This window comes from Cydia pomonella, chromosome 13, assembly GCF_033807575.1.
Source record: "Cydia pomonella isolate Wapato2018A chromosome 13, ilCydPomo1, whole genome shotgun sequence".
NCBI classification, from domain to species: Eukaryota; Metazoa; Arthropoda; class Insecta; order Lepidoptera; family Tortricidae; genus Cydia; species Cydia pomonella.
The window spans coordinates 4,349,806-4,624,988 of NC_084715.1; the positions used below are offsets into that span (position 1 = coordinate 4,349,806).

Consider the following 275,183-nt stretch of genomic DNA (forward strand, 5'->3'; position numbering starts at 1 on the left):
ATCTGATATTTTACTAATAAATCCAATTAACATTAAATAGCAAATCAAATGAAAACACACTTAGATGTGCATTTAAATTCTAATGTGACATAAACTTTATACTGACTAGGTACTATTTAGACAGGTGTCCATAGGCGAAGTTAATTGCTTACCATCAGTCGATTCCTCTGCTCGTTTGCCACCTATACTTATCATAAAACATTCTATCGCATAAGTAACTTATGCCTAAAACACTTCTATGGCTTACAGATACATACATGTTAGAAGGAATTGTGTCTGCTACCAACATTATTTACAGAAGTCGTAATTTTTCCATATTTTTATAAAAAAAACGCCCGCGGAGACAATTTATGATCACTCGGTTAAAAAGAGGTTATAAGAGGAATAATTCATGAAGTGTGCGAAATATTAAACACATATTTCACGATGCCACGACATTTTCCCCGTGCTAATCCCCTCTTATTGAAACCATTAGGGGGATAATGCAAACGTATAATATCCAGAGTTAAAATGAAAAAATAATGCTGTTGACTTTATACACCGTATTTTTTTTTCTTTCATTTCAAGGGTGCGTAACTGAGCCTAAATTAAGCATCTTTCTTAAAGACACCGGTATTCTAATTAACTCTATTTCGGGGAAAATCAATAATTTATTTTTATATTACATATAAGGCCCCTACGAGCGTGAACACTTGTCTTAGGACATGTTTACATATTGATTAATGTTAGTACGAGTTAATATTCATATTCATATTTCTTATATAACAGGTCAAATCATGATACAATTGATTTATTAACTGTTAATGGGTTAATAAAATAAAATAAAATAATTAACTAAACATTTGTAAATTCGTCAAAACTAAAACTATTTGTGCGTCTATGCGTTTATTATTATTATTATTACTATAATACATTTGCTTACAGTCCGAGATAATAGTTACGTTTAACTATTATCTCGGACTTTCGATTTTCGAAATGACATTGATATGTCACAGTTTTCAATTGTTTGGTTGAGTTAATTGTAATGCCCGTGTTACAACAACGCTATATGCAACATGTAATTTTACTTGAAAAAAAAATTTTTTTTTTTTTAATTACCTATGCCGTTTAGTTTCCTTTAACTCACTCATTTAACCGATGTTAACGGAATACAATAAAAATACGGTGTATAAAATTCCAGGAAGCAACATCAATTTTGACATTTGCGGGAGTAACGCAGTCGGCATTATATAATGATGAGCCGTAACACTGCTGCAGTAATGCTGCCGACTGCAATACTGCCGCAAATATCAAAATAGATGTTGCTGCCTAGATTTTATAATACCGTCAGCCAAGTGCATGGCGACTTTATTAATTAAGAGGGGGCTCCCGCAAAATTGTACTTTTTATTCTGAATTTGTACACGGTTTAATGAAGACCAAATGAAATTAAAAAAAAACATACGCAAACTAGATTATATATCCGTGGGCAGACTGCAAGAAAAACGTTAAAATTTTAAAGTTGGCTCGATAGAAAAAAATCGCGAAAATGTGTCTAATTTTCATTTATTTTTAATTGTTACGTTACCCTGCGTACTACAGCAGTATAATTTTAATATAGAATAGCTTATAAGATAGCCGAGGGATGTTACGTGCAGAATTACAAAATTAAGTATATTTTCAGAGTTATTGAGGTTAAATCTATATGGCGCTTATACCCTTTTATACTCAATATCAATGACTCGCCACTTATGACTGACTTTGCGGTAAGTATATATAGGCGTGGCCGCCTAATATCCAAACTAATATTGTGACATCAAAATGATGTCAGTCGCGCGGTACCTATTTCGCTCGTACTTGTCCGTACATGTATTGGCGCGCGAATGTTTTTTAGGAAATTGGATTGACATGTCCCTGAAAGTTGAGCTGTTGCAATTAGCTGGTAATCGAAAGTGATTAGCGCCAACATGGCGGTTGCGCCATGTTCATTTATTAATGAGTTCGCGTGATATGGGAATAGGCTGCGGCCGGAATGCAGCGATTATTGATATATTTTACTAAGTAATAGTAGTAAAGTAGGAGATTAAGAGGCAACAGGAGTGGTAATTTCTCCATACAAACGTACTCGACTGTTTCCACCGTGGTTTTTGAAGTTAGAGCAATGGTTTTTTCAACACAAATTATTATTATTCATGTCTGTGTCGGACTGTTTTGCTTTTATTGTTTCTTATGGCGCTAGTGCACTTCAAATATTCGCAAACACGGCGTAATTTAGTAGGCCGCAAAGAGAGGCATGGTATCAATTAGCCTAAAAAGCAAAACAGTCCGACACAGATAATTTCATTAGCATTTAGATTTCAAAATTTCGTTACATTTGGTTAAGTTTTGGAGATAAGGAAACAGTCATGTACGAAACATTGTTTCTTAAGAATTTTACTCAGGATTTTTTGCCTAATCTGGCACTGTCCTTATCGCACTAGTTTTAAGAGCTACTTCCGTTAGCGAGACGGATATATTCACCTAAAATATTTAAATCACAGCTCCCATATCCTCCTAAGGGCCACCCCACTTTAGCGTCTCCCGAACGTCAGCTGTTAACCAGCTCTGGCTACTGCTCGACGCAGCGTTGGCGCAACTGCGCCATATTTCATAGCGCCAACTTGATGGTAACCGATTACCGTAACCTAAAGACACTTGCGATTCCAGAGCCAGAGTTGCCAAGTCTTTAAAAACCTGCAGAACCCGAGGAAAAACAATGAAAAACCTCAGGAGTGACACTTGGGCTATTGGATTATACTTGAAATATGGCCACAACCTTACCCCACACTTGCTCTTCACTTGCACTTACCCAGGCACTAAATTATTAACTCAATTATATATAATTGACGTAATAACTTATAACACCGTAGCCGCTAATTTATACATTTTCCGGGCGTCATGTGGAACTGTTTGGGAAACTTTGTAACTTCGTTTTGTACCGAAAGTTCGGTTCACGGCGTCAAGTATCTAATTAAGGATAAAAATATACTTTCGAGGTTCGTAGGAAATGTAGTTACTTACAATTTTTGTGCTTCCTCGTGAATGATTCAAACAGTTTTGCAGTACGTACTTAGGTAGGTATAATATTCTATAACACAGGTATGTTATAAAATGTGTTATGCTTGATAAATAATATTCTATTGATCAAAATAGTGCATGCAGTAAGTCGTTATCTGTAAAACACAGTTTACGAGTATATCCTATATAAAAAATGTTTTATTCTATATATACTATAGTTACTTACGTAAATAAAAGAAATAAATAATACTTACATACTCCGATACATAGAAAACGTTCATAACTAGTTCACGAGTTCTCAACTCGTAAAAAATATTTGTGATAGTCAAATAAATGTCCTTACCGGGATTCGGAGGGCACTACCGGCTAGGCTAGCACGCCATCATATAGGTATAATATAAGTGTTTAAGGTACTCACTGTAAGACTTCGTCTTTCTCGGAACGCAGCTCTCTGAGCACTGAGCGGACGGCCGTGCGTGCCCGGGATCGCGTATATTATTGTTCTTTGTAACAAAAAGTAATTTTTAGAAGCAATTTTTATGTTATTTAATATAGCTATTGTGCAGAAATGGTTACACCTACGTTCGTGATATTTTTCTATTGAGCGAAAGTTGTAACTAGAAAGAGGCCTCAAGATAGCTATTCATATTTTTTTGCAAATAAACGCTTAGATTTTTCAAAAACTCTGCTAGTAAATTCCACTGTAGTTTTGCCAGCAGAGTTTTTGAAAAATCGTAGCGTCAAAAAATATGAACCTTCACCTTACTCACCTTAGTGAGGTTCACATTTCTATAACATTCCATGTCTCCCACAGATGCTACTGGTGTGTGATGCTCATTTTCGCCGTGTACTGCTGCGGACAGTTCTCCCTACTGCTCTCGGCCCGTTTCCTGGAGATACCTATCAGAATGATCATCAAAAACGGCCAGGCTCTCACCGAGAAACTCCCCTTGCCTTCTATCACTTTTTGCTCTGAAAACCCCACTAATCAGTGGTATGAAAAATTCCTCGATGAAGTGTAAGCTATTTATTTTCTATTCCTGGCCCAACTCCTGAGGACCCCATCAAGATTACGCTCAATTTAAAATTACAAACGAAATTTACTTTCTAGGGAAATTCCTCCCGAATACACCAGAGAAGCAGTATTGGAAGCCATGCATCTGGGCGTCAGTAATCTGTCTCCACTGTATATCCAGGATCAACAGCCACTGAACGTCACGCTTATGAACATGCTGGATCATGTCTTGGATTATAATCACATAACGGTATAGAACCCGAGTTGATGTAACGCATTCAAGGTTCAAACATTAAACTGCAGAAGCGTTACGGCTGCAGCGTTGCTCTGATAGCGTATAGTTGAAATTTCCTGAGGTGATTTTTGGTGTCAAACTCTAATCTGTCAATCAAAAGGCAGTGTTTCTTTTATGTCATTGTCAGCTCCCGTTTTCGGCACGTATCTGAAATAACAATGTCATTTAAAAAGCAGCTATCGTGATCGTATTAAGGGTCAAATTTATGTAACAGCTTGTTCGTAGAACGAACCAGCTGCACTGCATAAAATAAACAATAGCTTTTGTTTAACAGATTAGGGGTTTAAGCGGAAGAAATCATCTCAGAAAATTCGAACTATAGCAGCAATGGGAAATTGGTGAAGTCACTGTTTTCCTTGAACAATTGAATTGAAGTGTTGAGTTGAAAAAAATAACATACATACATACTAAAATAGGGCAAGCTAAATAAAAGCTTAGTAATAACACACCAACGAAAATCAGCTATAAAATAAATAAAACACTTTATTCGAAATACTAACCAAAGAACAAGCAAGCATTTAAAGTATTATCAAACATTTGTGGAAAGTAAGTAAGCGTTAGGTACATTATTTAAGACACAAGCAAATAAAGCCTTCATTCTGGTCGCAAAAGCATTGCTGCTCAACAGCAGTGGGAAATATAAGATAACATGGTAAATTTCTTAGACAATATTAGTGACGGAATTTAAAGGATGAATCTATATTCATATTTCTGTGGATGACTCAACATCAGTCTGACTCACTCACATTCTGAACAGTCCGGGTACGAGCCGAAGTTTTCTATGACGGGTAAACAGTGAAGTGGTTGACGCCTCGGCCCGGACCCCGACTGTTCTAGCGTGAGTCATCACTAAATAAATATTATTCCGTAGACTCGCGAGTTCGTCTCACGCGTCTCTGTGCCCTGCGACGTATTGTTGAGTCGCTGTGAACTTAGGGGCGTGATAGTGCCGTGCAAGGACCTTTTCCAACGTGCCAATGGACAGTGCTGCCGGTTCTATGATGAGTATGAAAACTTTTCAAAATCTCCATTAACTTGCCCTTATTTTATTATATGGGTCAACCACATTTCAGAAAAAGAAAAATTGGACAAAACATCAAAACGAACCGGGTATATATATATATCACATTTTTCCTTATTTAAGTCTCTGAAAACATTTAGATACAATAGCTTCTGATTGAACTTTGCGACGTCTGCAGGAAAGACACCTCGTTAGTATCCTTAGCATAGGTACAATAAAATGTGTATGATCATTATACAGAACCATTTAGAACAGCTCAGCATGTTTTCGCTTTCTACAAATATACCTAATTCCCAGTTCTAGTCCTAGCCATCGTTTCATTGCACGATCCTTGATGTTCATGTCGTCTTACACAGTTTTACAGCCATATATCCACATTTGTATCTAACACCATTTTCGTCACGTTACTTTTGTCCTTCATTATCATTTCCATTAATTTAATTGAACTATGAAAAGTAGCGTAGAGACTCACGGCCAGAAAGCAGGCGGGCTGGTGGACGCTTGTCACGTTTAAATAGCTCAGTTCCTTAAGGTTGACGCAGGAGGTTACTGTCCCAGCAGTATTCCTACACAATCTTCCAGTCTTCGGATTGTCCTCCAGACAAGAAAGACATCTTTAAGGTTCCTTGGTTCAATCTTCCCTGGCTTCTCTTGTCACTCTTTCGTTGATTGTAACTTCTTTCTTAATTCCAGTCCAGAAACATTCGTGTCATCAGGAAACGTCTTCAGCAATAATCTCAAGGTCGTAACCACCATGGACTACGGTGACGCTTACGTCATGATCCATAGACCACTGTCAGAGCCGCTGATAGACCAGTCATATTTTACGATGGCTAATGGATACTATATCATGTTCTATATAGATCCGGTAAGGATTGAGAAGTCAGAGGAAGTTCATGAAATGGAGGAGGAATCGTGAGTAGTGTTTGATGCATTTGATTTATGAAATAAGAAGCCGATCAGAAAGCGCAGCATAAACATGTATTCTATAACAAACATAGATTACAACAAGATTAAGAACAAAAGGCAACTCGCAGTCACCACAATCAGCGGTCAGCACTTTCGTACTTATTTAGTGTGGAAGCAAAGCAGCGTAACCACTTATTTCTCTTGCGTCCACATTTATTACCGGCACTTATGTACCTACATTAAAAATATGTACTAAAATTGAGTTCTAAAGATGTACTTGGCTGTTCGGAATTAAAAGTATCATTAGTTTTAGTGTAGTGTTTTTCTTAAGTCCTTCATATTTGATGTATCTTTTCCAACTGCAAAAATAAAACAAATTTAGTAGGTATTTATTTTTCATTGTCAGTAGTGTATGCTTAGTTCCTTCACATTCTAGTGGCTGACCCTTACAGACAATGATGTTGTTTCCAGAGGAATATGCGTCCACCCCGACGAGCAGGACCTGCGTTTCTTCGACTCGTACGATTACTTCAACTGCGTAGTGGAATGGATCATCAACGCCAGCATGGCTGTGTGCGGCTGTGCAGCCACTTATACACCTGCGCCTGATCAGTACACGTGCAACTTTACTGGGATGAATTGTTTGAGGAAATATTCTAGTAAGTCGCCTTATCCCATGGAGGATCTACCTCTGTCACTCAAACGTAGGCTCATGGACATGTGCGTACTTCTGGTTCTCACTTACGGTGCTTAGACTTGGTCTTTGACGGAAGCTCAGAAGTCCAAATGCGGGGTTTGCCAGAGAGCTATGGAGCGCAGCATATTAGGTATAAAATTAAAAGATCGGTTCCGGAACACCATGCTGCGCTCTAAGACTTAAATAGTAGACGTAGCTCGGAAAGCGGCAGCCGGACGACTTGTGGGCCAAAATAGCCACGGAGTCGGAGCCCCACAAATTTAACCGAGAAGCCGGCAGGCCTCATCGGCGATGGCGGCATAACTTTGACTTCTTTTTCAGAGGCTGGCCAGATGTAGCATTAAACAAAGACGCGTGGAAAAAAAAGGAATGCCTTTGCTCAGCTGTGGGACAGGTTTATATTAGGCTGGATCCGCGCGTGTCAGTTGCCATCTTTGGCGGTCAAAATGTTAACGATTCACATTGACCAAGACGGATGCCCGAGCAGCCGGGTGTAGCCGATACCGCTTTGCAGACCGAGCCATGGTCGGATGTTCGAGCACCCGTCGACGTGTGGTAAGGCGACGGAATGGCCAACTGTGTCCGTCTAACTGCTAAAACCATTAGATATTTTACACGCATCGGTAGCACGTCGGTAATCCGTCAGAAGCTGAATTGAGTTAGTGATGCTTAACGACAGCCCTGGTCAGTTCATGACTAGGTTTTAGCGACCCTGCGTAAGTCTCGTGTAAAGCTATATGTTGATGGTTAATGTCGAGGAGAGAGTCTATTAGGTAAGACCGTCTACAAGCTCTTTCGTCGCTTCTAACTCTTGCGTGTACAAACACATACACTACTTACGGAAGGTCGGAAGAGCAGGAGCGAAGCTCTTCCTTTTAACTTTATTTCTAAATACATGAGTTTTTGCCCTATGACGGTATTCTCAACATCGAGTAATAAAAGTATTCAACATTTTGGATAAAATTGCATTAAAACTGAAAACATATAACGATATAAATTTCACTCCAGTGTAGTTTACTTTATTCGTTCAATAACTTTCAGCTCTAAACAGGATGACCTACGGTCTACCGATACACGCCTATTTATCGGACCTGGCGGCGGCGGAAGGTATAGAGATGCACCTCTGTCCAGAAGTGTGCACGTACACACTTTATACGCGCAATTTCAAGCCCAGGACACTGGTGCCGGAATATGACTGTACGGGGTTTTTGTAAGTATTCCAAAGTTAGGGAGACCCTACACTAGTGTCTTTTGAATGAATGTTTCTTCTATACATACATGTATACATTTAAAATTAATCACACGATATGATATAATTAAATAAAAGGATAAAATTGAAATAAAATATTAAATTAAAAACTGTGAATTAATTAAGAGCTGAGTCTCGGGTCACCCCGAACCCGTTACGACAGGCATATGGTAGGCTCTCCAGCGCTCGTGCAGCGGGCTGGCGCCTGGCGCTGACAGTAGCGTGTTGAAGGATACGTCACCGCGAACAACTTTTGGCTCTAAACAGGATGACCTACGGTCTACCGATACACGCCTATTTATCGGACCTGGCGGCGGCGGAAGGTATAGAGATGCAGCTCTGTCCAGAAGTGTGCACGTACACACTTTATACGCGCAATTTCAAGCCCAGGACACTGGTGCCGGAATATGACTGTACGGGGTTTTTGTAAGTATTCCAAAGTTAGGGAGACCCTACACTAGTGTCTTTTGAATGAATGTTTCTTCTATACATACATGTATACATTTAAAATTAATCACACGATATGATATAATTAAATAAAAGGATAAAATTGAAATAAAATATTAAATTAAAAACTGTGAATTAATTAAGAGCTGAGTCTCGGGTCACCCCGAACCCGTTACGACAGGCATATGGTAGGCTCTCCAGCGCTCGTGCAGCGGGCTGGCGCCTGGCGCTGACAGTAGCGTGTTGAAGGATACGTCACCGCGAACAACTTTTGAGCGTCGGCATCTAGTTAGCGCTATGGAAAATGGTGTCGCTACGCAGTTGCGCTAGCGTACGTAACGTTAACATCAGTCATAAAATTGACTAGACGCCGACGCTCGGGAGATCCTAGTTTGGGGTCTCTCTCAGTGTTACGTATGAACTTATGTTGGTAGATGGAAATACTGGATCTGAATTCACCGATTCATCCTCCCTATAAGATAAAAGGGAACGACCTCTTCTTCATACAAACGTTGTCCCCGTTTTCCTCCCTTAATATGTTTTATTTTTTAATTATTATAAGAGCTAGAAGCTTTTAAAAACATGTATGGAATTTGTTCTTTAAGGACCGATGTGCACACACCTTAATTAAAAGCGTTAAGCGTTATGGTGCTATGAGCACAACAACTTGCGAGGATTTCCAGTTTCTTGGTATACAAAGGGTTAATATGATATTATGGCACATTTTTTTCCAATTGCAGAAGTGGCGTGGATCCTAAGAACGCTTACGTCGTGCATTTCACCTACGAAAGACAGTTCTATAAAATACAAGAATTCGTCTTGATCACCGATTGGTTAACATTACTAAGTTAGTATCGGCGTATCAGCACCATTAATCTTTTAATTTACAAATAGTCACCTTGACCCACATGTTTGTGGTCACACTTAAGATGAAATTAGAGGACCCGTGCGAAATCACCTTTTCATACAAACGTAGTCCTCATTATCCTCTCGGTATATTAAAATGCTTTGGTCTCGGACCGTCTAAAACGCAAAATTACTAGTGTAATATTTTGCCTATATTCCTTTTAGTCTACATCGCAAACGGTCTAGAACACAAAATGACCACTTATAGGTAGGTTAGGTTAGTTAGTTATCTTTTAATGGCCGAAGGCCAAACCGCACGTAACGTAAAGGTAAATCGACGGTACGTAGATAAATAAAGGTCTAAATAATTGTAGTCATTTTGTGTTCTAGACCGTTTTCGATGTAGACTAAAAGAGATATAGGCAAAATATTACACTAGTTATTTTGTGTTCTAGACAGTCCGAGACCAACCCATTAAAATCACTGAAAATATATGTTTTTTTGGAATTTTTAATTACCTATTATAAGGGTCAGAACATTTAATTTTACGCTCCTAATTTTTTACAATAATCAAAAATTCGAAGAAACTTAACCGCATAGCTATAGTTAATATACATCGAAATATTTAAAAATATTTTCCACAATGTCAAAGTCTAGAGATGAAAAAAAGAAAGAGGCCGTCCCCCTTCTTCTTAACAGTAATATTTTTTCTCTACAGGTAACCTAGGCGGCGTCTACGGTCTCTTCCTAGGCTGCAGCATGCTCACTCTAGCAGAACTCGTGTTCTATCTCTGGACCCGTGTCATCAACAAAATGTGCAAGAACCGTGTCCAAACTACTGACCAGCACCGCAACACATTAGTGGAGAAAACTGACCTACACCGCGAGATAACAGTGGAAACGAGTCGTCAGCGAGAATTGCGGGAGCCGCTACAATTCAATAACTGATTTATAATACCACTCATATTCACACTGAACAAAACAGCGATAAGACCAGCTATACTTTACGGTACAGAGTGCTGGTGCTGGAGTCACGCGGCACCGGCAGAAATGCGCATGCTACGCTGGTCAGCAGGCGTAACACTTGTAGACAAAGTTCGAAACATACACATCCGAGGCAGTTACAAAGTCGCTCCCATCATTGACAAGGTCAAGGAACGTCGCTTACGATGGTATGGCCATATACTCCGCCGCCCTACAGACCACATGGTAAACGTAGCGTTAAGAATACCCACCACGACGCGTCGCCACGGAAGATCCCCCGCCATCTGGCTGACGACGGTCCAGAGAGATCTGAAGGAGACCGAGATGGACGCAGCAACAGCGCAGGATAGAGAAAAATGGAAAAGACAGACAAGGAGAGCTGACCCCAGATGATGGGAAAAAAGCTTAGGAGAAGAAGATATTCACACTGAAACGCGACACCGAAATTTAACAGATTGGCCATTATATGTCACCTTAAGGCGATATTCACATTGGATGCGGATAAGCCACTGACATATATCTAAAAGTCTTACGGGCAATAAGAATGGGGCCAGTATACAGCGGTGTCACGCACACTAATTCGAGTCAATCGTGCAGTCTAACGCCACAACGCTATTGGTTGATGAGTACACATCACGCGGGCGATTGGTCGCAATTAGTTGCGTAAGACTGCACGATTGTCTCGAATTCGTGAGTGACACCACTGAACACCATTCTTAGTGCCCGTAAGGCCCGTCCTTAGATATATGTCAATGGGATATATGCGGATTCGCAAGCCGCTCCGGTGTCCGAGCGGAACATCGCTTTATTTACGCGCATAGCGCTGTCATGCTCATACGCCGGAGCGTCTTGCAAATTCGCATAAGTGTGATAACCACGTACCGTGATAAACCGCCTCAATGCCTTAGATACCAAACGCCAACAACGTACGTATACATTTTACCCAAAGGTCATACAACGCACTGAGGGTCCAGTATAACAATGTCTTGAGGATGCTGTTGCGACTGCCCAAGCACTGTAGTGCATCTAGCATGTTTGCGGAAGCGCGAAGTGATGACTTTTTCGCAATCAGACGCAAGCGTGTTGGATCACTACTTAGGCGAGTGCGTTGCAGTGGCAATAGCCTCCTCAGGATATTGTCGGAAAGCCTAGACTGCCCTACAACAAAATACTGGGTCGAAGTCGCCATTGGAAGGGCCAAATAGGAAGTTTTTTGTTTTTATTTGGTTTTTGTTTTTATTTTATGTGTTTGCTCAAACTAACATAGTTATTAAGTCTAGAGTATAAGTACTAACATAATATGGATCTTTGATCTGAAATAAATAATTTTTATTTTATTTTTTTTATTTTATAACGCGTCTGGTGAACTATATTGTAACACCTGCAAAAGAGTCTTTAAGACCAAGTTCGGCCTGGCCAGCCAAATTAGGGCCCATAATCGGCGTAATCCGTAATTGCTGAGGTCGCCGTCATCGAAATCGATGAGGAGGACTATATATGCCTTGACACGGGCGCTGTATCTGTCAATTTGCCTTGTAAATGGGTGACGTTCCCCGTCGCATTACAGCCGCGATTATGATGTTCAATCCATTTCTCATTTTATCAAGGAAATTGACAGATACAGCTGCGGCATCAACGCCGTAGCTGTAATGTCGCAACAATATCGCACCTGCAGTTGATATTGGAATGTCACCTTTACCTTTAGTCTTAGCTACAGTCAAACCGAGATGCTGCTGATGTGCGATTAGATGAAGACATCTAATCGCTTACATGGCAACAATCTTTGTAGCCTTCCATACGCGACTCCATCTCCGCACTCAAACACACACCCAAACACACACGCACCACACACACTGACAAACTTTTTTGTGCATTATTTCATTATTAGATTACCTATTAGATCTACTTCTCTCGTAATAATGTTACCTAGTTAAGTAGTTACCTAGTTCTTAATGAACTAAAAATCTTATTTGGCTGTGTTACCGGGGTAAAAACTAGCTATTAATATGTAAGTTATGTAACTACTCTTTTCAAACCGAATCTGGCTGCCACGTGGCAGGCACAGCCTACTGTGGGGGTTTTCTCTTTTAAATAAACAATTCTTAAGGATGACTTACGCCAGACCGGAGACCGGAGCTTTCCGCGCTTCGTTTTCTATGGAAAGCACCACGAGGTCATCGATCAGCCGTCATAGAAAATGACGTATCGGGCGCTTCGGACAGGCCCCGGCCCGGTCTAGCGTGGGTCATCCTTTATTCTGTTGCAGCGTTACTGTTGTAGCGTTGATGTGCGTTGATTGCGTTGTTGTCGTCGAAACATTGTACTGGTTATTCCACTAGCTAACTAATATCTGTACCCGCGACGCCATTGTATTTGTAACACCCTAATTTAATATAAAGCCGGGAAATAGCTCCAATCTCATAATGAAGTCTGCAGCAATATTGTGCAAGCGACGTGTCTCTAGGATTACCAAAATTAACTAGAGATTGAATTTTCGTATCATTTAGACAACGTACGTACCTAATTAAGAATTCAAAATAATGGGAGTATCAATTAGTAATTAAGTATTACAGCAAATACTTTATGAAACTTTTACTCCGCAAACAAAATCTATACAGGGTGATTCATGAGACGTGAGCTGGACTAAGCCTACACAATCAGTAAATGTTAATGAATCGTTCACCATCATATTTAAGTAAAACAATCACGCTTTTTATCTGTTATTTAACTTTTTCTTAAGGACAAATTTGATTATCTACAATCATGGACACCCTACAACACTTAATTAACAAAGATAAAACCTCTTTAACCGTTATGACAGCACTTTGATTATGAAGAAAATAAAATGTCACACTTGAGTGAGATACGATTTTATAAAAGTAACCAGACTCCGATGACATTCAATTTGTCACTTATTATGGATAAAACAAAGAGGGTGACCATAAATATCGTAAATAAAATAAAACTCTTTTTTTTGAACAGTAAAAATTAAATTAACGTTAATCTCACAAATACTGGTACGAAACAGTTGCTGATAATTTACCGAATATGCAGGCTTGATCCTGCTCACGTCTCCTGAATCATCCTGTATATGCACGGCAAAGGAATTAATTTTGATCTGAACTTTGATGAAAAGGAATCAAAAAAGTTACTCATGACCATACCAAGTCACTCAACTGATCTAAAATTGTACTGATCACAAAAAGAACGATAATAGTTTTTACTGTAAAATATTTGAATGTTAACAGCATGTATACAGTCAGCATCAATGGTAGCGGATGAAACAACGCGCCAAAAGTATCTGAACATATAGATAAATCTCTAAAATTCACGTTCAAAAGTATATCTTTTACGGTCTTATTTGTTCTATATTAAAGACATCACTTTGTGTTAAGCTGTTACAGAATGTAGATACTTATGAAGCGTTATTTGATCCGCTACTTTTGTTGCTGACTGTTACATGACGTATTATTATTACTATATAAATAATAATAATACATGACGTATGAATGTCAAGGATACAAGTAAATTAACCAAGACTTGCTGACGGCAAATAGAGTGACCCATTAGGTCTTGTGTGGTTTTCATTCCGAAAGTAAAGGGCTTATTGTTAACATAATTTACTCTTCTTTTAATTCGAAAATGATATACTTATACCCAAAAGGTCATAGATCATTTTTAGGTTTGCAAAACGAAACTGACCGAGTCAAGTGATAATAAAGCAGTTCGGTCAAAAAGTGACCTTTATAGTGACTAGTTTCTGAAAATCGTAATTTAAAAGTAGTATTTATTAAAATGATCAAAAACAAATCAAGATTTATACATTACAGAACAGAGCACTCTTACCCCAGATAAACTGGGAAGATGGACAGGCAAAGAAGAATTTTGGAGATATACAAAAATGACTCAATATCAAATCTTATTTTGCGACTTCCGAAAAAGTTGAGATTTTGTATTAAGAGGCTGTCAATACCTAATGCGCGCACACTGTCTATTTGTATCGGAGTAAATGAGATAGCACTGTCGCATGTTACTGGGCCTGGGCAAGGGAATAATAAGAAAAATATTTAAATAAAAAAAAGTGGATTATTAGTGTAATATTTAACTCGACCACGATTTAGATATAAATGTTTTGAAATTGTGATTTTAATTGAAGACCCATAAGTCAAAACAATAAAGACATAAAACCGTTTAATTGTGATTTTAAGACCAATCTTTGCAATTATTTTCTATCGAGCCGATTTCGTTCAATCGTGTATAGAGTACGACCACGGTCTTTGAAATATAATTAATATGAACATATATTTTTCTTACTTGACTAAAACAAATAGTCTTTCTTAAAAAACTGTTTAAGTAACATCAATTTCAAGGACATTGGGTGTTGACAGCCTCTTAAGTCATTTTCATTTTGAAGGTGCCATCTGTGTCATATTTCACTTGCAGTAAATAGATAGATAGATGTATAGACTTTTTATTGCGCACCAAAATTTTCACAAATCAACAATTAATTAAATACTGGCATATCTTTAATTTTTACGTCAATTTATATATACGAAAAGAAAAAGACAGAGTTCCACGGAAGAAACTCAACTGTAAGTACGACAATATCACAATTTCCAGCAAACCCAACGGGAAGAATTTCCATACCGTTTCAGCACAGTCATGGAAAACGATGACTCGGTGCGTAGCTTAAACTCTGAATAGGCAATTTGCGGGATCACTCGGAGGTGGGGCTTTTTGGAAAACGTTTTCAAACGAAAATGCCTAATGAACCTGAAGGGCTTTGTGATGAGATAGGCTTATCGTAACACAGTACGTTTGACGCATAAATATTGGATTTTGGACCTTAATGCCTCGGCTTAGGTTTGTGGGTAGCGAAGTCAAATGAGCGGCATCTAATCAATTTGCGACTTCCACCGTTCTTTGAATGGCGATGTTTGCTCTGAAATGAGGATTTTAAATAAAACATTTAGGATCATTCTACTTTTAACTGCAGGTTTTTACAGTTTAATTGATTGTTTTAACTTACACTTACAGGTTTGTACGGAACCCTCGGTGCGCGAGTTCGACTCGCACTTGGCCGGTTTTTTAACTCTATGTTCACGTCACATTTAAATGCCCTAAGAATCGAATAGCTCCTTTTAACAAATAGCAAATCGGAAGGACAGTACTTATACCGTTCTAGAAAAAAGCTAGTGTTTACTCAATACATGAGTTTCTTTACTTAATAGTAAGTAATAAGTTGTATGGCTGGTATGGTAAAACGTTAATATTAAGTTTAAAACTCACTTAAAACTTGTCTATAATATGGAGTGAGCACTCTAAACTTCTCTATGACTAGGTACAAAAATGTGCGGAAGTTTAGAAAACCGTACAGTAAACATACACTAAAAATTTGAATCTGCAATCCGTTTACGATCCAATCTATTGGAACACGAATAAGTTTTAACAAAAAAATCAATAACACCCCGTGCACGATATCCTGGGTATGATTCCGTAATTTGCAAAAATACATTAGCAGGGCAGGTGCGACGTTGCAGTTTTCCTCTGCAATTCTGTGCACCTCGATGAATATTTTCACACACGCTTGAATTAACTATTTACGATTGTTCGCTATAAAAGCCGTAATAATATCCATTTCGACTTACTGTCGGAACAACTAGTATAACTACATCTATTTGGTTTATTCCCACTAGTTACCACCAAAATAAGTTGAGATACTTACTAATACTGAGAATGCTTTTACTTAGTTTTTGCATTAAAATATTGTATTATATTACATGCTTTTATTTTTATTTACTTTCACCTGACCGTTGTCTGTTTGTAATCAAATCTTGCAAGTTAAATTTGACCCACTTCCCGGTTCCCGATGAAGCTGAAAATTTGCATACATATGTAAGTCGGGTGACAATGCAATATTATGGTACCATTGAGATGATCTGATGATGGAGACAGGAGGTGGCCATAGGAACTCTGTGATAAAACAACGTAACCTAATTGTGTTTGGGGTTTTTAGAATTGTCTCGATGAGTATTAGTTACTTGTGGAAAGTAAAGTACAGTCAGCGATAAAAGCTTGTACCAAAAATTAAATTTTTGCCAAAAACTTATTACCTACTCAAGTATGGGGTGGCGCATCGTTACTGGTGAATTTCCAATACGAGTATTACTTAGAACTCCGGTAGCCGTAGATGTCGCTAGGCGCCTCCCTAAGGCGCATATGGTGGAAATATTCAAGTGAAGTCTCGGTAGCTCAGCGTGCAGAGCGATGTGATAGTGATTGTTCCAATCATAATTTTCGTCTGTACTCTGACTGAAGCAACAAAATATGAAGTATCTACATAAATATGGGTAAGTAAAACACTGAATCTAGTGCTAACTATGAAGGCGGAATTTGCGAATGTCAAAATCAAAATTATGTATCTAATGACAATAAGAAAACCTACTAGCTCCCTAGGTAGTAAAACAAGTGGAGTCAGACCAAACCTACTCGGCAGCGAATTTGATTTCACAGACTGTGCAAGTGTTATTTTAAATATCAAACTTCTAATAAATTATGACGTGTAAAATAACAATTGCACAGTCTGGCTATCAAAATCGCTGCCGAGTTAGTTTGGTCGGACTCTATAATTAATTTTGTAGTATTGAAATTTCAATAGGTACATTATTAGGTCATTTTTGTTTCGCGTTGCCGATTTTATTCCATCGGCGTGTACCAAATAAAAATAAAGCGGTAGGATCAGCAATCCTAAATGTACAGAATACAACGCCCTTGCATATTTTAATACGCAGCCAAATGCGACGGAGCGCGAAATGGGAATCTTTCTGGATCGTAACTGCGAACCGGGATGCAATATCGAAGTATTTCCTTTAAAAAATGGACTAAAAAACGATGAAAACTAATTGATGACAATTGATTCGAAGCATTTTGTTACAAAGCGGCACGATTTAAGAATTCGTGCAGATCAAAATTGCTATTTATAAAGCCTGACCAGTAATATATGATCACGCGCCATATTGCGGAATTTCATCGGAACTACATTTTTTATACTAAACTTAACTGTCACCCTATACATGAAAATAACAGCGCCCTCTTGACAATGAGCATATATTTCTGGTCGGGCTTTACAAATGTATTATACGAGTAAGGTATTTTCATGTAAGTAAGTATTATGTTGTCATGTTTTTAAAAGTTAATTAACTCAAATCTGCTGTGCTAACAAATCTTCTTCTTCCTCGCGTTGTCCCGGCATTTGCCACGGCTCATGGGAGCCTGGGGTCCGCTTGACAACTAATCCCAAGATTTGGCGTAGGCACTAGTTTTTACGAATGCGACTGCCATCAGACCTTCCAACCCAGAGGATAAACTAGGCCTTGTTGGGATTAGTCCGGTTTCCTCACGATGTTTTCCTTCACCGAAAAGCGACTGGTAAATATCAAATGATATTTCGTACATAAGTTCCGAAAAACTCATTGGTACGAGCCGGGGTTTGAACCCGCGACCTCCGGATTGCAAGTCGCACGCTCTTACCGCTAGGCCACCAGCGCTTGCTGCGCTAACAAATAAAATGCAATAAACACATTTGAAAACTCATACAAATTTCGTTCATTTTCGTCGTTACCAGGATGCTGCTTAAAACATCTCACACAGATGAAAAGGCGTAAGCGTGGAGATGGATGTGCTTGCTCGGGACCACGGATAGTCGTATCATGTTTTTGCATTTGTATTTGTTGTACGTTAAATGTTAGGAAAAAATGAGTTTTAGCCGATATAACAAAACACGTGCTCATTATTTTTTGCTGCTTTCAAACATATACTCAAATCAGCCATTAACTAGCAAGTTGCTTGAGCATCACTTTCTATAGGAGTTAGAAGATTTAGTAACTTTTTAGTACTTTGGAGGACAATTTCTCCCAATATGTTGAGTTTGGGCAGCTAAAAAAAATACGTGTCCGTTATTTTAGACTACTCTATAACATATATCAAAATGAATCAAATCGGAGTCGGACAGTTGGGTACCCTTCCTTGTAAGTTCCCTCATAAATAAAATTGCGTATTTTTATAAGCAATTTTTCATATTTGTAGATTTTGTGCATAAATTGTTAAAAAAAATTAAACTTTTACCCCCCCTTATTCATAAACGTGTACTAAAGTTACGATGCCGCTGATCATCGTTTGTCCCCTTCCGACGTATTGGTATGATGGAAAGGGACAAACGATGATCAGCGGCATCTTAACTTCAGTACACGTTTATGAATAAGGGGGTTAGACATTATGATCGTGTTTTTTACAGTTCCGTACCCAAAGGGTCAAACGGGACCCTATTACTGAGACTTCGCTGTCTCGCTGTCCGTCCGTCCGTCCGTCCGTCTGTCACCAGGCTGTATCTCATGAACCGTGATAGCTAGACAGTTGAAATTTGCACAGATGATTTATTTCTGTTGCCGCTATAACAACAAATACTAAAAACAGAATAAAATAAATATTTAAGGGCCCCCCCCTTAAATCCCATACAACAAACATTTTTTTTTGCCGTTTTTATAAATAATGGTACCTATGGAACCCTTCGTGTGCGAGTCCGACTCGCACTTGCCCGGTTTTTTTTCTATCGGGCGATATCGCGTCAGGATTCGCGTCGCTGCAGTCCCTAGAGATAATCCTCAAGATTGCTAATACAATTTTTGGCAACATGGCAACTGTATTGTTATCTAAGAAATCGTCCAAGAGCATGTCGGCTATGCTCAGTATAGGGTTTCGCATTAACCATTCTGTCAGAATAAGCTAAACGGGGGCTATTAGTAGTATCATGTACATTATAAGCATAAGTAAATAAATAATAATAATAATAAATAAATATTATACGACATTATTACACAAATTGACTAAGTCCCACAGTAAGCTCAATAAGGCTTGTGTTGAGGGTACTTAGACAACGATATATATAATATATAAATACTTAAATACATAGAAAACACCCATGACTCGGGAACAAATATCCATGCTCACCACACAAATAAATGCCCTTACCAGGATTTGAACCCGGGACCATCAGCTTCGTAGGCAGTAACTAGCATAAGGCAATATCTTCGCAGCACTTTGTACGTCTTGTACTAAGAAGAGAAGACTTTTTGCAATATTTCAGAAACCGTTGGACCGATTATGTTTGCTATAGTTTTCATTAAAAGTACTTGTTAAGCTTTTGTTTTAAGTGTTTTTTTCATATTTTTTTGACGCATGGTGCAATACTTAGAGGGACATATTTTTTCTTTCGAAGCGATTATTACCGAAAATATTCACTTTATCAAAAAATGGTTGTTGGAGACCCTTATTACGTTTTAAAAGACTTATCCAACGATACCTCATACTATTGGGTTAAAGATAAAAACAATATTTCATAGCTATGGTTAATATACATCAAATTATGTAATAATACGTTCCATTACCATATCCAGATAGAATAATGGAGACTACGTTTATATGGAGAAACGGTCGTCCCATTTCCTCTTACCTACTGTCTACACATAAGTAAACAGTTGTTACTTACATAAAGCAATAAACACACCATATGCAAGTTATAAACTCGGCAGTCAACGCTTCTAACGTAATGCACATCATAACCATAATACTAAAGTGATCTAAAATCGGAACTGTTTGAGTATGTTGCATTATACTTCTGACGCTTTATGATGATTGCAATTTTTTTTTCTTTTTATTTGAGAAAACCTTACTTCCTTAAACGCTCTCACTAAAACATACATAAAATAAACGGACTTAACTAAAAGATATGTTAACATACAATATTTTATCGTCTATCGTATGATAAGTCACTCTCGTTTTAGGTATGTTCAAAGATAATTTGAAATAAAGGTGGATTGTCAAAGAAAACTTTGTATCCACAGCAAATTTACTGCCATCGTTCGACACATGATTAAAACTTTTAAAACGGCATTTGACTTTGATCCCTATATACTTATGTGTTCAATTTGTTAAATATCAAAAAGTGGCGCCATTTAATAGATCAAAGGCCAAAGGTATGGCAATATCGTTTCGAGCGATGGCGCCATAACCTTTAGGTAGTGCCCGGTAAGATGGCGCCACTTTTTTGATATTTAACACTTATCAGTGAAAGAATAAGGATCAAAGTCAAATGGCGTTCCAAAAGTTTTAATTATGTGTCGAGAGATGGCAGTAAATTTACGTCGCTACTAAGTTTTCTTTGACAATACACCTCTATTTCAATTTATCTTTGCTTTAGGTATGTTATAAAGTGACGGGCACATCGATGACAAACGCATGTATTATCTTCTTAAGTCCGCTGCTTGCATGCCCATAGATGGCGCTGTATTCAAAGTAGATACATAGAATATATACGTAAAAGTTTAACTTTCATCTGTGTTTAACTTTAAATTAAATCATGTTTAAAAAAATATATTTATATCATGTTTTTAGTATAAGAAACTTTATGATTATTTAAGTATAATTTTCTTTTATGTTTGATGAGAATAAAAAAAAATGTGAAGGCACAGTGACACGTATTTATGTTTATTTAAAAGTACCCACTACCCGCAAAGTGTAATTAGTGATACTCAGTATTTGTTTTGGTTTATTCACTAGTGCATTATTGAATTCAATATGTAATTTTCAATTTAATATATTCTTTATTAGAAGTTGTGTACATACATTTTGTTTGGTAAAGCAGAAGGACGTTTTCAAAAATAGATTTTTGACTTATTATTTCGTACTCACTGAGGCCAAGTTGTGTAATCAGTGCATTACTTAATTAAATAAATGACAATATTTATCACTTATGCAAACTGTCATCAATAGATAAGAAATTAAATAAAACCTTATCTAAAGATACTTGAATTTGGGACGTAAATTAAACAATCATGGGTATATTTACTCCGCCGTGCATATTGAAAAGCAGTATCGTATATACGTAAAGTGTTTTATCCTGGACTTTCCATTGGAAAATAATATTGAAACGAATGTATGTGCTTGCTATTGTATCGGAATAACGTTACACCGACTGTCGATCTCATAAAATGTTGATAAGGAATTAATTTCAAAACAAAGGTATCCCCTGTAACGGGCTTATCGGCGTGTGTGTGTGCATACAGAAGCTACTACAAGCATGGACACCCCTGGAGAGATATTTCAATCGATAATCAGAGCGGGCAAGTCAACTGCTTAAACAAAACCAGCATAAGCAAGGTGTCCTGATCACGCATAGTTGCGACGTATGTCGAGACCACATTTATACCGGTTAGTACTAGGCTCTGGGCTATCCTCTAGGCTCTGTATGCCAGGTTAATACGTGGCCAGGGCAGCACGCACATGCGCAGAGGGTAGTAACCACACCGATCAAAACAAGACACGACGCGTTTTCCTAAATCAGTCAGAAAACAACAAATATCAGTGAATACTGGAAAAACTGTGCTCGATTTGATAAATAACATACTTTCCACGAACAGACGCGTACGGATGCGATCTGTCTAAACAAAAAGGCGCTTCTGCTATGTAAACATGAACGAACATAAAATATTGGTTTTTATCGCGTTTTTGATACTCTATTGTTTGTACTGCCTCAACAGTTGGTTCAAGTCTGAGAATGTTATAGACGAAAATGCTCCAGAGCCACTACCTGATTTACTGCAAGAAATCCCTGAAATATTGGTACCTGATAGATCAGTTATCAAGAAAGAGGTTGAAATAAAAACAAAAACAAAGAGAATTCCACTGTTTTTCTACAATGCCTGTAGCGTTTTAGAAGTATTTACCGAAAAGCCAGCTCTGATCAAGAAAAACAAAACAAGATCGAAAGAATTAGACAACAGCAGTAACGCTATAGCTGTTATTGGTATAACAGTATTCTTAGTGGCTCTGGGTGTCAATGCAGTTCTAGACGCACTGAAAGCTAAGGAAGAAGAACGTGAGCGGAGGAAATTGAATCCTGATGGGGAAAGAAGGCAATCATTGTCTGAGTTTGCAAACAAAAAGCAGTTGCGACGAGAATCGAGCAGATTCGGAATTCAATTGTTTCAAATTGCAGAATCTGTGGTTAGTGGGGAAGAAAAGAGTAGACGCCAGAGTCGTCCGTATACCCGTGGAGACTCCACCAATTCCTATTTGTCTGATAGAAAGGCTCAAGCAGACGGTTCCACGCCTACAGAGACAGCGGAACCCAGGCTTGTGAAGAGGCAATCGGTTGCTAAGCTCTTTGGTATGTTTTTATATCTATTTTGATTTACTTTTAACTGAATCTTCGTTGTTTATATGAGGGTTCACTTACAATAGCAAGTATGTTGAAGCGCTTTTTTGTGTAAATATAAGATAATTACAAGCTAATTCAAACGTACACTGATATCAGAATGACATCTAACTTATATAATTCAGTTATCGTGCATTTCGCTCGTACTTGTTCGTACATGTATTGGCGCGGGCGAGACGCACGATTACTAAATAACATGATTCAAATATGATTTTAATGCCAGTGTACGTTCGAATTGGCCTGTATTTTATTCAAAATCAGACAAGATCAGATTTATTACAAAGTACTTACGTAAAAATATTTATTAACAACTTACAATAGTATCGATAGATTTGCGAGTCTGTAGATTGTTGAAGTTGTTCAAAAAATTTCGATTTTAATTAGTATCTTCTTTACGCACGGTCTTTTTTCATTTATTAAAGAAAGGTAATATATTGAGCAATTTTTACCGTCAGATATTTCAGCTAGTATCGAAGTCTATATTGATTTTTATCCTACAAAGCCAAAGATACCTTAAGTACTAATTACTTCAATTAAATTTAAATAAATAAATAAATTTTAAACCATCATCATTTAATAATTGGAAAAGAGTTGCATATCTTTTTGGTTAAATTCTATAACAAAATAAATTCACCAGTATTTCCCATTGTTTTTAAATTTTTGACACAAGTTTTTGACGCCGACGCCGTATATGTTTGACGCCATTGACTGTCTGTGTATCGGTATGTGGCATCGTAGCTCTCAAACGGATGGACCGATTTGGATACTGATATTTACGCGAAAGCGGACGAGTTTCCTTGCGTTGGTTCTTAGCTATGTTTGATAAAAATCCATACAGAATATTGAAGAGTATTAGTTCTTTTCAAAAATGATGATTATAATTCTATTTATTGACAATAACAATATACATAATGGATATATACAGATGATTACTATAACTAGCTTATATCTAAAATAGGCCCTTGAGGCATTGTACCAAGGATGCTGGCGGCATTTCCTCGTTGTATCGCAATACTGATACGTTGTGCGAGGAAGCCGCCAGCTCTTCGGTCACCAGTTACGTCAACCAGACGTTTCGCGATTTCTCCAAAAAACTTGTGCGCGCTGGGACCCCATGGACCTAGAGTTTCAACGCCAAAATGATGTATGTTAATATAAGGTATTTTTGGTATAAAATGGATTTTTTTGACATAATGCGTCGGGGATTTTAGTTTTTTATTTATTCAATTCAATAGTTATATAAAATATGTAAGATGAACTACTGAACTTAACATCTGATTGCTAACACTTACATCAATCGACAAGAAAATATAAATAAAACGCACTTCAGCATATTTGATTAAATGTTTATTGAGAATGTTGATGTTTGTGACTAACACTATATTTTAACTGTTATGGCTAACACTATCTTTTAACTGTTATGACTACTACTACATTTTAATTGTTATGTCTATGACTATGTTTAACTATTTAATCTCTATCTTCTGTCAATGTTTAACTCATTTCACTATGTTTTGAAACAAGGTCTGTCTGACGACTGAAAAAGATTTTCAGGTAAATATATATCTTTCCATATATTTTTATTTTATGTCGCCAACATATGCCGAATTATTTAAGTCTATTATAAATTTTTAAACACATTGTGATATGGGTATTGTAACATATTAAAATTTGTAATTTTTTAACTGTTGACATGGCATTTCGTATATATAGCATATTTCGTAAGTTGATAGCCAAAACTCATTGATGAATGTAATAGTATTTATGTAACGGCTAATGTTAGAAAGTTAGCGAGGGTGATGGGCACCTTTGCGTCGTTGACAGAAGAAGCTCGATTCGGGCAACCAATGTCACTTTGACGTTAGAAATATCGTAGATAGATCTTATTGGGATCACAGCGGAATCGAAATAAACGTCAATTTTGACATGTCGTTTATAGTTATCGATCTTTCTAAGATCTTAAACGTGTCTTAATCATCCTCCGAATCGGGGCGTAAAGTTGATTTAATTTTCGGACTTTACCCAAAAGACTTGGATAAAACTAGTTATATTATACCAGAGTAAACTTGAATTTAATTAACATTCTAACATTAGCCTTAACATACACCAATTTTCGGTACAAATTTTACAATAAATCGATGCAAATTATATTTCGTCAAGTATTTATTCAGAATTAGATTGTTTAAACTGACGTTAGCAACGATAGTTTACAAATAAGTATAAGTTATTGATCCAGAAAATCGGAAAATGTTCAAAATCGCTATATTTCTACATGGAACAATTTCGAATACTTTCATATTTTTGTATTAGAAGCGAAATTTTTCATTTTTAAACAGAAAGTTTCCTCTATTTTTTCTGAAACTTTCCTGAAATATCTGAGATCTTTTACAACTTATTGGTAATCTCCGCAACTTGCACATCTGTTACAAACATAGGTATCAGAAGATTCAGAAGGACTGGACTGATGAATTTTAGTTGCTAACCGACGGTAAAAAGTCCACTATTGCCACGATTTTATTAATTTCATATCAATTTTATCGATCTGCAAATTTAGTTACATAATCGCCATGTCACGAGTTTTCATTAAAACAAGTCGAATATTGCCCCTGTTGGCCGGCGAAAAGATAAAAGTATAAATTAACTGCGATACTGCCAAGCTGTCAAGAGAGGCACGGAATATGTTGGCGACATATCGTTCTGCTTTCATTGGAGATACCACGAGGCCGACTTTGATTTAACAATTTGTTGGTATCTGGTATAAATATGGCCGACCATTTTTGACCCGATTCGAAGAATAAGATACGATAACGATAAGTTCTGTTTTAGATAAGTTCTCATTTAGGTATCGTTTTTATGTCGTATAATTAACAGAAGCAGTTCGATTCAGTCAACCAATGTCACTTTGACGTTAGAAATATCGTAGATAGATCTTATTGGCAGGGATCGGAACCGGTTTTTTGCAAAAACATCGAAATCACCATATATTTCGGTTTATTGTATATTCTAAATGTAGGACTCAACTGTGTTTTCAGATAACGACTTCGTATTATTAGATTGCCTAATTAGAAATGAAGTAATTAACAAAGAACGAAAAAATACCGTTTTCGTTCCCATACAAAAAATACCGGTTTCCGATCCCTGCTTATTGGGATTGCAACGGAATCGAAATAAACGTCAATTTTGACATGTCGTTTAGTTATCGATCTTTCCAAGATCTTAAACGTGTCTTAATCATTCTTCGAATCGGGCCGTTAGAAACAAACAGTCTCTTATAGTAATAAATTATTACAATAAAGGGTAATTAGGATAGACTTACAGTTTCCTTAATTAAGTAATTCTAGACGGCTCATTCCGTTACCGGATTTCTAAGGATGCTTCGTAGAAAAGCGAAACACGTGTCGAGTTTTTTACTTCTGGTGGTAGTTTGTTATATGTATTTTTGCTGTACTGGGAGGTTGGGAACAATAATTACGTGTAAAAATACCCGAGTAATATAAGGTATAACGGGTTGGCACTGATTTACGCGCACGTTATCGTTTCGCGGATTAGTATAAGTAATATTTTTGTTTTAATCTGTTATTTATGTCAATACTTCATTAGACTTCTCGCTAGAGAGGCCGATAATACGACTCAAGGTCATATCAAAATAAGGGCCTCCACAACCCTCATCGATAATTGCATGATTTGCATGCAATTCCAGATAATTACCGGCTAGGTGCAACTAATTCAATCGATCCATCAAATGCCGTAATGTAACACAAATCGCATGCTATTATACTTCGCACCCCGTCCTCAAGATTAGTAACTGAAGATATATATATATATATTTATTTATTATTTATTTATTTATTGAAACTTTATTGCACACATAAAGAAAAATGTACAAATGGCGAACTTAATGCCAAAAGGCATTCTCTACCAGTCAACCATTGGGTCAAACAGAGACACCACGTCACGTGAGACGTAGGTGTCACCACTCTGCACTTAGTTTGGAGTTGTTTTTACATTTTTATTTTTTAATAAGTGGGTATGCCTAGATTCCACTTCCTGGCCGCCATCGCTCTGTCCGCTCATACGCTTTCTAGTGCTCAAGCACTCAAGTCACTTCTTAAAAACTTAACTAAGTTTCTTGTTCGTGGATTCTCGCAAAAATAGCGAAACGTAAACATATTAAGAAATACGAAGATGTCAAATTGTTAATACAGAATCGACCTCCAGTTGACGTGATTGCGCAACCCAGATATTTTCATCGATAATTTTGTGATTGCTTTAATTTATTTGGTATTATATTTATTGGTGTGTGTTAGAATGTGAGCTCTTCTTTAGTTAGTCTTGTGCATTTTTAGTGTCTATGCACCAATCACTAACCCGCGTTAACCGGTTAAACCTGGCGTTACCATGGTTACCAGTACAATTTGACACTGGGTTAACAATTTAACCGGTTAACCCCAGGTTAGTGGGATGGCGCAAGAGGCCCTTAGTAATTTTATTCTAATATGGACTTTATTTACTTGTAGCAATATTGACGCTTCTGCCAAAATAGGTGCCAATTTTGTCATTAAGCTTAGTACTTATATTCATGCCTACGTACATAACTTATATCCAGTAGATACCATTTACAACTGATTAGTCTTTTAAATGACGTTCCGAACGACTAATCAAAGGCTTCATATGGGTACGGTGCTAATTAGGTACGTACGAGTATTTATGTACATAATACCTGTTTAAGTAGGTATAGTTCGTGTCATCCACGATGGCGCGCAGATTTGTCAAATCTAACCTTTAATAACATGACAATACGTTTCAAGCCACGCGTCTTCGTGAATGACACGATCTATAATAGGCACTCGCTAATCCGGCATTGACAACAATATATTATGTTGAAGTTTTTTTATGAAAAAGTTTCTTTTTCGCCATCTCGGGGTTGGGCTTATAATAAAATTTTATTAACTCACATAATATATACGAGTATACTCCTCAAAGTATAGTCAGATATAACAAACTTAGCCTGTAGGTAGGTTAAATGAATTAGTTATATACTCGTATTAGGGTGTCTCCCATCATGGGGATTTAAATGTAGGGCTCTTCTACTCGCTACACTAAGCTACTTTTATTATGAGACCAACCGCGAAGTCGCGAAAAATATACATATTGGATTATTCATACATTTTGGCTGAGCAGATGTTGATATTTTCTATGAAAAAGCCAAAAAATCGCGATTTTGGGGTTGGTCTCATAGTAGAAGTAACTCGATTTAGCAAGGAGAATCGAGCCTTGCATTTAAAGTCCCATGGTGGGAGATATACTGTAGTCTTTTATATATTCATATAGGCATATTATTTAGTATACCATTAAATTAAATAATCTCTCTCTGCTTTGTACATAGTTGCGGCAGATTATATCGTAAGCGAAACAATCTTCATTCGGGAATGCTAGAACAATTAGAACAAGAGAATGTCGCTTCTTAATAGCATTTAGAAAATACCTCTCTAAGTTGAATAGCGTCCCAGAATACCACAGAAATAGCTAGGACGCGTCTAGAAATTAAATAAAGTACATGGGTATACCTTTCGAGACGTTCTAAAGCCATTTTCACATAGGATGAGGATCTGTACAACGCTCCAGACGTACCTATGAGTCAAACCATAACACATTGAATGGATGAACGGTTTTGCCTGGGTTTGCCTCTTAACCGTCCTGTACTTCGTGTCTTTCATGATGACGCGCAGATTTGTCAAAACTAACCTTTAATAACATGGCATTACGAGTCAAGCCATGCGTCATCGTGAATGACACGTTCTTTATATATTTCGTAAAATGCCACTAAACATTTATTCAACCTTTTCCTGTAATAGTCGTAGTATATCTATAGGTATGTTTCATTACTTGTTTGCAGCCAAGAGGGCTTACCGCGAACTACGTTCGACGTGTTGCCCCTGTCACACTTACCTACGTATTTACAAGTGCGACGGAGAGGTAACACGTCGAACGTGGTTCGAGCCCTGAGCCTTCATTGCCTTCAACCAGTCTGTAGCTGACCGTATTTCGTGACACTTTATTCTCACTGTGTTCCCTTTTATGTATGTCTATTACTGTTTGTGTGTTTATGAATAAAACCAATTCTATTCTATTCTAATAATTTCTAACCAACCGCCGTAAGTTAAACGGTGGACTTATAATAGTTATACCTCGTAAAACAAAAATATAATTTTCTGTATCTGCCCTTGCTCTAATGTGCAAGAGCGATGGAGAGAAATAACGGCATTTAGTATTTCGCGTTAGGCCCACACAGCAAGCGTGCATCCAGTGTGAAGAATGCCTAAGAGGTGTCTCCAGGAATGCAATAATGTGCAGGCGAATGCATTCGTGCACTTTGTTCATTAAGCTATTGTCAAGTTAAGTATATAAAGGAAATCCGGTTTTGTGTTACGAGGAGCATATTCGTAGATACTAAAATGGAAAAGATAGCATTGTTTAGCTGACATGACAATATTACCTACCCGCTATCGTTTCACGACAGTCTACTTACGTACGTGTATCGGGCCTATTTCCAGACTAATAAGTAAAGTACTTACTTGGCTGGCGCGATAACCCAAAATGAGTCTTGGCCTCAAACAAAAGAGCACGCCATTTTGCTCGATCCTGAGCGTATTCACGCCAGCTTTCGCCGACGCCAAACTAACGGAGATCTACCTCCATTCTATCCGCCAAACGGTATTTTGGATGACCAACAGAACAGGATGGTGCGGTATCCAATTGGTCGACCCAAAGCAAAGTTTAGAAAAAAATTAAATTTAAAAGTGGCAAAATTACTGTCTTGGGTGAGACTTGAAGTCACGGCCTCTGGATCGATACTCCAGCGCTCTGCTATCTGAGCCACCAAGACCTCATCCATAGGCAGCAAATGTTTCCACTATATGGGTCTAGGGAACCCTAGCGACATCTACCGTAAGAACGTTACACTTAGACGGCTACCGGTGTTCCAAGTATACATACAATTTTTTTCTAACAAGCAGAAACGTCTGCGAACGATGCTTTTAAGCTTAGAATAAAAAGTGGAAAAATTACTGTCTTGGGTGAGATTTGAACTCACGGCCTCTGGATCGATACTCCAGCGCTCTCAAAGCAAAGTACTTACTGTCTCTTTCAGGTTATTGTGATGTTGTCAGACCGTCAAGAAGAATGCCAATCTATGTTCAGTCAAAATAATAAAAATGCCTGTTAATAGATAAATAATATGTTATTATGAACGGCGTGTTAGGAATTACTCGTTATTAAGATTCCTTATAATATTATTCCTTATTCCTTGAGTATGACGCTGTCCTGTCTGCCAGTAGATGTTCATAATTGGATTTAAAATCAAATTGTTTATTCAAAAGACAAGCAAATTATCATAATTTAGGGTTGATTGATTGAAATGCAAAATGGTGGGTATTTGTGGGTATTTCCGTAATACAACTGTATATTACGGAATATAACAAAATATAGGTAAATGTTACAACTCTCTCATAAAATAGTAATTTCATGGTATTATAATTATACCGATAATGTAATATTCCATGTAATGGAATGAAATTGGTACAAAATTGAACTAAAGCCTTTTGAAACATAGTGAGTTCAATCAATCAACCTTAAATTATGATAATTTGCTTGTCTTTTATTAAGTAATTCTTACTTAATTATTCTATTAAGTAATTCTTACTTATTTCCTGTCTGTGGAAACCTGTAATTGGCTTCCCTGATACATATTTATGTTAACCTAGTTTTAGTTTACTTAAGCTGTTGGTTTTCCGAATAAAAAATAAATAAATTAATACAAGTTACCAAGTTTATGGAATATGATCGCCCACAGATTTGCAAGGTGCTCTAAAGAGGTGAAAGTCACATTGTTTAGGGCGTTTCGCACTTCCCTCAAAGTTATATCGTTTTAGGAGTACAATATATGGTTTAATTATTTGCTCGTGTTACACGAAACACCCAGTATAAGGGTCAATTCATAACTCTCAAATATCAATTTTTTGACGACCGGTCTGTCCTAGTGGGTAGTGACCCTGCCTATGAAGCCGATGGCCCTTGGTTCGAATAGTAAGGGCATTTATTTGTGTGATGGACACATATATTTTTTCCTGAGTCATGGGTATTTTCTATGTCTAAAAGTATGTATTTATCGATACAAGTATGTATAAGAATATCGTCGCCTAGTATTCATAGTACAAGCTCTGCTTAGTTTGGGACTAGGTTTATCTGTGTATGATGTCCCTAATATTTATTTATTTCTTGTCGTTACTCCGATTACAAGTAGCAAACGTAACGCATGATGCAGATGAAAATGCTAGCGCACTTTCAAATGTACACATCGCATACCACTTAAAGGACTGACAAAATCTAACCATCTCTGTCTATCACAGGAGGTCGCCCAGTACCGATGGTGCGGCGGTCTTCTTTCCCCGCCCTGCCGCTAAACCCCGACGTGCAAGCGCTGATGCTGGGCCACCGGCAGCCATCTTGCGACAGTGACGACGAAGACGGGAAGGGACGTCGCGTGAGGATCATAAGGAGATATTAATCTCTTTAGAACAACGAGTGTTTTGAAATGAAAAGAGCTTTGACTCCACGTTCAATGTTACGAGTAATATAAGTATGGGCCACCAGGCCAACACACGTACCCACGATGATACGACATCGTATCGGTGCGCGCCGTAACGTTGCAGGACGCCGCAACGTGAGACGACGTCGTATCGTGGGTATGTGTGCTGGCCCTATGTCGGACGCGGCACCCTTGTATTGTAACATTTACAGGTGTAAGAAAAATAGTGGGCATCCGTTTTTTTTCTATGGGGAAGATCGTCCAATTCGGCCAAAGGCGAAAAATCAAACTACTTTTTCCTACTCAGAACTCGATACTGAATATTAAACGGATCCCTACTATTTTTATTACATCTGTATATATTCACTTCTTTTTTGCACTGATATTAGATAATATTTGTCTTTGGCGGATACTACATTGTCGTGTTTTGTTTTGTAGCTCTTCCAGCTTTAATCGATTTCACATTAGTTAGTTATATTAGGATAAATATAAAAATATAAGGTACCTAAGTAAGTACCTACAACAGTCTTATTACAAATGTCACAATGTCTTTGATATAACAGATAGCAATGATAATTTGGATTTGAAAATTAAAAGATAATTGCTATTTTAACAAAAAAAGTAACTAAATAAATACATAGAAGTAAGGAAAAGTGCCTAGTGGGCAATCGAATTTTCCAATATTTTTAAATTTCACCTCGTTGGTTATTGTTGTCTCTTTTTATAAAAATTATAGAGGAATTTATTTATCCTAGGAATGCAATATGCATTGATTATGAAGTGTTAAATATTTTCTTAAAGTTAAATATATGCACTAGGCATTTTTTTATCTCATTCGAAATATTACGTGTTATTAATTGTTTTCAATTTAAGGTCAATGCGGCCAATTCTGTCATAGGGCCAATTCCGTACGTTTCTGGAGCGTATATTTTTATTTTCAACCCATAGGAAAAACCCCATCTGCTTTTGATTGCTGAAACTATAAGAAATCGCTGCTTTGTCGATGAAATTATCAATTGTGTAGTTGTTTAAAAAACCGGTCGTGTACGGAATTGGCCCTATGACGGATTTGCCCACATTTATGTAAATTTATTAAGATAAAAATCGGTGTGTGATAAACATAGGTCTAAAACTTTTAAAATGTATATGACATTAGCAAAGAATTTAACATATCTTTATAAATGCATATTTGAAAGTCTGAACCTGAACTGCGAATGAATAAATGTGATACACAATTAAACATACCTACAGTGTATGTCTTTATTAGTATTAATTTACAGGCCCATTATGATTTTAATAACAGGTTATATTAGATCGGGATAAGACATTTCTTCAACTAAAAACGTCACTTTTGACACTGATATCTATCAGTTCCATATCTAATCTAGATATAATTCATACCTAACAATAAGATAAGTGACAACGCTGGACTAACTGCTGTTGGACGAAATACGTGTTGACGTAATACGCGTTGGACGAAATGCTGTTGGACGAAATACGTGTTGACGTAATACGCGTTGGAAGAAATGGTGTTGGACGAAATACGTGTTGACGTAATACGCGTTGGACGAACTGCTGTTGGACGAAATACGTGTCGACGTAATACGCGTTGGACGAAATGCTGTTGGACGAAATGCATGTTTGACCAAATACGTGTTGGACGAAATGCGAATTGAAATATCATTTGGACAAACTGCGTATTGGACGCACAGCTAAAAATCATTCATAACCTGTTATTAAAATCAAAATAGGTACGCCTGTTAGATAAAATGCACACTTTACCAAAGCTTTTAGCTGTAATTTTATTAAATACTGTAAAACCACATCACTTAAGTCTAAAATTTCTATATTAATATATTCCAAAACAAATTAAAAAATCTTTCTTTAAGTGCATTATTTTTTAAATATGTAGTTTTAAAACAAAATATTTCATAAATGGAAGAAAAACTCAAACAAAAGAACATAGATATTCAGGCCATTTCCAACAAAATAATGTGATAGATCAGTATCTAACATGGATCTGACATCATTCCAATATGAGATGGTACCAATCTCCTTTAGGCCCTGCTGAATTGCGCATTATGTCAACCAAACACATCACTTTGGACACTGACATTACTGACAGATCAGTATCATATCAGTATTATATTGGAATGAGATTTAAAAACTAAAACTCGAATTGGCCTTATTGATACTTAATTACGGATATACTTGAATCATAAGTTGTAGTATTGGATTATAGTTGGGTGATTTTACGGTACTTACTTGTATTATTATTATTTTATAGCTAGGTGCGACCACACTGTTGCTTAAAAACGGTGACGGTACGGATCGCACTGATGCACCGTTAGTGTACCGTTTTTATCGCATGCTCTCCACGTCGCTGATTAAAACACGCCTACGGTCACAAAATAAACAATTGTACTATCGTAAAGAAATTACATTTCCTACAAAATTGAAGTTTGACAGTGATTCTGGGACGAATCATGTTGTCCTTTTCTAATGTATGGCACTATCCCTTTCCGGCTATGTCAAAAGTAAAGTAATTATCTTATCTGTGGTTGTGCTCGCAAAGGGACGTGAAGTTGTGCCAAGTGCCAACCCTAATAATTGCTCGAAGCAATTCTGAGCCGAGAGAGCCAGAAAGGTCGAGTATCACCTCACTGCTACGGTGCGGAATCGCAGTGACGCGTGGAAATTTCACAATTTTATTGTATGGTGTAATCGTAAAGTTTACGGAACGTCATTGCGTCACCGTCAGCGTATTTTGAGCAGCGGTGTGGATGGCACGCAAAATAAAAACGATACGCTTACGATGCGTCACTGCGATTCCGTATCGTCGCCGTATTTTAAGCGGCGATGTGGTCGCGGTTACGGTTACGGCGGATACGGTTAAGAAAAATGTTTAGTTTTAAGTATTTAGTACAATTTAGTCATGCGTTGCTAAATTGAACCTTTCCTATTTACTGGAGTGGGAAATATTAAAAATGTTTAAGAGAGATGTAACTTCAGGGTTTGTATGCTAATTCTAAAAACGATAACCAGATATACATAATATTATCTGTAACTTATGGAACCTTTCTTTACTTTTTTCAAAGCTTTTATTTAACTTGCCCTGTTAGTAAGTATACAACGTGTCTCTAGTTACTCTCTGGACATTGACCGAGATCCTGAGTAATTCCTTCTCACGAATGTTCTAATATGATAAATTATTTGATTAAATAAACATTAAAATAAATATATGTTAAAAGTTAAATTAATTTAAATAAATCATCAATAAAAAGGATCATACTGTATTAGTCGTTCACAATGACGATAAGATTAAAGTGATGACTTGGAGCTGATCTGATGATGGAGACAGGAGGTGGCCATTGGCCATTGGAAGTCTGTGATAAAACAACGCAAACTACTTGTGTTTGGGGTTGTTAGAATTGTCTCAATGAGTATAAGTTGCCTGTGGAAAGAAAAGTACAATCAGCGATAAAAGCGTGTACTGAAAATGAAATTTTTGTCAAAAACTTATCATAGCTATTTTAAAAGACGGCAACCTTTTTTTTTCATTGTTAAGAAATTAAAGGCCGAGGCGTGGGACATTTTTGTTTTCTATAGAAACATCACGTACACGTGATCACTTGTCATAGAAAGCGAAGTGGCGGACGTATCGGCCCAGACCCGGACTGTTCTAGCGTAAGCCATGTTTGACAGTCGGCACCTATGGACTACGAAATACATTAATTTAAAGGTAAATAAAACTAAATACGAGAGAACATTTCGAATTTCAAACTTCGTATAAATAGTTTTTAGGTGCTTAATTACACCTTTTTTTTCGGTATGGATCTTTTAATATTATAATATTTAAAATAATTCAGGGTATTTGAGGCCGTTTGTGTATTTTACATTTCTAATAATACAATAGCGTTACTTATGTAAGAAATTAATAAAATCCTACTACTTTTATACTTACAAAGACTTTTCAGCTGATCAAAATTTATATCTGTATACAATATCAAATGTTATAAGTAATAATAGTAGGTATTCTGATGTAGCCTATATAACTGGTCTGTAACTTTAGATATACAACAACTATATACATGTCATTGTAATGTACATATTCGTATATTACGATATAAAAATTGTAATTGTAATACATACTTTCCTATCTAGAACACGCCTTTAATTACCTACGTAATTAGTACTGTATCATTATGTATTTTGTACATAACTATAATTCTGATTTCAATGATGTTATAATTAAATAAATGAATTATACTCTGGTAAATGAGTTTTATTACAATTATTACTTACTCTTATTATTTCTAATTTATTTCGATCGTCATATTTTCCACACAGAAAATTTGTAATAATTTGTCGTAAAAATTTGCAGTAATCATTTATACGATTTCTAAGTGGACTGGGAACCCTTATATTCATATTCATATTCTTTTCATCAAACTTGCTTGAAAAAGATCTTCTTTCATGCAGGTGTACTGAAGGTCAAATACCTATATTGTTCCCGTGGAAGTTATAGTTTGTAAAAAAAAGCTATAACTCACTAGGGAGTTATAGCTTTTTTTAATGATATAACTAACTCATACAAACTAAGAGCCTCGGTAGAGAGTACCATTTTGTACCTTTTGGCGTTGAAACTCTAGGTCCATGGGGTCCCAGCGCGCACAAGTTTTTTGGAGAAATCGCGAAACGTCTGGTTGACGTAACTGGTGACCGAAGAGCTGGCGGCTTCCTCGCACAACGTATCAGTATTGCGATACAACGAGGAAATGCCGCCAGCATCCTTGGTACAATGCCTCAAGGGCCTATTTTAGATATAAGCTAGTTATAGTATTCATCTGTATATATCCATTATGTATATTGTTATTGTCAATAAATAGATTTATTTTTGTTGTAAAGATATAAAAAAAAAAAAAAAGTAGCGTAAATGAGTTTTACTTTTAAAATATTGACGTATATACAATTAATATTTTTGTTTATGTTTAAAAATATTTAGTTTGATTAATTTAATAACCCTTTAAAATATTTTTCTATAATTTTCAATGGTAGCTGAATCCCGGATAGGTCTGTGCCTTCGATGCCTAACCTGTTAAAGAATGACAATATGGCGGACGAATGTTTCGGTCATTCGCGGATGGTCTAGAACGCAAAATGACTACTGTAATATTTTGTCTACATCGCTATTATTCTACATCGCAAACGGTCTAGAACGCAAAATGACCACAACATTTTATATAGGTAGGTTAGGTTCGTTAGGTATCTTCAAATGGCCGAAGGCCAAACAGTACAGAATAGGAGCCCCGCGGAAGCGGGGCTCTGTCGACATCGCTATAAAGTTAAGATAAAACGGAAAAAATTATGTGGGCATTTTGCGTTCTAGTCCGTTAGAGCGGTAGTAGACTATAAACGATGTGGGTAAAATATTACACTAGTCATTTTGCGTTCTAGACCGTCCGCGAATAACCCGATTACAATAACTAGCCTAATTTAAAATAGGCCCTTGAGGCATTGTACCAAGGATGCTGACGGCATTTCCTCGTTGTATCGCAATACTGATAAGTTGTGCGAGGAAGCCGCCAGCTCTTCGGTCACCAGTTACGTCAACCAGTTTCGCGAATTCTGCAAAAACCTTGTGCGCGCTGGGACCCCATGGACCTAGAGTTTCAACGCCGTTTTTATTGTTGAACCACAATGGACAATCTATGGGCCTGCCGCGAATAACTTTATTTATGTACTCGTATTTGTCTATCTATCGCTCGAACATGCAAGAAAAATGAATATTCACAAATTCATTACAAGGTACTTTGGGAAACGCTGGCTCGAATAAGTACGTAAGTACCTGGGCGACCGAGCTTTGCTCGGTTATAACTATTTATTGTAATATGGTGGTGTATAGGTGATAATCTTAACTACATTTTTTTACTAAATTAAACTTGTCTAAAACAATAAAAATTAAAAAAATATATATAAACTTGAACATATAAAAAAAAAACAAAAGTTAGTCACCGGGCGAGATTCGAACTCAGAACACTCGTTTAGCAGTCCGCGTCTTAACCCGCTGGACCAGACGGACAGTGGCCGGCAACACGAAATTAGCGACCATATTTTGCGTCGAAAGAAAAACGCATGAAAACTCGAAAACACACGTTTTCCCAAACATAAGACTAATCTAGATAGATTGTATACCCCCAAAAACCCCCATATACCAAATTTCAGCGAAATTGTTAGAGCCGTTTCCGAGATCACAGAAATATATATACATATATATATATATATACAAGAATTGCTCGTTTAAAGGTATAAGATATGGGTCTTGCAATTCCTTATCAGAGATCATGTTACACTGGCTATCAAAGGTAGAAAGCGGTAACGAAGCCATTAGCCAGTGACGTTTGTTTGTTTACCTTCGCCCGACCTCGGACGCCGCGTTGGACGCACGCCAGACACTCGACATCTTTACGTAACGCGACTTTGGGAAACGCTGGCACCTATTTTGGCCAATGAGTATATGCCACGTCAGTGGCAAATATGCATATGGCTCGCCTGATGGTAAGTGGTCACCGTAGCCTATGAACGCCTGCAACTCTAGAGGGAGAATCAAATTTTAGAACACTTATTTCGAGTCCCTAGATTCTCTAGCAAAGTAAAGCGATTTTTAAAAACCATTTACTTTTTTGTTTACATGAGCTTGCAAAAAGCAAAAACTACTCCTTTTCCTATGCCGTCTGATCTCCGTGGTCCCCGAAGCTCAAATTTTAAGACATGTAAACAGGAATAAAAACATCCCAGAAATTGTAGGTGTCAAATTTGATTACTGTCACTATTTTTTGAACCCCATTTAAGAACTTAAATCTGTTATTGTAATCACATTATTTAGCCCTAAACTTTTTTCTTCCGTTAATTTTAGTAATTTTGTAATGCATAGCACTCGTGTAGTAATTGCGGATCTACTGATGTCTATTTCATCGAAATCCGCTTAATAGTTTAGGCACTAGAAGAAAAAATATATGATATAATATTCGGAGTCCTCTCAAGACGGCTGTATTGATTTTTCTTTAATAGAACAAGTGAAAATAGGTAGTGAAGGGCAAGAGGAATCTACCGATACGTGATTTAAAAAACCGGGCAATTGCGAGTCAGACTCGCGCACGAAGGGTTCCGTACCATTATTTATAAAAACGGCAAAAAAATTATGTTTGATGTATGGGAATATTTATTTTATTCTGTTTTTAGTATTTGTTGTTATAGCGGCAACAGAAATACATCATCTGTGAAAATTTCAACTGTCTAGCTATCACGGTTCATGAGATACAGCCTGGTGACAGACGGACGGAAGGACGGACGGACGGACAGCGAAGTCTCAGTAATAGGATCCCGTTTGACCCTTTGGGTACGGAACCCTAAAAATCGGTCCAGTATCCTATAAGCTACAGGGTGTACTAAATCATCAGGACTTCAATCAGTAACCCTACTTTCTGGTTACGTCGCAGTCAAGTAAAGGATAAGCGCTAAATCTGGGCTCAGCAAGCATTTTTTATAGCAAGATGTATTTTTTCCACAAGGATGTCTATGTCTACTTTGTGTAGAATTTAATAAGCTTGAATGTTGCCTTACACGATATTTTCGTAAAGAACGTAGATTTAGAGTAAAGCGCGAATTTCTCCTGGATGGTACACATTTTCCAAGATGGCTGCGATTCCTTGAGGTCCCCAAATGTCAAAAGGTGTGAGCGTGAAAAAGGGGCCTTTAATTTATATACATACCAAATTTCATGACTGTTCCAGAGAGTTCGAGATTAATCCTAATCCTATTGTGCTACGGTGCAATACCAATAGTCCAATAAACTAATTATAATTTTTTTTAATTCGAGGAAAACTGATAATATTACATGTAGGATACTATCGGCCCGATTCGAACAAAACAAAACCGTCACTTTTGATACTGACATATCCGATCTATGGATCGTATCTCGACCGTATCGTCTATTTGTACGTGCCACGTGCCGTATTACTGGTGGAGGTAACAAATTTGATTCGGTCAAGTTATGTTCTTATGTATGGGGAAGACAAATTATATCCAGATTAAAACGAATGTAGACAAAATATAGAACCGGGACGTAATTCATTTTGTTAAGAATTTATTAAGGATTATTTCTTACATTGACACTTTTTTCCTGACTCTAATACTTTTCTCAAAAATGAAAATAAACTGTCAACCGGGACATAGTTCTTGCTAAGGGGGGGTTGCGTCAGGGGGTGAGGGGACGCTAGTGTGCACAAAGCACCATAACCGAAGGTATACTGCATTAGTTTCAATTTGGATATAATTTGTTTTTCAAAAACCATAATTTGACCGAATCAACGTTTGTAATACGATTATCACAGAAGGTACTTGAAATACCAACCAAATATAATGACTTCTGAACCCCTAGTGTAAATTTATTCCATAGCGTAACGTGACGTACGAGTTTGTGTTAAGTATCGTTTTGTATGGGATTTAGAAACAGCGCGCCAAGCGGGACGTTTTGGAAGCTCATAATCCCATACAAAATGAGACTAAACGCAAACGTGTACGTCACGTTTCGCTATCGAATAAATGTACACTCGGGGTACTGTACCCCTAGTGTAAATAAATTCGATTTTGAAACGTGACGTACGCGTTTGCGTTTAGTCTCATTTTGTATTGGATTTAGAAAGAGCGCGCCAAGCGGGACGTTTTGGAAACTCAAAATCCTATACAAAATGAGACTTAACGCAAACGCGTTCGTCACGTTATGATGTCGATAAAATTTACACTAGGGGTACTGATCCCATTAAAAAATGTATCTCTTTATGCATACTCACGGATCTAATCAGTGTGTTTGTACCTAATAGATACAGGGTCTTGCTGACTACTGTCGCCAGATTTGATGGTAAGAACACACTTAACACAATTTTAAAATAATGTAGACATGTAATATATTACCATATTTACGCAAATGAATCATTATCTTAAAATTATCTTATCTTTAATTTTGGTCAATCAAAATATTCTTAATCTACATATATATCAATCAGAAAAAAAATTTAAAACGCGAGTTGTTCCGGAAAGTACACAGAAACAAAAATAATTCCCTGAAAAATCATTTCATGCGAAGAAATTCAAAGGTATTATGTGTAGTCCCCAACCCTCATTGGGCCGGCGTGGGGACTATAGCCCAAGCCAATTAGGGAATTTGCAAATGAAAAATGATATTGATTGGATTTAACTTAGGTCACAACTAAGTAGCTAAATAACCTAAGATGCTTATCCTGTTTAGGCACTTTAGAAATAAACGGACAGACAGACGGACATGACGAATCTATAAGGGTTCCGTTTTTTGCCATTTGGCTACGGAACCCTAAAAAGTAGCCAACATATGTTCGTGTAACTTCGTGTGATCACGTGTACATAGAATTTACTAATAGCTAGTAGCGACGTTGTTTATGTGTAATAACCAGCAGGCGAAGTTTCGCGTGCATATAATCGATGCATGACCTTAACTGCAATAGGTGGGTATGTAATATTAATTTTCTTTGTTAATGATATCCAGATTCTTACAGCTCATTGAAAAGTACCAAAGGAATTCCTTCTTTAAATAGACTTATAGGTTTAATTAAATATCTTCTTTTATGCCGTTTAGTAAAGTTTTGATGTCTACCGTTCTACAAGTCTTCCTCAATTGCTTTGAAGGTTAAACGGAAGAGATCCTTGAAAGGGATAAGTTCGCCTTTGTACAAATGATGTGTGTTCTTTCCTGTTTTATGTTTATTTTTGTACAATTACTACTACTACTAAAGAAGGTGCTTAAACAGAGATGTGACCATTTATATATTTATTTAGGTATTCTGCGTAGTTTGCAGCGGTATTGATAAACGAGACAAAAACGGAACAGGAAAAAAACGGGACACGGTACTTAAATACGGTAACAGTCCCGTATGCTTATACGGGACGTATGGCAACCTTACCTATTGGGCCAATCTTGTCCCATTTACGGAACACATCAGTTATACGTTAGAAGAGCAAGAACAATCTCGCTTTCACGCATAGATTTTTCAAGGTTGCTCAAGTAGACATCGATCTTTTGGTATCCGAAAGAATATATTACGGATTCCTTATAATAATGGAATAAAGTCTGAAATAAACAATTCATCCATTTATAATTAGAACTATACCTAAATATATAAAGCACTTACTGTAATCCCTATTAAATAATTTGGTTATTATTACATATGGGAATAATTTGTTTAATGCAATGAATTTATAAAATGGGCACTTTAATGCTAAACTTCAAATGCACAAAAACCAGGTCAGCATTACAATTTAATCACATATTTAGAATTATCATAGTTATTTTAACGTTTCACCTATAATCCGTCTGGCATAATAATTCTTATACCGAAGACCTTGCTATAGTTTTAAAAATATCACGCTTCGCGCGTTCGCACTACGGGATGCAGTATTCGGCCGACGGGAACAAAGACAACTGCTTTTTCGCTTAGTTTTTAATTTCGGACGAAGGCTGCGCAAGTCAGCCAAAAAAAAGTGTTAAAGTGTAATGATATTTTAAAATGGATTACAGTTATAACATACAACCAACGGTTGTTCTACATTGGAATTATAGAGGTTTCACTGAGTTCCCTTTACATTTGCTAAAGGGTGAAGAATCAGAAATAACAGACATATATCTAAAGGAGAATCTAATATCTCGTCTGCCGAGCGACATCGGCAGATTGGAGCACCTAGAGAGCCTTTACTTAAGCGGCAATGATATAGCGGTGTTGCCTGGAGAGATATCGAAGTTACGGCGTCTTAAGTGTCTCGATGTTAGCGGGAATAGATTGAGGAGCATACCGGATGAGATAGGCGATGTCAGGGGCCTGAAGTTTCTGATATTGGATGAGAATGAATTAACGGAGTTGCCGTTGAGGATTGCGGAGCTGAGAGCGCTGCGATATCTATCGGTTTGTGGTATCTAATCCTGTTTATTATAGAATGTTGGTGTTGTGTTGCAGCTTTTTTAATTGCATGTGTGTATATGATGGATGAATAGGGTTTCTATTGTTTTCGTTAGTCATAACTGGATTTTTCTCAGAAACGCGTAACGTTTCAGGATTGCCATAAAACAACTGACCTAACCTATCTATAGGATAACCTAAGAAAATTCGTGAAAAGTTAACGGTTTCAGAATGACGACTAATGATAATCTGACAATCATTACATTATGACTTTCAATATTTATTTTAGAAAAGGGATCCGGTATGAAAAAGTTTATTATTTCGCAGTATAATGAACTGCTTTGCATTGATATCAATAAACTCAGTAAAAAATAATGTTAGTACGGACGGATGTGTGTCGACGGTGTCCCTCCAACAGACTAATGTAAAAGCGGGCGCAGCGGCGGAAAGCGCCGAAATTTTGAAACGTAATAAATAAAAGAGCCTCGGTACAGAGCACTATTTTGTACCATTTGGCGTTGAAACTCTAGGTCCATGGGGTCCCAGCGAGCACAAGTTTTTTGGAAAAATCGCGAAACGTCTGGTTGACGTAACTGGTGACCGAAGAGCTGGCGGCTTCCTCGCACAACGTATCAGTATTGCGATACAACGAGGAAATGCCGCCAGCATCCTTGGTACAATGCCTCAAGGGCCTATTTTAGATATAAGCTAGTTACAGTAATCATCTGTATACCTATATATTCATTATGTATATTGTAATCAAAACCCAAACTTTAAATATAATTTCTATGTTAGTAGTATATGAGAAACCTAGATTTCATGTGTTAAAGCACGTGCACTTTAGTACGGTCCGAGGCCTTACCACGTGCTTGTCACTATACTTGCCGCAAAACTAACTGGCCACTGAGATCATAATGCTATCTCCCTTGTTAAGACCAACCAAGAGTGAAAGAGATGGCATTATGACCTGACCGGCCAGATAGTTTTGCGGATAGTATAACATGACACTGACATATTCGTTAGCGTGCGCCGTAATGTTCGATCGAGTTGAAGGTGGTTTGACGTACGACCGTTAAGGTCGCAGCTATATGAGTGAAAGCGAGAAAGAGATAAGCTGACCGGACCAAGGCTGCGGTCCGGTACGGCCGTCTGTTAGCACTATTACTTTGACAAAGATCGACCATATTTGCTATACCGTAACTAATCCATTCCAATTCAAGTTTTATTATGACAATTTACTGCTGTGCCATCAAATATTTTCCAAATTTGCGAAATTTTCTAATTGAATCTGTTTTTGGAAACCTCAATTCTCATGTTTTTGTATGGGGATCTACATTTTCTGTTTCGATGATGAATATTTCCTTTAATTTCCTATGAATTTTCCATGGCCAATTCGTGCACGGCCGTCGTGAACGCTCCTCGTACTGTTAGTGCTTGAGAAAGGAGACCTAGGCCACCCTAGGCTCTCCGAATAAACATGTCGTGAGAGTGATTAAAAACACGTGAATTTAAACCGTAAAATTAGTTTAATGTTACAACATTAACAGACATACGAGTACTATAGTACCTATGTCTAACAACGATTTAATTAAGATTCGAACTTTTCCAACATTCCGCAACTTGCCCGTCTTTTTGACAATTCGACTATTTGAGTCACTATACTTCGTAAACCTACCCAACATTTAATTGTTTCCTACTTCCTTTCTTGCCCTGAAGTAGTTACACAATAAGAACACAAAAATCCCTACTCAATATTTGCCTGTCTGTCTGCCACCTCTTTACCTACGCTTAAACCGCTGAACCGATTTAAATGAAATTTGTTTTTTTTTTTTATACCACGTCAGTGGCAAAATAGCATACGGCCCGCCTGATGGTAAGCAGTCTCTGTAGTCTATGTACACCTGCAACTCCAGAGGTGTTACATGCGCGTTGCCGACCCTCGTTGAGCTCTAACAACCTTACTCACCGGTAGGAACACAAAACTATGAGTACCTAGGGTCTAGTATTATTTAGCTGCGGTTTTCAACACTATGAATAGGGTCGAGTGTTATTTGCTATACCTAGAGATAGTTTGAGTCCTAGAAAAGGACAATGATAGTTTTTATCACGAAAATCAATCATCATTAGACAAAGTAGCGGGCAAAAGCTAGTTAAAATAAAACGGAATCGAAACTTTTTTTGACATATTATTCAACCCTTATTATTGTTTTTTTGGCCGCATATTGGATTCTTCAATATCCTTTTTGTTTGGTCGAATTGTCTATCATTCCATTACTTCATAATACATTTCATTGCCAACAAATATTCACCCCTGCTATTTAGATAACCGAGTATTTGTGGTAGAATGGTTGATACTCGTAAAAATAATTACTGCGTCGCTTTATTTACATTTGTGGTTGCGTGTTGTCATAAAATGCTAATAAAATAACGGCTTGAAGAGTGTGACATTTGCGTGTGGAATCCTCAAGTAATAAATAGGTAAGATTAGCTTCAAAAATTGCTGAAATCTAGTAATTTTCTAGTGTTCTTCTCTCGCTCTAACTGAGCGCAAGCGTGAGCGAGATGGAAATATCATCTTTTTTAATTTTAATTTTTTGTGTTTTAATAAAAAAGTAATCGCTGAGTTCCCTAAAGCATAATATTGCTTATTTTTGGAAATAATTTTCATATGTTTAGCTTTTGTGTAAAATTATAATTGTTTAAAGTGCATTTTAGACCTACCTTCACGATTTTTATGTCTCGAGCGATCTATGGAGCAAAACTCAAAAACAGGATTGGAATCGCTGGAGTCCCTAGAGAAAGACCTCAAGATTGCTTAATAAATTAATGGCAGCCGTATTGTGATCTAAACAAAACGCTATGGCTTTTTTAAATCTGTTTTCTGAACCCACTGCACCTTAAAGGATAACCCCCTCTAGAACGGTTGGGGTCTGGGCCGAGGCCAACACTTCGTTTTCTAATAGAAAAACTTTTCATTATTTCGATATCGATCGTTTCAACATAATAAATTCTGAGTTTATAGGTTTCGCTTTTTTTTTCTTTTATATGAAAAAACAAAGAATATCTATAAACCTAGTTTTTCATTGTGTCAATAACATACTAAAAAATCATGGAGAATGGAGAATATAATAGAAGTGTAAAAACATTTTCTCTTTATATATGGACGGGTACTTCGCTCTTAAAGTAGGATCAAAACAATTTTGATGTATGCGTATTTACTTTGTTAATCCGTTGCACTTTACTGAAATCCCACCCACGCTACAAAATTTACAGCTGTAAAATATGTAGTACTCGTAGTATTTGCTAACCGAATATAAGTTAACGGCGGTTTACAGTAGTCAAGTATACTCGTCCCAGTTACTTGCTTTTACTATCGGTCGTAATTTTACATTAACACTAAATGGAATTCCATTCGCTTGCCAACCGCAAGAAAATAATGTAGTTACAAGTGTGAAAATTACAATAGGGTTGTTTCCATCTACGAATCTTAGGGCAGAATTGTATCCCAATAAATTCTTTTGGATTATAAGAACATGTAATGACCATATTTTTGTAAATATTGAATTTAAAATATCTTTTGGCACACGTCACGTGACCAAACTCGAAACGTCATTGAAGATTCTGATGACGTCACAACTCTCGGATTGACACTGTTGACAGTTAGGCGATAAACAACAAATGACAAATGTCCGTTGACAGTTCGTATCTTCGTAGTTATGTGTCAAACCGTAAACTGTGACGTCACACAATTTTCAAAGAGCGTTTTGGGCGCGAAAGCATCTCTCAAAATATATTTTGTTAATTTAACATATTTGCCGTTTTCAGATAAAAGGTTTTAGGTTAGCACTGATTGACTAGCACGTTATTCTTTCGCGGATTTTTTATTTTAATTAATATGGATTTCCGCAAACTAACGCCTGATTCTATTCATTACATTCGACTATTCACAAAGATTACTGGCTAGTGAACTTCAGCCTAACCACTATAATTCTGTCCTACGTATAAGCGTAACTGCTTCGAATCAACAGATGAACTTATACTTGGACATGTTCTCAATCGAGAACGAGAGGTTTCATGAATAGAACAGCCGTTTCATCGTTGTCTACCCGCCAAATTATACCTTAATTCAATAAAATAAGGTTCAAGTTTGTAAAGTTGTTTAGTGGGTTTAAGGTTCAAGTTTGTAAAGTTGTTTAGTGGGTTAATGTTTGGCGCCTCCGATAACTAACTGTCTGAGATAAATCAACGTTTCCTCATTGATTTGGTTGACCTGTTTCGGGTGGTGATCGATTTATAGGATTTCTTGGGTAGCTATACCCATTTACTACTTAATGTTGTGTTGTAACACTTGTAACGTTATCGGATTTTGGATAGGTAGGTAGGTACCTTGCAATTTGCTAATAATGTTTTTAGGGTAGTGTGTTGGTACTGTAACGTTTTCACTAACGTGTGACAAGCAAGCGAAGAGCAATTCCTAGGTGAGCCACTTTTTAAATCTCGAATTTTTGAAGCTGTTTCTATCGCGCTGCGGTGGGCTAGTTCGTGCGTGCGATAAGGACAACTGCAGCTCGGACTAAAATTCCCACGCAAAAAACTCAAAAATCGAGGTTTCCCTCTCAACTGTTTCCTCCTCCAAAACGCAACCAATCATTATGAAATTTTGGAAACTCTAAAAGGAACATATAATCCATAGCACTATGTTTTGATTTTGGATATTTGTTGTCATATTTGTCTTTTTGCAGCCAATTCAATTCAGCCGTTTTTGCGATTTTCGAGGCGCTGTAAGTTTCTTCAAAATAAATAATCCAAAAAAGCAAAACATAGCGGCACAGATATTGATGATATTGATCTAATTTGAAAAAATCATTGCTCTGGGTTAAAAATCCAGGGAGGAAACAGTCGAGTGCGTTTGTATGGAAAAATCGCAACTAGGAATTCCTCTTAATAGGAAACAGAGACGGCCGCTTCTCCATACAAACGCAGTCCCCATTTTCCTCTCTGGACTTTGTCATTATGGAAAATATTCAAGCGTGAGTCATCCTTTGGTGCGAAGCAGGACTCGGAAACCGGTTAAATTTCCCAACCGTTATCATGTACCTACTACGCTACACCTTTTAATTTCGGTTTCGCTCGTAAATCGTTATTTTTTTACCGGTTTATAGGAGAATATTTCTATTAATGTCTTGTCAGATTAACCGGTTTAGAACAATAAAAACCGGTTTCTTCCTATGGCGGTGTCTTTGTTTACGCTGCACACAACCACGCCGTCCGGCTGTCTCGTCGCTCGTCATATAAACCGGTTTATTTAGGTTACAATTAAGTTCTAAAATGTTCGCGTACTTATGAAAGTTCGGAGTAAAACCAAAATAAACCGGTATCTACCGCTATTTTTAAAACCGGTTCTGAACATTGCTGCGAAAAAAAGTAGGTACTTTAATTGTAGGTAATGAAAATAAACGTTTCATTTTGCTTTAAATTCCAGATAACAACTTGCAATGGCTGCCCCAACGTCCCGTGTACAACCAACACCACTGCGAGTTCCGATTCTGGAGGAACAATCTGAAGGCGATACCTTTCTCGCTGTGGTATCACATGTTCAGAGATCAGCAGACTAGGAGCTTCGGAATGGGGTAGGCTTATTTAGTTTTTTATTTTATTTTATTTATTTCACTAAGTTTTCCTCATTTCAGTAGGAATTTTAATTACAAATAACATTTATACTAATTTTAGCATGGATCGTTATAAATTGTTCATCATATCAGCCAAAAGATGCCCTTTACTGGACAAATTACTTCGACTTCGACTGGTCCATTCATCCAGAGGTTCCCTATATCGTCGGTTCACTTTGAAGGATGACTCAAGATAGGGTCTTCAGTACCCCTAGTGTAAATTCATTCAATAGCGAAACGTGACGTACGCGTTTGCGTTAAGTCTCATTTTGTATGGGATTTAAAAACAGCGCGCCAAGCGGGACGTTTTGGAAACTCAGAATCCCATATAAAATGAGACTTAACGCAAACGCGTACGTCACGTATCGCTATCGAATACATTTACACTAGGGGTACTGTACCCCTAGTACAAAGTAGTAGTGCAAAGTAGTAGTAGTGCATTTGCGTTAAGTCTCATTTTGTATGGGATTTAGAAACAGCGCGCCAAGCGGGACGTTTAGGAAACTCAGAATCCCAAAATAAGACTTAACGCAAACGGGTATGTCACGTTTCGCTATCGAATACATTTACACTAGGGGTGCGGATTTTGCGTTTCTCGTGTAGATACCATTCGACAAACTCATTGTTGCCCCAATGTTGGCATTAGTTTCAAGAAAAATACAAGTAGGTAACTACGCTCATTGCTACTTAATTATTGCAATTATGTGAGCTATCTGCTATTTTCCTCATTCCTAAGTAGATCTTGCAGGGCAACTCCGGGGACCCTTGTTCTTTGAGTTGTACCACAATTACCACGAAATACCCCACATACAAATATTCCGTGTGTTATCACTGCTGAAAAGCTTATTTTCGAGACACTTCAATATTTTTTCTGATAGCAAGTTTTAAAATCGAAAACTTTAACTTAACATTTACACTTCACAGTATAAACGGAGACTAGAACGGGGGTTAGAGGGCTCATTGCTGCCACAAAGTAAATAGCGGCGGCGCGCGCCGGAGCAGAGAATCCGCTCTGAACAAAGTGCCATTTTCGCCGCACGCACACAGACGTGACATTTACGCACACAGACGTTACATTTACAGGCGTTCTCGGGCACTCTCGGGCAGAGCTTAGTCGGGCTGTGCGCGCGTTGCTCACTTGACGTCCCCGACGCTACGTAGATACAAATGTCAAAATGCAGTCTCTAAGGAATGTAAACATGATAAGATGTATGTATAAACATGATATATGTCTGTAAACATATATTACCTACTCCTTTTTAAAATTCGAAATTAATACAGAAGCAATCCTAGTGAGTCGGGCAAGTTTAGGTATGTATTTTCAAAAAGGGCGGGAAGGGACCTTCTGTTTATTTTTTATTTTGTATTGCTGCCCCTACATTTCTTGTACACTCCCTCAGAACGATGCATTGTCTGACGTCACATCAGTGTGTGTATCTCTGTACATGTGTGAGACTTGTTCTGCCCTGGTTAAGAAACAATCCCTTTCCTTCAGTGCGTAATGGACATGTTTATGGCATCCACAAACATCCATTATTGCTTGTTTTGTTTACTTGATACCCAACATTAGCTGAGAATAGATATATTTGAAGAGTTACGTAAGAGTTGTTACTATTGTGTCTGATATCATCATTTAGAAGATTAGATCACCCGGGTCAATTAAAAATTTATAAATAAATATTACAAGGATATCTTATACAAAATCTACCTATTTAAACCCTTAGTAAGCTTAATTAGGTTATGGTGTGGATACTAGATGAGATGAAGACATCCATAACTCAGAGAACATTTGTGATGAAAACACAATAAATGCTATACTCGTACCAGGATTTGAAAACGGAACCTCCTGCTTTGTAGGCAGAATTATATAAGTTTGAACTTTTCTTTTAGCCAAGCTTCATAAAGGTTTAATATATTATGTGCCTACATACATAAGTATGAGTACCTATATACACAGTGGGAATGGGGTCTTACGGGAGAAAATATTGAAACGAAACGATGAATAGCGTTATATTTATATGTACTTTATTTATTTTTAATGTCCCGAAACTATTGTACAATACAATACAATACAAATATACTTTATTGCACACCTCAATACAGAAACAGTACAAATAATACAACACATAAAGAAGAGGTAAACAACAGGCGGTCTTATCGCTAAAAAGCGATCTCTTCCAGACAACCTTATCCTTATCTTATTATATTATTGTAGATATGTAACGGGATACAACAGCCAACTCTTTATAGGAAATACTGCCTATGTACTACTAATACCTACCTATTTTTTTTTTCAGAAAACCTCAAGCAATTTCTACAAATCGACAAGTATGCCGACTGACCATAACCAATGAAAACAGTTCCCATAAAATAGATATCCAATGTCCACCGCAACACCAAAACATATTAGAAAGTATATATTCGCCACCAAATCTGTACGAACTGTGTCGAAGAAGACTTTTTCAAATTATATCAGAAACAGCCAAAAAACTATCAACAGACACACCAAGCATTTATTCAGATTATTATAATCGAAATGTGTCAAATATACAAAACAACTTCTTAAATTTTAATCTAGATGCTAAAAATATAACAAGCGAAGACAAAAATGGTAACTACGAATTCAAAGTCATACCATCCGTTTTCAAAAATGGAAATAAAACAGAAGAACAAAGAATTTTTGCAACATCTGATATAGTGGATAAATACTACAACTTTCTACCAAATTTTATGAAGAGAGACTTACGTGTTGGACCCATATCGAACTGTGAGAACGCGGCGTGCAAGAAACCTATATTTGATTTCGTGTTATATGAGTTCTGCCTTGGGTAAGAAATTGTCTCATTTACATTTAGGGGTGCTCATATTATGAGTAGGGTTTTAGGGCTTCGGATGATCTAGGCTTGTCGAGACGGATTTTACGTGACCTGAGTTAGGTTTATTTCGTAATGTAATTTATGGGACGGGCCTAATATTTTATACCTACGATAATATCAAAGTCTCTCGCCATTAGTTATACAATTTCCATCTTTGAATTCTGTTATGAGTACTCGTTTCTTCTTTTTTTTAAATATGGTCTCCATCAAATCTATGATAATTTTGCCAATGTAGTGTTGTTATTCAGCAGTAACTTTTTTAAGTGTGGTCGTAGAACACGATGTTGTTCGGTAGTTACTTTTAGTAAAGAGATAGCTGGACTTCACTAAAAGCCACGATGGATTGCCGGGCGTTGATCAAAACATGGTCAAACGCGTTTCAAGATTAGTTCTTCATTAGCTGCACACTTCCACGATAGTTCACTGCATAATAAGCTATCAATACAATTTAAACAACATTAATGAGCAAAACACAAAAAAATATTTTCGAGACGTTTTCGCCATCTTGAATCTCAACGCAAACCGAGTGCTTTTTTATGTTAATCCCAAAAATATATTTGATTAAATAAGAAAATAAGTTGTCAAGAACAACAGAAGAAAATATATACAGACCATAGAATTGCTACAGTCAAAACATAAATAATCTTCCATTGTTTTCTCCTTATCTTCCTCAAGAATTTTCGGAAAATATTGCTTACTTATACCGCCAGAAATAAGATTTTTTCAGCATATACTTAATCAGTCAGAACCCCGGTGTATAATCGATAATGTTTTTTTTTCTTTGCAGGGAAATAATCCTCATCGACAGAACGGAAACTGTCATTCTGAGTGCTGTATTCTGTTCAAAAACCTGTTCAGAAGTATGGAAGCGAGGTAGAACGAATGTTATACCATGGACCATAGTACAAAATAACTAATTAAATAATGTATTAAAGTTAAATACTATGTGTTTTCTTGCTTACGAATCCATTCTTCCTGCTCCCTGAATGCGCAAAATCACAAGTAACTGCTGTAAAGATTAGCAAGTCGTTCTAGTTATCAAATCTTACACTTTATGCACACATTATATTCCCAATTTCTATCGCTCGTATTAAAAAAATATCATTCCGCCGGTTTTGCACAGATTTTCGAGTGACGAAATCGGGGGCGCTCGAAAATCAAACATCTGTTTCTCTGGCCTGCCGCCTCCACCGAAGAACAACTGCTAGGTAGCTTTTATTAACAAGAGACTTTCTTCCTTTCTAGAGGGTTTTTTTTGTCAAAGGTGGAGGCAATCCTCTTTGGACACTGCCAGCCTCTTGCCAGCCCAGTTTCACTAGAGGCGTTGGGTTGCTATATAAATTGTAAACCATTTTACTGCACTACCTAAGTACCTATTCGGTAAAACAAAAAAATGCAACATCAGTGGCACGGCCAGAGACATGTCAAACGCTTCGCTTGACAGACAGATGAAGTGTGCGAAAGGGAAGCCATCACGTATATGAACAAGCCATGAGTGCGAAAGAGGCAGACTACATATGAGAAAACGGTACCATTTTTGAGTTAGAAGTCGGCCGCAGTCGGCCACGAGCATTTTGCCGTATATTTTAATGTAAAAAATATAAATGAAACAGGAAGAAAAATATTAATAAACTAATGTAGTGAAGATGGTGTCGTGTAGTGCGCCGGATTGTAGTGTCACAGGGCCAAATAACCCAGGCAAATACTCAATTCACAGGTAATTACGATATTCCGAGCGAAATTTTCGTAACGATATTTTATCAAATTAACAGCATAAAAACTGTAAAAGGCCAATTTATACAGTTCATTATAAGTTTTTCTTCAATGGTGTGTTAATATTTCATCATATTAGTCAATAATTTAGAATATTTTGTGTAAAAACCTAAACTGTTACTTTACGCTAGGGCTTGACAAAATATTCATATGACTGTATCGATAACTTGTCGGTATATTAGTAGGTATGGAATTAGTTGTTCACAAGACATCATTAAGATATTAACCTTTATAACCGACTTAAAATAATAACGATTGTTATAATACCTTTTTTGAAGGGGCACATGTTTAGCGATAAATTTAAACTTCACTTTCCATCATAGTATTTACATTTTAACCACTTTTCCACGGCTTTGCCGCCAACACAAGGAAACACAAGACAGCGTATACTTGTACACAGCGTATACTCACGTTACCCAACCCAACTTGTCAGTAGGAAAAGGCGCGAAATTCAAATTTTCTTTGGTAAGTCAACTCTTTGCGAACACATTTTCAAACCTTCTTTTTTTATTTCTATGGGCACGGCATTCATAGAACTCAATTCCCACCGGTTTGCCCAATTTGATGGAGTTAAAAGACGTATTTTTTTGGTAATAAAGAAAAAATACTCTAAATTAGCTATGGTGCGGTAAATGTTGTCACCAAAGAGTAAAGTCAAAGTCAGTATATGTTATTATCACCTGTCCATACTGACAAATATCTGACATCACTTTCTGTTGGCAAATCTCAAATTCCGCTATTAAAAATGTGAAAAATAATTTAAATAATCATGTCAACTGAAAATAAAACTGATAAAACAAGTAATAAAATAACTGATAAAGATGATGAAGCATGCAAGGAAAGGAAGAAATATTTCAAGTTACATAAATGTTCTCTGACAAATGTGAAAAATAAGTATGAGATTAAATGCAGTCGGCTCAGACGCTTCATTCTGGACCTCACTGCAGTCAACTTTAACGATATAAGAGCTATCTCTATGTTTAAGTAAGTACTTATATTTACCTACACTACATTTATTGTCTATTAGGAGGAAATACCCGCTGAGCCCCTTCTCAGATTTGAGTATTTCAGGTGAATTTCTCCGTCGTATATACATAAACTCTATATTTCAGGGTCAAAATAGCAATTTTCTTGATCTTCCATACTTTAGGACAGACTAATGAAATGTGACGTCACATTACAATATAATTTTGTTAGAGGCGTTTCAATCGTCGAGTGCGAGCGTCGGACTTTAAGTCTCATTTCTGACCTTTTTGTTGCTTAAATGCCATGAGTCCTATAATATACTAACTTTACTCTTTAGTCCTATATAGATATTTGATCCTAAGGAAAATCAAGATCGATTGACATTATTTACAAAAAACTGTCAAGTAGCCAATTACTTAAACATATTTCATTAGGTAGTTAGTGTTTAATTTACGAAATTGATATATAATAGGTCCTACGCAAGCCTGTGTGCAGAAAAACACCGTCAATTCACTAAGTACCCGTTGACCATACACCCGTTTAGTAAACTACGTGTCTGGGCAGAAACGGTCGTTTTCTCAGTCCTCCTCATTATGGTACTGTTAGAGCCATTATGGGTCGCCAGCAGAAAGCCTAGGGATGAGGTAAGGTATCCCGTCAAAAACATAAATGTGTAATGAAAGCCAAGTTCAATATTAAATACCTATGTAAGTATATACGTCGTTGTTGACTTCGCCGACAAAAGAAAAATTATTGTGACCTTGTATATTGATGCTGGAAACCATAATCCTAAATCCTTACCCGAAGGTCACGGAACGCACGCTCCGAGCGCACACGCTCAACGCCAACCGGCGTAAATTGGTTAAAATGAAACATAAAACAAGTAATGTGGTATCAGTCACCGTTCAGCAGGCATCCCGTGGCCCTTACCTAATGCTATGGTATGGTATCCGCAAATAAATCTGATGACCAGGGCACTGCTCTTCTTTACTCATGCAACAACCATTCAAGTATCAATGAAAAGTTTTACGATCCCGGTCGTCAGTTTGATTTACAGATAGTACCTATGTATAGGTTATATTATGTATATTATCCCCAATAAATTGGTCATTATCCTTCTTCTTGCTTAATGAATTAAATTTCATGTTTTAGCAGTCAGTTAGTTAATGATTTTATGTTTTTTAGGATGCGCTCTATATTTTTATAGTATTTAACCACATCGTCTATGTCGCCGTCAATATCTCTATCAATTTCTTCACCGGATTCGTAGACGGCAAAAACAGGCAACGCATAGAATTCAACCATTACAAGATCCTAAAGAACTACTTCTTCTCATGGATGCTAGTGGACTTCATGCATCTGTTTTGCGTGATCCACGAAATGTGTTCGGAAAAATTAAGCTATACTTATCTTGCACGAACTGTGTGCACCGTTTTATCTGTTCAATACTTCGTTATGTTCAAGTATCATAGCAATATATGCACGGTTTTAAGAATAAAGGTAAGATTCTGTCAGTTTAACCAATTTAAGTTTAGTATGGTCAGGTTATTCTGTAATGATGTTATTGATTGAATAAATGTCACTTTTGACACTGACATCAGATCCAGATCTAATTCATAACCTGTTATTAAAATCCGAATACGGCTGTAAGGTGCTGTAAGGGCCACTACAGATTAGGTTTAGGTGATTTTTGTACCTATAACCTTAAATGAGATTTCAGTAAGATTTTATCAACAGGTGCCCTCAAAAACAGCTCTAGAGCTCTTACTGTACCTGACTGCATATTTGTCTTGGAACATTGTGATCCAATTCGTGATCGAGTATTACATAGAAGGGGACTACGAGCCCGTGCAGCCGAGGAACAGCTCTTGGATTACTATCGGAGACTTGTGGGATAAGCCGGGAGAGGTGCGGCTGATGTATGGGCTGATGAGGGCAGGTGAGTGGTAATTAAGTAATTTAATTCTTCTTCTTTCACTCGTCCCCACTTCGTCATTCCAATTAGCCCGATTTGATGTTCTCTCCTCTAGAGTGGGCCTGCGATCTTTTTAATGTTATCCTTCCATCTGGTTGGAGATCTGTGATCCGGTCTTTAAGAACAAGGCTTCCTCGCTAGGACACGTTTGCTCCGCCTCCTGCAGCTGAGTATTACAATAGTTAAGTAATAGGTACAAACAAAATAAACTGAACATTTTAAAATGGTATTATGAGTGTCTGGCTACCGTTGTGTTGCCAATTCTTAGGATTAGGTTCCCAAAGCGGACCTATACGATACAATTGGTGAAGATGCATAAGGACCGTTGTTACAAAACAAAGCATAGTCATCGCTTTTGATCTCGATATAATTATCGAATTTAAACTGTGTGAGACAATGCTAACATTAAACTAACTTTACGGCTTAACTCACGTGTTTTTAGTGTCACGCGCGACATCGACATGTTTTGGAGTGCCTAGGTCACCTTTTCAAATACTTATAGTGCGAATAGCCTTGACGATAGCCGCACTTCGCGTACTGCTGCGCGCGGCGTCGCACGCTGCTGCTTGCTTGCTTTTTATTGCTACAAGTGTTGGGTGTCCCAAACCCACTACGATGCCCGCCTACAACGTCAGCGCAAGACCTCCCCCAACCAAAACAACCCGGCGGCGTGCAGCAGTACGCGAAGCGCGGCCATCGTAAACGCTACTCTCACTATTAGTGCTTGAAGAAGGAGACCTAGGCTTTCCGAAACATTTCGCGCGAGTGACTAAAAACACGTGAGTTAAGCCATTAAATTAGTCGATATAATTAGCTCGATATGTGCCTAAGCAAAGAAAAGTACAGTAAGAAATAATAATTCCTTCCTTTCTCTTCTTTTCCTTTAGAAAATACATAGGTACTTGTCTGTAAAACTGGGCTAAATATCCAAATCCGCACACGTTTATTTTTCTTACAGTGAGCATGTTAAGAAAGAATTCAAATTTACACCTCCTCGTGTACGACGGGGAGTTCGAAATATTTACCACATTTTCCTTTATTATTGCTCAAGTAAGTTTTAACGCCCATTTCCTTGTAAAATTGTTTATTTAGATCACGTATAGGTACAGTCGTCATCAAAAAGACCAACATTACAGTTGGTCGTCGCACTGGTTTCCAGAGGTTCTATTCGTATACCTATTGAGACTTATAGGAAAAAAATCCTGGTTCCGAATTCACAAAGCTAGTAGCTGTAACCAAAGAGAATTTGAAATAGAATGGATTGTCAAAAAAAAATTGTTCCACAGTAAATTTACTGTCATCTTTCGAGACATGATTGAAACTTTTATAACGCCATTTGAATTTGATCCTTATTCTTTCACTGATATGGGTTAAATTTGTTAAACATCAACATCGATAGCTCGACGTTTCGAGCGATGTGACGTATCATCGTTATGCCGCCATTCCTTTAGCCTTTGATGCGTATTTGATATACGCATTTATTTTAACTAATTCAGTATATATAATATTCAACATTGTAATTACAAAAATTGTGTTTTTATAATGAATAAACTATTCTATTCAACAAAATGTAAAGTTCATTTCAATGTCACTAATAAAAATTCAACAAACTTAAATTTAAATTATCAAAACTATAGTGTAATCGAACAAACATCAATATTAATATGCGCCTCCACCCTGCATCGTACCTGGCTCAAAAGTACCCATAATGCCTGCAGCATTTCCTCGCTGCACTGCAATTGAGATCTGTTGAACCAGGTACGATCCAGAGCGAGGGTCGCAGCCCCTCTCCCGAAGACGCCGACCCAGTTCTGCAATCAGGCGGCGAGCCTCAGAGCCCCAGGGCCCCGCGGTCTCTATTGCCACCGGTACGAAATCGTATCTTGATTCCAGGGCGGAGTATTTAGTGTGCTTTAGCTTAGCGGCGGATTCCGCCGCTGAGCCAGCACACCGTGTGGTTTGCCTCAAGTGGGACGCGGCAAAGGTGCTTACACAAGTCGCGTCCCACAAGAGACAGCGTCCCCTTCGCCATGGAATCAAGGTCAGTCCGTCCGGTCTTTTTCCATCTGCACGACTCAAGCCAGGTGGCTCCAGTACGCAAGGCACGCTAGCCGACACCATTGCCCTTCGTATGATCTCGTTGATCGATTGGTGTCTAGGAAATCGCCCCGCGCACCTTTGGCAGCTCAGACCATGGTGTCCGTTGGCTTCTACCATTGCTCCGCATCTGCAACGATGAGACTCGCACACACTGGCCCCCAACCGGAGTGCCACTGCTATTCTTAACGAGTCGTTGTCTAGCAGTGTACCAAGCTGGGGTGAGGGCAGTGCATGCATCCAGGCCCCTGACTCTGGCTGTGCAAGAGCTTTAAGGCGTGCCAGATCGACACCCGATGCATCAGTAAGCAACGAGTTGTATATATCTCTACTCCAGATGTCGTCCCATTGTCTTTGGACAGCGGGGTCGTCAGGCCGTGCGTCACCCGGCATAGATGCCGACCACTTTGCCAAGGCTTCTGAGACAAATGGAACCGGGGAGTTGCCACCATTAAGAGCTAATATTCGAGTGACAAGGTCCACGGTTCCATGTGCAGACGCTAGAAAAGCAATGAGTCCTATATCTTCGACGCGACGAATACCAAGGCCGCCGTGTCGTATGGGAAGGCTCGCCTGGATCCACTGTGTGTCCGTTAGATCGACGTTTAAAATAAGTTGCAAGGTAGACTTTAATTCTTGATCTATTTCTTTTGCTGATTCAGGGAATTGCCATGAGGGAGACGTCCTTAAGATATATGTCATCCGGGGTGTGGCGAAACAATGACGTAGTAGTGTCATGGATACATGAGATGAAAGATTGGTCAAGTGGTTTCGAGCTGCCACAAGTGCATCCTTTTTAGTTCGAAGGGCGGCACTGACACCCTCGGGGAAAATGGGCGCACCTAATAGGGAGAGAGATGCTTTGTCAAGTCTTTTGATTCCCGGCAATAGTGTTTGCAGAGCCGAAAAGGAAGATTCGGACATAGACCCACAGAAGAGCTCGCATTTCGTAGGGTTTACTTCTAGCCCAAGTTCTTTGAAAGTGGGTATGAGGTTCTTTAGGTCCTCGATTATTGTTTCGGGCCTTCCACCGATAACTCCATCGTCAAGGTACCATACATTGAGCGGAGAATTTAATGTAGTAATAGATTTATGTATAGCCAAGCAAAAGAGCAGAGGACCTAAAGGATCGCCCTGCTGGGCACCGATTTGTGACAACACTATATTTTCTTTGAAGTAAAGATTGGTTGCGTCGGAATAGCATTGGTATAAATAGGGGTAGAGAGGTGGTGCAAGTTCAAGGACCTCCTTTAATATGCTATCTCTTTCGACACAGTTGAATGCATTTTTTATATCAATTTTAACGAGTGCATTTTCAGTGTTTTCATGTTCTAAAACAAAGGACCGAGTGGCATGAATTGCTGCCTCACAGCCTCTAGCTGTTCCAAATCCTATCTGCTTTGGCTGCAGGTATTTTGACATATCATCCCTGACAGCGTAACAACACAACTTTGCAGTAAGACGTCGGATAACACTGCCCACCGCTATCGGCCTTATGCCGCCATCCTTCTTTAATAGTGCACATAAATTTGCACCATAAAGGTAGGGCCTTACTTGCAGGTTAAGCATACCCTTTAACAAGAAGTTGCACATGTCGGTTAAGGACTCTAATAATCTAATTCCATTATTACCCGCAGATTGTGATGTGAGTTCTTTGAGATGTTGTGGGCGTAAACCATCTAATCCAGCTGCCGAGCCATTATAGAAGGAGTGTAGCGCTTTAGATACGTCAGCTACAGTCACCGATAGAAAGGCGCTATTTTGGTCTGGTTCTGGAGGTAAATAAAGTTGTCTAGAGGGGGAGGGGTGCTTTTCACGTAACGTGGTTAGTGTGGCCTCATTTGAAGGAGCAAGTGCAGAGTCGGATAGAAGCATACGGACCGCGCCCCTCAAATCACCGTCGTGGACTTTAGTTTCAATAGCTCTGTATTTCGGGCTTAAATTATGGTTAATGTTTTCAGAGAAATATAAGATTGAACTGTCAATAGTGTCAATATTGTCTTTTACTTTGGTGGTTAAAGATTTGTTTCCCCTGCTCTCAGGCACTCTTAAGGCTGAGAATGAAAATGAGAGCAAGGAAAACCAATCTTCAACACAGTTTGTGCGCAAACAATTGCCTATTATGTCGCATAGCTTACCAGCGGCAAGGTTTCTGGCTCCCTTGGGTATGTGTTTAAGTACACGTACATTTGCTTTTAAGACAGGTAAATCTTCTAATTTTGAAGTTTGATCAGGGGCAGTTGCCGAGGTTGTGGCTCCTACAGGGTGTGTTATCGAGTTGGGGCATACGGGCGGCGTGCTCCCGGTGGCCAAGTCAGCGTGGGCACGGCTGATGTGAATGTTGAGGCCTTTTTGTCCCTTAAATTGGCGGCCTTGGGGGCAGTAAGGACAATCGGTCGGGATTGATGCAGGCGTCGGGTTAGGGGCGGCATTTAAAGGGTTTTGTACAGGTGGCATATAAAAGTTATTGTAAATATAGTAAATACCTTAACCTATAATTGTTATTAACGTTAATGTAAAACAAACACAGCAGTCACTGTACACAATAAACGTCATTCATGTATAGCGGCTGGGAAACAATTTGGTTACAGTCAACTTACACGATTAAGGACATGCAAAAAGCAAGGTCGTACGTTCATGCGATGTACTATACTTGAGGGGAAACACCATAATTGTAGATGAAGCACAGCACCGTACCTTCGCAAACGCTTTAATATCCTTAAGATATTTGCATTGAAGTCTGTCATCCCCGTGGTATATTTTGCTTTTCTTTCTATACTTCTGATGGAAGGACATTGCAACAGGTGGAAGCTATCACCATGTTAACAAAACCATACTGTACTTTACATTACGAAACACAAATTACTGAATCGTGATGATGAATGGTGTCATCGCATCGCCACCATATAACCACTAATAGCTGTATCACTTCAAATAACCACTGAAGATCGAAACGTTACTGTCCGTGGCGTTTATTTATAAAAATATACACAAAATAAACTGTTTTCATCTCATTTGAATTTAATAAATAAATATTTACGGAAAATTATCTGACAGCAGTTGACAGCTAAAAATTGCAACTAATTATAATATAAACCCGTTGAGTAAACCCTGTAGCCTTGGTCCTGTCTTAACGTCGCGTCGTAACCTACGCAAAGGTTTTATGCTACATAAAGCCTTAGTGTACAAAATAAGTGGACGCTTAAGCTGGGCGTCAAGCGGGGCGTACGGCGCGGCGTCCATTACAACAAATGCAAACGTATGATGTGAGCAGCCTCAGTGCACGCTGCTCCAATTTCTTGGCTGCACGCCACGCTAAAGCGCCGCTTGACCCACGCCACTGACGCTATACATTATTTTGATTGCAGTGCGTAATTTTACACTGCTCATTCAAATACATGATAGCTCTGTTCGGCACCCAATCATCAAAGGCGAAGTACTACATGATGTCGCAGCAGATCCGGACTTACCTGAATCAGAGACGCTTCCCGCCGTGGATTAAGAAGAAAGTTCTCAAGTTTTATGCGATCCGGTTCAGGTCGCACTTCTTTGTGGTAAGAATATGTGGAGATGAATTAAAATATTTAAATACCTTTTTGAAGAGTTGCTAAAATCGTCGGTTCATACGTCGATTCCAAAAATAAAGGAGACTGAAAAATGTGTCCCTACCTTAGATCCTGAAAGAAACTCAAAGGATAGGCGACCAAGTGCAGACTGCAAAAACCACATTGTCAAAGGATTTGGGATTCTTCGTCAATTGCTCTATGCAACAATACAAAGCTTTATTTACTGTACCTTAGCCATTGTTTACACAAGTGTAGTTGCAGGCGTCCATAATCTACAGTAACTTACCATCAGGCGGAGCCGTATGCTGGTTTGCCACCGACGTGATATAAAAAAGTGTCATTTCAGTCCAAATTCTCTATCTTCATTGACATGTGAAAGAACCAATGAGAAAGGCCTACTCACAAAATAAACATATATATAAAACCAACGTGTTCATGTCATAAACGTATTGTTGTCCAGGAGTCCACCATGTTGGACTGTGTCACCGGCCAACTGCACGAAGACATCATAATGCACACAGGCCGCCATATGGTGCGCGAAGTGACGTTTCTTAAGCAGCTGCCGTGGGCCGTGCTTATAGAGATCTCTCTCAAGTTCCAACTCGCGATATTCATCGAAGGAGACATTATTTACAAGATTAAATCTTTGGGTAAGCAAACCTCACCAGTATCAGTCGCTCTATTCCCACGGAGTAAGAGTCACTGAAATAAAAGCGTCGGGGTCGGGGGCCTAGCGGTAAGGCGTTTTACTCGTCAGTCAAATGTCGCAAGGTCGTACCAATCGTTCACAAATAAATAAAAAACATCATAAGGAAACTCGACCTTTACTCCAATTATTTGCGAACAATTTGCGGACTTCGGTGTTCGCGGTAGACCCTCTGACGAGGCCCGAGTATCAACCGTTGAAAAACTCAGACCAAGATAAGTTGGCAGCGATTTTGATAGCCCAGCCTGTACAGTCAGCGTCAAATATTTTGTAGCAGTCAAAGTGGCCAAATATTTCGGTACACCATACTAAATATATGGTGTACCGAACTATTTGGCTACTTTGGTTGCTACAAAGTATTTGACGCTGACTGTACAAGTGTTAAGTAAACGTCATAATTTCATAGAAGTTAAGACGTTTAAAATAACACTTGCACTATCCGCCTTGGTCTGGCTCACGCTTTCTTGGTTCTACAGGTGATTATATGTACTTCATCAACAAGGGAACGGTCGCGCTGTACACGGAATCTGGCTATGAGCTAGAACATCTTGAGGACGGCGAGCATTTCGGTGAGACCGCACTTATGACGGAGCATAAGCATCGTTTTGTCACCGCCGTGGCTGTCACCAACTGCGAACTGTTTAGTTTATCGCGCGAGAACTTTGAGATTATCGAGCGATATAGGACGGCATATGATGAACTTAGAAAAGTCGGTATTAACCGACAACAGTGGGCGACGGTGATGGACGAACAGTATAAAGCGCAGTTGAGGGAACAGAAGAATGATACATAGATATAACTCAAATAGCTAATAAGTACGTAGCGTTGTATAGCTCGCTAAGTCCGGTTTATTTTTGCAATTTTGATACGTCAGTTTTGACCGAGCTTTAGCGAAGGTCTCCGCTTCAGCTTGGGCAAAAATTGATGTTCTTCTCTACAGATCGCAATTCTCAACCGATTCTCGTGAAATTCTGTGAGCAGGTTCAGTATACCTAGAGTAGTTAGATACAACTTTTCTGTCGTTTAGTTTTTTGGGAAATGGTCATAATGGCGGAGATTGGCCTAAAGAACTTATAGAGATACAGAACGACATGTTTATTTTAAGGAAAATTATGATAAATATATTACACAAATAGTTAAGATGTTTAATTACTCAACTCTATTTATTTTGAGTGTTCTCTGCTCAGAGGTGCTTTTCGCTGCAAAGCGGAAAATCAACTTTATCGGCTACAAGCTAGCGTGTAGATTGCAATGGATTAAGTACTTTAGCTCTGGGACGTAACTTGGTTATCGACGCGATCACAATACCTATTTGTATCTAAGTTGATATTATGTATCTACCTGATTAATTTGTAAGGTAATTATATTTCCCGGTGCAACACGGGGTGAATGACCTCAAACATTATACTAATATGGATATACCCCGGGATTCCACAACTTATATTGTAGAATAAGTTACTGGCTATATTACATTCAGTAAAATTTAATAACATTTTGTCGCGTAAAATATTTTCGGAAAATAAGTGTACGTGCGTTGTGCATATAATAAGCGTTAGTATTTTCTTTATTCATCTTAACTCATAGGTACTTATAGGTTTTTTTATAATATGCATATAATGATTTTTTTTTTAATGCATACAAACACATTATAAAATACCTAACCTAGGATGCCGCCAGGGCGTTTATTATTATGCAATTTCGATATATGTACTTTCAACAATTATAAAAGATAGTTTGTAAAACTCTGTCATAATTCAACATATTTCAGTCATCCACTCAGTTTGACAATTAACTAATATTTATTTCTTTTCTTGCTTTGCACCATAAGTGGCCAGTAACATTAAGATATCGAATGATATATGTATACTTGGTATCCCACGGTGTTGCACCGGAAAATCCCATCACTGATTATGAATAAAACAACCGTAATTTATTTTCGCATTTATTTAAATTAAAACTTGCCTATAACATAAATAAGATGAAATGAATCAGTCATGATCAGTCCGTAGGCAATAGTAGTAACAGAGTTTAAATGTAATAGATGTAAAGTCTAAGAAAAATCCTATTTTTAGGGTTCCGTACCTAAAAGGTAAAACGTGACCCTATTACTAAGACTCCGCTGTCCGTCCGATGAACCGTGACAGCTAGCCAGTTGAAATTTTCACAGATGATGTATTTCTGTTGCCGCTATAACAACAAATACTAAAAAGTACGGAACCCTCGGTGGGCGAGTCCGACTCGCACCGGTTTTTTGACAGCTGAACGGCGCTATGTTTCGTCATCGCTTTATTCTTATTAGGGTCAAATTATTTCCGTTGTCCTGTTTCTGACCACTCTGTCACGGTTTTAATAAATAATATCGAGTACATGTCTTTAATAGCTGTAGGTTCTAGTTTTTTGAGAAAAATTAAATATAAAACCTCCCATACAAAAAGCTACACTCCGTCACATTTTTTGGGGACAAATAACAAGACATCGAAAATAATTTTTCACCTCAGCAGCTCGAACAAACCTACTTTCCTCACTCCAGGGAGTTAGACAAACTAGCTTTTTAATTTAGTGAAGGCCATGAATACAGGAATAAAAACTTTACTTGATGTTGAATTGTTTTAACCTTTAATATGTTCTCACTACTGAGGTGAAAAGTTGTATGTGTCACACGAGAGCAAAGTTATTTTACATCTCGTGTTTTTCAGTCCCTCGCTACGCTCAAGTTCTCGCTACATTCTAACTTAGAATCACTCGCTACTGTCGCTTGTGATTCAATTATATAATCTTTCGCTTACTCGGGACTCAAAATCAACACTCGAAAGAAAAACTAACTTTCCTCTCTCGTTTCACAAATAACTATTGACCCACTTATCGTGTGACGGGCGCGTCCTGTCGCCGGCCGCCGCCGCGGGCAGGGTGTTCACCCTCACACCCTAGAACCTAAATGGTCGAGGAATTTCCTCCCGCGGACGCTCCGGCTGTGGAATGAGCCCCTGCCGAGGTTTTCCCGAGGGTAACGTAAACATAACACTTAAGTTATACTTTTTTTTTTATACTACGTCGGTGGCAAACAAGCATACGGCCCGCCTGATGGTAAGCAGTCTCCGTAGCCTATGTAAGCCTGCAACTCCAGAGGAGTTACATGCGCGTTGCCGACCCTAAACCCGCCCCCCCTCGTTGAGCTCGATACTGTATAACTTAGTTTAGTTTACTTTTACGTAACTTTTAGTTTTAAACTAACTTTAAGAAGAGCTACGCCCTTGCAGGGGCTTGCTTGGGGGAGGGGGGGTTCTATATACCGTAAAACCTATAAAAAAGGAATGTACAGGTTTTTAAAGGGTCGGCAACGCGCATGTATCACCCCTGGACCATCCATAGGCTACGGTCACTGCTTACCATCAGGCGGGCAGTATGCTTGTTTACTGGTATTAGCTGTCAAATTCGAAGCACGAATTTATCTTGAATTTACATCTCTTCTACAATCAATAACTCTCTGGTACCTGTAGATAAAACCTACTTACATAATAATCTCTCCAATGAATGTCTCTCCATAATAATCTATCCTTGTAGTAAATAATAGTACATTACGATACAAGTGCGAAAAATAGGAAATTCGAAACGAGTGGCGATAAATTAAAACACGACCGACGGTCGTGTTTTAAATCGACACGAGTTGCGAATTACCTATTCGCACATGTATCGTACAACGTTTTACAGTACATATGGCCCTTTAAATGTTCGGCACAATAACGTAATATGCTAATTTTCGCACCAGTGCGGTAAAGTAGCACCGTACTGTAATAGTACATTACGATACAAGTGCGAAAAATAGTTAATTCGAAACGAGTGGCGATAAATTAAAACACGACCGAAGGGAGTGTTTTAAATCGACACGAGTTGCAAATTACCTATTCGCACATGTATCGTACAACGTTTTACAGTACATATGGCCCTTTAAATGTTCGACCTGTTTGTAACACTACCTGCTTTTCGACAAATAAATGCATTGAATTGAATTGAATTGACACAGTAACGTAATATGCTAATTTTCGCACTAGTGCGGTAAAGTAGCACCATATGTACTGTAAATATATTAAGATGTGAGATGCTACATTTAACCATAGTTTTGCCCCTTCGTTTGACTTTATTTAATTTTTTACGATTCTACGGAGCAGAAAAAAATGGGAAAATATTTTGAAAACATGGACCTCTGTACAAATTTAATGTATCTACATCTTTAATATTTAAAAAAAAGAAACGAAAGTTTCGCCTTTACCACGATCACACTAAAATAATTTCGACTTAATCTAAAATTTCATAATTTAAATGTTTCACTTGATTTTGTTCAAATTTCCTCCTTACCACGTTGCATTACGGTTCAATATCCGCTACGACTCATTGTACATACTGTAATGTCCTTCTGCGATGACTTGGTAGAACATTTGGTTCATGTTGTATGGACCTACAGGCCTGTAAAAAAAATACCTACTGAGAAAAACTAGATCTGTGTAATATTATCCCAAAATATTAATTTAATTTAATTTATTTATTTAAATGTATAAAAAACATAAAAGGCACTTTTTACAAGCTTTTATTTAACTTGCCCTGTTAGTATGTATGGGACAAATCTTACAAGTTAAATTTGACCCACTTCCCGGTTTCCGATGAAGCTGAAAATTTGCATACATATGTAAGTCGGGTGACAATGCAATATTATGGTACCATCGAGCTGATCTGATGATGGAGACGAGAGGTGGAGATAGGAACTCTGTGATAAAACAACGCAACCTAATTGTGTTCGGGGTTTTTAGAATTGTCTCGATGAGTATTAGTTGCCTGTGGAAAAAAAAGTACAGTCAGCGATAAAAGCTTGTACCAAAAATGAAATTTTTGCCAAAAACTTATTACTGTTTGCTTCTTTTTTATCGTATCCGACATCTGTTATCGGATCGGATAATTTGAGAACAATTGGCTCTACAATCTAAAGGTTCAAACCCGGTCGGTTATTACTTGAGCTTGACGCTCGCTGTCCAGTAGAAGTGCAAATTACACTACAAAGTAATTTGAACACTCACTCGTCGCTATAAGGTCCATACTCGGTCGGCTATGACTCCTCCTGCTTGAGGCTCGTCGACGAGTAGAAGAGCACGCAGGGCGTTTTCCACCACGCGCTGAATTGGACCACTTCTGACGCTGATACTGGGGTTATGCTGCAAATAGATATAAAATTAAATATTAAAAGTGGGATACGACTTTAAGTATCATTTTTCACTGACACCTTGGAATATTCAATTTGTTTACAAGCTTTTATTTCACTTGCCCTGTTAGTATGTATGGGACAAATCTTGCAAGGTAAATTTGACCCACTTCCGATGAAGCTGAAAATTTGCATACATATGTAAGTCGGAAGACAATGCAATATTATGGTACCATCAAGCTGATCTCATGATTGAATGGAGACAGGAGGTAGCCATAGGAACTCTATGATAAAACAACGCAACCTAATTGTGTTTGCGGTTTTTAGAATTGTTTCGATGAGTATTAGTTGCCTGTGGAAAAAAAAGTACAGTCAGCGATGCAAGCTTGTACCAAAAATGATTTTTTTCTCAAAAACATATTTTTTAATGTATTTTGGTGTTCTAAATAGGCCATTAAGACGAAAGTGGACGACCGCCCTGAAACCACCTTTCCATACAAATGTAGTTCCCATTTTCCTCAAATTGTGTAAAAAAATCATAATGTCAATAGCCAGGGAGGAAAATGAGGACTACGTTTGTAAAGAGAAGTGATCGTCCCCTTTTCTCTGAAGTGGTCACTTAAAAAAACCAATGTGAAGCACTGCAATTGTTTATATTTCTGCAACTATAGTACAACCTATGTATTAACTCGATATAGTGTCAGTACAAAGAATAAAAAAAAAAATAAGAACTTAAGGAGTTCAAGAAAAGAATCCATTACTCTAAAATCCACGTTTTGCAGGCTTAAGTGACGGTATAATTGCGCAGAAAACGTCCGGCAGTGGGACAGTTCTACTTACCTAACGTCGTTGAACATGTGCCACTCTTCCCCTATCTGCACGTAAGCGACCAGATTCTTGGGGTTGTCTTCAACGCATATAACGGCAGCGGAGAGATTGTACTCTTCTTCGGAAATGGTTGTCATTTGCTTCTTCTTGTGTTTATCTCGGTTGTCGTTCGATGCGTCGTTCTGAGAGACATAAAATAAAATGTGAGTAATGAATTGTAATCGCTGTAAAGTACTGAATTTATCTCAGTAAATCATACGATATAATGTATTTTGCGCCAACACAAACATCACGCGGCACGACCGCTCTGCTCGCCGGTCTAACATCGACTGACTTTAACTGTCAGTGACGTCACTATGACGTAAGCGCTCCAGACGTATATACACTAAAATCGCTTTATTAGGCCGCGGGCAGGGGCCCATTTCTCAAACAGTATTAGGTTAATATTATTAGTTTGTTGTCATGGAAACTCATACGATTGACAGTTTGTAGACTAATAATATTAGACTAATACCATTCGAGAAATGGGCCCCTGGACGTAACCGGCAAATTACGGCCGTTCTTGTATTTGGTCGAGCGCAATCTACGAAGGGCCTCGAATTGCCGCGCGTCCATCCGAGGCCTCAAGCTACTTTTCGTACAGTAAAAATGAAAAACAGCTTGATTAATACATAACAGATATTTTTTTTTTTTAATTTATTTAGGTAAACAAACAGTCACTACAAGAAAGGCTTAAATATAAAGTATTTTAAACACTGTTTACAGTATGTGTGACCAACACCGTTCACCACTTATTAATTAGGTACAATTAGTTAGATTATTCGGAGAATTTTTTTTATGTATATAAATAACATAAGCGGTGGTGGCCGAGTGGATATGACGTCCGACTTTCAATCCGGAGGTCATGGGTTCAAATCCTGGCTCGTACCAATGAGTTTTTTGGAAGTTATGTACGAAATGTCATTTGATATTTACCACTAGCTTTTCGGTGAAGGAAAACATCGTGAGGAAACCTGCACACATCTGCGAAGAAATTCAAAGGTGTATGTGAAGTCCCCAATCCGCATTGGGCTAGCGTGGGGACTATAGCCCGAGCCCTCTCGCACATGAGAGGAGGCCTGTGCCCAGCAGTGGGACGTATATAGGCCGAATTATATTATATATAAATAACACGGGCGATATTAAAATTGTAAACTCTAACCCATAGATGTCGAATTTACAATCTATAGGAAGAAAAAGTATGTCCAGATTTGCTAGCATTTTTTTTTGTCGAGTAAATAATTACATTGATGTAGTTGATGTACCTTATCATTGATAATAACGTCGCCATCGGACTGCAGCCTGACCAGCAGCTGTTGCGGCAACACGCAATGAGAGTCGGGGCTCTTGGACGAACCTTGGGATGGGCTCGGTCTGAAAATGTCAAAACGCGTATTTGATTTTTTTTTTAAATATTATAGGACAGTATTACACAAACTGACTAAGTCCCACAGTAAGCTCAATAAGGCTTGTGTTGAGGGTACTTAGACAACGATATATATAATATATAAATATTTATAAATACTTAAATACATAGAAAACACCCATGACTCGGGAACAAATATCCATGCTCATCACACGAATAAATGCCCTTACCAGGATTTGAACCCGGGACCATCAGCTTCGTAGGCAGGGTCACTACCAGGGGTCGGACAAAAAGTGCGGATGACGTAAAAATGACGTAATCTTGCACACAGGATGATGTTTGAGTTTGTATTTAAACTTCCGTGTGACATGTAGTAACAAAGTAGTATTAATGAAGTAACAAAATAAACGTAAATAAATCCATGGAATTAATAATACAGGTGGTAGGGTGATGTAGTGAATAAAATAAATTTCACGAAACTTGTTACCATAAGGTATAATTATTTGAAATTAGTTAGAACAAGTCTGTGGGATCCTCAGATAAATAGGTTTAATAGTCAAAAGTGGGAACAGTAGGTAAGATTAGCAGTATACGTGTTTGTCACGTACCTCCAAAAACGGAAAATTGCCACAATATTCGAGTAAAGATGACATGACATTTTAGAGCGTTTTCTTATACATTAGTAAATATAAATTTTAGCTAAATATAATCGTGAAGATACAATAGCTAAACAGTAACGAAGTCAATTTATTGTTCATCTGATTGACAATGTGTCAGTCAAAAACGTACTTACTCATTTCAAGTGGCGATATCGTTTAATAACCTAAAAAGAGATAAATGGATTGATAAATGATAAGTGATAATTGTTTATGAAAATCAAAAATACTATGTATTTGAAATCATCCTATAAGTGGTTTGACGTCATGCGCACTTTTTGTCCGACCCCTGGTCACTACCCACTAGGCCAAACCGGTCGTCAACTGGATCCATTTTATTGCTGGAGGCAAAACTGTTTTTGTGGAGCGTAAATTCATTTTGGGCTTTACTAAGTATATAAAAAAATGTATTAGAACTGTGTCCCGATCGCAAACCAGGGCAAAAAGAAGATTTGTAAAGTGTTAAAAAAATTTAACTTTAAAATTGGCTGTTGATAATATATAGAAAGCTATATTGTATGGCTCCGTACATAAAAGTGATATCAGACTTCACTCGAATGAATTTTCACTTGAGTGAATGTTTAACATATATTTCATTCCATGTTTACATTCGCTTCGTTGGAATGACACAGAATATTGTTTTTTTTTTTCATATTACGTTAAATAAGGTTGCGCGTGTTGCGAAAAATGGCAATAAATTAACTGTGGCTACAAAGTTTTCTTTGACAATCCACCTCTATTTCAAATTCTCTGATAAAATAACATAAAAATTTCAAAAACTTTATTTTCACTTGCTAGTCGTACGAGTGAATCATGTAGAATGAAAATATCACTAATAATTTAATATTCCACTTATGGTTCACTTTGTGTTTAAGTCAATTTGAGTGAAAGATGCAGAATAAACCGCCAGATGCCAGAGGACCTACCGCGAACCACGTTCGACGTGTTGCCTCTCTGTCGCACTTGTAAATTCGTGCGTAAGTGTGATAGGGAGGCAACACGTCGAACGTGGTTCGCGGTAGGCCCTCTGATATAGCAAGAACAAGGCAATGCTAGTGACTTCCTTCCGATATTTAGTTTATCGATATGTTATAACTGTCATAAACAAATTTGGTTGGAAATAACTGAACAAGAATAATGAAATTATAAATGTATAATACTTAACCTACATACTTTATATTTAAAAGAAAATCCATGACACACAAATATACCGAAATTGTCCTCCAAATAGCCATTGCACAATAAATATGGATTTATTGTATACAGGTTTTTATATATTTTTGGGTGACAAACTTCTTTGAGTCTGAAAAATTCCACTTTAATTGGCTAAAAGAATTTTATTTTTTATAATATACATACATACATACATACATATATACCCATTGTGAAACATCATGAGGACGACCTTTGAACCTTGTCAAACAGATGCTTGCGCAACATGCGCTTGAAGAAGAATTTGTTCTGGGCTTGTCACATAGAGAGAGAAAGATCATTCCACAGCCGGATTGCCTGAACGTTGAAGGAATTCGACATAAAACCTGTACGATGTCGAGGGACAATAAGTTTTCAATTTTCACTGATGATTTAATAGCGGAAATATGGAAAATGATTTACCTTTTCGACGCTACGTCAATTAAATAATAAAGTGTCATCAACGCCACGTCAAAAATCTCACGTTAACAAACCTGACCAAAACCACGACTTGATATCCTCTTAAGGCCCAGCCATAGAAATGAAAAATCCAAAATTTGCCACTGGAATTTGAACCTATAGTGCACGGAATACAGTTGATTTTATTTTGTTTGAAAACTGCACGATACAAAACAAATGCAACTCTGTCCATTAATTTATTTAAATAACACAATTTGGCAATAACGATAATAAAATGTGAATAAAAGTACAATAGAAACTTAAACTAATTAAAAACTAAAAATCTATATCTAAAGATATCCCTGGGGCATAGTGCCAAAGATACTGGCAGCATTTCCTCGCTGAATCGCAACTCTGTCCTAATTGAATATGATTTAAATTTAATCGAACTGAATAAGTCCTATAGGTAGGACCTTGGGCCTTACGAGGATATGAAGTCGTGGCGTGTGGGGCACGAAATGTACTGACTTCATATCAAGTCGATGGCGGCGAAAACGTTAACGTTGAAGGGGTAGTTATCGATAACAGGATTGTCAATGTTTTTACCATCCTCGGGTAATGTTTTTCGAGTGTATGTATGTATGTCTGTTTCTTTGTGGCCTCCTGTAGCCTAAACGGCTTGATGGATTTTGATGTATGAGGTATCGTTAGATTCGTTTTGATCACGGGAGTGTCATAGGATTTGGGGGTAACTAAAACATTATAAATAAATAAAAAATATCATAAAAAAAAACCCGACTGCACACTAAAAAAGAGGAAAACAAGCCCCACACACAAGAATATTGTTGTTGATGGTAAGTATCGCAGGCGGGGACCAACAACCAAAATAAAAATAAATAAATAAATAAATATTATAGGACATTATTACACAAATTGACTAAGTCCCACAGTAAGCTCAATAAGGCTTGTGTGTTGTGTTGTGTTGTGTTGTGTGTGTGTAAAATGACTATAAGTAACCCTCTGTTGGTCTTTTTTATAATTTTTTTATTATTATTTTGTCAAACACTAACAACATGACGTTCGTATCGTATCGTATTCGTATATTATAGAAAAATCCCTAGGTCTAGCATATACATAGCATCTTTTACCTGTCCGGATGTTTGAAGCGGCACCCCGGCCTCGCACAATGCACGCCGTAGCGGCACGGCTTGCCGCTGCTACCGCGCTTCGTCGAGTCCGGCTAGAATAGTTATTTGTTTTACAAGGGGGCAAAGTTGTTGTTTAACTGCTCGTGCTAATATTGATACCTGAGCAAGCGAAAGATTCCAAGGGTTTCAATGCACGAGGGTTAAACAAACTTTGCCTCCGAGTGAAACACAAAATGTTTCACCACACCAACACTAGGAAACTACTAACTATGAAATACCAAAAAAAGTGGCTGTGACATAATCGGACAGACAGACGGACATGACGAATCTATAAGGGTTCCGTTTTTTGCCATTTGGCTACGGAACCCTAAAAATCCAATCAAATCAAATACAAATGAACGTAATATAAAATTTATCGTCCAAAATCATAATTTAAAAGTCCATTCTACCAGCTAACATAAAGAAACCACTCAAAATTTGCATCTGATTACTTTGCCCCACATGTGGATAAAATGCAACTTTTTCATTCGTTTTTGAACAATCAAGAGGCCCTTTACCAGTTGGTGTGGTGAAAAATATTATACATTGGTCAAAGTCAACACAGTCAGAATACAGTTGATATACTGTACAGTTGTTGTAAGTATTTTAAATATTGTAATGTGCGCCATTCGCCACTTGTATTGAGGTCAACTCGAGACTGTTTGTGCACATGAATATATTTTCTCAATTATTTCTAAAACGAATCAATCGAATGAAATGTTTTTTTTTTTTTAAGTATGGTAAACAGACAGGTTATAGATTTTTAGATGGGGCTGTAATAACTTTATTGAGGGGTTTAACCTTTTCGCCGCCACGTCAATGAAGTAACAAAGTGTCATCAACGCCACGTCAATAATTGCCCGTATACAAGCACCACCACCACCACGACCAGTCTGGCCTAGTGGGTAGTGACCCTGCCTATGAAGCCGATGGTCCTGGGTTCAAATCCTGGTAAGGGCATTTATTCGTGTGATGAGCATGGATATTTGTTCCTGAGTCATGGGTGTTTTCTATGTATTTAAGTATTTATATATATTATATATATCGTTGTCTAAGTACCCTCAACACAAGCCTTATTGAGCTTACTGTGGGACTTAGTCAATTTGTGTAATAATGTCCTATAATATTTATTTATTTATTTATTTATTTATTATACAAACCTGACCAAAACCACGACTTGATCTGTAGTCCTGGCGTGTGGGGCACGAAAAGTACTGACTTTGTATCAAGTCAATGGCGGCGAAAAGGTTAACTAGTTTGGTAGTGAATTGCGATTCAAGAAGTATGTACCGTCTCTTTTGGCGTGCCTTTAGCCCAATAGGCCTTCTCGTGAGCAGTGACACCGCCACAGTTTATCGCGAGTATCGGTGGTAATCTGTAAAAAAGGTATATATTAGTAATTTATTGAGGCAAACATCCTAACATCTTTTTGAGATATTTACCTATACTTCCGAACAGTCTGTAATTCCTGAAAATTATCAGAGTAATCTTCTTGTCCTTGAACATTTTAGAATTGTAATGATAATATCGAAAACTTATGTTGTAAATCGGAGCGGTTTTCAAGCCAAAATTGACGAAAGGTCAAATATCGGGTAAGTACACAATAATACTGAGTGTTTATAAAATCTCTCTCCTTCGTTATCTCTCCAGGGGACAGACGAGCAATACCTTTTCATCATATCTGTCCAAAGGATCAAAATACTCATAGATACAATGAAACGATGCACTGTCTAGACGACTCTTAATATTTAATGTCACAAACATATATTGAATGCTGTCTCCATTTATGATGAAGATGATACATGGTAATGCCTGCGAAATAGACAGTAGTTACTTACCGTATGACCTAGGGAGGCGCGCACGAGCTGTACTCACCGTATGACCCGGCCCTGTTGCTGTGTGGGCGTGAAGCGGGCGCACTGCTCGCACCAGGCCGGCGTGGCGCGGCGCGGCGCGAGGGAGGCGCGCACGAGCTGTACTCACCGTATGACCCGGCCCTGTTGCTGTGTGGGCGTGAAGCGGGCGCACTGCTCGCACCAGGCCGGCGTGGCGCGAGGGAGGCGCGCACGAGCTGTACTCACCGTATGACCCGGCCCTGTTGCTGTGTGGGCGTGAAGCGGGCGCACTGCTCGCACCAGGCCGGCGTGGCGCGGCGCGGCGCGAGGGAGGCGCGCACGAGCTGTACTCACCGTATGACCCGGCCCTGTTGCTGTGTGGGCGTGAAGCGGGCGCACTGCTCGCACCAGGCCGGCGTGGCGCGGCGCGGCGCGAGGGAGGCGCGCACGAGCTGTACTCACCGTATGACCCGGCCCTGTTGCTGTGTGGGCGTGAAGCGGGCGCACTGCTCGCACCAGGCCGGCGTGGCGCGAGGGAGGCGCGCACGAGCTGTACTCACCGTATGACCCGGCCCTGTTGCTGTGTGGGCGTGAAGCGGGCGCACTGCTCGCACCAGGCCGGCGTGGCGCGAGGGAGGCGCGCACGAGCTGTACTCACCGTATGACCCGGCCCTGTTGCTGTGTGGGCGTGAAGCGGGCGCACTGCTCGCACCAGGCCGGCGTGGCGCGAGGGAGGCGCGCACGAGCTGTACTCACCGTATGACCCGGCCCTGTTGCTGTGTGGGCGTGAAGCGGGCGCACTGCTCGCACCAGGCCGGCGTGGCGCGGCGCGGCGCGAGGGAGGCGCGCACGAGCTGTACTCACCGTATGACCCGGCCCTGTTGCTGTGTGGGCGTGAAGCGGGCGCACTGCTCGCACCAGGCCGGCGTGGCGCGAGGGAGGCGCGCACGAGCTGTACTCACCGTATGACCCGGCCCTGTTGCTGTGTGGGCGTGAAGCGGGCGCACTGCTCGCACCAGGCCGGCGTGGCGCGAGGGAGGCGCGCACGAGCTGTACTCACCGTATGACCCGGCCCTGTTGCTGTGTGGGCGTGAAGCGGGCGCACTGCTCGCACCAGGCCGGCGTGGCGCGAGGGAGGCGCGCACGAGCTGTACTCACCGTATGACCCGGCCCTGTTGCTGTGTGGGCGTGAAGCGGGCGCACTGCTCGCACCAGGCCGGCGTGGCGCGAGGGAGGCGCGCACGAGCTGTACTCACCGTATGACCCGGCCCTGTTGCTGTGTGGGCGTGAAGCGGGCGCACTGCTCGCACCAGGCCGGCGTGGCGCGAGGGAGGCGCGCACGAGCTGTACTCACCGTATGACCCGGCCCTGTTGCTGTGTGGGCGTGAAGCGGGCGCACTGCTCGCACCAGGCCGGCGTGGCGCGGCGCGGCGCGAGGGAGGCGCGCACGAGCTGTACTCACCGTATGACCCGGCCCTGTTGCTGTGTGGGCGTGAAGCGGGCGCACTGCTCGCACCAGGCCGGCGTGGCGCGGCGCGGCGCGAGGGAGGCGCGCACGAGCTGTACTCACCGTATGACCCGGCCCTGTTGCTGTGTGGGCGTGAAGCGGGCGCACTGCTCGCACCAGGCCGGCGTGGCGCGAGGGAGGCGCGCACGAGCTGTACTCACCGTATGACCCGGCCCTGTTGCTGTGTGGGCGTGAAGCGGGCGCACTGCTCGCACCAGGCCGGCGTGGCGCGAGGGAGGCGCGCACGAGCTGTACTCACCGTATGACCCGGCCCTGTTGCTGTGTGGGCGTGAAGCGGGCGCACTGCTCGCACCAGGCCGGCGTGGCGCGAGGGAGGCGCGCACGAGCTGTACTCACCGTATGACCCGGCCCTGTTGCTGTGTGGGCGTGAAGCGGGCGCACTGCTCGCACCAGGCCGGCGTGGCGCGGCGCGGCGCGAGGGAGGCGCGCACGAGCTGTACTCACCGTATGACCCGGCCCTTTTGCTGTGTGGGCGTGAAGCGGGCGCACTGCTCGCACCAGGCCGGCGTGGCGCGAGGGAGGCGCGCACGAGCTGTACTCACCGTATGACCCGGCCCTGTTGCTGTGTGGGCGTGAAGCGGGCGCACTGCTCGCACCAGGCCGGCGTGGCGCGGCGCGGCGCGAGGGAGGCGCGCACGAGCTGTACTCACCGTATGACCCGGCCCTGTTGCTGTGTGGGCGTGAAGCGGGCGCACTGCTCGCACCAGGCCGGCGTGGCGCGAGGGAGGCGCGCACGAGCTGTACTCACCGTATGACCCGGCCCTGTTGCTGTGTGGGCGTGAAGCGGGCGCACTGCTCGCACCAGGCCGGCGTGGCGCGAGGGAGGCGCGCACGAGCTGTACTCACCGTATGACCCGGCCCTGTTGCTGTGTGGGCGTGAAGCGGGCGCACTGCTCGCACCAGGCCGGCGTGGCGCGGCGCGGCGCGAGGGAGGCGCGCACGAGCTGTACTCACCGTATGACCCGGCCCTGTTGCTGTGTGGGCGTGAAGCGGGCGCACTGCTCGCACCAGGCCGGCGTGGCGCGGCGCGGCGCGAGGGAGGCGCGCACGAGCTGTACTCACCGTATGACCCGGCCCTGTTGCTGTGTGGGCGTGAAGCGGGCGCACTGCTCGCACCAGGCCGGCGTGGCGCGAGGGAGGCGCGCACGAGCTGTACTCACCGTATGACCCGGCCCTGTTGCTGTGTGGGCGTGAAGCGGGCGCACTGCTCGCACCAGGCCGGCGTGGCGCGAGGGAGGCGCGCACGAGCTGTACTCACCGTATGACCCGGCCCTGTTGCTGTGTGGGCGTGAAGCGGGCGCACTGCTCGCACCAGGCCGGCGTGGCGCGAGGGAGGCGCGCACGAGCTGTACTCACCGTATGACCCGGCCCTGTTGCTGTGTGGGCGTGAAGCGGGCGCACTGCTCGCACCAGGCCGGCGTGGCGCGGCGCGGCGCGAGGGAGGCGCGCACGAGCTGTACTCACCGTATGACCCGGCCCTGTTGCTGTGTGGGCGTGAAGCGGGCGCACTGCTCGCACCAGGCCGGCGTGGCGCGAGGGAGGCGCGCACGAGCTGTACTCACCGTATGACCCGGCCCTGTTGCTGTGTGGGCGTGAAGCGGGCGCACTGCTCGCACCAGGCCGGCGTGGCGCGGCGCGGCGCGAGGGAGGCGCGCACGAGCTGTACTCACCGTATGACCCGGCCCTGTTGCTGTGTGGGCGTGAAGCGGGCGCACTGCTCGCACCAGGCCGGCGTGGCGCGGCGCGGCGCGAGGGAGGCGCGCACGAGCTGTACTCACCGTATGACCCGGCCCTGTTGCTGTGTGGGCGTGAAGCGGGCGCACTGCTCGCACCAGGCCGGCGTGGCGCGAGGGAGGCGCGCACGAGCTGTACTCACCGTATGACCCGGCCCTGTTGCTGTGTGGGCGTGAAGCGGGCGCACTGCTCGCACCAGGCCGGCGTGGCGCGAGGGAGGCGCGCACGAGCTGTACTCACCGTATGACCCGGCCCTGTTGCTGTGTGGGCGTGAAGCGGGCGCACTGCTCGCACCAGGCCGGCGTGGCGCGGCGCGGCGCGCACGAGCTGTACTCACCGTATGACCCGGCCCTGTTGCTGTGTGGGCGTGAAGCGGGCGCACTGCTCGCACCAGGCCGGCGTGGCGCGAGGGAGGCGCGCACGAGCTGTACTCACCGTATGACCCGGCCCTGTTGCTGTGTGGGCGTGAAGCGGGCGCACTGCTCGCACCAGGCCGGCGTGGCGCGAGGGAGGCGCGCACGAGCTGTACTCACCGTATGACCCGGCCCTGTTGCTGTGTGGGCGTGAAGCGGGCGCACTGCTCGCACCAGGCCGGCGTGGCGCGAGGGAGGCGCGCACGAGCTGTACTCACCGTATGACCCGGCCCTGTTGCTGTGTGGGCGTGAAGCGGGCGCACTGCTCGCACCAGGCCGGCGTGGCGCGGCGCGGCGCGAGGGAGGCGCGCACGAGCTGTACTCACCGTATGACCCGGCCCTGTTGCTGTGTGGGCGTGAAGCGGGCGCACTGCTCGCACCAGGCCGGCGTGGCGCGGCGCGGCGCGAGGGAGGCGCGCACGAGCTGTACTCACCGTATGACCCGGCCCTGTTGCTGTGTGGGCGTGAAGCGGGCGCACTGCTCGCACCAGGCCGGCGTGGCGCGAGGGAGGCGCGCACGAGCTGTACTCACCGTATGACCCGGCCCTGTTGCTGTGTGGGCGTGAAGCGGGCGCACTGCTCGCACCAGGCCGGCGTGGCGCGAGGGAGGCGCGCACGAGCTGTACTCACCGTATGACCCGGCCCTGTTGCTGTGTGGGCGTGAAGCGGGCGCACTGCTCGCACCAGGCCGGCGTGGCGCGGCGCGGCGCGAGGGAGGCGCGCACGAGCTGTACTCACCGTATGACCCGGCCCTGTTGCTGTGTGGGCGTGAAGCGGGCGCACTGCTCGCACCAGGCCGGCGTGGCGCGAGGGAGGCGCGCACGAGCTGTACTCACCGTATGACCCGGCCCTGTTGCTGTGTGGGCGTGAAGCGGGCGCACTGCTCGCACCAGGCCGGCGTGGCGCGGCGCGGCGCGAGGGAGGCGCGCACGAGCTGTACTCACCGTATGACCCGGCCCTGTTGCTGTGTGGGCGTGAAGCGGGCGCACTGCTCGCACCAGGCCGGCGTGGCGCGAGGGAGGCGCGCACGAGCTGTACTCACCGTATGACCCGGCCCTGTTGCTGTGTGGGCGTGAAGCGGGCGCACTGCTCGCACCAGGCCGGCGTGGCGCGGCGCGGCGCGAGGGAGGCGCGCACGAGCTGTACTCACCGTATGACCCGGCCCTGTTGCTGTGTGGGCGTGAAGCGGGCGCACTGCTCGCACCAGGCCGGCGTGGCGCGGCGCGGCGCGAGGGAGGCGCGCACGAGCTGTACTCACCGTATGACCCGGCCCTGTTGCTGTGTGGGCGTGAAGCGGGCGCACTGCTCGCACCAGGCCGGCGTGGCGCGAGGGAGGCGCGCACGAGCTGTACTCACCGTATGACCCGGCCCTGTTGCTGTGTGGGCGTGAAGCGGGCGCACTGCTCGCACCAGGCCGGCGTGGCGCGAGGGAGGCGCGCACGAGCTGTACTCACCGTATGACCCGGCCCTGTTGCTGTGTGGGCGTGAAGCGGGCGCACTGCTCGCACCAGGCCGGCGTGGCGCGAGGGAGGCGCGCACGAGCTGTACTCACCGTATGACCCGGCCCTGTTGCTGTGTGGGCGTGAAGCGGGCGCACTGCTCGCACCAGGCCGGCGTGGCGCGAGGGAGGCGCGCACGAGCTGTACTCACCGTATGACCCGGCCCTGTTGCTGTGTGGGCGTGAAGCGGGCGCACTGCTCGCACCAGGCCGGCGTGGCGCGAGGGAGGCGCGCACGAGCTGTACTCACCGTATGACCCGGCCCTGTTGCTGTGTGGGCGTGAAGCGGGCGCACTGCTCGCACCAGGCCGGCGTGGCGCGAGGGAGGCGCGCACGAGCTGTACTCACCGTATGACCCGGCCCTGTTGCTGTGTGGGCGTGAAGCGGGCGCACTGCTCGCACCAGGCCGGCGTGGCGCGAGGGAGGCGCGCACGAGCTGTACTCACCGTATGACCCGGCCCTGTTGCTGTGTGGGCGTGAAGCGGGCGCACTGCTCGCACCAGGCCGGCGTGGCGCGAGGGAGGCGCGCACGAGCTGTACTCACCGTATGACCCGGCCCTGTTGCTGTGTGGGCGTGAAGCGGGCGCACTGCTCGCACCAGGCCGGCGTGGCGCGAGGGAGGCGCGCACGAGCTGTACTCACCGTATGACCCGGCCCTGTTGCTGTGTGGGCGTGAAGCGGGCGCACTGCTCGCACCAGGCCGGCGTGGCGCGAGGGAGGCGCGCACGAGCTGTACTCACCGTATGACCCGGCCCTGTTGCTGTGTGGGCGTGAAGCGGGCGCACTGCTCGCACCAGGCCGGCGTGGCGCGGCGCGGCGCGAGGGAGGCGCGCACGAGCTGTACTCACCGTATGACCCGGCCCTGTTGCTGTGTGGGCGTGAAGCGGGCGCACTGCTCGCACCAGGCCGGCGTGGCGCGAGGGAGGCGCGCACGAGCTGTACTCACCGTATGACCCGGCCCTGTTGCTGTGTGGGCGTGAAGCGGGCGCACTGCTCGCACCAGGCCGGCGTGGCGCGGCGCGGCGCGAGGGAGGCGCGCACGAGCTGTACTCACCGTATGACCCGGCCCTGTTGCTGTGTGGGCGTGAAGCGGGCGCACTGCTCGCACCAGGCCGGCGTGGCGCGGCGCGGCGCGAGGGAGGCGCGCACGAGCTGTACTCACCGTATGACCCGGCCCTGTTGCTGTGTGGGCGTGAAGCGGGCGCACTGCTCGCACCAGGCCGGCGTGGCGCGAGGGAGGCGCGCACGAGCTGTACTCACCGTATGACCCGGCCCTGTTGCTGTGTGGGCGTGAAGCGGGCGCACTGCTCGCACCAGGCCGGCGTGGCGCGAGGGAGGCGCGCACGAGCTGTACTCACCGTATGACCCGGCCCTGTTGCTGTGTGGGCGTGAAGCGGGCGCACTGCTCGCACCAGGCCGGCGTGGCGCGGCGCGGCGCGAGGGAGGCGCGCACGAGCTGTACTCACCGTATGACCCGGCCCTGTTGCTGTGTGGGCGTGAAGCGGGCGCACTGCTCGCACCAGGCCGGCGTGGCGCGAGGGAGGCGCGCACGAGCTGTACTCACCGTATGACCCGGCCCTGTTGCTGTGTGGGCGTGAAGCGGGCGCACTGCTCGCACCAGGCCGGCGTGGCGCGGCGCGGCGCGAGGGAGGCGCGCACGAGCTGTACTCACCGTATGACCCGGCCCTGTTGCTGTGTGGGCGTGAAGCGGGCGCACTGCTCGCACCAGGCCGGCGTGGCGCGAGGGAGGCGCGCACGAGCTGTACTCACCGTATGACCCGGCCCTGTTGCTGTGTGGGCGTGAAGCGGGCGCACTGCTCGCACCAGGCCGGCGTGGCGCGAGGGAGGCGCGCACGAGCTGTACTCACCGTATGACCCGGCCCTGTTGCTGTGTGGGCGTGAAGCGGGCGCACTGCTCGCACCAGGCCGGCGTGGCGCGGCGCGGCGCGAGGGAGGCGCGCACGAGCTCCGCGAAGCCCCGCGCTGAATTGGAGCCCATAGGGTATTGGAGAGCGCAGGCTAGGACCACTGATGAACGCTCCTCCTGCGAGTACAGATGAGGAGTGTCTTTTCAAAAGGGCTTATTTTTGTATGGTTTTCATAGAGAAATAAGACCTTTTGAAAATTAATAAACTCCTCAGATAGTGTCAAGTAGAAATTAATTGTTGGTGGTTCCGTTAGCCAGAATAAATCAGTATCACAGTTTTTAGAACAAAATACTGCAGATCAACCAACTAACGTGCGTAGTAGATGGGTCGATAGGTAGATAGATACTTTGTGGAAAAGGTATAATTACTACGAAATGGCAACGTGAATGCTACAACACCATGATTTAAAAAAGTAAGACATTTAAAAAAAAAAACAATGGGAAGAACGTGAAAATTAAACTCAACAAATCTGGTTCGGGAGCTTATCCTCGCTGAAGAGTCTAAAGACACAGGTACACTGGTAGATATACTAAGTGAGGTATAAACACAACATTACCTCTTTATTGCACTTCAAGCAGCGGTTGAGCTGGTGTCGGCCGATAGCGAAGAGCTGAGATATATCAGACTCTTCTTTGTCCACTTGCTGATTCAGGAGCTCATCCTCGCTGAAGAGTCTAAAGACAGGTACACTGGTAGATAAACTAAATGAGGTATAAACACAACATTACCTCTTTATTGCACTTCAAGCAGCGGTTGAGCTGGTGTCGGCCGATAGCGAAGAGCTGAGATATATCAGACTCTTCTTTGTCCACTTGCTGATTCAGGAGCTCATCCTCGCTGAAGAATCTAAAGACACAGGTACACTGGTAGATATACTAAGTGAGGTATAAACACAACATTACCTCTTTATTGCACTTCAAGCAGCGGTTGAGCTGGTGTCGGCCGATAGCGAAGAGCTGAGATATATCAGACTCTTCTTTGTCCACTTGCTGATTCAGGAGCTCATCCTCGCTGAAGAGTCTAAAGACAGGTACACTGGTAGATAAACTAAATGAGGTATAAACACAACATTACCTCTTTATTGCACTTCAAGCAGCGGTTGAGCTGGTGTCGGCCGATAGCGAAGAGCTGAGATATATCAGACTCTTCTTTGTCCACTTGCTGATTCAGGAGCTCATCCTCGCTGAAGAATCTAAAGACACAGGTACACTGGTAGATATACTAAGTGAGGTATAAACACAACATTACCTCTTTATTGCACTTCAAGCAGCGGTTGAGCTGGTGTCGGCCGATAGCGAAGAGCTGAGAAATGTCCGATTCTTCCCTGTCCACTTGCTGGTCCGGGAGCTCATCCTCGCTGAAGAATCTTAAGACACAGGTACACTGGTAGATATACTAAGTGAGGTATAAACACAACATTACCTCTTTATTGCACTTCAAGCAGCGGTTGAGCTGGTGTCGGCCGATAGCGAAGAGCTGAGATATGTCCGACTCTTCTCTGTCCACTTGCTGGTTCGGGAGCTCGTCGTTCACCTTGTTGAGTTGAGAATCTTGAGACACTGAGAAAATAATTATATTAGTTTGTCTTTACACATAAAGGTATGCATAATGCCCAGGAAGCGTAAGGATGGACGTATAGCCATGCGTCGGGCGGACAGAATAACGTCAGAGACAAAATTACATTACACTGGGCCCAAGATAGAGCGGTTTGGAGAGCACTGGTGAAGAGTCCTCAGCCATGAGGATACGATAAGGAAGGAGAATGGATAGGTTTTACCTGAGTATTCCACAGGACCAAACAAGGCTGCATGTACAAAATTTGTTTGATTATTAAAAATTGAGAAAACATTAAATTTTGGACCCTGCAAAACTGTCCGAAGCCGCTAATATTCGTTTGTCCCTTTCCGACGTATTGGTATGATGGAAAGGGACAAACGATCATTAGCGGCTTCGCAACTTTAGTAGACGTTTATGAATAAGGGGGTTAATGATTATAATTGACATTGAGAATAGCATCAGCTTTCTATCCGCATAAGTGCAATAAGATATCCTTTATTATATAGTACAGAGTGATTTTTTTGCTTTTTTTAATTATTTATCTAAAAACACTTTAAAACTACTTTCCATTTTTTAAGCAGCGAGTGAAAACCGCGTACGGTTTATCTGTCGCCAATGTCGCTGTTTACGTTCCGGTTTCATAGCTATCAAAAATTAAATGAATGAATGGCTTTGAGCTGGTGGAGTGACTTTTAAATTTACCTCCGACGTTTCGAGGACGGCAGAGGAGAGGAGGAGGGGAGAGGAGGGAGGGGGAAATACGCGATTAAGTCCCGTTTCTTTAATGTAATAAAGTATTACCTTCCTCCTGACTCAAGTTATGCCAGCCGTCTTCTCTCGGTTCGCCATCTTCGAATTCCGTGCTGGGACCAAGGAACTCCAGCTCTGCGTATTGATATTCTTCCGGATAGCCGTTCACCTGTTTGAGGTTTTAATAATTATAGCAGAAATAACATACGTAAGTTAATACGATAGAAGCGCTGGCCTAGCGGTAAGAGCGTGCGACTTGCAATCCGGAGGTCACAGGTTCAAACCCCGCCTCGTACCGATGAGTTTTTCCGAACTTATGTACGAAATGTCATTTGATAAATTTAAAAGTGGAAAAATTACTGCCTCGTATGAGACTTGAACTCACGGCCTCTGGATCGATACTCCAGCGCTCTGCCAACTGAGCCATCGAGACCTCATCCATAGCCAGGGAATTTTTCCACCATATTGGTCTAGGGGACCCTAGCGACGTCTACCGTAAGAGCGTTACACTTCTTAAACGGCTACCGGAGTTCCAAGTCATATTGGAAATTCACCAGTAAGATGTGCTACCCATACTAAATTAATTTTTAACAAGCAGAAAGGTTTTCCCAAAAAATCCAAATATATTCCAATTAATCCAGGTTTGATGATTCATTTGAAGTAAAAGTCACATTTCACGAAAGTGCAACCTAATTTGAACCTTTAATCGGTATGATAAAGTTGAAATTCTGTTGCCGCGTATGTGGTCGATAAATCGTACTTTGCCTGGAAAAGGGTCCAGTTAGTGAAAATTAGCATATTACGTTACTCTGTCGAACATTTAAAGGGCCATATGTACTGTAAAACGTTGTACGATACATGTGCGAATAGGTAATTCGCAACTTGTGTCTATTTAAAACACTCCCTTCGGTCGTGTTTTAATATATCGCCACTGCGGCGGTATCATGGTCGCATTTTTATCACTTGTTATGTCTCGTGTCACTTTCGCACTAACATACTTGTTAGAACGTGACAGACATGATGATAGATGATAAAATACCGACCATATTAGCCATACTGGTTTCGAATTTCCTATTTTTCGCACTTGTATCGTAATGTACTATTGTATTGTATTGTATTGTATTGTATGTACATGTAACAAGTCGGTAGCGCTCACCTGCGCGGCGGGCGGCGCGACGGGCGCGGGCGCGCCGCCCCTGGTCGCGGGAGGAGAGCTGCTGGCGAGGAGGGCCATCTCCTTCTCCTTCTTTCGTGTTTCCAGGATTTCGTAGTGCATCTGGTGAAGTATGAAGCGGTTCCAGCTCTGAAACAATAAATAAATAAATAAATATTATAGGACATTATTACACAAATTGACTAAGTCCCACAGTAAGCCCAATAAGGCATGTATTGAGGGTACTTAGACAACGATATATATAATATATAAATATTTCTAAATACTTAAATACATAGAAAACAACTACAACTCAGGAACAAATATCCATGCTCATCACACGAATAAATGCCCTTACCAGGATTTGAACCCGGGACCATCAGCTTCGTAGGCAGGGTCACTACCCACTAGGCCAAACCGGTCGTCATAATAAAGTTTGATGCATAATATTAGTACATACTGTTAACTAATAACCACTAATTAATGACAAAGATACATTGATTGTAAAAACGTATGACGTGATTAATGGACATCCCCTTAATATACGGAACCGTACAGTTATCTACATTAACTGTTAATGTAAGCATTATTACTTCCTATCAATTACCAAACCCATTTATTTATACGAGAATCTTGTACCTTCCATATGCTTGCATTGCACGGGAATTTTATTTTTCCTTTAAGGCAGGTTGAACATATCGATGTGTCAGATTATTTACCGACGTATCCTCTGTACCTGTATCAATGCCTGCAGGTCCTGTGAGTCCTGCCTGTCAGGCAGGATGAGGCCTAGAGCGGCGGCCTCGGGAACTGTGCGGAAGGCTCGAAGGAAATTAGCTGCCTGACAGGCCGCGCCGCCGGATGAGTCGAGCATTCGGAACAGGAAGCCTGGATACAATTGGGTACTTGACACATTGTTCAGCGTTGGAGGTGATGGAGACCGAATCAAAGCAGAGAATTACAATAGTTATATTTAATGTTAACAGAAGGCTAGTTGAGAAAAGTGATTTAATGGGAGAATCAACTTTTTAGCGTCACTCGTTGCCATGGTTACGATTAGTTGTCCAGGGGACAAAAGTTCATTGAAATACTGATTTTATGGTACTTAAATGTATCAAACTTGCGTTTTTGTGGTCGTTATAATCAATGTCCATAATGGGCTCCCTACTAAGCATGTTAATAGAACGGCATACAACGTCTCTTCAAACAAACTGTGCCACTGTTGTCCCTTGGACAACGGGACAGGATAACAAAACAATAAAAGTTGATTCACCCTAATCTATACACATGTAGAAGCTAATATAGTCGCGTACAGCGCCACACTATGGATTGTTTATGAACTATTGCATACATTGATATGGCTAAGCTTAGAGAGCAAGTACACAAGTTTTCGGTAGATGTCACCTTAAAGAGGTTAATTAGGTACATTTCATAGGTGGTGCCACCTACCGACGATAGAGAGATTTAATCTATCTAGATTAGGTAAGTAGGTATTTAGGTATGCTAATACCTAAACTTGTTAAGATAGGTCTTAACACACATGTTGAATATTATAACAAAATTTAACTAAATTGATAGTAAACGGATACAAAGACATATAGAAAATATAAAAAAATACAAGGTTCCAAAGTCTCAAAAAAAAATTTTTTTTGTTAGTTTCATAAAGAAGAAAATGGTATCATTCGATTCCTTACACGTTATTGAAAAATAAATTGTATGACAACTATATACATAAACGCAATATATCAGGATCAAAATAGCACAGCCCACGCCAATGTTTTCAAAGTATTAATCTATTTTTTTATAAACCTGCCTACGAAGCTGATGGTCCCGGGTTCAAATCCTGGTAAGGGCATTTATTCGTGTGATGAGCATGGATATTTGTTCCTGAGTCATGGGTGTTTTCTATGTATTTAAGTATTTATAAATATTTATATATTATATATATCGTTGTCTAAGTACCCTCAACACAAGCCTTATTGAGCTTACTGTGGGACTTAGTCAATTTGTGTAATAATGTCGTATAGTATTTATTAAAAAAAAAATATTAAAAAGTAAGTAAATGTTTTCCGGCTAAACATTATCTGTAGAAATATAGTTAAAAAAATATATGTGATAGTATTAGTATACCTCTTTGTTTCATATTTGTTTAAAGCAAAACTTATCTAGTGACCTATGTAGTTTCGGAAATATCTCGCAATCCAACTTTAAAACGAAGTTATGTGTAGGGAATTTCAATTTCATAATGAAATCTACAAAAATATTTTGTTTTAAATTACTTTAAATGTCAACGGAAATAGGTACCTAATTCACAGCTGAGACAAAACTCCTTTGCGCAAGTGTGGGCCAGCAACGTTGCCTTCACAGCAGGAGTATAGTACAGAACCTGAAACAAAAATGAAAATTAATCTGAAAACTGAAAGTTTATACTTGATACAAAAAATATACATATACAGAACCTACTACTACGAGGGCGGACTTTATGTAAAACAATAACCATTTTAACATATAAACTTTTTAATTACGATTCTGAACTCCTTGGTAGCTGGCAGTTTTTTATTTTTTAAAGGCGAGGCAATAAAAGTTTTTTTTTTTAGTTGTTGAGGCATATGTCAAATACGATCGGAAAATTGTGTGGAAAATGGAGAAAAGCGAATTTCTTGTGTTAATTAAATATTACTTTTTGTGGAAAAACTATTAAAGAGACTGAAAATTGTTTAAAAAAATATTATGGGGAATCTGCTTCTTCTCATGGAATAGATTGAACACATATCACTGAAAGATTAAGGATCAAAGTGAAATGGCGTTCTAAAAGTTTTAATTATGTGTCGAAAGATGGCAGTAAATTTACGCCGCTACAAAGTTTTCTTTGACAATACACCTGTATTTCAAACTCTCTTTGGTTATTATCCCGAAATTCGTACCATAACGCCATGAAATTCTTACTTAGAGGCTATTGACAGACAAGGATAAAAATTATTTCTAAAGGATCCTAAAACATTCTAATAGAGGTTACAATCGCAAATTTAAGGCAGCGCGAAAATGGTTCGCCAGTTAAAAATGATTCTTATTACCTGAAGCATAGAGTTGCAGTATGAATTGGGTAAAATAGCCTCCAATCCTGGGAGGCCGGGCTTGTTGCTCGATTCACTTTCTTGCTTGGTGTAACGACCATCGGTCTGAAAAAAAATCGATGGTATACTTAAAACATTACGACCTATAGGGACCGTGCGCGTTGGAGGGTCTGCCATCTTGTGATCTGAATCGGAATCATAAACATGCACATGTACACGTCACGTGTTTTCTTGTGCATAGTAGGTTCTGCCATCTTGTGGGCTACATCGGAACAAAAACATCACATTTACGCCTCGCGCCAAAAATCTGACGGCTCCTGTGCTGCCTCCTACAGTTCATGCACGCTCCCTATACCGCCAGAAGTTATGGCGTCCGTGAATCCAGAAGACGCTGGTTTGATCCGAGCGCTGGGAAGTGGGTACTTGGTTACTTTTTATTTCTCATAAGACATTTACCTAATTCAGTTTGTGTAAATTATAGGAATAAAAAAATGTTTTTAGTTGGCATCTATGTACTCTAAAAATAATTTCCCATTTTGTTTCTGCAAGTAGAGAAACAGTGCATTCTGACTGTAGACGACCCAGCTGGCCTAGCGGGTAGTGAACCTGCCAATGAAGCCGATCGGTTCGAATCCCGGTAAGATCATTTATTTGTGTCATAAATAAATACATAATTATAGGACATTATTACACAAATTGACTAAGTCCCACAGTAAGCTCAATAAGGCTCGTGTTTTGGGCACTTAAACAACGATAAATATAATATATAAATATTAATAAATACCTAAATACATAGAAAACATCCATGACTCAGGAAAAAATATCTGTGCTCATCACACAAATAAATGCCCTTACCGGGATTGGAAGCCAGGACCATCGGCTTCATAGACAGGGTCGCTACCCATTAGGCCAGACCGGTTGTTGGTGAAGAACATAGATATTTGTTCATGAGTCATGTGTTTTTAGGTATATATGTATGTATTTATCCATATACGTATTCATATCGTCGCCTAGTACCCATAGTACAAACTTTACTAGGTCGATCTGTATAAGATTATCTCGAATTTTTTTTTTTTTTAATATTTTTTTTATTGACAACCGGGTTGGCCTAGTGGGTAGTGACCCTGCCTATGAAGCTGATGGTCCCGGGTTCAAATTCTGGTAAGAGCATATATTTGTGTGATGAACACGGATATTTGTTTCTGAGTCATGGGTGTCTTCTATGTATTTAAGTATGTATATATATTACATATATAGTTGTCTAGGTACCTACAACACAAGCCTTATTGAGCTTACTGTGGGACTTAGTCAATTTGTGTAATAATGTCCCATAATATATATTTATTTATTTATTTTATTTTATTTATCCCAAACTAGAGTCCGACCCACGCTATATTTTAATGCCAAGTAAAATGTTCTTATACGCCTTTAAGTACTATGTCTGTTTAATAATTTAATATGTATAAATAACTTACATTTTTATGTTTCTGTTAACACGCCCGTATCTTGAATTTCAATAACGTACCTTTTGATAGTGCTTGGGCACGGGTTGGTTTGTAAGTTTGTTTTCTGTCACTTTGGCAGTGAACAGGTCTTCAAGAGTGTCTTCTATGTAGGGCATCTGAAATGGAATCACGTTGCTATAGTTATTTTACGAATTCGCCAATAATTGTGTTCCCAGGACAGCATTATATTCGAATCATTGTTTCGTTATGTGCATGAAACTTTTTAACAAGTTACCAAAATCTATAAGAGAACTGCCTGTACATAGATTTAGAAACAAATTAATGAAGCTATTATCTGATAAAAGCTATTATAGTGTAAATGATTTCCTCTCTGAAGATATACAGCCAGAGTTGTAGTAGTTTTAAGATTTTTGCATGCTAGTACAACCTGTTTAGTACAAATAGCAGAATAAGCAACCAATTGTCACTTACCACCTAAGACACTTTTGTACCTATTTATTCTTTGCAAATAAATAAATACAATACAATACAATACAAATATAACTTCTTAAAACCCTTAGAGATCTAATAATGCTAAAAAAAAAATTGTAAATAAATTATAGTTACCTGGTTTCTTTTGAAAGTTCTAGGGTTTGGAGCGTAGCCGATCGGACCCTGCATTTTCATGGTGTTGAGAACCTCTGGGTCTATCGGTTTTGGTTTCCTGTAGGACAGTAAAACTGTTAAAACTTTTTTGTGACGTTTATGTGTAATCAATGCAGTTACATAGATAGAATACTCTTTATATGCATACCTCAATATAAGTTACAATTGAAGGAAGAACAGATGATTCAAGATAGAGGTAAATAACAGGCGGTCTTATCGCTAAAGAGCGCTCTCTTTCAGACAACCTTTGGGTAGTGGAAATAGAGAATTTAATCATTAAAGCAGGTTTAGGGGTAGTTGCAGTTACATGTACAGTTCGATTCACGAAACGAAACGAATTATATCCGGTCTGGTCTAGTGGGTAGCGACCCTGCCTATGAAGCCAATGGTCCTGGGTTCGAATCCCGGTGAAGGCATTTATTTGTGTGATGCACACAGATATTTCTTCCTGAGTCATGGATGTTTTCTATGTATGTGAGTATTTGAATATTACATATAACACAAGCCTTCTTGAGCTTACCGTGGGACTTAGTCAATCTGTTTAAGAATGTCCTGTAATATTTATTTATTATTTATCAGTCAGTCAGGGTCACTACCCACTAGGCGTCTATCATATACTTATCTATTGACTAATTGTCTTTGTATGCATCTTGTCAATCTTGTGGTCGAGGTGATGAGTTGGTACATACCTGTATCCCTTCCTGAAGAAGGCAGGGGGCAGTTCATTGAACCACCTCGGGCCGGCGCCCAGCGGGGGGAGGGGCACGGACGAGAACTGGAACGTTGTATCGGTCGGGCCCGCGAAGGGAAGGCTTGGAGGGGCGTCGGCAAACTCTGTGGCTCTGCAATCCAATCATAACTCTCACTGAGAAGCACGGCGTGCAGCTGGAAGCCGGGGATCGCGGGTTCATGCCCCGAGTTGCTCGTCGGTAATAGAAATAGTGAGGTAATTGGACGAGTCCGAATGATGCCCAGATTTCTTTCTGGATTTATGCGTATAATCCCGCGGAAGGCAGATCATAAACAGTTGAGCTGTGTGAGTCAAGAAGTTTCTGGAGAAACTCACGGTTGAGGACTATCAATCTAAGTGGTGAAGATGGAAATGTTGTCGCGTACAGCTATGATGGACAGAAGCGGCAGGGATTAATCTGAACAGTGAACTGACATGAAGATATTTTGAAGATATCATGGATATGCCAAGGGGAGGGAAGGTGCAGATGGCTACAAAAAGCTACTGGATGTTTTGAGTAGTGTCTGATCAAACAGAAGAAAGAGAGCTTACCTAGAGAAATTATTGAATACAGGCTCATGATTATGCTGAGGTGAGAACAGATGCAAATGTCCTGCTTGGTCACCAAAGACGAGAGCTTGGCTTGTGGCCGACACGTCCATCACACTGCAGGGGGAGGATTGGGTGTCCACCTGTGAATAAAGAACCGCGTAATGTAGGTATGTTTTCATCAGACGACTGGAGTAGGGGCGCGTCAGAGCTTGTCATTTGGCAATTTTTTCATAGATAAGATTCACACATATAGTTAAGATTGACCGATCTAGCATTTGCGCTTGCGCTTTAACCCTTTTCCAGGCCGCATCAATCTACAAGGCTTTCCCAAAAAATCCAAATATATTCCAATTAATCCAGCTTTGATGATTCATTTGAAGACAAGTAACATTTCCTGAAAGTGTAATCTAATTTGAACCTTAAATCGGAATGCTAAAGTTGAAATTCTAATGGCGCGTATGTGGTCGATAAATCGTACTATGCCTGGAAAAGGTTTAATTTGTTAGGTATGAGATGATCCCGGAGTCTCAATAAACATTAATAAAGCTATTATTAGAAGTGTAAATATCAAATATCAAACATTTGGGTGAATCAACTTTTTAGCGTCACTCGTTGCCATGGTTACGATTAGTTGTCCAGGGGACAAAAGTTCATTGAAATACTGATTTTATGGTACTTAAATGTATCAAACTTGCGTTTTTGTGGTCGTTATAACCAATGTCCATAATGGGCCCCTTACAAAGCATGTTAATAGAACAGCATACACCGTCTCTTCAAACAAACTGTGCCACTGTTGTCCCTTGGACAACGGGACAGGATAACAAAACAAAAAAGTTGATTCACCTATTTATTCAGCAAATAGGCCACAGGGGCACTTTTACATGTCCATTTTTACAAACAATAAAAATTAAAAAAAAAACAATTACAAATATGGAATTATTAAAGATGTATACTGTCTCTAAATGTCAAATTACACAAAAAAACTATGATAAAAAAAATAAAACCATAAAATACTAAAATTCTTTAGAGATGTATAAGTCTCTAAGTGTCAGAGATAAAATATAAAAAAAGATATTAAATTATACTTAGAGATGTAGAGGGTCGCCAAGGCTTGAATAAAGACTAACTTACTTGGAAAACGGAGTGGTTATCATCACTAGAGTTGACGTGCAGGAGCGTGACGTGTCCGTCGCCGGACAGAGCCACGGCGCGGCCGGAGAAGGCGGGCAGGTAGTGCAGCAGCAGCGGCGGCGCGGCCGGGGCGCACGACCAGGCCGCCTCGCTGGCCGCGCCGGCGCGCAGGCGGCGCACGTCCCAGACAACCACGTAGGGCTCCGCCACTGCTACGCCGTTTACCCTGTCAATTATAATTAGTGTCCGGAATAGCGGTGGCAAATTTCATCCAGAAGGTAATGGAGTCACCTAAGTATTTTTATGTTTAAACGAATAACGATTAAATGATTAATTTTGCATAATAATTCCTATAAATTATCTTGCGAGCATACATATGGTAATATGTTTTTTTATCAAAATATTAGTGAATTGACAATGTCAAATGATTAGTTTGTAAATGTCTCATAAAATGTGTAAAAATAGAAACTTTTTTTGAAAAGAAGGAAGGTTGCATATGGAAAAAAAATATTATATCGATGAATGGTGACATTTGTTAAAAGAAATTGAATAATAACCCAAATCATTTACGACATAACATTTGGGTGTTCCTGAAAACTATTTATGAAAATAAGTTTTAAGTACTTCCAATACCATACTGAGTACTTTAGCTAAATGAATAATTTATTTATTCAATTTAAAAAAAAATAGCAGTTGAGTGTTGAACTAACTCAACTCTTGGTACGAAAAAAAGCAGCTTTAAAAATCCCACTGTTATTACAAGACATGTTGTATGTGTGACTTAACTTTTTCCATTTTTTAATCGCGTTTTGCATCGCGAAGAACAAGACATACCGCATTGCAATGTTGTACATGTTATCCTTTAGAATGGGCTTGGAATTAGGCAATGAGGGGTTCAAATTCGAGAGACACAGCAACTAGCGCTGCCGCAAGCGACTTAAAATGAACTACTATGGACACTCACGACTGGAACCCGCACGTGATGAGCAGGTCGCCCTGCATCCAGCTCTGCTCTGCTCCAGGTCAGAGAGGCAGGCGGAGTGCGCCCGGAACGTGTGCTGCGCTGTTATAGGGCTCCGCAGGTCACGGAGAGACTGAGTCGCTAGCGCTGCCTCAACCGACTAACGAACTGCTAAGCACACTCACGACTGGAACCCGCACGTGGTGAGCAGGTCGCCCTGCATGTCCAAGTCGGAGAGGCAGGCGGAGTGCGCCCGGAACGTGTGCTGCGCTGTTGTAGAGCTCCGCAGGTCGCGGAGAGACTGAGCCGCTAACGCTGCCTCACCACTAACGAACTGCTAAGCACACTCACGACTGGAACCCGCACGTGATGAGCAGATCGCCCTGCATGTCCAAGTCGGAGAGGCAGGCGGAGTGCGCCCGGAACGTGTGCTGCGCTGTTGTAAAGCTCCGCAGGTCGCGGAGAGACTGAGCCGCTAACGCTGCCTCACCACTAACGAACTGCTAAGCACACTCACGACTGGAACCCGCACGTGATGAGCAGATCGCCCTGCATGTCCAAGTCGGAGAGGCAGGCGGAGTGCGCCCGGAACGTGTGCTGCGCTGTTGTAGAGCTCCGCAGGTCGCGGAGAGACTGAGCCGCTAACGCTGCCTCACCACTAACGAACTGCTAAGCACACTCACGACTGGAACCCGCACGTGATGAGCAGATCGCCCTGCATGTCCAAGTCGGAGAGGCAGGCGGAGTGCGCCCGGAACGTGTGCTGCGCTGTTGTAGAGCTCCGCAGGTCGCGGAGAGACTGAGCCGCTAACGCTGCCTCACCACTAACGAACTGCTAAGCACACTCACGACTGGAACCCGCACGTGATGAGCAGATCGCCCTGCATGTCCAAGTCGGAGAGGCAGGCGGAGTGCGCCCGGAACGTGTGCTGCGCTGTTGTAGAGCTCCGCAGGTCGCGGAGACTGAGCCGCTAACGCTGCCTCACCACTAACGAACTGCTAAGCACACTCACGACTGGAACCCGCACGTGATGAGCAGATCGCCCTGCATGTCCAAGTCGGAGAGGCAGGCGGAGTGCGCCCGGAACGTGTGCTGCGCTGTTGTAGAGCTCTGCAGGTCGCGGAGAGACTGAGCCGCTAACGCTGCCTCACCACTAACGAACTGCTAAGCACACTCACGACTGGAACCCGCACGTGATGAGCAGATCGCCCTGCATGTCCAAGTCGGAGAGGCAGGCGGAGTGCGCCCGGAACGTGTGCTGCGCTGTTGTAGGGCTCCGCAGGTCGCGGAGGCTCACGGAGCCGCTGGCGCTGCCGCAAGCGACTAAGGAGCTCCCTCCGCCACGGAGCACGGCGCAGCCTTCTTCTTGTATCGGCTGTAGATATGGACAAAAACAGCTAAAAGCGAGGACGTACGTTCTGACTGTTGTGGATACAATTTTTTTTTTTTAAGTAAAGTAAAGTAAAGTAAATTTTATTTGTGGAACACAGGTGTTACATTTAAGGTCTTATATATAAAGTAATAGGTAAATAGAACTCTGTGTTTTGCCTATTGGCATACAAATATTTAAAAAAGTCACATACATATGTTAATAATAAAATTATTACAAATCAATTACCTAAATTAGGATTATCAGTAATATTACAGCAATAAAAATATTTATAATAGAAAAAAATAGCAACATTTCACAAATCTAGAGTCTTTTCAAGACCTAATTAAATAGTCAAGATGAAGTAGATTTAAATTTTAATTGTATAGGCAATGCCATTATCCAACTGTACACGGGACCGTTTTTCTTGAGTGATACCACGTAAAGAGGACAAGGGAAATGTGTGTTACAGCATCGTGAACGTCAGATGCCGCTGCGTTGGTGGATTGAGAAGCAGTTTTTATACAAACACGTAAAATATAATTTATCTTTTTAATAAGACATGTGGATGATATATAGCTATAAATTGGCGACAAGTAGAGAATGCCTTAAGGCATTAAATCCGCCATTTGCACAATTATATATCGTGCAATAAAGTTTCAATAAATACATAAAATTATTAGAATATAAAATGAGAGGAATTTGTATTGTAAAAAATACTCACAATAACAGTTTCCACCAGCTTGGTAAGGTCCAGATCAATCAACTTGGCCTGATGCCCACCCATCATTAGCTTGGTAGAATTCACTTGGTACAGGCACTGCATGTCTGTCATGTTGCGCGATCTGTTGGGCAACTGGTGAACTTTTATAATGTCTATGCTTACAATATATATATATCATATATATCACTTGTAACAATGTAATAAAATATTGCAAATCGAAAGTTACACAAAACCACAGCCAAATAATACTAGACCCTACTCATAGTGTTGTGTTCCTGCCGGTGAGTAAGGTCTAAGAGCTCAACGGGGGGTGGGCCGGTTAGGGTCGGCAACGCGCATATAACTCCTCTGGAGTTACAGGCCTACCTAGGCTACGGAGACTGCTCACCATCAGGCGGGCCTTATGCTTGTTTTCCACCGACGTAGTATTTAAAAAAAACACGATTCTAACCTACTTCTAATAACCATATCGTTTTGAAACTTGCCAGTACAGATCACAAACAATAATCTAGTGCCAAGTCCAAGTACAGTCGGCAATAATTGTGTTTCTAAAAATTGAAATATTAGCATAAACTTATATATCTGTTTTTAATTTTTTGTAAAAACAACACAAAAATTAAATAGAGAAAACATTCTCTTGTGATAAATTTTGAGAAGTATTATTCCTTTTTTTTTTTATTCCGCTACCCAAAGGTTGTCTGGAAGAGATCGCTTTTTAGCGATAAGACCGCCTGTTGTTTACCTCTTCTTTATGTGTTGTATTATTTGTACTGTTTCTGTATTGAGGTGTGCAATAAAGTGTATTTTGTATTGTATGGCTTTGATGTCTTTCAAAATAGTCTAGAATAGTCAATACATTGGCAAAATGCATCATAATAAAAAATGTGTTTTGCAATCTGTCATGGTCTTCTCTTTAAAGCGTACAGGGATGTTGGCAGAAGCCCGCATGGACATCCCTGGCATCCCTGGTGGCTGGTGAAAATGTATAACTGTCTCCAAGACGAACTGAAATCATTACCATTTTTTTTTAGCGTAAACTTAAAAGTTGGTTGGTACAAGTGTTTTTATTCAATTGATGTTTTTTTGTATATTTTGGTTTGGTTTTTTTGTCGTAGCCAAATGGCAAAAAACGGAACCCTTATAGATTCGTCATGTCCGAAGGTCTGTCCGTTTATGTCACAGCCACTTTTATCCGAAACTATAAGAAGTATACTGTTCAAACTTGGTAAGTAGATGTATTCTAACAATAAAAATGTATTCGAAAAATAACAATAAATTTTGGGGGTTCCCCATAATTAGAACTGAAACACAAAAAAATTTTTTCATCAAACCCATACGTGTGGGGTATCTATGGATAGGTCTTCAAAAATGATATTGAGGTTTCTAATATCATGTTTTTCTAAACTAAATAGTTTGCGCGAGAGACATTTCCAAAGTGGTAAAATGTGTGTGTGTGTGTGTGTCCCCACCCCTGTAACTTCTAAAATAAGAGAATGATAAACCTAAAAAAAAAAATATATGATGTACATTACCATGCAAACTTCCACCGAAAATTGGTTTGAACGAGATCTAGTAAGTAGTTTTTTTTTAATACGTCATAAATAGTACGGAACCCTTCATGGGCGAGTCCGACTCGCACTTGGCTGCTTTTTTTACTGGCTTTTACTCCCTGCCAATTTGCACAGGGTGAATTCGCCAATATCAGTGTTGGCTTTCACACGTGAGGAAAATGTTCGGTATGATATTTGAACTTGTGGGAGGATGTAGGTGTTTTGACTATTTCAGATATGTCACTGACACTTGGAATTAGTAAGTAAATATTCTTTATTGTGCACCTTACAGTTAAAAATAGACAGCAAATGAAAAAACACGTAAAAGTTAGGTAACAACAGGCGGTCTTATCGCTAAGAAGCGATCTCTGCCAGACAACCTTTGGGTAGCAGGAAACTATGAACTTACAACATTGAACGGGTAGTGCCGATATACACATAATTCAACAAAATGAAGACGCAAACAATATATTACATACCTAACTTTCTTTTTGTTGTAATTATAAGGAGTGACATGTATAATATTAGATTTATTAGCATAGTTAATAGATGTATGCGTGTTTGTGTTTTTGCATGCCAGTTGCTGGTAAAATATGCATGTGCTTCTTAGTTACTAAGTCCATCTTGTATTGTATACCATATTTTATGCAAAATAAAGATATTTGATATTTAAGGGAAAAGAAAGATTTTTCAAGGCTTATGTGATGGAGTATAATCAATTTATTTAGTTCCCTATATGGTTGTTTTAATGTGGAGCAGTGATCGGAACTATGGGAGTAAAGCTTTAACAAAACTTATCAAGCGGACGTAAAAAGAGTGCTTATAGCCTTAAACATATTCGAATATCTATGAATGTAAATATTTTTATGGCTGTAAGTACTATACTATTCCTATCCCTATGGACATGAATATTTTTAGGGCTGTATGCACTATTTTATGTCCGCTTAACAAGTCTTGTTAAAGTTTTACTCCCATAGTTCCGATCACTGATGTGGAGACATGGGTAGGATATTGTCTCGCACACAAAGAAATCTTATTCGGATAATAAATGATGATGATTGTACATTTTCGGGTAGTTATACCATTTATTCTTATTAAGAGCTCGGGCTCTTAATAGTATTTTGTACAAGAGGTAATAAAAAAGGATTTCTCGAGCCTGTTTTTACAAAACTCAACTTCGTTTCGTCTTGTAATTTCAGCCTTTGAATTTTAAGAACCCTTATTAATACCGTTGCACACAGTATTTTTTCTATGACTGCAAAAATCCAAACAAAATCAAATTATATATTGGTTTGTAGATCTTTGCCTAGAAGTTATAATTAAAAAAAAGTGGCGGTGACACAATCGGACAGACAGACGGACATGACGAATCTATAAGGGTTCCGTTTTTTGCCATTTGGCTACGGAACCCTAAAAAAGGGTAGCATAATTTTGTGTGAATATTCCTAGGAACAGTGCTTTTACTTCACTGATCCTATAGAAGTGGCCCGGGCCGGGGCGCTCTGCTGCTGTGTGGTGCTGAAAGTGCTGTAGGGCTAAGATGGTCGGTTCTTTATCATTTGTCACCATGACTGTCACATTCTAACAAGTATGTAAGTGCGAAAGTGACAAGCATAGTGGCAGGTGATAAAAATTGAACCATGCTGGTACCACTGCGGCGGTATCATGGTCGCATTTTTATCACTTCTCTCTGGGGTGAGAGTCTGGTTATCTGTAATACAGGTATATACATACTTCATAAAATGAAGGAGGCCTACACCCAAAGGGTAGAGAAGGGCTAAAGAAGAAGAAAGAGAAGACATACTTCAGACTCCAGTCTCTCACAAAGGATCACAATGTCATCTCTTATTTTATAATCTTACTGTGAAATTGTTACACATCATTTGTGATGTTGTGCGTCACCTTCGCACTTACCTACTTGTTAGAACGTAACAGGCATGGAGACAGGTGACAAAAAACCGACCATCTTAGCCCTACTGTAGGGCTAATATGGTCGGCTTTTTATCATTTGTCACAATGCCTGTCACTTTCTAACAAGTATGAAAGTGCGAAAGTGACAGGCATAGTGACAAGTGATAAAAATGCGACCGTGATACAGCCGCTGGAGTAGATAAAAGTATATAAATATATGTTACTAAATATTACTGACCTGTGAGTATGTTTAGGTATTCCTCTTCGTATTTGATGGCGTAGCGACGTTTTTGTCAGTGCATAAATACCATTCTCCATGGTGAGTATATCCCGCACTTCTTCAGACTCGTGGACTTGGAAGGACGTGTACTTCTGCATTGCTGGACCGTAGTATGATGTCACATGGCCCTATAATATGGGTTACCAATTAGTCAGGGGTCCAGTACTTAAAATAATATATGACGTTGCGATCCGTTTCTACTCAAGTTTATTAAATAAGTAAGTAAAAAAATAATATGGGTTGGTGGTCTGGATCCAAACTGTGGTCAGCCATTTGGTGTCCCTTGCCCTAAAATATAGCAATTAGTAATGATATTGAATATATTTTCTACAATGAAATAGTCTAAATACTGATGGGACAATATTTGGAGCTTGGACCAGGAGACTTGGTACAAACCCAAATTCAATCCAATAAGGTTTTCAGGTAAAAATCTTATACCTTTAAACGAGCAATTCTTGTATGTATATATATATTTCTGTGATCTCGGAAACGGCTCTAACGATTTCGCTGAAATTTAGTATATGGGGGTTTTTGGGGGTATAATCTATCTAGATTAGTCTTATGTTTGGGAAAACGCGTGTTTTCGAGTTTTCATGCGTTTTTCTTTCGACGCAGAATATGGTCGCTAATTTCGTGTCGTCGGCCACTGTCCGTCTGGTCCAGCGGGTTAAGACGCGGACTGCTAAACGAATGTTACGGGTTCGAATCTCGCCCGGTGACTAACTTTTGTTTGTTTTTTTATGTTCAAGTTTATGTAGATCACCTATACACCACCATATTACAATAAATAGTTATAACCGAGCAAAGCTCGGTCGCCCAGGTACTAGTATTGATTTTAGATAACAGTTTACTTTTTTTTAGCTTATTCAGAAACCAAACAGTCGTATAAACACATTAAAAGGCAATACAAAAGATGTACTGCAACAAAAGAACAAGGCAACAAAAAGATCTGGAGGTTCATACTTATAAATTATGTAAACTGAAATAAGTACTTATAGGTAGATACAAGTATATCTAATGTATAGATCATTAGATGTCAGATCAGATAGAAAATGAACTGCTTGCAACATAAATTTATAAGTACCTGGGTACTAAAACAACTTAGGTCTAACTATATTTTTTAGACTAGCCGATGAACTTTGAAAGCAATCTACATAGTATAAATGTTTATTATAGTAACTCTGAACTCGTCTGAAAAAAGTATGTCTGGAATAGTTCTTAACAGAAAAACTGACATGAAACAGCGATCGAGGGCGTAAGGGGAGATGCGGACAACTGAAAGTAATCAAATTTAAGAGATTAGGACAATTAATATTTTTTTTTTAATTTAAAAAAAAAACATTGCTAAGTATATTATTGGACTATTAATCCCACGATAACACATTACAGAAGTTAAGTCTTAATTTTTCTAAAAAATATAGTAAATAAGGTGTCTGAAAAAAAAACTCATGCTTACTTCTGTGGATTTCTTTCTAATGCTAAAAAAGTATAAGAGGAATATTAAGCTTTAAACTAGTCAACTGAAAACATAGCAAAAGGAAAATATTGGTAAGAATATCTTATGACATCAATTAAATGTACAAATTTTCCAAAAAAAAAAACACTAACCCCCTGATTACCCATCCAGATTAGCTCCTCAAACTTGTCGAACTGCACAGCGGAGACACCAAACCTGTCTCCACCATCCACCAGTATAGAGCTCCGCACTTCATATTCCCCTTCCTGTGAAGGCATGATGTACTGCGGAGTGTATTCTGCTGCGTATGGATCTGGAATGAAAAAGAATCTTGAGAAACTCAAATTTATTTGGGGTTTAGTTTTCTTTGTTGGTTTATATACTTTGTATCTTTAGGTATTTAAATAAAAGTAAACAATTTGTACATTTTCAGGTAGTTATAACATTTATTCCTTTCCTTTATTCCTTTATTGCAAACCATGGTACATATGTTGTTACAAAAGATTAAAGTATCACATGGACCCGGACAGGTAATAGCAAGTATATTCTTAAAGCTAGTTCTTAAAACAAAGGTAATGGGGTGATAACAATTCTTCCATTATAGGTTCTTCCATTTATTGGTTAACCAACCAAATACAAAACAGCCTGGATCTGGGACGGAATGACTTGACTTTAACCTACATTATACATCATGTAATGTTTTCATCTACCCTCAACTGGCTTAAGGAGCCATTTGATTTTAGATTATGTTTTCTTTTATTTAAATGCCAAAGTACAGAGTAGTACAGTGTGAGGTATTTTTTTAAATGTGAGATATTATTTAGTGTGCCTGAAAAAATGTGCACTTAACACGCCTTATATTGTCAGGTGAGTGCCAAATCTCACTAATTAGTGTAAGCATCACAATAGTTAATATCCTGTATGTGGCCTTATACTGATAATAACGTGTAGTATGCACCGGGCTTTATACTTTTTGGTTGTTGTGTTTAGGTCATTTTAGTTTTATAGAGAACTGTCAGATTTTGGTGGAATGCCGTTGACCGATGTTATGTACGATTAGATCTTAGTTAATATGGTGTATCGATGTAATAAAAGAAATATTAACTGGATGCAGTGGTTTGTATGATAAACCCCATTTACTGAGCTTTAAATCAATGGATGATTATATCAGGTACATAAAAATAATTAAACAATAATCAGAAACTATGGCTCTGAATTTATAATAGTGATTACTGAGTATATTAACCCTTCCTATTTCAAAGCACTGATCAGTGTAAATGAATTTACCGTATGTATTAAACAATGGATATAAATTCATGCACACTGATCACTGCTTAGACTTACAAAAGAGTAAAAGTATAATTTTGAGAATAAATGTTAATATCATTAAAAGGTTGGTGCAAGACCATTAAAAGTCCAGAGAAGAATTGTATTTCTATAATATAGCTTCAATCTGCATGTTTATACAAAATCTAAAAACAAAGATTTTACTTACTGACCTGTATTTAAAGTAGAATAATCTTACAAGTTACTTTCGAATCTGTGTCACCAAAGACGCGAATTTTATGCAATATAAAGATTCAGTAATGGGTAGTTTCAGAATTTACTAATTTCTAATGAGGGTAAATAGTCTAAACGGATTCTTATAACAAACCTTCTGACAACTTAAGTATTACTATATTTAACCTGGGGTTCTAATACCTAATTATTCATATAAACATCCAATTTAACAGCTGGTATTAAATAATTTAAATTACCCGTTAAAAGATGATCGGCTGGCATACACAAATCGTTAAAATGGTACTCCATTTTCAGAACGTAAATGCGATTTTTATTTGAACAAGGAGGTAAGTAAAATCAATACATTATGTTTTTAACACATAATTTAAGGAAGCTGCCGGCTTTTATTATAATATACTAATTTTATTCCTTGGTGCAAAATACGCAAGCAAAATCGCATCACAAACCAACGCAAACCACTTATAATAGTACAGTCGACAACAATGCACTACCGTTGTCAAAATCTTACGAACATTTACGTCCGTAACACTACATTATTAAGGTCTAAAATCTTTATTTACGTATCAGAATCTCACGATTTATGTCTCTTACAGTACTTTAGTGACATGGCGCAGCGAATGGATAACGGATTCTTTACGCCATTGTACACGGTATACAAAAGATGTTGCTAAACGACAATGAAACTTCTAACGTTCGAAATAGTTCTTAAATTACCATAGTGATATTGGGTCATATGGATATTAAAACAAGTGTCAGTCGCAACGCAAGCGATTTTGTCTTCTGTCATATTGCATGAGGCATCTTTCTAAATTTTAAACGCCCATGTGTTTGGATTTAATATATACTATTCCAGCGTTTTTATTATTTATTTCAACTTTATTAAGTTCTTATCCTAGATCAGCACATCCAGGCCATAATTGTTAAAATAAAAAAAAAACCTAGATCAGGATATGAGATATATACAACAACTCTTTTCTTTATAATAAAATTATGGCTACGAGTCAATGTACGGTGAAGAACCACGTCGAAGGAAATAGACATACAGGATAAACTCGAAAAAAAAGAAGATTATGACTTGATTATGACCTGATCCAGTTTCTGATTTTATGCAACATTCCCGGTATCAAATTGTTGATTTTTGGAAGATAATAAAGAATATTGTTTATGTTATTATGCCGCTGACCGAATGAGACCATTCCTTATGCAAAAACGCGCGATCCGTTGCATATCAGGGGTCCCATGGGACCATCCAGCTCAAGAGCTATTTAAAACCGCTAAAATACTCACCTTACCGTCTGTATACATTCTCGAAGTGGCAAAGTACGTGCGACGTAATCTATTGCACTTTCCTACTAGGGGTGACGCACGAGGGGCGAATAGCAGGAGGTGCGACGAGCTGCGACCTCCTCGAACACGGCTTGCCAAATCGAAAAAGTGTCTACACACGATGGGACCCAAGATATACAATGCATTGCCACACGAAATAAGATATGCCACTAGCTACTGCTCGTTTAAAAATAAACTAGTAGCTGAGGCCTACTACTCGTTCGATGCCTATTTTCGAGTGCCAAACTAAGCAGCTTAGAATAAATAGTAACTGGTTAGTTAGCCACATAACGAATGATGTAATAATAAATTAAGGACCTAGTATTAAGACATGACACGTAAAATATATTTTATCAATAAATGATCGTATCGTATTCACGTTTTTTATTAAAAGAAGACCAATGCGTAACCAATGTATCGTTCTACTGACATTTATTTTTACACGTTTACTACCTGCAACATGGGTCTCGACTCGGTCGTTGAAAGGCAATGCAAAACTGGGGGCCTACCGGGAAAATCGAAATTCGCAAATTGCGGGGATCTTTCTCTTTTACTCTCACTAAGACGTAATTAGAGTGACAGAGAAAAATGCCCGCAATTGACGAACTTGGATTTTCGCGATAGGCCTCCTGATAACTTGATAAGGTAACGCGAGCTTAGTGGTATTATTGATATATTCAATTGATCTGTAATCAAATTTTCAATTATTAATAATAATAATATATGCAATGCATGATTAACAGTAACATGCCAAAACACTCTCCTATATCGCACACGAATCCCGGAATCCCGCGGCATATCCATACTAGCATAATGGTTGAGGTCATTCACCCCAAGTGGCATAGAAATCCCCGATTGGGCCAGTGGGCTATGACCCACTCAACCTGTTCCCAAAGTAGCTTCATTATTCACATAGGGCGGGACATACCCTCGAAAAATTAAGCAGGATTTCATTTTTGCTAAATATGTAATTGTTAAATGAATAAATTATAATTCTGGTAAAGCAAATATATTTATGTTTAATGATGATAAGTTACAATAAAAAACGATAAAGTATTGGAATTAAATAACATTAGCAGCTTATGTTAATTTACAGTAGTTGGTAGAAAATGCTGGTAGTAGCCTTTGGTGAACTCTGTCATCAAGTCAGGCATGGCTTCGGGTAAAGTGGTGACAAAGCGGGCAGGGCTGCCGGAGTATCTAGCGAATGAGGGTACTACTGTCTCGGCAGGCAGCACAGAGTTGTCTTCAATCATACAGCAGTCTTTTAGGACACATCTCCTGCCCTGTAAATAGTAATGTTTTTAAAATATTAATTGTTATAAATTATACGACTAGTTATGTAGTTGTAAAGGGACAAAGTATGTCTTTTGTTATTTGAAATTGTGCATAATAATATCAAAATTATTGACATATTTTAAATTGAAATGGAATCAATATAAAGACTAGCAACTTTGGTATTTAAGACAATATTTTGACACTTCACAAATTATGCCTCATTTCTACAATATTTATGGCCACATTAGTTTTTCCTTTATATGGGAGCTACTACTAGTCAGAAGCAGCTAGAAATTAAAAAAAAGTTACATATTAAGTTGCTGTATGCATTAAATTTGAAATGGTTTTATATGATGGCGACCCTAAATAAACATTATGGACGTTGTCTAGTGTGAGCCCTAATGTAGCTGGCCAGGCCGAATTTCATGAAATACCATTTTAGACTTGATCACTTAATGATATGGATAGTTTAGGTTTAACTTATTTATAATGTGGCTAACCAATTCATCATCATGAAATTATTGCCATATCATGAAATGACCAATTCTATGATCTGGTTACAACAGATACAATCCAAAGGAATAGTACCAAATAGTGAAGACATTGTGAGAAAATTCATTAACTTATAATTATTTGACACCCAACCAATAGTAGTATCAAAGGACAATGAATACTTACTATAACAACATTTTTCCCGATGTATACATAAGAACCAACCACTGCAGCATTTACAACAGTGTTTTCCCCAACATAAACATGGTCACCCATTTGAAGTGGGAAGAAGGCTACCCTGTAAAGTAAAACAAATATTATTTAGTTTTCTCCTACAATAATTAGTAAAAGAAATTGATATGGTTTAAATCCACGCAAGACAATACCAGAAACAATATCAGAAAGACGGCAGGGCCGACTTAGCATAGAACAGATCCATGAAAGAGGCATATGTTTAGCAGTGGACGCATATCTGCTGAGAAGAAGAAGATTGGGCACAATGAGGTTTGCCATAATTATGTCCTTATCTGTCTATGCAATCTATAGATGGCTGGTAAGCTCTAGATTCTGTATGGACTTGTTGAATGAATAAATATTAGAAACCCAATCTTACACAGATCAACCTACCCCTAAACTAAGCAAAGCTTGTACTATGGACACTATGCAACAAAATTTTTACTAATAGAGATAAATTGGTACATGGCAGGAAGAAGTTGATGACTCAAGAAATAAAATCGAAGAGATTTGAACTTAAATTATGAGAGTATGAGGTTCAAAATTCTTCAATTTGATATCTCAAGTTAACAACTACTTCTCGCCGTATGAGGGTTAATATATATTTAAATACATAGAAAACATCCATAACTCAGGAACACATATTCGTGATAAACACAAAAATTAAGGGCATATGACCTTGTCGGGATTTGAGCCGGGCCCTCATGCTTTGTAGGCAGGGACTACCAATGAGACTAGTAGGCCATTAGTCCAGGTTTTCCAGAATGCTAACCTATGTTTACAACTAAGCTGGTAAAAACCATGCCAAATCTAAAAATAGATGTTAATTAAAATTCAGTTTAGAAACAAGTAACAAGAGTACACCTGCAGCAGTACCTACGACAAACTAAAGGTCTCTTACATTATGTTTTTTCAACAGGTGTTATCTATCATTCTCAATAAGCCATCTCTCAACCATATAGTAGTTTTTGGAGTGCTGTACTGCTTACATAGCATTTCACCTTAGTTTGAACTCACCCTTTACTAAACTTCTTAAAAGGTGGTCGTATGACGGATCCTTTGCTGATGATGCAAAAACGTCCTGTCTTAACATTCGCCAGGTCGCCTCTTATGATTGCTTCGCTTTGAACGATAACTTTGCCATGTAGAATTATGTTTTGAGAGCCACACAGTACTGTTTGTCTGCTCACTTTATTACCAGAAGCCTACGAAAAATAGTAATGTTGAAAATGAATTTTATGAAACAAGTATTTAAAAGTAATGCGAGTTATACAAGCTTACTGTTTCCACATATTCAGATTTGTTATAATAAATATCTTGAAGCTCCATTTTATAAGGTTTCTGTTAAATAAATCAAGTGAAGTCCTAGTTTGTCGAAGAATTACTCATCAGCATCAACAAATACGGATTCAGTCAACTGTCAGTGTCAGGCATTCTGTCAAAATGACAATTAGCGATATCTGACCTACTATTAAAACTGCTAGCACGTCAAAGCGTCTTTTTTTCTATGTATGGACTTGAGGGCGGTGTTGATCAAAGCGTCTTAAATATTATATTTCATTCTATTTCAAAAGTGTAACCTACTGTCGTAAATCAAGGTGAACCCACGTAAAGTATTCTAAAATATACTCAGGCACAGCCACTTTGTCAATAGAAAAATGTGCAAAATTAAGAAGTCAAAAACTCTTAGCACAAAAAACTTTTTTTAATTTGCCACGTTTTCCACTGACAAAATGAGTGTGTCTGAGTTTTAATGAGAGTATTATAATTTTTTATTTATAATACTCTAGTATTATAAATAAAAAATATAATACTCTAATATTGGGTTTCACTACAGGCAACTTTCGTCAAAAAAAATGTCGAAGCCATTAACTTTATAAAAAATATACAACTTATTTTTTTTTGTCTTATTAATGGCATCCACTATTTTTTGAGCAGTGATTGCCATTTCAATATACAAATTAAAGTCATATTTGTTTTTATTATGATTCAATTATTTATTAAATATTACATTGTCTCTTTCCAAGTTAAAAATAAATATTTTGTTTTTGAATCATTTACAAAATTTAATATTTATTATACTGTAGGTAATATAAAATATTCAACGAAACTCAAAAACTTGGTATCTAAGTATTAAAAAAAATGACTTGGCGCCAATGTAAAACTTTTGTAACGGTTGTGTAAATTGAATGAAATTTAAAAACTCTTCGTGCTATAACATATTAATAATTGTTTATAATCAATAAAGTGGATAACTTAAATGGATAGATATATTATTAGAGAGGCACGGGCTGGAGCTGGTGAGATATTATTTATTTTAGCCTGCGGGATCTACAATAAATAAAAACGGGAACGCATATCGGTAGTTGAATACAATTATTTTTTCAGAATGTCTACAGGGAAATCAAATAATAGCTTTCCCAACGAGTACAGCAGGGAATAACATGATGTGAGTATTTTTTTAGGTTCCTTTTATGTATAATGAGAGAGAATTTACATATTTCAGTATCTATGGAAAGTAAGGTTGGCATGACAAGTGTAATGTCGAACGTATTGATTATATGCTCTTTGGTCTTAACGACTTTCCATTTAAAATGTTTGGTGCCGTTTCTATTATTAATATGTGCTTCTTTGTTTTCTGCTCTTTGTCCCGTCATCGTATTTCTAGTAAAATAAGCATCAAATAAGTGAGATTTTCCATACAAACGCTAAACGCTCTCGACTGTTTCCTCCCTGGATTTTTTACCAAAAGTAATGATTTTTTCGAATAAGATCGTGATCAAAATTTGTGCCGCTATGTTTTGCTTTTTTGGATTATTTTATTTTGAAGAAACTTTCAGCGTCTCGAAAATCGCAAAAACGGCTCTTGTTGACTGCACAAAAAGGCGCAGTATACAAATATGACAACAAATATCCAAAAAATCAAAACATAGTGGCTTTAGATTATTTTTATTCCTCTTGCAGTTTCCACAATTTCATAATGATTGGTTGCGTTTTGGAGGAGGAAACAGTCGAGAGCGAAACCTCGGTTTTTAAGTTTTTTGCGTGGGCATTTTAGTCTGAGCTGCAGTTGGCCTTATCGCACGCTATACGCACTCCCGCCCACCGCAGCGCGACTGAAACATATATATAATAATAATAATAATAATTAATAATTCAGCCTATATACGTCCCACTGCTGGGCACAGGCCTCCTCTCATGTGCAAGAGGGCTCGGGCTATAGTCCCCACGCTAGCCCAATGCGGATTGGGGACTTCACATACACCTTTGAATTTCTTCGCAGATGTGTGCAGGTTTCCTCACGATGTTTTCCTTCACCGAAAAGCTAGTGGTAAATATCAAATGACATTTCGTACATAAGTTCCGAAAAACTCATTGGTACGAGCCAGGATTTGAACCCACGACCTCCGGATTGAAAGTCGGACGTCATATCCACTCGGCCACCACCGCTTCCTATATATTATATAGCTTCAAAATTTGAGATTTGAAAAGTTGCTCCGCTAGGAATTGCTCTTAAAAACTAGTTATCTAGAAATCGTCAGGTGACTAGCAAAACTCACTAATTAAGTAATTACTAAAAAAAATAATTAAACAAAAATCAACTTTATTTCAGTAGTAATTTGGTTCATTATGGCTATGAACTTCTGGTGGTAATTATTGAGTTTTGCTTGTCACCTGACGAAATATTAAAATAAAACTCGTCACGCTATTTTGTTATACTATACCTGCATATACCTACTGACGATACCTCAAATACCTACTGTCGGTTCATACCTAATAAATACTCACCACGTGATCACCGATCAGCCGTCATAGAAAGTGGTCTAGAGTGAGTCATCCTTTATCATGGCATCTTGCCTACTGTGGCTACAATAGAAAGTGGGTATAAGGTATTTATAGTAGATATAAGCTATTTTGAAAACTACCCCGCTTTCGAAGTTATGCGTCTCCCAATGCATCTCACGGATTTCGTAAATACTATAGCATTTGCTAATAACTAGAAATTCCTGATTAATTAGGCCGGCAACGCACTTACAACCCCTCTGGTGTTGCAGGTGTCCATGGGCGGCGGTAATCGCTTATTGCAGGTGATCCGTCTGCTCGTTTGCCTCCTGTATCATAAAAAAAAATAGATGGTCGGGGCGGTAATATTGATACCTATCCGAGAAGGCGCTAATCGGTGTTGGCCGAAACGTTAATGCCATTGACCATTACTATTACAAATTGAACCGTAAACTGTAACCGTCCGTCACGATATACGGTTCAATTTGTATTGGTTAATGTTCAATTGCAATTAACGTTCGGCCAACACTGGCGCTAATATTGAAATAACCTTATTAAAATCCAGAGTTGTTCATACTAATTTAGTTAGGAACAATGAAGTTCCTCTACGCAGCTAACTAGTTAGGCCGACACATCTGTTACCCTAATTTACATTCCTAAAACCCTAGGTGTGTCTAACGAAACCTACATTATACCAGAGATAAGTTTATAATAAAGACAGACAATGCGAACGTATTTTACGTGTATTTGTACGGATCAAATACTACAAGTTGTTTTCCTCTCAAATAATAAATGTCTTAAGCGGGCGTATGTCCGCACCTTAGGCTTGGGCCGCCGAAGACGGATACCGTCACAGACCACAGAGCAACAGTACCTAGGTGCATATACATAAAGTTCAACTTCAGTTTTAACTATTATAAAAAAAAACAGGATATTTAATTGAATTAAAGCAAACACTCGAATCTATTTTTAGAGCTCCGTACAAAACTTTGTAAAATTACTTAAGGTATTTCGTTCTTAATATCAGTGACGTAGTTTTGGCCTGCCTTATCTAACGCCTAATGCGTTTTATGCCCTTAATTACCTATAGCGAGCCCACGTACAATAACATTTTGTTACTACTTCCTAATTCTATACTGCAACCATAGTACAGTCATGTCTGAAAATATCGATACTAAAAATGTGCAAAATGTACACTACCTTAATATATAGGCAATAAAGTCGTGTATACATATTTTTGGCACTTTTTTCGCATCGATATTTTCAGACGTGACCGTACAGTACAGTACAGTATAGATGTCAAATATGATATGTTTCACATTGACGGCGTATTAAGCGTACACATAAGCATATACTTATAGTAAAATTAATTCGTTGAGATAAGTAATTAATAAAAAATATTTCAATGAACTGCCTGAATTACCAGTCTATAATATACATATTTCTGATAATAACTTACATTGTCCCAGCCCCGAGCAATTCTACACGCCTTACGGCTCAGAATTCCAGAATGTGCGGGAGAACAGATACAGTCTGGCACAAAAGTCTTACGGTCCAACTCCGACTAATGTAAGTACATAATTTTAGTAAATAATTAAATATCTTACATTTTAAAGGCGCCACTTTTTCATATTCAACAAATTTAACACATATAAGTGAAAGATTAAGGATCAGAGTCAAATGGCGTTCTAAAATTTTAATCATGTGGCAGTAAATTTACTATGGCTACAAAGTTTTCTTTGACAATCCACCTCTATTTCAAATTCTCTTTGGTCGTAGACCCGCGATAAATAAATACCTGTAAAAAAATATCTTGGTCGAGTCATTATTTCACAGCGAAGTCAAAATGGTCTGGCGTTAAGCGCCACTGTGTCCTTTATGCCAATTTCTGCTATTTTGAACATTTTCCAACGAAAATCTATCTATCGAACCTGCTCACAAAATTTAACGAGAATCTGTTTAAGAAATATGACCTGTAGAGGAGAACATCCGGACATACGTAAGCATTTTTGTCTGAAACGGAGACTCGCTAATACTCGGTTTTATTTAAGCCGCATTGTGAAATCACGTTGGGAGATAAAATGGGTCATAATTTCATCGTTATACATATAATATGTTCGATGTTTTCTTTAAAAAATAGCCAAATTATAAATGTTTAAATACACCATAAGCAATTAAAAATACAAAAAATAAATAATACTAAAATAATTTCAGATGATGCGAGATCAGGCTCAAATAATGTCTGGGATCGATCCTAACTACTTGGCAGCGTATTCAAGCTCCAACGCTCAATATACGGCAGGTAAGCTTAACATTATTAACTTTTTAAACTAAATATTATCTATTACGTGGTACTTTAGAAGTACTTTACTTAGAAAAGATTCAGAGTTAATAAACCTTTACAGTACATATGGCGCACTAGTGTGATAATTAGCACATTACGTAACTATGTCGAAAATTTAAAGGGCCATATGTACTGTAAAAGTTGTACAAAACGTGTGCGAATAGGTAATCGCAAATCGTGTCGATTTAAAACACTCCCTTCGGTCATGTTTAAATTTATAGCCTCTCGTTCCGAATTTCCTATTTTTCGCACTTGTGTCGTAATGTAATATTACAGTACATATGGTGTTACTTTACCGCACTAGTGCGCAAATTAGCATATTACGTTACTCTGTCAAACATTTGACAGAATAACGGACTGGAATGAAATACTTAGTAATGAATCAGATATAAACGAAGTGGTACGCGAATTCTATGACGTTATTAAAACAGCAATTATACTATTTGTACCTTTGGTAGATAAATCGCGTAAGAAAAAATATCCCACATGGTTTACTAAAGACTTGATTAGAATTCTCAAGGAAAAAAACAAAATCAGGATTCGTTATAAAAAGTATAAGAATCCTCTAGATGAAATATCCCTCAGCATATTAAAGAAAAGATTTGACAAATTGAAAGTGCACTGTTACAATTCATATATTGATAAGCTTGAAGAACAATTGTTGGTTAACTCTAAACATTTTTGGTCTTTTGTCAAGAATAGGCGTGGTGGCTCAGGGTCATATCCAGCTTCGATGACAAATGGAATCACTATTGCATCTAATGGACCACAGATTTGTAATTTATTTGCTGCGCAGTTTTCATCGGTTTATTGCCAGACTGAGGACATACCATGTGAAGTAACTGACTCGAATCCTGGACAGTTCTTAGGATCCATATTGATTGACAGTGATTCCATACTTAAAAAGTTAAAAATGTTGGACATCCATAAAGGGTCTGGACCGGATGGGATACCCCCACTCTTTATTGTCAAATGCGCATCTAGCTTAGTAAAGCCTTTACAGATTATTTATAATCAATCTTTACATTCTGGCCAATTTCCGACAGAGTGGAAGCTTGCCAAAGTGGTTCCAATTTATAAATCCGATGATAATACTCTAGTTTCCAATTACCGACCAATTTCGATCTTGTCAACTTTTGCAAAAGTTTTTGAATCTCTGGTATGTCCATTCATTGAGTTACATTTTAGGCAAGTCATAACTGATCACCAGCACGGGTTTACCAGAGCTAGGTCCACAAGTACTAATTTGATATCTTTTACCGAACATGTCGTGGAGGCCATTGATGATCACACGCAATTAGACGTAATATACACGGATTTCAGCAAAGCCTTTGATCGCGTTTCTCATTCTGTACTTTATCATAAACTTGTCACGTTGGGATACTCAGGATCTCTTCTCTCCTGGCTTAAATCATATTTGGATAAAAGAGCTTTCTATGTTGTAGTTAATGGACATCGTTCTGAGGTGCATGACATTAGTTCAGGAGTTCCGCAGGGATCTCACGTTGGTCCTATCCTATTTAATATCTTTATAAACGATATACAAAATTGTTTTGTGAATTCTTGTCCGTTTTTATATGCCGACGATTTAAAGTTTGCTAGGCGAATAACCACACCTGGAGACGTGGATCTGTTGCAAAGTGACCTTAACAGAGTGAATCAATGGTGCGTTGACAACGCCATGCAGTTGAACATCAAAAAATGTTTACATATAAAATTTACTAGAAATTATAACCATATAGATTCATCCTACCACATCGCTGGGGAACATCTTAACGAAGTTGATCATATCAAAGACCTGGGAGTTATATTTGACAAAAAGATGACCTTTGTACCGCACATCGATGCTGTTATTAAGAAGTCTTCTAAAATGCTAGGCTTTATTATAAGAACCGGTAAACATTTTCGAACAGTAAAAACCAAAATCCTCCTTTATAACTGTTTCGTGCGTAATATCTTGGAATATTGTAGCACGGTATGGCGGCCTCATTATTCAACTCATTGCCTCAGGATAGAGAGAATTCAGAAACGATTTCTTTGGCATATATCTAGTCGCACACCATTAGCTAGCAAATATACATCTTATTCAGTAAGATTACAACACTTCCAAATTAATACTCTTGATAAACGAAGAGACATGCTTGATCTTCAATTTTTATATAAACTTTTAAATAATTATATAGATTGTCCACAACTTTTGCGCAAAATTAGATTTAGAGTCCCATATAGATATCCTAGGAACACAATAGACCTTTTGTCTCCGGTATTTAGGAAAACCGTCTTAGGCGCTAATTCACCCATTCCACGACTATGTAGATTATACAATAAACTTAGCCACTGCTGCGATATTCATTCTGACTCATTGCTCAGGTTCCGAAAATTATTGAATATGAATCTATAGTATAAACAAGTTTAATTTATTTTTGTTATTTAACCTGTAACTTTCACTTTATGTTAAGTAAGAAATTGTTTTTTCCTTTGCATGCTGTGTTTACCTATAATTAGTTATGCATCACTGAATGTTTCTTTTTTTTTGAGTCATGTAAACGTATTGGATGTAATAACTGTTGGTAGACCTTAATAAATAAAAATAAAAAATTTCAAGGGCCATATGTACTGTAAAACGTTGTACGATACATGTGCGAATAGATAATTCGCAACTCGTGTCGAATTTCCTATTTTTCGCACTTGTATCGTAACTATACTATTACAAGCTTAGAGTCCCCCTAAACTAACTTTGCGCCTACTTGATTAGAACAAAGTGAGGCCAATGTCATTACAAACGTCATATTTTCATAGAAATTAGACATTGCCACATAAATGATGTCATCGCCACACTTTTAGCAGAGTTAGCTTGGTCCGACTCTAAGACTCGAATGGTGAAACTTCATTATTTGGTGCACGTGAGGGTCCAGGTTCGGGCCAGAGGCTTCCAACACTTCGTTTTCTATGACGAATGATCGGTGATTACGTAATGATTTCTTTATAAACCTGAAGTGTCACACGCCCCGGCACGTTGCCCCGGCCCGGGCCGTTGTAGCGTGAGTTATCCTTAAAAGCACTGTTGGCCGAACGTTAATTAGAATTGACCATATTGAAAATTAACCGTTACAAATTGAACCATAAACTGTAACCGTCCGCTACGGTTTACGGTTCAATTTGTAATGGTTATTTTTCAATAGGTATGGTCAATTCTATTTAACGTTCGGCCAACACTGCTTAAAAGTCACTTCGTGAATCCGCAAATTCGAGAGAATAATTAAATATCTTACATTTATTTCTAACATTGATTATCCCCGCAAGTTCTGGGTTGCCAGTCAATAAGAGTCATGACGACAACATTGTGTGGCAAGGACAATACAATAAAACACTATCAATACTATCATGTTGTCCCTATCACAGCCAATATGGGAGCACCATTAGAATGGATAATGATCGACAATATTCCATGCTTCACTAAATTCAAAACAGCTATCACGTTTACACAGAAAATGTAATTTCATAGGACATCAACATATGCAAAGAGAGGTGCAAATGGAAAGGCAAATGCAATTCCGATCGGAGCCGGCGTTCGGAAGCGACTATCAGAATCGCAACTTGACTGGCGTCGAGCGGAATAAAAGTTTTGCACTAGCTCGTTGCGGTAAGTAAGAAAAAGTTTCTGAAATAAAATTAAGAACTTCCGGCCCGATTCGAACGTTAAGATACGTCAAATATTAGGTCTAGATACGATATGGATCGCATATGTCAGTGTCAAAAGTGACATTCCTTCAAACAAACTTCCCTTTTGACATATACCTATATAATATCACGTTTTTTGACGTAATATTTTTTTTTAATGGGGCAGGTGCACCGTGGTCGTCCAAGTCGGCCAACCCTCCATACAAAGGCCAACATATTTTTGTCTCAAAAAAAAATCTTCAACTACTACTTCTACACCTAATCGGAACACGATATATGCCGTTAAATTAAACAGATCCCCACTATTATTGTATCACACTGTATATTAAGTCCTTTTCCTGAGTACAGTTTTATGTCTTGATTCCATAATGTTTTGACTATCGTAAATTAGAAATTATAACAGTTAATTTGAGGTCCATTTCAATCATATACACTAGAGTATATTCTGGGCCTAAATGCTTAACAAAATCGAGGGTCCTTTACCCTGGAAAAAATAACCAAATTTGATCATTAAAATAGCCCGAGTAAGTAAACAAATCCTGTCTTCAGTCTGTGAAAGTAAATAAATTGGTGCCTGTTATTCAATTGTCAGGATAAGATAGATATATAGCCTGTCCATCCTTTCTGATGCCGATCCCGAGAGTTTTAATTGGTAATTCTGTGGGAAAGCAGTTTAAATACTTTAAACTAATTTAGATTTAGATTGTCAATTGATTCCTCTAATTCATTAAAAAACAGCAATTTAGTTAGGGTCAATTTCAGTGAAATGTTAAAATATAAAATTAAAAAAATCTTTTTTGGCACATTCAATGTTACACAAATCGACTTCGCGCCAAAATAATTGGAAGATCTATCTTTGATTTTTCCTTGGTATCCTAATAAAACAAATTGTTTTCCAGAAATTCCTCGTAACTTTCAAAGCAACACACCGAATGTGAACAGCAATCGTGATTTGAAACCTAAGCAACAATCCATAAGCTATGATATCAAACCTAAACAACAGATGCCCACTCAACAGATGCCGCCTCGCAATTCCAATGGTAAGGTTTATATCATTATATCAGCTTAATGACGTCCACTGTGAGACAATAGACATGGGATGCCCAAAAGACGGGTCATGCTTATTGAACTATTATTACTAGAGGTAACCGGCACAGAGAACCAGTACTTTGCGCAATACCATGAGTTATTATTGCTTTGGCAAACCATAGAAGCGGAACGTGAATCTCTTAAGTACTATGAATTTTACGGCGCTTACTATGTTTTGGTCGTGTGGTACAGTTTGCGATTGCGACAATTTCATTGTTTGGTATGGCTTCTCTATAATAATATTTAATAACTTAATGGTCATGCTTTGCCTTCATCTAACGATTCCTTGCGATTAAAACCATATAGACAGTACATCATATTAACCCTTAACCACCTACCTACCGTCTCACAGACTCATTCAATAAAAAAAATGGTATAACTCTAAGTGTGAGCATCGGAGAAACGTGTGTGTCCTTGTACCTTCCTCCCTCCCGCCTCAGTGCCGCGTCACCGCTCGCCGAGGTCGGTCGTGCACGCGTTTAGTTTTGGTGAGTATATTTCTGCCTCGGCCCGTCTCTGAGACGGGTGGTAGTTGCTTACGTTTTTCTTTCTTGGGGTCTCGGAGACGGGTTGTAGGAGGCTACGTAACTATGCACTCTTATTTTCTTTACCAAGGCAACTGTTTGTCTAGTATAATAGTCGGTGACCTTGTCTTCGTAAAAGTACACTTATTATTTTATGAGCGACGAATATTACTTTAAAAGTTTTAAGTGTTTTTCTATGCATCTAAGTAGGTTTGTAAATACTTAAAAATGCTCTAAATCGCATACTTTTCCACAACTACAACGACCATTTGCCTAAACTGTGCGAATAAATTGTGCATTTGCTGCCGCGAAAAGTAGTAACTTGGTGGTCTGCAATTTTATTAAAATTGTGCCTTTTTTGTAGCGTTATATTGCTAATTAGCTTTGTTGATTATTAAACAATAAGAAATAATTACTTGGATCTCTATAAGAAGTTATAATTTTCGTTGATCTCACCTTTTAAAGGATATATTGTTCCTAGAGTAAAATTAAAGACTGGCGCCATATGTTTAAGAGAAAAATATGTTATGTACGTGTTTTTGATGTTATTTTTATATTAATAAACAATTTAACTTGGGTAATTGTTGTTTCTATTTCGAAAAACCTATATAAACCATAACATTTAAGATATAAGGTCGATATTATGTAGCCGTCCTAAGGACGGGAGGTAGGTGCATGTGTAATCAAAATAGTAGGTAGGTAGTTAAGGGTTAAATTAATAATTTTATGTCTACGTAAATGTACCTACACCATATTTAAAAAAAGGCGAAATCTTTTTTCAAAGGCCCAGCCTTCGCCTGTAGGATAGGGGTCTTGATACCTACGCTCCAGGTCGTTCCTGGCGCAGAGGTTGTCCATCGCGGTTCAATGCAGAAACCCAGCAAGCGTGATGGGCACCTTTGCGTGGGAAGCGATGCGGAGTAGGTTATTGAATAGTTCAGTAGGTTTTTATAATAGGTTTTTTAAAATAAGTCAAGTGTCGATAACTTGTAAGTATACCATTAATACGACAGCTAAGAAACATATTAGACACAATTCAATAGACGCAAGCATATTAAGCTGCTTAAAATATCTCACTCGTGCCAATTATTCCATTTGAGCACAGCTTTTAATAAATTGTAGTGAAAAATCCTTAATACGGTTGAACGGCTTCCAACTCTGCTAACTCGCCTTAACAAGCTCATTACTGTATTTCGGGAAAACTTGTAATGACAAACTTTGTCATACTTTCAAATCATAGATTGGGTCTCACTAGATCCTGCGTCATGAAGAATGGGATGACTCGCGCTGAAACGGTCCGGAACAGGGCCAAGGCATCCGACACTTCGTTTTATATAATGGGTGATCTGTCATCACGTGTTGCTTTCTATAGAAACCGAAGAGTCGAACGCCGCGGCCTAGACCTGGGCCGTTCTAGCATGAGTCATCCTTACCTTAATAGCAATATGCAGAAGATATGCCATTGTGTTTCTTCAATCTACATGTCCAACAAAACTAAATTTAATGCAGAAATGAGAAATTCACAATTTTTATATTCTAGTTAAAAACGTTAATTTTAACATATTTTTTAAGTTCACGTCCATTTCGCGTGTAAAAAAAAGAGATTTCGAAGGATTAGCCAATTTGGACGTTCGTATTCTTCATACTAAATGTTAGTACTTTTTGTACCGACACTGACTGAAATAGCAAGACACATTCGTAAGTTTCCGTGAAAATACGACGGAAAATAATTATGCACTACATATTATGTAACTCTGTATGCAATTTGCAATGGTAAACACCACGACCATGTCATCGAACATCTCAAATGTTCATGAAAATATGAAGTTTTTAATGACACTCCCTCACTTTGTTCTATTCAAGTCGGGGCAAAGTTAGCTCAGACAGACTCTATAGTTCGTTATTTTTAGTACTAGAAAGAAAGTAAGCGATCTTTACGTGTCTTTTTATTCGAAAATCCTTTTGTAAAATAAGTCACAGTAAATATGTAACAATTATAAATCATATATGATTATTTACATGTTTTTGCTTTCAGAAGTAATATAAACTAATTAATAAAAAGCGTTTTTAAATTATTTTAAATTAAAGACACGCCAAGTTTACCTTTGCCTTTTTTTCTACACGTCAAGAGTGTTTACCTTTTTCTAATGCTAACAAAACGAAGTATAGACTCTATAGTTATAGTATAGTAATTGTGCACGCTCCATCTAGTGGGATCACTCACTAGTGGCATCTGCTTCAAATATTCCACAGTTTTACTCCATTGGGTTTTAACTTGGAAAAGTCAGTATCACGGCATTAGCGACGTGGCCTGACTTAAATTGCATACTTAGATTACTTAGACATGAGGAGAATAAATATAATTTATCGTGATGACACCTCATTTAGAAATGCTCTAAAAAGAAGAAAATAAAATTTTCCTTTAAAATTTTAATCATCAACTTATAACTTCATTACACACAACTTATATGTTCATAAAAGCTTGTCGCGAGGTTTAAGTACCTATAAGTATTAAATTAAATTAAAATGTTTGAAAATTTAAACTTAGCAGATCAAGTTACTTAATTAAAGAGGTACTAATGATGATGAAATGGATATTCCAATGCATGTATTTCCTTTGTTGTTTTTATTATATTTGTTTGACATTTAGAATTTATTCTAGAAACAATCTAGACTAGTATTTATTATACATTTTTTTTTGTATGACTATATTTTGTGAAAGTTTTAGTATTAAATTTGATCTATGAATTATATTCATTAGTATTATATATGGAACAATATTTACAACATCAATAAATTGCTCTGATAATTAGATTAAGATAATTATATGTAATACTGTCTTACTATTCATAAGTGCTTGTTGCTAGGCCTACATAAATAAAGTATATTTGAATTGAATTGAATTGAATTGACTAGTTTGTTTATACAATTAAATCGCCCGACAAGCTTTTATGAACATATAAATTGTGTATAATGAGGTTATAAGTTGATGATTAAAATTTTAAAGGAAAATTTTATTTTCTTCTTTTTAGAGCATTTAATTAAAAGCTTTTATTTAAAAAAAATGTTTACTTTTATTTTATTGCTGCTAACTGTGCTTAGAGAGGCGAATATTTAACAGTATTTTGGGCTTTAAACTGTCCTTTTAGATAAGCCTGAGTACGATTTTACTAAAGCTATCCTAGATTACTTCTCAAGAACACTAGAAAGTATTTCTCACAATGACCCTAACTTAAATTGAATTGCATTTACCCTCGCAGTCCCTCCGAAGAAACCGAATGAGACGGAAACACCCAAGAGCGAAACTCAAGTCCTGACACGGTTTGACAAACTTAAGGTAAGTGCCCCAAGTTTTGGCATTTGATCCTTTGATAACAACTTGTGGGAAATGTGATTTAGGTACTTTATATGTAACTTACGTGTATTTCGTATTAATGTCACAGTTACGCAGTTACGTGCTTGCATTATGTTTATATTTAAATTTGCAAATTTTAATCTAATCTTGGTAATTTACCCACTTATTGAATTAATAAACCAGAGAATAACTAGGAAATAAATTAAATTATTCCTAAATGGTCGCGTACTGTGCGGTTCAAAAGGAATTTCCTCCCGCGGACGCTCCGGCTGTGGAATGAGCTCCCTTCCGAGGTTTTACCGAGGGTCTACAGTAAAGGAGTGTACAGGTTTTTAAAGGGTCGGCAACGCGCATGTAACACCTCTGGAGTTGCAGGTGTCCATAGGCTGCGGTGACAGCTTACCATCAGGCGGGCCGTATGCTTGTTTGCCACCGTCGTGGTATTAAAAAAAAAGTTATATTTTTATTTGTGTAACTTAATGTAAAAAATAGAAATACTAGTAAGTAAATCACAGGACTTGGTCACTTTTTCTTTCATTTATGAAATATATTTCAGTTCAGTACCCGTACCATGAGTCACTGACAGTGTCTAAACTGACATATACGCTATCGAGAACGTAATTTACTTTCTATACATCTCGCTCGCACTTATATACGAGTACGAGCGAGATGCATAGAAACGTCAGTGCCGAACTGGTAGACATAGAAAATAATTTATAAAGGAGAAATTTTTTTCACAAGTAACAGGATGTTTTTCAAATTTTAACTACATATTCCGCAAGATGTTTCTCCTAAGTTTATATACCTACTGTATGTAATAGGGTTGTTTCCAATTTTTCGAAACGCTTGTAGGTATCATGTTCTATATTAACTAAAAGTTGCCCTAAAATTCAACTTTTATACTAAAAACGGCTTTAAATATGTTAATTTAACAAAATATATTTTGTCAGATGCTTTCGCGCCTAAAACGCTCTTTGAAAATTGTGTGACGTCACAGTTTACGGTTTGACACATAACTACATACACACGTAGAAGATACGAACTGTCAACTGACATTTGTCATTTGTTGCTTATCGCCTAACTGTCAACAGTGTCAATCCGAGAGTTGTGACGTCATCAGAATCTTCAATGACGTTTCGAGTTTGGTCACGTGACGTGTGCCAAAAGACATTTTAAATTCAATATTTACAAAAATATGGTCATTACAGGTCCCCTAATAGTACATTACGATACAAGTGCGAAAAATAGGAAATTCGAAACGAGTGGCGATAAATTAAAACACGACCGAAGGGAGTGTTTTAAATCGACACGAGTTGCGAATTACCTATTCGCACATGTATCGTACAACGTTTTACAGTACATATGGCCCTTTAAATGTTCGACACAGTAACGTAATATGCTACTTCTCGCACTAGTGCTATAAAGTAGCCCCATATGTACTGTAAAAGTAGTTTAACATGTTCTTATAATCCAAAAGAATTTATTGGGATACAATTCGACCCTGAGATTTGTAGATGGAAACAACCCGAAAACGAAATAGGTAAATAAAAAATCTCATCACTTCCCAAAAAGATGACGATACTTAATAAACCCAGACGACGTATGAAGGGGCCTCATAAAATAAAAACTTAAAACAATGGATCGTCATAAAAGTAACTGGGGCCATCTTCCCCTTTGTCGTGGCGGTAATGGCCGAGATTTCGAAGGAGTAAATAAAGCCCTCATCGAGGCGTAGATGTAATAGAAAGAATACTCGCTTTTTGAGAAATATATGTGATAGATACGTGCTTGCCTTAATTTTTTATATTAAGACATGAACATTTCTTGTAAATGATTTCGGATATTAATAAGTATAAATTTAAAATACACCCGTTTTTTAACGTTTAAGAATGCTCACGTTTTATTTGAAAAACAAGGATTTCAGAACCATCTATAATAGTACCTAACCTAAACCTTATTCTGTGAAATATTATTTTTCCGTCATACTAATGTTAAAAACGTTCAAAACTAATATGATTGGAGTATGTCAAATGACAGAACCAGAAAGAAGTTTTAGTCAGACCAAAATAAGTTGGCGGCGATTTTGATAACCTAGTCTGTGCAAGTGTTAAGTAAACGTCATAATTTCAAATTTGACGTTTATAATAACGCTTGCACTGTCTGGGCTGCCCATTGGGCTGAATTATCTTGGTCTGACTCTAAGTATTCTTTTAAAATACAAAATGGCTGCTTTATAAACGAAATGATGATAGACTATAATAATAGTAAAGAAACTTTTACACGACGATAACATAACTTTTATATTATTAGGTTCAAACGTAAGAAAGACGAATATAACTTCTTATATAAATAATTAAGTCAAAATGACCTACCCCCTAATAGTTTAAGACCGACTTAAAAACATTTGCTGATGTATCACGTACGAATTTGATTCCTAGGCCACTATAGAACCATGTCATAATGACTTCTACGACAGTGCTTATTGAGTGATGCATGTCATGTATAGAGTAGTTAAAGCGACAAGGTTCTATAGTCGCCTAGGATTCAAATTGGTTGACTGTACCTAACCTATGCCTTTACTGAAAACCACAACCAAATCAGCCAAACAAAAAAACAGCCTGACATCGTAATGCATTCAGTGCAGACCATTTTAAAGCCGTAAACTTCGTTTGAACATACTTAAAAGTTGATTAATATTTTGTTCTTTCAAATGACAAGCTGTTTCAACTGAGCTTGCTGATATTATTAATGCTGTTGGAGACCGGGTCAGTTGGACGCAATATCCGTGGCTTTGTCTTCTGGAAAACCTAGTTTTTGTATTGAACCAAGAAATGTTTAGGATTAGGCCCTATATCATTGATATCTTATTGAAAGCGTTTCACATTAAATCTGTCAACCACAGACAAATAATTAATCGAAGGCGTAGATTTAAATTAATGGTCTGTTTCTAGGCACTACACAGGAGCGGACCGAGGGTTTTTTCAGGCCCTATTGAAAAGGTTCTGAAATGGCATAAGACGCTACAAGATATTGGAGTGTTGATTATATTCGAAATCGTGGGTAAGTGTCTAATAGGGTATTTGACTGTATTTAAAATAAATTATTTTACACCATGCATGAAATCCAGCAGATTAATAGAGAAACGTAGACAGCAGTTTTAAATACAATTTTTATTTTAAAACCCGTATAGGTACAACGAATAAGACTAGGTGATATGATTCTGTCGTCACATGCCAGTGTTCCAATATCGTTTTGACAGTTTGAAAAAAGAAACTGATATGGAGTGTGGAATTAAGAGGAATGACATTTTTTATGGTAGAACTGTTGCAAAAGTGTCCAGCTGTCAGCTATAAATAATAGTTCCAAATCTCTCCAGATTAGCGCTAGAGTAGCTAAGAACCTAGGCGCTATTAACGGAGTGAAGTGAGCTGTCTATGATTTGATTTTTTTGTTCAAGTACTCTAGGTGTTGTAGCGCCACTTATTTAAGGTTTTTTTAATGACACTTTTTGGTACATTGAGATTTATTTCCTTACCTCCACTTTCCGTAGAAACTGATTTGACTAGTAGACAAATACCCCATTGTCTATTGATTAATAATTTCGTAGCCTGAATTTGAACAGTATACTGACATTTTTTGTGTGTGTGTGTGAGTGTGTGTAGGTATGTCTTTCTATCCTCCTGAGACCCAGACGCAGTTGTTTTCTTGTAGAATTTGGAACCTTTTGTTAATAAATGAAAGTTCAGAATAGATTGTAGAACATGTACAAAAATTTGTACGGAGCGTCTCAGGAGGCCATACTGGGTGTAAGTGGTGTGAGGGGGCGTTCATTAATTCGTCACGTGTTATATTTTAGTCTCGAAACATATTTTAACTTAATTTTATTGGTAGCGTAGGGTACCGTCAGAGGCAAAATTGGGCCGTTTCTACTTAATAGCCAGTAAAACGTTATGCCCTTTTCTAGAGAGTTAATTATTTGATCAGTGAAATTTGTTATAAAATTAGCTCTTTTATTTATTAACCGACTTCAAAAAAGAGGGAGGTTCTCAATTCGACTGATTTTTTTGGATGTATATTACTCGATATCTCCGAGAATCGTGAACTGATTTTCAAAAAAATTTTTTTATCGTACGGGTATAATCCCGAGATGGTCCCGTTGGCACCAAGTCGGAGTCTGATGATGGGATCTTGGAGAAATGAGGGAACTCTTCAAATGTTATAGGTACAGTCAGCGTCAAATACTTCGTAGCAGTCAAAGTGGCCAAATAGTTCGGTACACCATACTAAAAATATGGTGTACCGAACTATTTGGCTACTTTGACTGCTACGAAGTATTTGACGCTGACTGTACATGTATGGCGCTTTTGGCAATATTTGAGGTCGGTTTAATTTTTTGTTATTTTAAACTATTTTATTAGTTGATGATTTGTTGATGTAAATACTTATCACTTTTTTGTTACACATTCATGGTTCAAAAAATTCATTTGTTCATACATAATAGTATTACATTTGTTCAATGGAACTGGCTTTTAGAACAAAGACTCTCTTGTTGTCGAGCATGCATTAATGTGTTCATATGCTAATCCAATCATTGGAAGTGAAAGGAATAAAATGTATTTTACAGTGTGGCGTAAAAAGCCCTGCATGTTGTTATGAAATTTCGAACATACAGGTCGATTTTACAATCTACATATATGAACATTAAGTGCTATAAATGAACTCTAGGACCGATATATAAACATAAACAATTCAATTTTATAATTACAAGTAGCTCAAGAAAATTAACCTGTATATGGGCAATCAGGGGAAATAATTCGTTTAGTTTTGAAAATTGGTATACTTATACCTTGTGGTCTCCAGATAAACATACTAAAAGTCCTCGAGGGTGGGGGTTGTGCTGAGGGTGTAGGGGTTGAAGGCACCTTTTTTCAGATTTTTGCTCATATTTCGAATATCTTTACGAATAGCATTATGTCTAATGGGGACAAATGTTTTACCATACAATTCTCTACAAATTTGGTTATGTTTATTTTTACTCTACGATCAATACTTTAGGAGCTACAGGCTGTTTAAGTTAATAGAGAGACAAAAAATAGACGATTTAAGAAAACGTCGTTTTTTCGTATTTATTCATCATATCTCAATTTTATGTTTAGAATAAGCAAGCTTAGTCACCTGATGACCAAATATAAAAAAACCGGCCAAGAGCATGTCGGGCCATGCCCAGTGTAGGGTTCCGTAATTACCCGTCCGTCAACATAGAGTTTTTGCAAAAAATCAAAAACGGCTAGACCGATTAGGTTCGCTATAGTTTTTTTTTAAAGTCTTTACTAAATTCTAATTCCACGATTTTTTCATATTTTTTGGTCACATGGTTCAGAAATTAGGGGAAGTAGAGGAGGAAACCTATTCTTTTTTCATTCAGAACGATTATTTCCGAAAATATTACGTTTACCAAAAAGGTATAAACTTCAGTAGTATTTCTTGAGGGTACTTTCCTTTAACAAGTAGGTAAAAATATCGCTATTTATGGAATGGTGAATTAATTATCACAATAGAAATTGCACAACAAATCCATTTAAAACCAAAATTTTAATCGATTATCGTATAAACAGAGAAAAAACCTACTTAGAAAGTACAGTGCTCTCAAGCAGAAACGTATCCTTTTCTGGACACTTTTTAGAACAACAACGACCCACTTTCAGAGTATGAGAAATGAAAAAATCATAACAAAGTTGTCTTCATATAAGAAAATGGGTACCTATATTATCAGTAATACAGCTGTCCTAGATCTCTGGCAGTTCGCCATATGGCCTCGCATTAAAGCTTGGCCCTCTGTCTTCGTCAGTTCATCGTCTGTTGTTTACAGCTGTTTAAAAGATTGTTCGACAATTGCAGCCCGATTCGAACTTTAAGATACGTCAAACAATTATTTTGCTAAAGATACGATATGGACTAATCCATATCGTATCTTTATCTAAACACATACGTACATATCTAAATATGTCAGTGTCAAAAATGACGTTTTTTTCAAACAATAACGTCACTTTTGACACTAACATATCCAATCCATATCGTATCTTTAAGAATTTGATGACGTATCTTAAAGTACGTTAGACCTTGTCCGCTCTCGGCGCTCCTGCAGTGCAAAAATGTTTGGCACTATATAAATTACACCATAGTAATAGCGTACAACCAAGTTTTTCTACTGTATAAGGTATTTATAACGTTCAAAGGGATTATAATATCGGGCCGTAAAGCCTTATACGAATAGCACGTAGTTTACCAACTGTATCTGAAACCTAGATTTCGTATGTTAGTAATATTCTATTTCATTAAGTACATAATCTTACTGAACACTTGTCTCATAATATATTACTCAAATTACTTGAGATAAGGGTGTGACTACTACTTGAGAATAGGTTTACTACATTGAAATAGAATATCAGCCTATTAAACATTACATTAAAGCCTACAATGAGGCTTTTCGCAGAACACTGTAATACCCTTAAACGGGTAACAAATACGGGTAACGAGCTTAATTTAGGATACTTGTTCTAACCCGCTAACTCTTTATATAGTTGATTCTAATTCGGAAGTACAACTGGATCTAAAATTACATTTAACTTTAGTACGACCAAATAAAATGTGTTGAAATAGGTATCGTAAACGTGCTGAACATTGCATACCATTTCAATTAAAACGGTGGGAAATTATTCGCAAAAAGTCAATTAGTAAATGGCATACCTGCCTATTTCATGATTACTTTGGTGCGGACTTTCAGAGTCTTAATTTTAGAAGCGATCTTGCATTATATTATAAGGAAAAAAGTTACGAAGGGTCGAAAATAATCTAAAAGCGGTCTATACGGTTCGTGAAATTATGCACAGGATTATACTGCAGTATCGCAAAGCGAACATCTGTCGTGTCTAGATTCAATTTTAAGATTTAGCCTTTGCTTTTCCCAATTATCTGAATGAAAACCTTGAAATGATTCTATCTCTCTATTCAGCCTAAACCAACCTACTGAGTATAAGACTCTTCTTTATTACACCACTCTCCTCGGTACATTTGTCGTTCGGCAGACATCTGAAGACCTAGACCGATGTTCTCCACGCCGATCTTTTTGTCTATCTTAACCACCATTCAGTAACCTGTCTTGTCCATCTACATCGTTCTCACGTTCTCGTTTCTCACCAAGTGTCCTGCCCACCTCCAACTCAACTATGCTTTTCTTTACCGAAGTCCGATACATTCGTACGGCCTCGGATTTCACTGTTTGGGATACAATCAACAAGGGAGATTCCTAACATGGCTCGCTCCATGGCCCCTTTGGACCACGTTTATTTTATGCAAGACACATAAGTGAGGATAGGCAAGCACAATGGTTAAACACCTTCGTCTTAAGGCATTGAGGGATCTTGGTCTTAAGTATATCTGCCAGGTTACTGCATGCCACCCTTCCTAGCTGGATTCATCTAGCGACGTCGTTCTCCGGCATTCCCGGCCCAAAAGATAAACAAGATATATATAATTATCTTCAATCTCCACTTGAGAACTATTAACAATGATGTTTGATGCTTTATGTTGTTTTTTTTTATATTGTTGTGTGTTGACGATTCTTATTGGGAGATATTATTTGTGTTCTTTTATTAATTTATCGTTTTTATTTTTATTGTTCTCGTATTTTCGTAAATTTTGACATTGTAAATTTATATTTTGGATTTTGTAAGTATTTACCTACTTACTGTTATTCTAATTGTATTGACAATCCTTATTGGAGCTATAATTTTATTTCATTAGTACTGTTATTATTTTCATTTTTATTTTATTTTGACGATCATGATAGAAATTCTTATATTTTTGACATCAATGCAAATTTATTATGTAATTGTCTTTCATGAAATAAATCATCTAATCTAATCTAATCTAATCTATGTGGACGATTAGTCATGAACTTCATCTTAGGCCAATTACCTTCAGGGATGTCACACAAAGTGCGTCTGTATTGCGGACGTCGGCAACGTTTTCAGTTAGAAGGATGAGGTCATCTGCGAATTTTAAATTTTGGCGTTCAAAAATATCTGAACTCGCACTCTAGCGTCTTGACAAAAAGAGGCGCGATATTTGTGAGCACCTTGGCCACTTCGATATATTTTTTTAAATTTATTAAGTTAATGGTGTTTACATAATTATATTCCGCCAAACTGAAGACAGTTTGTTGGCGGATTAAGCGCTCTTTAACATGGGTGTGTAGCTGCTGGCGACTGCGGTTACATCCGATATACTTAATAAGTCTGATTAAACTTCTTAGTGGGCGTCCTAAATTTAACCCTTCTTTTGTAATCTTTATTTACACCGCAATTTGGAGACAGTCCAAATCATCTTTGCGGCGCGCATTTGAAAATGCACTCAAGCTGTTAGTAGTTAGATAAATAGTGAATACATTGGGATTAGTATAAATACTTAAAGTATTGGCTGTGTGTGTGGTAGCCATGGTCCTAAGTAATTAGTTATATCGCAGTTAACATAATTATGTTAAATTAACGTAATTATGTCAAGGAGTATAAAAATTTGGGTCCATATGTCACAACGCTACGCAATACACAATAAGCTCACTGGATCAAAACTTTTTAGGGTTCCGTAGCCAAATGGGAAAACGGAACCCTTATGGATTCGTCATGTCTGTCTGTCTGTCACAGCCAGTTTTTTTCCGAAACTATAAGAACTATACTGTTGAAACTTGGTAAGTATGTGTATTCTGTGAACCGCATTAAGATTTTCACAAAAAATAGAAAAAAAAAAACAATAAATTTTCGGGGTTCCCCATACTTCAAAAACATTTTTTTCATCAAACCAATACGTGTGGCGTATCTATATAGGTCTTCAAAAATGATATTGAGATTTCTAATATAATTTTTTTCTAAACTGAATAGTTTGCGCGAGAGATACACTTCCAAAGTGGTAAAAAGTGCCGCTTTTTTACTGTGAGTTAAGGTTATGCGTCCTTTCTGTGGGCATTATAAAATAAATGGTTTTTAAAGCCTAATTTTGTTACGTAAAGTTAAAAACTTCTACTTTTTAAAAGTTGTATGATATGTCTTCGTAAAATGTATCCAAATCGTACTTTCGTAATATCTACAGAAAAGACACCAGTTTTCCCGAACGTTTTTGACCCAATTCTGCACCGACTTTGTCAGGACAAAGTGCAGCGTGCCATGTATATTCCTAATTTCATTGAATATTCGTTAATAAATATTCTTAAACCACAGAACTACATTATACCTATACTGTGCAATATATATATGATATACGTTCTAATCTTCCGACGTTTTCAGCAAAATGCGTAAGCATCCAGCCAGGAACATGTTGCTCAAAGAATTTAGTGATACGAGACGACAACGGACCGGCCATGCAAGTGGTTTACTATGAAATCGACTTTCTGCTGCCAGAGCTTAAGCCTCCGTGTACTGTCAGGTAAGTTATGGCATTAAAACCTGGTCAAAGGTAGTTAAACTTAAAAATTTAGTGGTATAAGATGACAATGAGCCGGCAAAGCAAGTGGTTTACTATGAAATTGACTTTCTGCTGCCAAAACTTAAGCCTCCGTGTACTGTCAGGTAAGTTATGGCATTAAGACCACGACCCGGATAAGCAAGTGGTTTACTATGAAATCGACTTTCTGCTGCCAAAACTTAAGCCTCCGTGTACTATCAGGTAAGTTAGCATTAAAACCTGGTCATATATATTTAGTTAAGACACGTTAAGCCTAAGAATTTCGTGGTGCGGACCGGTCATGCAAGTGGTTTACTATGAGATCGACTTTCTGCTGCCAAAATTTAAGCCTCCCTGTACTGTCAGGTTAGTTATATAGCATTAAAACCTAGTCAATGATATTTAGTTAAGCCACGTTAAGTCTAAGAATTTAGCGGTGCGGGCTGGTCATTCAGGTGGTTTAGGTACTTTGAATTTTGAATACGACTTTCTGCTGCCAAAACTTAAGCATCCGAGTCCTGAGACCTGATCAAAGATAGTCAAAGACGCTACGCGATTAAAATTAAGGAGACGGACACTGTCTTCATCACCGTATTAGAAAAATACGATCATTATCCGATTCTCGTGAAATTTTGTTATCAGTAATTTTACTGCTTTTGTTTGTCGATTCTGATTTTGGATTTTGTTTTCCCCATGACGAAGCCATGGGTGTCATTGAGGTCTACAGCTCATAGATAGGGCTCAGATTTATTTCTCAAAATTCGCGTTAGATCTAGCGAATACGTCTAGAGTATGCACGCAATGTTTGCTTCCTAACTAGCGGAACTCATGCAATGTACCACAAACCTACGTGCGCGGCGGCGGCGTGATTTCTAGAACTTCTTCTCTTCTTTAATTTAAGAGCAGGGCTTTTGTCGGTGCAAAGTTGTCTCCACCTTGGTCAATTCGAAGTCAGCCCTTGAGTGTCCTACAGTGTAACACTGCCCCTACCATGCTCCTTTACTTGGCTCTTAAAACCTTTTCTTGGTCTTGGTTTGGTACTGAACGACGCCTAAAGCCTAAGTATTCTTCGAAAAGCTTTAAAAACCCCACAAATCTCCGTGTGTCGGGCTGAATTGAGTTGCATCGCAATATCAGCAAATCCTAGCACTGTCAACACCCCAGGCCGACGCAATTGCCGCAGCTCATTTCATTTGGGCAGCGAGTCATATTTCACTGACCTACTTCCAATCCTGACGCCATTTTGATGGCCAACCGGGTATTCGCCTCGTAGTAAAAAATATTTGATAGTACCTTAGATACCTGAAGATAAATTTAAATTCTTTCGTTTTCTATTAAATGTTCTATTAACATGATTATATGAATACAATACGATTATGTCCCCTACCCAATTGCGCATAGCCCTAAATAGTTCACCACTATTAGCACAAAGTATCAATGTCAAGATTTATATACTTACATACAGTATATATCTGAACGTAAAGCGATTGCATACTGAGCAACTTGTACTATGGGACCAACCCCGAAATCATTGGTCTAAAACGCGGGCACGCACAGCCGTCTCGCTCACGTTTACGATCAGTGAGAGTGAGAGAAGTACCTGAAGTCAGGGCGTCTTTAGAGGCAAGTATACCACGTGACGTCCATACAAAAAGAGAAAACGTTATTCCACTTCTAAATATTTTCCATTCTCTTTAAAAATATATATATTTTATTTAAAAAAAAAGCGACATCTATAAACCTGGAATATATTATGCTGAAGCGATATCAAAATCAAAGTGATCTGTTAAGATTAAAATTTAGTTAGTGGGAAACGTTTTATCCCGAAATGGAATTGCATACAAAAAGATACCGTTATTTCGCTAGGATCGCAAAGCTATTGAAGCTATTCATCTCTCTTAAGTGCGTCACTAAACCCTCGAGGCGTAAGCTCGCTAAGCAATAGATACAATCACCCAGAATCCGAACTCGCCACAGCACACAGATTAAAAGACCACTGCACTGTGACTGCTTTATGCACAAAGAGGTTTTACTTGTGACTCTGACTTTTACCGTTTTCATTTTATTTGTTAGTCTTTTTGAGCTTGATTTTCTGTAACTTAAGAAAATTGCGTTTGCGTTTGTAAAAAACAAGTACTGATTATAATATCTACCAGGAAATATCACGATATTTCGCACATCACTTCCAAGAACCTTATTAGGTAAATACGAGTCGGGGTTCGAACTCACACGTACGGTTTGAGAGCCCTGCTTGCAAAATGAGAATGAGATTAAAAAGTTCCATTAATATAACAGTACTTACAAATGATTGTTTGACGTGTTCATCAATATTAAATATTTGTTAATACCTAAACAATAGGTTCATTTTTATTGTACAGTCAGCATCAAAAGTAGCGTATGAAACAACGCCCCAAAAGTATCTGATATTCCGGATAAATTTTCTAAATGTAGATCAATCTCTAAAATTCAAATCTAAAAGTATATCGTTTAGAGTCTTAATTGTTCTAAATATAAAACCATCACTTTTTGTTAAGCTGTTACAGAATGGTAGAAACTTTTAAAGCGTTGTTCGATCCGCTATTTTTGATGCTGCCTGTACCATGAGCTTAGAAGATTTAACAGAGCTGGAGTCGCCTTTAAGAGCTTACCCCATTGTCGAAAACCTTGGCCAATGGTCATATGTATTGTATTGACTGACGTTTATCTGACATCACTATTTGTGCCCCGCCCCTGAAAAAATCAGCAGACTTTTTTGTACAGCAAATTACAGACAAGGCAGTCCAGTTGTTAAATCCTCGAGAACATGAGCGATTGATTTTTGGTTGTTTCTAAAAGTTAATTATCGCATTTATATTTTTCTTTGCGATGTTTTTTTCCTAAAATTAGAACGTCATTTTGCTGAAATGAGTTATTCTATTTATTTGGATACTCTACCACTGAAAAAGTCAATTATGTATTTATACAAAAATTTCATATACGTGCTCAATCTGATTCTAATCGCGATTTCATTATTATTATGAAATGATTGGCCATCTAAATACCAATGCTTAATCATTTCATCATTAATTATCAATTTGTTGAACAACATCAATACGTGTGCTAGAAATGAACGGTGCATTTTTAGGCGCTTTGCGGGTATTCGTCTCAATGAACTGGATAACATTGGTTAGTCGATACCGAGTTACGGCTGGCTCATGCGATTCTCACGTATTCGTGTATGTGCAGATTTTATTTTAACCGACTTCGTGCGGATTTAGGAGTTAATTCTTTAAATGTGGACGCATTTAAAGCCATAATATTTTGTTTCTCATTTATATTTTGTTACACGATTAATAAAATTTTATTATTTAGGTATCAATCCATTACATTACAATAATGATTACATGCCAAATATACAATATAATTACTTTAAACTAAAATTAGATATACTAATTAATAGAAGCAGCGGAAACCTTGCTCATATAGAGCGTACAGTTCATACAGTTTAGAGCGTAGGAGTATGTAGTTATGTACCTAACAATGCAACTAACGTACTCTTTTAATAGATATATTACAAAAAAAATATTGTAATCAAAACTGAAAGAAGTGAAATTTCTACTATGAGTTTCTTTGCAGCCATGGTTTGCAGTTGTCGGACAATAAAAGAAAAAAATGCTTTAGCATCCGATGAAACGTCAGCAAAGGTGTTGCTATTTTTGACTGAAAGTGGATCTAACAGTGTGTTAAAGGACCTATTTGTCTATAGAGTTGTGGGCCGCATGATGCCGGGCACGTGTCGCCTGCAAGCGTTCAGCGTGCGGCCGGCGACGGGCGACGACGTGGCCACACTGCCGCGCCGCGCCGCGGTGGCGAGCCATCACGTCGCCAAGCTGTACAAGGAGTACGGACCAAGCGATAACATGTAGACTGATTACTGATTAAATCAGATACCAAAATGATAGTTCTTTTCCTAATTTGCCCTAAATTGTAACGCAAAGAGGATATCTGTGTAGTAAATTGGGCAATCGAACCGTCATTTTCTTATCTGGAATGACCAGGCTAGAACGTATTTGTTACAGCTATTAATCTTAAAACACCTAAAACTTTGTTCACGGGTACAATTTTGTGCTATGAACAGTCTACTTACTAACATGCTAGCAGCAAAACTATATTGCTGATTCTGTGCTTATTTTTATCTCCTAATAAATTACATGTATTATTAATTTTAACCTGCTGAATTAAATGTATTCAATTATTTCATAATTTTCGCACTCACATGTTTTTAATTTTTTAAATTAAATGATTGATTTCACGAAAAAAAATATTTTCTTTTATAATGTTGTAGTAGTAAAAATACAACAGTGTTACTATATTATATGGATATTTAATTAGGCATCGGAGTTTTTATCGCATGGTAAGACTAATAGCTCGCCATTAGTCTTAATGCATAACTCCGATGCCTATCATAATAACACTGCTATTATAATCCTATAGACAAGCGGCGGCTCGCCACAGTCGCCACACGCGCTGCGCTCTAATGAAGTTCATTTAAGTAGGCTGTATGGGCTGCTAGTGCCTCATACACCAATAATGGCAATGTGCGATATGTAGACCGTACACTATATTTTAATTGATTAATAGAATTCCAAGAGTAGAAAAACAATTATTATATGGTCGCTCTTTAAATGGTAGATTATAGACGAATTATTCTCAAATATATCTCGGTACAATATTTTTAAAATCTAACCACAACTTGTACAAAGAAGCAGACCTAATAATCAGCACAAAGCTCCTTTGAGATATGACAGTATTCTCATTTGGTTCAATCACGCAAGGCAGTCAAAGTGCGCCGATACTTCAAGTCTCGAATGAATGGGCTTGAATGAGTCTGTGATGTATACGTCTTTCATTAGCACTGAACTAATTTCAGTCTGGATATGTATGCAGAAATACTAAAGAATAGGGATGAATACAAATCGAAGACGTGTTTCGCGCATTGTTATTTGCGAAGGTCGTTGAATGTCTGGAAGTATAAAGCTATAAGCTACGAGTATATAGTTGACGACCGATCTGGCCTAGTGGAGTGGCAATGCATTTACGCACAGTGTGTGGGACTCGCCGCTCCTTTCCCCTCTCCTGGCAAGAGGGGGGGAGAATTGGCCCATTTCCTCTCGCTACCCAGCATCGCCACAATTATGCTGTGTAGCGAGAGGTCCGCAACCCCCGTCACCGCCCTAAGGGCCACTCTTTCCACGGCCCAGCGATTGCACTCTTCCAGAGTGTGCTGGGCCGTGTCATCCGCTGCGCCACATTCGTTGCACTGGGGCCCCGGTTCCCTCTGTATCTTGTGCAGGTAGTGTCCGAAACAGCCGTGTCCGGACACTACCTGCGTCACCCTGAATGTCAGGGCCCCCTTCCTTCTCCCCAACCACTCATCCATTACTGGGAGGATAGCCCCTATGGTTCGGGTTCCATAACGGCTATCCTCCAAGGCATTCCTCCATCTTTCCTTAAGGCGCTCCGCGGCTGCTCGGGCCAACCTCTCCACCTCTCTCGCATCTGTGGGCTCCCCACGCCTCCTGGCCTCCGCCCTCTGCCAGTATCTTTCAGCCAGCACCCCCGCGTCTAGTTCCCACGCCGGAGTGCCGGCAAGGAGGCATGCCGCTGCGTGAGAGGTAGTGCGGTAGGCCCTCACCATCCTCTGGGCCATGAACCTCTGCAGTGGGTAGTGACCCTGCCTATGAAGCCGATGGTCCGTGGTTCAAATCCTGGTAAGGGCATTTATTTCTGTGATGAGCATGGATATTTGTTCCTGAGTCATGGGTGTTTTCTATGTATAAATATTAATATATTATATATATCGTTATCTAAGTACCCTCACCTCAACACAAGCCTTATTGAGCTTACTGTGGGAGTTGGTCAATTTGTGTAATAATGTCCTATAATATTAATAATATTATTTCTAAAATGTACCTAAACAAAAATATTAAGAGCATGTCGGCCTCTGCTCCGTGTAGAGTTCCACAGTTACCATTCTGTCAGGCTAAACGGGGGCTATTAGTAAATACATTACAAGAATAAGGAAATACCTTCGCAGCGTTTTGTTTGTACTTCTTTTTACACACATTTTTTCTTTTTGCAGTTGTTATTTCTGAAAATATGCACTTTATCACAAAATGGTTGTTGGAGACCCTTATCTGTTTTGAAATCCAACGATAGCCATCACTATTGGGTTAAAGCGAAAAAAAAAGTCAAAATATATGTATCCATGCCAAATTGCAGCTTTCTAGCACTAACGATCACGGAGCAAAGCCTCGGAAGGACGGACAGACGGACATGGCTAAATTATAAGGGTTCCTTATTGACTATGGAACCCTAAAAACGAGGTATACATAGAGGCGTAACACACCATGACTACCTACTGCTACGCGAATCAGCATTTTCCGTGTTGCAGGTATGATTGTTCGTAGACTTAAATTCTTAGACGCGCGCGTAGTGTGAAATTGAAGATACTCTCTTGTTTGTAAAATGATATGTGATTTATATACTAAGAACTCTTCTTTAGTAAGCTTAGTGATGAGAGTATCGTTTGGCCTCCACCCATTCTTCGATAGCGAACAGTTTATGAACGAGCCCCAATAACGTAGTACCTACAGCATTTTAAATTGCCGAAAAGCACCGCAAAGCATTTCCGAATGACATTAAAGGCCGCAAGACGTACTTGAAAAGCTGCCAAGATGCAGATGGCTGTTCAAGCGGATTTTGAAATGAAATACGAGATTTTTTGCATAAAAACCCGATAGCGTGCAGAACTTCCTTGCATTAAGATGTTTTTCATCACACTTGCTTGAAGGACAACGGCCTATATTGTTCCCGCGGGAATTATGGAATGTGAAAAAAAAAGTTATAGCTTAGTAGCGTAAATAAGTTTTAATTTAAAAATATTTAATTTGATCACGAGTGAATGAATTTGATTGGTTGAATGACGAATAGGTCTGTGCCCTCGATGTCCTGTCAAGAGATGACAACATGGCCGACCAAAGCTCGAAATGTGTATGTAAGAATTATGTCGCTTAAAATTTAGTTTTGCACTATGTACTATTTTTGTCCTAAGATCAATTGTGAGTTATTATTGTTATCAACAATAGTTATACAACTTTGTCATTCAAAATATGCGTATAGGTACTTATAGAATAGCATCCAAATAAATTAAACTTTTTCACTTACAATCAGAGTATAACTTGTGTTACATCGGTAATTTAAGATGATCCTGTCAATAACAACTACATTAAATAGGTACAGTCAGCTGCAAAGAGAGGCCAATCAGTCTTTGCAGGGGGGTCACCTCTGTCTGTAGCTGACCATCCTATCCATCGACAAAAAATTGGAAATTTTTTCAGACGTTCCATTTCATAGCAATCAATTTCTGTGGGACATAAATTTATCAGATACTGAATCCCGGATATGCATTAAAACCGAGCTCGATTTATCTGTTAGACGTGTGCCGGATGATATATCGTGTCGTGTGGTCGCTTTACTCGCTTTATCTGCGAACTCATTCAAAGAGATAAGGTAGTGCACGTGACAGATTGACAACTTGCGATATTTCTTCGTATTGGACTGAGATGTCTATAAATAGACAAAATAAAATCAGTATTTTGAGAGAATATACCACAGGGTTAAATAATTTGCTATTAGTTAATTTCGTATTCGAAGATTTTTTGTAATTAGGTACTTATTGAAAAATGTCTTTGGTATACATATTTATACAAAATTTGAGAAATTCATTCAGTACGGCAACATTTCCTAACATTTTTTATATAGGGAGCGTGCATGAACTGTAGGTGGCAGCACTGGAGCCGTCAGATTTTTGGCGCGAGGCGTAAATGTGATGTTTATTGTTCCGATGTAGCCCACAAGATGGCAGAACCTACTATGCACAAGAAAACATGTGACGTGTAAATGTACATGTTTATGGTTCCGATTCAGGCCACAATATGGCAGACCCTCCAACGCGCACGGTCCCTATTAATTTAAATCACCACCGTCACTGCGAGTGAGACAAATGCCGCGGGATTTCATTCCATTATTTACAAAAAGAATTCAAAAGAAACGGGACGTCACTCGGTCGAGATGCAGCTGCAGTATTTCCGTAGCATGCGCGAACACAGGCGAATGATTTCTAAGGTGAACCAGTGTTATGTGACCTCAAGATAGAATATACAACTAAGTGGTAAAATGTTCACGAATCTGATAACGCGTTCTCCTTCTCGCTTTCTAGGTTGTACTTTTAAGGACTGCTCCGTACAATCGGGAACCGAGCGCACCCGATCAATTGAATGAAAGGTGACATAGGGCTCGCAGAAGAATGTTCCATTTGTCGCGATCCTGAGCGGTTACTTCCAGTTCTTTCCAGCCGAGTCCAGTTGAGCCAGCCTCCTTCTCAACTGATCGCGTTCATGTGGTACGAGGCCGCCCCGACCTTCTACTGCCAGTCGATTGCCAGCTGATACCCAGCTTGGACAGTCTACGTAGCGCCATTTCTTTACAAGGATTTTCTGGCCTATGGGGGTCTGTTAACACTTAGCTTTATAAAATGGGGTCCAGATGGCTGTCGAGCGTATTTTCAGAACTGTAAGTGGAATCGTCCAATCAAAAGTCAACCATATAAAAGGTCCAGGTCGTGTTAGATCAGAAGGTTAAGGAGTTGGCAGAGGACCGGACGAGCTGGAGATTGCTCCACCGACAAGAGTATAGCTCTTAAATATAATGAAGATGTGAAATCGTGAATACATACTATTTGCCAACTATGGACGGGTTTTGATTTTGGCCTTGATTCTCGCAAATGGTCGGTAAGCAATTTGAGTTAGACCTGCTTTTGTGCAAAGGCTTCTTTTCTTACGTTAATGCTTTTAAAGAAAATACTTTCCTTGCCAGTTAAGTCTACTCCTAGAGTTTTTCATTGTCTGTGATGTCATTGAAATGCTATTATGATAACGGTTTCACTCCACTATTGTCGATTCTTTTAATGGATAGTTTTTTTTTATTTGAAGACAGATGGGTTAAAGAGTTAAGAGTTCTTAAGTCTTTCTTATATGAGAGATAAGAGCTTGTCTCATATCATGCAATTTTTTTGAAGAACCTCATACTGTAGACCCTCGGGTAAACCTCGGCAGGTAGCTCATTCCACAGCCGGAGCGTCCGCGGGAGGAAGTTACTCTTAAACCGCACAGTGCGCGATTATTTAGGTTCTAGGGTGTGAGGATGAGCATTGTACCTATAAATATATAAATATCCAGGGGAGCCGGGGTTCCACTCGGCAACAGTTAGTAATTTCATACTGATTAGAACTTTGGAACCTCATCATTTCCTTCGAGGATGAAATCCGGCATCTCTATTCCAATTCCGAGTAAGTGGCAGCGGGAAAAAATAGTGATCAATATCCAGTGAGTGCTGCGAGGTTCAGGGAGAACAGTGCAGCTGCCAATTCGTCACTCTTTTAGCACCACCCGATACCACTCCAGACCGATAGCACTCTTAAGCGTCGTCTATAAACTTCTAGAGAGAATCGTATATAACCGTATCCATGACACTATCAACGCGGTTATTCCTCCCGAACAGGCTGGGTTCAGGCCCAACCGTAGTTGCTGCGACCAGGTTCTTGCACTAACGACGCATATAGAGAAAGGGTTCAACAAAAACCTTAAATCTTCTGCAGCCTTCATAGATCTCACGGCTGCATATGATACAGTCTGGCGACAGGGACTGCTGTATAAGCTCCTGAAAGCAATCCCCTGCATGAAAATTTACAGGCTTATTGAAAGCACCCTCACCAATAGGCCCGTGCAAGTTTTCCTTGGTGAAGAATCCAGCAGGGTCAGGACCCTGAACAATGGTCTTCCCCAGGGTTCTGTTCTGGCTCCCCTGCTCTTTAACCTCTATATCCACGACCTCCCTGCTACAACTTCGCGCAAGTTTGGATATGCCGACGACCTGGCCCTTATTACCCAACATCAATGCATGGAAGTCACCGAGCCAATCTTAGAAGGAGACCTGTCCATTCTTGATGACTTCTTTACGCGATGGCGCCTGCGCCCAAACCCCACAAAGACAGAAGTGTGCTGCTTTCATCTCAATAACAAGCTAGCGGATAAGTCACTGACAGTCTCGTTTAAGGGTTCTATTTTAACACACAACCCAAACCCTAAGTACCTGGGAGTCACACTAGATAGAAGCCTAACGTACAGAAACCACCTCCAGAAAGTAGCAGCAAAACTAAGGACTAGAAATAACCTTGTCCAGAGGCTCACAGGATCCAGCTGGGGAGCCACTGCCTCCTGTCTCCGAACTACAGCGCTGGCACTAGTGTATTCAACAGCCGAGTATTGCGCTCCGGTTTGGATGAATAGTGCTCACGTCTCATCCGTGGATTCGCAGCTTAACCACACCCTCAGACTCATATCTGGCTGTCTCAAACCCACTCCCTCTCACTGGCTTCCTGTCCGCAGCCACATAGCTCCAGCTCATTTAAGAAGAGAAAGGTGCCTTCTCCGAGAAGCCTCTAAAACTTACGGCAGCCAATAACCTGCCCATTCACAGAGACCTTTTAGACTTCGGACATAAAAGGCTTAAGTCCAGGAATCCACCCGCACTGGAGATGTCTGGCAAGCAGGACTTTTGGAGCCTTGAAGACGCATGGCAGGAGGAATGGGTATCACTACAAGTTTCTTCCAACCATTTCAAATTCACACCTCAGAAACCTCCTGCTGGATTCAAAGAACCACGCCGATTCTGGACTGCCCTTAACCGACTTAGAACGGGAGTAAGCAACTGTGCCTACCAATGGCACAAATGGGGCTGGAGCACATCCCCTGCTTGCGATTGCGGTCACACCAAGCAGACGATTGACCACGTGGTATTGGAGTGCCCCCTCACTAAATACCCAGGACACGCAGAAGATTTCGAGACCATCTCCTATGCAGCAGCTGCCTACCAGAAGCGGGCAAAAATTTAAAAACACTAACTGATCTGTATTTATAATTTCTATTAATTTTGACCATTTATTGATCCAGTGATGTAAAATATGCCATACGATAAATAAAATGAAATCCGGGAAAAAAATAATACCTATGTCCTTTTCAAGGTTATAAAATAAACAAAATATGCAATTTTTGTTATGTATGAACAAACATCCACATATACATTGACATTTATGATTTCCCTATTTCCTCTATTACCCAGAGTGTCTACATCAAAATCACCTAATCAATTAAGCTGTTTGTGCGATAATTCGAGCGCCGAAGGCGGCGAGCGATTCTGAATAATGTAGGAGCAAACACCGAACACAGCTATACTATTCACCAAGCATTTTGTACGCGACAGTTAGACTTATGCCATCAAAAACATAACTTGTAAAAAAAACAAGACTCGCAACACGGTTCTTCTACCGTAAGTTGTGAGATCCATGTAATACCAAGTCGGTTAATTTATTCAGTCCCTACTTAAGGGAATTTCTGTCTTAAGTTATTACGTAATTAGCTAACCTAACAACATCTTATAGTGACCATATCAATATTAAAAATCTGTCATGTTTTAAATAAACATGATGACTTGGCCATCGCATGATAACACGATGTTTTTCACAAATAATACATATTATATTAAATGAAATTGTTTAGCGTGATTTCCAAGTCAATCTTTTTATTTAAAACGAAAAAGATTTTTAATATTGATATGGTCACTATAAGATGTTGTTAGGTTAGCTAATTACGTAATAACTTAAGACAGAAATTCCCTTAAGCAGGGACTGAATAAATGAATCGACTCATTTTTCGTCTTCCGAACTTGGGGCCTATGTTGGAATTCAGTAGAGGTTGCTGGAGAGATACTCTACAGCAACCCTAACTTCATTTGGCTTGTACTCCCAAACTAGAGAGGTACAATTTTTTTCAGGTATGTACAAATTCAGTACCAATTGTGCACTAAATCCTCATATGATAAAAAATGCCAGAACGTAATGTGGGGTTGCTGGAGAGCATGGCGTTAATAAGGTGCAAAGTAATGAAAACAACAAAAAAGAGCGTTAAAGTCAATGAGAGAGTAATAGATCAAGTTATAGAGGTTTAGCCAAGCTGATGCGATGCCGATATAAACACAGTTCAGGTGGCAGCTTTAGGATTTGCCTCGTTACTCTAACCTAACGACACTATTGACGCGCGTTATTTGCTGCTAACTTTCTACAAGTCACACAAAGGAATTATTTGCGTGTATTTGTTAGTCTACAGAAATATACTCAAACACACCCAATTTGACAATAGAAAAAGGCGCGACATTAAATTTTTCTATCGGAGATCAATCCTTCGCGCCTGCTTTTTTAAATTTACCGCTTTTTCTAATGACGAAGTCGCTGTGCCAGAGTACCTATATGTGCACGTGCTAATAATTATTCAATGCTTTTACGCCGCATTAAGTTAAGACGTAAAATGATTTTGTGCCGTTTAGTTCTATAAAATGCAACCGAATGACTAAAATTAGAGATTTTGCCAAATCTAAGCCTGCAATAGAATGAATGAATGAATTATTGAAATTAAGTTACTATTATTAATGACGTTATTCGTAGGTATGAATACTATTGATAAGATACGTGTGCGTACGTAATAACCAGCAGCGTTATCATGGTCGTGTTTTTGTCACTTGTCATATCATGCGTCACGTTCGCACTTACGTATTTATTAGAGCGTGACAGGTGGGGTGACAAATGATAGATAGCCGTCCATCTTAGCCCTGCTGTGGTGGATAATAGTTTGGACTCCGTCATTTTGATATTTGTGTTAATTAAAAAAAGACAACATGTAATAAACATTTGCTATGTTTTACCAAAGAGAATTTGAAATAGAAGTAGATTGTCAAAGAAAACTTTGTAGCCACAGTAAATTTACTGCCATCTTTCAACACATTTTTAAAACTTTTAGAACGCCATTTGACTTATCTACTTATCCTTATGCTTTCACAGAAATGTGTTAAATTTGTTAAATATCAAAAAGTGGCGCCATCTTACTGGGCATAACCCAAAGGTTGTGGCGCCATCGCTCGAAATGATGCCGCACTACCTTTAGCCTTTGTTCTATTAGATGGCGCCATTTTTTGATATTTAACAAATTAAGCCCATATCAGTGAAAGGATAACTAAATGATAGTTAAAGGATAAGAATTAAGTGAGAGTCAGAATGGCGGGTGCACCTAAATAAAATCAAATGAAAAGCATACCATAATTTTGTACCTAATTTGTACTATTTAGTACCTCGTTTAAAAAAATTTGTACCTCGCGGTACGTAAAGTTATCATCAAAAAACAGGTCACCCGCCATCCTGACAGTCAGAATGGCGGGTGTACTTTATTACGCTATGTTCCCGTGGTTATTGATAAATTCTATAAAAGCCAAGTTTTTGTACCTTTTTTGTACCTTCATATTCAATTATAATATGAGCCATTTTATTTGTGCTTTCCAAGTTTTACTCATTTTATATTTTGCTTGCTATTACAATTTTGCAGGCGTTATAATTTTTCAAGTTATCGATTTAATTTTTAAGAAAAAACGCTAAGGTACAATTATTTTTATTACGCCAGGATTTAGTACCTTTAATGTTTAATCTGTTAAGTTCAAATAACTCAGAAAATCATGTCTTAAAAATGATTTTTCTTAGGAAGATTTCTTTGAATTAGCGCCTAGCCTTTTTTAACGCTAAGGAACAATTATTTTTATTACGCCAGGATTTAGTACCTTTAATGTTTCATCTGTTAAGTTCTAATAGCTCAGAAAATCATGTCTTAAAAATGATTTTTCTTAGGAAGATTTCTTTGAATTGGCGCCTAGCCTTTTTAAGACATGATTTACTGAGTTATTTGAACTTAACAGATTAAACATTAAAGGTACTAAATCCTGGCGTACTAAACATAATTGTACCTTAGCGTTTTTTCTTAAAAATGAAATCGATAATTTGAAAAATTATAACGCCTGCAAAATTGTATTAGCAAGCAAAATATAAAATGAGTAAAACTTGGAAACCAAAAATAAAATGACTCGTATTATAATTGAATATGAAGGTACAAAAAAGGTACAAAAATTTGGCTTTTATAGAATTTATCAATAACCACGGGAACATAGCGTAATAAAGTACACCCGCCATTCTGACTGTCAGCATGGCGGGTGACCTGTTTTTTGGTGATAACTTTAAGTACTGTGAGGTACAATTTTTTTTAAAGGAGTTACTAAATAGTACAAATTAGGTACAAAAATATGGTATGGTTTTCATTTAATTTTATTTAGGTACACCCGCCATTCTGACTCTCACAAATGGCGTTCTAGAAGTTTTAATTGTGTCGAAAGATGGCAGTAAATTTACTATGGCTACAAAGTTGTGTTTGACTATCCAACTCTATTTCAAATTCTCTTTGCCTTAAGAGTTTACTTAAAATCGTGTACTCCGCTAAATCAAGTCAATGAAACATTAAATTTACAAAATGTATTATAAAATAATATTTTCAAATTATGGCGCGTTCTTGTAGTAGTAAAGTATCGCAAAAAATCCAATAACAGGGCTATAACCGCGAAAATCGAAGTTCCTCAATTGCGGGCATTTTTCTCTGTCACTCTAATTACGTCTTAGTGAGAGTAAAAGAGAAAGATCCCCACAATTTGCGAAATTCGGTTTTCGCGGTAGGCCCCCAGAAGTGCTTTTATTAGCTCAATCGGCAGTAAAACAGGTGTACAATAAAATACTAACTTGTTTTTATTACACCATACCGGGATGCAAAATTCAGCGAGCGGAATTGCGTTCCGAGATATGTACATATCGCTATCAGATACATCAAAGCGGCTAAAGTGCTCGAAAATATCTGAAACGCACTAACGCCTTGACAATAGAGGTATGTTCAGATATTTGTGAGCACCTTGAACGGTCCGATATATCTGATGGCGAATGTAACTATCTTCGCGCTTACTCGGAGCTCGGAGACAATTGAAAAATTGTCAAGCTGTGCTTAGCAGCCCAATTCAAGTTTTGGTTATTAGATCTGTTTCGAATATGACACTGTTATACTGATCTGTCAGTCTCAAGAGAGACATTTCTTCAACCAAAAACGTCATTTTTGACACTCACAGATCAATATCATATCAGTATCATATTGGAAACAGATCCAATAACTAAACCTCGGATTGGCCTGTCGGACGTGATATGAGAGCTGATGTTACTTAGAAGCTAAGTCGCATTTTTAACTTAGTTTGAGAAAGACCGAGGTTTTATTACTGTAAGAAATTTCAAGTACTCAAGTATAGTTAGCAATGGAAAGAAGGAAAAACTACGTGTGCTAGAGTCAGACCAAGCTAAGTTGGCAGATGGGCCACGTGTTATTTTAAACGTCAAACTTATGAAATTATGACTTTTATTTTACATATTAAGCACCGTCTCAGCTATCAAATCGCCGCCAACTTATCTTGGTCTGAATTTAGCAGCTAAAACGTTTCACCCTTGAGCGAAATTAAGTGGGCAGTGTAATTAAAACTGCATGATTAATCACTTTGACTGGTCAGTATGAATAATGACCACACTACCTTGGGCAATGTAATTAAACAGAATATTCAGCACAGTAGTTCAAAGTTTAGGTTAGGTTATCTTCGAGGAGCACTATGTGAAACTGGCCCCGTGTCTCGTGGGTGCTGCTTAGGCCCTGGGCCGCCTACTGCCCAATCTGGAGATGGCGAATGGCCCATATCGGCGGCTATATGCGGAGGTCGTCCGCATGCTCTATGGAGCACCCATTTGGCCACACGACAGACGAGACGCGCGAGGACATTGCTCTGTTAGACATGGAGGGTGGTGGCCCAGAGGTGAGGGCCTACCGCACCAACTGTCATGCAGCGGCATGCCGCCATGGGAGCTGGACGCGGGGGTGCAAAGGTACGACCGGTTGAGGTTGCAAGCCAGGGGGCGTGGGGAGCTCCCAGACGTGGAGGAGGCCTTCTACTCCACCTCTCACTAGGAAGGGGGAAAGTAGCGGCGAGTTTCACACACCGTGCGTAAATGCATTTCCATTTATTATTGTACTTCATTATTTATACCGCCCAGTTAATCAAGTTGCCCGTAACATATAACCCAATCACAGGAATATCTTCAAAACATTTATATGTATTATAAATATATCCGATTGCCTAATTATAAAATGGAAGTGCCTCTTTAACTTTGCTCAACCCGTTACCATCAAGATGTCGTCTCTTTGACTTCCCCAATCCAAGTGAACGAGTCTGTACAACACTCTCCTTAGCTTCCGCTTCCCCTACCACTTCCTAACTAACGTGTTGCCAGGTAAGTCATGAAACATTACCCATCACTCTCAAATTAATTTAGGTATTTTCGGAATGTTGCTAACGTAAAATTCATATTTGCTTACACTATTTAGTATTATTATTAAGAAATCATGACATTTGTGATGAAGTCTCGGTTTGTTAAAATAATATGCAAGCAATATCGTAATGTAGGCTGAAGAGGTGGTCAAAGTAAATCCAAACGCTTTCCGAAATGCAAAATCCTGTCGGTGGAAATTGCCAACAAATGCGGCACTATTTGCTCAGTGGACTGTGCGTCCAGGAGCTCGGCGCCGCGAAACAATACTCGTACACAGTGACAACTTACACCGTTCCGTAACTAATTAAATACTAGCTGTTGCCAACGAATTCACCCGCGTGGATTTATTTCTCGAAATACACTTTAAACCCCTTTTTAACCCTATTAGGGGCTTAATTTTTAAAAGCACTAAAACTATTTTTCGTACTTTCTTACGTCCCTATTGAAATCTTTCGTGATACAAACTTTCAACCCCTTTTTAACCCCCTTAGGGCAGGAATTTCTTAATAAGCGGTATTTTTCTTCTTCTATTTTATTATAATACCTTTTGACAACGTTTCAAGTTCCTAGCTTAAAATAAAACTTGAACGCTGTTGAACCCCCTTTTAACCCTCTTAGGGGTTGAATTTTTCAAAATTTCTTCTTATTTCTTGTACACTTTATAAATGCAATTTAGTGTGAAAATTTCAACTTTATAGCTTTTGTAGTTTCGGCTCTGCGTTGATGAATCAGTTAGTCAGCATACTCGCAGATATACATTAACCAATCCCACAATAATTTTGTAAACGTGAAAATTTGTGAGGGTAGGTAATAGGTATATGTAGAAAATTTGACCCCGGAATGGGATAACACAAGTTTCTTATCACGGAATTCCTGTGCGATAGAGATTCTTTTTTTTATACCACGACGGTGGCAAACAAGCATACGGCCCGCCTGATGGTAAGCAGTCACCGCAGCCTATGGACGCCTGCAACTCCAGAGGTGTTACATGCGCGTTGCCGACCCTTTAAAAACCTGTACACTCCTTTTTTCAAGAACCCCATACTGTAGACCCTCGGGAAAACCGGAATTGAACGTTCCGAAATTGAGTTAAAAACTCTACTGTTCAATTCGAATACGAGAAAAGTAAAATACCTGACGGCCTACCGCGAACCACGTTCGACGTGTTGCCTCCCGGTCACACTTCCGTACAAATTTACAAGTGTGACAGAGAGGCAACACGTCGAGCGTGGTTCGCGGTAGGCCCTCTGTGCATTTAAAAAGAGACAGCTAAGTATACACTTCACTAGTATTTCTAGAGGGTACTTTCAATTAACAATTTAGGTAAACATATCGTTATTTATGGAACTGACTTAATTATCAGAATTGAAATTGTACAAAATAAATTAATTGCTGATCGTAAAAAAAAGTAAAAAACATATCTACTTAGAAAGTACAGTGCTCTAGAGCAGAAACGTGTCATTTTTGCACATTTTTTAGAATAACAACCCACTTTTAGAGCATGAGAAATGTACCTAAATGTTATTAGACTGTTAGGCACTTCAAAATGCATGTGTTCATCAGTCTAAGAAATGGTTTGTATTTTTTTATGATAATAAACCGAGATGCAAGCGTAAAATAATTGTAAATCCGTTAAATATGCCAAAACTCAAATCGAAATGCTACCCTACATTCGAACGCTTCTTATCGCATATGTCAATCCCTACAATAGGATTTTATATCCGAAACACACTTTGCAGAAGTATATATTGCATAACTTTTCGAATTTATTTTTAAGTTTTGTCTGCTTGTGACGAAATAGCGGCAGGTGGACTGCATGGGCATTGTGAATGTCATCTCGCTTTGTGTGGTAGGGCACAGCCAGTAGATGTCATTACAGATCTAGAGCAGAGCCCAACTGGGGAAGTACCTCCACCTTACAGAAAACAGCAGCCAAATAACACTAGACCCTACTCATAGTGTTGTGTTCCTGCCAGTGAGTAAGGTTGCCAGAGCTCAACGAGGGGGGGCGGGTTTAGGGTCGGCAACGCGCATGTAACTCCTCTGGAGTTGCAGGCGTACATAGGCTATGGAGACTGCTTACCATCAGGCGGGCTGTATGCTTGTTTGCCACCGACGTAGTATAAAAAAAAATGTTAACGGAATGGTGGCCGCTTTCGGATGAAAGAAGCCCTGGCGTCCATTGGCTCGTTGGGTGGACGACATTCAGAAGATCGCGGGTCACTTCTGGATGAGATTAGCTCAGGACCGGGACAAGTGGCGTACTGGAAGAGAGGCCTATGCTCAGCAGTGGACAATAATGGCCTTATTTTCGTACGTCGCAGTGTAACGACCAGCGCTTTGGTACTCGTAGTAACCACGCGGTTCAGAGTTTCGAGCAGATCGTATTCCCATTGCTTCCCTAGCGCAGATTATTCGCCTGAGGCAAACCATTATGGGGCTCTCCGCGGTTTTTATCGATGTTTGACAAGTTTTGAGTCGTTAGTCGTTACATTTGCACTATATAGATAGTGTTATACGACAAACGGTTATCGGTTATTCAATCTTTTATCTCCATTCTGGTCTGCCGGATTGTCTAAAAACACACTTATTTCGTTACTCGATTGCTGTAAAGGATTTTCGATATACGAAATCTACACATTTAGGTTCGTCTTTGACGTCTTTAAAAACTGGTCAGAGATTTTAATTTTAAACTAATTAACACAAAAGTTATGGCCGGAAAACCAGTTTATTGGACTAAAATTGTTTAACTTTGATGCCAAATATTTCGAAGACAGTGAAGTTTGAAGTAAATATGGGAGTACGAGTACGAGTTGCTTGAAAGTACGCTTTTGTATGTACGCCGTTTGTCTGTGGCCTTAGATTTTTTTTCACTTTTTTTAATGGCGTGACCATGGGGATCGCAAGGCACCTCGCAGAGACTCTAAGTCTAGTAGATAATAGCAATGACAATAAAAAGTCACTAAACACATATTTCAGCGCTATTCTTGATAAATATTTTGCTTATGGTATGACTGTCCGTCCGTCAGTCTTGTCGCATCGCTAAATATCTCCGTATAAATATGAATCGAGGAAAACTATTAATCGATAGGTGCTTGGAAAGGTCTTCATTGTAATTCAATATTTGAATGACGGGAACTATAAACTGGATGTTTTTTCAAGCTTAGACTTCCGTCGTCGACCGCCGTCTTCGTACTAAATATTTTCATTTATCTGCACACTCTATCATTGACAGTGTAATTTTATGTATTATTTAAAAAACGGCATAATTATTTGCTCAGTCGTATTGCCTATGGAAGGTAGAGGTAAGGAATGAAATCTAAATGTACCAAAAAGTGTCCGTCAAAAAATCTTAAATAGGTGGCGCTATAATACCTAGAATATTTGAAAAAGTCTAGGTTCTTAGCTACTCTAGCGCTACTCTGGAGAGATATGGAACTATTATTTATAGCTGACAGCTGGACACTTTTGCAACAGTTCTACCATAAGAGATGTCACTCCTCTTAATTCCACACTCCATAACTCAATCGTTTTGCATATGGAAGGTAGAGGTAAGGAATGAAATCTACGTCTAGGTTCTTAGCTACTCTAGCGCTACTCTGGAGAGTTTTGGAACTATTATTTTGCATTCCTTTCCTCTTCCATAGTATTGCCGCACGGGGTTGGTACAGATCCGTACAGCGACATCTATCCAGCAGTCCAATTCGATTCGATACGCCAGGCATTTGGAATATAAGCCCAGCACTTTCGTGGCTTTGACTAAAACGGTGCGATTCAGTTGTCATGCTACTTTTTAACAAAGAAATGTATGCACGAAACGTTACTACAGTGCATTGTCTATCCAAACGGAACTTAGTAAGGGGGAATTGCAAGCAAATTGACTAAAGCAACATCAGAGCATCACGCTATCATTTATATTATAAGAAAATGTTGTAATAGATTGTGATGTCGGAATTATCTATAATATTACCTTTAAACGAGCAATTTAACGGCTTTATTTAATTTTTTCTAACACTAAAAAACGAAGTATAGTAGCAACTCGAGTTAAAAGTTGAAGAATTCTTTTAGTATTACCTTCGAAATTTGAAAACATAAACAGACCCTTTAACAAGATAATTTCAAGACAATCGTTCCGCGAGGGAGTTAATTCCCCAATCTTCCCTTTTGTAATCCACAACCGGAGTTTTATGTCCAAATTATCTCGCTGTTTAATTAAACGGAAAATATCTAATAGCAAATAAGAAAATATTATAGTGTTGGTGTAATTTTCAAGAGGCTAGCGTGGGAAGACCCAACAAACAAATAAGGACAAGGATTCATCGCTCTAGAAAATAATAAAGAATTGAATGGGTTAAGTTATACGATGGATTTTTTTTTGGCAAGATTCGAAATTGTAGTGAATTCTCAATATATAACTTGAGATTTCGGTGCCGTTAAGTTAAACATTCCTACGGTAGATATGGCTATCCACCCTAAGGCATGTAAACAAAAGAAGAAAAAAAATGAAAAAATCGCACGCTTCTGGTAAGATTCGGTAACAGTTGGTTAAGAGTGATTAGACCGGTGCTTCAAAAGGTCGCTATTTCGAATATTGATCGAAGCGGGGAATTATTCAATTCAATCAAAAAAGTTGTCTGGTATGATGATGGATTTAGGGTGATTTTTGGTTCTTATCTACGGCTGTTATGCATGGTGGGATAAAGTCAATTGAAGCAAACCACCAAACGCAAAGGTCCCTAGATCCGTTATGGAATCTAGTTTAACAGCAGCAAAGAAATTAAAAGATAAGTTGCTGATAGTTTTAATGTGAGGCTATAAACAAGGTCCTATGTGGTAAAAAGCATGAAACATACATTGGTTTTCATGGGAATAAATAAATAAATATATCTTTATTTCAGACCCAGAAGTCCATATATTCACAAAGGTTATGCTATGCCAATCAGACCTACTTGACATAGGTCAAAGTAGATCTGACCTGCTCCATCCAATGCCACATTATGGGGCAGTTAAATCTGTCCGCAATCACCTTCAGAATGCTGTTTCGACTTTCCCTTACGCGACCCATTAGCGACGTGATTTTTTTACACATTATCGCGTGAAAATCGTCCGTGTGCGCTTGGGCGAACATTCCTGATGCACTAATATTAAACTGAAACAATTCGACGACATACAAGCCTTTTACGTTTATTTATTTTGCGAGAGAGGCAAAATTCACTAACGTAAGCTTCCTCAATATAATCAAAAAACATCCGCAATATGCTGCGTTAAAATATTCACAGTACCTACAAAACATATTACGAACCTTCAAACATGAATTCGTAATCAGTATTTGAAAAAATAAAACCCTGCTCTCACGTCACGAGACGGCGGAACGTGATCTTCTGAAGCTCACTTGAGCCAAACGTAAAGGTCGCGATTCACCATCCAGTTTAATTTGAAGCTCATAACAGGGAATTAATAAGGCGAAGATTGTACCGGCTGAAGTATAGCGGGATTGGATAACTCGATTAGACGTGGGAACGGATGAATTACGATTTTTAACTCGAAATAGGGTGTTGAGGCGCGATTGGTTGGCTTGTTATATAGGTAACATCATACGCTTTTAGACTTCTTTTAGACTTTAGACAAAAATTAAATTAAATGAAAAGGAAAAATCTATTTTTCTAGCTAATTTGTTCGGACTAATAGGACCATTAATAGTATTTTGTATCAGTTTACTACAGTAATAATTTTTCATCACACTTGCTCGAAAAAGATCTTATTACATGCAGGTGTACTGAAGGACAAAGGCCTATTTCGTTCCCGCGGGAGTTATGAATTGTGAAAAAAAAGCTATAACTCCCTAGGGAGTTATAACTCTTTTTATTTTATTATATCACTTATTCATACAAACCGAGTAGCATAAATGAGTTTTACTCTTATAATACTGACGTTATAATTTAATATTTTTGTTTATGTTTAAAATTATTCATTTGATTAATTTAACAGCCGTTTTAAATATTTTTACAGTACATATGGGGCTACTTTATAGCACTAGTGCGAGAAGTAGCATATTACGTTACTGTGTCGAACATTTAAAGGGCCATATGTACTGTAAAACGTTGTACGATACATGTGCGAATAGGTAATTCGCAACTCGTGTCGATTTAAAACACTCCCTTCGGTCGTGTTTTAATTTATCGCCACTCGTTTCGAATTTCCTATTTTTCGCACTTGTATCGTAATGTACTATTACATAATTTTAAATCGTGGCTGAATGCCGAATAGGTCTGTGCCTAAGATGCTTAACCTGTCAAGAAATTACAAAATGGCGGACGATTGTTTGGTATGTCACCGTATTTAAGAATTATTTCGCTTAAAATTTAGTTTTTTCTTCACAAGTGTGATGAAAAACATTGTGTGTAACTCCGGGGGTAAGAATATTGCAAACTCGGGTCTTTAATTCCCTCGTATCCAAAATTTCACTTCCCCCCCTCGTTGCTATAGTCATTGCCTATTTAAAAAGGGAATCTTAAGTATGAAATTGACATCATTATTTGCTGAGATAAGCTGTTATAATCTGAACTTCGCTCAAACGTATCTTTAGACATGTATTTAGGCTGTTTAAAAGTAATTAATTAATCGATGATCGTCAATTCTTCGTAAATTCTGTGCCGTTTTAAAAAATATGTAACACCTATCGAACCAGCAGCATAATTATGAACACGGGTGACGATAAATCGATATAAATTAACGCACGTGTTGATCCAAATAAGGCTGGAACTTTTTTCACTTTAGATTGAGAACTAAATAAAAATTGGCATATCTGTCTATGGGTATGCTAATCTAAATATCGGGTGTGGTCTGTAACACGAGCAAATAATTAATACATATATCGTACTCCTCAAACGATATAACGTTTGTCGTATAAAGTCGTAATAATGTATCTTTTTCGTACAAATTAAATATTATTTTCAATGTACGCTGCTGTCATCAGTATACGTTGCTTGTCACGCTTTAAATTAAATTTTGCAATACGTCTAAGAATAAACCTTAAAGTGTAATAAAAATCAAAACACAAGTTATTTTCAAAACTAGCTGAACAAATGTTGGCCAGTTTGAAGAGTAGAGCGTGCAGTTTAATTTTATTCGTTTATTGCTCCTGTTACAAGCCACATCTCCGATGCATTCGATAGTAAATAATTAAACAGTCTTAAACGTTAGAAATATTTGATATTCAAGAGTTTACCAGGCTAAAGGTTTCCTTTACTCATCGCCACTACCTCCCTATATGTATAATTAACAACGAACCTCATACTAGACTGTCATTTTCTTTTGAAGATTGCGATTGAAGCGCACTTAAATTCTTGCAAAGAACTGTTAAGATGCAATAGGAGGTGGTCATTTCTCCATACAAACGTACTCGACTGTTTCATCCGTGGTTTTTGGAGCTAGATAGAACAATGATTATTATTATTAATATCTGTGTCGGACTGTTTTGCTTTTTTTGATATTTTTGTTTTTTTAGGCACTTCAAATATTCGCAAAAACGGCCTAGGCCGCAACGAGAAGCATGGTATTGATATCAATTACCCTCAAAAGCAAAACAGTCCGAGACAGATAATTTCGTTACCATTTAGATCACAACATTTCGTTACATTTGGTTAAGCTTTAGAGGAGGAAACAGTCGAGTACGAAACATCGTTTTTTGAGATTTTTACTCAGGATTTTTCACCTGACCTGGCGTTGTCCTTATTGCACTAGTTTTAGGAGCCGCTTCTGTTAGCGAGACGGATATATTCACCTAAAATATTTAAATCTCAGCTCCCGTATCCTCTAAAAGGATTAGAGAGGTCACCGGTGACCGCAGAGCTGGCAGCTTCCTCGCTCAAAGAATTAGTCTTGCGATACAGCGAGGAAATGCTGCTAGCATCTACGGCACCATGCCGCAGGGGGATAGTTTTATTTTATTTTAAGTCTAGTTTTATTTATTTTTAGATCTAGGTTTTAAGTTTTGTAGTTTAGTTTTTAGTATATTTACCAAATAAATAAATTCCTCTTAAGTACTTATTTATAAAAGTAGAGTTTGCAAAATTCAACTCTAATCTAATTCTGCTGAAATTTCACTTAAAGCTGAAATTGGCTGTATACTTAATAAGAGGAAAGTATAATACTGATAAATTCAGTACAAATAAGCAGTACCATGTTCAGCAGTAATGCTTGGCACTAATTTTGTTTAGCACCCTCGTGCGTAATCCGCAAAGCATAAAAATATTATTCCCGCACAAATTGCCGATGTAAATGTAATAAAGGCCTCCTTGGAGCGTTAATAAAAAGGCGATAATGGTCCTTTATTATTTGGATAAGACATTCAAAGGCAAATTATCTCAAATTATTTCGATAGCCGAGAAGGGGAGTGAATTGAATTTTGTAAATTTGTTGAAGAGTTGCAAAATTCCGTTGCGCGGTCGGTTGACTGCTATATCGGAGTTAATGCAGTCATTTTAAGTAATTTGATATTTTCGGAAAAAATTGAATTAAAACAAAATTCTAATCCCTGATTAAGTTTACATTGTGGTGCGCAGCTGTTTTATTGACAGTTGAAAAAGTTAACTTCATTACTTAACAAACTCGCGTCTGGGACAGAATTAAAGATGACAACGTGTATCAATATTAAGAAATTTCCTTTCACTCTCTACCTATTGTTAAACTAAATACTTACACCAGTCATCATCAAATAAAGGATTTAATACAATAAAAACAGACGTAACTTGGGAAACTCCACTACGGCGTCGCCATTGTCGCGATGCTCATCTGTCAGTCCTTGCCGCGCTATAGTGATGTGACCATATCCAATACCGATTGTAGGCTGCTCTTGAGAAAGTCTCATCATCGGTTATAACTATCTACCAGGATTCATATGCAAATACCATACTACATTTTCCATTGATAAAACGACTGGTAACAAATTGGAAAATGCTTAAAAAAGTATGTGGCCGATAAAGAAAACAGTAATATTACTTACGTATATTCTAAGATAATTAAACTAGTTAAACCTAAAAACAATCTACTCTTTATGGTTTTCAATGTTTCTTCAAATATCTGATCACAGCGTACATGTCCAATTACGCCAATTACCCGTAATCTGTACTAATCTCTACTCCACATCTATTAACTGGACAAGTAATTAAAAAATGAAATAATTAACAAAAAGTTATCATTCAAACAATACAATACGGGCTATATCAGTTGCCGGCCAACAACAAAATATATACATAGCTCTACGGAGTGCGCAACCAAGCGGACACCAGGTGAGACAACCTCCATAGACCTGTATACATTTCGTTGGTACGAGCAGCCGGCAACTGGTTGCGCCTCCGTGGTGTCACGGTGAGATATGATATGACCCTAAGGGGTAAGCTGGCGCGGGTGCCCAGCAGCAGGTGCACACGTCCCGAGTTAGCAGCGTGGTTCCATTTTTATCACTTGTCACTATGCTCGTCACTTTCGCGCTTCCATAATTGTTAGAACGTGACAGGCATGGTGACAAATGATAAAGAGCCGACCGTGTTAGCTGCGTCAGTTAGCGTTTCTCATATTTTTCGTTAACCCGCTCACCCGCTCCGTGCACCCGCGCCAGCAGCGGACGCCCTAAGACGTATGCCATCCGAGAGGCTATTTATGGTTATCCGGAACCTTCTTTAAGTGCCTGGCCGCGGCGTAGAGGTCGCGTTTTATGTCCGGGTATCCTTCCAGCAGATCCCGCCAGTCTCTGTTCCGGAGGAACACCATATCCACTACCTGGAAGATAATAAGCTATTTGTAAAAAAAATGATACATATATTCAATACATTTGTGAATAATCCTTTCCCATCTTTTCTTTGTCTTGTTTTTTGTCTCAAAAAAATGAGACGGAGTGGAGCTTTTTGTATTAGATGAAATTTTTGTTTTTTTTTCATGTAAAATAAAATCTATAGCTAGAAAGACAGACAGAGAGGTGAGCTCAACGAAGGGAGGGAGGTTTGTTAGGGTCGGCAACGCGCATGCAACTCCTCTGGAGCTGCAGGCGTACATAGGCTACGGAGACTGCTTACCATCAGGCGGGCCGTATGCGTGTTTGCCACCAAGTGGTATTAAAAAAAATAACCCATTTATTTATTTTTCGAATATGATCTAGAACGCGTGGAGGCACTTAAGATATTTTTGCTTATGAAGATTATCGCGAGATCAACAGCTCCCAGAGCCACTAGTTTACTCTTTCTTACTCGTATTCCCTGCCGGCCTCGCTTATCAAGACAGTTGACTTAGGTAGAACGCTCGGGAGCACCGCACTCCCGCAGCTCGGCCTTCGGCCTCGCTTTAACAAATACGAGTCTTATACTTTTACACACCGTATCAAATCCAAAAAAATGGTCTCCTAATACTCGAGTCTTTTCAACACGACCAGTGAAGTAATTTTGGATAATTAGTGAATACTAGTTCTCATCAAGGCACTTTGCGAAATTTAGTTTTGACTGAAAAATCTCATTTAATAGTACATTACGATACAAGTGCGAAAAATAGGAAATTCGCAACGAGTGGGGATAAATTAAAACACGACCGAAGGGAGTGTTTTAAGTCGACACGAGTTGAGAATTGCCTATTCGCACATGTATCATACAACATTTTATAGTACATATGGCCCTTTAAATTTTCGACATAGTTACATAATGTGCTAATTATCGCATTAGTGCGGTAAAGTAGCACCATATGAACTGTAAAATAAATTTTCACTGAATCCTTATGGAAGTTATGGCAAACTAGTTTACTAATAAAAACGCGACTTCACCGAGGCGATACGGAAAACTAGTTTTTACTAGGGAAAACGCGTTTTCCCTAAAAACGGGTTTTTAAGGTGTCATATACACTAATAAACTGGGTCGTTTCGGTAATTCGATTGTCGACAACGTTATGCTTTTAGCACCTCACAGTCGACCTAATGTATAAGCAGACACATACTCGTACATGCGCTACACATTTAATTTGCAACGTCTTGGCTCGAAACGTGTAAATATTCGAAGCACGGACAAAACCACGCGTAGGGGAGACTCGGGTAACCAGGAACCGCATCATCTATGCACAAATTTAGTATTTTTCTAGGAAAAAAGTAATTCACAAGTTGTCAAGTTTCAAACAAGGAAATCTTCTAGGAAAATTCTGGACAAATTCATAGAAACGCTGATTCACTCAAGGTAATGTCTGTATCGCCGCAGATTAGAGGTGTAGATGTAGAAGTAGCATGCTCTATAATAGTATTTTATTTATACAATCGTGATATAATAGAGAGCTTTTCAGTCTTGCTGAGTTACCTAAGTAAGGTACGAAATATAAAAGCTTGATTATATCACTATTGTATACAATACTTTTTCTACGAGTCATCTAAAATAATACTTTTTTACTATAAAACCCAAAATAATTAATGAAAATAGGTAAGTATCTCAGTAGACAAAAATGTAGTACAAAAGACATAAACGCGCGACTCTGCGCGACTCGGCGCCCTGCGCCGGTTAGTATTTTCTATGGAAGCGCGACGGGCACGTGATTGGTCATTTTTTATAGTTGACTACAGCGTATCGAAATCTTATAGTAGAGTTAGGAGCCCATACATGAAAAGTACGCAATTACAGTTTGGTATACTTACGAAATCATAATTCAACCATTACAGTCGACGAGTATAAAAACAACTTATGACGTCTACCCGTCATCGGTACCTTTTACTCTCCCAGACGCGTTCCTCTAAATGAACATACTTGCCCTACTCTCCCCTAGCTACATAATAGGTAGTTCGCTAATAAGCCGACTTGTTCAGAACTTAAAGTAGTTACGCCGTAGGCGTGTCTCGTCGCCTAACAACGACTGAGCGGAATCTGAATAGGGCCCTTGTTTGCTGCCCTTTCGTTACATTTGAGCAAGGTGAGGCGCAGTACATGGTTAATATCAGTAGATTTATATAAATGGTTTTCTGTTGCAAATATAAATTATTATTCATAAAAATACTTTTGTTGATGACTGTACTACTTTATACGCCACTAACCCCCTTATTCATAACATAAACGTGTAATAAAGTTACGATGCCGCTAATAATCGTTTGTCACTTTCCATCATACCGATACGTCGGAAAGGGACAAACGATTATTAGTGGCATCGTAACTTTAGTACACGTTTATGAATAGGGGGGCAAGGGTCTGTTTCAAAATGTCCAAGTATTGGATAGCTAATTAACTGTCAGACAAAACTTAAAATAAAAATAAAAAAATAAAAATAAAAATCGTTTATTAAAACGATTTTTTTTAACATACAGACAAAACTTCATGCAAAACTTAGCACTTTATCTACCATTTAAACTTAGTTGAAGATTGTGTAACGCCAACGATGACTTTATTCGTCAGATAAGTGGCAAGTAGCTTATTGAAGACTAGTTGGACATTGTGAAACAGGCGCTAAGAGTCGCTAATAAAATCGCCAATTTTAAACATGTGAGCCCAAACTTGATGGCTAGTGGTTACTGAATAGTTCCACCATCCACCTCACTCCATCATCAGATCAACTCAATATTACCAAATGCATTGTCGAATTTTTGTATTCCGGAGTGCTATCTTTTAGCTATAGAAGAAAGTAGATTAAAGTTTACTTGCAAGATTATAACATTAGTTAGTTACAAGTAAAAAAAAAAAAAAAGTTCGTGAACATTTTGCATGCTTGCCTTTTGTCGCAGTCAGCAGTGAGCTTAGCAAGCTGATGCTTTGCATGCAATATTCTGTTGCTTCACTCATCAGGTCCAAGATTTCATATGAATTGCCGTACTGTACTCGTACTATAAATTTGCTTACCTACAGCGCCATCATGAATATTTAGGGGGTGATTGTTGGGAGCTGCGGTATTGGAAACAACAAGTTAGCGCCATCATAACTTTGTTTTCATAATTTATTTATGTTTGATTGCCATTGTTCATAAGCAATTTTCAGTTGGCTTGGTTTGGGTAGGCTTGCCTTGGTCCTAACGCGTCAAATGTCAGTATATCATCATAACTTTTTTTTTTTTTATAAATATTATAGGACATTATTACACAAATTGACTAAGTCCCACAGTAAGCTCAATAAGGCTTGTGTTGAGGGTACTTAGACAACGATATATATAATACATAAATATTTATAAATACTTAAATACATAGAAAACACCCATGACTCAGGAACAAATATCCATGCTCATCACACGAATAAATGCCCTTACCAGGATTTGAACCCGGGACCATCAGCTTCGTAGGCAGGGTCAGTACCCACTAGGCCAAACTGGTCGTCCAACCCCGGTCCGGACCGGTCGGCCGGACTTTGTTTTCGTATATTATTTATATTTGATTGGCATTGTTCATAAGCGATTGTCACTTTTCACTTGGCTTGGCTTGGGTAGGCTAGCCTTAGTTCTAACGCGTCAAATGTAAGTACTTATTGCCGTACTGTACATAAAACTGTTCACTGCGCCATCATGAATATGTAGGGGGTGATTGTTGGGTGACGCGGTATCGGAAGCAACAAGTTAGCGGCATAACTTTGTTTTCGTATTATACTGATTTTAGATATCTTGTTACAATAAATAAATAACTTTTCACCACACCAGTCGAAAAGGCTCTCTATATTTTTCAATAACTGATAAGAAAGTTGCATTTAATTCACAAGAGTGACAAAGCATCCTCGTGTTGGTTGGTGAAATGGACTTTTATGTGATGATATTTAATGATAAATTGATAAATATTTAATAGCGTTAATTTGGTTTGATTTGTAATGTTTAACAGTAGTTAGTTTCTACTTATCTTGGTGCGGTGAAAAATTATGCAAAATTTTAACCCTCGTGCCTTGAAACCCTCGTAAAGCTCAAGATTTTAATTTCGATTCTCAATTTTGAAATCTTTCGCGTGATCAGATATCAATATTAGTATGAGTTAAATAACAAGTTTGTTCCCCTTGTAAAACAAAATAACTATTGATATTTTGCAGTCAGTTTTTGATGAAGGAAAGAAAGAAGTCGTCGACTGATCCATTCTACCATCGATCGAATATCATTCGATTGGTGTGGTGGTGGAGTTCCAAATACCTTTTTGTGAAATTATTTTTATTTGAAATAAGTAACATATCAAAGTATTTGCAATTTGTGGTAACACTCTAAGTAGGTACCGAGAAACTAATTGGTACGAGTGGGGGCTTTGTGTCTATTTGAAACTAATTAATTATCGCGGTAACGCGATCGTTATCTATCACTAAGCCAAATTAATCAGCTTCAACGGACGTTGAACTTTGAATCTGACACTAATTAGCCCGTGTACCTACTGTACACGATTGTATCGTAGCCAAAGAGAATTTGAAATCTATTGCGGATTGTCGAAGTTAAATAATAGCACCTGGGCGACCGAGCTTCGCTCGGTTATAACTATTTATTGTCATATGGTGGTGTATAGGTGATAATCTTAATTACATTTTTTTACTAAATTAAACTTGACTAAAACAATAAAAATTAAAAATATATATATAAACTCGAACATATATATAAAAAAAAAGTTAGTCACTGGGCGAGATTCGAACCCTCGTTTCTAGCCGTCCGCGTCTTAACCCGCTGGGCCAAACGGACAGTGGCCGGCAATACGAAATTAGCGACCATATTTTGCGACGAAAGAAAAACGCATGAAAACTCGAAAACACGCGTTTTCCCCAACACAAGACTAATCTAGATCGATTGTTTACCCCCAAAAACCCCCATATACCAAATTTCAGCAAAATCGTAAGAGCCGTTTCCGAGATCCCGGAAATATATATATATATATATATATATATATATATATATATATATATATATATACAAGAATTGCTCGTTTAAAGGTATAAGATATGGCGGATTATCGAACTTTGTAGCCACAGTAAATTGACTGCCATCTATCGACACATGATTAAAACTTTTAGAACGCCATTTGATTTTAATCCTTATTCTTTCACTGATATGTGTTTTGTGTGTAATCGATAAAGTTACTAGAAAAAGTCCTCAAGATTGCTATTCATATTTTTTGGCAACTACAAAAAAACGCTACGACTTTTTTAAAAATTCTGCTGGTCGAACCTACGATACTTAATATTTGAATAGAATAAATAACTTACGGGCTAGTTAATGATGTAAAACTCCCTAGAATATTTTAGAAACATTATTTAACACTATGCCGTGTGAAATAATGATATTACTACCGTTCTTGTGACGAAAGTGAACTGCACAGGCGTGTCCGGGAAAAGGCCAGGGGTCAATCCAAAGAATCCATTCGTTGATAGAACTGATACCAGCTTCCTTTCTCCGCTGAAATATGTTTTTAAATAACTTTTTATTATAATGGAAGTAAAATGAAAAAATACAAAATTACAATAAAATAAAATTAAGACCCCGTTTTAGCATATTATTGTACTGTTCTCCATATTTCAACTGAATCAGACATCGGGAAGTGGTGGGAAACAATAAAAAAGTGTGTATAAAAGTGTCTAATCTTCTTCTTCCATGCGTTGTCTCGGCATTTTGCCACGACTCATGGGAGCCTGGGGTCCGCTTAACAACTAATCACCAAAATTGGCGAGTTTTTACGAGAGCGACTGCCATCTGACCTTCCAACCCAGAGGGTAAACTAGGCCTTATTGGGATAAGTCCGGTTTCCTCACGATGTTTTCCTTCACCCAAAAGAGACTGGTAAATATCAAATTACATTTCCTACCTAAGTTCCAAAAAACTCATTGGTGCACATGTAGGCCGAGGATTGAACCCGCGACCTCCGGATTGAAAGTCGCACGCTCTTACCGCTAGGCCACCAGCGCTCCGCGTGTAATGGCTCCTCTGCACGATGGCCCAGCGTAGGTCAGCCCTTTATGCGTTAGAGGGAGCAAGTGATATTGCTATCTCATTCCACCGCATAGCTGCGTCCCTTAGACTGGCCTACGCTGGGCCATTGTGCAGAGGAGCCCTAAAAGCGTCTAATAATAAGCATTTAAAAAACGATTATGACTCTGAAGCCACCTACACCCACTTACATGCATACTGTATAAAGACTATAACAAAAATACTAAAACTAGTACTCGGTTAACGGCATATTCGGTATCTGTTATAACTAGGAAAAAGTACAAGAAAAAAAGATTACGCGAAATTTTTTTGCCAATGTATGGGGCCCTAGAGGATTGACCGACTTGGATGACTCTTGGATGTTTTTTTTACGTCAAAATTTTTTTTCTTCTAGTTTTTTCTAATCAGAATACGATACCGAATATGCCCTTAAACGGATCTCCCCTATTTTTGTTACACCTTTTACTTATATGTATACTTTCTATGAATAATGTAAATTAAACAGAATATGAAATGCTCCAGACAGCATAACAGAAAAATAGAGACACTGGCAGCGAAAGAATGCATTTTACAAAATAAAGGCGCAAAACATTCCTGTAAAGTATTCAATGCGAGGCGGAAAATCCGCAGCTTACTCATATGTACAAGAGAAAGAAACGAAACAGAGTAACAGCTGCATGCAACGACGCAAAGTAAACTCTACCCACTAAAGAAAAGACGCAAAGGATTTTCGTACATTGACCCGTCTGTTGCTACCTCTACTGCACGTGTATAATGCTATCATGCTCACACAGTCACATTGCCGACATCATAAGCGGGACAGCAAAATAACTCAGCGCGTGCAAAAAATAGCAACAGGCAGGTCATTAAGTTGATTTAAACTAACACCTAACTAAATACCTCTTTCAGTGTGTTCTGCGTTCGTAGGTATTTGTTCCTGTATACTTCCACCTGTTTGCATTCTAGAAGAATAATATATGTTTTGCTGTTTCCTCCTCCTCCATGCACGCTTTGCTCGTGGGGCTGTCTGTCTTACCGATGTTATGCAGGTGTTTGTTTAGTGTATTATGTCCTGTAGTTGTTGTCTGGGTGTTTTCAGTAGTGTTTTGGTGAGCTTGTAGTCTATTTCCCGGAAAGTTTCTTTCGTCTGTTTAGGTGTATTAAATTTATGCCAGTATTTATTATGTAGGATACTGGTAGAGGTACTATGGGTTCGGGTCCGTATGCCGGTGTTTCTGAACCTTTCTTGGCCAGTTCATCCGCTGCATCGTTTCCTCTTGATCCACTGTGCCCCTTTATCCATTGTACCGTTACTCTGTTCCCTTCCTTGCTAACTTCTGTGAGACTTTGATGACATTCGAGTATGAGTACTGAGGTAAGTTTGTCGCTGCATAGAGCTACTCTGCCACATTTGTTTACTCTTACCTTGCGTCTGTAGACCATTTCTCTACTTCGCCGTCGTGTATAAAGTAGATGCAGGCGAACACATCACCCTCCTGTAGCAGCTCCCGGCCTGCAAAGGATTTGGCGAGATATTTTGTTTAGGATTTACTAGTTCTTAATTGTCATTTTTAATGCCTTTAGGGTACCTTCTATATGGAATAGTTTTCGTTTTTATAGTCAGGTAACTCAGGTACAGTCGCCATCAGATATATCGGAGCGGCCGAGGTGCTCAAAAATATTTGAACATGCACTCTAACGCCTTGACAATAGAGACGTGTTCAGATATTTGTGAGCACTTTGGCCGCTTCAATATATCTGATGGCGACTGTACTATAACTAGGGGATATACCTACATACTCGTATGTTGATTTATATTATTGTAACATTTCGGTGAGTTATTATAGTCATCACTAATTGTAATTTACTATTAAATATTTATCTTTGACATAGCGTAGTGTAGCGTAGCGTAGTCATCTCTCTCTATCACTCTTCCATATTAGTGCGACAGTGACAGTTGCGTTTCGTTCGCCACGGAGCGTGAACGATATGCACGTTGGCTACGCGGGCAGGTTTTGTCATCCCTCGTTTTCGCTAGAAAAAGTTCTAGGTATACTACTGACAAATTGGTCTACCTCAGAGTTCGTTGTGAATGAGGATGAAATGATTAAGGAAAGATATTAAGAATAACAACGTACTTTAGATATTATGGTCTACTAAAATATGTTGTTCTTTTCTTTGCAATGACCATACCTGCGCATATAACGACCCTATGCAGCCTAGTAGCTAGCTGCCTCGTAAAATAAGCTGGCTGCGACCTAAACAGGGGGATATCCTGCAAGTTAACAAAGGCGGTTAAGTTCTCGGCAGCATCACGAAAATACTATACATAAATAAAGAATTTCATAGGCGAAGAACACATGTAGCGATGTGGCACCGTTCGCCGCGACGGCTTGTGTATCACGGCATGAAAAGTTTGGCGGAGTTGAGTCTGAGTGATATAATTCGCGAATGACTTAGATAATCCGCCGAGACTGTATTACAAAATATCAAGCCGCTTCGCCGCATGCCTCTGCCGCTGGCGGTTCCACACCGCTACGTGTGTTCTTCGATAAATAGTTAGGTTTTTTTTCAGAATTTTCCATATATTTTTCAACAAGTATTCGAATCTTTTCGCTAGCATCAGTACCTGCAAATGATACGAGTACAACGCCACGTAGAGGTCCTCTCTGAGGCACAGTGGTGCTTCCAGCACCAGTTCGGGCATCCAGTTACCTGCGAAATACTTATACAGTCAAACAATTGTGTCTCAGTCGAGTGCTTGGTTCGTGTGTACTCTGTGACAAATACTCGGCCTAGTCCTCGGCCCAGCAAACTGACGAGCGAGTCACTCGGACCTTATTTTGTTTACTAGGCCGAGTGCCCACCCCCGCACTCCTTTCAGCATACCCCGCGCCGATGCACTGGCCACTCAAAAGGTATGAACACGACCACACGTTACTCGCCAGTAGTTTTCGGTGAGTGGCGATTTTTTTCTTTTTGCTATTTATGTTGATGGACAGACGAATCTCTCGAAAGTGAACTGGCTCGTCAGGAAAAGCAAAATGCGTGTAAACACCTGCTCACGCACCCTACTCTCTGCCGAGTACCAATTTTCTGTCTTACCACTGTACTCGGTACATATGATCAGGGCATAATACAGATTTCTTCAGAAAGTAGCTGGCATATGACTCACTTTCCCACCAAAGTGTTGTGGATTACCCCATATTAACCGTTTCATCGACATTGACTTTATATAAAGTCAGTAAATTTCCTGCCCCACACGCCACGACTTCATATCAAGTCGTGGTTTTTGTCAGGTTTGTATACGTGCAATTTTTGACGTGACGTTGATGCCACTTTATTGCTTCATTGACGTGGCGGCGAAAAGATCAAGAATAAGATACAAAAAAGTTACTTACCTCTTTGTCTCTGCCACAGAAGAGCAGTGTACTCTTTCACGCGCTCCAAAAGCGAGTGATTCAAACCACTATGTTTCAAGTAGTTGTATAGGTTTACTACATCATAGTCGAAATTGAGCAGTTCCCGGTACCTCAGGTACATCTCTCTGAATGCGGAGCTGCCTATCCATATACATATTACGTGGCAGATGTAACATATGAAACATTCGTAGTACATTTCTTGAAGACTGATGGAGGCATACTGAAAAGACAATAGTGTGATTGATATACGTAGAATAGGCTATTTGACCATTTTATTAATGGTATCCATCGATTAGGTTTGTTTTAAGAATTAAATGTCTATACGGACCTATTGCGCCAAAGCAATAAAAAAAATCACAAATAATAGTCAAAGTCTGACAATCGCACTTTACTGACGAAACGCTCCTAACAAAATGGCAATACAAATGCAACTCTTTTCCATTTTAATATGATGTAAATTTCATCGAACTGAATAAGTAATATGTAGGACGGATCCCTTTGTTTGGCATAATGATTGAAAGTCATAATGTAATGATAGTCAGATTATCATTAGTCATAACTCAGAAACCGTTGACTTTGCAGGATTTTCGTTAGGTTATCCTATAGATAGGTTAGGTTAGGTTTGTTACGTCTGAAAAGTTACGCGTTTCTGAGAAAAACCAATTTATGACTAACGAAATGCGGACAAACAATATATTATGACTTAGAACTCTATGGAAAACAATAGAGACCCGCATCTAGGAACCTGATCGAGGTTTGCGAGTCTTAAGATTATTATATTTTATTCGTAAATAGAAGGCCTGAGTAGACGCTCGATATGGGCGTGCAGCGGGGCGGGGCGTGCGGCGTGCATGTTAAACAAATGCAAACGTATAGGGGCAGCCTTAGTGCACGCTGCTCACATCACTTGTGAGCCCGACGCCACGCTGCACGCCCCGCCGGACGCTCCGCTTCGAGCGTCCACTCAGGCCTTGCAAAGGCATTGATTGTTTTCAGCGTATTACTTACATTGCCAGAGTTAGTTCTTGTGAGGAGACTCATGATGAAACCCAGGGCAATCGCGTAATCGTCCTGCCACCTCATCGGCACTAGGAAACTGTGGTTACCAGGAATTTTATTTTTCTTAATGTACACTACTGTTTTACAACCTAAACACATACAAAAATATATAAATAAGTAGACTCCAACCTTGGACTATTCTGATTGTAATAAAAATTTATGAATTTGATAGTGATTTGACATGGATATGGTGTGTCAGTGTAAATAAATAAATTAATACTTAGTTTAAAAACACTAGAAAAACACGCTTTTATAAATGTGAAACCTGATCATGTTCAAAGTGCATTACGTGACCTTTCCACAAGTGCAAACACGACTATGATACGATATTCCATCATGGAATGCCAGTGCCTATTTTCCGGCTTCATCATCAGACCTTGAAACCTAATCGTGGTCAAAGTTCATTACAATACTTTTCTAACAAATCCAAACACAGCTATGATACGATGTTCCATCATGAAGTTCCAGTTCATATCTTCCGGCTCCATCATCAGATCAGTTCGATAGTACCTTATTATTGTATTGTCATCAGACCTACATATAGCTGCCAATTTTCACGACGCTACGATCCTTGCAAGATGGTTAAATTACCTTAGATTTCATTACATAGTTAGTCAGGTCGACCTAATAAAAGCGTGTTAAAAATGACATTTTTTCAAGCAGAAACTGACAGCCTTCCATAATAAATCCATGTACGCACGCAGGTTTTGCTGTAGATTGCGCGCATTATGCAAACCTTGTGTGAGTTGCGTTGGGAGCGAAATATCAACCAAATATACACAATCGCACTATTGCACTAGATCTGAGGGCCTACCGCATTTTTTTAAAATACTACGTCGGTATTAGCAATCAAGCATACGGCCCGCCTGATGGTAGCAGTCTCCGTAGCCTATGTACGCCTGCAGCTCCGGAGGAGTTACATTACATGCGCGTTGCCGACTCTAACACTCCGCACCCTCGTTGAGCTCTGCTGGCAACCTTATTCACCGGCAGGAACACAACACTATGAGTAGGGTCTAGTGTTATTTGGCTGCGGTTTTCTGTAAGGTACTTATCCAGTTGGGCTCTGCTCTAGATTTGGAATGACATCGGCTGTGCTGTGCCCTACCAATTAAAGCGAGATGACATTCACAATGCCCATTTTCTTTGACTTAAAGACGGGGGCCTCACGGGCACCAAGAATGGGCCCAGCACGCTGATGGGCACACGAATGCAAGCCAATCGTGCAGTCCAAGTAGTTCAACGCAACTAGTTGCGACCAATCGCGCGCGTAATATGAACTCATCGACCAATCGCGTTGTGCCATTCCACTGGTGTGCAACAAACGAGAATGTTCAGTTGTAAATAATGCGAACGGGCCTATATCTTTATTTTTGAAATGGTTTGTATTTTTTAATTTCATTATTTGCTTCTCTATCGCTCTTGCATATTCGAGCGACAGAGACGCAAGTTCGCCACTAGTCAGTCGTAGCCGTACCTTTACAACAACATACCTTCTCCTCTGAGATCAGGATCTATCCATTCGTTGAAGAATTTCTCGTACTGATCGAGAGTTTCCACAGGTTTTGGTATATAATAAGAGTTGACCAATACAGATGCTGAAAATAATATCGTTAAATTTTGTATTATTATATCTTATAATATTATATGATACCTTAAAAAGTTTGAAAATTGATCTTTAAAAACTATTTGTAACGAAACCCCGGAGTTACCCGTAATACCACAGATTTGCGAAGAAAAAAAACTAAATTTTAAGCGAAATTTTTTTTTAATACTGTGACATTTCAAACATTAGGCACCGAAGGTACAGACCCACTCCGGCATTCGGCCACAATTGACTTTTAGGTACATTAATAAAATTAAATAATTATAAACATACCAAAAAATAATTTATAAACATCAATATTTTAAAAGTAAAACTATACAGTATACCTACTAACATTTATACCTACTTCAAAAAAATCTATTACGCCCGTGATCATAATATAGCTCATTACATCTCAGTATGCTGGCATAGGTACTAAACGTTTACGAGCAAGTGTGATGAAAAACGAATAAGCAATTATCTATTATATTTTATCCCTTTCTGACAAACATAAATGTCAATCTAACGGATAGAGACACATGATTATCGAGGGCTTGTGTGGGAGACTTTATGTAGATTATTTAGTAAATAATATTGAATAACGTACGTCTACAGGCAATCACGATCCACCCACAAACCATTGCTTCGACGATCAAAGTAATGATTGCAAAATCAATCAAATTGTAAAATCTTTGACTCTGAAACAAAACAGAGCAGAAAAAGAATTTTAGTGTTTACATGAAATACATATAGGGTTTGCAATCCGGATCCGAAATGTATGAAATCGAATATATTATCAGCCTTTTATCGCCCACTGCTGAGCATAGGCCTCTCTTCCAGTACGCCACTTATCCCGGTCCTGAGCAAATCTCATCCAGAAGTGACCCGCAATCTTCCGAATGTCGTCCACCCAACGAACCAACGGAAGTCTGGCACTCCTTTCGTCTGAAAGTGGCCACCATTCCGTTAACATCGAGTTGCCATCACTCTGCCTGACATCATGTCCGGCCCAGCTCCATTTTAATTTGGTAATGACGTGTCAGACGTCTTACACCTTGGAGCCACACTTACCTACCCGTATGCCACACTTAGTGACCTTAATCATTGTTCTATTATATTAATCTTATAGTAAATATTGGTATCGGCAGGAATATTGAGGTGAGCTATTACACATACAGCTACATCCATATAGAATAATGGGTGGGCTGTACGAATTACTAAATGTGCTTTAAGTACGTGCATTTAACTCTTTGAACGCTTTCTATCATAAACACAAACATCACTCAAACGCCAAGCTGCCGGACACTAGGGAGCTAATGTAAACCTTACTCGAAAGTGTGAAGGTTACTTTTACAGCGTCCGCCATGACACCTATAGGTGTCCTTGGCGACACGACTAGTAACGACGCCTTTAGGTGTTCTTGGCGTTCAAAAGAAAAGGTTAAAGTAAATAGGTACGTAAATAAACTTTTTGGTTAAATTTGTTTGCTGGTTGTTTTTGTTATTTCAATTCCGCTGTTATTACATGACATAATAATATTAAGTTGTTGTGTGGGTTAAAAAAGGCAGGTAGAAAAAGGCTAAAAAGATAAAGAAGAAGAAGAGGATGTTACTACTTATTCTTTTATAAATTACATCTATTTCGTTTTATAATTGAAATGATGGTTAAATAGGAGGCATTTTACCTTGAAATCCTTACAGAAATGTTTATAAAAATGGTAAAAGAATCGAAGACGAAGAAGCCTGGCCAGCTGGTAGCCCCAGTTATTAGTGAACATAGTCAGCAGCGGCAGAACAAGAGAAATGATGTCGATGTAAGTTTGCACTTTCTTGAATCTTCTGAGTTTCACGTGTCGGTATACACACTCGTCGTCTATTATAACTAGCTCCATCTGAAATATTGTACATGGTTTCTAATGTTTGCATACTTCGTTTTTTGTTCGACGGTTTGGTGCAAATTACACTTGGCAAACGAAGAAGCTTTATATTGATATTTATTCCAGTCATGCGTCAGGGTTATAACCGCGAAAATCGAAGTTCGTCAATTGCGGGCATTTTTCTCTGTCATTCTTATTACGTCTTAATAAGATTAAAAGAGAAAGATCCCCGCAATTTGCGAATTTTGGTTTTTGCAGTAGGCCCCCAGATTCTTAAGTAAGTGCTCTCAGTATGAGAGTTTTCAGAAAAATCTCTCCTTAACCTCCTAAAGTACATGGTCTTAGCTACAGAATAAAAATTATTAATTAACTTACTCCATTGAAAATATAATTGATTTTGATTTGGAATAAAATAATAAGATAAGGTTTGATTCGTTCTATTTAAAATCAGGAAAAAAAACGTATTTTCTACATTACCAATTTTCCTATTAGCATTTAAATTACTCTTATTAGCATCATCTGATCATGTCTTCGCAATAAGATTTACGAATTGCACAAGGCCCAAAGTTTAATGCACTAAGTATGTTTCACTATTTATTCGTTAAGACGACTTCAAAAAAACGAGCAGGACATTGCCGTATGCACCCATCCTAAGTGAACATTGTGGGTGATAGTACAGTAAAGTAGGTCAAGTATCACCTTGGCATGATTTAAGAATCATAACCGGAGTATACACTCCTGGCAACGGTCCGACCTAAGAGAGCTACGAGCGGTCGGGTTGAGCTGGAGCGAGGCCAGCTGAAGATAGAAAGGCATGGCGCGAGATTGTGAAGGCCCTTTGCACCTCTGGGGTGCCTTCGGACGACAACAACAACAACAACAACCGGAGTTTCCTTAACCCAGGTGACCAAAACAGATGCTATCGATAATATCAAATGTCAACAGTTCTAATTGATGCCGTTTGCATTTAGTTCATGCAAATGATCAGCAGTTTCGATTCCTGCTTTGTTTGTGAATTGATAACGTGAAATGGCGATGTCGAGTTAATGATTCGGCGGCCGGACAGCTAATTATACTTATAGCTTAGTAGGTTGATACGTTTGTCTGTTCGCGTCAACAAAATATTGATTATTTTGATATTTGGCTAAAATCATGTTTAGGAATTGACGCTGCAAGATGAATTTGCTTAAAGGTGACAAACAGATGGAACAGTTATATATCTATACTAGGATCACCTGGCGAATCACAAAAAACAGCCTGGCCAGCCGGTTGAGTATCGCAAGAGCTGCAGCGCGGCTCTACGATACCCACGGCGTTTGGCGTTAAGAGCAAATCCTAGCTGAGCAACTTTTCAAATCTCGAATATTTGATGCTATGTTTCTGTCGCGCTGCGGTGGGCGGGAGTGTTTGCGATAAGGACAACTGCAGCTCGTACTAAATTTCCCACGCAAAACACTCAAAAATCGAGGTTTCGCTTTCGACTGTTTCCTCCTCCGAAACGCAACGAATCATTATGAATTTTGGAAAGGCAAGAAGAAGAAATAATCTATGCCGCTATGTTTTGATTTTTTGGATATTTGTTGTCATATTTGTACACTGCGCCTTTTTTGCAGCCAATTCAATTGAGCCGTTTTTGCGATTTTCGAGGCGCTGTAAGTTTCTTCAAAATAAAATAATCCCAGAAAGCAAAACATAGCGGCACAGATATTGATGATATTGGTCTTATTTGAAAAAAAAAACCTTGCTCTAGGTTAAAATCCAGGGAGGAAACAGTCGAGAGCGTTTGTATGGAAAAATTGCAACTAGGAATTCCTCTTAATATATATATATATTTATATTAAACATGTCGAAGTTTTTTTATAAGACCCTTAGCTATTTATACATATGATACTGATATTTACTGATAATCTTACCGTATAAAACTCCGATACAAAATGCGCCAGGTGTAAAATATCAAAAAGAGCCAACACAACCATCAGCTGATGTATCGTCTCCAACGGCAAAGTGTTCAAGATCAAGACAATCGCAGAAGAAAGGTAGGGCCCTACGAACCAGACCAGGGCCAGCCACCAGACGTATTTGCGAGTTAGGTGCTCTTTCACCGGCTGCTTCATCCACTGAAATTAGATCATTTCAAATTAATCTTTGCACGTCATAAATTGTGTTGTTATATCTCAAATGGATTAGGCAGCGTTTTCGATTAAAGCCCTTAGTCAGCGTGATTTTTTCCAAAATCGTCATAATTCGACCAATATACACAAAACTTTAACAAATTATACACCTAAACCATCCTCAAGCATCACTCTACTCGTACGTCCTTAAACTACGTCCAAAAGGGCGGTATGGGCATTGTGAATGTCATCTCGCTTTGTGTGGTAGGGCACAGCCAGTAGATGTCATTACAGATCTAGAGCAGAGCGCAACCTGGGGAAGTACCTCCACCTTACAGAAAACCGCAGCCAAATAACACTAGATCCTACTCATATTGTTGTGTTCCTGCGAGTGAGTAAGGTTGCCAGAGCTCAATGAGGGGGGGCGGATTTAGGGTCAGCAGCGCGCATGTAACTCTTCTGAAGTTGCAGGCGTACATAGGCTACGGAGACTGCTTACCACCAGGCGGGCCGTATGCTTATTTACCACCGATGAAGTAAAAAAAAAACTCTTATCATCATTTTGGCTTTTTACCAAGGCTCATGGGAGCCTAGGGTCCGCTTGGCAACTAATCCCAAGAATTTGCTTAGGCACTAGTTTTTGTGAAAGCGACTGCCGTCGAATATTTCAACCCAGAGGGTAAATTAGGCCATATTGTGATTAGGCCGGTTTCCTCACGACGTTTTCCTTCACCGAGAAGCGACTGGTAAATACCAAACATCGTTCATAAGTTCCGATCAGTGATCGGAACTATGGGAGTAAAACTTTAACAAAACTTATCAAGCGGACGTAAAAAGAGTGCCTTAAAAATATTCGAATATCTATGAACGTAAATATTTTTATGGCTGTAAGTACTATACTATTCCTATCCCTATGGACATGAATATTTTTAGGGCTGTATGCACTATTTTATGTCCGCTTAACAAGTTTTGTTAAAGTTTTACTCCCATAGTTCCGATCACTGGTTCCGACTTATTGGTACCATGGAGATATGGAAATGGTTTGTTTTAAGTAATTAAAACTTTATGAAAATCCGTTCATGTAAATGTTTTGTGATTGCAATAGTTCTTAGATACGCCCAACAGATGGCAGAGTTATCATTTATCAACCAAAGATCACTAACGGGCAGTTGAATTGTCTTGCCGCCCCTGAGCAAGTACTTGATAGAGTTGTACGGGTTTTCCTTGGGCGGGTCCTGCACTTGCATGTAGTCCATGGCTGCTGTGGGGTGCCGGTGGATATTGAAACGGGTCTGTATGACAAAAGAAAATTAATATTTAATTGCACAAGTACCAACTTGTCAAGTCGCGAGTCGGCGAGACAGTTCCCGTCTCTTAACAAATGTATGGTAGTTTACTATTTATTTTATATTAAGTGTAAAGCGTAATTTGATTCTTTCAGTCTTTTGTTGCAGTCAACAGTTACGCGGTAACTACGCGGGTGACGTGTATAAAAAATCAATTTACACACGTTCTTATAATTGTATATCTACATTAGTTGCAGACTTTATTAATCAGGAACTAGAACATTTATTTTATTATTTTCGATTGTCGATGTCTTTCCCAATAAGGCTTAATTTTCAATTTTGCTGAGTATAGTAACATTAAAAAAAAAGAACCTTGTGTTTACAAAAAAATCATAAAATTTTACACTATAAAATTACAGTACGCTGCTTAAGATTATAACGGCCCGATTCGATATTTAAATTACGTCAAATATTAGATCTACCTACGATATATATATATATATGTTAGCATAGTCAGCAAACGAGCAGACGAGCCGCCTGATGGGAAGCGGTCAGCGTTGCCCATGGACATAAGCAACACCATAGGAGCCACTTAAGCGTTGCCGACCCTTGAGAACCCTAAATACCCGCTTCTTGAAGAATCCCATGTCGTAGCGCAAAGGAAATACCTCAGGAGGCAACTCATTCCACATTCCGCACGTTCTAGGAAGAAACGAGCGAGATGCCCGCTTATTCTTGGTGTGCCATGTATCTAAGAAGTGACGATGAGCTTTGCTCCTTTGCCGGGAGGTGCGATGATAAAAACGTGACATGAATCGGATATGTCACTGTATTTTGACACTGACCGAATATATTTGACGTAACTTAGAGTTAGAATCGCTCCGAAAGTAACTTTTTGACTGCGCGCCGTTTGTTACTTTTTAACATCAACTGTCAAATACTATTTTAGACGATTGAAACGGATTACGACGGAAATACAGCTACTACCATACCTTATCGTCAATATTTTCCTGGAAGGCACCTACAGGTATCTTCAGAATGTCGGTGTACTCAGTGGTGTGTGCCGACACGCGCACGGGCCGGTGCTCCGTGCCCTCTAGCTGCCCGAATATTGAGCCCTGCCAAACGATAATATAGTTTATATCATTGGAATAGGGTTTGGAGCTGGCAGTTGGTGATATCACCGATATAGTGAACAGTAAATGTCTTAGCAGAATATTGGCCCACGGAATATAGCTCGAGTATTGAGTCTTGGCGAATGGAAATTTTGAATCTGTGTAAATTGTAACCGACCGCGTAAAGCGCGCGGTTGTTTTATGCGATAAACGCTATGCGTTTGCCGCACACTAGTGTTGGTTAAGACTCAAGTCCTTTGAGTCCTCTGCTTTAAGACTCGACTCAGTTTTTCAGACTCTTATAATTCAGACGAAACTCGAGTTCTTTTCAACTTATTAGAGACTCAAGTCTTATGTAGTGACTTGAGTCCTTTTCGGAGAACTTGTATTTTTTTACAAATAACATCGAAATGCCTTGTCTTTATATTAAATTCATGGATATATATAACATAAATCATACAATAACGCCTATTTCCTTTACTGTTGTTTAGGTAAAACCTATTCGGAAACTGCGCTTAAAAAAGACTCAATAAGGGACTCGACTCGGGACTTAAAAGACTCAGAAGTGTTTTAGGCTCTGAGTGTCGTAAAAACAAGTCGAGTTCTTCAATTTAGACTCAAAAGACTCGAGTTCCTACCAACACTACCGCACACCCATTTTTCATAAGATAATCTAATGACACGACGTTATTTTACGCGCTAAAAGCAGCGATAGCCACATTGAAATTTTCCATACATTCCGTTGATCCCATGCGTTCGACGCTGTTTTTATCTCATAAAACAACCCCGCGCTTAAGGCTCATCAATGCGGGTTCAAGTCTTCCTGATTATTTTTTATTGTGCCAGATAATTTTGTTTAGGGTGCAGTATATAGGTTCAGAAAACGGATTTAAAAAGCACTTTTTGGACCACAACACGGCTGCCATAAATTTAATTAGTAATCTTGAGGCCTTTCTCGAGGGCTTGTACCGATTAGAATCCTGCGTTTTTGACTTTCGCTCTATAGAAAAAACATAGATCTAAAATGCACTTAAAAATTTGTAACAAATTATGCACAAAAGCTAAAAAAAGATGAAAATTGCTTCTAAAAATCGGCAACAACATGTTTGAGAGAACGTTTCAATTACTTATTTATTTGTTTCAACGTAACGTAAGAGAGGGAGAGAAGAACATGAATTAACTGCATCTTAATTTACCGTAATGCATTGCCTATAGGATTGAATCAGTGTAGTTACTTATGCTGCTTACTGTACAAAGACAGGCAAAATAAACGCGTTCAACTATCGCATATTCAAGATATACCTGGTTGAAAAACTTTATCCACCTACATGATTATAATATGAGGGTTAACTGGTAGAGAATGCCTTCTGGCATTAAGTGTTCGCCTTTTGTACAATTTTAAATTTTCATGAATACCGTTTGTGTACTTAACAAGTAAATTAATGAATTAACTTATACTTATTGAGAAACGCCAAAAAATTAAGCATCGCGTGTTTTGTCAAGCATATAACCAATATGAAATAAAGTTTTGAGATAATCCCCAGGCTGATTTCAAAATTAAAATAGTACATTACGATACAAGTGCGAAAAATAGGAAATTCGAAACGAGTGGCGATAAATTAAAACACGACCGAAGGGAGTGTTTTAAATCGACACGAGTTGCGAATTACCTATTCGCACATGTATCGTACAACGTTTTACAGTACATATGGCCCTTTAAATGTTCGACACAGTAACATAATATGCTACTTCTCGCACTAGTGCTATAAAGTAGCCCCATATGTACTGTAAATAACCTTTTTAAGAGTAGCTAAAGTCTTCCCTTCCTGAGTGATCACAACTTCGCCTCTATGCACTATGAAGACCCAGGGGTTTAGGTCCATCTCCCTCATGACTGGGACATTAGGCAGCAGGTGTAGTTGAAAATAAACGCAGGACAGCTGTTTCATCATTTGCTCGCCTCCTTTTAGTAATGTGTCGACACCGGCGAACGTTCTGTCAGAATAAGATAGATTTAAACCAAATCCTGTCAATCCCTGCCGCGCCGAAAAGAGCGTAATCCCATCTTAAAGGCCGGCAACGTACTTGCAAGAGTAGGATAGTGTTGCAGGCGACGGGGGGCAACGGTAATTGCTTACCATCAGGCGATTCGTTTCCGCTCTTGCCTCCCATAAAATATAATAAAGCCAAGAGCATGTCGGGCCACGCTCACAATAAGTAGTAAATTGTTAACCAAGGGATGAAACGGTACCTTTCACCCGAGTTAAACAAATAGGCAAATTTGCATAATCAGTACCTAATTAAAGTAAGTCTTTTTACTATGAAGGGGAAACTTTTTGCGATAACTCAAAAACAGCTAAACTGATCATGTCCGCTATAGTTTTCATTTAATGTATTTCTTAAGCTCTATTTTCACGATTTTTTTCATATTTTTTGGACCTATGGTTCAAAAGTTAGAGGGGGGGACACATTTTTTTTCTTTCGGAGCGATTATCTCCGAATATAGTCACTTTATCAAAAAAATGTTTTGTTGAAGACCCCTATTAGTTTTCAAAGACGTTTCCAACAATACCCCACACTGTAGGGTTGAAGCAAAAAAAAAAAATTCACCTCCAATTTACGTGTAGGGGAGGTACCCTAAAAAAAAAAAATTTAGATTTTATTGTACGACTTTGTCGGCTTTATTGATTTATATATCCATGCCAAATTTCAGCTTTCTAGCACAAACGACCACGGACAGACAGACAGATAGACAGACGGACATGGCGAAACTATAAGGGTTCCTAGTTGACTACGGAACCCTAAAAAGGAGAGAGAGACGTAGACGCAATCTACATGGAAGGGTGGGAAACTACAAATGACGGTCGATTGGCTGAAAAGAGGGTAGGCCTTTACCTAGTAGTGAAATACTCAAATATAAAAAAAAAAACCGCTTAGCGTATGAGTATGTAATTTTTTTAATACCGGTGAAAAAAAAGCGTGCGGGCCGCCTGATGTTAAGCAGCCACTTCAACAGCAGCTCGCAGCTCTAGTGGAAATTATAAGTGTGTTGCCGACCCTACAAACTTACAAGGATTTTTTCTTGGGAGCACTGAAAAATGGTTTTCAGTTTGAGTGGTGGTTTTGAGTATGGACTCACCATCACACAACACTACATACCTACAGTTAGTAATAGCGCTGTTATGGGTATGGTCTTCTGTAAGGTGGAGGTACTTCCCCAGTTGGGCTGCTCCAGATTTGAGCAAGATGACATTTTGCTGTACCCTACCTCTCTTTTAGACGTAGTTTAAAGGGTAGTACGTGAGAGTTCTGAATTGTGGAAATAGTGCTATAACTGACAGGATTTTATACTTACTGTTGGTGAAAGAAGTAAATGATATCCTGTCTGAACATAGAGCTGACACGCTTATGTATGAAGGTTTCATATATATTGACGCCATTCGTTCTGTAAAACGTAATACACAACATAAATATGAAGTATCACATAACAGTGTGTGTAGATATTGAAAGGAGTCGCATTTTAGTTGACAAAGGGCCCGTTCGAGAAGACATTCAAGAGCTCCGGAAAAGAACTAAATGCGTGTTATTCATTGGATTGTGAAAATTTTAGAGGAAAGTGAAAGGTACCTTATCCACCAATAGCTGAAATGCGCCAAAGATCTCTTGATCAGCTTTTCGTCCAGTCGTTCTGCGTTGAGAAACTTGTTCAAAGAGCTGAATGCGTGTTGGAAGAGCGTGCTACTCCGCCGGCTCAGCATTAATATTGCCAGAGAGTAGCACGAAACACACCTAGAATTACATTTCTTATATAAGTCAAAGATATATCATCACGACGGTATACGGCCAAAGCGGAGTAAAGTCTACGACCAAAAGGTGAGGCCCAAAAGAGAACATCTAAACCAAGAACTGCCTCATTGAAATGGTTACAGTCAGTCGTCCGTCAGTTTCAAATGACGTCGTTACCTATTCCGTAATCTAAACGAGACGTTGTTGTTTGTTGTCTCTTTCTATCACACGTTTCGATCGAAGAGCTTACTAAGTATACCATCATGGAAATTTTTTGGACATAAACTGATTGAGGTTGTCACAGTGATTTGTTCGTCAATAGCTGTCTGATATGAAAGGGCTTATATTACTTTATAGATCGTGTCATTCACGAAGACGTGTGCCTTGACTCGTATTGGCATGTTATTAAAGGTTAGATTTGGTAAATCTGCACGTCATCGTGGATGACGTGAACTATACATTAACGTTGAGATAGCTAAGGAGAAAATAAAGATGCACACTATAAAGATATTGGTATAATGTAGCTCCACAAGCAACCGAAATCATTTGCAGGATTCAAAAGAAGCAGAATAAAAAAAAAGACTTGAAGTAATATGCTATTATAACAAGTAACGTATTGTTATAATAAAATATATATTTTGACTAACCAATAAACGACAGTGAGGGAGTATAACACGATACCCAGAAGCATTTCGGTCTCTCGGACACTAAATAATCCGTAAGAGATGCGCAGGAACGCACACTGGGCTACGCTGTAACTCTGTCCAATCAGCTGAAAATATACGTAAGAAACAACTTAACTATAGCTGGATATCATCAAGAAGCTTAAAGACATACGGTAAATAAAATAAGAGTTTTGGTAAAAATTTCATTCAGATCAATTTCATCTTTTGGTACAAGCGTCTGTTGCTGACTTTACTTTTCTTTCCACGTGGAACTTATACTCATCGAGACAATTCTAATAACCCCAAACACAAATGGCCGGAAGCTCCGGCTCGGCCCCGGCCCGGTCTAGCGTGAGTCATCCCTTATACCGAGAATTGGCGTAGGCACTAGTTTTTACGAAAGCGACTGCCATTTGACCTTCCAACCCAGAGGGTAAACCAGGCCTTTTTTTGGAATTAGTCTCTTCTTAAAAACTCATTGGCTCCGGCTCGTAGCTGGGGTTTGAACCCGCGACCTCCGGATTGCAAGTCGTACGCTCTTACCGCTAAGCCACCAGCGCTTGACCCCACCAGGCACCAACCCTTCACCAGATAAAAATCAGAAATATGACCATTGGCCGAGGTTTTCGATAGAGGGATACTTAAGCTCTTAAAGGCGACTGCAGTTGTTAACTCATCCAAGGGCACAGATATCAAATTCCATGACTGTAATCGACACTTACTAAATCCATCTGTTCGGGTGAAGGATCCTTATTTAACTTTATAAATTTCGGTAGCCAACAGCCAAGCCGCCTCGATGTGCTAATCAGAGCAAAATTATCATCCCACTCATATTTTACGCATTCCATTATCAAATAATGGCTAATCGAGAACATTAGCAATATAGGTAAACATTGCCATTTTATTAACTGCAAAAAATATTATATTTTATAAAATGTGTTGTTAAGAAAACTGAGTAACGCACAAGGCAATATCTCAAAATATAGGGTTAGACAGAGCTGACGCATGGAAGGTCCATGGTTGGATAGATTTTAAGCGAGATTTAACCTTTTGAACGCCAAGAACACCAAGCCCTGCCCTGCCCACAATGCCAAGTTCAACTATGGGTGTTATGGCGGACGCTGTCAAAGTAACCTTTACACTTTCGAGTAAGGTTTACCTACATTAGCTCCCTAGCGTCCAGGAGCTAGGCGTTTCAGTGATATTTGTGTTTATGACAAAAAGCATTGAAAGGGTTAATAGAGGGTATTACTGCAATGTTCTGTCGCCAGAGAACAGCACTAGCACATATTCTAAACCATATAGTAGCTTATAAATATTAAACGCTTTTATGAGAAGTTTTCACTATGGAATTGATCTGTCCAGGCGGTTTGTTTACAGAGGCCTACCGCGAAACGCAAAAATCGAAATGTCGATGTCTGCCTCTTTATCGCTCGAATACGCAGAGTTTTGCGTAATATCCCCTATTACAGTAGCTGTACACAACTTCGCAGCACAATCTAAGGCCCTCAGTACACGGAGTGTAAGCTTAAGCGTAAACATCGCGTAAGCGTTATTGCTTTACAAGTGAAATCTCATTCGTTGAAATCATGGCGTCACTGGCGTCAGATGTCTTCGGCGGATGTATCAACGATCTTACTTTCTCGTCAGATGAAGAATATTTTTTATTGTTTGATTATGTCAGAAGTTTCGTTTCTTACGCCTGTATTACCTTCTTGTGCGGACCTGTTTGAACTTGTTCGTGCTCGTAGCGCTCTCGTTCTACGCGCGTATTATTACGATACGCTTAGGCGACCGATTTTCCGTAAAATTAACAATAGGGTTGTTTCCATCTACAAATCTTAGGGCAGAATTGTGTCCTAATAAATTCTTTTGGATTATAAGAACATGTTAAACTACTTTTAGGGGACCTGTAATGACCATATTTTTGTAAATATTGAATTTAAAATATCTTTTGGCACACGTCACGTGACCAAACTTGAAACGTCATTGAATATTCTGATGACGTCACAGCTCTCGGATTGACACTGTTGACAGTTAGGCGATAAACAACAAATGACAAATGTCAGTTGACAGTTCCTATCTTCTACGTGTGTATGAAGTTATGTGTCAAACCGTAAACTGTGACGTCACACAATTTTCAATGAGCGTTTTGGGCGCGAAAGCATCTGTCAAAATATATTTTGTTAATTTAACATATTTAAAGCCGTTTTTAGTATAAAAATTGAATTTTAGGGCAACTTTTAGTTAATATAGAACGTAATACAAGCGTTTCAAAAAATTGGAAACAACCCTATTGGTTAATCATTTTTTACAAATAGCCAGTTGCCATGATAATACTTATATCTTGCATTATTTTCCAAAATTATGATTTAACAGAATAGATCACACAATAATTTTGAATAACAGTAAAAAATATTATAAAATTGTATGACAAAATATGTATAATAAAAAAAAAATACATACCAACAGTGTAGACACATTTGCCAAAGGAGTATCAGCCAGATAATTAAAATAACCGAAAAATAGATGCAACCGCGCATATTTGCTCACAGCATATATGAGCAAGGCGGTATCCTGTGCGATATATATGGGTGACACGGCTGGCAACATGTACCAGGGAACTAGGGCAATTATATCAAGGAGGAGACCACGCGAAGAGTAGTGGCAAAAGCATTTCCATTTAGAGTAGATTAGAAGACCTCTCTCATCGTAATAAGACGCCTGAAAGAATAACTTTTATTTAATACATAATAGATATACAGAGTACAGTAGCTGTATAAATATTAAACTTAAAGCTAAACTAGGCCCTTGAGGCATTGTATCAAGTATGCTGGCGGCATTTCCTCGTTGTATCGCAATACTGATACGTTGTGCGAGGAAGCCGCCAGCTCTTCGCAACCAGACGCTGCGCGATTTCTGCAAGAAACTTGTAAGTGCTGGGACCCCATGGACCTACAGTTAGTTGGATTATGTAAATTATGTTATTTCTTGTTATTATTTTATCCCGTTAGCCAGGGGACAACAGTAGCAAAGTTTGTTAGAAGAACAGCCCGCGTAGCCAACGTGCATATCGTTCACGCTCCGTGGCGAACGAGACGCAACTGTCACAGTCGCACTAATATGGAAGAGTGATAGAGAGAGATGACTACGCTACGCTACGGAGCGTTAACGATTGTAACGTTGGCTACGCGGCCAGAACTGTTATTACACGTTCTATAAACATGTTTGGTAGATGGCCCATTATGGGCTTAAAACTGCCAAAAAATGCATGTTTAGTTTATTTAAGTGCCATAAAACCAAGGATAAAAAGTGACCCAGGGGACTTATGGCCATGAGTGACAAGAAGAAGATAATTTACTCAAATAAAGGCTATTTACACAATACATATTGACACCGCAATCGGCAGCGGTGAGCAGAGCGATATTATAAGCGCCGACGTTGGCACGTTCTCAGTGTGTTATACCAGGCGTATTTTTCAGCACACTAATTTACAGTCAGCAATAATATCTTAGCACTCCTGCATACATTCTTATATGTGCTTGAGTATATTGTTAAATCTATCGCTTTATTGACGACCGGTTTGGCCTAGTGGGTACTTGGGTAGTGACCCTGCCTATGAAGCTGATGGTCCCGGGTTCAAATCCTGGTAAGGGCATTTATTCGTGTGATGAGCATGGATCATGTTCCTGAGTCATGGGTGTTTTCTATGTATTTAAGTATTTATAAATATTTATATTATATATATATATTTGTCTAAGTACCCTCAACACAAGCCTTATTGAGCTTACTGTGGGACTTAGTCAATTTGTGTAATACTGTCCTATAATATTTATTTATTTATTGTAATTGTATGAATCGCCTAAACGGTTCTGTGTTATACTAATTTCAAGTTCGTATTTCAAATAATACGTGCATATATTTATTGAGTAGATAATGAATTGTGTGAGAGATGACATGAAACGAACCCGAGTGAATGATGGGATGACGGGTGACAGCAAGATATGGAAGAAAAAGACATGCTGCGCAGATCCCAAATGAATGGGATAAGGGCAAGACAATAATGATGATTTATTTAGTAGAAAAAACCGGATAAGTGCGAGTCGGACTCGCCCACCGAGGGTTCCGTACCTTTTTAGTATTTGTTGTTATAGCGGCAACAGAAATACATCATCTGTGAAAATTTCAACTGTTTAGCTATCACGATTCATGAGATACTGCAGCCTGGTGACAAACGGACAGACAAACAGACGGACAGTGGAGTCTAGTAGTAGTAGGGTCCTGTTTAACCCTTTGGGCATGGAACCTTAAAAAAGAGGTGCACCTAGCCCTGTATAAATTCTTAGACAAAAAAAATATAAATAAATACTTACCAAGCATTTTACTAAAATATCACATGCAGTAAAACAGTCGATTATGGTATTTATCGGTAACAATACTTTTCGTTTTCCCGCTAGACTCCCACCTGTTATTATAACATAATAGTACAGTCAAGGTATTAAATATCGATACGGACAAAGCGCCAAAAATATGTATACACGACCTTATTGCCTATATATTAAGGTAGTGTGTACATATTGTTGTCACTTTGTCCGTATCGATATTTAATACCTTGACTGTACATTATTGCAGAGGCCGGGAAAGGGCAATCCGTGGACGAGTATCGATTCGACAAAGAAGACGGATCCACGAATTGCTGTTCCTACCGAGGCATACACCGTAGGCTGGTAAAACCCGACAGATTTTAACCACGCATTCCTGAGGTCATGAGGAGCAAAAAAAATTATGAGAAGTTTTGGAAAAATTCGCCAAAAAAAAATTTTTTTCAGACAAATTTTTTTTTTTCTTTTTCTTCATACGACACGTTATTTCTTCTTACATCTTGGCGAAAAAAAAATAGTTACAACGAATAAGTAAAGTTTTTGATTTACACTAAAAATTGCCAGTTTCTTATAAAAGTTTTATGTCTGCCAACAGGTACTCGTATATCTAAACCAAGTCACAATAGTAACAGCGTCGCAGCCAAAAAGGAGTTTTTCACTAAGTTATTACAGAAACAATTTTTTACAAAAAAAAATATTATCTCTAAAACAAGACAGATTTCAGAAAACTTTCTGTGACATTTAAGTCTCTAAATGCGATCGAGAATACATCTTTAAAATTCGTCGGGTTTTATCAGCCCACGGTGTATATAGTGCTTTTCTCCAAACATGCGAGGAAATCAGGTAAAATAATCATATTTTAAACATCAACCAGCACTCAAATCGAACCTTCACATCAAAACGTTAAAATGAATTTCCCTCTTTAATTATTATTAAATTTAAAAAGTTAAAGGCACAACTTATTTAGCCATTCAGTAACATTCAATATTCGTTCATTCAATATAATTTTGCAAAATAAGCTGTATGTGCACGCATGAGATCCTTAAAAAAAAGTTATATAGTCTTTGATTTTATTACGCAATATTCGCACGATCTTACACGACGGTCTTACACGACACGACTGTATCATATACGAGTACCTTGAAATCATGCTGACCGAGTCGTGTAGACGCAGCCTGCGGCTAAATTCATTGGCTGTTTGCGTTTGTCTTAGTAGATACATGTTTTTAAAAAGTAAAAAAAACAAAACATTAATAACTTCCCGTCCGCTAAAACACGACAATAGTGGTTTGAATTTTTATTGAGTTTGACTTTAAAGAAGAATTTCCCGTACTATTTTTGCGGTAACATTTTCATCATTAAGGTAAACATTTCCGAACATATTGGAGAAAAATATTATTACCCAACAATGGACGATGCAGAAATTAGCACGCATGTTCGAGTATTTACGAATAACATGATAGTTATGTACAGTCGAGTTCATAAATATGTACACATTTTTTCACCTTATTGCATTGAATTAAGGTAAAGAAATGTATACATATGAAAATGCAAGAACGGCAGCCACCCATGCCGTTCTTCATCCCACTAATGGAGCGACAGTTCACGAGAGTTTATAACACATCGCCCAATCACTTTACAAGTTATCGCCCGCGATGCGATAACCGACGAAATTTGCACCTGGCTCGTGGTCTATTATACACCGTGTTTTTTATTTCTGTTTATTTCATTCCTGAGCTTAAATTAAGTAACTTTCTCAAAGAGCCCGGTATTGTAGTTAACTCCGTTTCGGAGATAAATTATTTTTATGACAGTACCCTATCATGGGTGCCTTAAGTCGGCGAAGTAAGCAGGAGAATGTTTGCATCAGTGAGCTCTCTTAAAAGGCTACGAAATCTTCTACCAATACCGACCAAAATTGCGCTTGCCCAAACCCTCCTTCTCCCCATTTTGGACTACGCTGACGTTTCATATCCTGGTCTAACGGAGGAGCAACTTAATTTACTTTTCAAGCTGTCCGACCCTGGAACTCCTTACCCGTTGGCATTAGACGCGCTCAAACTCTTGCTGTGTTTAAAAAATCACTCAAAGAACGTTATTTATCTCTCCCTTAGTGTTTATTTTATATAGTACATAGTTATTTTTACTCTGTGGCTGACATGCTACTGTCATATTTAGCTATGTTTCGGTTAATTTTATATATATTTATATGTATGTTTATTATGTGTATGTTTATTCACTGTAATTGTGTGTGTGAATCTACATTCTTCATAACGGTTTAGCAACACTTACTTTTTCGATTAACTTCTCTATTTCCGCTACCCAAAGGTTGTCTGGAAGAGATCGCTTTTAAGCGATAAGACCGCCTGTTGTCTGCCTCTACATTTAATCAATTGTTTATTTTACTTGTATATTTTTTACTGAGGTGTGCCAATAAAGAGTATTCTATCTTCTATCTATCTATCTATCTATCTATCTATGCGGTTTAGTTTCCTTAAACGTACTTACCTATACCGCGCAGTTACCAAAATTAAAAAAAAAAACACGGTGTAGTTATAGTTACAACTACCCCAGCAAAGTGGTCACGGGACTTTATGCAGTTGTCATGGCTTTACCACACAAATCGTAATTCGCTCAGACTGATGTGACCAGCGTAAACTCGCACCTCAGTATAGTACAATTGCAACAATATTGTACCACCGTTAACGGAGATAGCTGACCATTTGTGACCCTTATTGCAAAGAGGTAAGGTCTATGATTAATAAAGTGTATGCTGTGTTGTGCTCTGAATATAACTATGTGACCGTAATTGTCACTTAGCAAAAGAAGCGAGTGGGATCCGGCTTTCAGCTCGAGCGCCATCTTGATAGTTAGCCTGGTGATTAATATATAATAATAATTTCCTTTGTTTATTGCTCATTAATATTGTTAAAGTGTAATATCGATAGCTTTATACAGTAAACTAATGTGGTAGTGTGCACTGAATGGAGAATTAATCTTAAAACGCATTTTACCACTATTTTGGAGTCAACGGCTGTAGTCCACGTGCTACTTGTAAAGTCCAGCTATCGTTTTACATGAGCTAATAAAATCACCGTACACTGTCTTGTACTAACCGTACAATTTTAGTCGTTTTGAAGCTCCTAATACCTTGATACTGGCGAAATAGTTCCACTGGTCTGAAGCCATATTTTTAAAATAATGAATGAGTGGGATCCGATGGCATTTCGAAGAATAAATTCCATAGGAATTCGTTATTATTCTATGATGGAGTAAAATCATCTGCAAAAGCTAAGGTCTGATTTTTTTTTCTAATAAATAGTGGTTGTGTAAAATCTTATACCTTTAAACGAGCAATTCTTGTATATCTATATATATATTTCGGGGATCTCGGAAACAGCTCTAACGATTTCGATGAAATTTTCTATATGGAGGTTTTCGGGGGCGAAAAATCGATCTAGCTAGCGGAAAACATATAAACATTTCTGAGTGTTTATATGTTTTCCGAGCAAAGCTCGGTTTCCCAGATATTATGATATAATGAGCGCTGTTTTATACGCTGTTGATTGTTTCCTACATCCTGGCTCGGTAACATACACAGCCGCGTCCACTTTTATGCTCACTTCCCGCTCACGCGAGGTTGTACCAGCCGTGCTGTCACCACAGACTAAATAATATCGTTACACGCGCTATACATACGCGACATAGATACAAAAATCCTAAAGATGGAGTCCAAGCCAGCTGTCACCGTAGCCTCACACACACACACACAGCCACATTTTTATGTATGATTAACAATGAGTAACCAGACGTTGTGTCCACATCGATATAGTCATATCGTTAAACTATCGGCATTTTTTACAATTTTAATTTTACTTGGCATCGTTGATCGGGTCGCCACTTTCCCGAATGAAGGTTGTATTGAGGGAGGCGATGGCTGAGATACGCGTCATACTCGTGAACGGGTGCTGTTTGTAGAGACTGGTCTGTTTAAGCTAACTTTATTTTTGAGTATAATTACAGTGAGACGCCTCATTCGGTTCTCGTATGTTTCTTTTATCCTAATGCATGTTTTAATTATACGGAATTTTGACTCCTAGAGACTCTATACATCTCTAAGGATAATTTGATAAAAATCATTTAGTTCTGACATTTAGAGATATTTACACCTCTAATTAATTTTAGTTTTTTTTTGTATGTTTGTGTTTTTTATTATTATTATTTTAGTTTTTTTGTAATTCGACATTTAGAGACTTTATACATCTCTGAGTAATAATAATATTTTACTTACTTTTTCTTTAAACAATAATACTTTATTTGCAATAATATTTTCAATGAATTGTATTTTATAATTGTTGTTGTGCTTGTTTTTGCTTGTAGGTATGTAAATTCCATGTTGACGTGTAAAATTGGGGCTTGTGGCCTATTTGCTGAATAAATGTTGAAGTTGAAGAAGTTGAAGAACTTGAAAGGGTTTAAACTACCTAAAATTAACATTAAACCATTGTAACAGAACTTTATATATTTTTATGAACTAGTATGATTTTGTGTTCGATATTATAATAATTTGACCCTTCGGCCGCGTACGCAACCAGAGCTTCGTAACCAGATGCGATCGAAAACTATTTCTGCCTTGTACGAAACCGGTTGCGATCAAAAACTAATTTCGTCTTACCCGTAACCAGTTACGATCGAACACTTCTCGTTCTTATACGAAACCAATGTCTGGGCCATCTAGCTATAGGTTTTTTTTTCAAATATTTTGTCATGATACTCATGATAATTTCTTATCCTGAATGTCAGTGCTCCATGTCTCTTAAGCCAGTGTCTTTTAAGGAACAAGGTTACATTGTATTTGCCAACAAAGTATTTGAATATTATCAACTGGTACAATTTTTGTGTTCTGATTTTTGACTAGATATATAACGTGTACAGTACTTATACTGTATAACAAGGTGTATAAATATAATCTTAGCTGACTTTATCAACGGTCGAAAGGTTTCGTACAACAAAGAAAAGTGTTCGATCGTAACTGATAACTAGTAAGACGGAATTAGTTTCTGATCGCAACCGGTTTCGTACAAGGCAGAAATAGTTTTCGATCGCATCTGGTTACAAAGCTCTGGTTGCGTACGCGGCCGAAGGGTAATTTGACACCTTGATATTTTTCTGTTTGGGCTGGCCATGACCATAGGGATGCTTGACTGGTATAGAATGCCATGAGGCATTAGTCCGCCATTTGTACCTTTATTTATGTGAAATAAAGGTTAAAATAAATAAACAAATAATCAACGTCGCGGAAATCCATGGTACACCGCCAAAAACCAACTAAAATATGTTTTCCGTAATAATTAAATTATTATATCCTAAAGTATTCATTATCCGTTAGCATTTCTATGATGTTAATTTTTTGTGAAGATATCGAAGCTTCAATTAATCGCTATTCCGTTCCGCTGGGTAGAGATTATCGATATACAACATGATTAAAATCGACAAGTCCACATCCCTAAAACATGCTAAAACAAACACATATACATTTATACGCACACATACACAGCTTGCCCACCACCAAAGTGGCTACGGCTTGAGTATTACATTTTGTCCTGAGAATAAACACTCCTCGGTATTGGTCCTCTATTATGTGTGTATGACATGTTTGAGACAAGTACTTTTCCGTCTAAACTTGTACATATACTACAAGCGCTTTAGACTGCGTTTTCACCAGAGATGAACTACTACGCGCAACGAGGGATGTGTTTATCTTTGTTTGGAGGAGACCCCTTTTTGGGGATAAGTTTACCTTTGTACATAACATTTACTTTTGTTTTTTTTTGGTCTGTTTTATGTTACTTAACCTGTTTATTTGCAATAAAGTGACATACATAACTAATAGAATCATTAAACGCTGAGCCAGGAAAACAAATGAAGTGATTATTCTTAACAAACACACCCTTCGCTACGCATCCTGGTACATCTCTGGTGAAAACGCAGCATTCATCGCGCCCACTATAGGTATTCTACCCAAGTTTACTCTATTTATTTAATAGTCAATGTACTCGTAATAAATACCCTGTAGGGCAGCAACAATGATGTTTACGGCGACTAAGAAGGCGCGCAACGCCATCCAGTATTTAGTAAATCTGAAAAAGATACATAGTACATTATTGTCGAGGTTCAAAAGTAGCTACTTGCTGCTTATTCACAGAAGTTCTTACGTATATATTTTCACAGAAAAAAGTAATAACAATTGAAAATATTTGCTTTGCCGCCTTTATTTTATTAATTAACAAATACACTTCTGTATTTTTCTGTCGAAAATACGTCAACCTATTTAAGACAGCTAAATAGTGGCGGTACCAAGATATAAGTACTGATCACCTGTTGCCTTCATTTGATATGGTCTTTTCAACTTTTAAAAAGTTGGAACTCAACAAATATTGGAATATGTATGCAACGTTGCAGTCTTGAAACTCGAGACCGCAATGTGGTTAACTTTTTAATTTTTGACTAACCATAAACTACGCCCTTCCCGACCTATTTGTTTAACCGGCAAAGTCGACTTGCCGTCCATTTTTGAGAAAAAACTAATTAATAGACGGACTGAGGAAGGTTTTACTTACCTTGTATGAATTGTTGAGCTATGAAAATATTAAGCGTATTCCTAAACATTATGTACATTAAAGATATTGAGACAAGACTACTTACTGTAGCTAACCAAAGCAGACTTCATTCCTGTCATAGCTATTTTAAATTAAAAAGTAGCACAAGCTCGCTTGTAGGCATACTTTATCGAATCAAATATTGACAGGAACAAATTTCGTGAAACAATGTGTCCTTAAAAAACTTTGAAATTTGCTTAAAAATATATAAAATGAATAAAATTACTTACTTAGATCCCGGATGTCTCCAGTTAGCCCTGGGCATTTCTTTGGGTTGTGTTAACAATTTTTCCTTTTCTTTCGACGGTTTTCCAATTTCATTCCAACTGTCCTGAAATAGTTATTTGTTTTACAAGGGGGTAAAGTTGTTGTTTAACTGCTCGTGCTAATATTGATACCCGAGCCGAGTGTAGCGATTGGTTCGAGAAGTGGAATCTTGAGCGTTGCGAGGGTTTCAAGGCATGAGGTTTAAAAAACTTTATACTTTATACGTGGGAAATACTAACTATCAAATACCAACAAAATCAAACCAAATCAAATCCAAATGAACGAATTAAAAAATATACTATTCAAAATCATCATTAAAAAGTCAATTCTACCAGCTAACATAAGAAAATAACCACAAAATTGGCATCTGATTACTTTGCCTCACATGTGGATAAAATGCCAGTCGTCTGTTTAAAATAAATACTAAGCAATTTAATGAATACTTACAACCCTTCTGATAGCCACATGTGCTTTCAATAGATCATTAAATAAAACCTTAAACTTTTCTGTGCACGACCGGATATGTAACCTTTCCACAGGGTATTGGTTTATGACGCGGAAAAAATCGACTGTACTTATGCATAACATCTGAAAAATATTTGATATTTTATTATTCCAGGACAGTTCATTTTACGAAAATAAAGAAATCATTGATCATACAGAACATAACTTTAATGTTTGATAAAAAAATGAAGGATTGGTACGACAACGAGCGAAGCGAAGAGGAACGTGTTAGATAAAAAGTGCACACGGCATTAGAAGACGAGCGAGCAAACCAAACGCAGCACTTTTGCGTATTGAAAAAAAAGTCATGACAAAACATTAGTCGATGATAAAATGTAGTCAAAACGAGTTTTCTATATGAAAAGAAAACTACATTTAGCTGGGATGATGATAAGACATTTTGAAAACTAGTTTTGACCGAGGATGATGCGCTTTAACTTAAACAAGAAAAAAGAAATGCTACAGTAAAACTTTATATGCATTATATACCTCACATTCCGTTAGGGATGTGCATGTGACCATAGACGGTTTCCCAAAAAACACGGCCGAGCACGAAACCAGCCTCTCGTCTGGGCCGTAGATGGTCTCTGCTACCACTCCTGTCTCTGTCTGGTACTCTTTTACTATGACTCCCTGTGAGGAGGTAAACACTTTCAGTGCCAAGTGCTCGATAAATGAACACACCTAGCGGGTTCTTGAGAGTGAATGTGTTAACGAGTTAAATGGTTATCAGGCTGATGTGGATCCGCATATCAGTGTTGGCCGAACGTTAATTAGAATTGAGCATATTGAAAATTAACCATTATCTGACCTGTAACCGTCCGTTACCTGTTGTGGTTCAATTTGTAATGGTCATTTTTCGGTATGGTGAATTCTAATTAACGTTCGGCCAACACTGCCACATATGGCGCACTCCTCTTTGAGCAAGAGCAAAGCAGATTTTTCGTGAAGAGATTTTGTGATATTCAAAAATTATTTATAAAATTCTGGTACTGTTTGGCAGGGAGCGGCGCAGGATCGGGAAAAGTGGTGTGGTCTTGTTTCGGAGGCCGAGACCCTCTTTGGGTTGCTGAGCCACATTAGTTATAGTAAAATAGTTTGAAAGTGGTAATCTATTAATTACATCACATGTTTAGGGGGAGGGAGGAGGTCAAGAAAACGTGACATGTTGTGACAAGGTGGGGGGGGGGGGGGGAAGGCTCATACTTTGTGACGTCACTTTAACTTATCAGTAACCGAAAGTTTTTTATTCTTATTCTCTGTACTGTTAAATACTGTATTTTTCGAATGATAATCCTTTTTATTCATTTGATTCTCTTTCCTAATCGGTTTTGTCTTATAAAATTATTAATTTTACTATTACCTAATTCAATTTGCCGATTTCGTTGAAAAAGAAATTAATGGATGACCCCAAAGCAGAGGGTTTTTGCGTCTGAGATGAATTTCATAAAACTATCCATTTTTGCGATAGTAAATTTCCCAATTGAAATATCATGAAGAAATGAATATACACGACATATAAAAACATAGTTCCATTAATTCATATTGATTCATGGTTTGATCACTATTCTTTAATATTTTTCACCAACCCATGTTACTTTTGATATACATTTTGGATTATGGCTAAGTAAATTAAAAGAGTTTAAAAAAAAAAAACACCGTGTAGGTGGAGAAAATAACCCTCCCCTCCATCCCAAAGTTGGACAGTTTAAAGGTAAGATGTTAGTCTTAGTTCCAAATTGTTTAGTAAACAGTAAATTTAGCGAAGTCAATATCAAATGATAGTAGCTAGAACATAAAAAGAAAAATATTTACATTAACAAGCCAGCATACGTCCTTTACTGTCACACCAGTTAACAATATTGTCGAGTTTTTCGGTAAAACTGTAAACCTGGCTATATGTGCGAGTTCCTTGATGAGAGCTGGATTGGCCCCGACAAAAGCCTTGCACATCATGATGATTTTTGCAGCAATCTCACCATGCGCCTTCCAATATATATCATAAGGTTCATGTCGGAGCAGGCTTGCATCAGTCATCTCTAAATTCCTGTTGTTCCTCCAGTGACATTGCACATACTCGACCAGGCGATTCCATAACTCAGGATGAATATTCTGGCGTTTAAATTTATGCCTCAAGTGTATTGCAAAGAACAAGTAATTCGAAGTGTTTATGTTCCTCAAATAATTTACTGCGATTAAACGGCCGGCGCAGTATGTTGCTATAATCAAACTCAGGTAATCGAAAACTACTCTGACACCAAGTTCTTCGAGCGTATTAGGCCATGATTTAACATACAAATCCCGAAAGGTCCACGTCAAACAAGCGGTAAACATTTTAAAAATTGATGGGTCACAGATGGCTTTGTTTCCACAAAGTGATTTGCCGAAAAAGTACCTGATACGTAACTTCGGTAAAATTTTCGTAAGCGAGAGCACAAAGTAACCACTTACATAAAGGAAAGATAAGTAAAGGAACATAGGTGGATAAAGACTTAAGCTTGGGTCTTGGTTCACATTCTTTATAGTGTCGTCCATGAAAAATACTAAATAAACTTTAATCAGCCTATTGAACTGACATATTGAGTATAGTTCAGGTTTTCCTATAATAACGATGACATCCTCCAACCAAAGACTTGCCAGCACATTAAGAATGAATATCGAACTCTTGCAGCGCTTGAACATTACTGACGCAAAGTTGGATAATAGGTGGCCTTGTTCCTCTATGGCCGTTAATAAACACAAACAGACATCAGCAATATATACAATATTTGTCCACGCTTGGAAATGGCGGAAATACTCCGGTTTTATAGATAAAGGCAAATGCGGTGGATATAGGATTAAGACAAGAGCGACAGTGACGCGAACAATTCGATCCCAAATTCTTATGAAATTAGAATCAGGCACGAGTATCCATGGAAACTGGCAGTTAGCAAACATGGACTGCCTTTGCAATTGTGCATCAGGACATAAGACTAGTTGGCCGATATATTTTGAACAGTGATAAACAGCCTCTTCGGGAGGTAATACGAATATTGTATCTGACTTTTTAGTCGCGTTTTTCCATTTTGAAATCGCTTCATGTAATTCCCACCAGCGTTTTTTTATCCAAGCGACTCCTTCATCTTCTGCTCTATCCAACCCCCTCACATGCTGCTTGCAGGTATGAAGAGTCCTAGCATGCTGTATTTTACTCTTTATACGCTCCATAATTTTTCTACGATCTTCTGGGAATTTGGTCAAAGCTTTTAAAATATCGTTTCGAGTAAAGAAATACATTTCGCAGTGAGTCAGGCAGCGGACGATTACAGTTTTTGTGGCTGTAGGGGGTATGAAGAAATTTATGTCTCCAAATAACGTTCCGCCTGACACAGAAAGTAAAGAAGTGGTGCCATCCTCTGCAGATAACAATTGGACTATTCCAGATTTAAGATAAAACAAGTGAGAGCGGGAGTGGGGGCTTGCAAAAAAAAACCTCTTTGGGTAATTTGAATTCAAGATGTGTCAGATCACAGAGCCAGTGAATGAAAGGTAAGGAAACCCGTCTCAACGTGGGACTGTGATGGAAAATGGGCCACGTCAGATCCTTCTTTATGTCAAGTCGTAAATGTCTAGGAAACTCAAGAATAAGTTCCGGGGTTGTCGTGATGCCGCCACGTTTTCTCCATGCCAGGTTGTAGAAGTTGCTGACATCAACATGTGCTCCGGGATGGTGGCTTTTTCTTTTTGTTTCCGCTATAATATTTTGGACTCGTGGGAAAAATTCAAAGCTTCTTCGCAATTTTAACTGCGCCTCGGCAAATGACTTGGGATAAGCGATGAACGTGTAGATCGAAAATGTAATTAACATAAACAAAGCCACCATATAGTACGTTGTGATGTTGCTTGGCTTGGTGTCGCTCGATAGATCCCGTAAACCGTAGGATAACACTAATAACACTGCGTTCATATATCTCGCGCTCTCTATACTCGTCTTATTCATCTGCAAGAAAACAGAAATTAACACAAAATCCCTGTAATTACAAAATAATCTCACTTCTCTCAGTACTCTGACAAATCTAACATTAAGGAACAATTATAATTATTTTATGTAATGCCATGCAGTGGTTATGGAACCTGACATAAACGGGCACTTGTTCTTTCGTATATACCTACCATATATTTTAATTTCTAAATCTAACGTTCACGCTAATAGATTGCTGATACATAATTACATTTTGCAACTAAACAAACCCCCCGGTGGTTCAGGCTCTCGAACAAAAAAATAAAGATTGCATAATTATAGTACCCCAGAATTTGGGCCGGGCACTGCCGTGACCAGGTGGCCTAGTGGTCCGAGCGTCAGCCGTGAAAACTGAAGCCGCCGGTTCAATGACGGCCTGTGGGATTGGCCACTATCTTAGGATATGACTTATATTAAAGTTCATATATTTTTGCTAGACTTAAATCGACCGGGACATAAACCGTGATTACCTTTTATATTGTTTTTGAGCTCGCGATATTTCGACGCAGTTACATGCATCTTGTTCACGGGTAACTGGAGATAGCGAGTGGATGTCAAAGTTGTGTAGACCGCGCTCGGTCTACCCTCATTCGTGCGCGTCGGCTTCGTTCGCTTTCGGTCGATTTAAGTCTAGTGAAACTAACCGTGACTCATTCAAAACTGTAATCTGTTTTTGGTTCAAAAAACGTAATTTTTCAAGAATAAGATGCCACATACCTCTTGGATTAAGTTTTTTCGCCAATCGAATAAAGCGCCAATGCCAGCTCCGTCTAGTTTACGGTAAGTTATTAATATAAATACGCATGATATGACGTTAAAGAATACTACAATCAATAGGGTGTAACCAATAACCAAGCTCCAAAAATTATGTGTACTTGAAAGTGAAAAATACTCATTGATTCTGTAGACTCTGTAATAGAAAATAATATAGCAGTTTAAATGAAATAAATAAGTAATTAAATATTTCTGTCCTCCGGCCGGAAAGCGTCAACTTTTGTCCCGCTGCGTTAAGAGCAATTCCTAGCTGAGCAACTTTTCAAATCTTGAATTTTTGAAGCTATGTTTCTGTCTCGCTGCGGTGGGCGGGAGTGCGTGCGTGCGATAAGGACAACTGCAGCTCGGACTAAAATTCCCACGCAAAAAACCCAAAAATCGAGGTTTCGCTCTCAACTGTTTCCTCCTCCAAAAGGCAACCAATCGTTATGAAATTTTGGAAACTGCAAGAGAAAGAAATATTCTATGCCGCTATGTATTGAGTTTTTGGATATTTTTATATTTTGCAGCCAATTCAATTGTGCCGTTTTTGCGATTATCGAGGCGCTGTAAGTTTCTTCAAAATAAAATAATCCAAAAAAGCAAAACATAGCAGCACAGATATTGATGATAGTGATCTTATTTGAAAAAAATCCATTGCTCTAAGTTAAAAATCCAGGGAGGAAACAGTCGAGAGCGTATGTATGGAAAAATCGCAACTAGGAATTCCTATTAAACGAAGTTGATGGTTTTCGGCTCCGTCGTAGTAATAATAGACACGCCTCAGTCTGTAAATAATAAAGCCTCAGATCACATGTTTCATTTATTGTGTTGTTGTTGTACAACAATATGGGAAAATAGTAAAAAGACACGCGAGAAACGCGTCGGTTTATACTTATACTCATAGTTATTTATTTATAATATTATTACATATTACACATCACAATTTGATTAACATAAGATATATTATTACAGTTTATATATTCCGTTTTTAGCATTAGAAGGGAGGTAAGCGATTTTGGCGTGTTTTTTTTATTTGAAAACCACTTTTGAAAAATAAGTCATTATATAATATTAAATAAATTTGATATTACAGGTTTACGCCTAGTTCAGACTCCAGTCTCTCACAAAGGGTATAATCGAATTTGCCTTTGCTCTATATAATAGTAATTGTTAAATGTATCCTTTGTGAGGTGAAAAATAAATAAATATACATTATATATTATTAATAATATATACATTAAATTCTTTGTTTTGATAAATGTCGATTAAATCATAATAATATATTGTATTAATAGAGGAGCCATTTTTTAAATTCCCGCGTAAATAAGTTGGACGATTCCATCGTGGTATAATGTCTGCGGGCAATTTTTTATGATCTTTGGGGCCCAGTACTTGAATGGTCTTAGAGGACTTAGTATAGAGGGCGAGATACAGCGAGAGAGAGAGAGAGAGAGAGAGAGAACGTACTCACATAATGATGTCAAGCAAATTGAACACATTAGGCCAAATCCTAATAGGAGGACAGAGCTCCGATGTCAAAAGTCTATGGAGTGGGAGCAGAGAAATAATATCGAGCATTAAATAAAATTTAGGCTTCGGAGGGTGCTCCCGTCGCTTGGAAATGTCCGCAATTCTAGAATAAATATAATCTATTATACAGTGAAATGTACAGTCATCAGTATTCCAACAGTGGGCGGCACAAGCATATTCAGTACAAAAATGCTTGTGCCGGACATTGCCTCACTCTGGTGGTAGGTATCCCGTCTTTAGAACTAACTGATCACACTACGCGTCAAAAGTATCGACCATTCGTGAATACCTTAACGATAGAGATATTATGTCCCTATATGTAGAACAAATTAGACTATGACAGGCATTGACATAAATCCTTTTCGGGCAATAGGAATGGGGCGAGCCAATCATGTAGTCTAACGCCACAAAGTGATTGATTGATGAATTCGCATCACGCGCGCGATTGGTTGCAACTAGTTGCGTTAGACTGCACGATTGGCTCGAATTCGTGAGTGACACCACTGAACTACCATTCTTAGTGGCCGTAAGATCCGTCCTTAGATATATGTCAATAATGAAAGGTAATTTTAAGGTCCGACCGACATCTCGGTCTCGGCATTCTCGGCCAAAAATCAGCCAAAATCTCGGTCTCGGCTCTCGGCTAAAATAAACCGAGATTTTTGCCGAAACCGAGACTAGGCAATGAGTTATCATTGGTTTTCCGCGCACTGACGCCCGTTCACCTTGGTTAGTTGCATCGCCCGGTTGATGTGATGTTTTTTTTTTGTATTTTGATTGGTTTCGCATCCACATTTTAAGACAATTACTTATCAAATACTAGGTGTAAGGGATTGGATAGGCGCGATTGCAAGTAATGACTTGTTCATTTGTTTTTTTTTTGTTTATTTATTGATGTTATTGCGGAAGAGTTAATAAATAAGTGTAGATCGTTATGGAAATGTGACTATATTAACTTTATGTGAGTGGAAGACGACGCTGGATATTTTGACACTTGATATATTTATGTTTACGGGAAAAAGAAAAGCAGTAGGTAAGTACAAAACGATAGCTGTGGCGGAAGAATGTTGTGGAATATTGGACATAATTTCGAGCAAACTTTGCGGATGTTATTCTATGCAATTTGGACGAAACTCGCGAAGAGTTGTTGGGTCATGCATCGTCACAATTTAACGGCCATATAGCTGGAAAATTACCTTTTTAGGTTTACAATATAGAATTGTTTCATTTTGATTATTAATATTGTACCTTTTTGTGCACATCCGTACTAAGAAATACTCGTACTATTTAATAGCGCTACGTATTGATTATAATAAGTTTTTTCGTCGTATAATAAATCGGATTTCGATTATTATAACATTTTTAGTGCAAAATTCGTATTTTGTCTTCTATTTCATACATTCTCGGCCGAGAATCCCATTCAATCTCGGTCTCGGTCTCGTTCTCAGCCGAGACAAAAAAGCGTTCTCGGTCGGACCTTCCTAATTTTTAAAGTTATCGATTACAGTTTTTATCATTAAAACTCGTAAATAATTAAAATTCTAAAACATTTTATCTACGATCCCGGGCACCTTGGAGGATTTAACAACTGGAGTCGCCTTTAAGAGCTGTCGAAAACCTCGGCCAATGGTCATATGTATTGTATGGACTGACGTTTATCTGACATGTCTATTTGTACATACGTATAAATAGCCATATATTTGACGTGCCCCTCCCCCGTAAAAACGGCAGACTGTTTTGTACAGAAAACCACAGACAAGGCATCTCCAGTTGTTCAATCCTCCATGCCGGGCACGTACAGCCATCTCCCTCACACTAACTCTCAGTGAGAGTGAGAGAAGAACATGAACACACGGGGTAAAGGCAGAGAAAAGATTTCAAAGAAGGAACAGACCTGTGAACAATATGAAGTAAAGTATCGAGTCCATAGATGACGTCACAGAAGTATTCGTGCAGGTACTTAATGATGACCAAATAAACATTCGTGTCCATCACATCACTACAGTACATCGGATAAAGGGACTCCAGAGCACTCTGTAAAAATAAATAAATTTCTGTACAAACCATAACACTTGGAAAAACCTCCACTTCAAACAGGTTTTCTACTACACACATACATTACATACCTATACATGCACACACATACAAGGGACTCCTCTGATCGCATAATAGTTTGTGACATATTTTTATTGTTATAACACGTTTATGCATAAAATTGTAAGCCATAAAAATCTTTAGTCAGGAAGTATTCCTAAGCATAACTGGATTTTTGTCATAAATGAGTTATGTCATAAATTTTATAGGCATTAATATCATTCGCATAACATTTTAGGTTAGGTTCGTTAGGTATGCACAAAAAACATATGACAACTGCTATGTATGTCATCAAATATTATGGCTAAAAATGTATGACACAATATAATATGACTTTTCATTTGTATGCGCAATGATGATTATGACACAAGTTGTCATGCGTATCAAAGATATGACTTAAACTTATATGCAACCTCCCTTTTGTATCACTTTCTCTGTTATGATCTAATCAATCATATTACTTTCCCCGCTTATAACGCCGGCGGTCAATGACACTGCGCGAGCGGGACAGCAATATAATTATGCGCGTGCGACAGAGACAGGAACAGGCGGGTCAATGTACGAAATTCCTTTTGCTAAGCGTATTTTCTTAATTGGATTTAGTAACAAATGTGTAAATTCACAATTTAAACTAATCAATGTTGTAAACAGGCCTCGATGCTAGAGTGACTTACTAGATTTATCCTCAAGATAACGGATATTAGAACCATGAGACGGAAGACCGGGTGAAAGGGAAGGAAGATGATGTTCATCCACTCTAACCTGTCAGCCTCATCGTCTTCCTCGTCGTCTTTATCATCATCATCTCGGTAAGAACTTCTTGGTATTGCTTGCTAAAGATGAGATGTTTATTTTGTATTAAATATTCATTTCTATTCTTTGTGGGAACATAGTTTAGAGCCGGTAATCGCTACCAACTTTGTCGTTGAATATGATATCATAAAGAGCGCGGTTGTTTAATATGATAATCGCAGCGTCAAACGCGATGCGTTTGTCGCACACCCAATTTTAAATCAGAGATAATCTAATGATATACACCGCACCGAGGAGGCATTTTGCGGGCACGTCAGGTAACGTTTGCAAATAAATCAATAAATTTTCGAATTGTCAGAATAACGTATTTGTACTTAGTATGATGAATGATGCATTACAGCGAAATCTATTTCTGCTGTTAAACAAAGGGGGCACGATTATCTTAGATTTTACAACTCTCATACAATAAATAACTTTGTATTGGTCTAAACAGAAACGTCGAAAACGAACGAAACAAAAGAAAAATAAAAACAGTGTGTGAATATGAGTGAGTTAGGTGCAAGAAAGATAAAAAAAACGACTTCGGTGACAAGCAAGTATACGAGTAAGCGGTTATCGTAGCCGATGGACACCTTAGGTTTAATGTTAATGTCAATGAAACACAAGTGAAAAAACAATAACAAAAAGTAAAAAGCAATAACATTAGAAGGGGATTTTTAATGATATATTGGTTTAATATGTATGTATGTATATACTTTATTGTGCATTGAAATAAAAACACGAAAAACATAGTTACAGAGTAAATTAAATACAGCAAAGGCGACTTCATCCCTGTATCCCCAATGTATAAAAATTACTTACTTGCCGCAACTGCATTTTGTTCTCTTAAGATACCCCTCTTAAGATACCTCTACCGAGATATGTAATAAGTTAAGGTAGTTCTGAAATAAGAAAACCTGTAATGAAGTGAATTACTAGTATAATTTGCATGACGTTTTTAGATTGGAGAATCATAATCAGTGATCGCAATAGGCAGCGTATAAATACCTAAACTTAGTAGAACAAAGTCATAAAATGGAGACTGCCTTGCGATAACATTTTTTGTTGTTTTATTTTACGCTTAGGTATTGATTGCATTGGATAAAAACGAGGAATGCATTAACTGGGCTTATTACTTGATAGATCAGCAGTGGCAGCATGGTTCCATTTTTATCGCTTGTCACTATGCCCGTCACGTTCGCACTTACATAGTTGTTAGAACGTGACAGGCATGGTGACAAATGATAAAGAGCCAACCATCTTAGCCCTACTGGGCGTAAAAGGAAACTATGACTGGTGGAATATGAAGATATATATTTGTCTGATGATTAAGCACTGATACAATTTAGAACGTTTAGCAGGAAAGTCGAAAAGAATGTGACGGCATCACGCACGCGAACAAAAGCTGTTTATATTATTCACACATTTAAACTTGTTCCACGCGCGTTTATGCAGTTACCTATAAAACAAGATTCTAACAGTTTTTACCATATTTATAACAGTATTATTTATTTAGTACATTTCCGGGACTTCATCCTAAAAATGTTATTGCAAGGCAATATATTAGTCTCCACTTTGACTTTGTTCTTTTAAGTTTAGATATTTATACTCTACATATTACGATTCCAATAACTGATCATAAATATCTACAAACGAAAAAAAGTAAAAAGCATGTCGTGATACCGTCAAGTGGCTTAACCCTTTTCTAGGCATAGTACGTGTTATCAACCATATACGCGCCAATAGACTTTCAACTTTAATAGTTCGATTTTAGGTTCAGATTAAATTGCACTTTCCGGAAATGTGCCTTTTCTTCAAATGTATCATCGAGCTGGATAAATTGAAATATATTCGTGTTTTTCCGGGAAGGCTTTGTCTTAAATTGTTGCGGTCTTGAAAAGGGTTAAGCACTTAGGCGTGCCAAAAATAAATATCAACAATCTGGTCAAACAAGAACCTAATTTTATTTGATATTTCTATAACTTCTGCTTGAATTGAAATTGATGGGTCAGTCCATCAATAAACAGAACAGAACAGATAAACCGAACCTAGTCTAGCTTCTGTTAATCACATAGGGTAACCCGCACAATAGACCGACAATAGGCCTCTGAAGTAATGTGTCCCGCCGAGTTTCTTGCCGGTCGTTATTGGTCGGAGGTGTAGGGTTAGAGCCGGTGTAGCTTTATTTGACGTTCATAAGCGCATTGTAGTATGCCAACTTGAATAATAAAATATCTTTATCTTTGTGTTTTGTGATATTGTGCGTGTTAAAAACGTACGAGGAGTGTGCTTTTAAATGGACATGTATATTTAGTTAGTTAGTGCTTCTGGGCATTTTCCGCAAATCGACAACCATTGTGCCTATTTTGCGTGAAACGAGGTAGCGCTACTCTAACCACCCCACCGCCTCCACGAAACCTTGCAAAGTCTTCAGGTTGCTAACTGCCTCCTTTAGTGTGCACGGAGTCCCTAGGTGTTCCTGTATACTTCTAACTGTTTGCAGTCTAGGAGAATGTATATTGTTGTTTTCTCTTCTTTCATGCACAGTCTGCACATGGCTTACATGTATATTAGACCAAGATCCCAGAGCCGCCAGACCTTACTCATTTTCTCATGAATAAAATGTGTGGAATAATATAGTGTTAGTATGTACTTTTATTGTCTGCATACTTGCTATAAAATTCAAAATTCAAAATTTTCAATATTCAAAAATTTATTCTGCAAGTAGGCCTCAAGGGCTCTTTTACTAGTCAATACAACATTTATAGTAACATCATATAGTAACATGAAAAATACATAACAACATTTATAAATACAACAGCCAATACCTGGGTAAACATAACATTGTAATAATCTTAAAATAAATAATTAATACAATACAATAGAGATTTATAGTCTCTATGGTTAAAAACACATTAAATCTGGAGATGTATATTGGCCCGACGGCCATTTGTCCGGTACAAGGTGCTAAAGTTAGGTAAAAATATTACTTATTTTTCTTAAATTCTCGTGGCTGATTTTTATATATATATATATGTTTTAGAAAATATTGTAAATATTTTATAATCAACATTGCCTTGATTTGTTTTCTAAAACATACATAAAAGTCAGCCATGAGAATATTGAGAATAGTTATTATTAGAAACATTTTTACCAAACTTTAACACCTTGTACCGGACAAATGGCCGTCGGGCAAATATGCAGTACATATACTAACACTACATTATGACCATTGATATAAGTAAAAGGGGTAGATATGTGACGTTAATAGTTGACAAAACTAAAATCTGGTCCAGCACCCATACATTTGCAAATACTACACACCATTATAATGTACATGTGCACAACGAGCAACAAGGATAACCAAATATAGTTAACAGTGCTGCGCAAGCGAGACCCCTATATTTTGCGTATTCCTCGAGGTGCAACAGAGAAAAACTAATAACATTATACAAATGTGTAGGCGAGACGTACATACTTCTTACATGGTCGTCTTAAAGTGATATTAAGTCATTTCGATTTTAAAAAATATCAATGATTTGATATTACCTAATCTTAGACCGTCTCTCTCAAGCAAATATCTGAGCGAGCGAGTTACACTGAGATTAATATCAAATTATTGACTATCATATTTTTAAAGCATGAAATTGACCCTCGTTTTTTACTTCTGAAACCCTGGTCGACTATTCACTATGTTCAACTAACGTGTCGCCTCGAGAAAACCAGTATAACGATATGATCTCAGTTGATAGGGATCTCGAGGTTTCAGGGTTTCACTTCTGATGGTTTTTCGGAAAAGACAGGTACGCTTGACAAGAGCCAATATTGTAATCACTGGTAATTCGTAGTTACTCCTGGTATTTATATATTCCAATCGTTCACCGAGCGCACGACTCAAGAGAACCAATATAAAAGTGTGAACCTTGTTTATTCATAGCTACGATACGTATACGGATTCACTTATATTGGACAAGTTGTGAGTCATGGGAATAAGCGCCTTCAACGTCGGTCTTTATTAGGTAGCGTCAGGAAACAAATATTTATAGAATATATACGAAATTAAAATAAATAGGCACTTTATTTATTTTATGGAAAACAATTATTTTTTCGCTAACACACTAAATAAAATATGTAAAACCGTATGTATTTTATATGTAAAACCGATAGTTTATATATACAATTAAAAAAAAATATGCGTAGAGGGCGGTATAAAAAGGAAAATTATAATGTATGAAGAGAAAAAAATTGTATCAAAAACGAAACCGAACATCATTTTTAATTTTCACAATTCAACGCTAGGCATTTCCACTGCTGCGGCTCGTTTTAAAATAGAAACAAGTTAAAGTTTTTTCTCTAAACATAATAGTTTTAATTTTTTTAACGTTCATACTCATTTTTAGTAAAAAAAATTGCAAAAAGTTATATTTTTTTAAATCATTCCCTATCGAAGGCGAAATTAGCAATGTCCCACTTTTCTCGATTTGAGACGGCAGCGTGCCCTTACATTAGAATGTTCAATTTAAAGTATTCGTTCTGATTTTCATCGTTTTCATTTTCATCACCTTAGTTGCTCTACAAAGAGGACAAATTAAAACAAATACTCAAACGGTAAATACGTAGTTAGGGAGTTTCGTTCTGTTTATAATCAGCAGTTCCACTACACTAATTGCCAGTTTTTGGATGAAAATGCTTAATTTGTAAACAAAAACCACAAAAATCACTATATGTGTACCTATAAGACTTTAAGTGTTCCCTCAATTCTTCATGGATTCCATCATTAGAACTTTGAACCCGGGACGGGACCATCGGCTTTATAGGCAGGCTCACTGCTCACTAGGCCAGACCAGTCATCATACATTTTACTTGACAAATAGAGATGATTATTATTTATTTCTTTTGTTTATGATAAAAGGTTAAATTTGATTGATCTAATATCTGTTCTAAATATTTTTACACAGTTTTCAACATACATAAATACATCTTAAAACTACACTATAACTCGCATATTAAAATTGTAAATCGAGCTCTCGTTAAAAATGTTGTCCATAGTTTTCCTATTGTTGTACAAGTACTATTTAGTAATTTTTGATGGACTAATATTCCCGATATTTGGATTTCAAGTTAATGCAAGATATTGTTTTAACAATACTATCAGAAAAACTGAATTTATGGTTAACAACCGGTTATTCGTATATTAAAATAAAAACCGGTTACATTCTATAGTTTCAAGGAATAGGAGCACATGATTTAAAAAGTTGCATTATTTATAAAAAAAATTGCTGACTCTACAATGCATGAAGTGGGCAGGCCTACTTGACACTCGGATAAACGTGTTACTCACATGGGTAATGCATTATTTAGCTGTCGCGCTCACTCAATAACAAGGAATTTTTTAATTTTATTTAGAAAAAAAATATGTTTTCAAATGTTATAACAGTACTTACGAATGAAAAGTGATACCGTGAGCTTTGTTTTTGTGCTTGGAGCTATTGAAGCACTGGAAAAAGGCGCAACACGGCATTCTTTGGCAATATTTTATCGAATTTGATGACAATGTTGACACTTCAGCGTCACCCGTACGACTAATTCAATATAGGTCCCGGAACCTATATTTTGTGGCTCACGATCGAGCGCCTGGTACCTCATCTACCCCTATTACGTACATCAATGATTATGACATACATTTTATTCATGAGAAAACAAGTAAGGTCTGGCGGCTCTGGGATCTTGGACGATAATATTCTTCGCCATAATATATTATATAGTGGGCATTTTCTAGTTAAAAATACGGCATTGTACTTTAGAAAAATACGTACGCAAATTAAAATATTTTAGCACTAACTCTTATTCTAGCACTATTTTCACCGAGCTTTTTGCTTACAAGCTGTCTATTTGACGTCTGTCAAAATGTTATTTTTACTTCATGATGAGTTCAAAATTTTAGCAGAAAGTAGGTTTACTTACGAAGTTTAAAGCTGTAAGCAGTAGCTGTTTATTCGATAACGAAACGTGACGTACGCGTTTGCGTTAAGTCTCATATTGTATGGGATTTTGAGTTTCCAAAACGTTCCGCTTGGCTCGCTGTTTCTAAATCTCATACAAAATGAGACTTAACACAAACGCGTACGTCATGTCATGCTATCGAATAAATGTATACTAGGGGTTTTGAAGTTTAAGGATGAGTTGTTTATTCGTATGGCATAAATACAAGTACGAGTGCGGAGCTGTGGTGGTACAGAATAGGGACTAAACTATATGCAAATGCCCACTCACCAAATATCAGTAGCCTTACAACAAGCTTGACACTGATCTGACACAGACATCTCATCATCATCATCTGCGAAACTTACTTTCTATGCATCTCACTCGTACTGGCCTACTAATATTACTGTGAGCGAGATGTATAGAAAATAAGTAACGCCAAGGTCAGCGAATATGTCGATGTCAAACTGGTGGTAGCTACAGGGTAACCCAGTGGACTTCTTCACCCTAGACAACAATGTCACTCAATGGATCTAGATAATAATGTGGTTATAGCCTAAGAAAAATAAGTTATATTTATTGCCAGAATATATGTAGATACATGGGTCACTGCAGGGCACAGGCCTACTTTTAGTGTAAGGTTTCCTCATAAAACTTTTCTTTACCTATCGAAAAACAAATAATGAGGCGCTGGTGGCCTGGCGGTAAGAGCGTGCGACTTTCAATCCGGAGGTCACGGATTCCAACCCCGGTTCGTACCAATGAGTTTTTCGGTACTTATGTACAGTCACGTCTGAAAATATCGACACGAAAAATGTGTACACTACCTTAATATATGGGCAATAAAGTTGTGTATAATTTTTTTTGGCACTTTTTTTTATCAATATTTTCAGACGTGACCATTAGAAATATCATTTGATTTTTACCAGTCGCTTTTCGGTGAAGGAAAAAATCGTGAGGAAACCGGACTAATCCCAGTAAGGCCTAGTTTAGCCTCTGGGTTGGAAGGCCACCTGACCTGAGGTGGCAGTGTTGTTTTCGCAAAAACTAGTGCCTACGCCAATTTTGGGAATTAGTTGTCAAGCGGACCCCAGGCTCCCATGAGCCGTGGCAAAATGCCGGGACAACGGGAGGAAGAAGATAACAAAATCAAAAAACAAATAATATTTAATTATTTAGATAGGTACTTACTTACTCTGGCGCAGCGACCCAAAGTGTGTCTTGTCCTCCAACGCGATTGCTCGCCACTGATCCCAGTCCTGTGCAGTTTCTCGCCAGTCTTCAAGCTGGAGCTCGCGCAGATCCGTGTACACCACATCCGCCCATCGATACCTAGGTCGACCAGCCGGGCGGCGTGCTGTTGGTTTTCCCTAACACGCTCTTTTCACCGCCCGATCGCCTCCCATTCGCTCTAGATGACCGAATTAATACATTATTTAGTACCTATTAATACCCATGACGCTCATTAGTAGGTACATATCATTGTTCGAACCCAGAACTGCCTGTTTGGTCTTGCTCAGTTACCACCAACACTTCCTTTATCGCTCATTTCTTATCAAATTGCATTTCTTTAAAATGTCTTTCATCAGGAATTAAAAACCATCTTTTATGATTCAATTAAAATTCTCTGTTTACAATCAGCCCACGGTATTCAAATGATTCAAGTCAACGATAGAAACCAAAACAGAAAAAAGTTAATTAAGTTCTTTTGAGAGTGGAGTCGCCTTTTGTCCCTCAAGTCAATTACGCTTTGAGAAAAAAACGAAAAACCTCCCTCGGCGGACACTTGAAGTATTAATTTGTGTATAATTTCTGTTTCCCGCCAACGTTTCGCGTTTTTAAGTTGGTTGGAATTAATAAATATTTTGTTAATGAACTAAAAGAAATTTTACAGCGGGAATGAGCTTTTTTTTGATGGAAATTTATTTTGACAGCTTTCTTTAAACATGACTTCCTATTACAACATATACTTTTTCTTTTGTAAAAAAAATCTATTTCTATAAACTTGATTTCTTACGTAACTGGCAAAGTCCAAAACGAAGGTGACCTAATGTAATGCCAGTAGGGCGTTTACCACAATAAAGGCCTAGAAGTCCCTAAGAAATCATCATAGTTGATGTATCTACTTACTTAATTGGCTGGCGCGATGACCCAAAATGAGTCTAGGCCTCCAACACAAGAGCACGCAACTTTTCTCGGTCCAGAGCGAACTCACGCCAGCTTTCGCTGACGCCGAGCTCACGGAGGTCTGCCTCCTCTCTATCCGCCCAACGATATTTAGGATGACCAACAGGACGGCGTTCAGTTGGTCGACCCAAGTAAACCCTCTTGACTGCCCGATCGTCACCCATCCTTTCGAGATGGCCAAGCCAGCGGAGACGATGTGCTTTGGTCTCACCTATTATATTCGGCTCGGCTATTAGTTCTTCTATTTCGGCATTCTTTCGAATCCTCCAACTGCCATCGTCTCTTTTGACAGGTCCCAGAATCTTCCTTAACACCTAACGTTCTGTGACCAGAAGGCTGTTCTCCTCCTTGAGTGTTAGTGTCCAAGCCTCACACCCATAGATCAGCATGGAGCGGATCACAGTCTTATAGATCCGTAGTTTAGTGCGTCTACTAAGAAGCTTGGACACCAACACCTTATGTATGTTAGTTGATGTATCTAGAGCACCAAAAATACTGAAGCAGACGCAGTCAAAATAATATATTCTTTGTAATGATTTATATTTTTGTAATGATACCTGCCACCAACACTTCCTTTATCACACTGGTGGATTGGTTGTATTCTTTGTAATGATTTATATTTTTGACGACCGGTTTGGCCTAGTGGGTAGTGACCCTGCCTACGAAGCTGATGGTTTCGGGTTCAAATCCTGGTAAGGGCATTTAGTCGTGTGATGAGCATGGATATTTGTTCCTGAGTCATGGGTGTTTTCTATGTATTTAAATATTTATATATTATATATATCGTTGTCTAAGTACCCTCAACACAAGCCTTATTGAGCTTACCGTGGGACTTAGTCAATTTGTGTAATAATGTCCTATAATATTTATTTATTTATTTATTTATATTTGCCAGCTTGCTTGTACCAATGACGTTGGCGTATGCATCACATTTTATAGAATATATTTCGTCTTTTGAACGCCATTTATTATATATTATAGTTTATAAGAGACGTTGGGATTCACTCCGCATCAGCATTACTGCTGCAGTATAACATCGCGACATTACTGCCGATTGCATTACTGCCGCAAATGTCCAAAATCCGGCCAGTACCATCGATTCTGACATTTGCTGCAGTAATAAAATGCTTTAGGACGAGCCGAACCAAAAATAATTACATACAATTGAAAATATTCCTCTACTTTCTTTATTCGTTTGTTTCTTAAAACAAACGAATACACACCATGTCTTAATTAGCAACTGTGCCAAGTCAGGAGATAAGAGGAATTCCTAGTTGCGTTTTTTCCATACAAACGCTCTCGACTGATTCCTCCCTGGATTTTTAACCTAGAGCAGTGATTTTTTCAAATAAGATCAATATCATCAATATCTGTGCCGCTATGTTTTGCTTTTTTGGATTATTTTATTTTGAAGAAAGATACAGCGCCTCGAAAATCGCAAAAACGGCTAAATTGAATTGGCTGTAAAAAAAGGCACAGTATACAAATATGACAAAAAATATCCAAAAAATCAAAACATAGCGGCATAGATTATTTCTTCCTCTTGCAATTTCCAAAATTTCATAATGATTAGTTGCGTTTTGGAGGAGGAAACAGTCGAGAGCGAAACCTCGATTTTTGAGTTTTTTGAGAGTGAATTTCGGTCCGAGCTGCAGTTGTCCTTATCGCACGAATTGGAGGCGGAGACAGTTTCTAAATATACGTACACAGAAGGAATAGTGATGGGCATAACATCCTTATTAGGGATTGCAGAACCGGTACTGTTTTAAAGAACCGGGATTTCCCGGTACTTTCGGAACTGGTCTAATTATTTCATTATTTTAAATAAAACGACAGCATTTTGCGATTTGACCACCTTTCGTATTATAATTTAATAATCACATTTTCTTTTATTACGTAGTAGGCAAATTTTTTTTAGAAATATATTATTTTACATTGCTCACACTTGTGCGTCACAAGTAAAAGATAACTACTTTGATGTTTGCCACTAGATAGCAAATTTAATGAAATTACATTGACGAGGGGATTTATATATAAGTATCGCAGTCGTATTGTATAATCCGCCGTATTACATTACGGCTAGCCGATATCAAAATAAGGGCCATTTTGAAATGCGGCGATTCAACGATTAAGGTATGTTGAGTAAATACCGGATGCGGGTGAAGAACGTAGGACATTCATTTCCCCTCCTAATTTGGCTTTATTTTTTAATGTTGGCAACATTGTGTAAGACGCCATTTCATTGCGCCTCGACTGTCAGTGTCCCCGCGTCGCTCAGGGAGTCGGGCTTGTGCTATGTGCAATCACAGAGAGCAAGGTAAATTTCGCGAATTCTTCCTTCTATCCGATCTTCGCTCTGTAATTTATTTTGCGTATTGTGATGAAACTGTGTTTGTTTTTGTAATTGTGTTAACAGACCTAGTACTGCTGTAGACCGATATCCGATCTTGACCCTTCCAGGAAAGATCGGACCAGAAACAATCAGATCTTTACCTATTTAAAAAACAGCAGTGATTATCAAACTTTAAATTTTCTTCAATTTACCTACTGACCTTAATTATCACATTTATTGTTTTCTTAATCACACTTTCGTACCATTATTTTTATCCAGTACCACTACCAGCGCGACGGTTACTGACAATGTATTTTTTTTAATTTCCGCAACCCAAAGGTTGCCTTTCAGCGATAAGACCGCATGTTGTTTACCTGTGCTTATGTGTTTTAAATTTTCTTTTGTATTGTTTTCTTTTATTGAGGTGTGCAATAAAGAGTATTTATATTGTATAGGGATGATGATACATGTTGAAATTTATAACAAAATCGAGTAAAATAAATGAGAAATTTTTCGCAATAAAGTACCTACACATACGGATGCATATGTAGATGTGCACGCATACATACATTGCTAGTTTCGGATACAAAATAGAGATATGGCTTCGAAATTAGTTTCCTTAAAATGCTTCAAGAGGGTTCTCTTTTCCTATATATTTACTTTACTCTTTACATACGATCCTTATATTTTATCAAAAAAAAAAGATTGTATATAAACTATATATAATATATATATATATATACATAATTGTAAAATTAAACCAACAAAATCGCAATTTTAATTATTTTCCATACTTCAAGATGGGCTCTCAGTGACCTTGACCTTTTTAAAGAACTACTTAGTCTTTTTGATTTCTAAGTTTGATTCTTATTTTTTTGGCGACCTTCATTAAAAATGACTGGGCACGATTATTTTTTATTTTGATTTTTGTCCCTCCTACTTAAGTACTTAATATCTTCCAGTACATTCCATTCAATAAACAATACAGTACATTTACACTTTCCCTAAACCTGTACAGTTCACGAAATCTTAAATTGTCAAAACTTCGCAACGTATCTATTATTTTAGTGGTTTTTTTTTATTACTTCGGGTAAACCTTACAATAAGAGGTTTCTTAGCACATTGTTTACTTATCAAATTGCCTTATGACATAGGTATCAAAGTTTGAGAGCCACAATTTTATCAATTTTTGTATCAGGGTTAAGATCGGATACAAAAGGGTAGACACCGGACCTATTTCTTTGTGATACCTTATTCTCTTTCAATTAGAAGCAACTTTTTTTCACCATCCAATGTTCTCCCTTGATGGCAAAACACTCGTTACCCTAAAAAAAAGTATGTCTCATCTTTACACAGGTACAAAACTAAAACCGTTCTATATTGAAGATTACCAAAATTCAGGCCGAATCTACGGTTATTTTATTATTTAACGATTCGCTACGTACTTCAAGAATCTGTCACGTGTTGAGATCTCGAAGAAACATTTTTTCACGAGTTCTCTCAATTAGTCCCAAAATTGTCCGGCATTATCCCAACATACTTTACCCAGATTGTCATTGCGATACGTTCTTCAATAAGGCGGCCCAAGTTTAGCCCCATCGTACTACAAGTTAAATAGATTGTAGTTTAACCATAGGTATATTTATACCTACTTACAAAATTTCACAACACACCATGATCACTCCCAACTTACTGATACGGATAGGTACAGTCAAGTGTAAAAATATGGGTGTACACAACTTACTCAAAAATATGTCCCATAGCATCTTATTCCAGTGTAATAAGAGCGTAGTACCATATTTATGAGACAATTCTTTCGATACATATTTTTGCACTTGACTGTACGACGACAGCCGAAGCTGAGACATCATTCTTTTTTGCAGTTTTTACCTATATGGTAATTAATATCAATCAATCAATCAATCATTTATTATTTTGTCATCATAGGTGTAAAATACATTTAGTACAGGTGATAGGGTGTTTGGTATTAGGGTGTAATAGATACAGTATAATATAAAAAGCGGCCAAGTGCGAGTCGGACTCGCGCATGAAGGGTTCCGTACCATTTATGACGTATTAAAAAAAATCTACTTACTAGATCTCGTTCAACATTTTACCACTTAGGACACGCATTTTACCAATTTGGTAGTGTCTCTCGCGCAAACTATTCAGTTTAGAAAAAAATGATATTAGAAACCTAAATTTAATTTTTGAAGACCTATCCGTAGATATCCCACACGTATGGGTTCGATGAAAAAAAAAATATTTTTTATTTTATGACTTATTAAAAAACTACTTACTAGATCTCGTTCAAACCAATTTTCGGTGGAAGTTTGCATGGTAATGTATATCATATATTTTTTTTAGATTTTTCATTTTGTTATTTTAGAAGTTAGGGGGGGGGGGGGGGACACATTTTTTCACTTTGGAAGTGTCTCTCGCGCAAACTATTCAGTTTAGAAAAAAATGATATTAGAAACCTAAATATCATTTTTGAAGACCTATCCATAGATACCCCACACGTATGGGTTTGATGAATTTTTTTTTTTAATTTTATGATGTATTAAAAAAAAAACTACTTACTAGATCTCGTTCAAACCAATTTTCGGTGGAAGTTTGCATAGCAATGTATATCATATATTTTTTTTTGATTTTTCATTCTGATATTTTAGAAGTTACGGGGGGGGGGGACACACATTTTACCATTTTGGAAGTGTCTCTCGCGCAAACTATTCAGCTTAGAAAAAAATGATATTAGAAACCTCAATATCATTTTTAAAGACCTATCCATAGATACCCCACACGTATGGGTTTGATGAAAAAAGATTTTTTGAGTTTCAGTTCTAAGTATGGGGAGCCCCCAAAATTTATTGTTTTTTTTTTCTATTTTTGTGTAAAAATATTAATGCGGTTCATAGAATACATCTACTCACCAAGTTTGAACGGTATAGCTCTTATAGTTTCGGAAAAAAGTGGCTGTGACATAATCGGACAGACACGGACATGACGAATCTATAAGGGTTCCGTTTTTTGCCATTTGGCTACGGAACCCTAAAAATGAAAAACAATATTACGTGGTAACAACAAAAACAACTTGCGTCGGGCAGCGCAGAATAAATTCCGTCTGGCTCGCGGGCGATGTCGACGGAACGGCGCGCAATGAGCGAGCGCACGAGTCTCGCGTCTGTGTGCGCGCACTCACACTTAGATAGCTCCGGCTCCCGCCCACCGCAGCGCGACAGAAACATAGCTTCAAAAATTCGAGATTTGAAAAGTTGCTCAGCTAGGAATTGCTCTTAAACGAGCAATTATTGTATATATATATGTATATATATTTCTGTGATCTCGGAAACGGCTCTAACGATTTCGCTGAAATTTGGTATATGGGGGTTTTTGGGGGTATACAATCGATCTAGATTAGTCTTATGTTTGAAAACGCGTGTTTTCGAGTTTTCATGCGTTTTTCTTTCGACGCAGAATATGGTCGCTAATTTCGTGTTGCCGGCCACTGTCCGTCTGGTCCAGCGGGTTAAGTTAAGACGCGGACTGCTAAACGAGTGTTACGGGTTCGAATCTCGCCCGGTGACTAACTTTTGTTTTTTTTTATATGTTCAAGTTTATATATAATTTTTTAATTTTTATTGTTTTAGACAAGTTTAATTTAGTAAAAAAATGTAGTTAAGATTATCACCTATACACCACCATATTACAATAAATAGTTATAACCGAGCAAAGCTCGGTCGCCCAGGTATTATTATTATAAACGACCATTATCGCATATCGCATATACTACTTTATTCATGTCCAGCCTACCCACATTATTGTGATTATCAGGATACACTTCACTTCTCTCTAACCAGAAACAGCATCATTTTTTTAGATGTCAGTTTGCTTAGAAATCTGTTACACAGTTAAAACTAAGTCGCATAAAACCCCACATATCCGTGCTAACAAGATTACTCTCGTGCAAACACTGCACAATGTTTAATTTGTACTCCACAAACAAGCTGAGGAGACATAATGTTAAGCCTGAAAATGCAGACAGTTGTGATTGTGACGCTAATGCGCTTTCTAACACCTGGGGCCTGTTTCTTGGATATTAGACTAATATTATTAGTCCACGAACAGTCAAGTCGTATGGGTGACCATGGCAACAGACTAATAATAGGCTAATACCGTTCGAGAAGTGGCCCCTGTTCGAGAAATAAGCGTCTCTGTACATAAAATAAAACTAAGGGCAGATTGAACCAAAAAGTGTATCATCGTTAAACTGTTAATTAAATTATATTGTATGGAATTTTTCATAATTTCACTGCTGACTAGCGTTGATCACTCAGCTGGCCCGTTCACAATCCATTTTAATAGGTTTTTTTTAAAAAAATGGAAAGACCTTTAGGTGACAGGACTAAATCCCAATAAGGACTAATTTTCCCTGTGGGTTGCACTTTATGCCTATGCAAAAAATGACAGGATAACGCATCGGAGATGAAGGGAATATTTATGGAGAATATTGTCTCCCGCCACTCTAACTTGCGAATTACATTTGATCTTCTTGCATATACATAAGTAACAGGCTTCGTCAACTTACTCTAAAAGTATCCATTAAAATACCTACCCTACAAATAAAAACATTCTCTAACTCGACGCCAGCAGGCAGTGTGCCCAGCAGGCTGGCCGCATTTCCCCGTTGAATCGCGATGCTTATTCTTTGGGCAAACATACGTTCCGCATATTTCATATTACAGATTCGCTTAGAATATTCTCAGGAGGTATTTAAACATTTTAATTAAATCATTGTGTTTTTATTAGAAGATTATGTTTGTAAGAATAAAATCTTATTCATACAAGATTTTCACAGTACACATGACTGCATCATATTCGCTGTACGATAACTAGGGTGGTTCGCAAATGCTTAGAACACATCAAGACACAAACACTAATGTAACCATTTAATTAAGATAATGGATTCCCAAGGCTTTTGGCTCTGCAAAGGGAAAGGTTTCTTTTCACCATTGATATGCGTGCCAAATCACTATTCATTAGCACCATGGTTAATTACTTAGTGTGTGTGATTGTGGGCTTTTTATTTGGTTAGGGCAAAGCCCAAACGAAGGTATGGTTTTAGCTAGTGTTGGTGAAGTTTCGAGTCCTATGAGTCTTATCCTGTAAGACTCAACTCAGTTTTTCAGACTCTTATAATTAAGTGGAAACTCGGGTTCTTTTCAAGTTCTTAGGGACCCGAGCCTGTTTGTTGCCTGAGTTAATTCCAGAGAACTTAAAAAAAACAAATGTCTTCTTCATCTAACTCGAGTTGTACCGGAAATTTTCCACGGCTCATGGGAGCCTCGGGTCCACTTGACAACTAATCCCAAGATTTGGCGTAGGAACTAGTTTTTACGAAAGCGACTGCCATTTGACCTTCTAACCCAGAGGGTAAACTAGGCCTTGTTGGGATTAGTCCAGTTTCCTCACGATGTTTTCCTTTACCGAAAAGCGACTAGTAAATATCAAATGATATTTCGTACATAAATTCCGAAAAACTCTTTGGTACGAGCCGGGGTTTGAATTGAACCCGCGACCTCCGGATTGCAAGTCGCACGCTCTTACCGCTAGGCCACCAGCGCTTCTAAAATTCAAATGTATTCATGCTAAATTCATGTGTTAAGTACATGACTCAATAATGAATAGCAAATTATTTGCTTTAGATACTAATAAAATCATTTTTTTATAAAACCTACAAAATTATATGTAGACTCAAAAGACTTGAGTCCCGAACAACTCTATTTTTAGCTGTTGTTTAATATGCGTGTTAAATTGAAGCGTCAAAATTACAAACCTAATTTAATTAGTTAATGAAGTGTCGGCTTATTTGCTAATTTGGCCCGAGCGACTTAGGCTTATAAATAAATAAATAAATATTATTCTTTATTCTTTCTTTTTAGTTGTAAATATCCAATGATATTCCGTGCATAAGTTTCTTTTTGACCCAGTGGTTGACTGGTAGAGAACGTCTTACGGCAATAAGTCCACCATTTGTACTTATTATTTGATGTGCAATAAAGTAAAAATAAATAATAAATAAGTGCCGAAAAACTCATTTCAATAGTAACTTTACATTCAACAGCAAAAGCTTTTCACATCAACTTTTATGTATGTCCGGTGCTTCTTGCATTGTTTGTAAAATGGTTTCCTACGATATTCAAAGAGCTTTTACAATGTCTCTATTGTAAAGTAGGATGTCGTAACAATCATCGATATCGTAAACCAGTCGAAGTATTCTCATTGCTCGTGGTATTTCACTCAATTATTCGGGCACTCGGCTCACGACTGCTATATTGTAGACTCAGTTTCACACTAAGTGTCCCCATAACACCGCACCGTACTGGATCAGCGAATGTACCGTAGCAAAATAGCACGAGCGCGCGACGTCATCTGACAGAGATTACTCGCCATAAAGTAAAATACGCGCTGTCGATTCTTCCGCTGGTATTAATCCGGTGGTACTAAATTGGTTTAGAGTGGTCAGTTACAGACACAGCAAGCAGTCTTGTGCTGCGGCCTGATAGGTTGAAGACTAGGTAGTGGGTCTTGTTAAAGTTTAACGCTAGACCACTGTCTATGATCAAGGCATAGTCTGGTCATGCAAATGGGGAAGTGGGGGTTCATTTTGCTCCCTCGGATATAAATCTGGTCTAAATTGAGGAACCGTCAGAACTTGACCTAAACTTCTTCTTTGATCGCTCGAGTTAGTGGTATGATACCTACCGCACGACTTCGGACACCTCTCACGTCACTTCCCGGTTAGCTTCGAGAGAATGATAAAAACGGGCATAGGCACTAGAACTCAGGGCCCTTCCCCTGCTAGATGTAGTGCCCAAATTTCGGCACCTATGCAATTATAACTGCACGAGGCCATGCACTTGGTGAGGAACAGAAGGCTGTGGAGGAATCTGGTTTTCAACAGAAGGATATTATGTCACAATACTCAGCATTGAAGGAACGACTCCAGAAAATTACCTACCACACCCTCAGTAAGGTGAGTGGACGAAGTGTGGCATGTCGTCTAAGCGCGCCGACCTCGAATATATCGAAAACTGTTTATACAATACTAGTAATACTACTACTACTAATAAAACTGTAAGCTACTAGTAATATTCTATAACCTGTTTCGATTTATTTCAAGGTAGGCGCACTTAGACGGCATAGTGCACCGCGTATATCGCGTTCACCAGTATACACACTTACAATTAGATAAGACATTTATTCCTGACAGTCACAAACATGTACGAACATGTACAGGCAACAAAAACAGAAGAACAGAGCATTAGGTGCGCATCACAAAATGGACCCAACTCAGCATAATGCTAGCTATGAAGCCAGCGCTTGTCTTCCGTAGGACCCATTCGGTGATGCCACGACAGACAACACATACAGTAATACAGAAAAAAAAATACAAGAAAAAGAATTACTGTTACACAAAAACACATGAAGACAACAAACACAAAAAAATATATAAAAAAACTTCACTTTTTAAATATAACAAAATTGATTTACAATGAACGCGACCATTTATCATCTGTCACCGTTTGCCTGTAGTTTGCCTTATGGAAGGTAGAGGTAAGGAATGAAATCTCCGTATACCAAAAAGTGTCCGTCAGAAAACCTTAAATAGGTGACGCTACAATACCTAGATAACGTCTAGGTTCTCAGCTACTCTAGCGCTACTCTGGAGAGTTTTGGAACTATTATTTATAGCTGACAGCTGGACAGCACGCACTCTACCTTCCATAGTTTGCCTGTTGCAGCTAGCGCCAGCAGCAACTTGTGTAACTAAAACTGAACCAAGCAAACCAATTTGTTGTTGAACTTATTGATATGGACGCGTCATGAAAAAAAAACCTAACTATTTTATGAAGTCCTCAGACTTTTTAAAGTAAAGGTCTTGCTCATTGGTAAATAAATGCTCGGTTCGCTATTAGAACAACACTTTAAAACTGTTCGAGTTCTTTACGATTGAACGTACTTTTGATTTTAAAGTTATACCGAAAGATAAAATGGTTTACGAGATCCGAGTCGTAAAATGACATTGAGACGATGTTGTGTTTGTAACCAGGGTGTTGTTATGTAATTAAAATCATTTATACCACTTTAAAACTTCTGAATTCTAGTTCTTGATTGTAAAGATTCTTAAGAATTATGAAATCGGTTTTTTTTTACCTTTGTATGTATTTTTTAAAATTATTTCATTACATTCCAAAAATGATCAGTTAAAAATTTAAACATAATATATTTTCTCAAGCTTCTAAGTTTCAATACAACTAAATCAGTGAAACGCAAAGTCATAAACAAATTGTTCGCTGCTTAAGAAGAAATATTTATCTACGGTGGTAAATTTTAGAGTAATATAGAGTTATCATAATTAATTGGGACGCTTATGAATTTCATGTCAGTTTAGTCTAATACTAGATATTATTCAATTAAATTCAATACTTTATTTCAGGCTTGAACCTTGAAGCCCATATTATGATAGTAATACAATGTGCCTACTTATGAAACTAAATGTTAGTAAATTACAATAAATTAAATCTAACGAAATAAATAGCTCTGCATGTACGCACCAAGTGCTTAATGCGCATTCAGCGCTATCCAGCGGGCCAGTATAGGGCTGTCCCAGCTACGCACCAACGCGCTCAGAATCCCGTTAGGGCTGTCGAGCATACGCGCAAGGAGTGACGCGTACCTCTTCCTCATGACGGCCGCGAAGCCGTCCGTGCGCGCCTCCGCGAACATGCCGTGCCGGATGCACTGCACCAGCGTGGCAACCCCAGCAGCACCAGGAACGCATAAACACAACGCACATTATTAAATAAAAAATAGAGTTCAGAGACGATACGGCAGTTCCTTTCATGCGCGAGAACATGCGTTAACAATAATAGCTGAGCAATCCCAGCACTACAAATTGTATTCTTGCGTGACAAACGGCACTAGGGATGTTCAACCAAAGATTAACTTCAACCAGAGGCTAGGCTAAACTAGAAAAGACTGACAATACTCCGGTTTTTTTTCTACAGTTAACCTTTAAAAAAAGTTAAACTGACTTCAAAAAGCATAACTCCAACCAGCCAGCTGATATGTTGGTTAGTTTCCGATTAGCCGGATTCTGGTTGCACCGGATTTACTTAAGGACGTCACAATCCGAGTATACGAGAATCCGACGAAACAAGAATCCGGCGAAACAAGGATCCGGCGAATCGGGAACCGTTTGAAGTCGGTGGAGGGAAAAAGGTTAATTTTATTTTTCTATTTTTATTTTATATTTTTCTTATCAGTGACGGAACATTCTGCAGGATTCGTTCATGGATCCCATCATTAGAACTGGACTTAACGAAAATGGGACCAACTTGGTACTATATCCTTTTAAATAAAAAATAATGTTTTCTAACCGGTTCACACATGAGTTCTGAGCAAAAGAAAACTTAGAAAAAAAACGCCCGAATTGATAACCTCCTTATGAATGGAATGTCCCGCCCATGGTTGTCAATATCACTGTGCGAGCTTGACAGCAATATAATTATGCACGTACAAAAGAGATAGCTTCAGGCGGGTCGATGTACGAAAATCTATGTGGAAAGCGTCTCTTCTTTACAACAATTTCACGCGGTTTGTACTGAGGTTGTCAGTCTTCTTTATTGACTAGCCTCTGCTTCAACAAACCCTGTTGCTATTGCTTGTATTTTTGTTTCCCTAACAATAATAATAAACCGGGGAAATAAAATCTTTCCTCTATTATGATGCAATAAATTGTACCAATATCCTATTATGGACATAAAGCGGTGCATGCAATAAGTCATAAAATGTGTACTGGTCGGTATTTGGGAAACCATTTCATTTTTCCGATATTTATGGACTTATTGGTTCAGATAAAAGCTACGTATTTTGTGATTGACTAGGCACAGAATAATAAACTTTCAGGATTTTATACATTATTTTGTACTGAAATGGGGCTTAATCGAGACTTCTCCGAGACCATGGGGACAATGCCATCCTCGAAACGTCGGAAGTAATATTAAAACATAAGTGTACGCTATTAAGTCCCATTTTCGTAAATAATGGTATTAATACAAATATAATAATAATATATATTGCCTTGCCTTGGCCAGCCGGCCAGAGTGGAGTCGGTAAAGTTATATGCTCCTGCTCCCTGTAGGATTCCGCTAATCTGACGGCGAGACGCTACTCTTCACTCGCCCGGCGAATGCAATTTAAGAGTGACGATCGTTTATAACACACAGCTGACACAGGCTCATCATCATTTCAGCCGCCCACAGATCTTCCATCCGCCCAGCTAGTCTGGGGCCTTCCCACGCTGCGTCTTCAGGTACGTGGTCGCCACTTAAGATTATTTCTGCCCCATTGGCAAATTGCGAGCAATATGGCCCGCCCACTGCCACTTAAGTCTGGCAATTCTCTGAGCTATGTCGACGACTTTGGTTCTCCTGTGGATCTCCTCATTTCTGATTCGATCACGCAGGTAAACTCCGAGCCGACCTTGAGCCTTATGAGGGTCGGGGTCGGGTCCATGTATCGGAATCCCGCTGGGTGGAAGTAAAACATGCATAAGACGCGAGTTGGCACAGTGGCTGCTAGCAGCCAACATAATCACGAAGATAGGTCCAAAATGCACATTAAAAAACTAAAAATGTATCCACGAAAGCAAAAAATATGAACTTTTCTTCTTAAAATGCTCAATTATATTTTTGAGGGAGCTAAGCGATTACTTTTTCTTTTTTTTTTCAAATAACAACAAACTAGTTTTCAAGCAGATGCTCCCTAGTCATCTGCTAAATGAAGAACTCGTCTTGTATCCATCATCTCATATACATATGTATTAATATATTTATTTATATAATAAATATGTATGTTTATGTACAAACTAAGGGGTACGTTTTTTTCTTAGTCTTTACCTCTCTTTACAATTAATTCTCTTTGATAAATGTCTGTCTTTGTCAATCAATCAGAGCTCCCATCAAATATATAATTCAATCTGACATTTGGGTAAATTAAACAGCCACTTCAAAAATGAAAACTCAAAAAACGTTTTAACGTCGACGTCAAAATTGGTTTACATTGTGCGTCACAATGGCCGGTTTGAACGCAAATCGCGCGGCTGGCGCTCAAATTGATATATTCATCACACGCGTATTCAGTTCGTACAATGAATATACCACTTTGGTTTTGATTACCCTTAGTAATAAAACTATGTTATATGCAGCAACTAAAATCGGATGGAGTGCGTGGTGTGGCTTGTACGGTCTCGGACCTTAATGAGCCATTTAGTGTTTACTTTACATTAGATTTTCGATTTTTTTTGTGTATTAAGCTTAGAATAAATTTAAAAGTGGAAAAATTACTGCCTTGCGTGACACTTGAACTCTCTGGATCAATACTCCAGCGCTCTGCCAACTGAGCCACCACGACCTCACCCATTGCCAGCGAATTTTTCCACCACATGGGGACCTTAGCGACATCTGTCGGTGGCCGCTAGTAAAAACAGCCAGATCATGAAATGCAGGCATGTCATGTGATAACATAATGTTATATAAATTTGTGATTCATAAAACTAGTCATGAGAGTAATTAAATAACAATGAACCAATTTATTATTTTAAATAATAAATAAAATTTTACATTATCTTATGTTAAAAAATTTAAATGTTTGAAATAACAAATCTTAACACACATCGAGGCCACATAGTCTGTATCTTTAGGTATTTAAAAAAGGTAAGCAAACAATTTGTACATTTTCGGGTAGTTTTAATATTTATTGATTAACCAACCAAATACAAAACCGCCTGGATCTGTCACTGAACGACCTGACCTTAAACCTACATTATTTGATCATGTAATGTTTTCATCTACCCTCAAATGCCTTAAGGAGCCATTTGAGGGTAGATTTTGTTTACCTTTTTTTAAATACCTAAAGATACAGACTATAGTCGCGCCCCTTCTATGTTGCTCAACAGCGATCTAGGTAAGAGTATTGCGCATACTGTTGTCCACTAACCTACCCGGGAATACAAATACTAATATACTTACCGGCAAAATAATAACAAATGCTTTTTGTATTGTAATCAGTGGCTGTTTCTCCTTTTATGACATGGAATATGTAAATAAAATGTATTTAACCTCGTGGCGCCCAAGGCTTTTTTGGCTCTTCTTTAACTATGACCCGACCGTCCTTCTTATAGGACATAATAGTTATAGTCCTATCCGCCCAAGATTTCGAGTTGAAATTTTTATGTGTTAGAGTTACCGGTTTGAAGTGAAACTTTCGGGGTATAATTATGATTATATTAGCATATGTTTTTCAATTCAATTATTTGTCTACCTTTTGTTCTTTACAAAGGCCACTGGGCCACAATTGCTAGATTAGAAGGAATTATTAAGTGATGTAAAATTAATAACTTTTTTAGGATTAATATGTTTATTTCAGTTATTTTTCAATTAAATGACTTACTTCTATTACAGTTATTCTTTAATCAGTCTCATATTACAAGGCTTAGGTTTGGTTTACTCATTAAATTCTTATCTCTGCATGATGCAATCTGCATCCGCTTCTCCGTCATCTTCAAACTCCGAATTGTCCAGGTTACCATCGCCCATAAAGGCTTGGATTTCTTCATCCCGCAAACCTGTGATTAAAACACCTTACGTATAGGTGATCAATGCAATCCTGAACCTCTGGCTAACAATACTGGGTTAGAATAGTGCTAGATAAGTGTATCTACACAGACTAGACACGAAAACTTAGTAGTGTAAAGAGTATTAAATTATTACTGAAAAAGTAGCATTTTCATTTTAGTAATATTTCATAAACCAGCGTAACATAAAGCCACAAACTAAAAATCTTAAGATATTTTTAGTACTAGCTTCGACCCAACCGACTTCACAAAGTACATATTATTTCAAACCAAGATTTCGAAAAATTTAAGCTATAAAAATGCGAAATAATTATCTCCATTTAAGAATTACCCATTCATTAGCAACTTTTTGCATAAAAACACACTCGACAGTCACGGATTATCATAATAAAATGCGATTTACTTACCACGTGTTCGTGAGCCAGCCATACCGCCGTCCATTTATCAAAAAAATGACATCTGTCAATTGTGATAGCTAATGGTAGCATACCGGAAACTGTTCCCTAATATTTCGTTCAGAAATCGGAATAAATTATTTCTTTGACCCGCGAAATTTAAAAAATCTAGACAGAGTTTATTAATATGACCTTCTGAAAGGCGCATGAGCGGTAATTGAAAGTTACCTGAAAAAAGTTCTGGGCTGGAGTCGCCATGTTTATTTTGGTTTATCAAAAGGCGCGTGGGCGCCACGAGGATATTTAAGTTCTCATTTTAAGTGAATTATACAGACTCTTATGAGAATAAAAAATCTTTAAATCGAAACCGACTTAAATATTCTATACGGAACCCTAACACAGGTAAATATTTGCACATCCTTATCCCTTCCCCACGTCCTTGTGTGTGTTCCACTCAAAACATATCCCGTTACAGAACCAATATCCGCTTTAAGCGTGCGTTTCGTTTTTCAATTCAAGATCTTTTAATTTCATTGAACTTTACCTTTTGAGGAAAGTGAACGACCGCTTCTCAACAAAAAATTAGTCCCCGTTTTATTCGCTGGTGATTGACATTACGGCAAACATTTTTACTCTATCTGATGTTGATTCGGTCAAGTTATGTTCTTATGGGGGTGACAAATGATATCCAGCTTGAAACGAATGTAGTATGATACCTTTGGGTATGGTGCTTTACGCGCACTAGCGTCCCCTCCCCTCCCCTTGACGCAACCCGCCCTTTTCGCATGAAATATGCCCCGGTTAACGGTTTATTTTCATTATTGAGAAAAGTATTAGAGTTAGGAAAAAAGTGACAATGTAAGAAATCATCCTTAATAAATTCTTAACAAATAAGGTTATATTCATTTTTTGATATGGTACACCATTTTCATGTTACAATGTGAAATGCTAGATGAACTTCGACAAAATTTTGCCGTTAACCAAGCTGGTTCTCCCTATACAATTTCTTTCAGTAAATACTATGTTATATTCTAGTTCGTCTAGGTGTAACATGCAAAATGGTGCATCATATTAAAAAAATATAATCTTTTTTGTTAAGAATTTAATAAGATTTATTTCTTTCATTGACATTTTATTCCTAAAATTTATACTTTTCCCAGAAAAGAAAAACAACTGTCAACCGGGACATATTTTATGCGGAAATGGAGAGTTGCACCATACCTAAAGGTGCATTAGTTTCAATATGGATATAATTTGATTTTTAATAGTACTTTATGTGACTGCTACATAATAAAATACATTAAAATACACGAGTGTGGGTTTAAGAAGATCACACGAGTGTTTTAATGCCTAATTATGTACAGTTAGGTACATACACTATTTTATCTACAGACATATTATAAACTTTCTATGAAATATTCACTAACCCAAATTACTCGTTCGTACAAATCGTTGCTCTCTTGGCGGACCTCGCAGATATGTGGTGGCGTCACTGAAATATTTTTTATCGCTTATTTTACAGGAAACTTTTGCTATAATTATCTTTAAAACAACAAAACATGTTCATTTTATACTTAAAACTAATTAAAAGACAAACTGTTCCTCAAATGGCGGTAAACGAAAACTTTGTTTAATTGTATGCAATTGACATTTCATTTCGAACAAAAAGGTATCTCGACTGATATTAGAATAGAGGTCAAATCGAATTGCCTTTTTTCAGAGATGTTCCAAATTTGAATGCATAACCAAATCGATTTTGATGTAGTTATGAAGCAATATTCTAACTACATTATCACAGATAAGAAATTTGTTGTAACAAAACAATTTATCGTAATGTTGGCCATTATTAACGGATTTTGAAGGCATCATAGAGGGTTTATGATATGTGTGTAGATAAAAAACATAACTTGACCGAATCATGTACACATACTGATTAAAAGTGATGCCATTGGACTTTTTTTAGACCAAGTTTGACTTTTAAGATTTTTTACTATTATGAATTATGAGAGTTAAAAAAAGTTCTGTCACTTAGTAGATTTTTGTCTCAGGAGCACGTGAGGTCGCTGTTGCTGCTCTCCAATAACTCGCCACAAGCTAGCTTGCGTCGTCTGTTTATACTGGGGACACATTCCTATAGGGAGCGTGCATGAACTATAGGAGGCAGCACTGGAGCCGTCAGATTTTTGGCGCGAGGCGTAAATGTGATGTTTATTGTTCCGATGTAGCCTACAAGATGGCAGAACCTACTATGCACAAGAAAACACGTGACGTGTAAATGTACACGTTTATGATTCCGATTCAGGACACAAGATGGCAGACCCTCCAACGCGCACGGTCCCTATTCCTCCTTCATTACTACGCCTTTGAACTAATTTTATTCATCAATAAATTGTGTATACTATCGAATTCTTTAATATTCGAAGGTACTCGAAATTAAAACCAACATTGAACACCTGTTACTGATAATTGAGGGCTCGGTAAAATTATGAACGTGGTATTTAAATTAATAAATTGTTTTAAATTAAATGGTAGCAAGAGCTTGACCTTTCAAGTTATTGCCTTAGGTGATACAAGATATATAATTATGAATGCGACTTCACTGTACTTCTTACTGTAAGTAACTATTGTTATAAAAGCGACCCTGAATTCACAAAAAAATCAGGTGTTCCATTCGAAAATTGTATGGAGATCAAGTTTTTTTTGTGAGTTGACCATAGAAATGAGGTTCAATCGCGTACATACACCTTGTATCACCTAAAAATTGACACCTAGTACCATTGGATGAGTTCGCATCACGTGCGCGATTGGTCGCAAATCGCAATCGCAACTAGTTGCGTTAGACTGCACAATGGGCTCGAATTCGTGTGCGTGACACCGCTGTACTAGCCCCATTCTTATTGCCCGTAAGACCCGTCTTTAGATAAATGTAATTGAGTTGCGCAGTGATTTTAGTAGAAGGTAGCTCAGTTTTTCTACAAATCTACTTTATATATTACCTTTTTAGGGCTCCGTATCTCAAGAGGAAAAAGCGGAACCCTTATAGGATCACTTTGTTTTCAATCCGTCCGTCAGTCTGTCCGTCTGTCAAAACCCTTTATATCGGGAACGATTGTAGTTATCGAGTTGAAATTAAAACAATTCAGATCTACAGTCCCTTGAAACTGTGAAAAAATCAACTTCTAAGTTAACGTAAGAAAAAAAAGATACGGCCGTTTATGCAGCAAAAAACGTAAATTTCGACACTATCAAGGACCTAGAACTATGCAATTTGGCAAGAAATATCTTATTACACTACAAGTACAAGGAAAAATCTCAAAACTATAAATTTATATTAAAAAAAATAAAAAATACATAAAACATAGTTAAATTTGTACGGAATCCTCGATGGGCGAGTCCGACTCGCCCTTGTCCGGTTTTTTACTTACTTAACTCAATACAAACCAACTACATATAGCCAAGCTTTCAACCAGCCCGTAACCACACGACAACTAAACTACACCACAACACGTCGCGTCGGGCGCATATTATGTGTTGAAAATGAATAGTAAGATTTCTATGTGTACCTAATAATTTATACCAGCCGTCTCCGTTAAACGGTATAATTATAATGTGAATCCACATCTACAGCATCTTGTCAAAAACGTTTTATCCAAACTAGATTCTATCATATCTATAGAATCTATAGAATCTTCCTATCATCTCAGTATATCATACGACCCATAAAACCTCACTATAGAAAAATTTTCGTCAAATCAGTTAGGAGCCGTTATGCCATGGATGCCGATTCCGTATTGACAATTTATAAGGTTTTGATATTTTTTGATACGACTCTGAGGCCAATTCAAACTTATATTGTAACAACAAAATGATATCTAGTGAAGTCAGTCGCGCGTGCATTGTACATGCGTGGTGCGAGTGAGACGCACCGACACCATTTAGATGTATTGTGACAATATAATATAAAGCAATGTAAAGGGGTTCACTGATTACCAGTTCGCCGGACGATATCGGCCTGTCAGTTCACTGGATATCGTCCGGCGAACTAGTAATCAGTGGGCTCCTTTAGTTTGAGTTGGCTTCCCTGAGTCTTGTCATCAAACATCTGACACGCATTAATTAGTGCGAGCGAAATGCCTTAATGAGACCTACCCGCGTAGCCAACTTGCCAATCGTCAACGCTTAGTTTAAAAAACTCTGTGTAGGGGGCGCCGCTAGCCCATATTAAAGGACTTACGCGAAACACAATGAATTATATTCGATCGATTAATATTCGAGCGATATAGAGGCAGATAAAGACACCACGATTTTCGCGCTTCGCGGTAGGCCTCTGTAAACAAACCGCCTTGATGAATCAATGTCACAGTGAAAACTTCTCAAAAAACTGTTTAAGGCATAGTATGTATACAGGGTGCTCATGAGGAACCCGAAAGATTTTAACCACGCACTTCTGAGGCCAAAAGAAGGAAAAAATGATATATGAGTTTTAGTAAATTTCGCCAAAAAAATTTTTTTTTGTTGTTTTCTTTTTTTTTTCAAATTTTGAACGTATTTGTACATAAAAAGTTAATGTCATGGTAAAACTGGCACTGAAAATATTTTTTTACGATTTTTTTGTTGTAAAAACTAGTTCTTGCAAAGGTTACTTGTCACTTTTTGACATCTATCAATAAGGATATTTAGACTATGCCCCATAATGGCATCATCGTGATCAAAAAGGCGTTTTGCACGTTACAAAGTTACGACTTACGACAAGAAGATGTTTTTTTTTACATTGGTATTAACTCTGAAACTAGGCGAAATCCAGAAAAGTTTATATGACATTTTAGTCTCTAAATGTGATCAGTAATACACTGGCAAAATCTTTCAGTTTCCTCATGTAGCACCGTGTAGTGACTCTGTGGTTTACAATATGTGACAGGGCTGTTCTCTAGCGGCATAACATTGCAGTAATACTTCCTATTTGCCGCTCGCCGCACCACATCAAAATGATAAACTGTTTTCATCCAGTCCGCGGCCTAAATAAAATCATTTTGATGTCAATTGTACGTTCGAATTGGCCTCCATATCGAATTGTGAAAACTGCATCGGCCTCATGGGGAGCGAATAAGGCGAATAAGGCTGAATGGGTGCTCTTGAGGAAATAGCTCGATCTCTCATGCCTGATTGCTTCTGAGTTATGGAATTGCCAAGCATAGGTAGAACCTCGGTAATGTACACTCATGTATATAGGCTGTCATTTATTTTGCATTTTTTTTAAATTAAAAAAGCATACCGCTTAATATAAATGTAAATACAAAATAAATAATTAAATATTAAGGGAAATATTAAGGGAGTTTTATCCTTATTCTTTCACTGATATGTGTTAAATTGGTTATATATTAAAAAGTGGCGCCATCTAATAGATCAATGGCCAAAGGTATGGTGACGTTCGAGCGATGGCGCTATAACCTTTAGGTTGTGCTCGGTAAGATGGAGCCACTTTTTTATATTTAACAAATTTAACACATATCAGTGAAATAATAAGGATAAAAGTCAAATGGCGTTCTTAAAGTTTTAATTGTGTGTCAAAAGATGGCAATAAATTTACATGGATACAAAGTTTTCTTTGACAATACACCTCTATATCAAATTCTGTTCGGTTTGGGGCTAGGTTGATCTGTGTAAGATGTCCCTTAATATTTAATTATTTATTTTGTATTTACATTTCAATACGGGGTTCAACTTACCGAGTTTCCACTTCTACTATATAAAGGATCGCGAGGAAATATTTATGCAAGGTAAGCTAAGCTTAGCTCTAGTTTTTACAACAAAATGGATAAGGGCCTTTGTTAGGCCAATTTCCTTGAGAGGTTTTACGTAATTTATGTTCTGGAATGAATTTGTCTGAAGCTGCGGTACCGTTTATCATTTTATGGTTTAATCCTTTATTCATTTGTATTTGATGTAACGGTGCCTTAGGGAAATTTCGTTGTTTTAGTTGACTGTTAATAAAGTTCAAAACGTATGTATTATTTCGAGTTATTATTACAAATAAGCTAAAAGCTAGTGATTTAAAGTTACTTATAAGAAATATTTATCTTTTTACTAAGAAGAAAAGATTTTTTGCAATAACACAAAAACGACTGGACCGATCATTTTGGCTCTAGTTTTCGTTGAAAATATTTACTAAGCTTTTGTTCCACAATTTTTTTCATATATCTTGGACCCATGGTTCAAAAGTTAGAGACCAGGGGACACATATTTTTTTCTTTCGGATCGATTATTTCCGAAAATATTAATTTTATCAAAATTTTATATTAGGTCAATGCAAAAAAAAAGTCATATAAGGAGATACCCTAAAAATATATTTATTTGTAGTTTTTATTTTACCGTTCTGTTGCCATGTATGATTTAGGTATCCATACCAAATTTCAGCTTTCTAGCACTAATAATCACGAAGAATATTATTGTAAATTTATAAGAAAAACTACATGGATGGATAACCTTAGCAGTTGGACGGGAATGGACGCTGCCACGCTGGGCAGAAAGACTGCAAATAGAGAAGAGTTCCAGACTGTGGTAGCCGACATCCGTAGAGGATATGGTTCCTGAAGAAGAAGAAGAGTCACGAAGAAAAGCCGCGGACGGACGGACAGACGGACATGGCAAAACTATAAGGGCTAGGTGACTACGAAACCCTAAAAAATACAAGTTTGTCCATTGTACACCTCTTGGAGTAATACTTTGTACACAATTCTATTTATAGAGTTGGGACTGCTTACGGCGTACAGTAAAAGCAGTAAAACTGATATTCAGATAACAGCGGTCCAATATGAAGCAATAAAAGTGACCTATAAAGACTGTGCAAAATCCCGAGCCAGCGGTTACGCAGAGAGCGCGCGAGAGTAGTAAAATTAATAGTTTTTACTATACTTATATGACGAATGGACACCGCAGGTTAGCTGGGGCAGAGGCAGAAGTCGAAAAACCGGACAAGTGCGAGTCGGACTCGCCCACCAAGGGATCTTTTTAGTATTTGTTGTTATAGCGCCAACAGAAATACATCCTCTGTGAAAATTTAAACTGTCTAACTATTTCGGTTCATGAGATACAGCCTGGCCCCTATTTCACCAAACTGACGAGTGTCAGCGACATATGTCGGCCGATAATTCGACATATGTCAAGTGACAGGTGACAAGTTCATAGAAAAGTTGTGACATATCTCACAACTTTTCTATGTGTGTATAAAATAAATAAATAAAAATATGTCGCGGACAAATGTTTGGTGAAACAGGGGTACATTTTTCTATGTTGACATATTTGTAGAAATGTTGGTAATTCTTGCCATGAGATAAGAGCACTGTCGGGTTTGCGGTCCTCATTTTGGTTGCAGAGCTAATATGCTATGCACGTACATTAAGCAATGTCCCGCTCATATACGTACCGGAGATAATATTATTTTATTCTTAGCCATGGAGTAGAATATATAAGTACTTAATGCTAATATTTCTTATAATATTTGGCTGAGCATATTTTCGATTGGAAACATCGTGTATATTTTATAAACTTAACTAAAATATAGACGATAAACTTAACTAAGTATATTTTACACTAAGTTAAAAGTGTAAATTAATATATAATTTACGCTTTTATTAATTTCAATTAAGCTACTTTCGAAGACTTATGAATGCAATAAAACATTTTATTTATTTAATCGTACTGTAAAGTTTTTGGACAGGAATTAGTGTGGAGATCAACCTCGTAACGGACTCGGAGGCCAATTCGATCTTGTAAGTTTTGGTATCACAATGATGCCGATTTGTTATCACTCGCGCGTGCATTTCGCTCGTACATGTAGTGGCATGTGTGAGACCCGTGGGTAACAAAATGATATCATTTTGATATCAATATGTAGGTATGTTGGCCTCGCGGAAAATCTAACCCTACCCACAGAGAGTAAGAAGGAAATGTGAGAAATGAATTTTGTTTTATTTTTCTTTAATATAGATACTAAATATTTCTAGTCTAGAGCCTCGATATGCTCAACGCCCGACGGCTACGCTCAGTATAAACGTTTAATATTTCGTTTTATTTGTATTAGCGCATAGTACAGCAATAAGAGAGGGATGCATCCTTACTACATACTTGCGTCTCGCTCTAATAATAATTTTGCGCCTGTTGTATAATATTAGAGCGAGACAGATGCATCGCGCTCCTAGTTGACCGATCTATGCCTCTCAACTTCGGCTAAATTTATAGTGTGACAATTGTAGACTTTGGTGAAACAGAAAGAATAAAGTCAGTGTAATTTTTTCTTGACATATGTCACACTTGTCAGGTTGGTGAAACAGGGGCCTAGTGACAGACGGATGGACGGAGGGACAGCGGAGTCTTACTAAGAGGATACCGTTTTACCCTTTGGATACAGAACCCTAAAAAGAATCTGGTGGGAGTGGGAGCGAGACGACCTCGACAAATTTTACAGCGAATGGCGATGGCGGGAGCATGCACCAAACCGTGATGAGTATCGAAACTGACTCACGCAGCAGTGTAAACATTCATTGTTTTGATACTTTTTAGGGAAAAACCTAACCTTAGGTTTATTTGTGCGCATGTATGTATCTGGAATTTTACTCCTAAAATAATATACCTCAACGTCTTCAAACATTTGTTATGTTTGAGGATCAAAGAAAATTAAGTCAATGTCAACTCTTATAGATAAATGTTTGCATACCTTTTCGTTACCATTCGTAATGTCTTTAAAAAATCTTAAAGTTTTTTGGAGTTTGTTGCTCTTTACTCCTCAAGAATCGATTTTCATACAAGGTGCCCGTGAGCATTGCGAGACATTTTAACTAAGCAGTAATATTTAGAAACTAAAATGTCATATAAAATTTTCTGGATTAGGCCTAGTTTCAGAGATAATTAAATGTTTTTCGAAATCATTCTATCGCCATAAGTCGGTACAAAACACATTTTTGACTGCGGTATTGCCACTTTGAGGTCTAGTCTAGACATACCTATTGATTAACATCGAAAAATTAAAAAAATGTATTCGAGACGCTACTTTCAAATAAAAAAAAAACTTTTTAGTTAATTTTATGTTATGTGTTTATCAATAAAAATTACATCTTATGTTCAAAAAAAGGAAAAAAAAACAACAAAAAAAATTCTCACGGGCACCTTGTATAAAAGCCCGATGTATAAAAATTTATAGGAAGTAAAATCAAACGTTACGTTATGTTTTGTTATCGTGCACAACTTATCTCGCGCATTCCCTAGCAACGGCTGCATGGAAACACTTTATTTATTCAATGTCAACAAATAACAACTGTCAAGTTGCGGGGTATTGATATTAAATTTTATAATTCCTAAGCAGTAACCTCCGATAGTGTGTCGGCGCACACACGCACTTTTATTAAATTACTTATTTTTTCACCTATACTCTCTCATCACATCTCTAAAAGGTAGACAATGTCAAATGGGGATTTCCCGCAAATCGTAATGAAACCGGACCACAATACGGATAGGTACGGACTTTGCGGGCCGCCGTTCTGGCCGAAGTTTAATTGAACTGGCCCCTCAAACTTGACCCGCCCGAAAACCTTGCTTTAGCACTTTTCTACTTAACATTACTCGACTGACCGCACTTTGTAATAATGGTTGATGAAGATTTTGATTAAAGGGTCATACGCATTTAGGTTCTAATTGGTCGTTTCTGTTTCTTACAGTTAAGAATGTTAAGAACATAAGTTTCAGTACTTCCCGTATTATGAACTAAAACTTCATCCAGGGCTTCATATAGTCTTCAGTATAGCGTATGCAACTCAACAAAAAGAGGCTACCGGTACCTGTTCTTCGATAAACTACATTCCTATTTTATTATAGGAATGTAGTTTATCGAAAAAAAGGTACCGGTTTGAAACCCCCATTAAAGTAATAAGAGCAATCAGCAGAAAAGCGCGCGCGTTGCGATTTTTTGACAATTTGTGATAGGCTTGATTTACCAATTTTTGAATATCTCACGTTTTACTTCCTTATTATTGGAAGCCTGCATTAACAGGCAGTGCTGTCTACCATTGACAGATTTTGGGGATATGCCAATTAGTATAAAATACAGGATAACCTCGATTATGCGCATTGATTGGGAAGAGACTATAGCACGGACGGAAAAGTTGGGACAATCTAAACGTGGGCTTCTTGAGAAGAGATTAAACAAAACCAATCCTTTTGCGCACAAAAACAGCGACGTAACGTATTAAAATGTGATGTGCCTACATTATTATTAACGTAAGCTGACTATATGGTAATAAAATGGGTACACTAAGTTTACAGTGCATAAAGCTTCAGTGAGTTCAGGTCCTTCTCCAAACGCAGCTCGCTGAGCACTGAGCGGACGGCCGTGCGTGTCCGGAATCGAGGATATCACTGTTATTGAATTGTTATTTTTAGTGAATTTACCTACTCCTCACGAGCGATTATAAAATACATTATAAAATTTAAGATCAAAACTCCGCAAATTGACAGTTGTCATTTGTGGACATTGAATAAATAAAGTGTTTCCATACTTTCCATGCAACCGTTGCTAGGGGATGCGATATAAATATAGGGGATAAGTTGCGTACGAAATATAGAGTAACGTAACGTAGTGTTTGATTTTACTTCAATAAATATTATATGAACTCCAAAAGAAATCGATTAGATCGATTAAAAATTAAATTATGCACTTTTAGAAGTACAAGGTGCAAAAAATTGTTACAAATATTTAATCGTGCTTTTTCGACTTATGGCCTTGATTCTTTCCATAGTTTCCATCGACCGAAAGTTGTTTAATCAGGTTTCGAACCGATAAAGTACCTAGAGGAAGGCCTCAATATTGCTATCCATATTTTTGGGCAATCGTATTATGATGTGAAGGAGTGCTACAATTCTTAAAATGGACGTATTCACTGCCACCGACGCATATATGCGTTCACCGTCATACAAGTTTGTTCCTAGGCCACGCCCCCTGGCAGTGAATGCGTTAAAACTGCGGTTTACGAGAATTCACTGCAAAGCCTTTTGTATTTACATAGGCCTGATTGGTGGAAAACAAAGATTGCATGTCGTTGATTTATTCCTTTTTCGAACAAGTCAAATTTAAAAAATCCAGTTTATCCGGAGGTAGGTCTAATATTTATAAAAAAATTGATTTACACTATAACTCGTTTTTAGATTACAAATTGTATGAACCCAAAAATTGTGGGTTTTTTCCTCCGTAATGAAATTTGAGTAACTATGCAATGCACTGAATTAAGTTTTCACGAGGTTTTTCCCGACGGTCTACAGTATGGGGTTCTTCAAAAAAGAAGTGTACAGATTTTAAAAAGGTCGGCAACGCGCGTGTAACACCTTTGGAGTTGCAGGCGTCCATAGGCTGCGGTGACTGCTTACCACCAGGCGGGCCGTATGCTTGTTTGCCAGCGTCGTGGTATAAAAAAAAAGAATTATAGTGTCGTTTACACATTATTGTACCGCAATATTCGATATCATAGAAACCCTAGCATTTCGAAAGAAAACGTTAATTACCACTACCATTGGGATTAGAAAATTCTAATCTTAAATAGTAAGTTTATCAGTTTATTTAGGTAAAAGTGATACATATAATAATAAAAAACCGTATAATATTCTAACCTAAGATATGAGTGACAATATAATCAGTTTAAACCTTACTTACGCATTCAGGAAAAAAAAACATGAAGGACATCAAACAACGAAAAACCATCAAAGAGTAAGACGAAATAGAAAGACGTAATTTAGGTACGTGAATTCTTTAGCATATTAGATTGGTTGACATTTTCAATGGGGGAAATACTTTATTAGACAGATGCAGAGTTTTTCCTCCCGCACGAATATTTGTTTATAATACAACGAACATTTTTTAACTTAAGTTCTGATTTTCATGCACAACAAAAAATCAGCTAATGAGTTTTTCCATTTGTTTGACTTGTTGCCGTATTGAAACACAAACGTAGAATCTCAATGTTACGAAGGTGTACACTTGCCTTAGGGCCTGTTTACACATTGATTCGTGTTTAGTATGAGTTCATACATTTTAGCAATTCAATACGTTGAAAGTGCATTGCGCTCTTTACCTATACCATCCATCTAAGCTATTTTTCCACCGATTTGAATAGAAAAAAGTTAAGTCGTGACATTAACGTCATAATTTTCTAAGAACAAATAAGTATTTTCTGTGAAAATATTGTAATTTGTGTTTTTAACAAGTAGACAAGACACACTATTATTTAAACCGGTGTGGGCATCTTTCTACATGGGGGCCAGAAAGCTTAGGAAATTTAAGAGTTGGGCCAGAAAAAATGTATTTTGATGTGCGGGTATCGCGAACCAACACCATAATATACTAATTATTTCATAGTAGCGGCGGCGGGCCGAATAAAATCCTTTCGCGGGCCGGAGTTTGCCCATCACCGATTTAAACTATAAACGTAATAAATGTCATATACAAAGGAAATCATGACCGGGCTGGAATCGAACCTTAAACATGAAATAAGTTTCGTAAATATTTGCCATTGATAATGACATTGACGCACTTTGTCACTGCTAATGCTATGCGGAGTTATCTTTAACCGACTTTTGGTGAATTGTTTCAACCGCTACTTTTGAGGCTGATTTTATATGGCCAGGGTGCGTACAGACATTCTAACAGTACATTTTTAATATTATTCCGATACGGTACCATCCCAGCGCGCACAAGTTTTTTGTAGAAATCGCAATGCGTCTGGTTGACGTAACGGCTGACAACGAAATGCTTTATGTCACTTCACTCTTCTATATTAGTGCGACAGTTGTGGGTTTGTTCGCTACAAAGCGTAAGCGATTTTTACGTTGGCTACGCGGCCTGGTGACCGAAGAGCTTAGGTGGCTTCCTCGTATAACGTATCAGCATTGCGATACAACGAGGAAATGCCACCAGCATCCTTGGTACAATGCCTCAAGGGCCTATTTTAGATTTAAGTTAGTTATGAATTTAGTTTAGTATGTGTACATTTACTATAACACCTCTGTATATATTTATTATGTAAATAAAGCATAATTATCATCCCTTCTGATACGTCAAATGCAAGTCTTCGTTGAATCGTTGGCCCAGCGGGGGTCCAGCACAATATCAATTCGCTGCCGATTAATCGATAATACTGATCCAAATGCTGCAGTCAACCTATTCCTGTTGGTTACAAGACAACCAGTTTTAAATCCTTCACAACAAAAGTGTGGCTAGGTACCACCAGTTCGGCACTATAGAGAACGTAACTTACTTTCTATGCATCTCATGTGCGAGCGAGATGTATGGAAAGTAAAGTATGTTCTCGATAGCGTTTTTTCGTTAGGATTATAGGACGAGGAGAAAAAGTGCTGTTATTTCGTTAGGACTCAATTAATGATTGTTTATTAAGAAGTGCAAAACTCTCACGGTAACTCTTACGGCATCGGCGTGTGATTGATATGGTGGAAACATTCACAGTCAACGGGTAAGGCTTGGTAGCTCAGTTGGTAGAGCGGCGGGCTGGTATCTCGGCGTAGCGAGTTTCAGTCTGGTTCAAGTTTTTCCACTTTTCCTTTATTTCTAGGTTTTGTAATCCTTCACGACTATACGTAATGATAATTCAATTTAATCATTTATTCTTTGGATAGGCCTAGATAACAGGCCAATTCGAACGTGCATTGACATTAAACCGATATTAGAATGAAATTGGAACTATATCAGTTCTCTGTCATCCACGCGTTCATACTTGTCCGCACAAGTATTAGTGCGAGTGAGACGCATGAATGCGAATCTAAATATGGGCTATTTTTTTGAAGTAGCACAACACTTCTTTTCTTTGGAATGTTTTATGTTATTTCTACACAAGATCTCGTACTCTTTCGATGCTAATAGGCGAAAAATAATGTCCGAAGATTTTTATATCCATTTCGTTACCATTTTTAGTAGTCTTTGTTTACTATATGGCATGCAAGGATCGGAAAATGTATGGAATCTTTGGGCACTCTAAAGGTCAAACACATTTTAGAAAAAGGTCACTTCTGTGGACAAAATAATCAAAGTTAATGACTCTGGTTCATACACATTCCGTTTTTCTTATTTGAGTCTCAAGTACTGAAAAATGTCTGTAAAGGTGCCGCGTAAAAAATTAGCTTACGTACCCTTAATTCCGACGTCTACAGGAAAGACGCGAACGAGTTTGCAATAAAAACTGTAGGACTCAATTATTAAATCTGAAAAGAGTTTAAATAAGATGGGCTCCACTAACCTAAGAACAGTTGTGATAAAATAATGAAATAAATGCATTTGTATTTTGTATTTGTAAACTTTTTCAAAAGTATTTATTTACAATAAAAATATACATAATGGATATATACAGATGATTACTAAAACTAGCTTATATCTAAAATAGGCCCTTGAGGCATTGTACCAAGGATGCTGGCGGCATTTCCTCGTTGTATCGCAATACTGATACGTTGTGCGAGGAAGCCGCCATCAGCTCTTCGGTCACCAGTTACGTCAACCAGACGTTTCGCGATTTCTCCAAAAAACTTGTGAGCGCTGGGATCCTATAGACCTAGAGTTTCAACGCCAAATGGTATTACAAAATAGTACTCTATACCGAGGCTCTTATATTTATTACGTTTCAAAATTTCGGCGCTTTCCGCCCCTGCGCCCGCTTTTACCTTAGTCCGTTGGAAGTGGGACGGTGCCAGTGTGTCTACGCAGGTAGTATCCCACACTAACATCCGTCCCAAGCTCCAAGGAACCAAGGACACCCCATTTGTAAACTGATTTAAATGCCGAGGCAATCTGTATGTTTCTAAATCAATACTGGTTAAGTGAGCCTTTTCCTCGCCCGCACTCAGTAACGCAGCCACTGGTCAGGGACTCGTCGGTAATTGCGACGGCCCTCAATGCCCATAATTAACGGAGTAATCACTACGGCGCCTGCTTCTTGGAACTTTTGAATATGCGCTGATTGAGTTTAAAGTTTGAATGCAGAATCTAAATATTCCGTGTCGCTTTCAGAACGCCAAAGGGCATTTGAGGACTTTAAGAGCTACTGATTTGACTTGTGTGTTCAAAGAAAATTTTTGGTTTGGGAGAAATCGTCGACAAGGTCAATACAGCTAAATTCAGTCTATACGATTGTCATGTTTATTAGCCCGTTTCGAAGAATGAGATACGATAACGATAAGTTCTGGGTTAGATCAGTTCTCGTTTGTATGTCGTATAATTGAAAGAAGCAGCTCGATTAGGACAACCAATGTCACTTTGACGTTAGAAATATCGTAAATAGATCTTATCGGGATCGCAGCGGAATCGAAATAAACGTCAATTTTGACATGTCGTTTAGTTATCGATCTTTTAAAGATCTTTCCAAGATCTTAAACGTGTCTTAATCATTCTTCGAATCGGGCCATAGGTTAACTGAGCCTTTTCCTCCCCCGCACTTAGTCACGCCGTGGCCGCTGGCCAGAGACTCCTCGATAATTGCGTAACGCACCTCAATGGCATAATTAACGGAGTAACCACTGCGACGCCTACTTCTTGGGTCTTTTGAATATGGGCTGATTGATTTTAAAGTCTGGATACAGAATTTAAATATTCGGTGTCGCAAACGTTAAAACGAAGCCAAAGGACCTTAGGAGTTCTTGATTTGTTCCTCCTTGACCTCTTGATTTGACCTCTTTGTTCAACGGAAATTATTGGTTTCTAAGACGTCATCGATGTTTGAAATTATCAAATGTGTGAATCGGTAAGTTGTCACTTGTCACAGGAAACATGGGGGGGGGGGGAGCCCCCTAATTATTGACGCGAAGTGTAAATGTCAAGTTTAAGCTTCGAATGTAGCTCACAAGATGGCAGAAGCTAAGTAAGTAAATATTCTTTATTGCACCAACAATTATATATTTTACATACATGTAAAACTACAAGTGAATTTTAAAGGAAAATAGAACCAGGTAACAACAGGCGGTCTTATCGCTAAAAAGCGATCTCTTCCAGACAACCTTTAGGTAGCAGGAAATTTAGAACTCATACAAAATTCAATTAGAAGCTACAATGCATTATAAAACGTACGTGAACTGTAGAGGCCAACACTTTCTTTGGCGTGAAATTTCAATGTATAGTTTATGTTACGGAAGGTGGAGGTAAGGAAATAAATCTCCATGTACCAAAAAGTGTCATCAAAAAACCTCAAATAGGTGGCGCTACAATACCTAGAATACTTGAACAAAAAAATCAAATCATAGACAGCGCACTTCACTCCGTGAATATTTTGACTGAAAAAATATTTTGACTGAAACTTTTTAAATACGAGTATATATCTAAGCAGTTCTACCTTAGGGTTGGCAATAGCGCCCTCTGGCATTAAACGCAACACTTAATCATAAAATTTGTCCTCAAAATTCCGATGCTTGCGTTATCATAATAATGCTATCTGTTGATTTGTATTTATGTTTATTTTAACTGACTTAAGTCAGTATGGTTAGTATAACCGAATTCCGCCTAACAACCGCTGCAGAGACAGAACTTTGAATCAAATACAAGATGCAACACACCTGCAGGTTTCCTACCGAAACTAACAGATATACCGCGCAAAGGCTTTGTTTGTCCCGAAACCAAAGACAATTGAAAAATGAAGACTGTCAATCTCATTGTCATTCTGGCAGCAGCGCTATGTAGTCTGCGTCAAAAGTAATTGATCAGACTACGCGTCAAAAGTATATATCATTCTCTAATAGTTTAACAGAAATAAATATATCAATGTGTATAGTAATCAGATTGTGACAGATACTTTGAACGTGAAATTATATATCTCAATTAAAACAAATAAAAATGCTTTCGCCGCATTGCATACTTTTTTAAATAATAATCCGGTACTATTGATGCTGATGGTACGGTCACGTCTGAAAATATCGAGACGGACAAAGTGCCAAAAAATATGTATACACTACCCTAATATATGGGCCATAAGATCGTGTATACATATTTTTGGCGCTTCGATCATGTCAATGTTTTCAGACGTGACTGTACTCGTCGCTTAGTGAGGTTTCCGCCACATACTCGTATAACTTAATAGCGCTTTGATCTCCACTTATGTATCGCCCATTGACATATATTTAAGGACGGGCCTTACGGCCAAAAAGAATGGAGCCAGTACAGCGGTGTCACGCATACGAATTCGAGCCAATTGGTTGATGAGTTCGCATCACGCGTGCGATAATATCATAATCACGCGTACCCTAATATAGTGCTTATAATATTTTAAGGGTACTCTCTTAATTTCTGCAGAATTCCTTCATAAGTACCGATGGTAATGAGAGAAACTAGTAAAAAATTGCCAGGGTAGAAAAAAATCTTTCCTTCTTAATAAATCGGAGATTAAACATGAAAAAATCCTCACAACTAAGAAACATTTATGTTAAAATTTAATGTTCGGTTAAAAATATTGATTTAAATAGGAGTAAGTAACTTCGAGTATTTAGAATCAAAAAGCTTAAGAAAATAATGTACAACAATAGTAATAAACGCAAATTTAATTGAAACCACCAGTCTCTTTATTTACTGGTCTCTCCAAAGCCAAACAAACTGAACACTGCAAATAAATACGCCACGGAACGAGCTCACACTGCGGGAACTGTATTCTACTTTACTTTTAAACGTAACTCAGTAAGCTTTATATAGTTATTTTCACTGAAACATCGAAAACTGTTGTAGTGGGATCTAGGGAATTTATAGGATAATTCGAAGGACACTTTGATATCTAAATTATGTCATTTTTAGGGTTCCGTACTCAAAGGGTCAAACAGGACCCTATTACTGAGACTCCGCGGTCCGTCCGTCCGTCCGTCCGTCTGTCCGTCACCAGGCTATATCTCATGAACCGTGATAGTTAGACAGTTGAAATTTTCACAGATGATGTATTTCTGTTGCCACTATAACAACAAATACTAAAACACAGAATAAAATAAATATTTAAGGGGCCTCCCATACAACAAACGTATTTTTTTTTGCTGTTTTTATAGATAATAGTACGGAACCCTTCGTGCGTGAGTCGGACTCGCACTAGGCCGGTTTTTTTCTCCCTACTAGAGCTGATTTCTAAATGTATCATATCAATCAAAGTTATGGTACTTTATAAAAATCTACTTAGGTATAACATCAATAAGACCATCCTATACAAAATATTCTAAAACTCATAAGTATTTTCAACAATCACCTCAATGCAATCACGACCATATTCCATTAGTTTTAAGACTAAATTTATATAATGCAGACGAGACTGATACGACGTTAGGAAATTATGTTTCGAAGTCTCAGGTGTAGCCTTTGCTAGAAGATTTGTTGGTGCAAGGAATATTGCAACATTTGGAACGGAATATAAAATGAAAGTAAATTTACCTTTGGGGCATTTGTGTGAACAAAATGGCGATGGAATTCTCAATAACCGTTTTAAATTGTGCTTACTTCTCGAACAGGGTCTTTCTAAAATGGCTGCGCAGTAAATTGTAGCATATATAGTTAACAGGTAATAAATTTACGACCCAGGTGTTTATTTTTATTTATCTAATCGTATAGTATAAATACTAAAATAGGCAATAAATTATGTTATTTTTTATTTGTTATTCGTTAGTATTTTAAACATCAACATTTTGGGGTGCTGATCTAAGCAGCTGCGTCAGGTTTGAGTCAGCAAATCTTCTGGTGGCCCTTGGTATGAATACAGGGGGCAGCTCTGGATAATTTGTTCCATGTGGTCCTCTTTGCCACAATCACACAGAGCTGTGTCCCTTCACCCCCTGTGCAAAAAGTAGTTGCATCGGCCGTGACTCTATTAAGCTGAAACCATCGTTTTCTCGGGAGGTTAAGGTTTGACCCAGTGTTTATTTACATAGTCGATATATACATAGTACAGTAACTATACAGACACTAAGCTAAATTAATAACTAGCTTAATAATAATACATTTAATCGGCCGTGATTCTATTAAGCTGAAACCATCGTTTTTTCGGGAGGTTAAGGTTTGACGCAGTGTTTATTTACATAGTACATATATACAGAGTACAGTAACTGTACAGACACTAAGCTAAATTAATAACTAGCTTAATAATAATAATTTTAAATTGGAAACTACGTGCCTACGTTCTATGTCATAATTAGTAACACTTTAATCCAGTGGCGACAGTTTAATCCAGGTGTCTTCTATGACGGGGCGTCACGTAACCGTCGTGACTAATGTGACGATGTAACAATGAGAAAACGACTAGACCAGGGTTGTCACTGTGACGTCTAGGCTCCGTTGTATGACAAGGTGGTAAATAAAATACAGATTGTGATCGTGTGCTTTGCGAGCTATCTGCTCACCAGCTCACCACTCGCCGTGACGGTTGATAACGGAGTGTCGACTTGCAGGTAGTTCGCCTTACACTTTTATTCTGCAAACGTCACAGACATTTTTGTTAAACTAATGCGGCTACCACCATTTTAGACATTGATACTCGTATTCGCTCACGTCTACTTACTTTCTATTCATCTCGCTTGCACTAATGTGACAATACGAGCGAGATGCATAGAAAATAAGTTACATAGACGTGAGCGAATATGTCAATGTCAAAACTAGTGGTAGGCGTACTTGTTAAAGGGCTTCCGCTGTCTGACGCGGTTTGCATGGAGCAGATGCGCGGGTTAAAAATTGTATAAGCAACGCTTTTTTTACGCTCGGATTTTACGTGCACCCGCTCCAGCTAGCGGACGCCCTCAAAGTTTTTTGTTGCCACTGTGTCGAACAATCATATGGCATGCTCTGGAAACGAATAATATGTGAAGGTAATTGGATATATTTTGTGAAATTCTTGTTGGTGTCTGATTTGTAACTAATGCAAATGTTAAGGTCTTGTCTGTCACCAGTAAGAGGAAAGGGGACGACGATAAATCCAGGATAAAAATGGGGAATACTTTTGTGAAGCACTCCTATACACTATCGTGTTAAAAATAAGCAGAATTGTATTGTACGTATGGGACGTTTTATAGATTAACGGTAGGTAGAACTTAATACGCGATTAAGTCCCGTTTTATAATTGAATAATAGGTAGAATACTGTTAACGTTCACAATAATTATTAGGTATACCTAATAATTATTATGATTTTTTTTTCCATTTTTAGTGTTCCGAAAAATTTTTGTTTACGGAACACTTATGGGATCACTTTGGTCTTTCAAATCGGTTAATTTTAACTAAAACAAATACATTTAGTTTTTAATTTTTCTTGAAAATATATGTTGTAAGTATACAAGTGTATACCAAAATTAGATTACCAAAAATTATACGCTTCACATATAAGTGACAACCCTATCCCACGGCTCCGCTATAATCCAGTATGTGGCTTAAGTCGGGCATAAGGGCATAACTCTTCATTTGCAAAATTAATGCTAATACACACATTTTTCTCCATTTCTAAGATATCGCATGCCGCTTGCCACACAGGTATCGTTTAGAGCAATAAGTACTAAATGAATAATGTATTCATGTGTTTAAGAGGGAAGTATACCACTAGATCGTCCATAAAAGAAGAGAAAACGTTATTCCACTTCTAAATATTGTACATTCTCCATGATTTTTAGTACGTTATTGACACAATGAAAAGTTTATAGGTTTTCCTTTTTTTACAAATTTGCAAAACTTATGAATATTTTTTTTCTCAAAAAAAAAACCTGTAAACGGGATTAATATAGACCGGTCATACTGAACAACATTTACTATGGGACCAACCCTCAAATCGATCGATCGAAAAAACTTTTTTTTTTAAAGCGAAACATAAATCTAGAATATATTATGCTGAAGCGATCGAAACCAAGTGATTTGTTAAGATGTACTTAGTGAAAAACGTTTTCTCCCAAAATGGAATTCCATAGAAAAAAATACCGTTATTTCGCTAGGAATGCAAAGCTATTCTTCCCTCTTAAGTATGTCTCTTGCGTTCAATTTATTTACTTGTAAATATATCTTTGATGTTTGCTAAAACTTCTGTGTGCGTATGTGGAACGTTTTCTTTTAAATGGTATAAGAAATAAGTAATGTTTTTAGATTACTGTTTTAATAGTATTAAATATCGTTATCGTTATTGTTATATTTTCAAGAGTTGGGTGTATTGGGGATGGGGTGGGAGGAGGTTACCCAAGCTGCCCAGGACCGGAGTCAGTGGAAGAAAATGGTTCGAGCCCTACACCCCAGCAGGGGGTAACAGGACGAAAAGAAGAAGAAATATCGTTATTCTCATGAATAATGCAATTTTAGACGGAGTTAGTTTTCTTTGGATTTGTTTAATCGTATGGCATATAAAGTTCACAAATAAATCAAAAATATGTGACAGTCCAAAAGGGACCTTATGGCGGTTGGTGCTTCCACCATTATTAGCGGCGCGCCAATACGCCTTCGTCTGTCGCGAATTAACACCCTTATTTTTTAAATATTTCAATTACTCTCTCGTTGCACAATGTACTATAATCAAATGCAAACAGATGTAAGTAACTTTATTATAATAGATGATTAAACTTTATTATAATTAAAAGATCAAATTCAAAATCCACACATACTCCGTCCAATAACAACTATAGTAAATTCAACATCTAATAAAGGACAACACTATCTTCAACTCGTTACACGGCAAATTAATCTGAATAACGTTACTTTGACACGGTACTTCGGCGAGATTAAGTGCAATCTGCCACAAAGCAGATGCGAGAACTCAAGGTAAAGCATAGTTCATATAGAATTGGCACATAATTAGCAATGTTTAAAAAATAATAATTCCATGAAAGGAAAAAAATTGACAATTACAGTTCAATCACCAACCTTCAAAGTAGTAATGGTGAAAATATTATTTTCCTAGCTTTATGCATTTTAAAGTTTTCGGCCATGAAAATTGAGAACAGGAGATTGATCGTGCACAAATACTTCGAAAATTCTTATCGATCCCGGACCAAGACAGCTAAGTCGCTTAAGATGCTAAAAGCTAGTATTTGCAGGGTCATAAAACGTTACAAGGAGACTCTATCAGCCGACAGGAAAACACTAACTAATCGGAGGTCTGGGACAAATAACAAGATTTTGGGAAAAAAGTCCCAAGGTCACTCAAACAAAATTCAGGACGATCTAATTACGATTTATCCCAAAAATTCAAAGAAACTTCTAGAGAGATAAAGATGATTCACCTCAGAGGTGGCTATAAGAGCTATCGAGCAATAAAACAGCGAAATTGGACTGTTAAACAGATCCGACAAGCTAAAACACTAGTTCGACTATTGTACGACCCAGTATTGACAAAATTCGAAGGTTGCTTGTTGTTGGACGACAAGACGTATGTAAAACTCGATTTTAATCAACTACTCGGTTCGAAGTTTTATATGGCCAATAATAGAGGTAATTTACCCGAATAATATAAGTTCGTGAAACTTGACAAGTTCGCAAAAAAACATATGATATGGCAAGGAATTTATAATTTCGGCTGTAAGAGAAAAGTTTTATAACATAGTCAACAATGAAGTCGGACCTTTATATTAAAGAGTGCTTACAGAAATGAGTATTGGTATTTATTAGAACCCATAACGGTCATGTGAAATGTTGGCCAGATTTAGCCAGCTGCCACTACCCAAAAAAAGTTTTGGTATGGTATGCTAATAATCAGGCCAATTACATACCCCGCGAGATGAATCCTTCGAATTGTTCCCAATTTCAATCTATCAAAAACTACTGGGCAATCATGAAAAAAAATTAAATAAGACTAGTCAAATTGTCCAGGGTATCAATTCATTGCGATCTACAAGAAATCAATACGCCAAAAATGTCGACAAAAGTGTTGTTCAGAAAATGACGGGGGTCCATTATGAAAACAGTTCGTAATTATTTACATAACAGAGTTTATTTATTTATTTATACATATTTGAAAGCTAAATACATTACTATTTAAAATTCACCATTCATAACTTTCTTATTTTATTAACTTAAAAAAATAACAATCTTCTAGTGCGTACCAATTCTATATGAACTATGCTTTATAACCTTGTTACAGTTAGTGTTAGTTAAGACTCGAGTCGTTTGAGTCCTCTGCTTTAAAACTCGACTCAGTTTTTCAGACTCTTATAATTAAGACGAAACTCGAGTTCATTTCTACTTATTAGAGACATTTCTACTTCTAATTTTATTACAAATAACTTGTATTGATGTAATATTCATGAATGTACATAACATAAATAATACAATAACGCCTATTTCCTTTACTGTTGATTAGGTAAAACCTATAAAATTGTTGACGGTCTTTATTCGGAGACTCGAGTTATTTTGAGTTGCGCTTAAAAAAGACTAAATAAGGGACTCGACTCGGGACTTAAAAGACTTGGAAGTTTTTTAAGCTCTGAGTCTCTTCAAGACAAGTCGAGTTCTCCAATTTAGACTCAAAAGACTCGAGTTCCCACCAACACTAGTTACAGTAATCTAAGTGACTCAATCTTGAGATATGGGCATGTTACGCTTAAGAGGATAGTAATATATAGGTAGAGAAGGACGGCTCCTCTCTCGGCTCTGGGTATAGTCATATGAAGAGAGAGAGAGAGGTGACCCCCCCCCCCCCGGCATAGACTGATTGTATGCAGGGGGGTCACCTCTCTCTGCAGCTGACTGTACATGAAAAGTATTTTTATATTACACAATTTGAAGGTACATAAACCATAGCTGCCTTTTCGTTATTTTTTATTTTATTTTTCATCATACTTGCTCAAAACGGCGTTTTTATTCCACCGATCTTTGGCTCATAATCCTAGATATTAAACACGCGTGCTTTTCCAGTATATTATAACAATCGTGCTTTTTCATTATATTATCCGACTGAGTTAAGAAGGTAACTTATTGCTACTAATATGTATGGAAACGGAGCCTTCTTAAATTGGTCGAGTAGATTTTACAATGCGGACTGACGGGCGCCGGCGCCCCGGCGACCTGCCGGGGCCCGCCGACCTGCCGGGGCCCGCCGGCCGCCGCGGCGGGGCGACGGGCGGCAGGCATTATGACAGATGCAAAACTTTTACTAACCGATTTAACAATTAAAATTTGATTATGTATTATGAAAGTTTCTTCACAGGAAAATAGGCATTTACGAGGAAATCTCGCAAAATATGCTTTAGACACTCCACCTCAGTCTATAAAAGTCTGAGCTATATAAAACAATAATATTGTCTCGCGGTCTAAGACCACGGAGTGCCATAATTTATTGACAATAACAATATACATAATGGATATATATAGATGATTACTATAACTAGCTTATATCTAAAATAGGACCTTGAGGCATTGTACCAAGGTAGTTACCTGCTCATGAAATGACGGAAGACTCTTACGATCACAAACACAATAAAGGATTTGAAACGTCGTGTATTTTAAATTAATGAAACGCTATGCATTAGACACTTCATTTCAGACTGTATAAGTCTGAAGTACTCGTAACAATAATATTGTCTCGCGGTCTAAGACCGCGGTAGTTACCTACTCATGAAATAACGGAAGGCTCTTGCTGACCACAAAAGCTATAATGGGTTTGACACGTCGGGATGTATTTTAAATTAATGACACGCTATGCATTAGACATTTCAACTCAGTCTATAAAACTTTGAACTACTGGTAACAGTAATATTGTCTCACGGTCTAAGACTGCGGTAGTTACATGCTCACGAAATAACGGAAGACTCTCGCTGACCGCAAACGCTATGAAGGGTTTGAAACGTCGGGATTTGGGATGTATTTTAAATTAATTACACGCGATATAATCCGTTTACATAGTTTTGTTTCATCTAAACTGAAAACTCAGGAGACGTACCTAATAACTCTAAAGCAAATCCCTTATTAATCACCAAGAATATGCTTTGATCCTTCAAGACGACTTAATCCGCCGACCATTTTCCTAGAATTAATATGCAATTTGCATGCTAATCGGTCATTTGACGGAAAATCGTAATTTTCGACAAGATGAACTTTACTAAGGTCGTAATGGAATTTCCCAACGAGCTTAATTGTTTCTAATTAACAAGTCCGAAGAATAATTCGACTTGAGACGTATAGTTTCGTTGATTGCTTCGTGATACTAATTGCTTGGGCCATATTCAGAAATTAAAAAAAAAAAACATCACTAACTTTTTTTTCAAGACACTTGCTTAAAACGGCATTTTTATTGCACCGATTTTTGGCTCATAATCCTATATATTTAACACGCGTGCTTTATTATACAAAATAATAATAAACGTAAAAAATCTACATTAAAAGGGCAACCATCATCCGACATTGGTAAAAGTTTTAATTGCCAGAAATCCTGATAAATGACAACCTGCTGAATTATTACTAACATAGTCTGGTTTTTCGGGGGCAAAAATGTACTCATGCTAATTAAAGAACGAATTAAGTGTTAGGGATATCGATCAAATCGAAAGCAATTTTTGAATTATACAAATGTGAGTTATCCTTAAAATACTAATTATTTAATTATTATTATTATTGACGAAACCTGAGGTGAATGAGCTTTCTGTAATGTGACGAAGCTTTCTGTAATGTGTGGATCTGATGGAATGCTATTTTTTGGTTAGTAAATAAATTTTGCGTGCATGCGTGCGTGTGTGTGTGTGTGTCACTTATGTATAAATTGAAAAACGATTTATCCATAATTTGTATTAAAGAATAAAAGAGGGAATACCGACCCTCCATTCCACTATTCTTTCTTTAATACTACCTCGGTGGCAAACAAGCATACGGCGCGCAGAGGTGCTACAGCATACGCGTTACCCCGCACCCTCGTTGTGCTCTGGCAACCTTACTCACCGGCTGGAACACAACACTATGAGTAGGGTCTAGTGTTATTTGGCTGCGGTTTTCTGTAAGGTGAAGGTACTTCCCCAGTTGGGCACTGCTCTAGATCTGGAATGACATCCGCTGTGCTGTGCCCTACCACACTAAGCGAGATGACATTCACAGTGCCCATACCTCTTTTTTGGACGCAGTTTAAGGACATACCCGGGTCCACACACAAATACGTTTTCGATATAATTTTGAGACTGAAAATCTATATTTAAGAATGAGGCCCTAGTTCGGGAGAAATAAAACACAAAGTTAAAGTTGAACCTCGGTAATTTATCGCAAGACGGTGAAAGGAACAATACAGAGGTCAAATAAACATTCGTCGTTAAGTCACAAGTACAACACATACATACATACTTACTTACTCTTTGGTCACAAGTCTTCCCTCAGATGATATTTTATTCTTGTATAAATTCCAGGGAGTTTTGTTATTGGCTATACTTATAAGTACTCATATTTTTTATATATTATTTACTATGAACGCTGTTGAACTTCTCAAAAAATAAATAAAAAAGATCTGAGATGAAGAATATTAAAAAATAAATTTCATACATCATTTTAAAATCTAACTAAAATCATTATTGAAAAAATCTAAGAATATCAAACAATGGGGCATAGCGGTGGTGAATTTTTTTTATACTACGTCGGTGGCAAACAAGAATACGGCCCGCCTGATGGTAAGCAGTCTCCGTAGCCTATGTACGCCTGCAACTCCAGAGCAGTTACATGCGCGTTGCCGACCCTAAACCCGCCCCCCCCCTCGTTGAGCTCTAAATACTAAAATAATAATCTTCCCTCTTAATCAGTTTCAATTTTTTTCTATTTTCTCGATAACAAAGCGATGGTAGTCGAGTGGATATAACGTCCGATTTTCAATCTGGAGGTCGCGGGTTCAAATCCTGGCTCGTACCAATGAGTTTTTCGGAACTTATGTACGAAATGTCATTTGATATTTACCACTTGCTTTTCGGTGAAGAAAACATCGTGAGGAAACCTGCATACATTTGCGAAGAAATTCAAAGGTGTATGTGAAGTCCCCAATCCGCATTGGGCTAGCGTGGGGACTATAGCCCGAGCCCTCTCGCTCATGAGAGGAGGCCTGTGCCCAGCAGTGGGACGTATATAGGCTGAATTATTATTATTATATTTCTCGATAAAACTTTGCAAATGTCTTTACGTTACAACTTATAAGTTGAATTTAAAAAAAAAGATCAAAAGTTTAAATCCTAATTTTTCCTTCAACGAGCTTTCTTTCGAAGATTTTATACCACTCTATAAGCTTCACAGGATTAATTTGTGAGTAACACAAACTTGCAAAGTCAATCTAACTTGCCAACTTAGAGATGGCTTCTTTACTTATTTTTTAGAGCTATTGGCTATGGGCGTCGACAAACTTGCAAAATCTCTGTTGCGTGAAGTAAATTTTGTTTTAGATTAAATTTGAACAGTTGCTAACAAAAGTTGTTAAACAAATTAGTCAAAGTGTTCTGCAACGAAAGTAATTTATAACTACAAAGTTTTGTAAATAATAATGAATAAATAAATAAATAATAAATAAATATTATAGGACCGCAGTAAGCTCAATAAGGCTTGTGTTGTAGGTACCTAGACAACGATATAATTATAAATGCTTAAATACATAGAAAACGCCCATGACTCAGAAACACATATCCGTGTTCATCACACAAATATATGCTCTTACTAGGATTTGAACCCGGTACCATTAGCTTCATATGCAGGGTCACTACCCACTAGGCCAGACCGGTTGTCAAAATTATATTACGCATCACGGAAATATGCACTTCTGCTGTTATTATTTCTCCATAAAAATATGTCAGATAAAAACTTTTTACAAAAAAAGTGAACCGACTTCAAAAAGGATAAAATAAAATATTATCCTTTTTTTAGTTACCAACTAATGTGTTTGAAGTCGGTGCCACGCCAAATTTAGAAGCATACCATGATCTTGGTGCTATTGGATAAAGCGGCGGCTATATAATAAGATTAATAAGTATGTACTATTCGTTGGATTGCCTATTACATCGACAGCAATGAACATACTTTCTGTAGGTAGGTACCTAAGAATGCGGTCGAACCTTTTTGCGCCGTCCGTACCATGTTTGTCGGTGTATTAGTATAATACAGTATAATCGTTTATTTGCTGTCGTAATTTTTAAAGAGCTATTTTCGAACTGTCCATAGCACGCAAGTGTGGAATTGAGACTGAGTTATTTCCAGCCCCTTATCCAGAGAACTTCATTTCAAATTATAAAACAATTCAAGGGCACGGCTAAACTTTTTCTCTTCATGCCAAATTTCACCTAAATCGATTCAAATGCTTAGCCGTGAAAAGGTAACAAAGAGACAGATTTTTTTCCACGTTTATAATTCCTATTACTACAATTGTAATGTGATTTATAGACATAAAGCTGATTATTTTTGACCGGTATTGTTACTATTTGGCTTGGAACCGACTTCAAACATATTAGTTGGTAATGCATATACTTAAAAAAGGATAATATTTTATTTTATCCTTTTCGAAGTCGGTTTACTTTTTTTGGTAAAAAGTATTTATTCTTCAATTTTTAGTTTTAAGGCATTATTAAGAGCTTGAGTGACGCGTGATGAATGAATGAATAATACAATCATGTATAGTGATGGGCAGCTTGTAAGTTTCCTAAGTGAAACTTACACTTAAATTTCAAGTAAGTTTCTGTAAGTTTCTAATGGAAAATTTCGTCTATATTTCTTTTATTTTTTCTAGGTTTTAGAGTTGTTAGCAAATAGACAGGTAGAAGGGGCGGAGCGACTTTGATAATTATATGTTCAGATAAACAATTTGTTAAAGCTCTGCCTTCTTTATTATCTCAAAATTGCAACAGGATTTTCCTCGAGTAAATATAGCCTCCGCCCCGCCACTGACCCAATCCCTCAACCCTCAGATCACAAAACCTCACAGAACATCAACCCCTGATCACTGAAACCCTTGACCCTGAACCACCAAACCTTCAACCGCCATTCCCTGACCCCTCAACCCCAGACCATTTAACTTCTAATCCTAACCCCCAATTCCTCAACTTACAACCACCGACCACTCATCTCCTACCTCCCGATTCCTCAGTTCCCAATCCCTCAGTCCTCGACCCATCAACTCACCGCCCCCTTAACCCCCTAACGTCTCAAACCCTGACTCGTCAATCCCAAACCCTTCAACCCCCAACCTCAGACCCTCATCTACCTTCAACACCACCGTCTACCTCACACACCTCTCACACCTAAGTACCCCTCACCTCTTATTTCCAACACTACCTACATCTTTTTACAAAAATCATAATACATACACCCAATTATAAGCGGTAAGTTCCACATATCGCCCGTGGTCTTCATAATCAGTAAGTAGCCTTACCATGAGTTTGACACTGACATATTCGCTAGCGTAACTTACTTTCTATCCATCTCTTTTGTACTGGCATCCTGTTAGTGTGAGCGAGATGTATAGAAAATAAGTTACGAACACGTCAGCTAATATGTAGAGTAAAACTCGTAGTAAGGCTATAGTGGCACTACATCAAATTGGTAATTTTGAGAGGAAATGCTTGAGTTGCTTAAGATAGAGTCAAATCAAAATACATGTGCCTTTAAACATTGAGGAGTTCCCTCAATTCCTCATGGATTCTATCATCAGATCAGAACCAAAAATATTATGAGACTACATTGGAGGTGTTTCAAACAAAAAATAATTACTCAAATCGGACCACGGGTGTCATGTTACATTAAAAAAATCATCGTCATCAGATCGACTTCATCAAATTGATGTTTTTTGCGAGAAAATGCTCGAGTTGCTTAAGAAAATACTCAAATCACCATACACGTGCCATTAAAAAATGAGAAGTTCCCTCAATTCCTCATGAATTCCATCATCAGATTAGAACCCAATTAAAATGAGACCCTTTCAAACAAAAAAAGAATTACTCAAATCGGATTACAGGTGTCGGGAGTAATCGGTGAACATACATAAAAAAATTAAATAAAATAGCCACAACCGAATAAAGAACCTCCTCCTATTAAATTGAAGTCGGTTAAAAATAGCATTTACACTCTTTTCAGTCTTAAGAACTGGGACGGTAATTTTTCCATAAAAAAGTTCTCGAATATTTTTTCCGACATTTTTGAATCTATTTAGAGCAATATAACATAAATTGTTTAGAAACAGCTCCCTATATCTAACGTCATGTCTATTTACTCCTGTAAATCGTGAATACAAACCTTTACGCGTTCATAACTCATACCCTTTTCATTCCAGTTTCACTAAAAAAAAGCAATTGAAATTGCTCTCGCTCGATTTGAAAGCGGCAAACATCCTCGCCATTGCCGGGCGTTTGAAAACTGCTAGTCCGCAATCAGGTCGGATTGAGAGACGATATTAGGAGGAATATAGGTAGTTAAGCCTGAATAGACGCGGAATGGAAAAATACGACCGATTGATTTCGGCTTTTCAAGTTGCATGTGAAACATTCTTTAATGGATTTTTTTTACTATTGGCCCCTTCATAGTTATTTATCTTTCAATAAAAACTATCGCATCTGTATTTTCAAAGGATTTTGAACCTAGGGCGATGATTTGAGAGAGAAATAATATAGGTAGTATTAATAGGTACCCAACTAAGCGTTTCTCGTAATACCTTCTCAATTCCAGTTCCAGTAAAACACATAGTTGAAATTGCTTTCGCTTGATTTCAAAGCGGCAACATCTCGAAATTACCAGGCGTTTTAAAACTGCCAGTAGTAATCAGGCGGGATTGAGAGGCGACATTAGGAGGAATATAGTTAGGCCTGAATAGAGGCAGGTTGGAAAAAGTACGACCAATTGATTTTAGCTTTTCAAGCTGCATGTGAAACGTTCTGAAAGGATTAAAAACTACGACTCCTTCATACTATATGCTTAATAGCCCATTCAATTTCTACATTACATGTGGGACTTAGTCAATTTGTGTACTAATGTCCTATAATATTTATTTATTTATTTACATTCGTATTGGAATTCAATAAGGGTCAACTGGTTATTTATAATAATAGTGACAAAATTTTGTTGTTAAAGTTTCTGACTTCAAAAGCCCATTAGATAACTATTTATTTATTGACATATTTTCCCATCTTTTTTGTTTTTGTCATTTATTTTTCTCTATAAAAATTATCGCAACTGTATTTTCAAAGGATTGGAAACCTAGAGCTATGATTTGAGGGAACACTAATATAGTACCTATTAATATTAATATAGGTACCCAACAGAATGTCTCTCGGATCATAACTCCTATAAAGTGTTAATAGAAATATTTACGAGTTCATAGCTTATACCCTTTTCATTCTAATTCCAGTGAAAAAACGCAATTGAAATAGCTTTCGGTCAATTTGATAGCGGCAAACATCCTTAACATTGCCGGGCGTTTCAAAACTACGAGTCGGCAATCGAGGCGGATTGAGAGTCGATATTGGGAGGAAAATAGTTACGCCTGAATAGAGGCAGATTGGAAAAAGTACGACCAATTGATTTTGACTTTTCAAGCTATCACGACAAAGTTATTAGTCTGTAAAAAATCTCGCAACTGAATTTTAAGTAGAAGTAATTTAGTAATAATAGTTACCCAACTAGACGTCTCTCATAACTCCTATAAAGCGCGAATACAAAACATTACGCTTTCGAAACATCTAGCTTTACATACCCTCTTTATTTCAGATCCAGTAAAAAAACGCAATTGAAATTGCTTTTGCTCGATTTGAAAGCTTCAAACACCCTTGCCACACGCGTTTCAAAACAGCTACTAGTAGTCGGCAATCAGGTTGAATTGAGAGCCGGTATTAAGCAGAATATACTCGTAGTGACGACGAATAGAGTCCGATAGGAAACCGTGCGACCAATTGAATTCGGCTTTTCAAGCTTACGGCCGCGAAATGGACGCAAGCGGCGCGCAGGGCGGTTAGCGATAGCCTTTTATAAATTTGCTCGAGCGCAATATATGAATTGCCTCGATTTGCTGCTCGCCGCGCCGCGCGCTGGTTGCCTCCAGTCCACTACACGGCGTTGTATCGCGGGGCAAGCACGTTACGACCTCGTATCGTGGATATGTGTGTTGGCCCTTACTGCATGTGCGTTCTAGGAAGTATTGAAAACTTCGATATTTATTTCTTTTTCGGCACGTCCTTACTTGGGCAATTTTTTGTTATCGCGTTGAACAAATATTGCTGAAAAATAGTACAGTCTTTAAAAATGTGCTGAGATTGAACATGTAGCGTACCATATACGACGGTGTGAAAACCGCCGAACAAGCTAGATTCCTAGAAGGAATCCTGTCACAAGCAAGTCGCAAAGTTAGCTTAGATATCTACCTATAAAGAAAATGAATTTTTAAATCCGAGGTACGAACAACTTATTAAGGGCAATAAACTCGGCGAGATTGCTTTACCTCATCCCACATAAAATTTACTTGCCGACACCGCTTAAGTAGATACATTTTGCTTCTCCAAGAAATAAGAAGAAAGTGTTCTATGTACTTACATGCCAATTGCAATGTAGGTACTTACCTACATTATTACATACGTATTTTATTTATAATTTTGTGATATATTTGCGATCATTTATATTAAGACGACATTTAACATGATCAACAAATTAGAGTTCGTTATAAATCAAGGCTTAATAACTCCGTCAAATTAACCTCGAAAAGAGAGATAATAAGCTGGAAAATAATTGTATACACATTCATTATGCGCGTCGGAAGTTAATCAAAGTCAAGTTCAAAGAAATCGGTTTTTAGCTAAAATAAAGATATGTATACATCCGCTGATCTTTGTTTTTTTTATATACCACGTCGTTGGAAAACAGGTATACGGTTCGCCTGATGGTAAGCAATCACTGTAGCCTATAGACGCCTGGAAGTACAGAGGTGTTACATGCGCGACCCTCGAATAACCTACACACTCCTTTTTGAAGAACCCCATACTGTAGCCTCTCGAGAAAACAACATGCACAACATATATTTGTGACATACATTAACAAATGTATTTTTTTTATAAAAAGAAGAAAAAAACGTATGTAAAGTTGTTAAATCTCCATTTATTTTTAGTACACAGATTTTAGAACAAAAGTTTCTGCCCCGTGGGCAAAGTTGCAACCTTGTGTGCATATAAGTAATAATTTTTGATACAGGTTTTTATTGCCGACTGTCCTTTCCTTTACAGTCATCTACTACTCAAAATGTGTTCGAAAATGCAAAAGGCAACCACTGAGGGCTCTTTTAAAATGTTCCCTTTATGTTCGCTGCACTTCAATTACTTTCAAAGCGCAGTTGATCTCTTGTAATATTTTCAGCTTCATCCTCTATATAAATATTCGTGCGTATATTTACGTATTAGCATCGCTATACAGCGGGGAAATGCTGCCAGCATCCTCGGCACCATGCCAAAGGGGCCAAATTTTTTAGACATATTTTAATTTTATTTAGTATTAGTTTTTAGTTTTAATTTAGTTTTATTTAATAGATAAGTTAGTTTATTTTTATTGTGCCCGACATTTAATTACTTTTTAATAAATATAATTGTTAAATTAATATTCGTTGAGACACAATTCAGAAACAAAACATATGAATCGAGATTAAACTGTCTAATCTAATTTTACGGTTTAACTCACGTGTTTATTTATTATTTATTTTTAGTCACTCGCGCGATATGTTTAAAAAAATACTAATTAAATAACACAATTTATTTTCGATGTTTGTATACTAGATCCACCTAAGCTTACTCTGCACCGACTTTGACAGAACAAAGTGTGTGTGAGTGTCATTACAAACGTCAAATTTTTCATATAAATTGACATTTACGATGACATCTTCACACTTTGTCATCGTAAATGTCCAGTTTATGGAAGGTGGAGGTAAGGAATGGAAACACCATATACCAAAAAGTGTCATCAAAAAACCATAAATAGGTGGCGCTACAATACCTAGCATACTTGAAAAAAAAAACAAATCATAGACAGCGCACTTCACTCCATCAATAACGCCTAGGTTTTAGCTACTCTAGCGCTACTCTGGAGAGATTTGGAACTATTATTTACAGCTGACAACTGGACACTTTTGCATCAGTTCTGCCTATGGAGATTGCGTTCCTTACTTCTACCTTCCAGTCCAGTTAGCTTGGTCCGACTTTAGAATCAATAAGGTATGAATTAAGAAAATCGAGGTTGACGATCAAAGGCGTTTTTTTTTTAAATTCCTTAAATCAAGGGTGCATTTCTGAGCTTAAATTAAGTAACTTTCTCACAGAAACCGGTATTCTAAGTAATTTCATTTTGGATATAATCAATGATTTATTTTAAACTCATATTTAGAATTACTTTTTACGAAAAATTAATAGAAAATAAAAAAAATATACAACTTTGCGAATCAGAGCAACAGTTTAGTTACTAGAAATATTGGATGATGGAAAAGGAAACATTCCGCACATTGCATTACTTTGTTGAAAAGGCTTTTTCTATTATAGTGACGGTTTAAAAAAAAGAGAAATCTACATGATTATCGGATCTGCTCCCAAAATTTCACGAGAATCGCTTGAGAAATGTGACCTAATAGAATTTTCTTTCAAGCTGATATTGAGACCTTTCGCTCGGTCAGTTATAGCTATAACGAGCAATCAATAAAATTTCATACATCAAATGCGTTTCGAGAATTAAGCAATGTTCTTTGCCTTTACGAAACAAATTCGCTTTGTAGAACAAAGCAGAAATGTAATTCACAAACTTTATTTATTGTATCTTTAATTGTAATGGTCTCTGGTTACATATGGTTCCTGGGAATTTCAAGGTCAATTTATAAAAGTGAGAATATATAGTCGTAACAAAACGTTTTGCGAATTAAGTAAGTAAGTAGATATTGAGCAGTACGAGCTCTTCAAAATGAAAAATATTTTTAGAATAAATGTCGTCTTTTGATATTGCAATCGTTTAAAGTATTGCAAGTTTTATATGGGCTTTATTTTCTAAGCAGAAACGTTACGTAAATAATTTGAAGCATAATAAAAAAAGAGGTGGATTCTTATCTACTGACCTAGATACATTTTTATACTTTGTTGTATTATTTGTTACTGTTTAATTATTACAATCAACGTCTTACGAGATATATTTACATACGCAATCCACTTGGGCAATTTTGAAAAAAATTTGAGATAACTTTACCCGCGGTCAAAATTGCCAAAAAGGGGGTTATTTATTTATTTAAACTTTATTGCACAAACAAAGAAAAATGTACAAATGGCGGACTTAAAGCCAAAAGGCATTCTCTACCAGACAACCATTGGGACATATAGGTTGGTGCAGAAGATAGTCATAAATTATTTAACCAAAAAACGTAATATTATAGGTATATACATTTAAAACATAATAAAAACAAACCTACAAAACTAAGATCAAATACTATTACTTATATGATATACAAAAGATAAATTTATACATATTACTACATGCTTATACATACAAGATGGAGAACATTTTTTAAATTCTTCTGACAGAAGATGCTTGCGGAGTAGTTGCTTAAAAACAGGTTTGCTTGGGGCTAAATGATGATTTTAAAATTCTTTCTGCAAATAAAATCATGAATATGATCACATTAGATGTAGGTAGTATATAAGAAACAATGTTGATTATTCTTATTAAATGGTGTTTTTCCGAAAAGAGCAGGCAAAGTTGGGTAAGATAAGATAAAAGATATCCTCGATTACCTACAATAACAATTCGCGCTAAAATGTTAGTGTAACGTCCAACAAGTAAATATTGATGATAGGTACCGGGTGAAATGAACCGGTAAACTGGGGTTAGATACTTTTGATCGCGGGGAAATATCGATGATTGATGATATAATCGTTTTTCGAAGTTGCCAATACAGCATTGCCCATTGTGGTCAAACAGCCCCCTAGTGATTACTTAAATATTAACGTTTATTGTATTCTTGACCCTTAAATTATCTTTAAGAATAAGTATTTTATGTTTGCGCAAAGTGCATAATTATATCGTTAATTAACTTTAGAAAAGCGGTAATAAATTCATATTCACACAATATTTTAATCTAGCTTAAACGTTGATTCTCCCATAATTTTCGTTTTCGCTGACCGACCACAATTTGTGAGCACTCCCGTAGAAAATGAGGAAACTGAAGAAAAATATTTACCGAGCTCCCTCGGTAATCGGAACACAGTGTTAGCAAGTCGGAATTATGCATACTTTTAATTAAATCCTGAGAAAAACACACACCCGACCCAATAAAGCGATGTGAAAGGCAGAATTGATCAATTTGGTTTAACTAAATGTATCTACTTACTTACTTAAGCAGTCAAGTAATTATGGTAAAAGATTAAATAAATATTTTGTGCCTAGGCTGTTTAAGTGTTTAATAAAATAGGGTGGTTAAGAGGCAAATCCAGGTTAAGTAAGCCAGTTCTTAAAAGAGATCAATCCTACCTACCTACCTTTTAGAAATAAAATAAAAGAAATGAAATATATTATTAGGAAGTTGTGCATGTTAGTTACTAATCTGTGGCTCCATATTGGGTTGGGCAAGTTTAAGTCATATCTTTGATACGAATAACAATTGGTGTCATAATCATCATTGCGCATACAAATGAAAAGTCATATTATATTGTTCCATATATTTTTAGCCATAATATTTAATGACATACATAACAATTGTCATATATTTCTTGTGCAAACCTAACGGAAGTTTTATGCGAATTAAATTAAAGACTATAAAAATTATGACAATACTCCTTTATGACAAAAACCCAGTTATGCTCAAGAATAATTCTGGATAAAGATTTCTATGACTTACAATTTTATGAATTAAGTGTTATGACAATTAAAAATATGACAAAAGTTCTTACGCGACCAGAGGGAGTCCCTTAATCTGTACCCCTAGTGTAAATTTGATCGACATCATAACGTGACGAACGCGTTTGCGTTAAGTCTCATTTTGTATAGGAATTTGAGTTTCCAAAACGTCCCGCTTGGCGCGCTCTTTCTAAATCCAATACAAAATGAGACTAAACGCAAACGCGTACGTCACGTTTCGAAATCGAATTTATTTACACTAGGGGTACTGGTAATTGTTTTGTTTAGGTGCATGATCCGATAATGTAAATTGAGCGCTTCATTTGCCTACAAACTTCATTCAGTTTGATGATATTTATCATAAATTTTGTTTGTAAGCATGTACCGTTTATGTAAATAAATAAATAAAAACTTATTGAGTATGTAATAAAAATATACTTAAAATTAAGGACTTGAACTATAATATTAAGGATGCTTTGTTTTATACCCTAATTCATAATTAAATTCCATCAAATCTACCCATGTGTTGCAATTAAAATGAAACGTTCCATAAATAGCAAATATATTATTGGCGAAAGAATGCACGTAAGTAAATAATTAACTACTTATTTGAAATACAACATTTAAATGCTTAGTTTAAATAATCAGACTTATAAAAAAAAGCAGACCCATTCATTAATATTGAATTAAAACTATTTTGAGCTAGAAATTATCGTTTTGAAATGGTAATACTTCAGGTCTAAACAACAATCAGTATTCCGTTTTAATACAATTACATTATCGTCTTAACATGTGTGTATTATTCATTTATTACTATACCTTATGGGTACCATGATGGATTTATGGCGGCCATGACACTCATTTGTCAAGTCAAGTTGTCACTTCATTCGGCATTTGACGTCTGTTACTTATAGTAGTTTTCAAACAGAAAGGGTAATCAGAAAATAACAGATATCATCTCAATACAATTTTGCCAAATTTGGCATTTTAATATTATAAATTGTATGGAGATGACACCTGTCACCGTACCCGGCATGTTTTAAAAATACTCTAGTCCCCCAACTGAGCAAAGCTTGTACTGTATCAATTATAAGTGCTTGAAGACGATACATTTGAAATAAATTTTGTACGTATAATGAATAAATAATTACTTATATACATAACAAACATCTAAGTGTCGAAGTATAGGCGAAACATTAAATCTTTAATTGCATCAATAACTTCTTTTATTGCATCTGGAACACCTACTGACATAACATTTTTTTTTTTTAATTCCGCTACCTAAAGGTTGTCTGGAAGAGATCGCTTTTTAGCGATAAGACCCCCTGTTGTTGTAGTTGGCAGCGTTTCATTAAAGGTATATAAAATTGAGTCTATGTGACCGAAACCAGCGAAACGTCCCACTTTGTCGCTTGCCATAAGCTCGAGATTTGCTTGTATGTTTATACGAATAACCTGCCAATGTGTCCTTATGGCAAGCAACAAAGTGGGATGTTTTGCCAGTTTCGGTCGCATATTTTGACTTCTTCCGTATTCCATACAAAAACGGATTTTATTATGTTCGTCAACTCAGTCAGATAATAATTTTTTTTATTATTTTAAAAAAGGTTGGTAACATCTGGACCGTCATACTGACGTAGACAGATGTCATTGTGACAGTGACATTTCTTGGCAGATTTGATGGAATTATGAATTATGACCGTAAGGCCGGGGTCGATTTCACCCGCCGCCCGCGGTCGACGGCGGCCCGTCGCCACGTACACGAATTTATTGCCCATATATTAAGGTAATGTATACATATTTTTGGAACATTCTTCTCATCGATATTTTCAGACGTGACTCTACTTAACGAATCAGGTAGGTGTGAATCGCATAGCACAGTAATACCTACCTGAATCGTATCAATGCATTCAAATAAATATATCCATTTAAGGCTGATTCAAACGATGCCAGTTGTTAGCGCCAGTAAGGTTTGCCAGCTGCGTTAGTATACTCTTATTTGTATACTTACTTATTGATTGAGTCAATCTGAAGCGAACCAGGGGAACAACGTTTAAGATTTCGTTGAACTATGCAGTTAAGAAAGCGCATTAAGTTATTATTACCTACTATAGAGAAGCCATACCAAACAACGAAATTGTCGCAATTGTAACTTGTACCACGCGACCAAAACGCGAGATTCACGCTCCACTTCTATGCTTATGCGCAAAATACTGATCCAGCTGCTGCTGGTGGTGGTTGGTGCTGGTTCAATACGTGGTAATAATAGTTCAATAGGACCTTAAGACCCAGAACTGAACTCACTAATGGGGTAAAAGTCATTACATTTGAGTTGAGATGACTTTTTTCTTCTTAGCCTATTTACGCCTGCAAATCTAGAGGAGTTACATGCGCGTTGCTGACCTTAACATCGCACCCTCGTTGAGCTCTGGCAACCTTACTCACCGGCAGGAACATAACAATACTCGTATAACAGAGGATTGTACATCAATTAGGTATAGTTAGTTCATGCCATCCGCGATGACGCGCAGATTTGCCAAATCTAACCTTTAATAACATGACAATACGAGTCAAGACACGTAAAAAAGCGCTGATGGCCTAGCGGTAAGAGCGTGCGACTTGCAATCCGGAGGTCGCGGGTTCAAACCCCGGCTCGTACCAATGAGTTTTTCGGAACTTAAGTACGAAATATCATTTGATATTTACCAGTCGCTTTTCGGTGAAGGAAAACATCGTGAGGAAACCGGACTAATCCTAACAAGGCCTAGTTTACCTTCTGGGTTGGAAGGTCAGATGGCAGTCGCTTTCGTAAAAATTAGTGCCTACGCCAAATCTTGGGATTAGTTGTCAAGCGGACCCCAGGCTCCCATGAGCCGTGGCAAAATGCCGGGACAACGCGAGGAAGAAAAGAAGACGAGTCAAGACACGTGTCTTCGTGAATGACACTATCTAAGGACCCACTGGATGTCACGTCGAATGATTGATGGTCCCTGTGTTCCTTCAAGTCTTTTTTGGTTGGGTTTAAATTACTTTAATAAAAAATAATAAGAAATATATTTTTACCGAACTTTCATTTATTATTTATGTTACTTATCTAAATCAATTAATGTACTAACCGTCTAAAAATTTTTACAAACATTTTTCGTGACAGCTGCTTCATGTAAAAATGAACTGTCATGCCAGATGTACGCACTTCATCTCAGCGAAGCGCAACAGCGCAGCGCGAGACGAGACGAGGAAGACCGAGACGAGAAGGGAGTAGTATGTACATACTCGTTTGCGGCATGTATGGTGAGGGGCTCGAGAGGTAAGTATATAAGTAGTAGCTGTTATCGTCTAAACACAGCATAAAAGTGACGAGACAGTCGGCGCGTGACGTGCGAGTCGAATCGGAGATCTGTGGTGATCCAGCGATTATTCTCTTTGCTCGCCAAGCGTCAACGAGTTGACAGCTCAGTCCGACTTACATAGCAAAGAGTAGAGTAAGTATATAGGGGCTCTTGTAGTATGTAGGGGGGCTTGTAGGTCTTGACCTATCGTATGTCAAATCTAGCGATTATATACGAATTAGTCGAATCGATTTCACAGCCGATTTTTGCATGTTTGTATCATTTATTGACTAATGTTTTATTCACATCATAATTCATTTTATTGTCATTTTGCTTGATATGTATCGTCTATAATTACATATATAATCGATTTTTATTTAAATGATGATGACTCCTGACCGATTTCGGCCAATGCGACTGTGTTCTGGAGTGGACATTTTTAATTACTGTTAACAGTGTAGCTGTTCTACTCTCTGGTGCGCTTTTAAATGACTCTCGTACTCAACCTTCCTACTAAATTCCCGAGCGCATTTTGGGCACGTCAACACACCACCTACATAATTGTAGGAAATAGAGTATGGCGACCGAGCCTTAAACTCATCTCGCTTTCCGTTGAGTTCGCTGCGACGTTCAGTTTCAAAGTCGCCGACTCGATCATGCACGAGACACCGCCATTCTGGCTTCTGGCCGCTGCGCTGCCTTCCGCTCCCAGTTGGAGGGCCCTAGTTTAGATCTCGTCATGTCATTCAGAACGTCCTTATATCGTAAGTACTGGCCACCGATTTTACGCTTACCATTCTGGAGTTCTGAAAAGAAAATGGCTTCGCCACTCTGTCTTCTGACATCCGAGACACGTGCCCGCATCTCCATAGCTGCCGCCTCATCAGATATACAAATAATGTCAACTGTTTGCGAGACAAATTATTATAGTAAAACATTCAATAACTAAGATCTAAAAAAATAAAATAAAAAGATGGTAATAAGACAAAATCAAAAACACGTTTTAACATTCCTGACAACATACCAAAATACCCGCTTTTTGAAGATCCCCCTGTCGTAGCGAAAAGGAAATAACTCAGGAGGTAATTCATTCCACGTATGACGTGGCTACTGTATCACTTTTCTTATAAAAAGCGTGTAAAACAAACATCATGGTATATATCCAATACGTTACACCTGGACACAGATTTAGGATTAGATACCGCCAGTACAAGACTTGCGCGAGTTTTTAAGTAAGTAATAAAGGCAGACCGAGAAAGAGATGGCGGGACGACTTGGATGCATTTCAGCGGGACTGGCGGGTCCTTGCTCAGCACAGGGAGGATTGGAAAGCTAGAGGGGAGGCCTTTGCCCAGCAGTGGGACAAAAAAAAAAAAAGTACACTACTTCTCGCTCAGTGGTGCTCATGACATCCCAAGTGTCAGACGTTTATTGCCACGCAACAAAATGCGTCATTGTAGCATAATTAACTGTGCGAATACGACGAGAGTAGTCAGTCGTGTGAAAGGTGACATTTCTTTTCATAAGTAAGTAATTTTGCTATTAAATAATCGCCTTATTTAATTTAAAATCATTTATTTTCAATTTGTAATGATGTCGTGACGTTTCTACCAAGATAGTCAAAAGATAGTGTCTTTACGAAGTACGCCATCCATTACGGCTTATATTTCATGCATCACTAAAGGCATTTTATCTGTAGGTCGCAATGGACAGCAAACAAACGATACTTTCGTACATTGTTTAGTTGCATGGTAGGAGGGATTTTCTCATATTCTGTCGATTTTAAGCCACTAGTGTTGTACACTGCGATGTTTCATGCAGTATCACTGTGCAATTCGATTTATAATCGATTTTTGTGACGGTGTCGTGTTACGAATTATATAATATTGTTATTCTTCATACTGTAGTATATTCCTCAAATCTGGAGCACCGACTGTACTGGAATCGCTTCGCATTTTTTGTCCATTAACTCGATTTATATTCGATAAAAGAATCGATATAAATCAATCATAAAAACGTGGATTTATTATTACCGACGTCTTTGAATCGGATCGCCGTGGCGATAGCGTTGCACGTCATAGTAGGCACCAAAAAATTTGCACGCTCGGTCCCTATACTATTGAGCATGTTTGCGGCGCGGCGTCTAGGTGGTCTGTGTACCTGGATGTATGTGTTGACGAAATAATAATTTGCTTCTAATTTATTAGATAAGTGTGGAGCGTAGACTAGTAGGGTTGCTGAAGAAAGAAGCCCGTCGATAGCACACGGGACGCTCGAAGACTCGAAGCTGGAACGCGCTGGCTGAAGACTGGAACCTTTACCGCATACCGCCAAGTACCATTACCGGGTAGTGTTTTGGGAGATTAAAAACACATACTTTTGGTTTAAGAACACTGGGTAGTGTCAGTATTGAATGTAAATGAGGAATGCGGAATGAATTTGTCGTCGTCGAGTAATCTGTCGATACCCCCCGTCAGGGGGGTATGAGGGGCCGCTACCGCACAATGGCTGCGGCGGCTGTCGCGGGTCGCTTCCCCACCGACTGGTGGGGTGGTCGAGTGGCCGTCATTTTGGGGACGGTGTGGGTTGCTGGTGTGGGCCAGCTCTTCGCTACCGATCGTTTATCCAACCCCACGGCCCCTAACCTGGTGATACCGTTTGAGCGGGGCCAGGTTATGGAGCCGCGGAGAAGGCGACCGGCAGCTTAGCTGGCGTGTGTGGCGTGTTGCATCCGAATGTAGTGTGGTGAGCAGTGCTTGTCAGCTACTGCTGGTGTAGAAGGGCTCGGGGCAAGTCCCGAGCCCACCTCTCCGGAGGTCTGGTGTTGTGGTGTGGCGCGATGTCCCGAAGATGGTCCAGGCCGGCGTTGTCCGCGCGGTCAAACATGACCCGCGCGAGACGCTCGACGAACTCCTCCAGGCCGCGCCACTTCAGTGTCTCGGTGAGGGCTGCGTTGCTGACGTACCGCGGGCACTTGAGGATGGTCCTCAGTGTGAGGGTCTCCTGGCGCCTCATCTTCTCCTTGTTTGACCTGGAACAGAAAGAGTACCAGGCAGGTGAAGCATAAGTCAGTCTTGATCGTACGTAAGCTTTGTACAGACCAAGCTTGGTCCGTACAGGGAGCTTACTGCAGAAGACCGGACGCAGACACATGCGAGCGACTTTCGCTCTTCGAACTGTGTCTGCGGCGTGCCGGTCCATGTTGAGCCTCCTGTCTATGGTCACCCCCAGGTATTTCACTGCGGGCGACCATGTGAGCGGCTGACCTAAAAGAGAAGGAGGATTGGGTAGGGCGGTGGCTTGCCCTGTGATGAGAGCTTGCGTTTTGCCCACATTGACTGATAGCCTCCATTTGGAGAGCCAGTCAGGAAGGGCGTCAAGCGTCGGCTGTATCTTGGATACAGCGTGCGGCATCTTAAAAGATGTCGCAAAGTAGGCGGCGTCGTCTGCGAAGAGGGCTAGCTGCGCTTGCCCAACGACAGGAATGTCGTCGGTATAGCACGCATAGCATGCGGGCGACAGGCAGCTCCCCTGCGGGACGCCAGCCTGGATGCGGCGTTCCTGCGACACCGCGCTTTCCACTTGTACGTGGAAGCGGCGGTCTGTCAGGAAGGATGCGATGACTCTCACGATGCGGCGGGGTGCTGTGGACAGAGAAAGTTTGTATATTAGACCATCGTGCCAGACTCGGTCAAAAGCTTTCTCCATGTCTAGGAGAACCGCGACTGTGAACTCCTTCTTGTTGAGCGCCGCGCCCATGTGGTGTAGGACGCGGGTGAGCTGCAGCGTCGTGGAGTGTTGAGACCTGAAACCAAATTGCTCCGGCCTGGGAGTGATGTGTGGTGAGAGGTGCCGGAGCAGCATCCTCTCAAACACCTTAGAGAGGTTGCATAGCAACGTGATTGGCCGGTAGTTCTTCGGGTCTTTTCTGTCCTTCCCTGGTTTGGGAAGGACGATGACCCGCCCGGTCTTCCAGATGTCGGGGAAGTGCCCCGACCGCAGGATCCCGTTGAACAGGCGCGCCACCGCCGCTAAGGTGTTTAGCGGCAGGTGGCGGAGCGCCATGTTTGGGATCTCGTCGGGGCCCGGCGCCTTCCTCGGGTTGCAGTGGCGTTTGATGGACGCCTGGACCTGTGAAGGAGAGAAGTACAGTGGGTCATCGTGTGTCTGTACAGGCACGCTGAGATAATCTCGAACGTGTTGAACGATGTTCGCTGTGTGCTGCGGGTCGGTGTCGGGATTGGGCCTGAATTGTTGCTCAAGGCTGCGAGCGAGTATTTCCGCTCTGTCCTTGGCAGTGTACTTCAGGTACCCGTCCGTGTCGTCCAGTAGGGGCCGAATTGGTTCGGGCGCCGTGCTGAGTTGTCTGCATAACCTGTGGATGGACGGAACGTGATCAGTTATGCTGTCAATGTGTGCTTCCCAGCTTGCAGCTCTGTGCTCGCTGAGTTTGTCCCTTAACAGTCGCTCTAGACGATTGAGCTCAGCCTTGACCGACTGAGCCCTAGTCCTTTGCCACTGTTTCCTGTACCAGCGCTTTTTCTCCAAAAGCGCTTGGAGCGGCCTTGGGAGAGGGGTGCGCCGGTCCGTCTGCGGGATCGTGCGGCCTGCCACTGTGAGGGCCGCCTTGATGTCCTCCGTGATTGTTGCTGCTGCTGCGTTGACCTCTTCTGCGGTCGAGATGGGACCTGTACGGGGAGTGTTTACCATGGCTTCTGAGAAAGCCGTCCAGTCGTAGCGGCGTCCAGGTCCTTTGGTGAGTCTCGTCGTCGGCTGGTCTGCGATGGTCAGGAGCACCGGCCTGTGGTCGGATGAGAGATCGTGAAATACCTCGTGCCGCATAAGGGCATTGACTCCGCGTGAAATCGCGAAGTCGATGGTGGTACCTCTGCGGTACACATCGGAGTCGTGGTAGTGGGTGGGCTCGTACGGCCCGGCCGCTACGAGATCCAGGTCCTCCACGATCCGGTAGATGATGTCCCCCGGAGGGGAGTGCGCGGAGGAGTTCCAAGCGGGATGCTCGGCGTTGAAGTCCCCGGCCAGGATGGTCGGCACGGGGGAGTCCACCAGAAGCTGCTGTAGGTCGGCTTGCATCTCTGCTATCCGGCAGTAACCGCAAGGCCTGTAGATAGCAAACAAGCGCAGATTATGCCTTTGCAGTTTGATATCTACCCCTAGAGCAGAGAATGATGTTGGCTGCGGCATGTCCACCAGTTGGTGGATGATAGTCCTCTTTATGAGGACTGCGAGGCCTCTGTAAGGGGCTCCGTCGTCGGGCCTCCTTTGGTCGAAGCGGTACACGATGTAGCCGCTGGCTGTGAGCGTCATTGATGGTTTCAGCTTTGTCTCGCTGATCAGCATGACGTCGATGTCTTGGCTGTGGAGGAAAGTGCGGAGATCATTAATTTTACCATTTAATGTCTGCGCGTTCCAATATACAACTCTTAAATCTTTCTCTTTAAGGCCGTATAAGAGTGTAGCTGGCGAATAACTTGCGTTATTGCTGAGAGAGGAGGGCTAAGTCTGGGTTTTAGCTAGTCTTAGTCAGAGACTTAATAACTACTACCAACTCGTCTAGCGTTGCCTTCAAGGACTCAGTCACCGCGGCTTGCACCGTGGCGACTATGCTCTTGTGCAACGCTTCAGTGTCGAGCGCGGGGGGCGCTGCGGGTGGCGTCGCTCTGGGCTCTGTTTGTGGCTTCCTCTGCTGTTGCTGTCGTCGCTGCTGACCCGTCGTCCGGTCCTTCGGCTGGTTGGCTGGCGCCATCAGAGAACCTGTGGAAGATTCTACTACCATGACTGGAGTGTCCGAGGCCCTCGTGTCTGGGCCTCGTTGCGGCTGGCGGCGGGTGGGCGGGCGGCGGGTGTGAGAGCGAGTACCCGCACGCCAATTCCTCAGCTCTGCGAGGTAAGCTGGGCACTGCCTGTGGTTGGCAGGGTGGTCCCCGAAGCAGTTGCAGCACGTGGCTGGCTCCTCCTTCGGTCTCGTGCACTCGTTTGAGTGGTGGTCCAGTGAGCACTTGACGCACCGGACCGCCCTGTGGCACCCGTGGGACGAATGCCTAAACCCCTGGCACCGGTGACATTGCGGTGGCCCGGGCTTACCTCTCCAAGGTTCGACACGAACCTTGGTGGTGATGCCGGCTAGGTCCGTGAGGTCCAGGAAGCCTGGATTCTCGCGTTCCGTCCCGACGAGCTCGACGAAGAACACGCTGCTTCCTCGTCCTCTGCCTGGGGATATAAGTTTAGAATGCGATACGTTATACCCCTTTTCGGCGCAAGCGTCCTTGACGTCTTGCACCGTCGTTGTCGGTGGAAGGCCGCGGATTGCGGCCTTCATTGGCATGGCGGACCTCTCCGCGTGCTCGACGAACTCGAGCTTGTGGTGAAGGTCCCGCTGCTCCACGAGGTACTTCTTGACCCCTATGTATTCTACCCCGGACCTAGGGTAGAAACGGAGGCCTTTTGGGCCTGCGGTCTCGGTTGTGGCCGAGAACCCAAGCCGCTTGTTGATGGCCTGTACGTGACGGCGCCAGTCCGGGAAGTCCTCGACCAGGATCTGGGGTGGCTTGTACTTGGCCGGCTGGCCAGGCCTCTTCTTGTTGCTGGCTGTGGTACCTGCGGATGAAGAGGGGGCGGTATTAGCCTTTTTAGGCTTTGGCGGCGGCGATTTGGCCGCGGCGGCGTATGTGTCAGTGCTAGCTGCCGGCGTAGGCAGCAGTACTTTACGCTTTGGTGGCTGGTGTGATGTTCCGGCGGCTGGTGTCGATGGCTCCGCTGTGTCCATCGGCTGTTGGGAGACCTGTGGGCAGACCGCGGGTTGAGTAGGACCGCGCGACACAGGAGTGATACGGTTGCATTCCCGTTTCTCCTCCTGTGTCGGCGGGCTGTCCTCTTCCCGCTGTCTCTTCTGTTGACGCACCCCAGAGTGCGTCAACAGGGTTGACAGTAGCGCCGCCTCGAGCGGACCGAGGACGCAACTATCTAGCGATCCCCGAGCTACTCTGTCGAGTTTCTCGAAAATCGCCATCCAGGCGTCCCCGGTCATCTCGAGGCCGGGCTGAGGGCGGCAGGGCGACTTGCGGCGGCGTTGCGGCGAGTTGGCCGGCGTGATGAGGTTGCCGGCCGGTTGGGACGGACTTTCGGCACGTGGTGATTTACTACCACGTGGCGATTGGTCAGACCGAGACAAGTCTAGTGGCGACATGTCGAGGCACGAGAAATCGCCACGTGCCAGACTCTCGACGACTGCTGTCTGCTCCGGCTCCCCGTCCTCGGGCGTCCCCGAATCGCATTGGCCCTCCGCGTTTGAGCCTTCACTAGTAGTTTCCACGGAGTCAACGACGTCAATGTGCTCTTCCGAGTCACTATTTGACACGGTTGACCCCGTGTAGCTTCCACGCGCCGGCAAACGCTTTGGCCCTTTGCTTTCGGGTTCGTCCTCGGTATCGGCGAGCAGGAGCAGGCCAGTGTCCGGGAGCTTTATCACCCGTGTTGAAGTCGTCGCTGTGGCTGCGCTTTCCTCCGTTGCGGCCTTTGCCGCCTTGGGAGGCGTCCTCTGTATGAACATTGTGTGGCGTCGCGGGTTGACCTGTAAATTAACACAGGGTAAGCACAAGATAATACAGTAGCACTATGCTGGGACTGGGCTATGGTGCCCCGTTCGTGGTTTGGGTTGTCACCGTTAGGTATCCACCAACAAACGGCCACTACGAAAGTGGTCTTTCAACACTGGGGGCCACTGCACTTTGCACAAACACTGAAGCTAACACAGACAACTAGTGAGTTGGATAGGGTGCGTAAGTCTCGAGAGCTAGCTCAAGCGCGTGCGGTCCCTTCAACGTCACAGTCGATGTCTGAATGAATTTGGCCCGACCTAGCATCAATTTATAGTCAGGCCACGCCCATTTGTCACGTGGGTGTTAGGTGCAGAGTGTACTAGTTGTTTATTGACCAATCAGAGCACGTTATTACATAATAAGGTATTTACAGTATATTCTTAACCTAGTTTGTAAAACTTATGACTAACACAGTAAATTACACGTTATTAAGACAAATGAGGCATGGAAATAATTTATAAAAACACAAAAATACACAACAAAAAAAATACAGAAATTACAGCTATCTATTTACACGTTTAATTTTTACATTCCTTATACCTATTCGCGACAGTTCTCCCCCTCGTGCATGAGCACCGTAACTCGTAGAGGAGCGTACAGGAATAAGCCGGGAAGCTGGGCAGCGGACGTCACCTGCGCGCGTGCGTACCATGGCTACTCTTATGTGGCCGTCTGGGCCGTGAAAGAGTTGTGCGATTTCGCCTCTAGACCATGTACCTTGTGGCACGGAGCAGTCGCTTATCATGACGCTGGCGCCTACGTGCAATTTCTGTTGGTTGTGATGAGAGTCGGTTATATCTGTAGCTGCAGCGGTAGATGGCAGTGGATTCGTTCGAGGCCTCTCTGATGGTAAGTCGCCCACGGGAACCTTGAGGTTGGCCCCGTTACAGGTCCGACACCATTGGCGCTTATATTTTCGATAACGAATACTACCGCGCAGTCCGACTATATGGAATTTACTTTTCAACTCGTTAATTAAGGACGAGTGATTGCCGCGGCACAGAGTGTGAAAGTGGTGGATCAGCAGCTTAGTGAAGTCTTCCTTGGCGTGTAGGACGGGTACTTGTTTGCTTCCGCCGTCTGTCACGATGACTCCAAATTCGTCTAGCTTTACTGCGATCTTGTTTAGCGGAGATTTTTTCGGCAGCGCATGCCCAGCTTCCAGGGACTTAATCTCTTCTGGATAGGCTTCGTATTGGCTCCGTTTGATCAGCGATATTTCGGCTAAGATCAAATTCCCCTTGTTTACCTCTGTATCCGTTTTCTTAGATGGCATTTTGGCATTGTTTACCTCGGTGACAACCAGAACTCTAGCGGTGACGCGAACCAAATGCGTGAACTCGGAAAAACGATTTACCTTCGGCAGGTACTCGAATTCACGTTTAGTTTTCCTATTTGAGCGAACGGACCTACTTGACATACGTTGTCGAGTATGACTCGTCGCGGCGTCGCCGGCGACTGGCGCGAACGTTCGTACTATAGAAGGTCGCGGCTTATGATCGCGTTTACGTTCGGGTTTTACCGCCCACCGAGATGTTGCTCCGATTTGAGCGGGTTTGCTTCGGTCGAATGTTGACGCTATCTGCCGCTTGGTAGGAAATATCGGAGTGGTGGGCACGTTCTTGAGCGGGTCTTGGAGGCCTTCGCTCCCCCCCGCGAAAGACGTGTTTCCCTCGCCACTACTAACGCTCGATATTACCGCGGACTTATTCGACGCGAAGCCGACTGTGTTCACTGCGCTCGTTATGCTATTACCGTTCGCGGGCGCGGGCGCGGCCGCGCTCAACCCGTGTAATAACCTATGGTGGCCTGCCTCGCATTGGCCGACGCCACACGCGACGTATTGGCATTTACCCGACCTACGATGCGCAGATTTTAGACAATTAAAACACAGCCGTACCTCCCTTACTAGCTGCCACCTTTCTGGAATCGTTGCCGCCGTAAACTGTGCGCACGTGTCTATCGTATGTTCCCTTTCGCAAATAGGGCACGTATTGCGCGGCGGAGTACATTTTGACGATTCCTGGCTGAGTCTAGATTCGGAGGGCGCGGGTTTTGTTTGACTACTATCGCGGTGTTTCGCGAGCACGACGGTAGGACATTTTTTATTTTGAGATTTATACTCATCCTCGCGTGTATGAGTTTCGTGGGTATCTGACTCCGACCCACTACTGCTACTGCTACTATCACGGGTAGATTCGGGGGCGCGAGATCGCGGGAGAGTTACGCTCGATCGCCTAGATCCGCGCTCAGAAGTCGCCGTATCTACAGTATAACGTGATGTGCTGTTTGGATATTTATTACACGCTTTATTATCCGCTTTGCGTGTGTAAGTTTCGCGGATATCTGATTCCGAATCCGTGCTACTGTCACGTGAGAACGCGGGTGCGCGAGACCTAGCGAGAGTGTCGCTCGATCGCCTAGGTTCGTGCCCGAAAGAAACCGCGTTCGCTGTATTACGCGACCTAGCTGACGGCCTATGTCGGTTTACGCGTTTGGACGCAACACTAATCTCGCACAAGAACTCCGACAACGCGACTAAGTCGGGAGTTCCGCTATTAGAATGCCTATACTTTGCCCATTCGTAACGCACTATCAGATTTAATTTGTCCACGATTTTGTTTACAAGTTCAGGCGCGTGTAAGTATTTGTCTTGCCGTAACGATTTGATGGTAGCGACGGCGTTAGCAATATGCGCGGCGAAAGAAGCTATATTGCCGTTGTCCTCGGCCAATCGCGGCATACGCTTTACATTATGCAACTCGGTGAGTACTATCTCTTCCGGGTCGCCGAATTGCCGTTCTAGCGCCTCCATAATTTCGTACGGATCCTGAACTGTGTACATTATCGACTTTACGGCTGTCCGAGCCTCCCCTTTGAGTGCGCGCCTAATCCGACTCACGTTGTTGACGGCACTAAACATGGGGGCGGAGTCTTCGAACTCCGCTCTAAAAGCGATCCATTCCGTTATATCGCCTGAAAACGCGGGTAACTCGGGCGGTTTATGAAAGATCGGCGCGTAATTACTATGCGGTACCTCGTAAAATCGCGGTTGTGGTCGGCTAGGCCGGTCGACGGCGGCGGCGGGCGGCGCGGTCTCTCTCGGTAGAGGGAATTTATCGTCGTTCGCGATCTCGTGTGGTGGTCTAGCATGTCGTCCTACCCAATTTCTAGTTCGTCGCTCAGAGTCGTCAGCCGCGACACTGCCGCCGTCAGACTGCGCCTCTATTTGCGCAATCTGCAGCCGTACTTTGGCAGTTTCGGACTTCGTCTGGGCGACGGCTAGAGCGGCTTTATGGACCTCCAGCTCGGCCATCAACACGGTTATCTGACTATCGCGATCCCTATTTACCGATTCGCGGTCTCCATCCGATGCGCGAACGGACGGCGCGCGCGGCGGCGGCGGTGCGACTACGGCGTCTTTGTTGACTAGCGTACTCGACCTACTGCGGGGTATAACCGTATCTTCTAAATCGTTTTCAGAGTTACGCACTGATTCCCTATCTCCACTCGTAT

At 38.9% G+C, this 275,183-nt stretch overlaps 8 protein-coding genes and 1 long non-coding RNA gene across 12 annotated transcripts; 6 read left to right on the forward strand and 3 right to left on the reverse strand.

The window, feature by feature from the left end:
- The first annotated feature begins 1,046 nt into the window (after nt 1–1,046).
- Nucleotides 1,047–11,878, forward strand: LOC133524013 (sodium channel protein Nach-like). 3 transcript variants are annotated; one of them, XM_061859779.1, is made up of 9 exons: nt 1,047–3,013; nt 3,850–4,053; nt 4,147–4,300; nt 5,217–5,350; nt 6,060–6,281; nt 6,747–6,934; nt 8,014–8,647; nt 9,409–9,515; nt 10,233–11,878. In XM_061859779.1, exons 1-7 carry the CDS (start codon nt 2,916–2,918, stop codon nt 8,184–8,186), a joined length of 1,173 nt encoding a protein of 390 aa, XP_061715763.1. In that variant the 5' UTR covers nt 1,047–2,915; the 3' UTR covers nt 8,187–8,647; nt 9,409–9,515; nt 10,233–11,878. The 3 variants fall into 3 exon arrangements, with proteins under 3 accessions (XP_061715763.1, XP_061715764.1, XP_061715765.1); XM_061859780.1 differs by having other exon boundaries at nt 2,981–3,091; XM_061859781.1 differs by having other exon boundaries at nt 2,995–3,116.
- A 9,347-nt stretch (nt 11,879–21,225) lies between these two features.
- LOC133524016 (uncharacterized) lies at nt 21,226–33,098 on the forward strand. 2 transcript variants are annotated; one of them, XM_061859785.1, is made up of 3 exons: nt 21,228–22,721; nt 24,294–24,323; nt 31,178–31,308. In XM_061859785.1, the coding sequence occupies exons 1-2, from the start codon at nt 22,025–22,027 to the stop codon at nt 24,308–24,310; spliced, it is 714 nt and encodes a 237-aa protein (XP_061715769.1). In that variant the 5' UTR covers nt 21,228–22,024; the 3' UTR covers nt 24,311–24,323; nt 31,178–31,308. The 2 variants fall into 2 exon arrangements, with proteins under 2 accessions (XP_061715768.1, XP_061715769.1); XM_061859784.1 differs by lacking the exon at nt 24,294–24,323 and having other exon boundaries at nt 21,226–22,721; nt 31,178–33,098.
- Nucleotides 33,099–41,838: 8,740 nt separating this feature from the next.
- On the forward strand, nt 41,839–51,826 carry LOC133524012 (leucine-rich repeat-containing protein 28-like). The gene is made up of 4 exons (XM_061859778.1): nt 41,839–42,354; nt 47,824–47,971; nt 50,308–50,838; nt 51,674–51,826. Exons 1-4 carry the CDS (start codon nt 41,955–41,957, stop codon nt 51,801–51,803), a joined length of 1,209 nt encoding a protein of 402 aa, XP_061715762.1. The 5' UTR covers nt 41,839–41,954; the 3' UTR covers nt 51,804–51,826.
- Nucleotides 51,827–54,339: 2,513 nt separating this feature from the next.
- On the forward strand, nt 54,340–63,931 carry LOC133524014 (uncharacterized). The gene is made up of 6 exons (XM_061859782.1): nt 54,340–55,125; nt 55,363–55,564; nt 56,559–56,650; nt 61,066–61,251; nt 61,724–61,913; nt 62,446–63,931. Exons 1-6 carry the CDS (start codon nt 54,964–54,966, stop codon nt 62,760–62,762), a joined length of 1,149 nt encoding a protein of 382 aa, XP_061715766.1. The 5' UTR covers nt 54,340–54,963; the 3' UTR covers nt 62,763–63,931.
- A 2,238-nt stretch (nt 63,932–66,169) lies between these two features.
- LOC133524018 (PAN2-PAN3 deadenylation complex catalytic subunit PAN2) lies at nt 66,170–103,178 on the reverse strand. Its single transcript, XM_061859787.1, has 24 exons — nt 102,827–103,178; nt 101,222–101,382; nt 99,572–99,741; nt 95,873–95,993; nt 94,958–95,154; nt 92,818–93,043; nt 91,687–91,826; nt 91,094–91,246; nt 90,366–90,462; nt 89,819–89,914; nt 88,294–88,398; nt 87,524–87,605; nt 85,956–86,107; nt 85,223–85,369; nt 84,118–84,235; nt 83,537–83,563; nt 83,182–83,318; nt 81,700–81,875; nt 74,114–74,198; nt 72,785–72,876; nt 69,290–69,398; nt 67,998–68,167; nt 67,036–67,170; nt 66,170–66,430 (listed from the first exon to the last, which is right to left on the reverse strand). Exons 1-23 carry the CDS (start codon nt 102,876–102,878, stop codon nt 67,065–67,067), a joined length of 2,919 nt encoding a protein of 972 aa, XP_061715771.1. The 5' UTR covers nt 102,879–103,178; the 3' UTR covers nt 66,170–66,430; nt 67,036–67,064.
- Nucleotides 102,570–103,760, forward strand: LOC133524019 (uncharacterized). The gene is made up of 2 exons (XR_009800309.1): nt 102,570–102,916; nt 103,184–103,760. It is a non-coding gene; the product is annotated as an uncharacterized LOC133524019 (long non-coding RNA).
- A 1,149-nt stretch (nt 103,761–104,909) lies between these two features.
- Nucleotides 104,910–107,349, reverse strand: LOC133524008 (dynactin subunit 5). The gene is made up of 4 exons (XM_061859773.1): nt 107,202–107,349; nt 106,938–107,125; nt 105,873–105,984; nt 104,910–105,202 (listed from the first exon to the last, which is right to left on the reverse strand). Exons 1-4 carry the CDS (start codon nt 107,247–107,249, stop codon nt 105,002–105,004), a joined length of 549 nt encoding a protein of 182 aa, XP_061715757.1. The 5' UTR covers nt 107,250–107,349; the 3' UTR covers nt 104,910–105,001.
- Nucleotides 107,350–114,791: 7,442 nt separating this feature from the next.
- LOC133524017 (spermatogenesis-associated protein 22-like) lies at nt 114,792–134,545 on the forward strand. The gene is made up of 6 exons (XM_061859786.1): nt 114,792–115,690; nt 116,628–116,768; nt 120,602–120,678; nt 123,648–123,756; nt 130,035–130,173; nt 133,937–134,545. The coding sequence occupies exons 1-6, from the start codon at nt 115,564–115,566 to the stop codon at nt 134,094–134,096; spliced, it is 753 nt and encodes a 250-aa protein (XP_061715770.1). The 5' UTR covers nt 114,792–115,563; the 3' UTR covers nt 134,097–134,545.
- Nucleotides 134,546–154,778: 20,233 nt separating this feature from the next.
- On the reverse strand, nt 154,779–200,360 carry LOC133524547 (uncharacterized; the record flags this gene model as incomplete). The annotated part of the gene is given in 30 exon segments (XM_061860632.1): nt 154,779–156,349; nt 161,812–161,917; nt 163,871–163,958; nt 164,639–164,768; nt 165,075–165,160; nt 165,847–166,087; nt 166,876–167,048; nt 168,420–168,524; nt 170,171–170,402; nt 172,301–172,504; nt 173,662–173,790; nt 174,777–174,902; nt 176,696–176,894; nt 178,255–178,344; nt 178,527–178,688; nt 179,333–179,457; nt 180,067–180,258; nt 181,784–182,086; nt 183,724–183,734; nt 189,802–189,872; nt 190,622–190,722; nt 191,106–191,288; nt 191,652–191,795; nt 192,156–192,231; nt 192,952–194,633; nt 194,635–195,234; nt 195,850–196,147; nt 197,390–197,551; nt 199,343–199,482; nt 200,217–200,360. Coding segments are annotated over 30 exon segments (6,429 nt in total), but the record flags the coding sequence as incomplete, so codon positions are not given.
- Nucleotides 200,361–275,183: the final 74,823 nt, after the last annotated feature.

Excerpts from the sequence above, each read along its gene's own strand:
- LOC133524013 (XM_061859779.1), top strand. The coding sequence starts at position 2,916 with ATGTGGAACTGTTTGGGAAACTTTGTAACTTCGTTTTGTACCGAAAGT. Across the intron at positions 5,351-6,059 it reads TGCTGCCGGTTCTATGATGA|TCCAGAAACATTCGTGTCAT; the intron begins GTATGAAAACTT and ends TCTTAATTCCAG. Across the intron at positions 6,935-8,013 it reads TTGTTTGAGGAAATATTCTA|CTCTAAACAGGATGACCTAC; the intron begins GTAAGTCGCCTT and ends AATAACTTTCAG.
- LOC133524016 (XM_061859784.1), top strand. The coding sequence starts at position 22,025 with ATGAACGAACATAAAATATTGGTTTTTATCGCGTTTTTGATACTCTAT. Across the intron at positions 22,722-31,177 it reads ATCGGTTGCTAAGCTCTTTG|GAGGTCGCCCAGTACCGATG; the intron begins GTATGTTTTTAT and ends TGTCTATCACAG.
- LOC133524012 (XM_061859778.1), top strand. The coding sequence starts at position 41,955 with ATGGATTACAGTTATAACATACAACCAACGGTTGTTCTACATTGGAAT. Across the intron at positions 42,355-47,823 it reads GCGATATCTATCGGTTTGTG|ATAACAACTTGCAATGGCTG; the intron begins GTATCTAATCCT and ends TTTAAATTCCAG. Across the intron at positions 47,972-50,307 it reads ACTAGGAGCTTCGGAATGGG|AAAACCTCAAGCAATTTCTA; the intron begins GTAGGCTTATTT and ends TTTTTTTTTCAG.
- LOC133524014 (XM_061859782.1), top strand. The coding sequence starts at position 54,964 with ATGCTAGTGGACTTCATGCATCTGTTTTGCGTGATCCACGAAATGTGT. Across the intron at positions 55,126-55,362 it reads GCACGGTTTTAAGAATAAAG|GTGCCCTCAAAAACAGCTCT; the intron begins GTAAGATTCTGT and ends TTTTATCAACAG. Across the intron at positions 56,651-61,065 it reads TTTCCTTTATTATTGCTCAA|TGCGTAATTTTACACTGCTC; the intron begins GTAAGTTTTAAC and ends TTTTGATTGCAG.
- LOC133524018 (XM_061859787.1), bottom strand. The coding sequence starts at position 102,878 with ATGGAGTACCATTTTAACGATTTGTGTATGCCAGCCGATCATCTTTTA. Across the intron at positions 74,199-81,699 it reads CAACAGGGCCGGGTCATACG|ATTACCACCGATACTCGCGA; the intron begins GTGAGTACAGCT and ends CCTTTTTTACAG. Across the intron at positions 72,877-74,113 it reads AAGGCACGCCAAAAGAGACG|CCGGACTCGACGAAGCGCGG; the intron begins GTACATACTTCT and ends TAACTATTCTAG.
- LOC133524008 (XM_061859773.1), bottom strand. The coding sequence starts at position 107,249 with ATGGAGCTTCAAGATATTTATTATAACAAATCTGAATATGTGGAAACA. Across the intron at positions 105,985-106,937 it reads TTTAAGAAGTTTAGTAAAGG|GGTAGCCTTCTTCCCACTTC; the intron begins GTGAGTTCAAAC and ends TTTACTTTACAG. Across the intron at positions 105,203-105,872 it reads TCGGGAAAAATGTTGTTATA|GGCAGGAGATGTGTCCTAAA; the intron begins GTAAGTATTCAT and ends TACTATTTACAG.
- LOC133524017 (XM_061859786.1), top strand. The coding sequence starts at position 115,564 with ATGCAAAGAGAGGTGCAAATGGAAAGGCAAATGCAATTCCGATCGGAG. Across the intron at positions 116,769-120,601 it reads GCCGCCTCGCAATTCCAATG|TCCCTCCGAAGAAACCGAAT; the intron begins GTAAGGTTTATA and ends TTACCCTCGCAG. Across the intron at positions 120,679-123,647 it reads CACGGTTTGACAAACTTAAG|GCACTACACAGGAGCGGACC; the intron begins GTAAGTGCCCCA and ends GTCTGTTTCTAG.